This window comes from Trichosurus vulpecula, chromosome 5 (assembly GCF_011100635.1).
Source record: "Trichosurus vulpecula isolate mTriVul1 chromosome 5, mTriVul1.pri, whole genome shotgun sequence".
Lineage (NCBI taxonomy): Eukaryota > Metazoa > Chordata > Mammalia > Diprotodontia > Phalangeridae > Trichosurus > Trichosurus vulpecula.
The window spans coordinates 189491787-189773228 of NC_050577.1; the positions used below are offsets into that span (position 1 = coordinate 189491787).

The window sequence follows — 281442 nt, forward strand, 5'->3', positions numbered from 1 at the left end:
TCTAAATGGTTTGCCTTGTACTCTCAGTACCATCACCTCTTATACAAATGAGTATTGCAGCAACACAAAGAAACAGACTTTTCAATGCCATCAATGCCCATTTTGACAGCATTCTTGTCACAATACAATTACATAATGTCATTACACAATGCTCAAATCATAAAATGTTGCTAATTACACCAATAATAAATGAGATTGACAACCCAAGAGTAAATGATAACTCCTGCTGGGACCCATGCTGACTGCTTGTCAGCATCTCCAAAATATAGCCAGGTAAATCTCTCTCCTTTTCATAGCTTCATGAATTCCCAGCCCTTCAGATGGGTGAAAGAGTGTCTTTATGGCACACATTTTCCAAATGAGAGAGCCTCACCTCACCTGTATGCCATTTAACAAAAAAGGAATGATAGGTCTTCAAGCACCAAAAATTGCTTGGACAGCTAAACACTATAGCAACAGAGCCTAAAGATAATCAGACTGTAAACTTTTCTGAACCCAGACCAGATTCACTGAAAAGAAACCTAGACGGTGATATAAGTCCCAAAGAGTCAAGGATGAAACATCCTACTGTTAATTATAAAGAAAAACCCCCATCAACAACTAGAACAATTAAGACAATATTTTCTTTTCTATTCTACATCAGAGCTGTATTACAGCTTTTATATTTGGAACAGGAAAAAAAAAACCACTGGTACAGCATACCTGCTTCCTTGCCCCATCCTCTCCACCCTTAACCTGGTACAGTACCTTAATGCTAGGGTAAACAATAACATCAATATTCCTATTTCATTGTGCAGAATTGCAATTACTTTATGTATGTTCATGCCTCTCTCTTTAATAATGAAGAGTTATTAGATGCTAATAATAGACTAGTGACACATAGTGAAAGTAACTTTTCTTTCTGAGATAGTCACCAAAAAATATATATATATATATATGTATATATTGTACTTGCTTTAAACTAAGTCCAACCAGCAAAAGATAAACCAAACCCTTCAGGAGTGGCGTATTTTCTCTCCTCTGTAGAGCATCTTATCCTTTATTATGTTTGGTTGAATTTGGTCCAATATTTTAAATGTCCAGAAATAAGCTGTCCAAAAGACACTGTAGGCTCTTTAAGGCTAAGTCTTCCCAGTGTTTCTACAAGATAAAATATATCTTCTTTATTGGCCATATACTGCAAAGCAGGGACCTTCCTTGGCAAAATGGCTAGTAGGTTCTTCCCGCCCCCAATAATCCCGAAGTAAGGGAAGGTGGGTGTCCTTCATGTTCTCTCCTGTGAATGAAGGAAAAAACAGTAAGCATTCTGCATTTGGAAAAAGTCTTGTGCCCTCAGTGAATAGGTTTGGATGACAAAGCAGCACACTTAGAAGTTCCTAGTCTCTTCTTGACCCTGTCACTAATTTATTTTATTTTTTCAGCTAGAGGCAACATTCCCAAGCCTCCAGATTCTCTTTCTGAAAGACTCTCCCTCTCTTACTGTTTGTACTTCCCTCTTGCCTTTCTCTTCCTTTGTCCAAGTTCTCCACTTTTTCATCCCTCTCCTTCCTTCCCATATTGACCTGATTCATTAACCAGACATAATCTAGAACTGAAATGTATTTTTTAAAAGGTTGTTGTATTTATAGAATGGATTTTGTTATCTATGCTCCTGGTTTTTTTTTAATGGAAGAATTAGTTGTATGGTATTTGCTGCTCTTAAAGGATCAGTGAAATCAAAAACATTTACTGTCTGGGGGCAACTTCCAGTAACCCAAGTTTTCATAAGTAAGTGTTATACTTGACTTCTTGATCTCAGCCTACGTAGTCAAGAAGCTGCTAAATCTTGTCATTTCTAACTGCACATTATCTCTCATACACTTCTCCTTCTCTCCACATAGCCACAGAGGAAAGTTATAGAGACAGTAGGGAGGGGGGAGGATGGAAAAAGTCTACTGCAGAAGGTTGGATCTGAGCTGTCTTGAGGGAAGCCAGAGGAGCCAGGAGGCAGATGTGAAGAGGAAAATCTTTCAAGGCAGGGAGGACAGTTAGTGAAAAGGTGCAGAATAGGGAGATGGAGAGTCATTTGTGAGGTATAACAGGCAGGTCAGTGTAGCTGGAACATAAGAGTACACAGGGGGAAGTAAAGTATGTAAGAAGACTGAAAAGGCAGAAAGCAGCCAGGTTAGGAAGGACTTTAAGGGTCAAACAGAAGATTTTATATTTGATCCCAGAGGTAATAGGGAACCATTGCAATATGCTGAGTAGGTGTGTGTGTGTGTATATATGTGTGTGTGTGTGTGTGTGTGTGTGTGTGTGAGAGAGAGAGAGAGAGAGAGAGAGAGAGAGAGAGAGAGAGAGAGATGTGGTCAGCCCTGAATTTCAGGAAAATCATTTTATTAGCTGAATGGAGGATGGATTTGAATAGGGAAAAACTTGAGGCAGGAAGATCAATTAAAAGTCCATTGAATTGCTGGGTGAGAGGAGCCTGAATCATGGTGGTTGGTTGCTTTGTGAATAGAAAGAAGATATAGGAGATAGGCTATAAACGTAAAAATGACAAGACTTGACAAAAGGTTGAATATGTGGGGTGAGTTTGAGTGAGAAGTCAAGGATAAAATGAAGGGTGCAAGTCTGTGTGCCTAGGAGGATGGTGGTGCCCTTGAAAGTGTGTTGGCAACCAAAAATGGGCTCCTTAGCACTTAGTCAACAAGTGCCCTTGACTAGTTTGGCTTTTTCCCCTGAACTGAATACTGTTTGTATGTTGGACTGGAGTAAGCTTGTCGGCCCCTTCACCTTGCTTCCCTTGCTTAAGCTGATGGAAAGAACCTGTGCTTTCCCGGTCAACCCCTTCACCTTGCTTAAGCTGATGGAAAGAACCTGTGCTTTCCCGGTCAACCCCTTCACCTTGCTTAAGCTGATGGAAAGAACCTGTGCTTTCCCGGTCAACCCCTTCACCTTGCTTAAGCAGATTGAAAGAACCTGTGCTTTCCCCGGCGTACCTTACACCCCCGCAAAAGCCGGATGGTTAAAAGCAGCTCCTGTTGGAGCCAGAGGCTGCTATAGCTATAGCCACAGCCACAGCTGAAGCAGGAGCTGCCAGTAGCAGAGCTGACCTACGGGAGGAAGCTGAACAAAGACTTCAGGCCAGTGGGTAATCTTTTTACCATAGAGGGGGAAGCATGATTTTGCTTTACGCAATCATGCTTCTCTGTAGCCTCCTGGTTACTCTTTCAAGGCGTACTTATTGGGCCTGGAAGCTTTTGATCAATATATCAAAATGGGGTTGCTGGTTCATGGGTTGGTTACTGTGGAGCCTAAATATATGTTTTGATTCTTCTACCTTCTACTTTGAGAGTTTCTTATATCCGGCGGTTCCGAACCTTTCAGACATGTTTATGATCCTCTTTGAGATTATAAACTCTGCCCTCCTAATACATTTGGCGACCAGGATGGGATTGCTAGGTATAAGATCTCTATTTAGAAGCAGAACAATTTCAGAGGAAGAGATGAATATCCCAGGATGGGAGGATCCATTTTATTCCTCCCTAGCAAAAGAATTGGCTAAAAAAGCTGGACCCTGTGAAAACTGGGAACCAAGGCTACGGAGAGGAGATCCTAGGGATTTGGAAAAGTGTTTACAAGAAGTTGGGATTCAGTCAGGGGCATCACTATCTAGGCAAAGCTGGATAGTGTTATCAGCCTACCGGCTAGTATACGAAAGATTGAGATTAAGTGAAAGACATGGGGGCACTCCTACCCCACAGCAAGAAGGGGAATCTCAGATAGCAGGAGACCAAACTGACTCAAATGAGAACTTTTCTATTAATGTGGCTAAGAGCAACAGGAGACCAAAAAAGCCCAGAGTGCATTTCAACCCAACCCAGAAAGAGCCTGACTGCCTGCTTCGTCCTAGCCATGGTGGCAGAGGAAGTGAGTGGGGGGAAAATGAGACAATGTTAGGGGCTGAGGCACAAAACACTACTGGGGTTCAGGATGTCCCTCACACAGAGAATAGGAGATGGTTAAATGATCAGACAAGGGCTCGACCCATACAAAGGAGGAAGACAGAAACCCGAGGTGAAGATTCAGTCACAAGGGAAATTCAGGAAGATTTCTCACCGCAAGAGGTCACAGATATTTTGAGTAGATTCAGCCAAAGAATAGGAGAACCATTGATATCTTGGATGGTAAGACTCAGTGATCAAGGGGCCAGTGGAATATCAGTAGATAGGACAGACTGCATGAGATTCATAGGTATCAGCCATGATCCTCTAGTTCAACAAGCTTTTAGGGAACATCATCAGCAAGGAGATGGTGATAGCAGGACTACTCTGTTGGCATTAGCCGCTGTGGGATGCAATAAGAGATATGCTACTGATTCTATGTGGCCCACTGAGCACAGACCCTGGTATTCACTTAGAGATTGTATCATGAGACTAAAGGAGGAGGTAATGAAGACTGCCATTATGATAGGAACTGCAGACAAATATTACAATGATCCAATGGGACTGCCTCATAGGAATTTAATAATTAGGACAGCTCCCCCTGCTTATAAACAACTAATTTTGAATTTATTACTTGGAGAAGTAGGGAGCCGTCTTACAACAGTGATAAATAAGATTTTACAGTTACATGACTTAGGTGACTGGGGAAGGGATAGATCTCCTCGAGAGAGAAGGGTGAATAACCAGCAAACTTGGCGCCAAAGGAGAGTAACAAGGAAAGAAATGTTTACTGCTCTATTGAGAGCAGGGGTAGGTTTTGAAATGATAGATGGAATTCCAACCAATGAACTATATAGAATGTATAGAGATAAAGGACTTGATAACAGGAGAGATAGGGAAATAAGAACTGCTCCTGCAAATACTACAGATGTTGAACCTTCAAACCCAAGTGAATCACATGAAAGGGAATACTAGGGAACAGGCCGAGCCCCAGTCCAAATTAAGGAAATACACAGGCTGGATTGCAGACCTCACATTAACTTGACCATATATTGGAAAAATGGGTCAAGTACGGTAACTGAGGCATTAATAGATACTGGGGCCGAGGCCACCCTTATTTATGGAAATCCAGACAAGTTCAGCCATGGAACTCCTATTACCATTACAGGACTAGGAGGGACTGAAATATCAGCCAGGCAAGTTAAATTAATGATGAAAATTGGACAGTTGCCCAAGAAAGAATATAGTGTGGTTATTGTGCCTATTCCCGAATACATCATTGGAATAGACATATTGAAGGGTATGACCTTAAATTTACCCGAAGGGAAATACCAATTTGCTGTGAGGAAAATAGGCATTAATGCAGTCTTAGTGGGGAAAATCAAGATGGATCCAATCACTTTGCCCGAACCTTCTAAAATAATTACTTTGAGGCAATATCGTGTGCCAGGTGGGCAAGATGAAATTGCCAACACTATAAGAGAATGTGTTGAGGCAGGAGTGTTAGTCCCTACAACTACTCAATGGAACAACCCTGTCTGGCCAGTCCGAAAGTCAGATGGGACATGGAGGATGACAGTAGATTACAGACAGCTGAACAAAGTGACTCCTCCCTTGTATGCTGCTGTTCCAGACACGGTTACTTTAATAGAGAGAATACAAAAACATGAAGGGACTTGGTATGCAGTTATTGATTTGGCCAATGCCTTCTTTACAATCCCAATAGACCCCAAGCAATGGAATCAGTTTGCTTTTACTTGGCAAGGCCGACAGTATACATTTACACGCCTGCCGCAAGGATATATTCATAGCCCAACTATTTGCCACAGGATTGTAGCTGAACATTTGGATGAATTAAAGTTACCTGGTGTACAGCTTACACATTACATAGATGACATCATGATACAGGGAAAGAATATAAAGGAGGTGGAGGAGAGTTTAGCATTATTAATTGACCATATGAAAAGCAAAGGATGGGAAATCAACCCCGCAAAGGTTCAAGGGCCAGCTCAAACTGTAAAATTCTTGGGGATACAGTGGAATAGAGGACTGCGAGAAATTCTCCCACAAGCTCGACAAAAAATCCAGGATTTTCCCACCCCTACCAATAAGAAAGAGGCCCAAAAGTTCATAGGGCTGTTTGGTTATTGGAGACACCACATCCCACATTTGGGACAGATTTTAAAACCCTTGTATAAAGTCACCAGAAAGAAATATGAATTTGACTGGGGACTTGAACAAAGTAGAGCTTTTGAGGAAGCAAAGGCTGCTATCCAATTAGCTCTAGACTTATGGCCTATGCAAAATGGGCCAGTGGAGTTACAAGTGACTGTACAAGATGACTATGCAAATTGGAGTCTGTGGCAAAAACAACAAAGCCGAAGTGTACCTTTAGGCTTTTGGTCAAGGAAACTGCCCTCATCTGGAGTGCAATATACACCTTTTGAGAAGCAGCTGTTAGCTGCATATTGGGCTTTAGTAGAAACTGAGCAACTAACTCTGGGTCATGAAGTGGTATTAAGGCCTGGAATTCCAATTATGACTTGGGTAATGAGTACCCCAGCTTCTCACAGAATTGGACATGCACAAGAGGCAAGCATAATCAAATGGAAGTGGTATATTCAGAATAGGTCCAGAGCAGGCAAAAATGGAGTTTCTGCTCTACATGAATCTGTGGCGAACATTGATACTGAGAGCAATGAAAAGCCCCTTGAATCTAAGCAACAGATGGTACCATCCTTAGTGAAATGGAATAATGGATATGACGGACTAAATGAAGAACAGAAGAAACATGCTTGGTTTACTGATGGGACAGCAAAATATTTAGGACAGAAGAGACATTGGAAAGCAGTAGCCTATAACCCCTGTACAAGGAGAACTCTGGAAAGTTCTGGGATAGGTGGAAGTAGCCAATATGCTGAACTGATGGCAGTGCATCAGGCCATCAGAGCAGAGAAAGGAGGACAGTGTCATATATTTACTGACTCGTGGGCGGTAGCTAATGGATTAGCTACTTGGATGCCTATATGGAGGAATCAGAATTGGGAGATTCATGGCAAACAAGTTTGGGGTAAAGAGTTATGGGAAAATATATGGGACATGTCTTTGGTTACAGATCTGTCAGTTTTTCATGTTGATGCTCATGCAACCCTGACCACACCAGAACGTGAGTACAATGCACATGCGGATCGACTAGCAACGATTGCTACTGAATGTATTGTCCCTACTCCGACTCCAACTGATGACCCAGCCTTAGCAAGATGGGTCCACCAGACTGCTGGCCATTTAGGGGTTCAGGCCACCCATCGATGGGCACAGGATCGAGGTATCAGTATTTCTCATGCGTTGTTAAAACAAATAACAGAGGAGTGTTGTATATGCCAATTAGAAAAAGAACGAACTCTTCCTAGGATAGTTACTGGAGAAATAGCAAGGGGAAAAGTTCCAGCCCAAATTTGGCAGATAGATTATATTGGCCCACTACCCCAGGATAAAGGATGTAAATATGTATGTACGTGTGTTGACACCTATTCAGGTGTCCTAGTGGCTTGTCCTTATAAAGACGCAACTCAGAAAAACACCTGTAAAACTCTAGATATTGTAAGTTTATATTATGGAACCCCAATGCAGATTCAAAGTGACAATGGGTCACATTTCAAGGGCAAAGAAGTGAAAAGATATTGTGTGTTGAATAATATAGAATGGATATATCATATTCCATATTACCCACAAGCATCTGGGCTAATTGAAAGAATGAATGGATTGTTGAAAGAACAGCTGAGAAAATTAAGCTCAAATAATTCATATCGACATTGGAAGGATAATTTGTCTATTGCCTTACGTAATTTGAATAATAGGCCCTTAGGGGGGAGTACACCTCTAGCCAGAATGATGACCCCAAATCTGCAGATCAGAGAACAGCAAACATGTGAGATCCAAAACATTGAATTTTGGACTGTGAGGGAAGATGTCCCACTACCAAGTCCAGGAACACCTGGTTCAGCAGGATATGATTTACATTGTATAGAGAATTTTAGGTTGAATAGGAAAGAGATAAGAAAAACCCCTACTGGAGTATGTATGAGAATCCCCAAGAATCATTTTGGACGGATATTACCTAAACCAGGATTAGCGGCTCAAGGAATACATGTATTGGCTGGAGCGATAGATTCTAATTATCAAAAAGAAATTGTTGTGACACTCCAGAATATGGGTAAAAAACCTGTACAATTTTGTAGAAATGATAGGATGGTTCAAGTGATTATTATCCCCTGTGAAAAAATACCCTTTGTGAAAACTGACCCTCCTCCCAAAATAACTACTAGAGGGGCAAAAGGGTCTTGCTCCATTGATAGAATAAAGTCAGGAGCTAAGGTATGGGTAAAACGGAAGCCAGATGATATTCCAAAGGCTGCAGAAGTTATAGCCCATGGGAAGGACAACACTGTAACAGTTGTCTATTCAGGGGAAAATAATTACCAAATCGTACCCCTGAACCATATATTTTACCGTGAATAGATTATAATAATAGATTCACAGACTCCACAGGTATGGCTGATGCTGGTAAATGCCATAAGCCACTCAGAGGAAAGGTGACCTTGTGTGATTAACGGATGAAAACTTGTACATTTGGGGAAAGGCTGGGAGGACAATCCTAGTCTCTATCTAGGATGGGATCCTCTTAGTTTAATTTTCCCATTGTGTTTCCTTGTACATCTGGGGAAAGGCTGAGAGGACAATCTTAGTCTCTATCTAGGGTGGGATCCTCTTGGCTTCCTCATTATGTTCCTTTTGAAAAGAAACATTTCCCACCTGAGTTTGGCTCTGATGTTGGATCTTTGCATAACTGAAATCTCAACCAAACTTGAGATGATTTTATTTGAAGAATAATAGTCCATACTTGTCTACTCTTTTTGTCCTTTGTTTTGGCTAACGTTGTTGCTAGTTTTGTTTCCTTTAGGCTTAAGCACCCTGCACTTTCTGGTGACTGCCTAAGCACATAGCATTCTTGGAATTCCTGCCAGCTTGTTAAAGAACTGACCTCTGGAATGGGACTTTTTGGGGACAGGGCCATCTCTACATCCAATTTCAGCAAGAAGAAGCTATAGAAAATGAGACCTTCACCCCTCACCCCAAGATTTTGAGCCCCAATCGTTCAAGGGGGGTGGGAATGATGAGAGTGTTCTGTTTACTTATTTTGTGTTATCCTTGCTGTGTTGTTTTATTGTTATGATATTATGGGACCTAGGGGTGGATCACATTTGAATCATAAACCAATATTTAGGAATGTCACCAAATGATATGTTTTGCTTTATTATGAATGATATGTTTTAGTTTCCTTTGTAATTGGATCACAATGTATGTTCTAGGATACATGACTGATTAGATTATGTATCCTATAACAAGGGGTGGAGAAGTGTGTTGGCAACCAAAAATGGGCTCCTTAGCACTTAGTCAACAAGTGCCCTTGACTAGTTTGGCTTTTTCCCCTGAACTGAATACTGTTTGTATGTTGGACTGGAGTAAGCTTGTCGGCCCCTTCACCTTGCTTCCCTTGCTTAAGCTGATGGAAAGAACCTGTGCTTTCCCGGTCAACCCCTTCACCTTGCTTAAGCTGATGGAAAGAACCTGTGCTTTCCCGGTCAACCCCTTCACCTTGCTTAAGCTGATGGAAAGAACCTGTGCTTTCCCGGTCAACCCCTTCACCTTGCTTAAGCAGATTGAAAGAACCTGTGCTTTCCCCGGCGTACCTTACACCCCCGCAAAAGCCGGATGGTTAAAAGCAGCTCCTGTTGGAGCCAGAGGCTGCTATAGCTATAGCCACAGCCACAGCTGAAGCAGGAGCTGCCAGTAGCAGAGCTGACCTACGGGAGGAAGCTGAACAAAGACTTCAGGCCAGTGGGTAATCTTTTTACCATAGAGGGGGAAGCATGATTTTGCTTTACGCAATCATGCTTCTCTGTAGCCTCCTGGTTACTCTTTCAAGGCGTACTTATTGGGCCTGGAAGCTTTTGATCAATATATCAAAATGGGGTTGCTGGTTCATGGGTTGGTTACTGTGGAGCCTAAATATATGTTTTGATTCTTCTACCTTCTACTTTGAGAGTTTCTTATATCCGGCGGTTCCGAACCTTTCAGACATGTTTATGATCCTCTTTGAGATTATAAACTCTGCCCTCCTAATACAGAAAGGCATGTGAAATTTAGGAGGAGGGGAGAGTTTTTTGGTTGGTTGGTTGTTTGGGAAAAGATAATGAGTTCTGGTTTTGGACATGCTGGGTTTGAGATGAGATGCTTACGGTGATCATGTCACCCTTTGACTCAATTAACTCCAATGGCTATTTTTTTTTTTTTACTTCTAGGATCAAATAGGAGCTCCTCTGTTTGGAATTTAAAGCTTTTCACAACCTGGCCCTTTCCAGTCTTTTCAGTCTTCTTACACTTGCTCCTTTCTATATGCTGTAAGGTCAAGCCATACAATCCCCCTTGCTATTCCTCACACATGACTGTCCACCTGATGTATCCATCTCTTTACCCCTAGCTCTTCCCCATTTATACCTTGCTCTCTCTTCCTCACCTCTGCTTTTTGGAATTTCTGGCTTCCTTCAAGATTCCAGTCAAGTGCCACCTTTTGAAGAAGACCTTTCCCAGTTCCCCCAGCTACTAATGCTATTCCCTCTACAGTTACATTGTATGTTATAATAGAAATTATTCTTTAGGTTCTGCTCATGCAGTGTGTATCAGTTCATACAACCTTTTCATATCTCTTTGATATAATTTATTTCCTCATTTCTTATAGAGACTGCATTATAGAGAGTTGGCATGTGGCTAAATCTCCTTGGATAGGAGATTGTGTCACATTGAGTATCAAGTATCTGTCACACTATTGGATGTGTGATACATACAGAATAACAATATTGTATCTCAGTCACCATGCTAGGTGCAGGGGATACAAAGACAAATGAAAGAATCCCTGCTCTCATGGAACTTTACAATCTATACCCTAGATCAGGGCTGTCTAAAATGTGCATGTGTGCCTCAGGTGGGGCCAATAAAGGGAGGACTGATTAGAGGCAGGCCCACACCTTTTCACTAACTAGGTTTGAGGCCCCAGGCTTTTTTGCTAAGTAGGCTCTTGTAATGGTAATCAGGGAAGGATTTTTTGCTGTTCTTCTCTTTTGGGATGCTAAGGCAACCAAGTGACTTCAATGAGTCTCCCCTCTGTTTCTTTGTTTGAATGGGACAGGTAAAGTGGGATCTTTTCTCTTGGAATGCTTCTCAGAACTGGGGCAGTGGAGAGTCATTGATTTGTATAAGATGTGGTACTGGTGGTTGAGGAACTTTCCCACACCCTGGTATTAGTGATTTCCCACACCCTAAATGCTAAGTTGGCCCCAGCCCTCAGAGTCCTAAACAGGGTATAAGAGCTCTGAGGTTGGTGTTTTGCTTTTGCAGGGTACACACATTGAAAGGGTGACAAGACTTTAGGTAAGCCATTGAAATAGCCCCTCCACCCCCAGCTTTGATAACCCAGATGTTTGTGCTTCTCTGGTAACTAAGTATTGCTATGGATAGACTGATTTGTTATTTGCTCTGTTTATAATGTATTCTTGTAATTTCTGTTTGCATTTGTCCTGTAGTTCAGGGGGCTGATCTTTTCCCCCTGAACTAAGTGAATGATATATGTGTGTTTAATTAAACTCAGATTGTTAACCCCTTGAAGTTGCTTTCCTTAGAAAAGCAGATCAAAGAACCTTTATTAGCAGCCCTTTCTGTGTGCTGGTTTTTATTGGTCTTACACAGCCACAGTAGCTGCTAGCAACATTGTTGTTACAGCTCTGAGCCCTCAGTGCCCTGGATATGGTATAAGAGCCCTGAGATTGGCATTTTGCCTTTGGGGGCACACTCATTGGAAGAGTGTTGGTGATGAGACTCTGGGTAGCCGAAGGAGCCCTGCACCCAGCCTTGAAAACCCAGATATTGGACAGACAGCTAGAAGCCTGTCTACTGGTTTGCGTTATTTGCTCTGTTTATATAATTTCTGTTTGTATTTGCTCTGAAGTTCAGGGTGCTGACTTTTTCCCCCTGAACTAAGTTAATGATATATGTATGTTTAATTAAAGTGAGATTGTTAACTCCTTTAAGTTGCTTTCCTTAGAAAAGCAGATCAGGGGCAGTTAGGTGGTGCAGTGAGTAGAGCACTGGCCCTGGAGTCAGGAGGACCTGAGTTCAAATCTGGCCTCAGACGCTTGACACATGTACTAGCTGTATGACCTTGGGCAAGTCACTTAACTCCAATTGCCCTGCCAAAAAGGAAAAAAAGAAAAGAAAAGCAAAGAATCTGCACTGGCAGCCTTCCTTTGTGCTTTTGTTGTTGGTCTCACACCCCCATAGCAGCTGCTAGCAACCTTGTCACCATATCTTTGTATCTTTCAATCATAATGTTAACTCTTTGAGAGCAAAGACTATCTTTCTCTTATTTGTATTACCAGCACGCAGTTAGCATAGTTTTTGGCAGAAAGAAAGCATTTAATAAATGGTTTTCGTTCATTTATTCATTCACTTATTCATTCATTTGAACCCTGTCTAGCCACTTCTCATCCATGTGTTTTGCATGCTTCAGTTTCTTCCATCCCCTTTCTCACATATGTTATCTCTCTGTTCTTTCCATTTCCATCACTTACTTTTACCCTTATGCTTAAAAATTGGAAAAGAGAGTTGTGATGATGATAAAGAAACTAAAGGAGACTGAAAAACATTTAGTGTGTTTTCATGACATACCAAGGTATTCCAACACATTGGGACACTATTATAAAAGCAGTTTATATTGTAGCAAGTATATTATTTGTTTTCTTTGCTAGGATTGTCTATATCAGGTACCTTACCTGGTCTATCATTAACTCTGGGCCTGATGACAGGAAGACCTGAGTTCAAATGTGGCCTCAGACCCTGGCTAGATGTGTGATCCTGGACAAGTTACCAAACCTTGTTTGCCTTAATCCACTGGAGAAGGAAATGGCAAACCACTCCAATATCTTTGCCGAAAAGAAACCTTATAGGGTCATGAAGAGTCAGACGTGACTGAACAATATATAAATGCCATATCATTATTTATTATTATTGCTCCCAAATTTATTCTTACTGCCTTTCTCTTCCTTGCCTATACAATCTCCTCCCTCCCAGCCCCCCCTTCTCCCTTAGAGCCCCATTACTCTGGTCCAGATATTTCTACCCATGTTCACAGCTGAAGGTGGCATGATGACTGTCTGGAAAGCAGAATTACCATCCCCCCATTAATCAGAAATACTCATAAGCCTGCTCTATAGCACAACACCTATAACATACTCTTCAATACTTACTGCTCAGTCTCCTTAACTAGGACTTGCTAACATTCTCATATATCACATCACTGATGCAGAACTGTCTCTTTTTCTTCATCCACATCAATTGTACACACTGATGGATAAAAATGTATTGTTCCTGGAGCAAAAGAGAAGTATGAAATCTTCAGGACCAGGTATTCCCTTTGCCTACACCATCCAGTTACCATGATATCAAAATGCATTTCATCATCGATATGCCAGCAAGCTATGGTCACGGACCTTGTAACCTCTGGTAGATGGTTGGTCTGCTGCTTTGCACACAAGAGGAAGTCTAATATCTCAAATTTTACCAAGCTAATACCTCAGCTAAAATATATATTTTTCAGGCCACTCATTTAGTAATTCATCAAAAAACATGCATCATAGAATCTCACAATTGAAAGGGATCTTAAAGGTCTGTTACTTTAATGAGTCAGTGTGGTAAAACAGAAGGAGAGCTTCATTGTCAGTCAGATGACCCAGGTTCAAATCTCAGCTTCACTTACCACCTGGATAACACTGGGCAAGTCACTTAATAATGTCTCAGTTTCTCCATTTATAAAATGAGAGGATTGGCTTTCATTATAGGTTTAGAGCTGCAAAGGACCTAAGAGATCATCCTTATTTTACATATAAAGAAACTGGAATTTAGAGTGGGTGTGGTTTGGCTAAGGTCGCACAGGTACCTAGCCAATGATAGCTGAGGTCTCTCCTACTTCTAAACTCTATGGTCCTCTATAAAGCATGGATATTCTCTATAACACCAAAATTGATTTAATCTTGAATGTACATTTATGATAGCAACTTACAGTTACAAGTCTCTTTATATTATCTCATTTGATTCTCACAATAGCCCTGCTCTGACTTAGTCAAAACTACCAAGTAGTACACTGAAATTTATACGGTGTAGATGAATATTTACTTCTTCAACAGATAGGAAAACAAAACTATACTAACTCCAATACTCATCAAGGAAAAAAATTGTTAAAATGGGAAACTACCAAATGGCGAGCCCTTATCTCCTTCCCCTTTACCCACTGTCACAGCTGCACTCCAGGTGAGCAGTTCCAGCACCTATCTTGTTATTCCCTTTCTCAAGGTATCCCATGGGGCTTTATTTCCCTCAGTTCTAAGCCTCTTCCTGGAGGTCTCCCCTGCCGTCCCCTACTACTCCTGTCCTAGGCACCAGAATTGCTAGTCAAGGCTCTGCTCAAAGTCCATTTATCTTACAATACATCAGATCACCTGCTATAGCAGCTGTTAGACAACATGTAGCAAGTCCCTTATTTCTGAGTCAGGCACAAGACAATTCAAGGGGAATCTTCTAAGGCCATTAAAAGTATGTTCAGAAGTTCTTGAAACACATCAAGGACAGGACACCCGCTAGAGAATTAGCTACTTAGCAATCACAGAACAAAACATGTACTCTGGAATAATAAGGATGGTAACAAAGATTCAATTTTTCATTTGGTTCTTGCTTCTTTTCAAAATAGAAGGGGCAGGGTACAGTAGAATAGTGCCAAGTGAACACCGCGTTCTAGGCATAAACAAGACAGAAATGAGAGATTAAGTAACTGGAAAATAGATGTCAAGCACCCAAGAGTTTTGAAGTAAGTCAAGGATGAATATGTGGAATTGTTGGCTAAGATGAATATCCTTTGTCCAAGGTCACCTTGTGAATCATGATTTTTTTTTTGGGGGGGGGGAATGGTGGCGGGAGCAACAAGTGGGCTTTCTGCAGTGCAATGAAAAGAGCATGGGAAGTTGGAATTAGGAAATCTGGGTCTAGAGTTCTGCCTCTGCCACCAAGTATCTGTGACATTGGTCAAGTATGAACTTCTTGGTTCTCAGTTTCTTCACTTGTAAAATGAGCAAATTGGGCTGATTTTTCTTTAATGCCCTTTCTAAGTCTAAGTTTCTGACCCTTAACTTCAAATGCTTTTTCTGATATCTGCCAATTATAATAGGTTTAGACATGAATCTAGCTAAGGAAGGACAGGCAAGAAGTTATGAATTGAATAACAGTGTATTCAAATTCAAAGAGGAGAAATGATGATATCTACCTAATATCTGGAGTCAGAATACATTCAAATATGATCTCATTTTTCACACATTAAACAGATTGTTGTGTCCAGCATGTATGAGTGTTTGTGTTGGGAGTGGAGGGGAGAGGGGGAGAGAGAAAGGGAGACTGAGAGGCAGAAGACAGACAAAGACATAAAGACAGACACAGAGATGGGAGTGAAGGAGGAAGAGGAAGAAGAGGAGAAGGAAGGTTGGAGAAACAGAAAAAAAGAGCAATGGCTACTTTTCTAAATTATCCTGACATCTAGTGGTCTAGTCATGCAAAACATATGGAAGAAAACCTTTTTTTGTTCATTTGAAATCTTAAAAGGACCAAGAAACCATTCAACTCAAGAGTTCCTCCCACACACTCCTTAGAAAATGGGTCATTTGTCTACCTGCAGTTAAGATGTTCAGAGCTTAAACTGATTGACAAGGATTATGGGAAAGGTGCCTAGGGTGTTTGTGCCTACATTGATTCATGCCTACTCCCACTTTTTGCAAACCAGCTCCTAAGTACTTTCAGGCTGCTGGCTGGCACCTGTTTTTGATTGCTGTTATCACACCATACACAGGGAGTAATATATTCCAAAGACACAAAGGTGGGGGGTGGGGGGTGCAGTACAAGATGATGAGGAAGAACGTCATTGCATCTTTATCAGGGACTTTTCCATGTTGTGAAAAATGAGAGATCTACTTAAATGAAAGAAAGGAACTTAACAATGGAGGTAGAAAAGGAAAGGGGGGTGGGAGGATAGGTTTCCTCCTGAAATCATGTGCCAGATGTAGATTAGATGGCAATCCACCCACAACCAACCATTAGTTGTAACATTTGCATAGAGAAAAACTAATGACAAATTCACTGAGTCAGATACAATATTAACAATTTAAATGAAATTTGGTCATTACTTTTACATATTTTATTTTGTCACATTTTTTTTTTTACTTGTGGAAACAATTCTTGTTTGGATAGTTAGTTGTAAAAGTTTAATTTCTCTGGATCTAAGTTTCCTCTTTTATCAAATGAGGGGGTTGGGCTAAATAACCTTGAGATGCCCTTCATCTTTGAATCCTTCGATTCCATGATACTCTTCTATCAAAAGAAATCTGAGGCCAATACAAATGTGATCATTATAAAAACAAGTTTACTTCTAGAGACAGATAGCAGTGCTACATAGTGAACAAAGTGCTGGACTGGGAGGAAAAAAGGGGATTCAAATTCTACTTTTGACATTTACTAGGTCTATGACTGGGCAAATCACTCCATGTCTGTGAACTTTTTCCTCATGATAAAACGGGGATAATACCTACAGTACCTGCAGGGTTTTTGTGAGGTAGAAATAAGGTAATATAAAATAGAAATAACAATATTAAATGAAAGCATTTTTTTTTGCTAATTTTAAGGCACTATATGCATTTCAGTTATTAATTGCTTCTTTTATGGTAGGATGACATCAAAATATATGAAAACACAATTACAGATAAAATCAGGATACTTGTTATGTTGTATTCGTGTAAATGATGTGTTCCCTTCTGAGAACAAAATTTAAACAAGCACATTCATCAAGCTCTTACCTCTGTCTGCACCATGGACATTCTGTATGACCTCATGTCTGATACTAGACCCAATATGTCGACATATTCATGATCACAAACATGCTGTAGCAGTCGATCCAGGGCTATGAATGTCCCTGTCCGTCCCACACCGGCACTGCAATGTTATTCAGACAACTTGATTTGTTGTTGAAAATTATAAGTTATTGTTCTAAAAAACAATACTTAGGTAGCACCACGGGGGAAGATATTAATCATGTTCCCCCACAGTATTTTCCACTTACTCAATACTGAGAAAAAGCTATATTCTCCAGAGATGCACTTATTTCTGGCATTTTTTCCTATGGAAGATTTTTTTGTTGTAGTTGTTGATATTGCTTTTTCATGAACTTACTAAAGAGATGATGATCACATACTCACAGAGGCTGTTCTCTAAACAAATCAATAATTTATGCCCAACACTACTAAAATCTATTGGAAAATACAGACCTTGAGCTTATTTCCCTCCTCTTATATACTACCTCGGAATCAAGTTCCCACAGGAAGGTTCAGTCTTCCCCAACTGGTTGCTACTGACATATTTTTGTACCCATGGGACCTTTCCCCTCTGTCTTTGACTCCTTTGGAGTATATGGCTAGTGTGCCACAAAGGAAGATCTGATTCTAAATTAGCCTAGAACTATGCTCCTCGAATGTTCTCAGTATGAAGTTTATGTGACAGACTGGAGTAGTAAGTAGTACAGCAGCAGAGATGGGGAACCTGTGGCCTCAAGGCCACATGTGGCCCTCTAGGTCCTCAAGTGTGGCCCTTTGACTAAATTCAGACTTCACAGAACAAATCCCTTTAATAAAAGAATTTGTTCTGTAAAGCTTGGGACTCAGTCAAAAGGCCACACCCAAGGACCTAGAAGGCCACATGTGGCCTCTAGGCTGCAAATCCCCCATCCCTGGATAGCCCTGAAGATCAGCATCCACTTGATAGCAGGTAAAGGAATTCTATTGGAAGCAGGAGTCTTCATTTGGTCTTAAAATAGTTCCTTCTTCAAGGACTTCTTGGTCTCTAAATGGAGTTGGATATCTGGATGAAGTTTCACCCAGATTTCAAACTCCAAACCCCAGGACTCTTAGAATCACGGAGTTGGGATAGGGATGGAAGAGGAGTAGAGGAGACAGGCACTAGAGAATTTCCCAGGATGTTAACTGTGTGAATTAGCTCTTCTCTTCTCTGTTACCAGACAACTGCCTCACATTTTTACAGAAGAATCCAGGTTAGGATGGAACTAATGTGTTCAGTAGTTCTGCTGTTTGATCTGTGAGCATTATGGGCTGAGCTGAAGGATATCAGATTTCAAAGAAGGAAAATTCCTATATTGGGAAATCTGGACTCAAATTATTTGTGTACAGTGGTCTTAAAAGTTAAAAGGCTTTGCTGACATATAACCATATGAAAGACCAAGTGTATGACTAGGCAGGAAATACACAATGTCTTTGCCCACTGGGCTTTATTAACTCTTGTGTTTACTTAAATTCATCTGGAGAGCAGACTCAAAACATCGTGGGTCTCCCAAAATGCTACAACAGGTTGGACCCACAGAGCTCTGTGGAATTTTTGTGGGAGAATACCTTCAAAATGAATTTACTGTTACAGTGGAAAGAACAAAGAATTTGGCGTCATGTCTCTGTGTGACGTTGGGCAAAGCACATAGCTTGTCTGAGATACATTTTTGTTTTCACATCAGAAAAATGAGAGAGATTGACGAGATTACCTCTGAATCCCCTTCTGTTTCTAAATCTATCATCAGTATGAAGCTGACAAAACTCTGTAAACATGAATGTTTCCATATACAAAGAATAGAAAACAAGGGCTGTGTATGAGACCATGAATCTCTATTACATAGTTTTATAAAAGCTACATATAATAAACTTAACATGGTATTACTAACACTTTCTTTCCTGTGTTCCATTCTGAACTTTCTTTTATTTCTTTTTGTGCATTTTAAAATGTTTTTAACATTTTTCTTCATTTTTTGTATCACTCTCACACCATCCCCACTTCCCCCTATAGCTCCCTTCCAAAAAAGTCCTCCTTTATAACACAAAAATATAGTTAAGTAAAACTAAATAGCATATTGGTTTTGTGTAATGTATATCCCATTCTATATGTACGGTCTATCACTTCTCTGCCAAGAAGTGAGAAGCATGTTTCACAGTGGTTCTGGAGTGGTGGTTAATTGATCTTTCCACAGATAAGAGTTAAAAGTTTCAAAGTTGTTTTCCTTTACAAAATGTATAAATTGTTCTCTTGGTTTCTACATTTTACTCTGCATCGGTTAATATAAGATTCCCCAGGTTTCTTTAAATCTATTCCTTTCATCATTTCTTAGGTCTCAATAGCAACCCTTTACAATCATATATCATAATTTGCTTAGCCATTTCCCAGTAAATGATTACCCACTTTGTTTCCAGTTCTTTGCTACAACAAAAAGTATAGCTATAAATATTTGTATACTTGGGTCTTTTCCCTCTTTTTTTGAGCTCTTTGGGGTTACAGACCTAGTATTGATATTGTTGGGTATGTAAAACAGTGACTTGGCATAATTCCAAATTACTTTACAAAATGGAACAATTCCCATCTCCATCAATAGTCTTTGTCCTCCCATAATCTCTCAAAACATTGCAATTTTCCCTTTTTGCATCTTTGCCTTCAAGAACAAAGTAGTTAATTACATCAGTTTTCTGGCCGTAGAGAGGTTTTTGACATTGATGCAGTCCTTAGCAACCTAGGAAATATAGTTTAAAAAACAAAATAAAGTCAAAGGGCACTAGCTAGCTGGATAAGGCTCCAGCTCTGTGTTCCAAAGAGCTTAGGCTGTAGCAAATAATCTCCTTTGGGAAAGGAAAACTCATTCTAGGCAAAGCTCTGAAAATAATATACAGATCATTCTTTAAAAGGAAAAAAAAGCCAAGAAGGTATTTTCCCCAATTTGATGACTGTGTGTTTTATAAATTCTGTTTTCTAAAAGAGTTATGGGAAGGAAAGTTAAAGAATTTCCATCTAAACCAGCTTTGGGGAAGCCTACACTCCTATAAGGAAGAGATATCACCCCAGCTAAGTACTCCAACTGGAAACAAATAAGAGGCCCACAGATAGGTGCTCATTAGAGATGCACCCAACAATGACCAATAGTAGCCATGACACCAGTAGAACAGTGTTGACCAGCAGTCACACAAGACCAAGAGGGAAGCAATGACCAACAGAAACTATTTCCATCAAAGACCAGGGCAGAGACTGAATGCCATGTGCAACTTAGCAGAGATCAGTCCTGGAGGGAACAGCAAACTGACATCTCTAGTCGAAAATCTTGCAGTGTCAGGTTTGAGTTGCCTCTCACCATGTGTGCCATAGCTACACCACCCCCTACTTGTGTGCCTCTCTCTTCATTTCCACACGTTCCCTAGATTTGTGCCCTTCCTTTAATGTACTCCTGCCACACGTGTTCCTTCTTGGTATGCCTTTCCACCTGTAGCCCCTACATGTGTCCACTCTTCCCCTTGTGGGTGAGTGTACCCCCCAGGTTGATGGGAGTAATATTTTATTGCCACTTTTTTCATTATGTTATTTCATATGATGCCTTTCTTTTGAATTAATTGTGTCCCCTGGCTGAGGAGAAAAGGTAAGCACAGAGCTATGGTGTTGAGTGGATAAAGACCCACGGAGTACCTTGAATCTGGTGAGATATACTTTGTGAGTTGTGGGTTGCTTCTAGGTGCTATGCTTACTTTCTTTTCCTACTCTGTCTCTCCCTTTTCTTCCCTTAGACCATTTTTATCAGGTTAAATGATGCCTTTCCAGGAAAATAAAACCTGTCATATCACCTTTTCATATAACCAAAGGCATGATAAATTTGTCCCTGTATTTGAGCAGCTTTGTTTTTTCTGCTTCAACACATTGGTATGCCTTGGGAAGGAGCCATTTTGACATCTGTTGATAGCAGCATCTGATGCAGAAAAATGTTTCACTTATGAGCTACGGAAATGGAATCATCTCCAAATGGAAAATTCAGCACTTTGTGATACTTCTGGTATCCTTCACTTCAGAGAGACATCCATTTCCTGTAACTCTCAAGTGGCATTCATTCAGATTCGTGACATTTCAATGACTCCATGAACTCTCATCTACTCCTTCTACTGATATAGCCCGAGACCATCCATATTTTATCATCCTGTAGGATTCTTTCCAAGTTGTCCCATAAATCCTCCATTAAGCATGTACCTAACATACTGGTGGCCTCTTCTGGATCTTGTAATATCTCCTGTACAAGTATCCAGTATAACACATTGCTTGGCCATACTCTTGATACATGACTGACCTATCTCATTTTCTTGGCCTTCATATCCTTGATGATATCTTTAATGTCACTTGTTCACAAGAAATTGGTGGTAGTACACTCTAGCCTATTTATACAAACTATGGATATTCCATTTTCCTTTGAGTTGCCTATAATTTTTCTTCGTCTGAGATTATGGGGTTTCACAATTTGAAGTCCTTACTGTGAGTGTATTAGGGAAAGGAAGAGGGAAGAGAATAAACATTTACATATTTCCTACTATGTATGAGGAACTGTGCTAAGAACTTTACAAATATTTGATATTAGTGTTAAAAAAAAGATGGGCTTTGGTGGCAGAGAGCAGTTTGGAATCATTTAAAGCACTGTGCCGTTTCTCAAATATAATCTATCCTGATTCCCTACTCCAGGATTATTTTGAATCCTCAGGATTCTTCAGAATTATTACAAGGATTATTCAATTTTGTGTGTGATCTAGTGTGATCTAGCCTCTCTCTTACTCCTATGAAATGGTGGACCTTGCTTGCAGTACATCTGCAGTGCTCCCATCCAACTGAATGTCATATGGGAAATAAATATTCTTCACCCACTTTTTCCTGAGTGCATTACTTGCCCAATCTCTTTTGAATTCCCATGAATCAACACCAAACATTTTAATAAGGGCAATCTGGTATGTTTTCATTGAGAAAAAGAAACCCCCTATTGCTCAAAGGAAACTAGAAGCGAATAAATTACCTGCAGTGTATGATCATGGGGCCTCTGCTCTTTGTGGAGTGCTGTCGGACCATCTGTACAAACTGCATGATGCTTTCTGCAGCATTTGTAGTGGGCACACCATGGTCAGGCCAGGCAGTGTAGTTAAAATGCATGACATCTTGCATCTCGTCAGCCTTTTGTGGGAATATGACAAAAAAATAATTGTTTCAGTCAACTTTCTATATGATTCAAGCACTTAATAAGTGCCTACCATGTGGACATGCACTGCGCTAGCTGCTAAAGACATAATGAAAAGAATAAAATAGTCCCTGTCCTCCAGTAGCTTACACTCCATTAGAGACAACATGCATACATACAAGCATATACTGAATAAATACAGATTATTTGATGAGAGGCATCAACGGGGTTGAGAGGAAGGGATGAGGGTTGTAGGAAAGGCCTCCTTTGGTGGGGGGGCAGGGTCACACTGAAGTACCAGATACTGAGCTCATAAATTTAGGATTTCTAGTGGAAAGACAAAAATAATCAGTTTTGCTTTATACTGCTTGATTTTTTTAAAGAAAAATTATTTTAATTCCAAGTTCTTTCCTTCCTTTTCTCCTTCCCCCATCCATTGAGAAGGTAAGACATATGATACCCATTATATATATATGTATATGTATATGTATATATATATATATGTGAAGACATGCAAAACATATTTCCTTAATAGACATGTTCTAAAGCAGGGAGAGAAGCAAGAAAAATAAAGACAAAAATATGCTTAAATCTGCACTCTGAGTTCATCAGTGGTTTATTGAGAGATACATGTCATTAGGAGTCCTTTGGTATTGTGGTAGATCATTGTATTGATCAGAGTTACTAAGTCTTTCACAGTTGATATGTAGAGGTGTTCTCCTGGTTCTGCTCACTTCATTTTGGATCAGTTCATATAAGTCTTCCCAGATTTTTCTGAAACTATGCCCTTCATCATTTCTTATAGCACAATAGTATTCCATCACATTCATATGCCATAACTTGTTTAGCCATTTCCCAATTGATGGACATTCTCTTAGTTTCCAATTCTTTTCCACCATAAAAGTTCTATTATAAATATTTGTGTACATTCAGGTCCTTTTTCTTTGATTGAGTAGCAGTATTGTTAAGTCAAGGGGTATGCATAATTTTATAGCCCTTTGGGCAGAGTCACAAATTGTTGTCTAGAATGGTTAGACTTGTTCATAACTCTAATCAATGGTGCATTAGTGTATCTATTTTCTCATATCTCGTCCAGTATTTGTCATTTTCCTTTCCTGTAAGCCAATCTGATGGCTCTGAGGTGGTACCTTAGAGTTATTTAAATTTGTATTTCTCTAATTATTAGTGATTTAGAACATTTTTGTTATGAATATTGACAGCTTTCATTTCTTCTGAAGCTGATTATCATTTGGGGAATGGCTACTATTTTTATAAATTCATCTCAGTTCCCTATATACTTAAGCAATGAGACCTTTATCAGAGAAACCTGATGTAATTTTTTCCTAGTTTCCTGCTTTTCTTCTAATTTTGGCTGCATTGGTCCTGATTACATAAAAATCTTCCTAATTTTATGTAATCAAAATTATTCATCTTACTTCATCTGAACTTCCATCTTTTTAGGTCATGAATTCTTCCCCTATCCATAGATTTGACAGATAATTATCTACACACCCCTCTAATTCACTTATATCACCCTTATGTCTAAATAATGTATTCATTTTGAGCTTATCTTGATATATTGTGTGAGATGTTAGTCTATACGTAGTTTCTACCAGACCACTTTCCAGTTTTCCATGTAATTTTTGTCAAATAGTGAGTTCTCACCTCAACCTCTTGGATTTTTGCTTTTATAAAACACTAGGCTGCTGTGCTCATTTGCTTCTGATTCCTGTTTCCATTGTGTAACTAAACCATTCTATTGATCAACCACTCCATTTTTTAAATATTCTACCAAATTGTTTTGATGGTTACCGCTTTTTAATATAATTTGAGATTTGGTACTGCTAGGTTTGCTTCCTTCACAATATTTTTCATTGATTTCCTTGATAATTTAACCTTCTGTTCTCCAGATGAATTATTATTTTTTCTAGATCTAGTTCTCTGTTACTAGAGGTTCCAAGCAGAAAATTGATTCATGGTATTTAGGGATTTTATAAAGGAATTCACATATAAAGCTAGGGTTTGGGCTAGGTGATTTCTAAAGACCTTTATGATTTTGTACATAGTCTTTGCATACAGTTGGAGGTTTCATCATCCCAATCACCTAAGAAGCTAGAACCTCCTAGAAGATGAATGATTGTGATCACACAGTGGGAAAACATAGCTAGTATATAAACTGGTTGCTGAAGTTTAGGTGCCAATGGAGAGAGTTCAGTGGGGAAAGTTCAGTGTCCAAAATAAACCCTTAGCAGGAGGATAAAGGTCAAATATTATAATGTGACCTTGATCCTTATTTTTAAACAAAATGTTTTAATGGGAGTCATGAAAGGTAAAAAAAAATCTTTAGGAATAATGGTAGTAACCATTAAAGTATTGACACAGCCTCATCCTTAAACATATGATCTGTAAAGATTTTGAAAGTTGGTGAATATGAAAGATGTGAAGATAAGTCCATAAGTCCATAAGACTTGTCAACTGAATTGCTACAATGCACACAACTGGAGAAAAGCAGGAAACAGTATCATGACCTCTATAGGGTATTTATTAACCTTAGTTAGGCATTTGACTCCTTTAGAGAGTTCAGATGTCATGAACTGCTAAATAATTTTATTTTTTTTTTTAGAGAAGTTCATTATGCAGGCAGTGTTACAGAATGTATATAACACTGGACTTGGAGTAAGAAACTTTGTGTTCAAACTTTATTTCTGACACGTACTAACTGTGGAGTCACGCTATTTAAACTTTTTAAATCTTGATTTCTTCATCTGCAATACATGGATAGTAATATCAACCATACTCATCTCATAGGGATTTTGGGGAGGAGCAAATGCGTTCATACATAAAAAGTGCCTTGCAAATCTTGGAGAATTATACAGAGGCTTACTTATACTAATAATGACAATGAAATGTCAATCCCAGCATGTAGGAAGGTGACTTGAATATGGAAGTCACTTAATAAACATATTTCCATATTCAGCTGAGATGGGTGATATTATAAATCCAACAAAGCACAAGACTTCATCTGGTCAGACAAGACAGCAAAAAGGAATCAGCATACTTCAACAGGACAAAACCACTGAGATAAAAACCCTCCATGCATACTCTTTATCACCCAATTCTCACACTATGGTTTCTCATATATTCCAGCATTAGACATGTGAGGGTGATGGTCATTTCTCAGTGGACTTTGCCACGTCAGCACCCATCATACAGAGAGTTGAAAGACTTAATTTCTATTTGCTCTAGGGCTTCAGGGTACATTACTACACCAAATGAATTTGAAAAATTAGTGTGCAAAGATCACAGAAAAATAAAGTTATAGTTAAATATTTTATCCCCATTTTCAGGACTTCAACGTGTTTGTCATTAGAATTTTTGCCATCATTTGGTTCCAATCACCAAAACTGTATCTTTGAAAAAATTAGGAATCTGTGATTTTCTTGAACAAATCTAACCATGTCATTCCCCTTTTCAAAAAATTCCAGTGGCTTCCTATCCAATGTTAAAATCAGACAGAGGAATTCCTCTGTGATCTGGAGAACATATTGACTGAGTGACACGGGAAAAGTCTATTCCATGCTTCCCACAATATTCTTTCCCAGAGCCCAAGATGGATTTCAGAGGGGCAGGCTGTTGTTCTGTATCGGGTGGCCTTTCCCCTAGAGAGTAAGTGGACTGATGACTTCTAAAGCTAGGAACAAGAGCACCAATTATATCATTGATGGGATGTTTCTATATTAGCTAAGTGAATTACTTTTGGAAAGAAATATATCACCAAATGTAGTTCTTGTTATGCTGTTAGCTTGATATTTTACTAAATTAGCAATGCATTAAAAATAATCATTACTGTCAACCTTTTAGAAGAGTCCTATTGATTTTTCTACTGTGGCTAGCAATCTATATTAAATCAACAAATATTCACTAAGTCCTGGTATGAGTAATGTTTCTATGATATAATTAGCTGAAAAGGGCTGTTTTGAGAGAGAGAGAGAGAGAGAGAGGGAGAGAAGGCATTAGAGCAACCTAACGAATAATTTCTTTTTATTATATTTTCTACCTTATTGACTCAATTCGATTCATTTCAACAACTATGTATTGAGCATCTTTGTAATGATATTAAAGTCTTTTGAACAGGTGAATGGCATAATTAGAGCTATGCATTAGGAAAATGATTCTGGCATTCATGTGAAGGAGGAAGTGGAGATGGGAAGAACCTAAGCGCAAGAGGTGCAATTCATATGATGGTAGATTTAGAAGCTGAAAGCAACTTTAGAGACCAAGTCTAATGCTCTCATTTTACAGATGAGAAAAATGAAGCACAGAGAAGTTAAGTGATTTGTCTAGGGTCACACAGCTAGTAAGTATCAAAAGTGGAATTTGAACCCAAACTTCCTCGCAACAAGTCTACTGCTCTATATTCAAACACCTGCCTCCAGCACAGGAGATAGAATATTCCAGAAGAAAGTAAGCTAGTAATCTGGTAGGTTATAATGTATAAGGATAGTAGCAACAGGACTAGAAAGAAGGCAGAAGATGTCTCATGAGGACCCTCTTCTCTTTTGTTTTATACTATCTCATTTGATGATCTTATCAGCCCCCATGTTTATCCTTATGCAGATGATTTCCATATATGTATGAGTGAATGAATGAATGATTAAAACATTGTTAAGTGCTTACTATGTACAAGTCACTCTTCCAGGTGCTGGAGATACAAATAAAAAAGTATGAAAATCCCTGCTCACTTTCTATTTGTTCAGCTTTCAATTTTCTCCTAAGCTCTAGACACGCATCTCCTACTGTCTCGTGGACAACTCAAAGTGGATGCCAAAGGCATCTCATACTCAACATATACAAAATGATCTTATTATCTTCTCTCTGCCCCACCCCCAACTCAAAAAAAAAAAACAAAACCAAAAGCAAAACCCTACCTTCTTCTGTACTATATGGACTTCTCTTACTATTGAGGCATACCACCATCTTCCCAGTCACCCAGGTTTATAGGCATCATGGATGTCATTCTTGACTTCTCATTCTCCTACTCAATCTGTTGCCAAATCTTCTCATTTCTATCTCCACAACATCTCTCATAACAATGTCTTTTTCTCCATTCATACAGCCACAACCCTAGTTCAGGCCATTATCACTTTTCATCTGCAATATTTCAGCAGCCTTCTAACTGGTCTTCCTGATCCAGGTTTCTCCCTACTCCAATACACTCTCCCATTAGCCACCAAGGTGATGGGTGATTTTTCCAAAGCATAGATCTGACTATGTCACCCCTGCTCAGGTTGCTACATGACCTCTCCATTGTCTTCAGGATAACACAGAAAATCTTCTGTTTGGCATTGAATGCTCCTCCTTCCTAGGTTTTCAGTCTTCTTACAATCTACTACTACAACCATACCGGGCTGCCTTACAGTTCCTTGAAACACAACTCTTGTTTTTGTGCCTTTGCAATGGTTTTCTCCCATGCCTGTCATACTCCGTGCACTCAACTGCTGCTTTTTAGTTTGCCTCACTTTTTTTCCCCAAGACTCAGCTCAAAGCCTTTCTTCAGCAGGAAGCCTTTCCCAGTCCTCTAAATTGCTAATTCCTCCTCTATCAGGTTATCTTCCATCTACTCTGTGTATATTTTGTATGTACCTAGTTATTCACATGCTGTTAGGATATATGCTTTCTCATTGAGAAATTAAGTCAAAGTAGAATAGCAGTTGCTGTTAAGGCAGGTGATTAAAAGGTCGAAGGCTGATGTTTTAGAGACTGATTTGTAAAGGAATGAATGTTGTATTGACTATGCTCCCTACTAGCTGTATTAGCCTGGGCAAGTCATTTAATCTCTCTGTGGGCTTCAATTTACCTATCTGCAAAATGGGGTTAATAATATTTGTACTACTACCTACTACATAGGATTTATTTGAAAGGAAGTGCTTTATATGCTATAAATGCTATGTAAATGTGACCTGTTTTGTTATTTACTTTGTTTTGTTATTGTCATTATCCTATCACAGATTTAGCTGAGTATGACAGCATACACAATAATCTCTTGGTTGTTAGCAATTCTTGGGAAATAGAAGGTTCACATTAATAGTGTGTCCCCCTGTCCAACATATACGAATTACCAACTTTCAAGTAATTAGGAGAGAAGGAACCAGCATTTATTAAGAGTCTACTATGTTCCACGTACTGTGCTAATCACTTTACAAATATTATTTCATTTGATACATAATCAAAACTGTACACTAGGAAAATTAATCTGGCATCTATATGTAGGAGGAATTGAAGGGGGAGGGAGAAGATGTAAGGACAAAGAGTTCAATTCAAAGGATCATAGATTTTAAGTTAGAAGGGACTGGAAAATGGAAGATACACAGCATTAAAAAATAAAAGATGTTAAACATAATTACTTTTTGATGACTGAACATCAATTTTCACTGTCCTGTAGATATACAGAAATCTGTTTTTTTGAGATTTTGTTCTAACTCATAGCTTTCTGTTCCTTCCTCTCTACCATATAGTACCTCTTCCTCATTTTTGACCTCTAGATTCTTGACCTTACTCTAGAGTCTAGATTCCCCCTCTTCCTCTTTCCTTTCTATACTTTATTACTTGGTGATCTCATCTGATGAGTCCACATCTTTTTTTTTAGTAGCCCTAGTTTCTCAACTAAGCTATGGTCCCAAATCACCAAAAGCCAGTTGCATATTTTAAATCAAATGTCTTAGAGGCAATTCAAACAAGATGCCAAAATCTCTCACTCCACATGCTCAAATTAAAACTCTTTATCTTTCCCCCAAAAAAACCCTATCTTCTCCCAAATTTCCCTTTGACTATTGAGGGTACCACCAACCTTCCAGTTACAATAGGTTCAAAACCTCCCCAATTCTTGTCTCGTTCACCCCAGGTATCCAATCACTTACTAAATATTGTAGTTTTTTTCCATAACATGTCTCACATAGCCACCACCCTAGTTCTTGCCTTGATTATATCAATATCTTCTTGTAAATTATATCAATAATCTTCTAATTTGTCTTCTTGCCTCAATCCATTCTCTGCATAGCTGACAAACTGATTTTCTTAACACATAAGACTGATATGTCATTCCTTCTATATATCCCTTGCCTCACTAAATTCTAGTGACTCCCTTATACCTACAGGATCAAATAAAAAGTCTTCTGCTTGGCATTTAAACCTCTTTACCACCCAGCCCCTTCCTCTTTCCATTCTTCTAACATTCTAGGTATGGTATGGTGAAGCCATACTGTCTTGCCTACTGTTCTTCACATAGGATCCTCTATCTCCTGTCTCCTTACCCAGACCTGGAATATTCTCCCTCTCAACTTCCAACACTTAGAATCTCTATTTATCTTGTATGTTCCAATTTACATTTCATTGGAATGTAAGCTTCTCAAAGGTGGGGACTGTTTCAGATTCTTATTCATAGTTCCAGCGTCTAACACGGTTCTGGCACATAGGAAGCCCTTAACAAATGCTTGGTGATTGATTGATGAACGCCACCCCAATCCATATTGAATGGAGTGGAAGCTGTGAAGCCAAAGTTCACCTATGAGATTATATCCTGGAAGAATTTATATTCCAATATCTACAGGTATCAGTGTCTTTCTTGATTGCTAGTCTCTTTGCCTGATGATTGCGAAGAATTCCCAAAATTTGTGGTAAGCAAAGTAATGTGGTCCCTGCCACTTACATAGCTGATGCGGAAACTTCTATAGGCCCAATCACTATGTTCCTCTTCAGAGGTCATCTCCACTGTAATGTCTCCATAAGCAATGGGTTCTTCGGTAAAGGGCCAATAATGATCACATTTCACCTGGAACAAGAAAGGGATATTCACTTTCAAAACAACTATGAGGGAGGCATTAGCAACTAGAGAGAATCAGGAAATATGTCACGTAGGAGGTAATCCTGGGGTGAGGGTTTTTGGGGGGGGTTAAACTTTTGGCAGTGCTTCATTTCTTTTTTTTTCCTTTTTTTAGAATTTATTTATTTATTTTTAGTTTTCAACATTCACTTCCATAAGCTTTTAAGTTTAAAATTTTCTCACCCACCTTCCCCCTCCTCCTCTCCAAGATGTTATGCAATCTGATATAGGCGCCACATATACATTCATATTAAACATATTTTCACATTAGCGTGTTGTAAAGAAGTATTAGAACCAATGGGAGGAACCATGAGAAAGAAGAAACAAAACAAAACAACAAAAGAAAAAAAGAGAGCAAATTGTATGCTTTGATCTGCATTCATACTCCATAGTTTTTTCTCTGGGTGTGGACAGAATTTTCCATTATGAGTCTTTTGGAGTTGTCTTAGATCCTTGCTGGGGCTGAGTTTTGAAGGAGACTAGGGATTCTAAGAGGCAGGAGTGAAGGGTGAGTGCACTCCAGGCATGTGGGACAGCCTGTTCAAAAGCACAGAGACTACAGATAGAACGTCAAGTGTGAAGGACAGTGAGTATATTAATTTAGCTGCAACATGGAATATGTGGTGAGTAGTTCTGTGTAATAACTCCGGAATAGTGGGCTGGAGACAGATTGTGAAAGGTCTTAAAAACTAAACAGAAAGGCCTATATTTCATCATAGAGCAACAGAGAGCCCCTGGAGTTCCTGTGAATGAGGGAATTACTTGGTTCAACATGTGCTTTAGGAATATCATTGGCAGCTATAAAGACTAGTATGCTTTGGGGAGGTGGGGATATTGGAGGCAGGAAGATTCAATTAAGAGGTTAATGAAATCAGGTCAGACAGGAGTTGATGAGGGCCTGCATTTGAGTAGTAGCTATGTGAATTGAAAGAAAAGTATGGAGTGAAACATGTTGTGGAAGTAGGATTGATAAGATTTGACAACTGATTAGATGTGGGAGGTAAGGGGGTATGAAGAGTAAAGGATGACTCTAAAGTTGTGAAGCTGGGTAACTAGAAGGATGGAGGTTCCCTTGACAGAAACAGAAACTTATTTCTGATTCTTACTATCTGTGTTACTGTGGGAGAGTTCCCAACCTCTCTAAGTTACAGTTTCCTGATATGTAAAATGAGGATAATAAATCTGTAGTGCCTTCTTTATAGATCTGCAAGGATCAAGTGGGAAAATGTAGATAAAGTAGCTTTACAAACCTTAGAGAACTATGTAAATACCAATTTTCATTATTCTAGAAAGTTCAACCAGCAAATCTCAACTACAGCAGGTCCTACCAAACTGGAAAGATTTTGAGCAAGGACCAAGCAAAGGTCTGTATTTCTGGAATCTGAAGAATAGCTTAGCTAAATTGAAGCAGAATCTGGGGAATGTGGAGGTTGATCAGGTCAAGCAATTTGTTCTTAGGTCAGAAACAAGGTGGGACTAGAAAATAACAAAACTGAACTACTTCAACGGATGACTGATGGCATTTCTGAAAGTAGAGTTCTCTGCGCTGTGACCAATGGTAGCAGTATTTGAATAAGTGGGTATCACCTCCCAGGGTGATTGCTTTGCTAGCAGCAAGGCTCATTTGGATGAAGAGGTTCTGGTGTGTTTGGTTAAAAAACAAAACAAAACTAAACTAAAAAAACAAACACCCTAATTTATGTTAAAGTTTTATCAATGGCATTTTATTGAAATTTCTTTCCCCATACTTACCGTATTTTCTGTCTAAACACTAAATATATGTATATATAATATATAGCATATTAATATATAATAAATATATCAACAATGTGTAATATACTGTATACATATATTTATGTATACATATATCTACATATATACACATAATGTGCATATAAATACAGATAAGCCCTGTTTTCAATATAAACTGAAGGATTCCAATTGATTTCCCCACACTTAAACAGAACTTAGTTACTTACCCTCCTTTTCTCATTACACTGAGTGAGCATGACAATAATCTGTGACCTCTGCTGGAGAACCATCTTCCAAAAATCATTCCTGGTTTCTGGGAGAGGTCCCTGTGTGGCAATATACTCCTGTGGTGAGTTATACCCCTGTTTTAAAAAAAGTAGCAGAGGCATTACCCATAGGCTGCTGCCAACACTAATGCCCAAATGGGCAAATTATAAGCACCTGCCGAATTAATGTAGAAGGCCTGATTTAAAAAAAAAATCTGTCTCTGACCATATAGTTTTTAAGGTTAAATTTTGGAAATATTTTTGTTAGCCGCCTAGGATAATTTAAGTGACTGAGCAGACCTTTAGCATTCCTAACATCACTTCCAAGGTTCTGAGATATATAGCAGCCTGACAATTTCTTCTTTACAGCCATTTCGAGCAGTTGTTTGGGATAGCATCCCAGGGGCTTAGATGTTGCTATTTCATATCCCTGGCTTTGAAAAAAATTACAAAAAGTAGAAGTAACTATTGGCATCATCCCCTATTTCAACTCATGCTAAAACTCTGTTAGAATAATATTTGAAAATGGAATAAAAGAGACTAGGGTTTTGTTCATTTGTTTTTACTCTATATTCTGAAAAGGAAAAATGGATATTGTCCATTAAACAATAAGGAGAGTAGAAAATTATGAAATATTTCTTTCTTTTTCCCCTGAAACTGACATTTCTCTCATCTGATCTCCCACCGCTTTATAATATTTCAATTTATTTTGTATTGTCTGAACATGTGCCTTACATTTCCTAGTCTGTAAGTTTCATCATGGAAACCTATAGCTTGAGGTATATTTGTATACCACATTGCCTTCTATTAGTTTTTTAATATTTTTGATCAGCTATGCTTGCTGATTCTCTTTACTTACAGGAATATAGTTGGCATTGATGTAGTCTGCACCTTCCTCTTCATTCATGGAGACTAGTCTGACACGGCTAAAGTCATCTGTAAAGATGCCAAAAGGGGAGAAGTTATGTTCACAGTTCTTCACGGAAGATGGGTGCTATATGAGTCCTCAACTCAAGCATGGGCTAAGTCAGCAAAAGTCAAAGAGACCTTCAAGACCATGAAGGGACTTGAGCACCAGCTGGGGCAAGGCACATATGCTTCCAGGATAAAAAGACCTAAACTTCCGGGAAGTAGCTTGACTTTGGCCATAGCATCAATTCTGTGGTACTTGCTGTATTTTGCTTTCCCTAACTTTCCCATAGTCCCTCAGCCTAGGACTCTGCTTGACACTGGTCTTTCTACTCCTCTCACCCCTTATTATCATTACCTCCACCTCCAGTCACTCTAGTAATGGAACTACTGGAGGATTTCATTAATTGGTGGTGCTGGTCCTACCTCACAATTACACAGTTAAATATGGCAAGTAGTTGTCATCTTAAATCACTGGCCACAAATGACAACTGTTTTCATTAGTTTTTTAGATTGTAGCATAACTCATATAAAGCTCGTAGCTAATTAAGACCCCTGGGGGTTTTTCCCTATGTGAACTATCTCACTATAAGAGATAAATTCTCTATTTATACAGTTGATGTTCTGAATCCAAATATAGAGTTTAATATTTATCATTATTAATATATTAATACAATTAAATCTCAACTTATAAAACTCATCATTGTTTCAGCCTTTTTTGACTCCTGATTTCACCATCCAAATACATTAGGAATCCCTACCAGTTCCATGTCATCCAAATATTTCATAAACCCATCATCCCTTGGACCACTTCCTGAGGAGAAATGACCATATGAAATGCCATCTAACTTTTAGGGTATGATAGGGGTTACAAATATGCCTTTTTAAGAGGTGACTTGAGGGCAGACCTATCTGGTGACCTCAGAATCTTCTTTCTGATTCCACAGATCTTGGGGTGGTATTCATGGCACACTTCAGCACAGAAGAAAAGTGGAGTCTGGTTAGAAGGGAAGCTTTTAACTGTATGTTGTGGTGTCTTTTCCTAAAATACAATTCCTACTGCAAAAAATGCTCAGGTTGAGCAGACTTTGTCAATTGTAAGAAGGGATTTCGGACAAGCTGTCCTTCACTTGTTCCTTCCTGAGATGTTAAATAAATATTGACTATCATGGGGGCCCTTATTTTAATCTCAGCCTGAAGCTTAATATTTTCAACCAGGGTTAAATAGTCATAATTTCCTTTAGTAAAATACCACCTATTTGTAACCATTTCTTACCAAATCTACAGACATCCAGCAAAATTATAAACTGGGATATGAGTTTATGACATGGTTTTATCTTTGGCCCTTGAGATATACCAGCACAACTGGATCAATGTTCAATACACTTACATGGTAGAATATTTGTGTAACGATTTTTACATCTATTCAATGGAAGATCAGCAGCAAAATGTGGAATATCCAGTCCAATTAGCTTCAACTCCTATTAATGACAGAAAAGAGAATTCTGAGGTTATATTCTAGAATTTTTTTTTATTTTCTCCAAGAAGATAGAGAGGACCTTTACATTACAGGAGATAGGATTACAATTAAGAAAATTTCACTAAATAACTGGGAAGGATGGCTAGTGTTCTTTGAAAATTAGGGTATAGAAATGGACACTGTTCCACTGTTTTTCCAAAGGAAATGTAAGAAGATACACACACACACACACACACACACACACACACACACACACACACACATATATCTCCATGGTCTGCTGTCTGAGGACCAACCTAACTGAGAACAGAGAAAAATTAAAAAAAGCAAAAAACTTTTGAATGGCTCCTAGTACTATATAACTCCTTTCTATTTCCACTGGGGTCATGGTGGAATGATGAAAAGGAGCTCACAGAATGCTAATGATCTCACTGTTTTAAGAGTCTATGTAAATGAGAGTTCTTTGTCTAATGTTTAATGAATTTACACAATTAGAAGAACTGAACCACATCAATATGGATATTCTTATGATGAAGGAAGCTAGCAAATAAAAATAATTGCAGCTAAACAAAGAATGATTTAAAGGTTCTCCTTGGAGAGACAAAGAAGTTGTCAGAGTTGGTCTCAACATGTGACCAAAGGCAACAAAAAACATCATGTCATATGATCTTGATCCTGCTGCCTTATAGTGCTCATGATGAACATTAACAAGAAGATTGCCATGAATATAATTGTAAATTACACATCAGCATTTGTCTTTAAAGATAATTTTATTGATACATTTTAACATCATCAAAATTTCCCCCTGTATGTCTCTGCTGTCCTTCCCTGACAGCCATTTCATGTAACAAAGAATATTTAAAAAAAAAAGAGGAAGAAGAGAAAAACCAATTACCAAAATCATCCAATACATTGTGACACTCTAAAAATATTCAGTGTTCTATAACCATGGCCTTCCCACCTCTGAGAAGTAGTGAGAGGAGTTATCTTTTCATATCTCTTCCTTGTGGCCATTCGTGTTCTCTGTAATTTTGCAACATTCATTTTTTATTGTTTGTGGTTGTACTTTCTGTTTGTATTGTTTTTAGTCATTGTATGCATTGTTTTCTTTACCGCTTATTTCACTCTGCATCAATTCAAGTAAGTCTTTCCATGCTTCTCTGTACACATCATAGTTGTTATTTCTTATAGCACAGAAAGATACCATTGTATTCATATACCATAATTTGTCAAGCCATTCACCAGTTGGTGGGGATTTACTTTGTTCCCAGTTCTTTGCTAGCACAAAAAAATGCTAGCACAGAAACTAGGGATATTTTAGTCACTTTATTTGTAAAATTCCAGATTGCTTTTCAAAATGATTGAGTTAATTCATACTTCTACTGCACCAGTATCTCTTGCAGAGGAGAAAGAAATAGAGAAATTTTACAACCTGAAGAATGAGACAAGATCCTCTAAATCATATGAAAATATACTGGGTTATGATGATTGTCATCACATACAAATACACAAAAATGAAATTGTATCATAATAGATAGGAGACGACTGGTTACTGATGTGGAAGTCATATCATATTAGCTGTGAATGCACCAAGACCAATAAGGGCAAAGAGCAATAAGTATAAGAAGAGGACAATGTGAAGTTTTAATAGCTCTAAACTGACTTATCCAAAGAAGCTATTAATGTTTCCAAAAATGGAAAATGGAAAAAAAACCAGTGATACTGGCCCTGATTATCATCCTTTCTGGCTAAAGTTTATTTGGTATAAAATTGTCAACAGAATGAATAGGTAAAAAGAGTCCCTAAATACCCCTCACCAGCAAACACTTGATTTCCCTGCCAAGTGGGGAGAGATGACAGCCAAGGGAGATATTTCAATAAAAGTATGGAAGAGAATGGAAGAATTTTATGAGCAGTAACACCTTGTAAAACAGCAAAAAGGACTAGAAGCAAAGTCTACAAAAAGCTTGGCATGAGATGTAACTAAGCTTCAACTTTCCAAGAATAGTCGGAGGAATCTGGTAGAAGGAAAACAAATGCATGCAAAATGTAACAAAATTTCCCATTTTTCTATAACAATCTGTTTTCATCATCAGTTACAGAGAAATCATCAAATCTGTACTCTAAAATTGTAGTCACTAATGCATTAAACTGAAGAAGACAAAGCTGGGACAAATAGAAGGACTGGACAAACTACACACTGAAATAATCCATGCTGGCAACAAAATAATCTGCTTGGGGAAAGAGGAGTTTCAGAGGGGAGACTCTGAGTGTGGATCTGAATGGAAGTCAAAAAAGAGAGGAACTCTAAGAAAGCATTTTGCAACTCAAGTCCAGAAACTGGAAAGTTGAATGGTGAAGCTGAGTAGCTGCCCCTGCTTTCAGCAGCCAGAATGGTACAGTTGGCATTAGTTATGAGTTAGTGTTTCGCGTTCCATCTGAAAGAATAGGTATCTGGCTGTGAAGTGAGTCTCCTCTTCCTCCTCCCTCTCTGCCCAAAAGAGGCAGAAGCTGATTCCAAAGCTTATTCTATTCTATAAAATCATCTATTTTATGTTTAAATATGAATTTTTGCTGAGTAGATAAAATCTGAACAAACCCGTGAAATACCAAGGTGAAGACAAGAAAGAAGTTCAAACTTCATTCCAAAGTGTAAAGCTTTTTCCTGGTGGCTAATTTAAGTCAAATGAAAAAGAACCTTATGATTTTAATTTAGAATTTAAAAAAAAATCAAAGTCTCAAAACAGGGTAAACATGAGCCCTAAGATTTTTCTACCCTTAAGCTAAAACAAATCAGTGGCTAGTGGTGGAAGGGGATGGACCCTGTTGAATTATCCTCACCATTGTTTTCTCCCCAGGGATGCATAGGTGGTGATAGGCATTAGGTCTGGCTGTGTAGGAGGGGAAAAAAGAATGGCTGGGAAAGCCCAGCCTGCACATTTCAAGGGTTGGAGTCATCTGATAGTGAATAGGAAAGTTTTTCTTTCTCTTCATTATATACCAACATTGACAGATAAGATAAAGGCTACATGCACACACACACACACACACATACACACACGTATATTTGTTTTATTGAATTGAATAGTTGTATCACACTCACCTCAAATTGTAGAGAAAATTTGTAATCTGAATCTTTGGCCATCTCTTTGATGTAGGCATCAAAGTCATCTAGCTGAACAGGACTTTGTTAAGCACAAAGAAAATAATAGAAAGAATGTTGTTAAAATATAGTATTACGTATTTAACTGAGTATAAATAATTAACCAGGCATCTCATTCAGTGCTACAGTCCTGCTCTGGCCTCAATCTTTCATGTTTGACAAATATATCATAATGAATGTTCATACTAAAGGACAACTCATACGCTTAAAAGTTCAATTCTCAACATTTTTCTTAGTTGACATTATCTATCTTTCAATAACCTCTTTAAAGGTAGTGACTTATGTGTTGAACTAACTAAGAAATTAAAGGATATCTTTATATTTCCCCTATAGTGTCAACCTTACTACTCCTTGATGTGGTAAAATTAAATAATGTATGCTTCTACATCCCTCATTAATTGGTCAAACCATTCCATCAGAACCCCAGCAATGCCGTTAAATTCAGCATTAATAGGATAAAGAAATTAGATAGAAACTCAGGCAAAATTGAACTAAACCTTTGTCGAGGGCTTATGCTTGCCATATATGTAGCTATATAAATATATACATATATAATATTCATGTAATATTTGTGTATGCATGTACTCCTACTTCTTTATTGATTCTTCATTTGGGGACAGAGTTGACTTCATTTTCTTAAAGGCTTTTGCAACAGAGTACAAACTCTGATGAGTCCTTTACTGAATTAGGAAGGTTTTTAGTGAATATCACTTATTTATTGTCTGTCTATACATAGACATATAAAGAAGGTAGTAAATATTTGCATGTATATAAGTACATATGTAAATTTTATATATACAATAATAATAATAATAATAATAATAGCTCAAATTTATATAGCCCTTTAAGGTTTACAAAGCATTTTATAAATATTGTCTCATTTTATCCTCATAAAAACACTGCAAGGTCAGTGTTATTATTATCTCCATTTTGAGGCAGGCAGAGGTTTAGTGACTTGTCCAAGGTCACACGGCTAGCAGGCCATCTGGTCTCCCTGACTCCCTCAATCTCACCACCATGACTGACCCATTTTTCTTTTTGCTCACATACTTCTTCGATGGCTTTCTCTATATTCCTTCATTTGCATAATACTTTTTGTAATGTGTTATGATGCATTTATGTCCACCATGCTCTCTCCATTGCTCTTTGGGTGAATTTGAATTAAATTCTTTGGAGACTACAGGGTTTAATGACTCTTAGTCATATAACACCAACAAAATCATGCTGATTTTTAAAAAAATGGACCTTTCTTTCCTGGAGGAGCTTACGGCAATTAAAAGAACTTTGCAATTTCTAATAGTCACTGCAGCCCTCTCTCTTCCTTCTGTTCAAGCTTGGGTCCCCGTCATCATGTGTTTCCCGTGTTTGTCCCAGATCTACATAGAATGGAAGATGTCTAAACATTTTTAACACATGATTGTTTCTAAATGGAGAGTCATTCCAGGCCTTTTGAGTGATTTGAAGTCAGTTAGGATGCCCTCTGATGTTCTGGGTTGCTCTTGGATCCGCATGATGCCACTGATAAATAGGAGTATCTGCAGGACCTCACCATCTACGTGAGTCCTTCTTCGACTTGAACTTTGTATTGGACCACCCCCATAACAATGGCAATCATACTGTGCAAGCATAAATCTGCATATTGCATGCCTCAACTGATGTTAGCTGGGCGGTGCAATGGATAGAGCACTGTGCCCAGAGTCAGGAAGACATGAGTTCAAGTCAGACCCCAGACACTAACTGTGTGACCCTGGGCAAATAACTTCTATTTGCCTCTGTTTCCTCAACTGTAAAATGGGAATAGCAATGGCACCTACCTCGCAAGGTTGTTATGAGGATAAAATGAGATAATGGGATATACGCAAAATAAATATCAAAGGGTGATTGGGGGTGGGGAGAGGCTCTAACAGCTAAGGAAATCCGGAAAGACTTGTTGAAGGAGGTCACACTGGAGCTGAGCTTTGAAAGGAGTTAAAGGTTTGGTCCAGAGAAGGGAACAGTCCATGCAAAGGATAGATGAAGGAAATGAAATGTCATGTATGAGTAATCCAAGTAGGTCAGTTTTGCTGGAGCGGTTTATAAGGGGAACTAATGTGTAATTGGTTGAAAGATTGGTGGGGAAAGAAGAAATGCAGGCTATAAATAACCTTATGCAAATGCTCCAGATCACTCATAATAAGAGAAATGCAAATTAAAACAACTCTGAGATTCTATTTTAAAACCATCAGATTGGCAAGGATGCTTAATAAAAGGAAAATGACACTATGGTCAAACCAAGGATAGCAAAAAAATGTTTGAAAATTTGTCCCAGGAATAAAAACTGTAACAGATCAATGATTGTGAATTATATGAAAATTTCATGTCTATAATTCATGGATGCTTTCCAGAGAAATGCTAGCCATGATGAACAATGAATAACATTAAAAAATAAAATTGATTATATTTTAATGTATAGGAAAGACTCATTGATAAGGGAGTTAATTTTGAATCAACTATCTCTGTATAGTCAGACCAACAACTTGGCAAAGAGAAAATTCGTAGAAAGATAGAAAAAAGAATGAAAACAAGAAAAAAATGCCGTACAATAAAAGCCACTCCAACACAACCTATTTTTAAAAGATATTGATATCAAGAGTTGGTAAATGGATGGAGGAAAGGACATCATCTTTGACTATAATGATGTCGTAGAGAAATTTAATTAATTTTAATTGATTACTACAACAAGAAGATGAAAAGTTCCCCCAAACCATCTTTGTGAGCAAACATTTGACTCCCTGGCTGAGTTGAGTCATGTGTGCTGTTAATATATCCTACTTTTGATTTTCCTGGGTTTGGAGTAACTAATTATATAGTTATTAATCAGTTAAATGGGTTAATCTCATGGTCAGATATACAGTTGGAACATTCTACATTATATTTTACTTCTTTAGACAAATTTAAAAAGCTAAATAAAAAAGTATTATTGCTTACAGTCAGAAGTCAAAGAGGTGAAAGCCAATTTAAAAAACAAAACAAAATAAAACCTTGGTGGGAGATCCAATTAATCATGTAGAGCACTGGCCAAGGAGGCTTCTTAGGTTTCAGAGCATGTACAGTGTTCCCTGCCTGGTTTCCATAGAGCATATAAAGGCTTTGTGAGCTTCATTCTGAACCTGTGTCACTGAGGGATTGGTACAATGGTGATGAGTTTCTAATTGGCTTCAAAGCCAGAAGTACTGAAGACAGAACTATAGCTCAGCTCTACAAAAGGATCAATATGTCCTGCCCTGACCCTTCTTATACTTATTTTCTCTCCTCGTGACTTTCAGGTAATAAATAACTGCTACAGCTCTTTTTGTGGTGACAAAGAATTGGAAATTGAGGGGATGGCAAAGAATTGGAAATTGAGGGGATGCTCATCAACTGGGGAATGGCTGAACAAGATATGATATATGGAATGCTAATATGCTATAAGAAATGGTTAGCAGATGCTCTCAGAAAAACCTGGAAAGACTTGGATGAGCTGATGCAAAGTGAAATGTGCTGTGTGCAAAGTAACAGCAGTAATAGCAAGATGACCAGCTGTGAATGCCTTAGCTATTCTCACAAAACAATGATCCAAAACAACTCTGAAGGACTTATGATGAAAAATGCCATCTATCCCTAGAGAAAGAACTGTTGGTGTCTGAATAGAGGTTGAACAATATTTTTTGTTTCCTTTTTCTTTTTCTTCTTTATTTTTCTTGAGGTTTTTTCTTGTCTATGTTTTCTTTCACAACATGACTATTATGAATACATTTCATATGGCTATGCATGTATAACCTAAAAAAAAAAAGAAATGATAAGCAGGTGGGTTTCAGAAAAACCAAGAAAGACTCACACGGGCTGATGTTGAGTGAAGTGAGGAGAACCAGAAGAACAATTGTACATAGTAACAGCAACATTGTATGGTGATCAACTATGATAGACTTAGCTTTTCTTAGCAATACAGTCCAAGACAATCCAAAAAAAAAAAAATAAAGATGGAACATGCTATTCACATCCAAAGAAAGAAATGATAGAGTCTAAATGCAGATCAAATAATACTATTTCACTTTCTTTTTTGTTTTTCCCCTTTTGTTCTTTCTTCTTTTGTAACATGACTAATGTAGAAATGTTTTACATGATTGCACATGTATAACCTATTGCTTGCTATCTTGGGGAAGGTGGGGAGAGGAGAAAAATTTGGAACACAAAATCTTACAAAAAATGAATGTTGAAAATTGCCTTTACATGTAATTGGAAAAGATAAAATACTGTTAAGAAATAACTGCTATAAGCCTCTAATTGAGGGGAGGAACAGCACCAGAAGTGAAGTAGGCTTGAGTTCATGGTGCCTAGGTCGGTTGTGTTTTATTCTTTTCTTACTTTAGGTGAATGAGTATCCCCTGACAAAATGGATCATCTTGGTGGCACACACCTGTACCTGCTGCTGAGGGAGCTGAAGTCAATGGATCACTTGAGGTCAGAAATTCTGAGCTGCCTAAGATGCATGGTTGTCCATAACAAGTCTGGCACTGACATGGTGAACCACTGGGAGAAAGGGGCTACCAGGTTGCCTAAGAAGGAGTGAGCCTAAGCAGGACAGGAATGGATCGAGTCAAAGCTCCCTTGCCCATCGGTAATGGGATTTGGTCATGTGCACTTGCAATCTGGGTGAACTAGGGAGACTCAGTCTCAAAAAAAAGTCAGAAGAGCCATCGGGAAACTCCTCAACTACCAAAATTGGTAGAAGAGCCCACCAGAGCTTGTAAGAGCAGTAGCTGGTTCTCATGCTTGACCCAAGAGCAAGCCCAGCTGATGAAGGAAGTGATTATGTCATTACACCCAGAAGTGAACTTGGTGGGGACTTCACAAAAAGAAGAAAAGGACTCCCACAGCCAGGAGTTGTGAGGTACTTCATGCGTTCCTTACTTGTGTGTGTCACCTTCATGTTTTAAATTTTAGTCCACTCTCCTCAGAGACTGGGTAGGTGCAGAAGGGAGAGTGTGCCCTGGTTTGGGGATATTTCTGTGACTTCTGTTCTTGTTATACCTTCTTAGTAAATATTGTTTTGTAAAAGTTAACTGATATCACCTGGAGGGGGAATCACACTGAATGAAGATTTGTGATTCATGGGATTAGAAACCCTAACTGCTCAGGGTTACCCCCTGGAACCTTGAGGGAAAATAATCATCTACCTTCTGGAGATTCAGCATGGTAATGTGAATAGAAGTTGATGCATTAGTTCAGAAAGGTGCTATATTAACAAAGTCATATCAAAGGCATTTAAGGATGAAACTAGATGAAAAATCCCCCAAAAAGATGACAATGGAAAAAGTCTATAAATATTTTGACAATGAATTGTTTTCACACTCAAGGACCGTGAAGCCATCACATGGAAACTAATATTGCAGGCTTTTGTGGGTTTATTATAGAGGAAGTAGAGACAGGATTAAAGGGAACAAAGAACCAGGCCAAGTTTTCAGAGAAAAGGTCTATACTGGAGGTAACACAATTTTGAGGGTTTTGAGAGATCAGTTCTCAAGGTTTCTGAAGGAGAAAGGAAGATATCAAAGAAATGGCAGGGCATTGGGGGGGAATCTTGGTCCATAAAAGGTGACCATGGGAATAACAACTTTTACTGCCATATACGCCTATTTTCCCATCTAAGTAATTTTTTATTAAAAGAGTCTGTATAAACATTGAGGGAAATCTTGATGAAAATATTGGAGGAGAACTGTTAGATTTTTGTGAGTAAAATTCCACAGAAGACCAAATCTTTACCATTACAAATTGGCTGAAAGATGCAGAGAATACAAGATTTTCCTGTGCTTACTGCTTGTTGACTACAAAAGCATTTGATTTGGCATTCTAATATTAACTTGAAGAAAAATTTAATTAAGGAGAAAACTGTGATGTAAAAATAAAATTAATTATAATAATTCTAATAGTATTAATTTTCATCTATTCAGTGAATAGTTTTTATATTACCTACTGTTTTATATCATCTATTCCACAGCTATCTCCAATGGGAATAGATAATTCCTACATTTTGCTATTAGCAGAACCCTTCCCCCCTTTCTGACTACAATTAGTAATGATTCAATGTTCTACCAGATGCAAATAGCAAGAGTGAATTGTTTGCATAAATGTCCCATTTTTTATTTAAAACAATTTTTATTTTTAATGAAGGAAAACCCTGAAGGGAATAGATAATTAGGTTATGGAAGCCCAGCAACTGTTAATCTTTAACAATTGCAATTCTGATTTAACTGTTTCTTGATAACTGAAATACATTTCCAGAGAAATTTCCAGAGAAATCTTTTTTTTTTTGCTATTTATTTGTTGGGGTTGTCTAAGATAGTACTTTCAGAAGCATTTATTATATACCAAATGTGGTAAAAGATTTTCCATAATACAATCACTGAATCAAAAATGTAAGCTGACAAAACTGAATGTTTTTAGAAAACTTTTTGGTTTTCTAGTCTTATCTTGGATGGTCCATTGGATGAGAATTGTAGAAATGATTCTGCAAAATTTTTATTACCCAAAGCAAAAAATTCTCACAGAATTATTCTGATATTTCAGTTTGAATCTTCCCTTCTTGATTTTCCTATGTGCTATGGTCTATTCTGTGATATGCTTTCTTAGTATCTTCATCAAGAACCTATGATTCCTCAGGTGTATGAAGTTTCTCCACCAATAGAGAACATAACCCATCTGTCTTAGTTTCCTAACACTTTTGAGTCAGAGAGGTTCATTAGTTTACCTTAGTATTAGAGGCAGGATTTGAATCCAGATCTTACCAATAATAATGTGAGTCACATAGCTTCTTGGCTTAGTTTTATTATGTAAAAGTTTTATTATGTAAAAGCTAAACTGATATCACCTGGAGGGGGAATCACACTGAATGAAGACTTGTGATTCATGGGATTAGAAACCCAACTGTTCAGGGTTACCCTGCTAGAACCCTGAGGGCAGAAATAATCATCTATATACTGGAGATTCAGCATGGTAATGTGAATAGAAGTTGATGCCTTAGTTCAGAAAGGCGCTATATTAACAAAGTCATATCAAAGGCATTTAAGGATGAAACTGGATGAAACAATCCCCCAAAAACATGAAAATGGAAAAAGTCTGTAAATATTTTGACAATGAACTATTTTTTACCTGTTTCTGTGTACAGACTTGCTATATATTATAGGATATATTTGTCTCCCAAACATCATCCTGTTTCTATGCAGACTTTTACTTTTTTGTAATTTAACTAAGGGTTGTCAATACATTCACATAGATATATTTACATAAGTTGTCAAGAGAAAAAAAATCCAGAGAAACCTACTTGGTCAATTTCCTCTTCTTTAGTCCATTTTTACTCCTGTAAATAATAATAATGATAATAACAAAATGATTAAAACAAATTTATCTGGGCAAAATAATTTACTAACATAATGACTTGAATTGGAGGGGTTTTTCCTTAATTACACAAAATTATTTCAAGTTTGTCTACTTTCCTAAAAATTAAAAAAATGATGGTTGTAATCTGACACATCTAGTTAAAAAAAATCTTTCAAATTTTGATCACTGGGAACATGATTATATTTTATGTTTCCTTATATTTATAGGTTGCATTTAATAAGAAACTCCAAGTTTTGTAAACAGGTAACTATAATTTCTAAGCAGAGAAATATACCAGGTCTACCTGCTTCCAAAACCACCCTGACACATCCTAGCACAGTAAAGGAAAACAAAAGCTTGGAATCATGCACTCTGCTAGAAATATAGACAATGTCCTAAAAGTCTTAGTGCAGTTTAAAGCTATTTGATATCACGGAAAGATAAATACTGGTGTCTCAAAAGATTTGGTGCATATTAGAGCGATACTTTTGTTACATTCTGTATTTATCTTGCATTTAAGAAAAGTTAAGATGATCTTTTCTAAAATTTTGGTTAGGGCCTAGAACTTGAATTAATAATATCAGGGAGTGTATATATGTGTATATGATACAAAGAATACTGCCATGACGAAGCTAATATGTATATTTTATATATATATATATATATAAAAGTGTACCTATGTGTGTATAGATATATCTGCATGTGTATAGATACATGCACTTGCTGATATATGTAATATATCATGATGTATCATATATAATATATCATAACTATATATACATACACACAATTGATATATACATGTTATATGTATATTCATGTGTGTGTATTCACACAGACATATACATTATATATGTATACATACATACATTATATATGTGTATGTATATATATACATATATATATACACACACACACACATACATACATATATATGTTCACCTTGTTAGTCAGTACCCAACAGGGAAAATATAACTTTGAAATTTCAATTTATATGCTTACGAATGCTGTCTTTGATTTTTCTGGGTTAAGGATAAATAGTAACATTGCTATTAACAAGTAACTAAATTGGGTTAATTTAATTTTCAGAAATATAGCAGAATAATACCTTAAACAAAATTTTAAACATCTTGGTTCATAATCTGTTGGTACGAATTACTTGGAAAGCTGTGTGATTCAGTGGAAAGAAGAACTGTTGTAGGCACTCGGTAATACAAAGATAAGAACGAACCATTCCTTGTTCTCAAGGAACTTGTGTTCTATCACAGGAGACAACATATAATATGTATATAAAGAATATAGACACAATAAATACAAGGTAAATTTTGTGGAGGGGGTGCTCTAGGATCTGGATAAATGAGGAAATGCTTTATGTAGAATGTGGAGCTTCAGAAGAATTTTGAAAGAATCAAGGTATTTTAAGTGGCAGAGGTGAGTATGGGAGTGCATGTATTTGAGGCATGGGAGACAGTCTGCAAAAGTGCAGAGATGGGAGATGGAGTATAAGGAGAAGTGAGAAGTCTGTAAAGTAAGAGAAGGGGAACAAAGGAATATGAGTCAGGAGATCTGAGTTCAAACCCCAGCTCTACCTCTAACGAAATTGGTGACACTGGACAAATCACTCGACCTAAGTTCCTGCTTCTTCATTTATACAATGAGAGTGTTGGAATAATTGACCTTTAAGGCTGGGTCAAGATCTAACAACCCATTTTAAAGCAAAGTTTAAAATATATTAATGTCAAATTGGCCTTTTATCCTTTTAATGAAAGCATTCAGGATGAAAAGTGCCTTGGATGAGAAATGAAAACATTCAGTCTCTAGTCCCAACTCTGCCACTAACTAGCTATGTGAACATGGGCAAGTATTTACCTTCAGGCATCTTACTCTCCTCTTGAGTAAAATGAAAGGGTTGGATTAGATTATTTCTAAAGTCTTTTCTAGCCCAACAGTTTTATGATTTCATGAGAATATAGTAAAATAAACTATATCTAATGTTGCCATGTGTAAATAAAGTTTATTGCATCACCAGTTATGTTAATGTTGTCAGAAACACCAGTTTAAATTCCAGTTGAAGGTATCAGATTGATGTACTGCTGAATGTTCAAAACAAAATTAAAATATCCTTACAAAGTAAATATTTTCATTTTAGTTTTTTCATCAAATGAGGTATTTGACACAACATCAAGCCCAGGGTGAGGGAAATATTGGCAAGAAGAGAGGGAAATAAAGAAAATTGAAGAGAAGGATGGCACATGGAGGGACCAGTGCCCTCGTGTCCTTGGCAGATTTTGCTTCCTGCCCATTCCTTAGTGGGATGAAAATCATGCTGTAGTACTCTTTCTCCTCTTACTCCCTTTTCCTCATCCATGGTCACGGGCAGTAGGAAGGAGAACAATCCAGGTACTCTTCTCCTATGCTCCCACTTCCCCTATGCTTCCCCATCCTACACATATTAAAACATCTCCTGACCCTCTTGAGTCTAGCATAGTTTCTACCTTAAGCATTAATGGTCTGTTTTAAATACATTTAGGATTTGAATAACATATTTGCTTGCAGACAAGACTGGTTAGGGATGAGATTGGGTTGAACAAGGACTGACAAGAAGTGATTTATCCAATTTCTTGATTAGAGTATTTCCTTTCAATATTTCTTTTTCATTTTATTCTAGGGAAAGTTTTAAAAACCTGAAAGTAGACAGCAATTCTGGAAAATATATGAAGCTGCCAACATACTTTACGATTAGGTATAAGGATCTTTCCTTCCTAAATCAGAACTCCTATTGATTCTTGGCAAAGGAATAGAAGATGGAGAAGAAAATAAATCCATTTCTGAAACTGAGATGGCAACATGAATGCATTGAGCAGTGAATCTTAATATGCAGTTACTACTCAAGAGCTGGCCAAACATCTAGTTATGGAGGAGGTAGAATCAGGTTTTCTTTTTGCATTGTAGATACGGCCTGAGTCAACTATAATTTGAGCAGGACTAATTTGCAATGTTTTGTTTGGTTCATCCTAAATTAACAGAAGAGCCAATTTGTAGATGCTGGGTTATGACAGTCAAGATGGGGAAACTACATAGCATCATCATGAGAATTTCCATACTTGCTCATGGTTTTTCAAATTGCAGTGCTAATGCAAAACTGAAGTTGTAAATTGAATCCATTAGAAAGTTATTTCTAGTAATTTTAACTTGACTGTCTTGTAAGAAAGTATCCTCAGTGCTTAATACAGTGCTGGAACATGGTAGCACTTAATAAAAACTTGACTTGTTGACTTGAGGCTAAACTTGAACCCAGGTCTTCTGAGCTCCAAGACTATTTCCCTATCTAATATTCTACACTGCAATAATAAAAAAAAATGCCAATTTGGAATTCTTTTCTGGACACAGTGAATTATTTTTTAAACAACCTATCTTAAAAAGTGTTGTTATATAGCATAAATATGCAGAATGAAGAATTTCTTTTCAGTATTTCACTTTTCATTTGATACTATGGAAAACTTTCCCTAATACCAATATGAATGAATTCAAGTAGTCAAAATGCATTTATAAATTTCAATGAAAATGGCAAATCAGGGCAACCAACCAAACTGGAATTCATCTAAAAGAAAAATTATAAAGGTATGAGAGCATATTGAAGTTTCAGTGAAATATTTTAATGGATTCCCAAAATAAGTGTTATATAGAATGTGATGAGATAAATGGGGGAAAACACTTTAAATAATCTCAAAAGAAATCAATTGGTGATTCTCAAAACAGAAATGGAGCACAAACTCATTTGAAGGAAAGGTGAGCATTAGAAGCTATATTGTTTCATGCTGAAAATGGCAAGTGCTTTGGACTCAAGATAACCAAATGAATAATTCACCACACCGCGGGTAGTAGAAAGATCCTAGACCCTATTGAAATTGATGTTTGCTTTAAATAGTAAATAAAATCTGACATCACTGATGTAAGAATTCTGGTGGAACATATTCCTGTGATTAACATAACTGGGGAATGGTATTCCACAATGACATTGCTCCCCCGTACCCATCCTCTGGCCCCTAAATGAAAAGAGTCAGCTAACACCAAGAGAGAGATTTTCTTGAGTTCAATACAAAACAAGTAAGACACCATAGGGATTACTTGAAAACCTATAGAGTACAAAGTCCTTTGCAAGAAGTGAATAATTTATGCAGGAGGCTGGAGAGGATGTTAGAAAAATGAATCTATGATAAATCTAAAACAAAGTGATGGAGGTATTAAGCAATACATGGAGATGGGCAAACTGAAAGAATTAACAATGAGTATTCAACAAATGGAAATAGCTAGAATAAAAAATAGAATTCTTAGAATGATTTAAAAAAGAGGACCAAATGGAGAACATTTGAATAGTTTCTTAATCTTAAACAGGAATTTTAAGACAGGGACTATGCCTCACTCTTCTACATCCCCTACAATAGCTAGTACAAGTCTGGGTTTATAGTAAATGATCAAGATATATGTAATAGTTGACTGACTAAAATGTGTGAAGATCAGAATTTGTGTTTCTACTCTTAGAAGGTATCGTCTCAGTTGAAAAGTAAAATTTTGTGTTATCTGGGGTTTACCCTGATTGTGGTTGCCAAAAATTCAGTGGATCTTGTTTGAAAGAAAGGACTACACCAAAGGTATCTAGTAAAAATAAAAACTATGAAAATGCATGTTCACATGTCCAGGGTTTAAAAAAAAATTGAGGAGACTCCAATGAGAATTGAAAAGTGAGATGGAAAGAAATTTAGTATTAGTAATTTGTTTTATTGGGATTTGTGGGGAGAAATGTAAGCATATTATTTAATGATCAATAGTTTAAAATAGTTAGGTGATAGCATTAATAAATATCAGAGTAGGCAAAATATTCAGAGTAGCACTTTTTGTGGAACTGGAAACAAAGTATATGCCTGTCAACAAGGGAATGACTAAACAAATTGCAGTATATAAATATACTAGAATATTAATGCATCATAAAAACAATGAATATGAAAAATTCAGAGAAACATGGAAGACATACAGTGAAATAAGCAGAACTAGGAAGAATATATATGCACACACACATATATATATGTGTGTATACATAGAAATATCTTACAAAATGTTTATTGTATGTTTTATACTCATATATCATAAATGCATTACATAGGTATTACATGATGTGATACATATTATATAATGTAATATATTATATTATTATATGATATATAATGAGTATAAAATGTTAATGTAAAAAATCAAAACAAATAAACTGAAAATAGAGCAGTTATAATGACCAGAGAGTCCTGAAAAAGATAAGAAAAATCTATTCTTCAATGTGGTAATATACATAGAATTTTTAAAATAGTGTTTTAAGAGTGTAACAGTGAATAAGTAGATCATTTAATAAAAAAAATTGGCTTTGCGTTATTTGATTATAACTTTAAGCATAGCAAGAGGGTAATAAAGTGGATCCAGTAGGAGCAATTGTAGGTTAAATACATACATATAATTTAGTAGTTATAATTCCTACTCAAATTTGATGCTCCAGGGACATTCATGTTGTTCTCGATTAGTCATTGCTTTCATCCCCCTGCTTGCACTCCTGATGGATCATTGGCTACTATGTTTAAAAAAAAAATCCTGAAAGAAGATTCTCTAGCAATCTTCCTCCACTCATGATAATAATTAGCAAACCTTATTTCCAGGTAGTTCTTTATGTATTTCTTCTGTTGCAGCTCAATTTCTAAATTCTTCTTGCTGCACCCACCCTGTTCTCAGAGGAGCTAGAAATATCTAGTCATAATCCTTTGCATAATTAGTCCCTTGACCCTCCCTTCAACAAGTTAAGTAATCCCAATTCATTTCATCTCCCTCCCCTCCTTCAGTCTCTTTCTTAGTCTTTTAATTATTTCTATTCCTTTTCTCTGTACCACTCCAAATTTCTTATACCCTTGGATCTTGTGTCTACCACTGTAGTTCCCAAAGAACACAGATTAATGTTCAAGAGCAAAAGTATTATAAACATTCCTTCTGGAAGACTGCTATCTTTTCTTTTGGTTCTCAAAAAATAGCGCATTTCTCAATACTTCAGTGTCAGGCTAATTCCTTACTCAAAAGAAAAGAAAATGATGCTTGGAATCCAAGGAATTATCCTCAATGGCAAATAGAACTTATAAAAATTTGGAAACCTTAAATATTTGTGTTCTCTTTATGTTCAGTCCCTGACTCTGACATTCAAGTTTCTCTATAATTTGACTCCAATCCAAAAACTAGTTTTATTTCATACTAATCTCCTGGATTCTCTCTCTTCCATGGACTTTTGAGACTTCTCTGTTGTGATTTCCTCCAGTCTCAGTGAGAGCCTCTTTATAGATAATTCATTATTTATGGTCCTTCCACCATGTGTGAGTCTGCCTCTGGGTTCTGTCCTGGACCTTCATCGCTTCTTTACACCCTCTTTCTTGGTGTGCTCATCAGCTTCCTGCCTACTGCCTCTAAGATAAATTATAAACTTCACTATTTGTCATTGAAAGATCTTCCCAATATTGCTTTACAATATCTTTCCAGGCTTGACTATACCTTACTCCCCATCGTCGACCCAAATTGTTCTGATGACTGTTCCCTGTAAGTGACATTCCATATTTTTTCTACATGCTTTCATATAGGCTGTCCCCATTCCTGGAATACTCTTCCTCCTCACCTCTACCTCTTGGAAACCCTAGCTCCCTTCAAGTCTCAGCTACATCATTCTAGATGCCATTCCTAATCCCTTTGGTTGTTGGTACTCCACTGGAAATTGTTTTCTCTTTATTTTGCATGTCTTTTATCTACATAAGTATTCCTTCAGTAGAACATAAGATCTTTCAGAGCAGGCTGGTGTGTGTGTGTGTGTGTGTGTGTGTGTGTGTGTGTGTGTGTGTGTGTACGGGTGTGTTTTATATCCACAGTACTTGGCAAATACTAGGCATTTAATAAATGCTTGTTGAACTGAACATTTCAACCAAATCTGGTTATTCTTCATCCTCTGTTCTCATTCTTTCCTTATACATTTGCACAAGCCATACTTGGAATAGCCTCTCCCATCTCCATTTTTGATGTCCCTCTCTTCCATCAAGGACCCATTTAAATTCTATTTCCTTCTTTTCGCCTCCTCTTCCTCCTCTCAATATCCACCCCAAGTCAGCAAAAGTGACCTTACTTTTCTCAGGTTGTTGGTAGCACTTTGTTGACTGGTTCCTTGAATAATAATTAACCCTTTCACTCCATTAGATTATAAACCCCTATTGGTCCTGAGAGCAGGGCCCATATTGTGTCAAACTTTAAATTCCCCAGGCTTGACACAACAGTTTGAAAACAAAAAGTAATTAATAAATGTTTAGTGAATTAAACTGAATAAAGGAGAGAGTGTATATAGTATTCTGATTTTACTACAGTATATGAGTGCATACTTGTCTTTTCTGGGATATGAAGTCTCCTGGTGGACCAAAGAAATAGGGAAAAGGGGAAACATATTTACAAAGATGAAAGGTGTATGGCAAGACATCAAATAGGTGGGTCAAAGATGAGGTAACTAATAAAAGGAATCAAAAAAAATTTTGAAGAAACAGAAATATAAATGATAAAAATGACAGTATTTTAGCCCCATTGACTGCCTTAATTAATTTTTTAGTCCATGAAAAAGCATTTTAGATACTTTCAACAAATTGAATAAATTTTATAACCCCTTCTATTTATTAAGAAGCTAACATTATTCACACAATGCATAAGGAAAACAGGAAAAACATCACTTACCAGGGGTTAATATAAAATGCCAAAAGATAATCAGTCCAAAGACATGAGGGTAGCAGAGTTAGGAAAGCAAATATACTCCTACGCCTGTGAGCATTAACAGATAATAGATGTGGAGATGAAAAAGCAAGATGTTAGTAATGTAAACATAAAACAGAGATCAGTTACCTAATAGACATATTCAAATGACAGATAATTGTATTACTAAAATTAAATATCCTATAGAATTTCAGATATAAAAGTTTATATGTTAACTCTGGCAAATAATCTGTGAATGATCTTATGGTCACAAGGCAGACTTAGTTTGTTATAATTAGCTTGTTGCATGGTGGTTACATGTTATGTTTAGTGAAATAATACTCAAATTTTTCATTAGGCCTTGAAAATTGTCCTTCTACAAATACTGATCCTAGAGTGAACTGTGTTGGCAGAGACTATCTTAGCTAAATTTTATCCTTCTCTCGGAAACGTATGGTATACTTTGTATAATAAATGTTTATTAAATGAATGAATAATGGAATGCACAATCTTATTTTAAGATGTAGGCAGACCACCAAAGTTACCTCTCTGGCAGAGGTCAGAAATTTTGTTGCTAAGAGGGATGCACAGTAATAGCAGAGACCGAGAGCTCTGTTTCACCTAGCTTCTTTATTCTTACTTTGAGGTTTGTTTGCATGCCATCCAGAAGCACGAGGACTGAGGGGAATATATACCCACATTGCTCCTTTGGACTTTTGTGAGGTAGGGTCACTGAAATCTTGTTTGTTTTTTTTTTTAGGAACACAGATTAACAGGGATTTGACAGTAATTAAAGGGAATTTTCGAAGTTGGAAGGATAAGCAATGTTGGCCTAGGATTTATGTTGGCTTTTTCCAGCTGCTCAGATGGGTGCAGGCTGTCATGTCCTTAGGCCACATGAGCTAAAAAAGTCTTGCTTCTTTCTTGTAAGGGAAGAGGCTTCCTGGCAAAACTGCACCCCAGAAGATGGTGGCAGAGGAGCAGATGACATTGAAGAGACTGTGTAGCCGAAGACCAGCAGATGGTAGCAGAGAGCAGCACAGTGAACACTGCAGTTATGGAACAATAGAGATGTCCAGCAGAGACATGATGTGACATGCAGTAGAGAGCAGCAAAGACACTGTGACATCCAGCAGGGAACAGCAGAGAGGATGAGATACGTCAAGGGCATGCCAGCTTCAACTGGCTCAGATTGTTAAGCTTTCAGTGTGAGCATTTATCCCGTAGGAATCAGCAAACACTACAAATCAGGGCTTGAGCTATTGCCTTGTTAAGTCTTCTAGACTTAAGAAAGTGATGGAGAAAAAGTTAGTAATGCCAATTGAGCTTAAAAGTGTGTCATGCATACTTTTTTTAGATAGCCAGTCATTAAAACATTCATGATCTCCACAAACTTGTCATTCTACAAGATGAAATCAACTCAGTAACTCATATCCCCCTTGGATCATTTGTCAACCCAACTGCAGGACTTCATCCTGCCCCTTGCTGGGTGAACACTCCCTCTTTTCAACTTGTGTGTGTGTGTTGTGTGTGTGTTGTGTGTGTGTGTGTGTGTGTGTGTGTGTTGGTTCTTTCATAAGACTGTAAGCTTCTTGAAGGCAGGGATTGTCTTATGCCTACCTTTGTATCCCCAGAGTTTAACACAATGCTTTGCACACAGTAGCACTTAAATGTTTATTGATTCTGATTGACCAGCACCCCTCTGTGCCAATGGATTTACAATGAGCAGTTGAGAGTATCATAATGACATTCTCAGAGGTTATCAGTGGCTCTGAAAGGGCAGAAATATGAATTTCCCTAGAAATGCATGTGCCCTGGGTACATGTATTTCCATTGAATACTCCATTTTGTGCGTGAATATACATTCTCCTTCATGCCTGTATACAAGAGTTATCTATGTACACCCATCCCCCCACCCCCATGATAACCTATGAAGGAATGTACCCCTCCGAATATGAGAGAATCTTCTTATCAGTTATTTTGCCATGCTGTTTGATAGATATCCTTTCCACTGAATAATGTCTTTCCTAGTTAAGAAAATGCTTTACGTCACATTTCTATAAAACTACACTACTTCAAGTCCAACTAAGTGGAAGAAGTCCGGTTTCAAATTCTTCTTTCTGAAATTACAAGTAGTTTGAAACCAATGGGTATAATAATTTATGCAGAATTCTGGGTTTAAATGAATCTTTGATTTATTTCCCAAAGTGTGGTGTGGTATCACATGTGAGTGCTTCATGACAGGCAGCTAGCTCATGTTTAGTCTAAGGCAGCGAGGGGTTCTTAAACTATATTTTGTTTCATGGACTTCTTTGGCAGTCTGGTGAAGCCTATGGATTCCTTCTCAGAATAACGGTTTTAAATGAATTGAAGGAAATGCTAAGTTTCAGTTAGAAGTCATGAAAAATAATGATATAATTTTTTTTCCTACTCAAGTTCACAGACCCACTGAAATGTCTGTGTACATTCAGACGAAGATGTTCTCACCTAAGGTGTAATATCCAGGAGGGTACAAGTAAAATGGCTTCCTTTTTATTGTTTTAAGTTAAAAGTTGATTCTAAATGCTTGGTTGGAGTACAAATTCAAATGTCCAAAATTACTAATAAAAGAGCATTTTTAGCATCAACTTAAAAATGGTACTATGATTATTTCTATGCTAAGCAGTACATTGGGAAACAAATATTGACACCTGTAAGGCCTCAGTAAAAACAATTCACATTTATGTAGCACTTGAATGTTACAGAAAATGCTGGCTCTGTTACAATCTAGTGAGGAGCAAGTATTTTTGCTCCTAGTTTGCAAATGGGGAAACCAAAGCCCAAAGAGGTTAAAAAACTAGTACATGGTCACAGAGCTGTTAGGTTGAATCTGTATCCTGGTCCAAAGCTTTTAAAATCATATCATGCTGCCTTTCAAAATGCAAATTCAAAGTTCAATTTAATAAGCATATTAAGCACCTACCATGTATAAGGCACGGAGTTAGGTGCTAGGGATAGAAAGACCAAAGTGTATTTACTTGGCAGGATTTGTTATAACAATTCTTCACTGAAATGATTCTTCCTTCTTAGTAAAAAAAAAACTATCTAGTCACGTAATTATTATTATAATTATATAATAGACATGATTATTTTCTTTAATTCTCCTACACTTGAAGAACCATAGAACTGAATTGTATAGAAAGTCTTGGGAGCTGGGGGGTGAGGAAGGTAAATTCTATGTTCCTCTAGGTGTCCCCTGTACCTATTCTGTGACATACACAGACCATGTTTAGTCTATACACAGGTCTGGAGAACATAATTTATGAGGACCATTTAAGGAACCAAAAAAAAAACCCCTGCTATGTAGAAGACAGAACAATTTGGCTAGGACCTGATAGTTTGGCTAACCGACATTACATGACATGACTTGACATCCTTGTAAAAACTTATTAAATGGGGGAAGGTCCTTCCAGTAAAGTAAATTTAACATCATTTTACCTTGATGGTTTTGAAATTTTTATTGGGGGGAGGGAGGAATGCGAAAGCCTCTATACTGATACTGGTAGGTTTTCAAGCTGGGTGCCCCCTCAAAGAGTTATTTATTACGTTACTATAAGATTTGTGTGAATAGATAAAGTGTTTGGCTACAGCTGCACTTGTGACTACTTAGCACTGCCTAGTTAAATTACAATGAGGTGTGAATGAGGCCCAGATCATGGGCTTTGCCTTGGAATGGACCAGTTTAACTTTGCTCTTTTTAATAGCTGCAGACTATCTACCTTAATCAGTCCCTGGTCATAAGAGGGACAAAGAAAAAGAAGGTGGAAGAAATCACAAAATTCCAAAGTTTATGCCCTCTATGCCCATTATCACTGTTTTCTGGGTATATGAGTTAAAAATTGTTGTGAGATTCTACACTGTCTCACTTACAAGGATTTCCAGCCCTCCATTTCAGCACGGTAGAATAATCAAAGATGGCAGCAAAATTTAATAAGGACATATGGCAATTCAATGCAACTCATTGTCTTACTCAGAAGAGGAAGTTGTTTCTGTATTAATGTTTTTGTAAAAACAAAAAAATAGATCCTTTTTATTTTAAGAACTATTTAATACAAGAAATTTTTAATTCTTTAGCTATTTAGTATAGGATTCTGTTCTGGGCCAATTTTAAAATATATACTTTGCCTAACTGCTCAAATACTCAGAATAATATTAAGTAAGTGAAGTTTGTTTAATCTTTTGTAATAAATTAGCAGTTCTTCCAACTGAGTCAATTAGCTTGGCTCTAAATTCTCTGTGTACCTTTGTCATTAGAATAAAACTTGTTTTAATATACTTGTTCTAATGCACTTTGAATCCACTGAAACCCTTATGATAGTATCCTTAAGTAGGAAGTCCAGCTTCTTTTCCCACCTTACCATAATGAGGAAAGCTGGACAATGGGGGGGGGTGTGGGAGGGGGTGAGGAGGAAAAAGGAGGAAGGCGGCTGCTGTTGCCAAAAGCCCCAATGAGGGTGCACATTTTTCTAAAACTACTTATAAATGGAAAGACAATCAAAACTTCAAAACAAGATTTCCTAAATTCACCCCTATTCAGTGGCTTCAGAGATGGGGTCATGATATCCTGAGTTCAAATCTTCCCTCAAACACTTATTAGCTATTTGACCCTGGCTGGGCAAATCACTTGCATCTCTCAGCTTCCATTTCCTTATTTGTAAAGGGAATAAAAACAGCACCTACCTTGGAGAGTTGTTGGGATAATCAAATAAGATTATTAGAGAAGCAGTGAATTTAAGAAAAAAATAATGCGTTTTAATCAATCAGCATGCCAGGCATTGTACTAAAACACTAGAGATAAAAAGAAAGGCAAAGACAGTCCCTGCCTTTGGGGAACTTACATTCTATTGGGGAAAACAATATGTAGATAACTAGATGCAGACAACAAATAAATAAATACATGGAAATTAATCTCAGAGATGTAGACATTGACATCTGGCGGGGTAGTGTGGGAGTGGGAGAAAGGAGGGATAAGACCTGAGTCTTGAAGGAAGCTAGGGAGCTATCAAACAGATGGGTGAAGGAAGACTATTTGCAAGCATGGGAAACAGCCAGTGAATAGATACAGGTGGGAAATGTGGTGCTGTGCGCAAAGAACAGCAAATACGCCAGCATCACTGAATTATAAAGAAATACAAAGACATTCTTAAGGTCTCTTTTAAGAACTTCGGAATTGATTGTGTAACGTGGGAGACACTGGCACAGGACCACCTAGCATCAGGGAAGGTACTGTGCTCTACTAGCAAAACAGAATTGAAGTAGCTCAAAAGAAACCTGAGAGGAGGAAATTTTGAGAATTCACCCCAAATGTTCACATGGACTATTTGTGCCTGACTTGTGGTAGAACATTCTGAGCTCATAAGTGGTCTGATCAGCCACAATCCAGATACACTGTAACTTGACCCTAGCATAGTGATATCATTTTGGTCTTCTTCAAGAACGAAGGACAACAACCAACCAACCATGTGGAAGGAAGAAGACTTTAAATGTAAGAAGAACAAGTTTCTAAAGGGTTTTAAAAGTTTTAAAAGTCAAAGGATTTTATATTTTTCCCTCGAGATAATAGGGAAAAGATTTGAAGAGATATAGGTTAAGGCACTTCTACTTGTGATACCCAAGAAGAAATTTTGTCTGAAACCATGGAATAACAGATGAATTCAAGGAAATCGTATGGCCAGAAGCTTTGTGATTAGGTAGTGGAAGACAGGCCACTCTGGAAGAAGATCTAGCAAAATGTGATTGCATAGATGAGACAGGCGCTTGGGAGAAGACTTGGTGTGGTCTGATAGGTAGGAGAACTCGATTAATCTTGGCTGTTTTGGAAATATCAATTTTTCCTCCTCAGGGATAGTTTTCACCCTTCAATTTCTCTGATAGTAAAATCCCTGCCTGGACTGGCCCTCAATTATCTTGGGTTAGAGATGAGTCCTCCACCCCTTCCAAGACCCCAACACAGAAGCTGCAACTTTACTTGAGTCAAGGCAAGTTAGAGGAAGAAATTGAATATCATCTTCCTAGCCATGAATATGGCAGGCCAAGAGACTCTTCTGACATGGGTAAAGAGATGCTTCTGGGGAATATGACTTTCAGGTTCAAGATGCTATTGTGGAATGAGAAGCCTTCATAGAGAAGAAGGTTCAGGATACAGCAGCTCATGAGACAGAATCATGAAAGAATTGTATAAAGCTGGAACCCTGAAGGAGTTTGGAGTAAAGGCAAGAGTAGGGATGGTTGGAATGACTGACTAGCCCTTCATCTGAGGTACAGGAAAGAAGAATGACTAAAATCAAGGACAAAGAGTGCCATACATATCATGTTAAGGTGAACCATAAAGGATTTTTCTGATATACGAGGAATAACTAAGGAGAAGCCAGTGGACCAACTGTGGCCCAGTGTAGTAAGCAATGAAAGGCCTTTGCTAGCATTAACTGTCATCCTCCAAGGGAAAAGGGAATACGTAAAGTCATCTTTCCTCTTTCAGGGAGGTATGATCCAGTTAAAACAATCAGAGAGACAAGGCAGTTGATTTGTGGGGACAGCAAGGTAGCAGCTGCTGCCAAGAGATAAGTTCTCTCTCACTGGGAGGCATCTTGCAGGCAATGTAGAATAGCCAGGAAAATCAGAACCCCTGAGCTGTTTTTTTCCTAAACTGGCCCCTACACTGTGTACTGAGTATCCTCAATGAAGGGAGAGAGAAACAAAAGAAGGAAAGAGAAAGCCAGGGCTTTTCTCTGTGGAATAGCAGAGCAGCTCTGAGATTGTGGGGTACCTTAATGGTTTTCCCTCAGGGTTTATGCTGTGTAATGTTTCCCACTGAAACACTGTGTGTTGGACTGTTTAAGGAGTTACCTGACGTCCTGGATAGAGAGCATGGCAAAGGTATAGAGATTATGACTTCGTGTAACAAAGAACATGAAAGCCACATCCTTTAAAATATGTCTGAGCCTTTTCCTATTTTTTTGGATGTGCCTGCTTAGAGATTGGGGGACCCAGACAACAAAAAGAAATGTTAATGAGTTACCATGGGAATTTTCTGGTTTGAATATAATAATAATTAATAATAATAATAATAGCATCTATGTCATGTTTTAATGTTTGCAAACTGCTTTTACAAATGTTATCTCATTTTATCCTCATTTTTTTATCTTCACCCTGGGAGATAGATGTTATTATGATCCCTATTTTACAGATGAGGAAACTGAGGCAGACAGAGATTAAGTGATTTGCCTATGGTCACACCGCTAATAAGTGTCTTGGGTTAGATCTGAACACAGATCTTCCTGACTCCGGGTTCAGTGTGTTATCTACTGTGTTGCCAATTTGCCAAGGGCAGAGCTAGGAACCCCGGGAATTGACCCTATATTTACATATTGTAACAGGAGTAGCACCTCTTACTCAGGGGCAGTGAAAGCTGAGCTTTAAAATGAAGTATTGCTGTGCCAACCTGAAGTTTACATTCCTTACCTCCCAACCCTCTTTGAGAACGATGCACCTTAAGCCTCCACTCATTTGCTCACAATTTGTCTGGGGCCTTTGTTTAAGCCCATGTGGCAGCAAGGTGATTTGTTATTTGTGCATCTGTTTTATCCATTTGGTTGGTTTGGTGCTAAATATCTACGTACATATCATAGGAAAGCTGCTACTACTTAGTGTGTTTCTCAGAGACAGGGATCCTAACTAATGCTGGTTTGTATGTGTCATGAGGCATATCAGAGTGCCTGATGTAGTGAAAAAGAGTCAGAGGACCTTGGTTCCAATACTACCCCTGATAACCTTGGGCATGCCACTTATCCTTCATGGGCCTCAGTTTTCTTATCTGTAAAAGAAGGTTTTGGTTCCCTCTGGGCTTCCATCTTATATTCGTGAAAGTGAATTGAAACAACTTCAATTAGAAAGTCATAGAAATAATAAGAAGTCATTTTTATCTGCAATTTTATAATCAAAATCAGGTATGATGCTTCAAAGTGAAATAGGACTCTTGGAACAGTTTCCTAAAGTGTGGTTCCAAATTAATACTCACCAGTTGTAGGGAAGCTTTCCATCTCTTTCTAAGGAAGCGAAATTGACAAACGTTCCAGCCCCACATTCTCTGTTTGAAAAGAACCAAATAGTCAAGGTTACTGCTTGCCAGTGCTTGGCACAATACTTCTCTAAGACAGATTCTTTATTTGAACAACATTGGAGGTGGGAAGCTGGGAACAACAAAAATCCACTAATGTAAGCTGTAATGGAAAAGCAAAACATCAACCATTTCACAGAATAACAAAATCAAATTGGATAGAATCATAGCCATCTGTTTTGAGTTCCTTCTACGGAGCTTTCATATGATCCTGAAAAATAAAATCCCTAAAACTAACTGCAGTAACCATTCTTCAAAATTTCCTTTAGAAGTATTATGCAAAGTCCCCCAATAAACTCTGGAGTGTTTGATCTGCCAGAGAGATTCAAAGGAATATAAACAAACTTCCTTTGTTGTGCCTTCAGTCTTGCTTCTTGACTCATGGGTCACAGGACTTGTAGCTATAGTTGTATCTTGGAGTGCATCTAGCTACAAAAGCTCAGAGTGGAAAGGGAACATGGGGGACACTAAGTCCAAGACAAACTCCAATGAGAATTTCTTCTGGAGCATTCCTCCCAAGTGATCACCCAGCCTTTCTTTGCTTGAAGAAGAAACCCATTACAATGGAGTAGTTTCAGGGACTAACTGTGCCCTTTTTGAAAACAACTTCCTTTCATTTCTCTTGACTTTCTGGAGTCAAGAACAACAAGTCTAATCCTTCTTCCATTTGATAGATTGTCAAATACCTAAAACAATTATTATGGAGATATGTCTTCTCCAAACATCCCTAGTTCTCTTAGCCAATCTTTATATGGCCTGATTTCCAGTCCTTCATCCTAGTCATATTTCTCTGGATGCTCTCCAGCTTAACAATATCTGGGTGGAACAGTGGATACAGTGCTGGGCCCAGAGTCAGGAAGACCTGAGTTCAAATCCAGCCTCAGACACTTAGTATCTGTGACTCTGAGCAAGTCATTTAACCTCTGTTTGCCTCATTTTCTGCTTTTGTAAAATTGGGATAATACTTGTCACACCAACTTTACAGAACTGTTTTGAGTCTCAAAAGAGATAATGTATGTAAAGTGTTTTGCAAACTTTTAAAGAGCTATGCACATATTATTGTTTTTGTTGTCAGGGAAAAGAGAGCCAATCAAAGCTCTTACAGAATATTTGAAAAAGAAGAAAGTTACTTTCACGGGGAGTGTCAAGAAAGGCACAAAAGTGGAGATAATAGGGGTATACCTGGAAGAAAGATAAAGGTTCTGAAATCTAAGAATGAGGATGGAATGCATGCTAGGGAGATTCTCAACTTTAAGTTTTTGAAGACTACAGTATTCCATGAAGCACATTCACACATCACTACAAGAATATTGTTGCTAAAAACATAGGGCTTGGTTTCAGGAGAAAGCTTAGAATTTTAAAAGCACTGAATAATATCCTCAAGGGAGTCTAGCACATTCTCCTTTCAGCTCAATTCTGAGCCCATGTCAAATGTCTGACTAAGATAATGGATAAGTGATATGGGTTGTGTATTCAACTTCAGCCTGAACAATAACACATGGTCTTCAACCATTTGGTTTTTCCTGCGTGGATAGTTGGGTCTGTATGAAGGTGTGAAAATAGAAGTGTTCCCCCTTTTGAGTGATTATGGATCTAAATTAGGCATCTGTGCAGGGCTCCAGGATTACTGCAATAAGCACAAAGTTGTCTTGCATAGGAAAAAGTGAACAACCTCATCATCTTTAGACAGTTCCTTTTCAGAACATACTTTGCAATGGACAGCCAAATAGAAGATGGCGAGGTCCTCTCGATAGTCCTTTCTGCAGTTTGTATTTTGCTAATCTACAAGTATACAAAATTGTCATTTTGTGTTGCATTTGCAACCTGTTAAATTCCCCCCCAAATGATTTTCCCATTGTGCTATGATCTAGTCTAGGAGTGGGGAACCACGTGTGGCCTCGAGGCCGCAGGTTACCCACCCCTTCTAGCCTGTTCCCTGTTTTGTATTTGTAAGATTTATTATACCCACTAATAGCTGGTTGAATGAAATAAAACTAGTGCTGTCAAATACATGGAAAAATCTAAAATGAAAGAGGGAGGAGAGGATTGACTGCAGGGGCACTGAACTGTAACCAAACAGATGCATCTGAACTAACACATAGATTATATTTTACAGGAGTTTCTTAAGGAAAATGATGGATCACTTGAGTAATGTAGAGCTGGACCACAAAAAAGCACTTGAAAGTACACTTGGGTGAGCAGTACATCACTGATGGAAGGAAACAAGGAATCACAAGAACTGAAAATCAAAAGGATTTCCCATTTAAGTGAAAACTTAAATCATTTAAACTTTCAAATGATAGATACAAAGCCAACAGAAAGGAATGCCAATGACTTAAATCTTAAACTACACAAGCATTTTATGTTACCACAATTTTAGTTAAAAAAACCCAATAGATTTTTCCCTTATTCTTTTGCGGTGTCCATTTTCTTCATTTCCTTCAGAGAGAGAGACCATTCTTTAAAATCTTTTTCACCCCCTGGTGCTTCAAATGTACTCAATACCCAAGCTGAGGTTATCTAAAGTGACAAGTAGCAAACTACTCTCTGCTCTTCTATTATAATAGCAATCTATTCTGTAATGAAAAAGTCCTATTCATCAAGCTGTGGTATAAAAGATAAGCCACAAAATAGAAAAAGTGTTCTAAAAATAATTCTGAAAGTATACAATCTAGACCATCACTAGCCAGAGAATTATGATAAATGTGTAACACCCCATAGGAGGACTGGTGCCATAAATCTCAAAGGCAATTGTGAATTTCCCAAAAAATTTTGGGAAATGTAATATGCAGAATCTCTTTCCCACCTGCTCTGAGGTAGGGGAGAATTAGAGAAAGCATCACCTGGGATTGAGGATTGGGGAATGAGTTCATGAAGTACAAGAAGCCAGAGTAGGCACAGAGGTTTGGGGAGCGACAGGCTAAGGGTAATTGAACAGGGATACACTGAGAGCAGCGGTGGAGACGGTGTTTTCCTTCCCAGGCCCACAAGAAAAAAGGAAAAACAATAGGTATAGATTACTCTGATCAACCTTGGCAGCTCACCTATGTGGCTAAATATCCAGAAACTTAGAGATGACTTATAGGGAATATGGAGGAACTGGACCAATCAGCTTCTCTTTGGGTAGGTGCCAGCGGCCCCCATTTCTAAGCATGTTCCTTTTCTCTGCTTTAAGTTGTTTCTTGTTTTTTAATTGACCTAGTTTTACTTCTCACAAACAACTGAGGTCAAGTCAAATTTGTACTTCTTTGGGTTTATGTGTGATACAAGTGTGTGGTGGGAAATTTTGGTCATTCAGGAAATTTACTAGGAAGAAAGCTTCTGGTTAAGACATAGGGTCCTAATCCCTTTATAGTGTAAGAGAATCTCTCTGATTGGGGACATGCTTATGAACCTTTTATCTGATATTTTTATTGCAACATTGGAAGTTCTCAAAAGCAGGATTTTATAAAGGAAATTGAGACCATTCACTGGAGAGTCTAAACTTCCATTGTTTTCATAACTGTTGGTGGAACTCACTAAGAGAAGTAAGACCTCCCTTGATCCCCTGAAGTTAGACAAGGGTGGGGGAAGGGAAAAAGACTAGGGACTGGACAGAGAGTCCTACCACTGCACTAACCCAGTGGGCATTTTCTGTGAGGATTCTGTCTGGAGGGAGAGGTGAGGAGAGCACAGCCACCTCTACTGATTCACAGCCATATTTAGTATTACAAATAAAAAATGCATTTAAAAGATGTGTGTTCTTCTTTCTGCTCTTCTTATATACAGTTAGAGATAGATAATGTGCCTGCTACTTTTCATGTTCTGCCTCCAACCTTGAACAACAGTATTCTCAGAAGGCAAAATAAATTACTAGAGTTTTCTTCTTTTTTAGATCAACTACAGTGTCAAGAACACAGCTAGAATTTATACAAAGTAAATTCTTGCTTCTTGGTTGATTGAATAATAACTTTGATATAAGATCAAATTGTCAGGTTTTCTTGAGATGAAGGTAAAACACTTTGTAAATTTTAGTATCTCAAGATCTGTTGTTATTTATTCTATGGGTTATCTGCCCTGCAGTCTAACCCAGCTTCTCCCAAAGTCCCCAGGCTGGTGACTCCTAGAGAAAAGGAATTATACCACCACCCTGTGAGAGTATGGCAAGTTACCTAAACTATTGTCATAACTTCCAAAATGCCAGGTTTCTGATTTCAAAATTACAGGTTAAAAGAGCATTTCTATGAATTTCTTTCTTTGTTATGATTATATTTCTGACAGTTATGATGACTAGACCAAAGAAGTTCCTCCCCCAGTGGCCTCCAGGGCTGGAAGTGGGGGTAAGGGGGGCTGGAGAAGTATTCTTGCCTGGCTCAGGAGGATTAATTAACGAAAAGATGGCCACTGTGATATCAAATAATAAAACTCTGCCTTCCTATATACCATCTAGAATGTTGATTCTAAAATGTTGATCCTCAAATTGGAAAGGTTATATGATATCAGTTAGAAAACTGCACAAAAATAAATTTTAGAACAATTCTACTTATCCTATAAAGTTTGAATGTTCTTCACATATTTATCAGGACTACATCTTTCCTCAACTATCCATTGTTAGTCTTCCATTACTCCTCATCTCATTAGACTAAGAATACATAAAAAGCATCATTTATTTAATGGTCATTAACACAATAAAATATTACAATAATGGTAAGTTTTAGCAATAATATCAGTGGAATAACAGTTGAAGGAAAAGAAATTCTGCTTCTGGGGAGTGCAGAAGTGAAATGATTGAAGTTTTTGGAGATGTAAAGGGTAGTCTAGGAAGATTAAACTGAAAATGGAAACTATAAACCTAAACTAAACAAATAAATTATTTTGCTTAGTGGGAAAGGGGACTCACCTGGCCATTTGCAGATGCTTTTTCCTGAGAATGATGAGGGTAACAAGAAGCAGCCCAATCAGGAGTGTGCTCAGGATTGCCAGCACTGAGATCACTACCACATTAGGATTCATTTCAGTAACTACAAAGAAAACTTGAATATGTTAGTTGCTGGCTTCAGCACGTAGAAACTAACAGGTTTTTTTTGTGCTGTTTTTATCAGATTTTATTATTAACTCTCCTTAAGAATAAAGAGGCTTGCCCAAGCAAACAATGAATTTTTCCAGGCTATGGTATCATGGGGCAAATTTCATCAGTTCTGGCTGCTAAATATTATTCTGGAAGAATTAATTAATGTCTCCTTTTCCACAGCCCAAAGCTGTTTTTATTTTTGTTTTTTCTTTCACAACTAAGATCACTGTGAGATTTGGAAAGCACGGGGGTCATTATATCTGTGGACAACTAAGAAGTCACAAAACATTAGCATTGGAAAGAACCTCAGAGGCCAACCAGTCCAACCCATACCTGACTAAAACACCCCTCTATAACAAGTAGCTTTCCAGCCTTAATTGAGAGACCTAAAGGAGCAACCCTCTGCCCCTGAGATAACTACTTTTGAATGGTTCTGTCAGTTTTTTTTCTTAATTTTTGGGCCTTGCTACAACTTCTACTCCTGGTTCTTCCTCCTGGGACCAAGAAACCAAGTCGAATTGCCCTTCAGATAGTCAAAGACATCTTCTTTTCTCTAACACAAACATCTTTAGTTCCTTCAACCGATCTTCATATGACATGAACAAAGTCTTTCATCTTTTTGGTTGTTTTCCCTGGGACTCTTGGGACTTTTGAGGTTCTGCACCATCTTCTGAAAATATGATGCCCAGAGTTGAACATAATCCTCCAAATGTGTTTGACCATGGCAAAATACAAGGGAGTGATCATCTCCTTAAACAAGGACACTATGTCTTTCTTAATTTAGCCTAAGAGATCATTGACTTTTTTGGTTGCTATATTGTATTATTGACTCTTAGTGAATTTGCAGTCCATTATGGCACAGATCTTTTTCTCATATATCGTTATTTAAATACCTCCTCAAGCTTGTGCTTAAAAAATACTTTTTTAAAGCCTGTAATATTGGACTTTATATTTGATACTATTAAATTTTATTTGAACATATTAGTCCCAGTGTTCTATCTTGCCAGGATCATTTTTGATACTGCTTTTGTCAAATGCATTTTGTCAGTGCATTAGCTATCCCTCCCACCTTTGTGTCATGGGTAAAATTGGTACAAATTTCATCAATGCTTTTATCTATGTTACTGATTTTTTAAAAATATAAAACAGTAGAGGGTCAGGAAAGAAACTGGAGCACTTCATTAGAGATCTCCTTCTAAGTCAACATTAACCCATTAACAACTATTTTTTGTCTTGAACCAGTTCTGAGTCCACTACCCTTCTGTACCTTTCCATATGCTGCCTTATAGTCCTGTGAGGAAAAAAGAAAATGTTTCATTTACAATAACATGCAATAGATCCTTATTGTACAATTTTCTATCTATTATTGTAGATTATAAGTTTATGTATAGCTTACATAAATATAGCAAATAAGAGGTGGTATGAAAGGATTAACTATTCCCCCTCTCACAGGAAAAACAAAATTGTCTTCCAATTATATTATTAAATAGATTTTTTAAATCTATTAGAATGATAGAAGATATATTATAATTATTGAATAAAAGATCCAATTTATATTATTTGATAGATAAAATCTAGATTAAAAATAGATAAAATATATTCTTATATTTATACTTTGATTAATCTGTGATCTCCTTGACATGAATATTCCCTTCAATGATGTAGAACACTACTCATTCACATCTTGTTGTTCTCTTGTCCATGTGCTGAAATAACTATGGAGCATTCACTCAAGGGTCCTTTCCTCAGATCTCTTATCATTACATAGGTACCAATGGAATACAGAATTCCTTGCTCATCTCTTGCTATATCCCAATTATAATCTTTGGGTTGGACCTGTGATTTCATTGGTCTGGTGAACTCCCAGAGAGGTAATACCCTCTACCAGTACAGATCAGCACCAATTATGGAATTATAGTCTTAAAGAGTTGTCTAGGGCACCAAGAGATTAAATGAATCACCTAGGGTCACACAGCTAATATGTATCAGAGGTAAGACTTGAACCCAAGTCTTTTTGGCTCTGAGGCCAATTTTCTATCTTTTACTCTATGCTGCCTCATAAGTATTTCAAATATATGACATTATACAATAGATTACTTTATATAAATCTACTTTATGTTTTTATAGATCAGTGGTATCAAACTCAAATAGAAATAGGGGCCACTAAACCATACATAAGGATCCCTGTTGACAGCACATTGATTTAGTTTTAAAATGTAAATTTATCTGTTTCATTAGGTCTTTTTAAATTTGATTTTGTTAATTATATTTTAATCTGGTTCAGGGTTACTGGGGGCCACATGTGACCCACAGACTCCAAATTTGACACCTCTGAGAAAATAAATATATAAATGATATTACATAAAAGAAAATGGCAATAATGAAATCAACAAAAAAAATGATGATCGTGATCTTAAAAGTTTTAATGACAGGTGTCTTTCCATTGAGTTGTGGAAAATATGAATGGTAATTCGAAAGCTAGAAATGATTGTGCTGACTCAGACATTTCGAAATCTGAATACAAAATAAAACTATAATTAAGAAACAAGAAAAGAAAAATAAGCCAAGAAGATGAAAATGAAAAAAGTATTAGTTTAGGTATCCCTTTTCTATCTAATTCTACTTAGGATTTCAGAAAATTTCCTTGTTTTGCCTTAGCAATGTCATGTTACTGTAGTCTGATAAATGTTTGAGTAATTCCAAACCTGAAGCAGCTACCATCTTTAATTATATTTTACCTAAATACAATTTGGACTATAGGTATTTGAATATCAGGGAAGCACTTTGGAGCTAAATATATGAGAAAAAACCATAACACACAATTGAAAAGAAAGGGAAAAACAAAGCTGGAAACAATTTGCAAAGAAAATACTCATTATAAATGTATCTACCCATTGTGGAGATGCCTATGAATGTGGGAACACTGGGACTGTTGTGGCTGAAGCTGGTTACACTACAGTTGTAGGCAGTGGCAGGCAGGAGACTGGAGATCGTCACAACATGGGAAGAAACAGAAACTGGCTCCTAAAGTTGCAGGAGGAAAAAAAAGAGAGAGAATGTACTTCATTGTCTTCTTTAAGAAATTCTTCCCAATGCAGTGATGCTGGAAACATCAAGCACCACCTCATATCCATCTCACTTATCCTGAACCAATTCCTATCAATCCATGTCTCTGTGACTCTGGTTACTGGGTGAACTGAGTAACTGCATTCCTGTAAATAGCAGGTAATCAGAATATTCTTCACTACCAAGCAAAAATCTACAGTCACTCAAGCCAAGGGAAGTCAGAGCCATTAGGAATATTTTCAGGGTCATTCTCTCTTCTCCATCACCTTTTTCTGAAAGGATGGTGCTAAGGAAGATCAATGGAGTGAAGGACATGATCCATTCTATTTTCTCTGGCTGTTCCCAAGCCTGGAACTTCCTCATCTCTGCCTCTTTACTTCCTAGGTCTCCTTCAAGTCCCAGCTAAAAATTCACCTTTACAAGAAGCTTTTCCCATTAATGCTAATGCTTTCTCTTTGTTGATTATTTTCTATTATATATATATGTATATATATATGTGCATCTATATTTCTCTATCCATCCATGCATCCATCCATCCATCCATCCATCCATCCATCTATCTATCATCTATCTATCTATATCTTGTTTCCTCAGTTATTTTCATGTGGTCTATCCCTGACTGTGAACTCCTTGAAAACAGGGACTGTTTTTTGACATTCTTTGTGTCTCTGGTGCTTAAGCACAGTGCCAGGCACATAGTAGGTGCATAATAAATGCTTTTTGACTCACTGATTATTTGGTGAGCAGACTTGAATTAGAAATGTTAGGTAAGAAATAAGATTCAGCTAATCAGTATATAGCAAGAAGAGCATATTTGTAGTAAGGAAGGGGAAGAGGAACAAAATAAACTTCCTAAATGTCTACTAAATTATGTCTATATCCCAAGGATTCATCCTCTAAAATGCACTGAATATGTATATGCATAGGACTATACTGGGACTAAACAAAGTAAGTCTCTCACCATTCTGCTTTTTCTTCATCTGCTCCATGGAAAAACAGGTGGTAAAATGAAAGGCTAGGCTCCCTGCCTTTAAAATGTAAATGTTACTGGGGTTGGAGTATCCACAGTCCTGGTCACCACTAGAAATTCTACTAAATAATTTCTGACTCTGAACATCCCTTTAACCTCTTTTGTATGCCAGTCCACACCCCACTCCTTTTCCTTCATGTAAAACATATCAGTGGGATTTTGCAGAATAATTGACACTAAAGGTAATAACCATTCTATCCCTAGAACCCACCAATAAGACTAAACAATATCTTATGGTAACAGTGGTAGAACTAGGGTGAGGACTAAGGACAGAAGTGTTGAAGAGGTGGAAAAAAAGAATAAAAGGAAGACTAGGAAGAGGAAGAAAAAAGGAGAAAGTGAAAAGGAAGAATTTTATTTGATTGAGGGAGAGTTCTGATAGCATATCAAGGGAAATTGCCTAAATTTACTACTCATTGAAATTTTTCAGAGATTGCCTATGCTTGATTTACTCCCTTTACTTCTCTAGAGCAAATAGAAATAGGGGCCACTAATCTGCACAGTGGCTCCTTGTGGGCCATGTTGACTTAGTTTTAAGATGTAATGGTTTCTGTGTTTTATTTATTGTTAAATGTTTAACAATTACATTTTAATCTGGTTGAGTTGCACTTGGAGGTGTTGTGGGGCAAAGGGGGGAATGTGAGATGCCCCTACTAGAGGGCTCATTTGAAATTTTCTTTGTGTGGGAGATTCTCTTGACTGTGGAGTTGGTTTCTATTTTTAGGGGTCCCTGTCCTAGCTTTTGACGTGAAAGTGATGGCCTCAAAGACTAATGGAGGGGAAAATCAGGGGCCTTCCTTGTTCAACCTTATCATTAGGCTAGTAGACAAGGTCCCAAAAATAAATTTTTCATAAAAAAATGAGAATTAACATGCTGGGTCAGGTCAATCTATTTAGCCCTGGATTCTGTCTTTGACAATGGCATTAAGAAATCATTCTGTAATTGTACTTTTCTGACAGCAACTTCAAAGAAAGATATTTTAAAATATATTGGATCCCTGAGGTCCTTTTCAGCTGCAAAGTTCATTAACTCTGTGATAATTTTTCTGAATATTCCACTATGGAACGATTGCCTACAAATTTGTCTACTACTTTAAAAAAAGTTACTCACATTTTCGATCACTTTGTTGGTTTATTAATTGATGTGTAAGGTGGTACATCCTTTTATGTGACTCAAATTTGCCACCTTAATCCTCAAGAAGTAACCTCTATTTGTAGGCATACTATAAGATTAGATAAATAGCATTGATAAATAGCCTCTTATCCCTACCCTTCCTATTTTAAAGAATAATCCTATCTTCAGCCTCCTCTTTCCAGACTGAGGCATTTAAAGCACTTTAGTTTGTCTTTATTCCACAATATCTTTATTTGTATATGTTTCTTTACTCTTCCAATTCCCTCCCCTTTTCATAACATGAAGGAGAACTCATGGACTAAGCATAAAGAACAAAACAGTCTCCAGGCCTGGCTTTTGTTTCTCATATTTTAAAAACTTTTCCATATTTATTTATTTAAATATCACATATTTTCATATTTATCTACATTATATAGATCAATTATTGCATATGGTTTTGAATTCTGGTGGATTGAAAATACATAGAGAAGACTCTTCTTGTTCAAGTGACATGCCTGAGGTAATGAAAATAAACTCAGAGAAAAGACTGAAATGTACTGTACCTGGAGCTTTATTTCCTGGTTAGAGCCAACTTGTTGACAGAAGACTTTGTAGAAGTCAACAACTCCATCTTCCACCCATAGCAGAGTCACTGAAGTTTGAGTCTTATTCACTGCAAAAAGTGATTTTGGAGGAGCTGGTTCTGTAGGCAAAGAAAAGTAAAACCTTTGATTTCTCTATCCCTTCACCAAATGTATCATTTTGTCTTTGGACCATCAAGAGGAAGAAGTAAACAAATGGAGTCTAAGGAGTGGTCCTCCACAAAGCCTTTTCATTATCTTTAAAAACAGTTTGCATCTAAAAAGTCAGGAGCAATAAGTCTTGCCTTTCCTTCTCCATGGCACATATTTCTCTGTTTAGAAAACTTCCTGTTTCAAGTTGAGCTTAGTTATAGGCATCATCTAATAATAGATTGTGTGCTAACATGTGAAACAAGCAGAGGGAGTTGTCACTTCCTTGCGTTAGAAGAACTGGACTGTACTAGAAATTCAAAGTTGCTACTTGGGAATACTGGATAAAACAACACAGGGACAACCATTCCGAGCATATGCTGTCCAGTAACACTTGTCACCTTCAAGTTGAGTCAATTCAATTTTGTTCTCAAAAAATGACTTGTCCTCACCGACTTGGGGAGGTAGACTTTTTCACTACTTTTAGTTGGCAGGGTGAATGAACTAGCTTAATGAATCTAATGGGAAACGTGTATCTTTTCAGAGAAAGTTATGGGAGTGGTTTTGATCATTAAAACTATAGACCAAGGGTTCTTAACCTTATTTGTGTTGAGGACTTCTTGAGTAATCTTGGGAAGCATATGACTCTTCAGAGTAATGTTTTCACATGCATAAAAAATAGGAAATTCAAAGGAAACTAATCATATTGAATTATAGTTATTATATGTATGAATATATATGCATATGTATATATATATATGTAAGTGGGCATGTGTATATACATATGTCCACATATACCAAGTTCATGGTTCTCAGTAGAATGATGTAATTCACGTGTCAATGAAGCCTTTAGATCCTTCTCCTCTGACTGACAGATCTGGTCTAGTCTTGTGGGCTTCACTCTAACAATAGTTTCTATGACTCTTTTTTTCCCTTGAGAACATAAGATTCTGACCCTGCCTCTTGTAGACATCATACTTCCAAAACAATAAATATAGACTGGATTTATTAATGGCATAAAGAACACAGTCAGAGGCAACTTGATAGAATGAAAAGAATCAGGAATCAGGAAGACTTTTAAAAATATGTAATAAAAACAGAGAAGGCACTTACATCTGAGCTTCTTTAGCAAAACGCTAGTTAGAGTCTCCCATCTGGTGAGCTCAGTTTCCTTTCCCATGCAGAGGGTCAGTCACAGTGCCTACAAATTCCCAGCACTATACTTAGAAAGGTCCTAGCAACGTGAGAGGAACATGGCGTGGTTCCTGATTCAGCTTCTAGTTATCTATGAACTCTATGGTCTCCTTAGGATCTGGTCGTTATGTAAGGGATCTAGTGACTTGCCATGGGTCCCTTGCTCTTCCAATGTCCCTACCTCTCAGGATGCCACAGTCAGGTATACAGTGCCATTACTCTGGTCCATTCTCTTCTCTTACTTGTCTTCAGCTTGGCACTAAAATTTGGGCTATTTACTTAGTAGCTGCTGCCTCTGCTGCTGCCAGGTCTGTGTTCCTTGTTCTTTACCTCATGGTTTTCCAATTGACTAGTACCTCTAAGCATTCTGGAAATCCCTACCCTGCCACCTCTTTCTTACAGCTTCTCTTTTCTAGCACTTCTGGCTAGAACTTTTTATACACATGCAAATGTACTCTTAGATCTTCTAGCTAGTACAGAAAGGGTGTGGTGATAGCTTGGGTCCTTTCAGTGTGAAAGGGTATATATCTACTACAGCTACCCTACTGGACCTTCTTCTAGTAAATCTTGACCAATAAAAAAGAGTTCATTTATCTTGTGTGCCATGGAATGATGTGATTTGTTCCTTGCCCCTGCAATCCTTTGAACCTTCACAGCTTAAGGCCACTTACTCCAGCCTATAGTATAGTCCCCAATTTGACACTCTGCTACCAATCTACCCTTTATCTCAATATTGCAAAAGTCTGTGGTTAGGTCAGTGTGAGTTTTCAGATCCTTCATGCCTTTCAAGAATTACAGAGGCAAAAAAATCATGTCCTGATGACTAAGGCATCAACATTTCCAGATGCATATATGAGTGTATAAATGTGAGCACTGTAAGTCCCTCACACTGTATATAACCAAAGATGAAGGATTATCCTTACAGAAGAGTACTATCTTTTGTCAGCGATCAAAACATGGTTATACAAGTAGTCATGGGGCTTCTTAAATCCCACAGTAGAAAAAAGTAGCTTCTTTGTCAATTTTTTTTATTTATTGAACTTGAGAAGAAGCAATTGGTTTGTCAATGCCATCTGGAATATTGTGACCGAGAACAAGCCTAATGCTATGAGGTGATGTATCTGACTGATACAGTGGTTTGTGTTCATAATAATGTCCTAGCATAGACTCAGAAATTAACATCTGCATGACAATCTGAAGAGTATTTTCTTGCTGTTAATCTCCATGCCACGGAACACCATTTTTTACCAGTAGTGGTGGAAGAAAGTCTCCATAAAAATTGGGTAGCCCCAGAAATCTTGAAGCTCTTTTTTTGTAATAAACATGTACTATCTCACATGTAGGTCATCTTGGTTGGAGTGAATAGCAGCCATATTGGATCAATAATCTAAGAAGTCGTTTAGTCATGTGTAACTCTCCATAATCCCATTTGGGGTTCTCTTGGCAAAGATACTGGACTGCTTTGCCATTTCCCTCTCTAGGTCATTTTACAGATGAGGAAATTGAGGCAAACAGGGTTAAGTGACTTGCCCAGCTTCACACAGCTAGTAAGCATCTGAGGCTGGATTTGAACTCAGGTCTTCCTGATACAAGGGCCAGCACGCCGTCCCTGATCTAAGAAGATGACACTACAAATTTCATTTGACATATCTTTTTGGGGAGTCTGAAAAATTAATATGTTGAAACAAGGTCGGCACCTAACACATGCTTTTATACATGAATTCATCCTCTAATACGAATATTGGTCCATATGTAAATTATACTTTCCAACACAGAATTGGCTTATATGAAAATTGAGTATAGACTACAATGTAAGATACTTTTCAATTTATCCCCCTCTATATATTGATTCCATTTTTAGAGACATATTTTAAGTCTTTTCTGTTCACTTTTAATACTAGCGCCATCTTTCTGATGATTATTTCCAATTTATCCTGCATATACATTGTTCATATATAGCTGTTTACATGTTGTCTCCTTCTGTGAGGCCCTTGAGAGCAGGGACTGTCATTATCCTGGGGATGAAAAGGGTCTTTCTTTGCATCCCCAATGCCTAGCATGGTGCGTACTATATAGCAGACACTTCAGATGATGGTTATTGATTAACTGATGATCTCTATTAGTAGCTGGTCTTCATTTAGATGCATGTGGTAATAGCACTTTACATTTATTAGCATGTTATGGTTAGAAAACATCTTTATATACTTTAATATTTTGTACCCACAACATCCCTGTGCGGTATGTAGTACAAACATGACCATCGTAAAATGATGAAATAGCGTTGGTTAGTGATTTGTCCAATGTCACACAGCTGGTAAATAGTGAAACCAAATCTTGAACTATGTCTTCTTTACTCAAAGTGGAGTTCTCTTTCCACATAACACACACACACACACACACACACACACACACACACAGAGTAGGCTCACCTAGCTTTACAACGTGGGGCAGAGAGGTGTTGCTTCCTCTCTCGGTGCAAGCAGTTACTGAGAGATTGTAGATATCACCTGGAGGTAGGTTTAGCACTGCAGTCATTATATTGCGTGTTACCTGCAAAAATAATCAAAATTGAGTGTAAAACCTCAGATAAAGCACAAAATACATCTTTTCCCAAAGTCTCTTTTAAGTTTCATTAACTTTAGAAATTATAAATCCTATAAACTTAGAAAAATATTAGGAAGGTAATTTATTTTTAAAAATATCAGTATATTTCTTATTAAAATTCAATGCAACTACTGTCTTATGCTATATATTGTTCTACTCAATTTTCTAGTCAACTTTTATTAGCTGCTGCTCAAGGAATGAACAGATTGCATTTGTATTCTTACCCTGGGGTAGGAGTAGTAATAGGATAAGCCCGAGGATTCCATATCACCTGGTCTAGTTCCCATTCATCATCACTGCTACTCTTATTTTCCATATACATATACAAACATATATATATGTGTATATATATATATATATACACATACATATACATATGTATACACACATACGTATATATTACTTTGGGATTAACCAAAGGGATTATTAAATTTGAAGCAGAAAAAGTTCCCTCTTCTTATGGCCAACAAATCAGTAGTATCTGCTGCTGGGATGTGTAACGCTTTTTGATAATGATGTGACTTCCATGCACAGGGCAGGTTCAGGGCTGTACGATGAGGTGCATGTCATATCAAGGCATATGCTTAAACCAACCAAGAGAGGTAATTGTTAAATTTTCACCGTGAGCATTTATGCCCCAGAAATCATCTGACACTATAAGTCAAATCATGATTTATTATTTTGTTGATTGTCTAGACTGAAGAAAGTGACAGAGAAAATGTTAAGAATGTTATTTAATTTAAAAGTGGTGTCATGGGTATATTTTTCCCCCAGAGAACAAATTGTTAAACATTTACGAGCACACCCCTGCTTATACCAGAAAGGATTATCATAGAGCTTTCTACCACATATGTCCAGTTGCTACTGATGAGTATATCAGGCAAACCACGTAATCCCCCTGGATCTGTTTCCTCATTTTTAAAATGAAAGGGTTGGATTAGAGGGCTTCTGGGGCCCCTCAGAGCTTTAGCTCTTTGATCCAATGATCCCAAATATATTGTTTAGTCTCATTGTTATGCACTAGAGTTGGGCATTTGAATCCCAAGCACCTATTTCTCTGGTTCAGCCCCAACACTGAGTTCTTCCTTTGCCTTACCCCATCCCCTCCAAAGATATTAGGAAGTTAGAACCCAGCATTTCACTGATACACATGCCAGGTTGTGCATTAATGAGAACAGAGGATAAGACAGGACAGGCTGAGAATGTCTAACTTCACTGCACCTCTATGTTTCTGTACTAGTTGACACAGAGGAAAAGGAAAATGCACATTATGTCAACATGTAGAATTAGTGAAAGAGAATAGGAAAGAAAAGAAAGAAAAGAACATCAGCAAAATACTAAAAATACATAGAAGAGAGAAGAAGGAAGATCAAAAGGGGCCACAGACAAGCAAGATAATTTTAGCATTGTGTTACATTTAAGATATACTTAGAAATTTTTTTAAAATGTAAAAAGAGATTCACAATTTCATATAGCAATCCTCTTTTTCTGTCTTCTATTTCTAGAAATGTTCATAGTTATTACATATATAATAACATAGAAAATATGAAATGCAAACAAAAAATCAAACTAGAAGTTAACATTCAATGTAGATGACCATTCAGAATTTGAAATATATGGTGCGATGGTTTGTTTTTATGCATGTGCACAAATAAATCTTCTATCGCTTCTGTCTTAGGATTCTGTGGACACATACACTCTTTTTTATCTTTTTCTTTCCTTCAGCAACGACCATCCAATGCAGCATTCTGGAATGTGAGAGGTTAGTTGTGTCATCCCCATACATCCAACTTATATACAACAAGTTGTTGAAATATTCAACAGAAGTGATTTCTGGAGCCACTGGGGCTGGAAGAAAAAAAAAGATGCATTTCAATATGATAGAGTACTGGTTATTAACATCATAATCATTTCAACATATGTTTAATTTAGGTAATATAATATCCCAATGGTCCTTCCCCTTCCATGGTTCTAAGAACCTATGACCTCTACCTGAGAATTAGTTAAGTGGGGAAAATTACATAGGCACTTGGTTTCTTGGAGACTACTTCCCTCCTGAACTATCCAGTTGATGTATTTCCAGATCTAATACACTATGAGTGAAACAAGTGACACATTGACCACATCTGACAGCATATGCAACAGTTTGCACCTATACAGATTCCTCTCCCCACCTCCAAAAAAAAAAAAAAGAAAGGAGGTAGTTGTATCTCTTCATGTTTATATCAGGACATTGAGGCCCCCTATAGTGTGCCAAAATGCTATGGAGTCCCCAAGAAGCTTGTACATGCAGGTACAGCCATTGTAACAATTGATGCCAGTATGCATCAATGGAATTATAATGTAGGTAAACCCTGCTTAAATGTCCAGAAAGAAAATCAAAGAAATCTCATTACATTTCATAGTGAAGGTGTTTCTAGTATAGCTGAAGCCCATATGTGAAGTATTCCTTGGAATCTCAAACATTAACTTTAAATAATTAAATAATTAGAAGTAGGAATAGTAGACAAAGATTATTTCCATAAAATGAGGCAAAGTTTTAAAAATAACATTTTTCATCATATCGTTAGCATAAATTGGATCTAGCACTAACCACCAGAAAGAGATAATTCCATTTACTGACCATTGTTGTACATTTGAGGTTTAGCGTTTCTGTTGTTTTGTTTTAGGGGATGAGTGTAATCATAGGATCATAGAATTATCTATTTTGGGCTGGTAGGGGTGTCACAGACAAGGAAATGGTGACCAAATGACTAAAAGACTAAACGATTTCCCCAAGGTCACACAAGTAATATGGAGTAAAGATAGGATTTCAACCCTCATCCTGACTCCCAACATAGTGCTATTTCCATCTCAGTTTTTGAGGAAAAGTTACCAAATGTTAGCCACGCAAACATAGCTGAACTCTGAATGTACCCTAGAATTGGTTTTTAACTTAAGGTAAAAAAAATATATATATATATATATATATATATATATATATATATATATATATATATATACACATATACACACACATATAATTATCACATAAAGAGAGGGATGCCAAGGCCCCCAAATTTCAGGGAACATATGATTTTAGGGTACAGATGATTTATAAGTACAAATTAGATGCTGTTTTCTAAGGAATAGCGTAATTTTAATGAAGAGTGTCTGGAACTAGGATTTTTGCTGGAAGCCGGAAGCCAGAAAGACAAGGGTCTCTCTTCTCTCAAGCTCTCATTAACTCTGCCCCTCACTCAAGGGTAGAGTACTGAGTAGTCAATCACTACTAATGAAGAGAGTCTTATGCAAATGAGGAGGTTTAAGCCTGGTTACATAATCTAAACTTGATAGTATAGTATCTATGAATGATACAGAATTCATCTTCTAATATGCCTCCCACTTTCCTTGGCACAATAGAGAATCAAGAATTATTAATGAAGGAGATTTGTAATATTTTTTTTATATAAGTAACAGCAGTTTTCAATGCACTTAGCAAAAACATTTAAAATGAATATGAATATAACATATTTATGTATTTTTGACTATAATATTAAAATGAATAGTTACTGGGAAACAATGTGCCTTACATACAGTAGGAACTTAATAAACGCTTGTTGAATTTGAGAGTTGAAAATATGAAATCACAGAAAGAGCTAAATAAAGCAAAACAACCTTGGGCTAATCATATTCACAATAGAAGCATGCATGCACTCAAACAAATATGACCACATACATTTCCTGAAACAGTTTTCTCTCCATCATCTAATTCTCGTATAGAGAAAAAAGATTTTCCTTAGAGTAATAAAAGCAGAAATAGCATTAAATTTAGATATCTAATTCATTTTAGATGAAGGCTTCAGATTATTACACCATTTTATCCCTTTCAAAAAGTCTATGATGTTTCTGAAAAGCCACAAGATGTCACCATTGGTTTTTTAATTGTCATTTGGGGCCCATTGACCAGTCACTGTGAATAGCTGCTTTCAGATAAAATTATATAATTGTGGATGACTTCAGTGTGAAGGATTTGATAACCCTCTTCACTTCCTCCAAGAGGAAGAGATATTTCTCCCTATCATTGAAACACAGGGTACTTTTCTTATCCTCCTCTGCTATAGCCACACACAAAAAAAATTAGACCTGACATGCTGAGAGATTTTACATAATTTAAGATCTTTATTTTGGTATAATATCCATTCTACCATAGTTCCTTGGATGAAAACCAATATGTGTGTATCAAAATTGTTTACAATTGTGAAAACTCTATCTTTCCACATTTCTTACAAGTATTAAAAATTAGGGAGAAGGAAAACAAATCGCCAGAAGTATGACTGGTCTAAAAAAGCATTTCAAGAAAGCACATTTTCAGAAAATTCTTATGTAATATGCATACCTCTAAATATTACTGATATTTCAAATCATTCTAGGAACTAGGGAGGTAGGGTGGTGTTGTGGATGTGAGAGGCAGGAGAAATATATAGCCTCAGCTCTGCTCCCAATTAGCTGAGTGACTTTGGGCATGTCATTTCTATTCATCTGGAATTTAGTTTCTTCATCTATAAAATGAGGCAATTACAGAGATCTCCTTGGCCTTGGGTATATACTCTAAGTACATCAAAGACAAGAAGCAGCAATTATTGTGGTAACAACAACACCAGAAAGATCATTTATAGATTTAGAAATGGAAGGGACTTTAGTTTAGGGGGTTCTTGAACTGGAGGAGTATGTGGGTAGATTTCAATTAGTCTGTGTATTTGGATGACAAAAGTTATATATTTATTTTCACTAAATTTTAACTAATTTACCATTTCCTTTAATTATACAAGTAGGCAAAAAAATAAAACATTCTGAGAAGCATTTCACCAGTTTGCCAAATGTAGATTGAGTCTAACTCTCTCATTTTACAGATAAAGAAACTGAAGCCCAGAGAGGTAAAAAAAAAAAAATGACTTGCCCAAGGTCACATAGGAGTGACAGAGTTGGTATTTGAATTCAAATACCACCACCACACTGTCTTATAGATGCTGATTGATTGGGCAATGATTAAACAAATTGTGGGATAAGAAGGGAATAAAATATGATTGCATTATTAAAAATGATAAACATTCTCTATGTCATCTTTGCCAATCTGATGGGTGCAGGGTGAAACCTCAGAGTTGATTTATTTTTAATTTTATTTGGAACATTTCTTATCTAGCTATCAATAACTTGGATGTCTTCCTTTGAGAGCTTCCTCTTCATATCCTTTGGCCATCTGTCAATTGGGGAGTGGCTCTTATTCACATGAATTTGAATAGAAAAACCACTGACCTGGAGAATACATCCAGGAGAGATAATTTAAAAATTATTGGACTACCTGAAAGCCATGATCAAAAAAAGAGCCTAGACATATGAATTTGAATAAGTTCCATATATAAGAAATGAAAACAAACAAAAAGAATACAAAAAAGGAGTAACAAATATGAACAATGCAGATAAATGTGTGAATATTTGTATGAAATGGTACAGAATAAAGCAGAACTAGGAAAACACCATACACAATGACTACCCTAATGTGAACAGAATGAATGTGAAGCAAAAGTGAACATAGGAACTATAATGAACAACACTAGCCCTAGAGATAAGAAAATGTACCTTCCTTCTTTTGTTGGAGACATAGAAAACTAGGTTACACACTCTATCAGCTGTGTTCAGTTTTACCTTATTTTACTTCACTACTCGAGGATAAGTTATTGACTATAGGCTGAGGGAAGGATCACTTGATGTGTGGAGAGGTGTGTGGTATATCTAGAAATGATTTATTAAAAACTAAAGGACATAAATAAAATTTTATCTTTTAAGGAGAGGGTTAGACTATATGATTTCAGATTTTTCTGGCTTCAATGTTTTATTGTTTTCTAAGACTATGATGACCAAATATCTAGATTTGCTAATAACTCTCCAGAAAAATTAAAATGTGACTGAATTGAGGAATAATATCCTGTAAGCTGGTCATAGTAGAACTTTATATATGATAAATTACCTTCTCCAAACCCCTCAAAAATAATTAATTTCATCTTATTGAAATTATAAAAGAAATTTATTTTGTATACCTCTTTATATGTGCTCACTTAGGCATAACTTCCTTACTCTCTTCTCTCTACTCCCACTTCAAACCTTAATACAATGCCATTCACTTCTAAAAATAAGTTCACTTTGAAGGGATATTCAAACACTCTAGTAGCTTTTTGATATCATTTATGTGGACATTCCCTCCAAAGATACAGATTGCCGCCCATCCACGTTGCCCATCCTCTACTTGTTCCACCATAAGTTCATTACGGGGATTTCCCTCCACTTCTGGAGCAGGAGAGTGGGAAAGAAAGAAGAAAAGAGAGGCTTCCTTTATTTCTTCTGACATCAGATAAAAACTGTCTACTGATTACCTCTTGGTTTCACCATGTGTCCAGACCAAGTTATTTTTCAACTATATTTAACTTTAATGATAACCTTAATTCTAGTTCTTCTTTGTAGTGATTATTTATTGTATGTTTCACCCTGCTAACACCTGCCATGTGCCTTGTCATTGCCCTACAAGTGATATTCATTCTTAATGATTCTGAGAGAGTAGTAGAAGTTTGAGCTCATTAAAAGAGCCTTATAATTTCCCAGAGGGAATTGAACCCACTTTCTTCCTCCTCTCGTTGAATTGTAGGCCTAATTCATTATACATTTATACTGTCTGTCCAAGATAGAGAAACAAATGGTGGAGGTCTATAGGTTGTCTTTTCTAACTGCATGCATATTCTAATCTGGATAGCAGGCATTATTAATCCATTCAATTTTTCCTGTGTGGATGATTTACACACACACACACACACACACACACACACACACACACACCCTTTTGATCAGTTCTGGGTCCCTTCCAAAGGAGCTCTCTTTGAAAGGGCTGAAAAATAATCTGTATACACACATATATTTACATGTCTATCTATCTATCTATCTATCTATCTATCTATCTATCTATCTATCTATCTATCTAAAAGCACACTTACCACTGCAGTTGACACAACTATACAACATAAGTCCCTGTCCAGTGGACTAGAACTGAGGAATTTTAAGGACTGAGAATAATTAAGTCTAATGGATTTTGCATTAATAGCTGAATTATGACCTTAAAATTGTTTATAAGTTTATACAAAATGAAAAATTCACTCATTAAATAAATAAAGCCAATTGGACATGAAGTGTAAACTAAAAGGGAGGATCCTATTTTTAAAAAATCCATTACAGTGCCCTATTTCAAGGAATCAATCCTTAACATTGGGAGTAAGAGCCAAGTGCAGTGAATCAAAAAGACATTTCCATTTTGATTTTTAAAGGCAACCACCTAAATAATGAACAGTCAGGAAATAATGCACTGCCACTGAGACTTGGGGGAGAGGTTTTGCCAAGCATCTCAAATGAATGCTTGTGTAACCACTTCCCACACAAAACGCACCTGTTATGAAGCTTATAGTAGAACTGTCACAACAGCTCAATTCTGGCTCTCCCCATGTCACCATGGTAACCCGAAAGTTGTAGTACCATGCTGGTAATAGATTGGCTATTCTCTGAAACAGGAGACAAAAACAAGAAACTACTGAGAGAGAGGGGAAAAATAATGAATACTCTGAGAATGCAGGGGTTTGTGGAGGTTTTGGGTTTTTTATGATGATGATTAAAAATAAACTGTTTAGGGATTAATTTCACCTTCAGGATTTGCCTATTTATCTTCATATTAAGAAATGCCCTGAAGAGAACAAATAGAATAGTTAATAGTATAAATAATGAAAGAGTTACAATATGCTCATGTTCCATGCCTATTGAACATTCCCTGAAAAAAGTTATTTCTTTCCTTCCATTTCATTTCCTTATTCCTCCACCTTGCTCCTTATCTACGCTATTTGCTACTTCCAAATTTCTGGCTACCCCTATTCCAAGTTTCTTCTTTATTCCCTTTGCTTGTTCTCTTTCTTTCTAATAGATTATATTTTCTACTCTCATTTGTCCTTCTTTGCTCTCTGGACTTCCACTTGTGTTTTCTACATTTTAACCCTTCTTTCCCTCCCTCTAGTTATCTTCTACTATTGGTTCATCATATTCTTTATTTATACTATACTTTTCCTGGTATTTTTCTTTGGTTTCCTTCTTCTTGTTGTCCAGTTATTTCCAACTCTTTGTAAACCCCTGGATCATAGCACACCAATAGTCTTCAGAGGTTATCTTGGCAAAGATACTGGAGAGGTTTGCTGTTTCCTTCTCCAGCTCATTTTACAGATGAGGAAACTGAGGTAAACAGGGTTAAGTCACTTGCCCTGGATCACACAGCTAGTAAATGTCTGAGGTTGGATTTGAATTCAGGTCTTCCTGACTCCAGGCCCAGCACTCTATCCATTGAAGCATCTAGTTGCTTCCTATGGAGGTTCTGGATTCAGTTTCTTAGTTGAATCTATATTAATTTGCTTTAAATGTCCCCATGACCAAAGGCTGGGCAATCTATTGCTAATGAACCTTTCCATAGTAAGTAGCTAGGCTAGTATTAGGAGAACAAACATAATTCAGTAGGGCCTGCCAGAGCTTAGACTTCATTGACAAAGCCTTTGGGATCATCTTCATACCAGGATGAGGCAGCAGAGAAATACTTATATAAGTCTGTGTTTAGCAGCAGAGATATTCCAAAGTGGGTATTTGGGTGCCTTTTCATCATCTTCCCAGCCACATTCTTTCTAAGGCCAGTGATTTCCATTCAGCCTTTCCCAAGGAAAACTTTTATATTTGTGAAAGAGTCAGTGGCACAAGAATTGGTTCTGTGATGATGATGGTAACAATTCACATTATATTCTTATTGAAGGTTTGCCAAGGACTTTCCACTCCAGCCCTTTAATTGTCTTCAGACCATTTTCAAGTCAAATGGCATTACCATTTTGTTCACAAGTTCTGAGTACCACATTAATCATCTGTTTCTCGCCCAGGTTGTGTTTAGGTGTCAGGCACTTAGACCAGCTGGACAATGCCACAGTTACATTGTTAAACTGAGGACAGAAACCCAAAAGAAAAGCAGAAACCTCCTGCAATCATGCATTTTACTAACCATTTGAAGGGCAACCTGAATTTTTTTTTTTGCTCTTTCCCATATGAGGGAAGAAATGACAATGGTATGTGATCCTAGACCTGGTGCCTTGAGAATTTTGCCCAGCCTACCTTTTCAGAGTCCAATTCTAGCAGACACCAGTGAAAAAGAATGTCAACTATTCCCTGAATGACTCAAATAAATCTCTTATGTCTTCCTCCAGAAGAGAATAGTACTATACAGCTTTACCTTACTTTAAACAACCCAATGTATGAAAATGTGTGTTGATACTTAAGCTAATTTAGGGGTGCATGTTAGCATCACAAAAAGAACTTTGATTAGCAAAAAAAAATTGCAGCAACAAACTACTTCAGTGGACTTATAATTTAATTTACAGATTTTCAAAGAACACATTAACTATGTAAAATGAGACCCACACACACATACATACATATATATACATACATGCACATACATAAATATATATCTATACACACACACACATATATATATAAGCCTCAGACATACACATATCTAATAGCTAGAATTTATATAGCATTGTAAAGTCTACAAAGCACTTTATAATATTATCTCATTTGATTCTCATGACAACTCTGGGAGGAAGGTGCTATTATTATCATCCCCATTTTACTGGTGAGGAGACTGAGGCAGATAAAAGTTAAGTGACTTGCCCAAGGTCACACAACTAATAGGTGTCTAAGGCCAGATTTGAACTCTGGTTTTCCTGACTTTAAGTCCAGTGCTCTACCACTGTGCCAATTAAAAGCCTTATTAGCATGCATATGTGGGCACACACATGCAAGCAGAGTACATTGCAGGGTGGGTGTACACTAAATGTTTGTTGGATGAATGAATAAATCAATGAATCAAAATATGAGACAGTGATAGTTTGTAAAGGGGCTATTACCACAGAAGCAGTTAAGGAGACAGTTGCGGCTATTTCATAGTAGGTTGTCCACTCTGATATCATTGTTGCAGGATTGAAATAAAACATTTCTACCACATACTTCCTGAATGCCCCTAAGTAAGGCCTGGTCCAGCTCAGAACAATGGCGGTCGGACCCAAAGGGTAGAGCATTAAATCCTTGATTCCAGTGGGAACTAAGGGTTAAGAGAGAGAGAGAGGGAGGGGGAAAAAAGGAAAAGACAAAACCCCAGGTGTATTAATATCCTCAGAATTTTGCTTTGAAGTCCTATCTGCTTGATAACTGATATTTTCTAAAAACAAAACTAAATATTTTAATTTGTTTCTTTATAGTAATAATTGAGCTTAATAATTAATGTGAATAATGTCTTCTATGTACAGGCAAACATAAGTGAACTAGCATGTCTCTTCTATGGCAAAGTTATATTTGTGCAAATCAAAGTCCCTCCAACAAGGATTTTGATCTAACCGAGAAAAATCAGTAGGGATTTTAAAGGTATGCCCTTAACATTACCAATGGCAAAAGTAACAGGATCTGACGGTGGTCCAATCAAAGGGCCTTTTCTTAGGTAAATCACAACCTGGTATTGGGCACCAGGAACCAGATTTTCAATGATGCTTTTGCTTGAGTTAACCTAAAGAAATAAAAAGTCCATTAGGAAGAATTTTAAATTAGGCACACCATATATGAAATAGAAGTGTCAACATTTTGTAGAAAGCCTATGATGAATTACTGATACCTATAGAATTCAGTGCCTTGTAGCTGAGTTTTCAGAAATGAAATGATTTATAGTCCACAAGAGTAATCTGCAGGAAAGTCACAGCATTTAAATTATGTGACAGGATGTAAGCACTTGTGTTGCTGTTAAAACTTTCAATGTCAACTGTAGCAGTGTGTTAGAGACCAGTCAACTGTAACAGCCAAATCTGTTAAGACCACAAGAATAATTTAACATCTTTAACTGAAGTGTCATAAAGAGATCATGGTGGTAACCTAAAGATCAGCGTCTGGATTCTATAGTTTCTCTTCCTTTAGAAGCATGGAATTATAGAATTGTGAGAGATCTTGGAGTTTAGTTCAACCCAATCATTTTGTAGATGAGAAGACAGAGACCCACAGGGCAAAATCCATTTGGGCAAAAAGTCACACAGTTAATTAATGGCAGATCTGGGACTAGAACACAAACCTCTTGACTCCTAGTCTAGTCAACTTTCAATATAACATGTTACCTATTTAAAAAATAACTCATTATCTTTATATAGCAATCTCATGTTCAGAAGATCATGTTTCCCAAACCTTATCTTTGGTGTTCTTGTAAAAACAAATTTTAAAATGCTAAATAAAATGACTAAATATATATAAACACAAATATATAAAGTAAAGGTAAAAAAATAAATTTTAAAATGATAATAAATGGTCTGAACCTAAAAGTTCTGAGGGTTATTTAGAAGATAAAACTTGTAGTGAGAGTTGATTATTTTGCTTCTCCTCCCTTCTCATCTACCTCTACAGCATCTCTCACAGCTACCCCCTCCTCTCTAATCCTACTAGGACTACCAATACAAGCCAATTCAATCAATCTAACAAGTATTTATAATTGCTCACTATATACATGGAATTGGACTAAACAAAAAATAGTGCCTGTTGTCAAGGAATTTACATTTTATTGACAGGGGAGATATCATGTAAACTAATATTTGAGGCTTGATAATTTGAGGTATTATATAAGCTTTCATTACCAGTCATATGAATTATAATAACTTTCTACCATGTTTTCCTGTCTCCATTCTCTTCCCTTTCCAATCTGTCCTTCATATAGAATAATATAGTAACAGGATAATCATTCTATGCAGAGATTTGGTTGTATTACAATTCTGTTTAAAAGTCTTTAGTGGCTCTCTATTTCTTTCCAAATAAAATTCAAATTTCATTTTCTAGCATTTAAAGTCCTCTTCAATATGGTACCACCTTACATTTCTAGCTTTTCTCATATTCCTACCCTCTGCTTTGTACACCAGTTATAATAATAGCTAACATTTACATCGTGCTTTCTATGTGCCAGACACTTTTAGGTACTTTGCAAATATCTAATTTGATCCTCACAAAACCTTGGGAAGCAAGTGCTACTATTACTTCCATTTGACAGATGAGGAAACTGAGATAAACAGAGTTCAAATGGTTTGCCCAGAGTCACACAGCTAGGAAGTATCTGAGGCTAGATTTAAACTTAGGTCTTCTTGACTTCAGGCCCACCACTCTATCCACTGCACCACCTCGCTACTCACTACTTTGGAGACATGCCCTGTTGCTTTTTCCCCTGTTGTGTCATTCTTTGTCACATTGCCTGTGCCTGAATTGTCCTCCTTTCTTTTTTCTCCCTTGAATTCCTACCCACTCTAACACTGGTAATTTGATCACATAACTCCTTCCATTTAACTCTAATATGATTTGTCTGGAGATTCTATCATTTGATTCAGTGAGGCAGACTCTGTATGTAAGGGAAGTCAACTCAGTGGTCAAAACACATGTCCTTCCCATCTGCCTGCTCTGCTTGGATCTTTTGCAGAGATCCTCACATTCCTATATGCTTCTCTCATTATATCAGTGTATACTCTCAATTAAGAAATCAGCAATCATTATTAAATGCCTACTACGTATATGTATAGGTGGTGGGAATGCAAAGAGAAAAATTAGAAGCTCTCAGTTCTCAAGGGGATTATATTCTATTAGGTAAGATAAATATTTAAGTATAGAGAAATATATGCTAGCTGGAATGAGCAGGTGAGAGCATCAGCAAAGACCTCATGTAGAAGGTGGTTGCTGAACTGGGCTTTGAAGGAAACTAGGGATTCCAAGAGGCAGATGGGAGTATGTTTTTCAGGCATGAGGGAGAATGGATGCAAAGATATAGAAATGGGAGATAGATTATTATCTATCAATAGCATCTAGCAGGCCAAGTGGGCTGGATCATAGAGTACAGGAAAGGGAATAATGTGTAAGGCTGGAAAAGTGAGTTGTGTTGTAAAGGGCTTTAAATAGCAAATAGAATAGTTTGTATTTGATCTGAAAGATAAAAGGGAGCTACTAAAATTTATTACACAGGAGAGTGATGTGGTCAGATTTTTGCACTAGAAAAATCCCTCAGCAGCAGTGTGCAAGATGGATTAGGGAGGGGAGACACTTGAGGTAGGGGATACCTGTTAGGAGGCTATTGAAGTTGTCCAGAGCAGTGATGAAGGCCTGCACCAGCAGGGTGCCATGTTAATAGAAAGAAAGGGATGAATGTTGTATAGACAGAATCAGCAAGTGTTGGCAACTGAATAACATGCCACTGTGGAAATAACACTTGATCTGGCATCAGGAGAGTTGGGTTCAAATCCCGGCTCTGATGAGGACAATCTGTGTGACGCTGGGGCAGATCTTTACTATCCTCGGGCTTCAGTTTCCTTATTTGTAAAATGAAGGAATTAGACTTAGATGCCCTCTGATATCCCTTCCAGATCTAGAGCCATGACTCTCTTATTAGAAACACAGGGTGAGTGAGAATAAAGAGCCAAGGATGCCTTTGTGGTTTGCGAATATTGATGACTATGATTCTAGTTCTGTTAGAAGCCTTCATCAAACCAAAAAAGAGTCAATTAGCTGAACTTTTCTCATTATTAGGCCTTTATTTATTGGGCTTTGGTTCCCTCATCTCTAACATGAGTGGGTTTGATTCCTTGGAGAAAATGGAAAAGACATATTGTTCTATCAGTTGATTAATTAATTCAACAATAAATTTTTGAGCTCTGATTTTATTCTTTCTGAAAAGCTTTGCCCTAGACCACTAGAATAAGACTTCCTTATTCCCTCTGCCCTCTATAATGATCTTTCCTTGCCCCTAAGGCCCATTGTGTTTTGTAACTCAACGTATTTATCTTGTGACATTGTTGTTATTGTTGGTTAGTTGGTTTTCAGCTTTGTTCAACTCTTCATAACCCCTTTTGAGGTTTTCTTGGCAAAGATACTTCATGACAACTCTGGGAGGTAGGTGCTATTATTATCATCCCCATTTTACTGGTGAGGAGACTGAGGCAGATAAAAGTTAAGTGACTTGCCCAAGGTCACACAACTAATTGGTGTCTAAGGCCAGATTTGAACTCTGGTTTTCCTGACTTTAAGTCCAGTGCTCTACCACTGTACCAATTAAAAGCCTTATTAGCATGCGTATGTGGGCACACACATGCAATCAGATGTTAGCATTTTGTTTGGGGCTCACTCATTGGAAGAGTGTTGGTGTGGAGACTCTGGGTAGCCATTAAGGAGCCTCCCCCCACCAGCTTTGAAAAAAATCCAGATGTTGGTCCTTTTCTGGTAACTATGTATTGCTTGGACAGATAGCTAGAAGCCTGTCTGCTGATTAGTGTTTATTTGCTCTGTTTATATAATGTATGCTTGTAATTTGTTTGTATTTGCTCTGAAGTTCAGGGAGCTGGCTTTTCCTCCTGAACTAAGTGAATGATATATGTATGTTTGATTAAAGTAAGATTATTAATCCCTTAAAGTTGCTTTCCTTAGAAAAGCAGATCAAAGAATCAGTGCTGGCAGTCCTTCTGTGTGCTGGTGTCATTGGCCTTTCACAGCCACAGTAGTGGCAAGCCACATTGTTGTTATAGCTTCCCCAGATCATTTTACAGATGAGTAATGGAGGCAAACAGGGTTAAGTGAATTGCCCAGGATCACACAGCTAATAAGTGTCTAAGGCCAGATTTGAACTCAGGAAGATGATTCTTCCTGACTTCAGGCCCTGTATTCATCATATCACCTAGGTGCTCCTTAGTTCACTCTGCTAGGACTCTTAAGGCAAAAGTATATAGCAAAGCAAAGTCTTGAGTAAAGATGGCTCTTTGTCTCAGGGTCAGCAACAATTATATTCTTGATAACACCCTATTGTCTTGGTTGGATCTATGACACACTCTCCCCAACGCCCTGAGGAATCCTGGCATTAGGTTCCTTAACAATAACAACAATGATACTGATGTAGCGGTGGGACCTGGACCCCAAAAGGCCCTAAGACTATGTCTAAGTAACCCAGCCTCTTCACCCCCCCCATAAGAAAATTCTCTTCTTGTTAGAGGCACAGAGTTGACCCTGTAATTCCTCAGATAAAAGCTACCAGTACAGGGTGCTGGCCCAAGGTCCATGCCTCTGGCAACTAAACAAAAAATGGTCCTTTCTCCCTCAATGTCTGGCATCAACAAAGTTATCTCTGCAGATTCCCCGACTTTTCCCATCCATAGATCACTGATGCCTGCTCCCAAAGACACCTGGACCCCTTACATTAGCTAATTAGCATCCTTAACATTCCTTTCCCTGCCCCATTTCTATTATGTGGCTTATAAAGCTTATAGCTTTAGACTCACCCCTATTAAGTTGCAAGTTCCCCCAAGGAACTTCACCCACTACTATCGGTACCTCGACTGAAAGAAGGCTTGAGTGTGTGAATTCGTTCCAGGCAACCCTGCCTTGGCATTCTTGGGGTCCCAGCACCCCTAGAGAATGTCAGTACTTCTAAACTCTTCAATAATAATATCTATCACCTACAATGCTTTAAGGTTTGTAAAGGACTTTGTAAATATTCTCTCATTTTGTCCTTACTCACTTAGGATGTGTTTAAAGCAAGATTTGAACTCAGGTCTTCCTGACTCTAAGTCTAGCACAGGAGGGTGGATTCTGTCTTATATTTGTCCTTGCATACCCTAGCATCTAGCCCCCTACTTTTCACAGAGCACCCTTAATAAGAGCAGCCCTTGAATCGAATTCACATTCTAAACAAGTCTCCTCAGTGGAAACGACAATTTTTAAACATTAACAAAAATTTAAAAACTTCAATAGTGCCAGCCAAAACTATTTCTAGATTCTTCTTCTAGTTTCTACTAACACTACTCTATGTAAGGCTAACTCAGAGAGTTATTGTATCACCTTAGTTTTTTTCTTAAAAAACTGGTATTACTTTTTCTTTTTTGGAGGAGGGGAAGGCAGGGCAGTTGGGGTTAAGTGACTTGCCCAAGGTCACACAACTAGTAAGTGTCAAGTGTCTGAGGCCAGATTTGAACTCAGGTCCTCCTGACCCCAGGGCCACTGCTCTATTCACTATGCCACCTAGCTGCCCCTCATCTTAGATTTTTGAAACTTGTTTTAGTCCTTGCCTCCCAGAGTTACAGTCAGGTGGGTTTACATATTGGGATTTTTTTCTTACCTGAGTACAATAATGTTTTTCAAGTCTTTGACTTTCCTTTTGTTTCTGGCAGGTTAGAGACACAACAGACACAATTGTGTTATTGCTGTCGCTCTCTTGAGAAGATGTCCAGGACATTAAGGCAGTGGTTGAGCTTAAAACATTCACACGGACATGCTGAGGCTTCTCTGTTAGTTCTTCAATCCATTCTCCCATAGGACCTGCAAATACAAACGGCAGTAGGAAGCATGCTGAGTAATTCACAACAGGAGAGATGAAAGCACGTTAGTGGGTTTTTTTTCTATCTTGTTTTCCTTCTCCCTTTCAAAGGTTATTCCAGAGAGGTGAAATGAACTAGAGGGAGAGCCCTTTGGATTGACATTCTCCATAATCCTCAACATTACTCCTTCAACACCTGACCTCAAGCAATTTTCTTCTTCAATGGAAAATGTGAGCTTCATTTCCATTGTTTACTGGATCCTTGAACTTTCTAGCAAATCCCTAACTAAAGAGATAATGATTATTTGCTTCTGTATTAATTTCTCTATTAACCAGATAGCTGGCACTTCTACAAGTCATTTTATCAATGTTCAGAGCACCTTTGCCCTCAGGGTCTCCAGCACACAGGATCTGATTAACTTGAGATATATTCCAATTAGCTGCCATCTCAGTACTATGAGAGCAGTTAGGAATTTGGTGATAAATCAGTGAATTGTGAAATCAGAAAATTGTGAATCTGTTCCATTTGAGGTGACCCAAAGGGCCACAGTGGGGACAGCCTCCACGGTGGGGGCTGCCTGAATGGTGCGTGGTCATTTGAAGGGAACTGGAATTTCCCACAGCCCCAAACTTTCTTCATCTCTGCATTCTGGCTTCCCTAATTTTAAGACTCAGTTTAAATCTCAACTTCTGTTCTACAAAAAGCTTTTCCTGTTCCTAATTCTTAGCTCCTTCCCTCTGAAATTATCTCCAATTTACCCTGTTTATCCCTTGTTAGTTCTTATTAGTTTATTTTTTGTCTCTCCTGTTAGACTGGAGCTCCTTGACAGCAGGTTCTGTTTTTGGTTTTGTTTTGCCTTTCTTTATATCCCAGCACTTAGCACATTGCCTGGCACATAGACACTTAAAAATGCTTGTTGACTTTACTTAAGTTGCCCCTAAGCCTGAGACTTCACCATTAGCATCATTCCCTTGGATTAGACATTGTTTTGAGAAATCCCCTGAAAAAATAGAACTGTGCTTTGATTTTTGTTTTTTACAATCCCTAGGCATCTATTATGTAACCACTGTGTATTAACATTTGTGGGAAAGATAAAAAAGTAGGATATATGGCCTTTGCCTTTGATGGGTTCATAATTTGGTTGAGGACCAAGACTTAGATACAGAAAATAATTGTAGAAAAATATAAGCCAGTGATACACTTCATGCTATACAGTGCAAGGTGCAATAAGAATTCAGAGAAAGGGAGCATTAATCTGACTGGAGAAGTCAGAGAAGGGCTCAAGGAGGAGATGCCACTTGAGCTGAGTGTCTGGGCACACTGCAGTCTGCAGCTGCAAGGGGATCATTACTGTGCTTGGAAAGGGATGCGAACCATCCTAAAGGTCTGCACTTAAAATAAACCTCAGAAAATTATTCAAAAATGTTTATTAAGGGGCAGCTAGGTGGCACAGTGAGTAGAGCACCAGCCCTGGAGTCAGGAGTACCTGAGTTCAAATCCAGCCTCAGACACTTGACACATTTACTAGCTGTGTGACCTTGGGCAAGTCACTTAACCCCAATTGCCCTGCCTTCCCCGCTGCAAAAAAAAAAAGTTTATTAAATACACACACAAATAGCAATTATCAAGTCTGACAATGAAGACTTGGAGGACTTAGGCCTCCAAGCAAAAACTTCGTAGAGAAACATTCATTATTTGTTTGTTTGCAAAATAAAAAAAAGATCTATAGATTTCTTTCAGCAGTTATTTTGAGCAATATTTATACCTCTAGAAGTGACTGAATTGTTCTCCATCTCCTTTGGTTTTACATAGATCAAAATTCCATGAATGGCTTTCTAAACAAGCAGAGTAAACGACCTTGAACTTCTAAATGTTCCACAAATTTGGGAGGTTTGCCTAAAATATTGTTTTTAAATAGAATATTTTATGGTGACCTAGAGGGTTCACTTTACTCTCTTTCAACCTCCTTTGGGAAATAAACCTTCCTTGGACCGATAACATTGGATGATCAGATAACATTTTTGTTTTAGGCTCTCTGTATTTTTTCTTACATCAGAAACTCATTATAAATCCTGTTTAAAGGTATCTTCCAATTACACTGAACTTATTTTGTATGTTGTTTCCCTCATTAGAAGGTAAATTCCTTTAAAGCAGGGATTTTTGTTTATATCTCCAGGGCTTATCACAGTATCTTGAACGTAATAAAATAAGCACTTGATAATGTTGGTGGTTTTTATAAAAGTTTTGCATAAATTCAAGGAAAACCAAAGAGTCAGTTTAACAAACGACGCATAGGGATGGAGACTGGCCCTGGGATTTCATGGGTCCTGGAAACCCCCAGATAATAAAATTCCCTCTACCAATGAAGGTCAACAATTTATAGTCATTAAAAGCTGCTTAAGATAGCAATGTCAAAATGAAATAGAAAGTGGGGATGGGTGCCAATAACCCATACATAAGGATCCCTGCAGGCTGCATATTGACTTGGTTTTAGTAATGTTATCTATGTTTTATTGCATTTTAATTTATTTTGTTAAATATTTCCCAATTACATTTTAATTTGGTTCCACATATACTTGGGAGTGTCAAGGCTCAGTGTTTGACACCTCTGGCCTAGAGCACTGAAAAGCTAATTGACTTACCTAGTGTCATACAGTCACTATGGTTAAAAGTGGTTGAATCCAGGTCATTCTTGCTATGAGGCCAGCTCTCTATCTACTGAACAAATCAGCCTCTCAATCATAATTGCTAGCATGTATATAGTGCTTTAAGGTTTGCAAAACACTCTATATATGTTATCTCATTTGTTCCTCATTATAGGCAGTTAGGTGGTACAGTAGATGGAGCCTGGACCTGCAGTCAGGAAGATCTGAGTTCAAATCCAGCCTCAGACATATACTAGCTGTGTGACCCTGGACAACTCATTTAACCTTAGTTTCCTCAACAGTAAATTGGGAATAACCATAGCACCTCAAAAAAGTTGTTGTGAGGATCAGATGAGATCATATTTGTAAAAACCGCTTAGCACAATGCTTGGCCTTTCTTAGGTGCTACATAAATACTTATCTTTCTTTCCTCCTTTCCTCTTCCCCACCACCTCATGATGTAGGTGCTAATGTTATTGTCATTTTATGGATGAAGAAATGGAGGCTGATAGAGATTTGCCCCAGGGCCATAGAGCTAGTAATTGTCTGAGCCAGGATTTGAACTCCATTTTTCCTGACTCCAATGCCAGTGCCATGCATTCACCATGTCACCCAGCTGCCCCTGCTAGATGTGTTCTTTCTGCTAAATGAGTGATGGGATCCAGCCCCTCCTGACCTTGTAGGCTTCACAGGGTCCCCTAAGCTCGGGAAATAGTTTGAAATACCATCGATCTTTTCACTCGCACCGTTATCATCGTCTTTCATTGGTACTTACTGATGTAAAAACTAATTGATTTGGCTGATTGACTTCCCCTTGTTTCACAAGATCCAGAGGAACTAAAAGTCGTCACCGATAATTTATATTTCCCAGGCTCGTTCAGTTCAGTGACAAATTCATGGGCTTCCTCATCCACTGTCAAAAATTCAGTAGAGTTTTCTAAATCATCAAAGAAAAGGAAAATATGGATTTATGGGAGTTAGAGATTAATATAGACAAATTAACTGGACAAAGAATAAGTATCAGAAGCTACAGGAACTGCAGGGCTGTTAATTAAGTTTAACTGGTCAAAATTGATCTTCCTAAAGTACAGGGCTGATTACCACTCCTCCCCCCTTATTAAGAAAACCCAAGGGGCTCCCTATTCCTTCTAGGACAAATTAAAATCCTCATCATTTAATTCCACAACTAGATCTCTTCCTACCTTTCCAGACTTATACTTTTCTCCCTTTCACGTACTCTATGATTCAATGACACTGGCCTCCCACAGTTCCTTGCAAAAACATGCCATTTCCTTAGTGCTAGTGACTTCCATCTGTTAATGACCCGCTGTATACATCTTGTTTGTACTCAGTTGTTTTCATGTTGTTTCCCCCATAAACTATGGGCTTCTTGAGAGCATGGATTATTTTTGCTTTTCTTTGCATTTGCACAATTTAGCACAGTGCTTGGCACATAGAAAGTGCCTAATAAATGCTTGTTGACTTGATTCTAAGGAAAGGCTGACATGAAGGAATAATGAAGCATAGGATTCAAATTTCATTTTTACTTAGACAAGTAATATGGGCTGGTTGAGCCTATGAATCTGGAAACTGAGATTATATATACTCCTTTTATCTTTATGGAAAAATTACTTGTTCCAAATGGAAGGAGATGAATGTCAAGGAAGGTCATCTACATAATCCTCAATGAGTAACAAATGAAAACTAACCAGAACAGAAGATCTCATTGCTGCTTTGGGATTCATTAAATATCCTGGACCCTCTCTGAGAATTTCTTTAGACATTTCAAGTTAGAAATAAAATATTTTCTGTCATTTGTGACAAGAACGTTGGCAGCAAAACTGAGTCTCCATTACATCAAAGTTCATCTCCAGCTGCTTACTTTCTTATTTGAAGTCATGATCTGAAGTTCATGTCACAACTAGCCTTCAAAAAACCACATAGCAATAGGGTAAAGGGCTGATTGAGTCTTCAAGGGAATAGGCAGCAAGAAAGAAAATTCGGAGCTTTCTACAAAGATCCTATTTTCAGTCAAATGTAGCCAATGGCAGAAAAAAAGAAAAACAGAAGAGAGATGAGAGGAAATCTTGCCCCAGTGATAACTAGCAAAATGCTTTCATTTAGGAGTGGACCTCTGTCCTTTTAATTTGACAGATGAAACTGATAATAACCATTTTATATAGAACTTTACTGACACCAATCCTTTTCATATCCATTCTCTCCTTTGTTTTTTAAAACAATTTTGTGAAGTAGGTAGGAGTGCAAGTAATATTTTCTTCATTTTACAGATGAAGAAACTTAGGCTCAAAGCAGTTAATCCAAGGTCACAAAGTTAAGAAGTGTTCTAACACAAATCCAGTGCTTCTTCCATTTATAATAATAATTATTATTATAATTATGATAGTTAACATTTGTATAGCACTTGCTATGTGCCAAGCACTGTGCTAAACACTTTAGAATTATCTCATTTGATCCTCACAACAGCCCCTGTGAGGTAGGTGCTATTATTATCCCTATTTTGCAGACAAGGAAACTGAGGTAGACAGAGGTTAAGTGACTTGCCCAGGGTCACATGACTAGTAAGTGTCTGAGATTGGTTTTGAACTCAAATCTTCCTGGCTTTTGGCCAGGCACTCTATCCACTGGACCACCTCATTCTCCCCACTCTATCTCAAAGCTAGTGATTCTAGTTCATAGGATCATAGAGCTGGTAAGAATGTGTAGGTCACCTAGTCCAATCCCCTCATTTTATAGATGAGTAAACTGAGATCCAGAGAGGTTAAGAGGCTTGCCAAGATCAACAAAGGTAGTAAATGGCAAAACCAAAATTCAAATCCAGATCCTCCAATTATAAACACAGTGTTCTTTCCACTGTACCATGAGTCTGGGGAGGGATGGCTTAAAATCCAGAATGGGTGGAATATTCAGGAGATAAGGACAAAGGATGACACATCAGAAAGTGGACATCTAGTCTTAAGAACAGGGGTAGCTAAGTAGATACAGTATTGGGCCTGAGGTCAGGAAGATAAAGCTTCCTGAGTTTAGATCTGGCCTCAGACACTTACTAGTTGTGTGATCCTAGACAAGTCACCTCACCTTGTTTGCCTCAGTTTCCTCATCTGTAAAAGGAACTGGAGGAGGAAATAGCAAATCACTCTAGTATTTTTGGCAAGAAAACACTAAATGGGGTCATGAAGTGTCAGACATGAATAAAATATCTGACAAAACAGTCTTAAGAACACTTGACAGGAACAAAAGAACGGCAGTTTCAAGGGAGTATGGGCGTCAAATAAAGTTACAGAGGTAGTAAAATTTAAATTAAGAAGTTTACCTATCCAAAATGTCTACTATCTATTAAACTATGTTAGATGTATAATGATACCTTTTTTTTCTGGATTCAGTTGCCAAGCAACCTCACCTAAGAAGAGCACAACCAAGAACTAAGAAGTGGCCCCCCAAAAAAGTCTCTAGATAGCCAAATAGTCATCGAAATCCATGCACTAAAGCTTATATCTTTATCTATTAAATATTTTCTATATAAATAGCACTGTGAGAATACAAAAGATTGATATGACATGCTGTTGTTCCATCATGTCTGAATCTTTGTGACTCCATTTGGGGTTTCCTTGGCAAAGATACAGAAGTGGTTTGCCATTTCCTTCTCCATTTTACAGATGAGGAATTGAGGCAAACAAGATTAAGAGACTTGCCCAGGGTTACAAAGCCAGTAAGCATCTGAAGCCAGATTTGAATGGAGGAAGAGGAGTCTTCCTGACTTCAGACCCAGCACTCTATCCACTGCAACACCTAGCTGCTTATGATAAGACATGCTCCCTGACTTCAAATAACTTCAAGCTTTGGCTTAGAAGATAATATATAGTCTACTGTGGTAGTAGGGAAAAAATACACATTCAGCAAAAGAGGGTCATTAGATTTCCAAATCATAAGAAATTATTTGAGTGGCCTCCTGAGGCAACTAGATGATGTAGTGAATAGAGCATCGGGTCTGGAGTTAGGAAGACCTGAGTTCAAATCCAGCCCCAGATACCTACAACCCATGTGATCCTACGTAAGTCACTTAATTTGATAGCTGCCTCAGTTTCTTCAATTATAAAATGGAGATGATAATAGCATCTCGCTCCAAGGGTTTTTGTGAGGATCAAATGAGATAATATTTCTCAAGTACTTGGCACAGTGCCTGGCACACAGTAGGTGCTTAATAAATGCTTTTTTTCTTTCTTCCTTCCTTCCATTTGAAATCTTCAAAGGATGAATTGGAATTAAACAGACAGAGCTGGAGGGAAGGAGTGTAGGGAAGAGCAGGAACAAAGACTTAGGAAAATGCTGAGTAAGCCACTTTGACAGAACAGGACCTTATGTGGAAGGGAATAAAAGGCTGGAAAAGTAGGTTGAGTATTTTGAAGGGAACTTTGAATGCCAGGCTCATTGTAATAGTTCTCATTTATATAATTCTGTATAGCACTTTTCCCACAAGTCTGTAAGATAGGTGGTATTAACATTCTCATTTTACAGAAGAGGGAATTGACACTCAGAGAAATTAATAGACTTCTCCACAGTCACATGATAAGCAATGGGAGCAGGCTTAAACCCCAGTCTTCTGACTCCAAGCCATTATAGACTCTATTATACCAAGCTGCCTGCTTCCCATGAGAGGCCCTCACCCAGAATCTATATTTTGCCTTTTAAAAAATGCAATTTTCAGTTGTTTTTGAACTGGCTCTGTCATTTTGTTGGTATAGGGAACTCTTAGGGAGGAAATTCCCTCTACCAATGTAGGTCAGCATGTGATCTGCACTATTAAGTGACTCGACTAACACAATAAGCTAAAAGAATCGAGTATTCAAGAGACAGGCAAGAAGAGACATTTCTGAGCTCCAAAGAACCCATTCTCAGTCAAATATATCCAATAATAGAAAAAGAAGAGACATATAATTTTTTTTGCTAGTCTCATGTGAATGTAATGCTTCTGCCCACAGGTGTTGGATCATTTTTCTGAGGGACAGCCCTGTGAAGCTACAGGCTATGTAGATAAGAAGGAGATATAACTCCTGATTGACTGGGGCAATGCTAAGCCAAGGCACCAAGTACCTGCATGAAGGCAGCAGGAATTTTATTAGATTGTTGGACGACTTTGAAACAGGTGGTCATGAGAGGCAAGCTTTTGAATCGGGAGACCTTGGGGCTGCATGCGTGTAGAGAACTGGCCTCCAACAAGTCCCTTGAACTTCAGTGCTTGTAATCCTAGAGATCATCTAAGAAGGCATCTCTTAAATAAGCCTGAGCTAAGACCTTGTCACGCTCAGCTGAAAAGTCCTTTTACTCTTGTGTAACCTTTGTTCTATTCTAATTTATAGAACTTCCTCAATTTCTCCTTACTGCTTACTTTGATAAAGAGGTATACTAGGTATTTGTGATTTCTTTTGTGTAACCAGTGTCTGGGAGTTGGAGAGAGCTAAGCTGGTGAGAGTAAGCTAAGTCCTGAGTGTGATTAGGGAAAGTGGTGTTTGTCCTAGGCACCAAAGAATTGTTCCTCTAATCTACCAATATATGAAGTGTGGTGGATGGATATAATTTAAGACCATTATTCCTCTGGGATACAGGTGAGAGAAGTAATAAGTGCCCAACCTTGGCTCTCTTCCTATTCCTCACAAAGCAGAAATTGAGTTTCTCTTAGAGAGGGGTCAGCCAAATTCCAGATCAGATATCTATCCAAGCTACATGTGAGCCAAACTGTCTTTATATATTTAGACAGCAACCAAATATATACCTTACATAATAGTTGGGCATTGTTGAAAAACCCACAAATGTTGTTTTCTCCTCTATCAAACAAAAGAGGGCCAATTGCTTATTCTTTTACTAAATAGAACAAGGGCAATTGCTTATTCTATGTGATATATGATATGATATGATATGATATGATATGATATGATGATATGATATGATATGATATGATACGATATGATATGATATGATATGATGATATGATATAATGTAATCTAACATAAAGTATATGCAATGTAATATAATATAATGTAATAATGTACATTATATTGCATTTTATTGTATCATATATTGTATTGTCCTATCCTATCCTTTCTTATCATATTATATTATGCTATATTATATCATATATATGTATATATATATATATATATTTTTATCTATATAAACAAAACAGGGTCAAATCCTCTATGATCCAGTGACACTGCCTCTTTGTTGCTTTTTGCATACATGACTACCTAACTCTAAGGACCTGCTCTGATGACAGAGGTATCATTCAGTCTCAACATATAAGTATATCTATGTATTAACAATTCCAAGAAGACTTCTAAGAACAAATGGTAGTATCAGTCAGCAAGATGTTTAAAAATGTATGCAATTCATTCTTTAGTGAAATGTAACAGCATTGCTGTAATATATGTGTGCTAAAATGGAAAAACTAGGTACCAGATGCTGAGTGAATGGACACAAGATAGAATTTTAGTAGCTACAGTGAAAGTGCCATCTGCTCTGTCTTTCCTGCTTTACTTCACAGCTGCTCTGTGGAAAAGTGCCAGTGATGGGTGGCAAAGAGGGTAAGACACTTTCAGAAAGAAAAGGGTAAGGACCTGTGTATTCTGCAGACACAGCACGGAACTGATAATTATCATGAAACTAGCCGCCTTGCAAATTGATCATATGCTGGAAGAGGACATAGTAAGGATCTTAAATGTGGGTACAAGAAAATAGATCTTTGGTCAAAGTTCTTCTGTTCCTTTCTCTAAATTATAAAGGTCAGGCCTGTAATTCTAGGTCTTCCTCAGTTGCCTGATGGGGTAGAATTGTTGAGAAGTGAAGCATATGTGCGGTTTCCAGTATTTATGCCAGTATGACTCAGTGGAAACAATAACTGACTTGGAGTGAGAACACCCAGACTGTAGAACCGACTTTAAATAGCCATGTAAAATTGTACTATCATCATTATAATCATCATTGTTGTTGCTGCTGCTGTTATTATTATTAGGCAAACAGATAGCTAGCCTCCAAGATGAGACAACCTGGGTTCAGATTCTCCCTCTGATGCATACTGAGTATGTGTGACTCTGGACAAGTCACTTAATCTCTCATTTAACCCAGTAAGACGTGCTGATCTGTGTGGGTGGGAGGAAATTCCTCATTGATTCCTCATATCAATGAAATTACAGGCTGTCTGTACCAAAATATGCATGTATGTATGTTATTGTCTTCCTTTCATATCACCAAGGCCATATTTGTATTCTTTTTCAGGTTGATAAGACTATAAGTTTGCATTCTGCTGGCAAAGCCTTTGAAATTCTTTGATTACCTCCATGCTCCAATGAGGAGTCAGAGTACAACCTGAGTGGAGTAATCCAAACCTTTACAATTTTTCTTCTTAGCCTATGTTCCTTTTAATCTGCAGTGATTTCCTGAATTTAATTCTCCTCTCCCCAAACTATTTCCTACTGAAATATCTCTGAAGACTAACAAAGGGCTATTGCTTTACCTTCTCTCTCTATGCGAATATGGAACCCATCAAAGGCGGTAGGTGGTTTTGGGGGCAACCAGTTCAATATCATTTGTACAGGGAAAAAAGATAAAGGTGCTGATGTTGATTTCTCAATCGGACTAACTGTATTATTAATTTTATCTTCCCTGGGAAGTACACTGACAAATTCATCTTCACTTTCTGGTGTTACAGTTTCACTATCCCACCAATATGGCTGAAGTGTTGTTTCCTCATCACTACTATTAAAATCTGGCCACCCAGAAGAAGTATTGGCTGAGGAAATTTCAGGAGGATCATCTGTAAAATGAAGCAGTTTCTCTTTCTCAATGACATCTTGTGGCTTCAGGAATGATTCCTCTGGGAAACTTCCACTCTCTTCTTCCCAGTTATTCTTGTTCAGGTTTACAAATCGGACAGAGATGTTTTGAGGTGGGAAAGGAGCTGGAAAGAGAGAAATGGTATTTAGTATATCTTGTATCTTATTTCAATGGAAGAAATTCCAACCAATTAATGAATTAAAGGTACAAGAATTAGTCAGAAATACAACATGGAGTGGTATTTTCATACGTGAGTAGATCTGTTGTAAAGTCCACTTGCATTTGAACTTACTTGAACTTTAATTTTTTAAAGATCCTGAAGTTTATAATCTGGTAACCACAATAACTACAATCTATCATCATACTTATTCCTTTTCAAGGACATTAATTTGTGATAATATTTTTGTTCATGTGGTAGTTTGACCTTTTCCTCGGCAAAGTAATGTTAAAATGGACAAGTTAAAAAGAATTTGCCATCATCTTAATTTTAATTTAGATGCATTTCCTAGCTCCATGCCTTTCTTATAGAAAGTCTAAACTATATATTTTTGGGGGCAAGAAACTGCAGAACTTTTTTATCAAAAGATAAAAAGTAGGCAGATGCCTGGAGTGGAGCACCTATGAGGGCTCAAGGAGGAACTTCTTAATATTACCTGTTATAAATGCATACTTCTTTATGCCAGATCATTATTTTTTTCTATAGGTCATGAGTATTTGTGTAGTAAATCAAATTCCATGTTCACATTCAAAACTTCTGGTGGACTAGTAACACAGCAACAGAAATGAAAATTTCCTAGTATGGACAAATGCCTTATCTCAGTTCTGTGACAACAACTATTGGTAGACACTTGACTTGGTGCTATACACCTAATTAAAAAGGATTTTAAAAGATTTTACAACTTGTCAAAATATAAAACTGATTTAGAAATTGTGAGAAAAGCATACTTTTCTGGAGGCATACTGCACAAGGGGATACAAGTAGAAATCCAGATGATTATAGAATCATAAGATGAAAGATTTGAAAGGGATCTTAGAAACCACCTAGTCCAACTCTTTCATTTTATTGATTCACCCAGAGAGGTGAAATTCCTAGCCTAAAGTCAAGCAATTAGTTAGTCACAGAGCCAGGACTATAAGCCAGGTATGCTCGCTAGATGCACTGGAGATCCTAATACAAGGAGGCAAATTTCATTTCACAGGTGTAACAAATACATGAGGAGACTCATGAGACCCATGACTAGAATATGAAGCTAGAAGGGTATACCTTGTTCAAAAGAAAAAAGACAGATAAAAGTGGGAGAGGATGGGGCAAATAATGTTGTTTAAGAATTTATACTCATTTGAGGAAAGTAAGGAATTGGAGTAGGGAAATATTATGGAAAGCATTTGGATAAAGACTGATAGAAGAGGAATCATTAATGATACTGTCATGAGAGTACAATGTATACGGCCTGAAAAAGAAAGAATTGGAGAAAAGGTTTGGGAATCAAATCACAATTCTAGCACAGAGGTATGATATAGTAGTTATCATACACTGAAATTATACAGACATCTGCTAAAGCTCTCTCTCTGCCAAAATCTGAGTAGATAATGATTTCTTGACTTCTCTTTATGATAATTTTATTTCTTCAAAAAGCTCTGAAAACACAGAAAATGACAATTCTGATGAGGAAGAAAAGGGGGAGTTGCCTAAAGATACTGATACGGATGCATAGGAAACTCACTAACTTACTTAGATTTTTAAAAAGATTCCTATATCAGCTTGAAGTAAGGGCACATAAGACAGGACAAATACAGAAAGACTGTTAAAACTCAGAAGGAGCTGAGGGTAAATCTATGGACAACAAAATGATTTTTTTAGAGCTACATTGCCTGAAAGAGGGGTATGGATCATGAGTTAGCTAAGCCAAGGACAGCGGACAAAGTAAAGACAGGTAAACTATTCTAATTTTGCCTCTGCCTTTTCTCCCAATCAGAATGCTATTTGCATTGCAAAAAATAGAAAGAGGGTGTATGGGCAGTTGGTTCCCAAGACCAATTGGGAGATAAAAAGAGACCATTTTGCTGTCTGTCATAGGTCCAAACTACCTGGCCCAGATGAACTACATCTTCAGGTAGTGAAAGAACTGGCAGATGTGACCCTTGAAAGACCCAGAAGAACAAGAGAGATGCTCCAGGATGAAGCAGAAGAGCCCAAAAACTATATGAGAGTGAATGTGACTGGGAATCCTGAAAATTCTAGAATGTATCATTAAAATACTGGTCAAGGAACATCTAGAAAAGAAAGCAGTGATCATGAAGTCAGACTGACCTTATTTCCTTTTTTTTAAATAGGGGTGGCAGGTCAGGGGAATAGTATAAGGAGAGATTGCCTATATTTTAGCAAAGCACATAGCTAGACACAAGTAGTTTTGAAACTATGTCAATGGCTGGACTCAAAAGGTAGTCATTAATGTCATTTTGGAAAGACAGCTACAATAGTTTCTCCCATCATCTCTCCTTGGCCCCATGCTATTGAAAATTTTTAGAAATGACTTAGATAAAGAATGAAGAGCTTATGAAATCTTCAGATGTTAGAAAGCTAGAAAGGATGGGTAACATATAAATGATATCAAGAATTAAACATATCTCAATATATAGAACATTGAGCCAAATATGAGATAATTAAATTGAATAGGAAGAAACATGAAATCTCTTATATTTAGGTTCCAAAAAATCAATATCATAGTATTCAATGGGGCCTGGGCATAGTTAGAGAGCAGTTTGTCTGAAAATGTGGGTTTTTTTGTGCATTGCAAGCTCAGCATAAGTCAATAGTTTTATATGGTGGTCAAGAAAATTGCTACTTTTGATTACATTAAGGGAGACATGATCTAGAAATAGGAAGATGTTAATCTTGTTGTACTTTGGCTTGGTTATACCACACCTAGAATATTGGGTTTAGTTTTGTGTCCATCTGTTAGGAATGACTTTGATAAGTTGGAGAGAGAAAAAGGAGAAGGATGGTGAAGGACCTCATGTTTATGCTGTGTAAGGGTAAGTTGAAAAAAATTAAGAATGTTTAATTTGGAGAAGAGAAGGCTGGCATTGGGAAGGGAGTAGCACACCTACAAAAGTTATCTTGTAGTATTTGAAAGCCTATCACCTGAAAGATTTGTTCTACTTGGCAACAGTGGAAAGAATCAGAAGCAATGGAGGGCGGAAATTGCAATGAGGTAAATTTAATTGTTATAGTAGGGGAAATGTCCTAATAATTAGAGCTAAACAAAAGAGCACCTTGAAAGGTAGTGAGTTTTCCCTCCTTGGAGGATTTTAAACAAAAACAGAACAACCACTTTTCAGGTATGAGATAGAGAGGATTCCTTTTCAGGTACAGATTGGAATAAATGGCTACTGAGGTCCCCTCCAAGTTGGAAATTCTATGATTTTGTGATCCTGTTTCTCCCAGTCCAGAGCTTATTCTCCTACAGCAGACTGCTTCCCTTTTTGATGCAAAGTTGCTTAGTTGCAATTGTTTTGTATTGTCTAGCCTATTGTCTAGCCTATAATTGACAAGGGAAAAGGCTGATGTATAAAATAGTGGGCTAATGCACAAATGCGTGACTTCACCCATTTACTCATTACATATATACATGCATAGATGCATTTATGAAGTATAATTAGGACTAACTTATGTTAATAATGCTTTAAATGCATTTTTATTCAAACTCCAATTTTCTATCTTGACAAAAACCTATACTAAAGTGCTTTCTATTCAGGCTAGGAACATTTTTTTGTGAAACAGTGTAAGGAACAGCTTGTTTTTATGCCACTTTTTAAATAAAAAGTAGATTCTAGTTGTTCTGTTTCACAAAATTTATTTATTTTTAAATTTCCTGATAAAATCTTATTGTATGTTCCATTATGTTCTTTATCCTTAGATACTAGTATAGTGGACATATGGTCATTTAAAGCCTCGCAACTGTCATATATTACCTTGCCCTTGTTTAAAATTTATTTAGAATATACTATGCTCCTTTTAAACTAATAGAAAATATTTATTAGATTATTATATAAATATTAGCACAATAGTTCCCCTGGTATTGGAATAGAATTTATATAAAACAGAAGTAGAAACACTGTGAAGAAAATGTCACATTTTACATTCTTTTTAATTTACTCATTTTGCTCACATAATTTTGTTTTTCAGAAAACTCACCTGTTCTGTGCTGTTTGGGTTCATGACTTATACCACTGTATTCCACCAGGGTGCTTTTGTTGAACGTCGCCTCAGATACTAGCTGAAAGGTAATATTACTATAACATATCCCAGGTAGCCAATGATTAAAAACTGTTTTACCTTTAAAAAAATCTGTAGAGACAAAAATACATCAATTTCTAAATTTGGCACTCAAAGCATACTTTATAAATTTCAGCATAAGTGAACGCCATTTAGGAAAGCACATGTAAGGGGTTATCTAGTAAAGGAGTGGGCCCAGAAACAGATAGCCAGAAGGCTGTGTAGGGATGGTAGCATATTTCAAATCTCTCTCAAAACTTCCCACCTGGAATTCCTATAAAGGCAGGAAAAAAGAAATGTAAATCTTTAGACTACAAGAATTTGAATGAACTAATTAGCAGGATGAGCTAAATTAAAGCAGCTATACAAATTTTCCTTCAAAAACTCAAGGTTTTTTTAAAAGAATTACTTCATATCTTAGTGACTAGCAATTATGTAGGAGTTATACATATTGAAGCCCATGTTTTAAAATTAGCCTGCTGGCAGGCAGTTTACCCAAGAAGAGGGGGAAAATAGATTTTGAATTTTTAAAACTAAGCTATTATTTATTACCATTGTTATTGTGCCAATATGAATAATTACCATAAAATCCATTTCAAGTGACTAGAACACAAATATGAAAGGGTATACTCTCAGCACTTAGTACAATGCCTAGCATACAGCAGGTGCTTAATAAATGCTTATTGATTTGACTTGAATTATACTTTGTTCAAAGAAAGATAAAGGGAGTGAAAGAAAAGCATCATGGATTTCCTTATCAGTATATCCTTTTAATGTGCAAAGCTTCTCTATCATTGTCATTATCTATTCTGTTCCCTTTGAATAAAGCATAATACTCTTTCAAATACATTCTCCAGTAAGAATACTAACTTACCTCAGTGATATCTGTAAGTTCAAATTTAGTTCTTTGCATTAAGATTGACTTTGTCTATCACCTATGTGTTGTGGCTTTGTAGATAAATATCTGAAGCCATCTTTTCTTCTTGGAGATTGTCTTCTGTGAATTGCTGCTTGTGTCTACTGACATACTTCTTAGGCTGTATTTACTATTTTCAGAGTTATCTAACTAGCAAACGTGTAAAGGCAGTTTCCGCCTTCCCCACAGATGTTCAATTTAAAGCTCTCATGATCAAATTTTAAACCATGGTTAAAAAACCCAAATCACATTATAAGACAACCTGTTCTTAGCCTAAATCTTCCTCAGCTTTTATTTTCTATTCACTTCTTCAATCTGTCATTTTTTCCATTGGCAGTCTCAAATGATAAGAAATTCATTTATTTTCCCCTAAAGACTTAATCCTTGCCCAGGCATTCATAATCCCTAGGAACACTCTTTAGGTTCTTTGAAGGGGGTGCCTTTTGTCCCCAAATGAATCACCAAAAGTGAGTAGGGGTCTGTCACATTTGAGAAGTTTCAGGAAGTTCTCCTTTATGCCTCTAGGGAAGACAGAAGAACCCTCTAGTCTTCACATCAGGTTGACAGATGGCTGTCTTTCTATCTCTCATCAGGACAATAACAACCTGGTATTTTCTGGTCTTTTCTTTTCATGAGCATTATTGCGTGACCTCTTTCCTGGTCGCACTTACATTCACACTTTCACACACACACACACACACACACACACACACACACACACACACACACACGATCTCTTGACACATTTAATTCATTTGATTCTTTTTTGATCATCTTGACCAAACAACTCAAAGTCAGATCAAAAAAGTCAAGTCAAATAAGAGTCAAAGTGAGTTGTTTATAGTAGACATAGCTATACGATTAGTCACATACAGAGACACATGTGAATAGAACACTGTGGTCTTAAACATTTAAAGGATAATGCTGAAATTCAGTTATATAAATTGTATTTCTTAGTCTCTGAGCAAACTATTGAAAGGGAGCATTCTTGCAGTCAACAATCAGAAACTATCTTTTCTGACATCTTCTTGAGGACAATCTACTTAGAAAAGACTTTTGTGTATGCTAGACATCTCCACTAAGGAAAAAAAAACATTATTTTTTCATGATAGCAATAAATTGGACATTTCATCTATTGTATATGTGATGTGTACATACAGATATTAGAGAGACTCCCTAAGTCCCATAGAAAGTTCACTCTAATTACTTCATTATCATACTCCATTCAGAATATCTCTATTTAACTGGGTTTTTCCCCAACAGTACAGCCCCTTACTTCTGAAATAGTATTCTAATTGCATTTGAAAATATGAGGCAAAAACATACCTTTTTCATTTTTTTAATCAAGCCTAAAGTAACTCTTCACTGTAGAATTCTTATTTCATCAATGATGCCATAGTTAATACCAAATCATACTACTTGCAACCTTCATTTTTCTTCTTACCTTTGTATAACATTGTCCGGAAGTCTTTGCCTTCCCAATAACTTATATTTACTCTTGTAAAAACATTGTACTTTTCTGGATAATGAATTTCAAATAAGACTCCTGTTTCAGGAGAAGGCTTATAATCATAAATAGAAACGCTGGTGACAGGAAGAGGCTCTACAAAAAGAAAATGGGAAAAAAGGAGAAGAAAAAGTTGGGGTAGGAATAAAAATGGAGAGACCATGATAAAAATACTGTAAAAGGAGATGGACTACACTTATCAGAACCATCTCCAATATCATTATCTTCAGTGATCATGAGCCAAATTCTATTCTCAAATTAGTATCACTTTCTTTCCTTTATCTTTTGTATTTTATTATTTTTATCTTTTGTATTTTATTCTTTTCAAAACACTATTACATCTATTTTTTAAAGACTGGGTTTCCTTATTTTATCATCTCAAAGCTGGTTTGTACTCTTCTATGTTAATTAAAAATGAGAGAACCCTGCAAAGTGAGAAACGAATAAATTTATTTATATCAAATTTACTCTGTAATATTTACACAAAAAATTTCAAATAATTTTAGGAAAGATTAAATGTTAGGGAGTTATCTCATCATCTTTACAAACTGTCAGAGGCTAGGCATACGAATGTGCTAACGGTACAGTTGTAAATTTGTCCCACTCTTATGTGAAACAATTTATAATTATACTTTAAAAATCACTAAAAGACATACCTTTTGACCATATTACTCATACATCCCAAGGATGTCAAAATCAGAGGGAAAGTCTCACCATATACAAAACTATCCATAGCAGCACTTTTCATAGCAGCAAAGAACTTGAATGTATATATCCATAAAAAACAGAATGGCTGAACAAATTCTGGTATGTGGATATAATTAAATATTAGTGTGCTGTGGAAATAACAAGTGTAAAGAATTCAGAGAAATTTGAGATGATTTCTATGCAATGAACTGATATAGGGCAGAGTAAACAGGTCAGCTAGGTGGTACAGTGGATTAAAACACTGGGCTTAGAATCAAGAATCATGAGTTCAAATCCAGCCTCAGACACTTACTAGCTGTGTGACCCTGGGCAAGTCACTTAACCCCATTTGCCTGAGTTCCTCATCTGTAAAATCAGCCGGAGAACGAAATGGCAAACCACTCCAGTATCTTTGCCAAGATACTTTGCCCTTTCACAAAGGGAAAACTAGCTGAATTGCAAAATAGACATAGTAACACAACAGGTACTAAATAAATGTTTGTTGATTGAGTTAGATTAAATATAAGATCAAACCATTAATTAGTAAAGGGCAAAGAGGACTTTGATCTAGGATACTCACATGGAGTTGAAAAGTATGAGAAGGTGGGAAGGTGCTTTTTTCCTTCAACAGCCATCCCCATGTTTCATCTCAAGTTTCTCTTCGGGTCTATTCCACTGTGACAGCTATTACCCCTGGGGTCCTGTGCCCCACTTCTGTACCCGCCTTCCCCCAAGGGTCAAAGGTTGGATCACCCCATCTCCTACTGTGACTACATCTATGTTCTGACTGTTTTCTCTATTACTATACTCCTATCTTGGCCCCCATTTTTGCCTCAGGTAAAATAACAACTCCATATAAGATCCAAATTAAATTTTGGTTTGGGCGATTCAAATTAAATTTTGGTTTGGGTGATTCACTTTAATTCTGAAAGTTTTGACTGAGGGCTGACTGTATGACAAGCTGCAATGTCTCATTTAGAGGTTCAGTCTAAATTTTAAATCAGTTGTTTCCACTAGGAAACAACTTGCACTTTCACTGCAACACTAAAGTCATTCATACATCTGATTTGAATATTGCCTATGTGGATCATGAGGAATATTTTCAAATTAAAATTTATTATGATAAGCTTGATTTCAGCTCTGAAACGGAAGCCAGCAGGTGCCACATATGACTTGAACTCATGTAACTTCTAGCCCCAAACTCTGACCACCTTTTCGATTATTCCACAAGAACCCTTGAGCCATTTGAAGTCCCTTCATAGAGCCAAATATGATTTCTAACCAAATCTGACAGCTGATTCTTGATCTAAAAGTACCAAAATGAATGCCAACAGCAAAGGGATGTCACAAAAGAATATGCTTTCTTTTTCCACCTCCTCTGTCACCACGGTTCTCTCTCTAGAAGAGAAAGGCCGCCACCTCTCTTTTTATAGCTTTAGGGCATAATGGTTTTAGATCAAAGTTACTGTCAAACATCTGAAATTTAATAAGCATTGTAACAAGAGATCATATATTTAATTTTCTTCTATTTTTTATGCTACTCCAATCTATTTAAATTTTTAAACTGAAAAAGTTTTGAAATCTCCACTTGCTTGTTGGTTTTTTCTGTTTCAGTCAACTTGGAATGAAATAACTCAGTTTCAAATCTTCAGACCCGTGCTGAGTCCAAATGCAAATACTATAGTACAATGCTTAAAAGTATAAAGAAGCCTCATTAAATTTGCAGATTACATAAACCCAGGAGGCATACCTATCACAATGGCTGACAGTGTCAGGATCCAAAAAGATATGAACACGCTAAAGCATTAGACTCAATCTAATAAGATGACATTCAATAAGGATATATGTGAAGTCTTACATTCAGTATCAGAGAATGAACTTCACAAGTACAAGATGGAGGAAGCAGTTTGAAAAAGACATGGGGGATTTTAATGGGCTATAAGTTCTTTCTTTTTTGTATTTTTATTAATTCATTTATTTTTAATTTTCAACATTTACTTACGTAAGTTTTCAATTTTCTCCCCTCTCCTGCCCCCTGTAAGTTGACATGCAATCTGCTATGGGCTCTACACATACATTTCTATTAAACACACCCTCACATTAGTCATATTGCATAGGAAAATTATAACAAATAGGAGAGACCATGAGAAAGAAAAACAAAACAAAACAAAAAAGAAAACAGTCTGCTTCACTGCATTCTGACTCCACAGTTCTTTCTCTGGATGTGGATGGCATTTTCCATCAGGAGTCCTTTGGAACTATTTTAGGTCCTTGCACTGCTGAGAAAGGCTAAGTCCAGTGGTGGGATTCAAATGAATTAATAACTGGTTCTCCATGGAACCAAGCTGAGGCTCTGCCCCTGCCACTGACGTGGTGGGCACAGGCCCCACCCCTGCCAGTTCTCCAAACTCAACCTAAAATTAGGTACTGGTTCTACCCAAAGGGTGTGAACTGGCTAAATCCCAGCACTGGCTAAGTCTATCAAAATCAGTCATTGCACACAGTGGTTGCTACTGTGTACAATGTTCTCCTGGTTCTGCTCACTTCACTCAGCATCAGTTCATATAAATTTTTCAGGTTTTTCTGAAGTCTGCCTGTTCATCATTTCTTATTGCACAATAGTATTCCATTACATTCATATACCACAACTTGTTTAGCCATTCTCCAATTGATGGGCATCCCCTCAATTTCCAATTCTTGGCCACCACAAAAAGAGCTGCTATAAATATTTTTGTATATGTGGGTCCGGCTGTAAGTTCTTTCGAGGCAGTAGGGTAATATTGCAGACAATAAATTTAATTTGACCTTACACTTTATTAAGAATAACATTGTTTACTGGAAATGGAAACATATAGATCAGTTCAGCAACATGTTGATAGATGTTTAACAATTGGCTCTCCCCCACAAAAACGTATGCATGATGCACTTTTAAGTGTAACTTGCATTAGTAACATTTTCTCCATCATTGCTGAATCACCATTATGTATCCATGACAAGGTGGGAAACAAAACACGTATGACTGAAACTAAATCAATTCAGTAACAATAACAAAATTTTTGTACAACATATACTTTGCAAAGTATCTTCCCTCAGTTATCTCCTCACAATGCCACAGGATATGTAAGACAGGCATTAGTTGACAGCTTCTTTTACCAAGAGAACCACTGAGGCTTATTGGAAGAAAAAATGATTTGCCTTGGGGGCACACATCTAAATGGTGTTATGTTGAGGACTGAGGTCAAATCTGTCTCTGTTTGCTTGTTGTATTCATTATATTGCAGGTGTTGAACACAGGATTAAGATTCAAAAGATCAAGGTTATGGGCTTTGCCCTGCCCTTAACTACTTCGGGGATCATGGGAAATTCACTTAACCTCTTGGACTTCAGTTCACCCATCTGTAAAATTAGGTGGTAGAACTACTTAATTTCTAACTTTTCTCTAAGATCTAATGTTCTATATTTGACAGGGACAGGTCTATGAAGGTTCAGCCCTAGGAGTATACACATTTGGTGAACCTGCTTCTGGAAATGCCTAATGACAGGGAATGTGGGTGACATTTTATTTAAGCTCAGGCTTATTGACTCCATGAAGTTTTATATCAGCAAATTACATGTCACAACCATTCTTGTGGATTTGCCATTTGACCCAAAACTATCCCTTCTCTCTAAAATCTGCTTTCTTGATCTAAAACAGGCTTTTGTTCAACACATTGCTCAAACTAAAAAGTAATCAGGCTTTCAAGCAATTAGTATATTTTTATTATAAAATTAAAGGTAATTCAATTGAACAAGCATTTAAATGCCTACTAGGTGCTGTGTACTAAGGATAGAAAGGACAAATATGAGACCTTCCTTGCCCTTGGGAGCTCACATTCCTCTGGGAGAATACTCGGATGAGTAAATGCAAGGTATAAAAAAATACAAAGGGGCAGGGGACACGAATGACCAGGAGAATGAGAAGGAGATCATGAAGGATGTAGCTCTTGAACTGAGCCTTGAAGGGGGGTGGGTGTTCTAACAAAGTGAGGGGGGAGAAAAAATTCCAGGCATTGGGAAATAACTTGTATGAGCCACATGCCATATGTAGAGAACTGCAGATGGATAGGTCAGGCTGGGAATAATGTGTAATCCCCATTGGAATCAGGCTATGAAAGGCTTTAAGGGTCAATTTTTTTTCATGGAGGCATTGAAGAATCACTGAAGCTTCTTAAGCAGGAGAGGGGCATGGCAAGATTTGTGCTTTAGCGATTAAGTTTTGGAAGATGGATTGGAGAGGGGAAAGGCTGGAGGCAATAAAACCAATTAAGGAATTACTGCAATAGTTTAGGCAAAGGGGGATGAAGGACTGAATTAGGCTCGAGTCAAGGGAGAGAAGGGACATGTTGAAGATGTAAAATCAATAACATTTAGCAACTGATTGCACATATGGAGTAAGTCATAGTGCGGAGTCAAGGGGCATACAGCCTTTCAGGTTAATGAGCTATTATGTTCAAATAAAATAACTTTATTATAAAATGTCCATTAGACTTACATAGGTATCTATATCTATTCCTTTCTGCAAAAATCTATCATTAAAATGCCAATATACTCCTAGGCATGCCAAATGGCTGTGAATCATGGAACACGAGGATCTCAGAAGACTCAAAGTTGCAGATGACCCAGAAAACAATAGCGAGACATAGTAAGTTTCAATGGGTGAAAATACCTACCAATTATGGTTTGTACACAAGAAGTATTCCTTATACAAAAAACATCCTCAAGGAAAAGGGGAATGGACTAATAATGTCATGAGAGTAAGGGCTAACACATGGATAGTGTCACACTGATAGAAATGAAATATCAAAAGAATCATAGGAAAACCTCCAGCATATTGTGTAGACACTTCATGGAGAATTTATGGAATGCTATGGATGAATATTGCACAAGTTGAGAATGGACAATAATTATACAGGATGTGGACTACTGGTTCCTAGCTGAACAACTACAAAGAGTGTCCATATTAATGGAATATTTGGGGTGCTGGCCTTTGGTAACACCCAACTAATCTAACCCACTGACAAGAGGTTAGTTTATCAAGAATGATTTTCAGCAGCAAAAAATATCCCCTAGCAATTTGATTAGTCTAGAGTAGATTCCTTGTTTCTAAAATCATTACTGTAAATCATTACAAATTATTGTGGCCCCTACCTGAAGATGCCTAATTTCTCATGAACATGAAAGGATGTATGCATGACATAAAATTGGATAGGTAGATTGGAGCCAAAAGGTAGAGTGTCTTAAGCACTGTCTGGTGCTTATGCTATATTGCATAGACAATAGGGACTCATTATATTTTATATAAAATAATTGCACAATCAGATGGAAATATATGTAATATGTTATAACCAAAGAGCGGTAAATTCTAGGAAATTTTATGTTGTCATCCTGCTGTTCCTCACCACATGTTCCTCTCTTTTTGCTTTCTCTATTGTCCTTCCTTCTTATTCTCTTAATCTTTTTGTTTTTCCTCTTCATGTTTTAACCATAGATCATACTGGAGCTTGAAATAAACTTAGAGATCATTTGACCTAACTTCATCTTAAAAGTGCAAAAACTGATAGTTTCTGTCACCTAAGAGCTTAGTTGCAGAATTAGGACTAAAATCTAGGTATCCTGACTAGGTCTACTGCCTTTCCAATTCATGCAAATTATTTTTGTTATGCACCTATATGAATATTCATCCAAAGAAGGTACTTGGAGGATCATACTGGAGAGTACTTACTTGTTAACACAGTGATTGATCTGGCTGGCTTGATCATAACATTTGCGTTCACCACCACCAAAGTGATTATGTAATAAAGACCATGATAACTGGCATTGAAGACCACAGGGGCAGGCAGTGTGCTGTTAAATTCCTCAAACTGGAAGAAATAATTCTTAGATTCACCAGTTATCTTCACAACATATACAGATGAGGAACTCACGACATCTGAAGCTTCCAGGGAGACAACAATGCTGTTATCATCTTGGACGGTAACATGGAAAGGTGTAGCATTCTGTTGAGATATAAAGAAACAAAAGAAACAGAGATAAAATTCACTAACATCCAGATTCATATAAAGGATATGCACCTAATAACTGAAAGTTGCAGAAACTAATTTTTACAACTGGATTACGATTTAAAAAAAAACCTAATTGAATCATTATAATTAGGAAGAAATGCATGAACACTGAAGTAGCTGAACTTAATACCAATGACCCAGGATCTTTTCGTGGTTTTAAATTTCTTTTTTTCTCATGACCTCAAATTTTCTCTCCACTTACACACCACAGTGATATTTGTTTTTATTACATGAGAAAATTTCTACTGTCATGGAAGGTTTTTTTTAAAAGTTCACTTTGAGAGTAGGTGGATATTAGGGTAGTCCAAAGTTTTAAATGGAATTAGCATATTGACAATATTAGGTGGATATTAGGGTAGTCCAAAGTTCCAAATGGAATCAGCACATTGATGCAAATGCCCAAGAAAATGTTTTCTCTCATCCCTATTCTTCATTAGGAGGAACATATTCTCTTTGAGAAACTGCCTTATTTAAGAATCAGCTCTCTCTGTATAAGAGAAGTTGAGAGGCTGAAAAAATGATAGGAATTGGGGAAAAGGTCAAAGATTTTGACCCAACTCCAGAGATAAAAGTTGAAGGTAAGTTAAATCACATGGATAATTGACTTTTAATGATATAGTGAAGGGCAGAATCATGACTGATTGCATTGCACCTACATATTACTTATGAGCTACTTCCTAGAATAGTCAGGAAACCTAGATGAAAAAAATTATTAAGCAGTCAGGGAACCTCGACTGAAGAATAACTAAGCTATTAAGCAGAAATTACTTCAGATTAGTTTCTTTGCTCACAGATACTTAACAGTAATAATACCTTATATGTGTAAAGCTCTTTGTAAATTACAAAGCACTTTCCAATATAGTATCTTATTTGATCACCAAAATAGCTCTGTGGGATAGGCAGGATAGATACTGCAATTTCTATTTTACAAATGAGGAAACTGAGGACCAGAGTGTAAGCTTGACATCACAGAAAATGGCAGGAGCAGATCTAAAATGTGGTTCTTCTGCCTACTCATTTTCTGCTTAATATCATCAGTTCTCTCTACCCCAAGACCTCTTTTAATGGAGGGTAAAGAACCTCCTTTAAGGAGGTCCCCCAGGCCAACTATCTCTTAATTTCCCACCTGAATGTACTACTTTGGACTTCATCTTGCCCCAGAGTACATTCCCTTCTTTTCCTCGCCCCCTTTCGGCTTCCTTTTGTGTATTGTCTACCCACTTTAGACTGTAAGCTCTTTGAGGGCAGGGACTGTCTTTTTATTTTATTTTTTCATATTTGTATCCTCAAAATATTGGGACAGAAGAACAAATAACAGTTAAAAAAAAGTACACCTGGAAGAAATCTTCAGATTTTGACAAATCAAGCCAATAGAGCTAGAGGATAGAGCTTGGTGAATCAACCCCTTAATTATTGGTTTCCTAGAAAAATATGAAGAAACAAAAACATCTCATCACGGTGCTTGGTACATAGTAGTTTTAAATGTTTATTGATTGAATAATATGTTTATCAGTGACTTTGTTTGAAAGCATAGATGACATGCTTATCAAGTTTGTATATACCACAAAGCTGAGATAAAGAAATATCTTTTCACTAAATGAAAGTTAAGATTCAAAAACATCTTGAAAGTTTAGAATATTGGGTTGAATGTCGTAAGAGAAAGTTTAACAAAAATAAATGTGTTAATCATGATATCTCCCTGCCAGGTAGTACTGCTGGCAAAATTCTAGAATGTATTGCTGAAAAAGACAGAAAGCATAACATAGAGGTTAGAAAGTTGATATTGGAGTTAAGAAGACCTAGTATCAAGTATCACTTCTGACATATATTGACCATGCAACCCTGGGTAAGTAATTTCACTTCTCTGTGGCCTGGAAAACTCTCTAAGAAAATAAATTGCAGAATGGTTCCCAATCTGTATTGGTAGAAGCAGTTTGTTTCCTAGGAATTCCCTATACTGGATAAAATCCCAAGAAACATGGGAAAAGAAAGAGGAAGGGAATGAAAAGGAAGGGGAAAGAGAAGGGGAAAGAGAAGGAAAGAAAAGGGGAAAGTGGGAAGAAAGGAAAAAGGGAAGGAAAGAAAAAAACTTAGAAAAGATGGCAGAAAATCTTAATAAAGCATTTTACTTCATTCTAATTAGGGCCAAGAAGAACCCAGAAATAAAAATATTGGGATGGCAGAACAAATAATAGTAAAAATGACAACAAAAAGATCTTAACAAACCAAGTCAATAGAGCTACAAGATGCTTGGCAAACCAATCTGAGAATTGTCTCCTCAAAAAATATGAAGAAACAAAAAGCCTGAATATCATATTATAGGAAATAATGCAGTTTCAAAGTAAGAGAATGAAATAAAATTTGTGCTTTAGTTGAATGCAAAAAAGCCTTAATTGCAATCATGATTTCAGATAAAGGAATCACAAATACAGATAATCACCAAGATAGAATAACAAAAAAGCTTGATTATTTATTTATGATTAAGGTTATCTTAGGATATTAAATAATGTCATTATTAAATATGTATTCCCTGAATAGCATAGCAGCCAAGTGTTTAAAGGAAAAGTTAAGTGAAATGCAAAAAAAGATATTGTGATATATCATACACATTTGTAGGTGACTTTAGCATTCCTCCATCAGAGCTTGAGAAAACTGACAGAAAGATGAACAATGAGAACATTATAGACTTGAATAGAATGTTAGGAAAATTGGAGTTGAGCCCTATGGAGAACAATGAGTGGGAATCTTAGTATGTTTCTTAGATTTCCATAGGATTTTTATATGCATTGCTTTTAGTAGGACATAAAAACTTCTGAAAATATGGAAATTTTAAAGACATAGTTTTTCATCTAATAATATAACCAAAGTTTTATTTAAGAAAATATTAAAAAGGATAAAATCTTAAAAGATTTTAAATATGTTTGTATATAAACACATTCCTGTACACATATATGCACATACATGTGTTTGGGTCAAAGATAAAACCATAGAAACCTTATTAAATTATTAAATACAATAATCCTGGTGATAGAGCATACCATCGCTTATGGTGTGCAGCTAAAACAGTCCTAGGAAGAAAATTACAATTCAAGATGTATATTAGCAGAAGAGAAGCAAAGATTACTCAATTGTGAATTATAACATATTACAAATTACAAAACCAGCAAATAAATAATAGCCAAAAAAACAAAGGAGACATAAAAGGACCAGGAATTTAGAGCAGGAAGAATGTAAACTAGTTTAACTGCATAATTTTAAAAATAAGGAAACTGAAGTTGAAGACTTTAAATATCTTGCCTAAGGCCACACTGCTAGAAAGCAACAGAGTTGGGATTAACACCCAGGTACTCTGATTCCAAATTCAATATTCTTTCCACTTTAGTATAGGAAATAAAGAATTAAAAATATTTTAGAAATGGACTAATGGATAAAACAAAGAGTTGTTTTCTGAGAGCTAATAAAATTTATATGCATGCATAATGATTATTACTTCATTTGATCTTTTTAAATAAACAGGTCAACAATTAATCTCCTGTTATATGTCAGGCTGCCAGACACTGAGCTTAGTGCTGGAGATACAAAGAAAGGCAAAAACAAAAAACAAAAGAACCCCTAAAAAACAAAAACAGTCCCTGCTCTCAAGAAGCCCACAGATTAAGAGGTGGAACAATATCCAAACAATAATATGCAAGCAGGATATATACAAGATAAATTGGAGACAATCTCAGAGGAAGGCACTAACAAGAAAAAAACACATCACAAAAGTAAACCATGAGAAGGAAATTTTTTGAATAATCAGAACCAAGCACATCAAATTGAATACTGGCAATATTAAAAACTTTAAATGGATGTAGTTCTGTGAAAATATAAAATTCTAAAATTAGCAAAATGGAAAATAGTTTAAGTCAACCTCAGAAAGAGGATTTGAGCAGTCCATTAATTAATTCACAAGAAGAAAAAAAGCTGTAGAAGTAGACAGTTATTGCTGAATTCTATCAAACATTTACAAAACAGAGAGTTCTTATGCCACATAAATCATTTTTTTAAACAATAGAAATATTTTATGTATTTTATAGCTATTCTGAATAGGATTTCCCTTTCTATGTTCTCCCTGGATTTAGTTATTGCTATGTAGAAATGCGGACAATTTTGGAAGATTTATTTTTTTAATTTACTGATTTAATTTTTTTAATTTATTGATACTGCTTGTAAAATAGAAGAAATCCACAAAAATCATCAGCACTTCTATACAATGATAATAAAATCCAGGATGGAAATTCCATTCAGAATAATGACAAAATGCATAAAGTCTCTAGTAGTCATTCTAATAAGATGCACAAATACAATTACAAAAAACTCTTTAAGGAGATAAAGATTGAGTTAAATAATTGGAAGAATATTCATTACTCATAGTTAGCCTTCCTCCAATGTAATCCAAATGAGGATTCCATTTAAATTAATTTACAAATTTAATCCCATACCAATTAAACTTCCATGTGGTGTTTATAGAACTAGATCAAAATTGATTTGATCATCAAAACAGCCCTATGCAATAGGTAGGGCAGATATTACAATTTCTCTTTTACAAATGAGGATACTGAGGCCCAGAGATAGTAAGCTTGAGATTACACAGAAAATGACAGAAGCAGGTCTAAAACGCAGTTCTTCTGCCTACCCATTTTCTCCTTAAAATCATCAACACCCTCTACCCTGAGACCACTTTGAATAGAGGGTGGAGAACATCCTTTAAAGAGGTCGCCCAGACTATCTCTTAATTGCCCACCTGAATGTCCCACTTTGGACTGCATCTTGTCCTTGAGTACATTCCCCTCTTTTCCTTACCAGCTGTCCCTCTTGAAGATAATAAGCTTTCCCTTTGGACCTATGCTCCCTGTTTTCCTATCCTTTGATTTGGATTCCAGTAGACCTAAATACTCCTTCCCCTAGAATTGGAAAACATGACCCCTGTTCAGAGAAATTCTCCTGGTGTCCACTCTTTTCAAATAGAACAGGTCATAACACCCCAACTTCCAGGAACACACGTCACAATGATCCTAACTTAGAGTGTCCTCCTTTTGTGAGTAAAACTTAATTCTTATTTCCCTTTATGGGTTCAGCTCACCAATACATTCTCCCTACTTTTAAAAGCCTACTCGATACAGTAAAAGGTTAAAAACATCACACGGATTTTTCCTTTCAATGCCTGGTCAGCTGGCAATGTAACTTCAGGTCCCTCCTCTTTTCCTCTGCTCTCCCTGCCTAAAGTTTTTCCCTCTTTACTATTCTCCCACCCCCACAAAAATGCATTTTTAATAAGAAAATGTATTTTTCAATATTTGAAAGATTAACAGAGACAAAAGTAGAAATCTGGTCAATCTGAGTCCAACTCCTGAGTCCTTTCTGTGACACAGACACAACACTGTCTTCTCAGTACACTAAATGGAATGTTCTAACCTCTATAAAAGAAGGCAAAGCAGTAATGTTTGAAATACATATAATTAAGAAATAATTTCCCATGTTAATTTATGATTTCCATCATCTCACCATACAAGAAAGATCACTGTCCTTATCCTATTTTGGTATACAAGATGGCAAGAATAACAATCTGATATTTATGTTTTATAAATGAAACTCAAAAACAGTGTTGTCTTCTAGAACAGCTGTAAAAAGACATTATGTATTTTGCTTCATCAAGTGAAAAGATTCCATTCTTTCGGAGGGATGGGAATTTGTTTAAGTCCTGAATTGGTGTGTGACATTAAGGAAATATCATTAGTTTTCTTTGACAAAATATACAAATCTGTATTAACTAACAGGCACTTCCCCAACAGACTTTCCTCTTGTAACATTTCTAATTATTATTAAAATAATAGAGAAATAGAAATGTATTTGTAACTTTTAGAGGGAGATTATCAATTAGATTTTAGCCAAGTGGCAAAACAAATTCCAACTGTAACTGAAAATGTTAAAAATAAAATTCGTCATAGAAATGACTAAATCTCTTCTTTATACTTCTGGCCATTAGTTTAAAACCTCTGTAAGGTTAAGCTTACAGGCAAGCTGTTCTTCTGAGAAGTGACATACATAGTTTTGAGATCATCTATGCTTTATGTTTTAATTCAAATGCCTCTGTTTAATAAGCTTTAATTCAACTCAAACAGCAGGAATAAAAGTCAACAAAATAATTTAACTCATTCACTAGTAGCTTGAGTGAACCAAGAAGAGAGAAGGAAAAAGGAATAGGAGAAAATTAATGAAATATACTTTTTTTAATGTGAGATCACATCTACAAAAATTCTTTAAAAACTTTAAAGCATTCTACAAAAGTAAGGTTACATGGAATGAGTTCAAACTTTGGAGTGGCTCTAAAATTCCTATTTCTTTAGCCCACATGGAATTGCCTCTGAGAAACTTCTAGACATAGGTCATGCATAGGTCTCCATGGGTATGTGAGTAAGAAGGGGTATAGGACAACATTGTGTTTCACAGAAAATTTGGGAAACACATAAAAGACTTATGGAAGCCCATAAACAGATGATATGATATGACATGATATGATATGATATGATATATGATATGATATGATATGATATTCTTCCTTTTAAGGATAATAGTCCCATATTCCTCCCCCAGGGCCTAGGTACTAATCCTGCTTCATAGAGACACCCTTAGATTTGGATTGGGTGTCTCTGTGAAGCTGGATTAGTGCCTACGAAACAGAGCAGTAGAATGAAGGAAGGTGTTAGGGACTCATGGAGAATATAGGGATTTAGTTAATTGTGACCAGAGGTCCTTAATCTAGGATCAATAAACTTGCTTTTAAAATATTTTAGTAACTGGATTTCATTACATTTGATTTCCTTTGTAATTCTATTTTACTTTATATATTTAAAAAACAGTATTCTAAGAAGGGTTCCACAGGCTTTATCAGAATGACAAAGGTTCTGTGACATTAAAAAAAGCTGAGAATTTCTAATCTAGAACAGATGCTTCATTTTATAGGTAAGACTATTAAATGCTAGGAAGAAGAAGTCACACAGGTATTCGAGAAAAGGTATACTACAACCCCTAGGGAGGAGAATTGTATTGTTTGCTTTTTGTCAATATATTGTTTATCCTTTCACTACAGGTAGTGAGGTAGCATAGTGGATACAACATGAGGCCTGAAATACCCCCGTTCACATCCAGCATCAGACACAGATTAGCTGTGTGACCTTAGGCAAGTCCCTTATCCTCTATTTGCCTCAGTTTCCTTGACTATAAAATGGGGATAATAACAGTACCTCCCTCCAAGGGTTGTTGTAAGGATCCAATGAAATGATAATTGTAAAGCACTTAGCACAGTGCCTGGTAAATATTTTTTCCCTTCTCCTCTTCCTTTTGCTGTTTTCTACATTTCTTCATGGGCTCCTAGGATTCCTTTTTAGCTTCAACATTTTCTTTGTTATAAAATGAAGCCTGTTCCAACTCAATAAATGCATTCATTATATCCAGTGCTTGTAGATTACCTGGGGATCCCTTTGCCCACATTTGTAGAAACCTAGACAGGAACACAACTGATATTTGGAAACATCTCAGAAGGATGTCTAGGTGAGTAAAATAATGAGTCAAAAGAGTAACCTTTTGGGTCACACCTGAACCTGTTTGATTGAGGTCAGAGCTGGAAGAGGTTGTGCCAAGTGTTGATAAAGTACTGATAAGATAATAACAAAAATAATAACATTTAGGTAGCATTTTAGGGATTCAAAATGTTTTCACACATTATTTTATCTGGTCTTCAGCATCGTGTGGTGGAACAAAGAGGGCATTATCCTATCAGGAAACTAGATCTCAGAGTGGTTAAGTGAGGATCAGACAGCTAGTGAGTGTCTAAGTTAGCAACTGAACCTAGCTCTCCTGACTCCTGGTAATCTTTCTACTTTAGCATACTGCCTTTCACAGAAAGATTCTCCATGTGGCAAGGCTGTCCTCACACCTCTGCCAAGTTTGTGAAACTGATAGTGCTTCAAAGTGTGCTGATTTAAGAAGCCAAGGGGTTTTGGAAAGTGTGTGGGAAGTGAGGCAACAATTAGCAATCCATTTGGCTCTTTTCCACTTAGCCTGGCCCCTGTGAGTTTCATGGACTCGAGAGGAATATTTAAGAGTTCCTTTACCACAGCTTCACCTTCCCTTTGTGCTAGGTGAAGATCCAGGGAATGACTTATCCAGGTGAGGAGAATGATAGGAATTAAAATGAATTTTCTGAACAAAACTCACATAAGAGTTAGCCTGAGAGGCTAACAGACACGTCAGTCAGTCAACAAGCATTTATTAAACACTATTTGCCAAATACTATGCTAAGTGCTGGAGACCCAAAGAAAAGCAAAAACATAGTCCCTGTCTTGAGTCTTGAAGAAGCTTATATTTAATGTAGGAGATGTGGTAAATAATTACATATATACAAGATATATACAGTGCAAATGAGAGATAATCTCAGGAAAGGCACCAGAAGTTGGGGTTGGGAAAGGAAAGAACGGGAGTAGAAGAGACCTTTTGCAAAAGGTGGGATTTAGATCTATCTTTTTTTTTAACTGGGGCAGCTAGGTTAGGCAGTGGATGGACCTGAAGTCAGGAAGATTCATCTTCCTGAGTTCAAATCTAGCTTCAAACACTTAATTGCTATATGACCCTGGGCAAGTCATTTGTTTGTCTCTGTTTCCTCATTTGTAAAATGAGCCAGAGAAGGAAATGGCAAACCGTTCCAGTACCCCTGCCAAGAAAACCCCAAACGCACAAATATAGTTACTTGGAATAAGTTGGACATGGTTTGAGGCCTGGAAGTGCTATTCCCTCTTCATCCCTAGATGTTTTTTGTTTGCTTGTCTGTTTGTTTTGCTTTGATCATTTCCCTTGAAATTCTAGATATTTTGCTTTTCCAAATGAATTGTATTATTTTATCAAGTTCTATAAAGCATCTCCTTGGTAATTTGATTGATAAAGCATTAAAAGTATGAATTAATTTTGGTAGTATTATCATTTTTATTATATTGGCACATGCTAGACTTAGGCACTGAATATTCTTCTGGCTGTTTACACTGTTCCTTATTTCTTTAGGGGATACTTTGGTATGTCAATTCTCAGATAATTTATACATTTTGTAGCTACTTGGAATAAGAATTCTGGTTTTATTATTGTTTCCTAGGTTTTGTATTATACAGATGTGTTGATTTTGAGGGTTTATTTTGTAGCCTGTAACTTTACTGAAGCTGTCACCTCAATTAGTATCTGCTGATTCTCTAATATTTTTCAAGTATACCATCAATCATCAGCAAATAAGGATAGTTTTATGGCATTACCTATATTGATTGTTATTTAAAAGCTTGATAGAATACTCCTTTGAATTAATCATGACCAAGGAATTCCCCTCCCTGACATACACTTCAGCAGTTTCTTCCTAAGTAGTTCAGTTTTCCTCCTACTTCCTTCCTTCCTTCCTTCCTTCCTTCCTTCCTTCCTTCCTTCCTTCCTTCCTTCCTTCCTTCCTTCCTTCCTTTTCTCTCTTCCTTCCTCCTTCCTTCCTTTTTCCTATTTCCTTGTCTGAGATTGGATTATTTGAGCTTTGCATTTTATCTTCTGTTGGTTTGGATATTTTGGATTTTTTCTACATAGTAAGTTCTTATAATTTTTATTTCTATTGGCTTGCTATTTTGTTGAGCTGAATTTTTTAATTTCCCTGATGTAATCTTTTTCAAGCCTCTCATTTTAATTCTATGTATGTATTTTTTGTGTGTTTCTTAAGCAACAGATTGTAGGGTTTTTATCAAATAAATTACCTTTTAAAATTTAATTGCATTATTTGATCCATTCACATTTAAAATTATTAGAGTTAAGTTTGCATTTTCCTCTATTTGTGGGTAATGGGCTTTTTTCCCTCCTGGATTTTTCTCCATCTGAAGAGACAGTACTTTGCCTCTTCTATTATTTTAGCTTATTATACTTAAAGGGAACCACACTCCCAGTAACTTTCTTCCCTTCACCCCCAAGCACCACTACCATCCCATTTGTTATCCATTTCCCTCATTTCAGAGTTTTCCTTAACTTAAAAGGTCCATTTTTTTTCTTCCTTTTATCTAGTTATTTAATTCTTTACCTCTTTTTCCTTTCCTTTAAGTAGTCAAGTAAAATCCTTCTTTCTCTACTCCCCTTCAATTTGTTTTGATCATTAATTGTTTTTTTTTTAATTTAAAATTTTGCAGCTTTTTCTAAAAAGAATTTCTTTCCTTCATTCTTTTCATTTTCTTCCTTTTGTGTTTATTCTAGACTTTTATTTTTGATTCATGACCCTTATACTTCTTTAATCCCTGTGTTCCTCATTTTAATTAATCCTATCATTCTAAATGATCTTTTTTAGTTTCCCTTTTCTAATCAGTTTCTTTGCGATTGCTTTATTGATGTTGCTCCCATCCCCATTTTTATATTCTACCTTACTCTCAGAAATACCAAGTCCAGCCCTCTGGTAGGAATTTTCCTATGTCCCTGATTGTGCAATCTATTATTAACCATTGATCCCTCTATGGGTCCTCCCTGGGTCCATTTCTTTTCACCCTTCTGAGTGTCTGTTGTCCCAGGAGCTCTTATTCTCCTTCTCCAGAGGCAAGATGATGGTCTAATCCCCAAGCCCCTGTAGCTTAAACAGATTGGTACAGGGGTTTGGGGAAGGACCACAGTGGTACTTCCTCCCACCATAGAAACAAGCCCATAGAAACAAGAGTTCTCCCTTTCTCTCTATTTCAATCCCACCCTTTGTCCTTCTTCTTCCCAAGGCACCAAAGGAGTTATTTTCATTTCATTGTCAATGTTTGACTTGATTAGGGAACACAACATCCCTCTATATCTTCTTACCCTCTCCCCATTTATACATCTTGCCTTTTTGTAATTTAGTCCTATTAAAAACATTGATTCACCTATAAGGCAAGGTGTTATAAGGTTTTGTACATTAAATTTCAGGCCAGTTTCTCCATTATCATCATTTCTATTTTACTTCCGCTTTCACTCTTGTTTCTTTGTGTACTTTTAGAAAAGAAAGACTTTTAATAATCTCTGTTATTGTGTTGTTCACAGTACCTGTGTTTGTTTATACATTTCATATATTTTTATATATAACTAGTATTTCTTATATTTCAGTTTACAGGGTTTTTGAAAAGCAAATAATTTGTCCAGTCTGATATTTTTTCTGGGATTGCTTTGAATGTCTCCTTTTTAATCGAACATCCATATTTTTTTCATGAATGATAAGGCTGAGGTTTGCAGAGTAGGTCACCTTGGGTTGAATTTTGAGCTCCTTCAATTTTGAAAACATTAGTCCATCTCCTCCTGCATTTCCTCGTGAATGCATAATTGCCTTGAGTTATTCAAATTTCTTTTTCATTGAAGATCTTTCTCCTGGTCATTTGAGCAATTTATTATTTGTTAGTGGAATTATTGCATTTAACTACTTCCCTTAAATACTTTATACTAATTCCTGCAGTTGATAGAGTAGTGACCTCTGGCAGGAAATTTGGGGTTTTGGAGTCTACAGCAAAGTTATGTTGTTATGTTTTGGGGGGAGTGAATGGTTTGTTTTTTTCCTGGAAGCAATGAATTTTTTTGATTGGCAGTTAGTTTTCTATGTTTCAGAAATTCTGGTAGGTTTCATTATATTATTGCTTGCATTACGGCTTTCCACTTTTTTTGTGTTTTTCCGCAAGATCTATAATTTTAAAGTTATCTATCTGTATCTTGTTTTGCAGATTGTCATGTTCTGATTGTACAGAAATCATGTCTTGGGCTTTTTTAAACATTATTACTTTTTGCTTTTCTTCTTCCAGATTGTCCTTTACTTTTGTGTATTTGCATTCCCATAAGTTATTCTCTCTATTTTTTTCCTTTGATGAGGCTTGCCATTGTGGATTCACATTTTTCTATTCTGCCAAATATTTCTGCTATGTGGGCCACAAATTCTGCTGTCACAATTATCATTTCTCTTTTAAATCATTCAGGAAGATCTTTTTATGGTTTCATGCTCTCTTACGAATTCAAAGGGTCCTCCATATCATCAGATGTTGATTCATTTTTTTGTCTTTCAATAGTTGTTCATAAAAAAATCTGAAATTATGCCCAAAGAGTTATTAAACTGCCTATACCCTTTGACTCAGCAATATCACTACTAGGTCTGTTTCCAAAGATGATTAGGGAAAAAGGAAAAAATATCATGTTCTAAAATAGTTATAGCAGCTCTCTTTGTGGTGACAAAGAATTGGAAATTGTGGGGAAGCCTGTCAATTGGGGAATGGCTGAACAAGTTGTGGTATATGATCATGATGGAGTACTACTGTGCTATAAGAAATGAGTTCAAGGATTTTAAAAAAACATTGATAGACTTGCACAAAATAATGAAGAGCAAAATGAGTAGAACCAAGAAAATATTGTATACAGTAACAGCAATATTGTTTTAAGAACAGCTTTGGTCTACTAAATCATTTTGACTATTATAAATACCCAAATTAGTTACAAAGGACCTATGAAGGAAGATACTATCTACATCTAGAGAAAGAACAACAGATAAATAGAAATATGTATAGAATGATTTTACATATATTGGTATTGTATATACATATGTGCATATATGCATATATGTGTGTGTGTGTGTGTATTTGTGTTTAATGGTAGCCATTTCTAGGTCAGAGAGGGGGGAGGGAAGAAAAAAGAAAGAAAAAAGTTACATGATAACTTTATTATATATTTTAAAGGAATAGCAAATTATATGCATCAGATTTTCACTTTTGTGTGTGATCATCTTTTTTTCTATTCTACCATGTTGTGGAAATGCTTTTATTTCTTAAGTTCAGAATAAAAAAAAATTTAAAAATATTTGTTCATGGATATCTAGGCTCTTTTAGAAGCCATATTCCCTTCCATTTTTGGTTTATCTGCTTATGCTCAAGATATTTAAATGGATTATCTTCTTTCAATCTTCGGCAATTTCAATTTCTTTCTCTTATATTCCCTTATTGCTCACTTTCTGACTCCTAATTCTTTGGTGATAGTTTCCCTGGGGGCTAGACCTCAAAGCTGTCTCAGCCTTCTCCCAACTGATCAATTCACATTTCATTAGACTCAGTCTGTGCCCCCAAGTGGCTTCAAGGATGACAGAACTGGTCCCAGCTAGATGCTGGGCTCTTTTTCTTAGACTTAGTGCATCGTCACACAACCACACATACTGGCATCCTGCCCCAGTCCCGTCTATACCTTAGCCCTCTGGCTGAACTTTGTTGTAGCAGAGAATACTGTCATGCTGAAGTCCCAGTTAAAATAAACACCTGATGTTTTTATTTTCCTTGGTATAGGGAGGAGGCATGGGGGCTAGTGTTGAATTATCTTGCAAGTCCATGGGTCAGCTTGTGCAGCACTGTAAGAATGTGGTGGGAAATGGGGAAGGAGATGCTGAGTAAGTGAATTAAGGTTAGGGATTAGCCTTCTCAGTTGTTAGTTTACCAGATTATTACCTTATTATAGTTATTAGTATCTGGCCACTGGAGACAGCTGAAAATACTTTCTCTCTTATGTATAATTCCTATTTGTGAGAGAGTTTATAGATTGTGAGGGTCAGAAAAAATATCCAGTTCTCCAACCTGTTTGTCACCATGTTTCATGTTTTAAGTCTTTGTCAAGGCCTACTTTTGTGTTTTGAACATTTTTTTGTGGGATAAATAGCTGTCCTATATCTGATCTACATTGTGCATTGAGAACCTTTATATTCCATTTCTGGGAACACTCTGGACATGACCCAAACTTATCCTTTAAGTGACTCTACCTGGCGTTCTGGGGTAGGGACATAATGAGCCAGGGGGAAAAAAGCCTAACTCCTTTCTTTAGAGTGCAAAGTCCCCAGTATTTAACCCAGATTGTACCAGGATCCCAGACCTGGGAGCCCTTAGTATGAGTGGGTGCCCTATCTTTCTGGGTGAATGGGATATGTTGTTACATATATATGGATATTTGTAAATATATTGTTCAGATACTACAAATGAAAAATTACTCAAATCAAGAACTTAACAGGAGAACAATGGACTGGATTGCCATTGGGAAACTACAAAGGTCTTTCAATGATCCCAAGCTTCTTCCTAAAACAAATGCCCATCTATCTAATATCAATAATCTATCAGTGCTTTGTATGGCTGTTATTCATGGAACATTATGGTCTCCAAAGAATGAAAAATGAGCTTCATTCAGAAAGCAACGGGGAGATGCATGATGAGTGTGAGCAGACTGTGGCACATCACAAACAAGGAACTACGAAGGAGAAATGGAGTAAAGTTTTTCAATATAGAACTGTATGGTTGGAAAAGAAGGTAGGCCGATCATAGGGTGAGGAGAGATAACAAAATGAACAGTTCCTGTACACCACTGGAATCCTCATAATATTAAGAGAAAGCAAGGAATGCTCCCAAGATTCTAAGTGGACTCCCTGTAGTGAACATATGCAAGGACATGGCCTTATAAGCACAGGATAGTGAGGTATGAATTCGTTGAAGTCAGCATCACTGAAGGTCCCGGGACATTCAAATCAATGAGATCAGAAATCCACGTGAGCATTTTTGAAAGTATTTGAGAATCCTTGTATCTATTGTTAGAATTGCTTATTACAGTTTCTTATTATAACAATGCCTGCCAGCCCATTTGAATTAATTATTCTTGCCAACAAGCTGCTAAAATGAGTTAGCTGTTTCTTTGCTATCAAAGGATTATATGCCTTACATTTCTGTACCTTCTAAATTTTAGTATCCTGTAGCCAAAGCCCTAATTTGCAGTGTACATCAGAATAACCACTTATTGAGAATAAATGGTTTATTATTATCTACGATGATAATAATAATAATAATAATAATGGTTTGGTTATCAGGAAGATGAGAATCAGAAAGGTTCATTAACTTGCCATTAGTCACAAAGATAATAAGTGGCAGAGCTGGGATTCGAACCCATGTGTTCTGACGTAAAGCCCAGCCCTCTTTTCTTTACACTACAGTGTGCATGGCATAGTAGGATATACACACACTAGCTTTAGAAACAGAAGAACTTGATTCACATCCCAGATCTGATGTTTTCCAGCTATGTGACTTGGAGTCCAGTCACTGAAACTTTCTGAACTTGTATTCTAGGCGGCAAAATGGGTACTTTCACTGCCTATATCATAGGGTGTCTTTGCAAACTTAAAAGCCAATAGAATATGACCTCATTTGCGTCTCAGTGCATTTTAGTTAAAGTATTAATTACTCTCCCTACGTTACATTTTTAGGAAATCTAGGCACAAAGTCATTCAGTGAATTTCCCATAGTCTGAAGGCTGAATGACAGAGCTGACTCTCAGTCACAGATTAACTGACTCTAAGCCCACAGCGCTTTCCATTGCACTACAGTGACATAGCCAAATATCCCATGGCAGCTTCAAAATGACACAAAATGAAAAAGGTGCTGGAGATTCAGAGCACCTGGTTCAAATTCTCCGTCTTCCTACCTGTGCAATGTTGGATAAATCACTTAATGGCAAAAATGTTTATTTGTTTGTTATTCAGTTGTTTCAATCATGTCTGACTCTTTGTAACCCCATTTGGGTTTTTTGTTTGCTTTTTGGCAAAGATATTGGAGTGCTTTGCCATTTCCTTCTCCTGCATATTTCACAGGTGAAGAAACTGAGGCAAACAGGGTTAAGTGACTTGCCCGGGATCTCACAGCTAATAAGTTTCTGAGGCCATATTTGAACTCAGGTCTTCCTGACTCCAGGCCTAGTGCTCTATGCACTGCATCACCTAATAGCAATAATCTCTAGTATTTATATTTAAGGTTTGCAATGTGACATAACCATTATCTTATTCTATCCTCACAACAGCCCTCAGTGGGGAGGGGTAGCTGCTATTATTATTTCCAGTTTACAGTTGAGGAAAGTGAGGCAGAAAGAGTTTAAATGATTCACTTGGGACTATACCGCTATTAAGTGTCTAAGGTTGGATCACAACTCAGATTTTCCTGACCCCGCGTCCAGTGCTCTATCCATGGTATCACTTAACTGCCTCAACTCATCCATGCCAGGACCATGGATCATCTGCTACCTCTGCAAATGAGGAGGTGAGATTAGATGGCCTCTGACGTTCCTTCCACCTCTAAATCTGTGATCCTATGATTGCAGAGCAGTGGTAACTGCTAGATGCAGCAATGTTCAAAAAGGAGGTCGATAACTCCTACTCAGCTGAATGTTGTACCACCTTAGAGGGTAGAAGTGACTCTAGGGTTCACAGCTGAAATGTCATTTCTTTAGGATTACAGTCTAAATGCTGCTGGAGGCCTCAATTCTGGACCCTCCTCTCTCCTGTGAAGAGTGGGGGAGTCATAGAAATATACTTCATAGTAGAGTTAATCTAAGATGATGCTTTCTGCCACTCATTCCCCAGCCTCATTTCTTTCCTTATTTAATTTTTAATTTATGAAATAAAACAAGCATTTCCACAATATAGTAGACTAAAAAAATATGATGGCTCATGAAACTGCAAATCTGTTGTGTACATATAATACATATACATATAATAATAAAGTTATTGTGTGAATTTCTTTTTTTCCTTTTTTCCCTCCTTCCTCCCACCCTAAAGATGGGTACCATTAGGCACAAATATATGTATATACATAAAATCATTCTATACATACTTCTATTTATCAGTTCTTTCTCTGGATGCAGATAGCATCTTCCTTCATATATCCTTTGTCCAGCTTTTTTCCCCTCTCTCACCTCCATGCTTAGATTCTCAAGTATGGGCAATTAATACTAATACCTCAAAGGTACATAGTATTTTATAAGCCTTCAAGTGTTTTTCTCACAATAACCTAGTGCAAGTATTGTTATACCTACTTTACAAATGTGTAAACTGAGGCTCAAAGCTTTTAAGTGCCTTGCCCCAGTTCTCACAGATACTAAACGTATCAGACAAAGCTCAGTCTCCTGAATCCAAGCCCAGCACTTTTTCCTTGTTGCTGTTTCTCCCTCATTTAAGGTGTGTCTAACAAAATACTATGAAACTGCAGTAATATGAAGTGCAAGGGACCAAAGCTCTCCCTTCTTCCTACCAAGCTTGTAATTAATTAATTTGAGGTGTTCTAAAAAAATAGATAATCCAGTCAACTGAAAAATGCAGTTGGGCACTGTTCTGAATCAATTGAGGTAATTTTAATAAGGCTTTATTGCTTTATTGCATTGAGGGATACAATGTATGAGAATTCCTCTGTATATTTGATTATATTTACTTCAATATTTCCCCCCTAATTCGGTAAGTGCTATGAAACCCTGAAGGGCCAAGTTCATATAACATGGATTTGACTGCTATGTTTCACTTGGGTTATTTCTCTCACTCCTATTTTGGCATTTGGCATTTTATTCTAGATATGCCAGGAGCCTGGCCTGGGGAGATAAGGCTTAAGTTATTGAAGATAAATTACAGCATATAATCCAAGTGTAAATTTGCAATGGCAGGTCTGTGTCACTTACAAGCTCATTATATTTTGCTAAAATGAATTTTCTCTGAATTTAACTACCAAAAAGTGTTTCTTTAAAATATAGGAGGATCTTTTTTTAAAAAAATCAGAAAAGTACATGTGTGGTTAATTTCTTAGAAAAAAGGAGGTTGGAACCTTCTAGGGAAAAAAGGAGGTATTTCTCTGCTTAATACAGTTCTTTGAATTTAGGGGCTTTGAAATAGGATTTATTCTTACTTGACATAGGAAGCAAAAGCAACTTAAGTGGTTTATTCACAGCCACCCAGAAGCATAGCAATACAATCCATAAATCAATAGATTAAAAATAAAATCCATGTCAATGATACTCCATTCATTAATCACTTAATCTAACAGCAAGCATTTATTAGGCATTGTACTAAGCTCAACGGATACAGAAAAGTGAAAATAGTGCCTGCCCTCAGGAACCTTACATGTTAAAGGGGGAGACAGCATATCTAAGTGAACACAGTACAAGACAGTAGTTAGAAGGTAGCCATAGGGGAGAAGGCACTACTGGCAGCAGTGGATAGGGACCAGGTAAAGCCTCCTAAAGGGTGTCCTTGAGTTAAATCTTAATGGAAGTGAGGGATTCTAAGAGTGGGAGATAAGGCAGGAGAATCTTCCAGGCCTAGAGAATAGAGAATGCAAAGGCTTAGAGACAGCAGAGGGAGCATCATGTGTAAGGAATAGCAAATAGGCAAATATGCTTCGATCATACAGTGTGAAAAGTTTAGGAAGTGGCCATGTGGTAAAGAGCTTTAAATGGCAACAGAGGAAATTATATTTGATCCTAGTAGTAATAGGGACACTCTGGCATTTATTAGGTATCAGGGTGACATGGTCAGACCTGTGCTTTAAAAAATCACTTTTGATTTTGTGGTGGACAGATTGGAGTGGGGAGAGACTTGAGGCAAGAAGACCAACTAGAAGGTTTTACAGTAAGCAGTCTAGGCGAGAAATGATGAGGGTATTAACTAGAGTGGTGGCTAATGTGACTGGAAAGATGCAGACATATGTGAAAAGTTTTGCAGAGAAAGAGATTATAAGATTTGGGAACTGATGGGATATGTGAAGTGAGCAAGAGGAGGAGGTGAGGCTGCTACTAAGATTTTGAACCAAAGCGGCTAGAAGAATGGTGGTGCTCCTAATTGTTATATGGAAGTTGTAGAAGAAGGGTGGATTTTGGGAAAAGATAAGGAGTTCAATTTTGGACAAGTTGCATTTAGGAAGCTTCCTGGGCATGCAGTATGAAATGTCAGAAAGGCAGTTAGTTCTATGGGACTGGAACTCAGGAGAGAGACTAGAGCTGGATAAATATATCTGGGAATCATCTGTAGAATGATAATAATTGAACCTATGAGAGTTGATAGGATTGCCAAATGAGAGAGTATAAAGAGAAAAGAGAAGAGGACCCAGGACAGATCCTTAGGGGACACCCACAGTTAGTGGGCATGGCATGAATGAAAAGCCAGCAAAAAAGACTGAGAAGAAGTCTGGCAGGTACTATTGGAGGAGAACCAAGAGAGAGCAGAGTCACAAAATCCCACAGAAGAGAAGGTATACTGGTAGAGAAAGTGGCCATTAGTGTCAAGTGCTGTAGAGATGTCAAGAAGAAGGATGATTTTTTTCGAGAAGGCACCATTAGATTTGGCAATTGAATGATCAATGGTAACTTTGGCGAGAGCAATTTCAGTTGAATGATGCCTTCAGCTATACTACAGAGTCTTTATAAGGGAATGAAAGTGAGGGAGTGGAGGTATCAAGTATAAATGACTTTTTTAAGGAGTTTGTTGAGACAGAGAGAAGAGCTATAGGATAAAAGCTGGAGGGCATGGTAGGATCTATTAACCGTATTTTAAGGAAGTCAGACACCAAGGTGTATTTCCAGGCAATGGAGAAGGAACCAAAAAAGAGACACTGAAAACTTGAAAGTATGGATGATGGTGGTGACAAGTTGCTTGAGAAGAAAGGAAAAGGTGAGATCAAGGGTATGTGTAGAAGGCTGGCCTTAGTAAACACAAGTGCTACCTTATTATCAGAGACATCCTCTTGGTTTTCAATTGTTTGCTACTACAAAAATATATACGAAAATATTTTTATACTCATGGGTCCTTTCCCTCTTTCTTTAATCTCATTGTGGTATAGGCCTAGTAGTAGTATTTCTGGGTCAAAGAGTATGCACAGTTTCATGACTTTTGGGGCCTAGTTCCAAGTTGCTTATCAGAATGGCTATAGCAATTTGCAGTTAAACCAGCCACACATGAATGTTCCTGGTTCTCTACAGCCTATCTCACATGTCAACTTGGCTATTCTGATTGGTACGATGCAGAACCTCATAGCTGCCCTAATTTGCATTCACCTAACAGTGATTTGGAGCATTTTGTTTTGCACGTGGCAATCGATAACTTGGATACTTTTTTCCTCTGAAAATTCTGTCTGTTCATATACTTTGACCAAAAGTATTATGTCAGCATGAAAACAGGGCTAGGGAATGGACCTGTGATTTCAATAGCATAAGAAACTCTTTCTACAAATGCAATTCAGCATCTTCCCTGCAACTTAGGTCTTAGGGAGTTGCTTAGAGCACTGAAAAGTTAAGTGACTTTGCCTAGGGTCACACAGCAGGTACGTGTCCAATTTCTAGAAAGATTTGAATCCAGGTCTTCCTGGCTTCAAGCCTAGCTCTCTATCCATTATGCCATACTGTCTCTGTCTTATGTCGATATGTAAGAACATATTTTATTGCAAAGATAATCATTTCAGTTTTCTACATCATGCATTTGACTGTATTAAGCAGTAATCCTAAGCACTGGAAAAATGCTGATAATTGAAAATACAGCTTGGCAGTACAACCACTTTTCTTTCTAATACTGTATATTGGTCTGTTATGTGTTTTTAAAAGTTAATGAATTCCCTTTGTTGACTTCTGTGACTTGAAATTCTTAGCTAGAAAAATGATAAAAGGAGAAATATAATAGCACTACAGTAAGTATTGTGCTTTCCATCATCTTGTATATTTTCAGCATTCACAGTATTGAATCTGAGTCATCCTAAATGGCTTAGAATAGTAATTAGGGTCTTGATAGGCAAGAGTTATGCAGAGTGGTGAATGTGTGATTATTCCACTGCTAGCATTACTCAGTATGATGCTGAAGCAAAGTTTTTTCAATATCCTAAACCCCCAAATCTAATAAATCTGAAAAATTATTTTATCAACTTTAGTGAATCCATTTTAGAAATGATGAAGGGAAGAATTAGAGAGAAACCTACAAAGACTTGTATGAAGTGATAGAGAGTGAAGTGAATAGAACCAGGAGAACAATTTTTTTATAATAACATCTAAAAATAAATGACTTTGAAATATGTAAGAATTCTAACACAATGACTAACCACAATTCCAGGGGACCCATGATCAAATATAGTACTGACCTCCTGACAGAGAGTTGATGGACTCAGAGTGAAAATTTATATGTGTATATGTGTGTGTGTGTGTGTGTGTGTGTGTATATTTGGGCAAGACCAATGTAGGAATACACTCTGCTTGACTATGTTTTTTTAATTCCTTTCCTTTTTCAATGGGGGAAATAGGTAGGAAGGAGAGAAATTTTTGTCAATCAAAAAAAATGATTTTAAATACTACAAATAATTTTATATAATTTAAATATTTGCCCTCAATACAAGGGTGGTCTTGTTAGAAGATTTGCGTATACATACAAAATACTGAATCTTCTACTAGAGTTTCATTGTGGACTATAGGTGACCCTGGGTTCCTGAAGGTTATGCCACCAGAGGGTAAACTCTGGCAGGTCCTATCAACCTAGAAAAGCTTTGAGTACAGGACTGGAGATCACTTTTTGCCTTGGAATACAGAGGCATTTTTTCCTAACTGCATACAATAATTCTTCTTTGATGTAGTTCTGAAAGGTTACTACAGTGTTTCTATTGCTTGGGATTTCTTTCTGTTGGTGTTCTATGGATTCTTTTGAGTGCTGTTTCCTAGTGTACAATATTCAGTAGCTGTAGCCAGTACAGCTTTCCTGATCACCTATTCCATTTATAATATTTTCCTCTAGGTTCCATACTATACCCACCACTTTCTGTCCTTGGTGATTCAAAGTTGGTCTGATTTTTGCATCTGAACCTGGTCATAGGTTCTCCTTTGATACTTCAAGGATTAAGCCCAAAAGTCATTGATTAAAACTGTTGATTCCATGAAAGGAATGGACTGTAAGGCAATGAACTGTAGGGAAAAAAAGGAAGATGGGCTGATGAAGTGATCTTTAGTTAGTTTTTCATTCATAGTTACATTTGATGGTTCCAATTTTTCTCATCATTCTATTTCCTCCATTTTCTTCTCTTTTATATGGAGTAGTAGTAATAATATTAATAGCAAGCATTGATATAGTACTTTAAGATCGAAAATAACTTCACATATCTTAAATAATTTGAACCACACAACAACCCTGGGAGTTAGGTGCTATTATTTTCCTTATTTTATGAATGAGGAAACTGAGACTGAAAGAGGTTGAGTATTTTGCCTAGCATCACACAGCCAGTAAGTATCTGAGGCAGGATTTGAACTTAGGTCTTTCTGACTCCGATTGTAACGCTCTATTACACTTTCCTACTCTTGGTTATTTCTAACTCCATCTTCTTAGAATTGAGTCTAATTTGTTTAGAGAAATTGATCACCGGGAAGTAGGTAACAAAGTGATTAAATTTTTGTCCATAGCTCATGAAGACTATCTATCAAGGCACATATGTATTGCAACCTATCTCATGGAGGGATTACCTACATCTAGAAAACCAATAATCTTTCTAAATACTATAAGAAAAGTAATAGAATGGATATATAATCCAATGATGGTATCCATTCCTGTCTACCTGTTACGGATGTTGTGGAGGGGCCTTAAGGTCAGGTAGTTTTGGCTAAATGAACTCTTAGGTCCCTCGTAACTCTTAAAATTTTTTAAATCTATCTATCTATCTATCTATCTATCTATCTATCTATCTATCTATATATATATATATATATCTCAACTTTAGCCCTTCCTTTCCATTCCCCCATTTAATCTCACCTACACTATTTCAACAACCTTTTCACCGATATCCTAACTCCTATCTTTTTCTATCTCCAATCTTCCCTATATACTGTTGACAGAATAATTTTTCTAATGAACTGCTTTGATCATTTCAGTCTGCTGCTACTGAAAAAAATGACTAATCTTTGATTGTTTCCCATTGCACTAGATGAAGATCAAACTCTGAGAACTAGCCAGAGACAAAAAAGATCGGGCTTTTCAAAGTGTCCAACATGACTGTTTTGACATTTTAGAGTATCACTCCTACATTAGCTCAATATTCTCCCATTTGGTTTTGCACTGCTGTAGGGAATTGAGTATAAATGAGATTATTTTGCAAAAAAAAACTTCCCATTTTGGAATTAAACAGAGTGGTAAAAAAAAATTCTGGACTTAAGTTACAGAAAGTTCTTTGGCATAGATACAAGCTTCAGGGATTAGGAAATACAGTTCAAAAATAGAATTAATCCCAAAGGTACTACTATATTGTGAATGGCTTTATTCTGTGTTCCAAAGCATCTACCTCTAGAGAAGAAAGCCCTTTCTAGCCAAACTTTGAAGGAAGTAGCCTCCTCAGGTTTTTATAGGGAAAAAACAAAGAAATAGAAAGGATTTTTTTTCTATATGGAGCATTTTCCCATCTCTCCACCCCCACCCCAGTCCAATGGCCAGGTGTACTAAAGGCTTCAGTCATCTGAAAGAGCTCAATCAAGGAAAGCCTCAGGGCTTTAAATTAAAAGTACATGGTAGAGCCCACTCATTCTTCTAGGAAGAAAAAATATCCAGCTAGGGACCCCAACTGAAGTGAGAAGCTAGAAACAGAAAGAAACTCTACAAGCTGGTTCCCAGTGGCATCATGCCTGGCCACAACCAACAGAAACAACAGGACCAGAAGAGCCGCATTAAGCATCAGTCCCTCAAAACCAGTAGGAACTCCCTGAAGAGATTATGTGTCCAGAAGAGATGATGCACATCTCAGGAAAGGACTACTCACCTGGCAGAAATTAGACTCTGGCAGAGAAGACATGACACATAAAGTCAGTAGGCAGTAAGTGGGACTATGGCCCTAAGACCTTAGAAACATGTTATCTCTCTACATAAACACCCAAACTATACATTTTGTCTATATGTATACTCCTTCATGAGAGTATCTTGAGCACACTTGTTTCCTTTAGTGAGACTTGTCTTGTTCATTCATGTCTCGTTCATATGTTTTCCTGACGTGTGGGGCCCTCTAAGCATGTGTTCTGGCCACATATGTTCCTATAAAGGGGCATCCCCATACATGTTTATTTGTTTATTCTTCCAACTAATGGTATATGTATTTGAGGGACAGTGTATCCTAGGTTTTGAGGATTTATTTTATTTCTACTTTTATTACTTTGCTTTTTTTATCAGATGCCTTTGCTTTGAAATAACTGTGTCCTCTGACTGGTTAGGAGACATAATTGGGATGGATGGTTTTAAGTGAATGCAGCCCCACAGAGTGCCTGAGATAGACTTATCTAAGGACCAGTGTGTGAATCATGGGATGCCCACAGGTGCTATATGAGTTGTCTGATGACTGGCATACTATAAAAGTCACCCTTTTAAGGGATATTAGTTGCTAAGTGATGGGAAAGAGCAATTAACTCCCTGACCTCTATTTTCCATGGGAACACAATTTGGATGTTAATTGTGGCAAATTATAGTGCCACATATCCTACTCCCATCTCACACCCACTTCCCTTACCCCAAGTTAAAAGATAAGCCTCAGTTCAGTAATGAAAATTCTGTCCTGTGATCTTGCTTGGAATTTTTAATCTTGCGTTTCCCAGAAAAGCTTAAAATTATCTGCTTGTTTAGGTATAAGCAGGAATAGACTTGTGGGAGATGATTCTCAGCAACCATCAGATATTAGTGAAGACTACTGTTTCACCCTTATATTGATTATATGAGTAAATTAAATCCCAGGAGATTATCTGTTAAATCACCTTCATAGTAGGGGAAAATCCATGAATTCTGTAATTTAATCATAAATTGGAAGACCCTTTAGGTTGGAACTAACTCCTCTCACTAAGAATCCCCATGCCCTTATAGACTAGGTCCTGTTGGATTTCATAGACCAGAGGACCACTCAGAAATGGGCTTTCCACATGGTTGGGGACCCTATGATCACTTTAGTAGATTTTCAAGAAGTCCTAAGGAGTGCAGCAGTAAGCCACTGCCAACCAAGGAACCAATGAAAATTGCCTGCTAGTCTTGAACCCAGCATGGGAAACTGCAGAATCTCAGTGCCAGGAATCCCCCAACCACTCTACTAAAAATTTTAAAACAGAACAGGGAAGAGAGCTCAGAAAGATGCAGCAGTGTTAAACAGTGTAAATAATGCTAGATTTGGCACAGAGGGCCTGGGTTTGAATCCAGGTTCTGCCACTTACTACTTGTGTGACTGTAGGTAACTTATTTATCCTTCATGGGCCTCAGTTTTTTGTTCTTTTAATCTGAAATGAGGAAATAGGTAGCAGTAGATGATCTCTAAGGTCCCTTCCAGCTCTAAATTTATGATCCTGTTATTCTAAGGTGTATATAGGGAATTGAGCCAAATTTATAAGAATGTGAGTCATCTCCCAGTTGGTAAATGGTCAAAGGATATGAACAGAAATTTTTAAGAAGAAGAAACCAAAACTATCAAGTCACGTGAAAAAATTCTCTAAATCACTACTGATTAGAGAAATACACATTAAAGTAATTCTGAGATACTACCTCATACCTATCAGATTGGTTAATATGACAGAAAAAGAAAATGACAAATACTAGAGGGGATATGGAAAATTTGGGGCACTAATACACTGTTGGTGGAATTGTGAACTGATCCAACCATTGTGATAAACAATTGGGAACTATGCTCAAAGGGCTTTAAAACTGTGCAAACCTTTTTTTATTATACCCTTTCACCCAGCAATACCACTTCCAGGGCTGTATCCCAAAGAGATCCCACAAGTGAGAAAGGGACCTGTATGTACAAAAATATTTATAGCGGCTCTTTTTGTGGTAGCAAAGAATTGTAAATCAAGGGGATGCCCATCAATTGAGGAATGGTTGAATAAGTTGTGGTATATGAATATAATGGAATTCTATTGTGCTATAAGAAATGGGGAAGATATGGACTTCATAATAACCTGGGAAGACCTACATGATCTGATGCTGAGTGAGGGGAGCAGAACCAGGAGAACATTGTACACAACCACAGTCATATTGCTTCTGTGATGACTAAGTTTGATAGACTTGGCTCTTTTCAGCAATACAAGGCTCAAAGATGATTCCAAAGGGCTCATGATGGAGAGAGCTATCTACATTCAGAGAAAGAACTATGGAGCCTGAATGTAGATTGAGACAAACTATTTGCTCTCCTTTTTTTTCTCTTTTGTTTTTGTTTTTTTTGTTTTTGTTTCTTCTTTCTCATGATTCATTCCATTGATCATAATTCTTCTTTACAACTTGACTATTGTATAAATAAGTTTAATACGAAGTTATATGTAGAAGATATATTGGATTCCATGCCATGTTGGGGAGGAGGGGGGGAAAGGGGAGGAAGAAAATCTGGAACTCAAAATCATGGGGAACTGAGTGTTGTAAACTAAAAATAAAAAATCTTAATTTAAAAAACTGCAAACCCTTTATCCCAGTAATACTAAATACTAGGTATGTATCCCAAAGAGTGTGAGGAAAAGGAGAAAGTACCCATATGTACAAAAATACTTATATTTTTGTGGTGGCAAAGAATTGGAGGATGCCCATCAATTGTGGAAAGACTAAATAAATTGTAGAATATGATTGGATATATTGTGCTATAAGAAATGATGAGCAGCATAGTTTCAGAAAAACTTGGAAAGAATTCTATGAATTCTTGGAAAGTGCAGTGAGCAGAACCAGAAGAGCATTGTACGTAATAATAGCAATATTATAAGGATAATCAACTGTGAAAGAATTAGCTACTCTGATAAAGATAAACATCAAAGACTTTCCAAAGAATCCATGATGAAAAATCCTATCCACCTCTAGAGAACTGATGAACTCTGAATGCAGATTGAAATATACTTTTTAAAAACTTTTTTTTTACTTTTTAATGTTTTATTTTTGTCTTTTCTTTTGCAACATGGCTATTACAGAAATATGTTTTTCATGACCTCATATGTATAACCAAAATCAAATTGCTTACCTTCTCAAGAAGGGGGGAGGGATGGGAGGAAGAGAGAGAATTTAGAACTCATTTAAAAATTATTGTTAAATTCTTTTTACATTTCATTGAGAGATATTTAACAAAATAATAAAATATTTTTTTAAAAAAAGAAAGCAAAGTTTAGTTCCTTAAGTGGCAAAATAAAATCAAATGATCTTCAATTTAGTTCTGAGAGCCTGAAAGGGAAATTTAAAATATGAGAGGAAACTCCCCTGTTTCTAATCTCTTAGGGGAAAAAAATAGAAAACTTAAAAGGTGTAGAGTGCAGAGACTAATATTTATCAGTATTTCTCTCACATGGCTTCTTTCCCCCTCACTTCCTTCCCCATCCACAACATGGGGAGGACTATGCCCTTTCTCCCACTCTCTTTCAACAAGGATTGTTGTTGTTCAGTCAAGTACAACTCTTTGTGACCCTGTGGGGTTTTCTCAGCAGAAATATTGGAATGGTTTGCCATTTCTTTCTCCAGCTCATTTTACAGATGAGGAAACTGAGGCAAACAGGGTTAAGCTGCTTGCCTGGGGTCACACAGATTGTAAGTGTCAGGCTGAATTTCAGTTCAGGTTTTCCTGACTCCAAGACCAGCATTTTACCCACCTAGCTGCCCCTTCAACAGTGATTGCCCTTGGACTCAATTGGCCCTGGCTTCCCTAACACAACTTTGTGAGCCTAAAGGCATAATTAGCCTCTGCTGTGGGCAGTCAAGGCCTCTCACACTTGGTAGATTTTTGGAGACCATGCGAGTCATTATGTCCTTCATCATATGATGACCAGAAGTGTGTCCACATGGAGATGAAGTGAGCTGTGCCCCTTGTCACATATCATTGCTGTGTGAGAGCAAAGTAAATTTCCTTTTGTAAACTGTTCAATGATTTGTGAGTCCCTCAGTTCATCTGAACATTGAACCCAAATGAAGAATGTGCTGACATCAAAGTTGCTTCCAACACCAACCACAAAACCTGAACATGTTAGCTAACTATCCTGTGACATTTATATGTATACAAGTGTTGGCACAAGTACTGGTTTTGGCCTAAGTATTTTCCTAGTTGCAAATGTGTCTAGCCCAACACTGAGAAGGGGAAATAGCCTGTATTTCTGTAGTTAATGTGGAGTCAGAAAAGAATTAGGATGTTTTCAGTAAGAAGCTGAAAAATAAATCTTTTATTTTGGCCTGATTTAAACAGCATTTTTGTTTTTGTTTTGCCTGCTCTGATCCTTTTTCCTTCTGATCAGACTAATCAGGAGAAAATAAAGTAAATACATAAAAAGATGAGGAGGAGGAAAAAACCAGAGAGGCTAACACTTACTCCCAAGCTTTGATGCAAAAATGGAATTAGTGGGTCAGGATTAAAAATTCTTTATACATAGGGAGTAAAGGAATTAGTCATCATCTATTGTAATATGAATTTGGCAAAATCGGTACAAAATATGATAAAAACTAGATTTTGCTGTAAGTACTCTGCATATTCAATTTCATGCTGAGATTTCTTGTAATATAGTAAAATATAAATTGTTTACTCAGATTTTTACTGAATTTGGACACAGATAACATGTCTGTATGTTTCCATCTGTCTCTCTGTCTCTATCTCTCTGTCTCTGCTTCTGTCTCCCTCCCCACCCCCACCCTTCTCTTTCTCTGTTAGGATGAATCATCCTCCTCCTTACTGAATCCATGGAACAGCAGTTCTATAACAAGAGGTAATTCCCTGCCCTTTACCTTATTATGAGGCTAAAACTATAGAACTGCAGAAAAAATTCTAATTATATCAAGTTTAATTTCACAAACGCTGAAATCCTACCGTGCATCTGGAAATCTTAGAGGATTAGAAACCACATCATGAAATGTTTTAATATGAGAAAGAAACCTTCATAAAAGAGCTCTAGAAAAGGAATGCTCACTTATTAACAGTTAATTTCATCCTAAATGGATTATATCCTATAACAAATTGTTTGAAAAAATGACCATGCATTGTAACCTTTGAGGACACAAAGACAATAGTGTAAAAAACAAAGAATTCCACTTAAAAAGAGCAAATAGCAGAAGACTGCTTATGTTTATATGCTAATAAACCTGTGAAACAGGGGTTGTTATACAATGTTTAAAAGGAATTACTGGCCCCACCACCAACATTGAATTATGATAACTTGTCACCATAGGCTCTCTACAGGGTTCTATTTTCTATATGTGGTAGTAATAAAAAGAACAACAGCTAGCATTTATATAGCAGCTTAGGGTTTGCAAAGCGCTTTACAAACATTACTTTCTTTGATCAAGGGAGGTAGGTTCTATTATTATCCTCCTTTTACAGATAAGGAAACAAAGGCAGAGAGAAAAGTTAAGGGACTTGCCCAGGATCCCACAGTCAGTAAGTGTCTGAGGACAGATTTGTACTCATGAAGATACTCTATCCACTGCACCACCTAGGGACACCATATAAGCATACAGATACATGCAAAATAAATACAATAATAAGACAAGGATGAGATACTGGCAGCTGGGGGATCAGGAAAAGTCTCATACAGGAGATAGCATTTGAACTGAACTTTGAAGGAAATTATCACACCAGTAGATTTTGTTCACACCATGGACTGAAAGATGAACTGTGACAAACTTATTCATTTGTTTGCAGGGATCCAAAGGCTGACTTGACAATAGTTGGACTCCTTTGAAATTTGTACTATATGAAGTAACGTGCATAAATAAGTGAGAACCCTACTTATTGATTTAATAGCTATTTGTTTAAAATTTAAGCATTCCTATCTACACAACATCAATCCATCATCTATTTCTCTTAATTTTGTTGTTAATTTGTCACATGAATGTTTGGCTTGGGGTATATTACAATGATTACATGGAATATTATATATAAGTGACATATGAAACTGAAAGATGGGAAAGGAGGAAAAGTGCTGGAAACTTTTGGAAAGTCTTAGCAGGAATTTCATCAATACAAAGTATAATTAATAGCCCACTTTCCTACAGTTGTAAACTGTACACATTAAAGTAAATGTTAAATTGGAGATACCTATTTTCTGTCTAAACAGAAAGAAATATCTTATAAAGATTATAAAAATTTGAATATTTGTGAGTGGACATCACCAAGACTATAAATTATCTTTATTTTTTTGTGACCTTATTTGAATACTGGATTAACCATTTCTGTTGCAAAAGTGTCCATACTGACAAAATTGGCAACCCATCATGCAAAGGAAATGTTGTTAGTGGGCTGTTTGCCAAGGTAATCAAAGTAGTACATCTGAGTGTCAAATCAGCCCAAGGGGATGAATTAGATCAGTGAAAAAAGTTGGAAACTCAGTCCTGTGAAGGTGACCAAAATTTTCACAAGTTATTTCTACACTGCTAGATCTACTTATGTATAAGACCTACTTATAATACCTCTTGGACGTTGTGAAATTATGATCAATTAATTGGATACTTCCAAACCTTACCATTTGCCAAGGATCAAACAAGGTTGGATAGAAGAAACTAGACCCAGTATATATATCTATATAGAAATATAGATATATATATAGATAGATATAGATATATATACATATATAGATAGATAGATATAGATATAGATATATGACAACTCAATCTATCATTTTAGGATTGTGATAGACAAGGGTCAATATTAATACAAGTGGGTCTCTCCTTCTAACAGTAAGTTCTTTTTTTCCATTGGAGGAGATATCCAACTGTCTATAATGAACTTTATTACAACTATACATCCCTAAATATATAGTGATGTGAATATAGGAGTGTAATAAGTAGGAGAAATTAAAGCCTTGTAATGATTCTAGAACATATTTTTTAAAATTTAGTCCATTTGGGTCTCAGAGTGGCTTTGACTAGCTCTATTTTAACTTGCCTTTTGATATAGATGAAGCAGTCCAAGATAGGTAGAGACTTACCCTTGTGAATTGAGGTTCAATAGGCTTATTGATCTGCCCAACCATTTAGCAGCAAACACTCTCTAAATGGGTGACTTTTGTGGCAAGTCAACAGCCACCTACATTCAAAATATATGTATCTAAAGCCAAATTATAAGGATGAAATTTGGGAGGTGCTGCTGCCATGTCCTTGGCCTCAGATGGGCAGGAATGTAGATTTCAAGGGGCTCTGGAGTCCTTACAGTTTAGGGCCTGTCCAGCCAGAGCTTCAGAGTTCTCCAGCTTTGGTCCCATTGGTGATCACCATCAATTTAAGTGATAACAGTATAAAAGACACAAGTTCTCAAAGACTTCAGGGACTTTGGTCTGTCTTCATATACAGAAAAGTTTCACTTCCATATGTGGGCTATGAAATTTCTATCATGCTCCCAAGAAAATAATAATAATAATAACAGCTATTGTATATATTGTCCTTTTGAGGCTTGTATGCCCTTTACAAATATTTGATTAACACAATAACCTTGAGAGATAGTTGCTATTATATATATATGCATATATATATATATATATATATATTTATATATATATATATACATACATACACACATACAAATTAGAGGCCCTAGTCAGAGTCTGAAGCTGGATTTAAACTCACATCTTCCTAATGCCTGATCTTCTTAATTCCAGCTCCAGTTCTCTATCCAATTGTACCAGTATGCAACACTTCCTCATTATTCCCTCTAGAGTTAGGTGGAACTAGGGTTAATGGCACTTCCCAGAGGCTGATTATTTTTCATTTGTTTCTTTCTTTTAGTTTATTTTATCAAGTCAGTGGTTAGTAGTGCTGTCTATTGGTTGGATAAAGGAAGCCTTTCAAAATCATTCTTAATTCTAGTGCCTTCCCTTCATTAATTATCTCTTATTTATCCCTTACATAGCTTGTTTGTACATATTCATTTGCTCATTGTCTCCTCCATTAGACAGTGAGGTCTTTGAGGACAAGGACTGTCTTTTGCTTCTCTTTGTGTTCTCAGCACAGGGCATAGCACACAGAAGGCACTTAATAAATCTATTGACTGACCAGAATGATGATGATAATGATAATCCCATTAAAACCCTTCAAAGAATGAACTCATCATTCATGTTGGGATGGCAAAAGATCACATACAATGAGCCAAGCCAAAATGATGTACACTAGGCTCTGAGATCACTACCACAGCCATAAAGGCCAGGTAAGAATCCCAATCCACCAGCCAATTAGACTCCAATAATAGCACTGGTTGGATCAGCATAACAAGTGCTATCTATGTTCCTGCTCCAAGAACATAAAATGTCAACGAAGCAGCACAGGGATTCTGGCTGTTTCCATTTGGAATTGTCATGGTAACCAGCTTAACATGGAGGACAGAAAAATGAATAAAGATCCTTTGATTTCTGGATCCAGAAGAACACATCAGAAATACCAATACCTTGGCTGATGGAAATGCGTCAGTGCAAATTGTGCTGGCATTCCACGAGTGGGCATGAAATGAACTGAAGATTCATGAACTGAAAATATAAATGCTTTTATCCGGTTACAGTACCACATCATAACAAAATTGAAAATAGATATTATAATCAAGATAGAGCAAGCAGATCTCACTTCACAAATCAGTAATAAAAACTGACCAAAGGTGTATTATGCCACTGGATTTGTCAAATGTAACTGAAAGAGGTTTATTTCCAAATGGAGTGGATGAAGTGACTCACACCCAAGAGTGGAATCAAAAAGCGGTAGATGAGTAATATCCATACTAACTCATCCTACAATATGTTAACAAGGAGCCTTCAAAAATGGCCAACTATTTGATTAAAAAAATGGAGAGATTTATGTTAGTGATTCAGGATCAGGTCATAGACACGAGAAACTACAGAAAGGTTGCATAGGAGTCCAGGCCTATTGACTGATGCAGATTATGTAAAGGATGGAAACAGCAATATATCACTATAAATTGCAAAATTAAAATATCTACAAGATGCCTAGAATTTTATACTAAAAGTTCACTATCATTTACAAACTAACATGACAAATCTCTATTTTACATATACAAATCCCAAGATGTCCTTGACCATTTAGCAAACAAATTCTAATGAAAATTCAACATCATCACAGATGTTTCTAGATACAACCTTGATATAATATTGATTCATAAAATTGAAGAATATTGTATTTATGTCATCATACCAAATATTTGTAACCTCTAGATTACATTAGAATAGTTTTTTTTAATATAGAGACCTATAAGGCAGGTGAGAACTGCCATGTGAGAACATGTTGAGGCACCCATCATTCCTGTTTTCCTGTCTAGTACTGGAGTTGTACTGAAGTTACTTTTAGTGGGTCTATAGAGGATGAGCTTACATCCCTATATTCATATGAAATTTCAAAAATCACTTTTTTTATCTACTTGTTTAATACTTCACTTTAATAATAACAGCAACTTTTGTGTGAGCTAAACCAACAATTTTAACTATGGTCCTAGAAAGAATAAGAATGGAGATGGATATATGAGAAGGATAGAGGTAATAGATGAAGAGAGATAGACAAGAGACAGAGAAAGAGATCGAGAATGCAGAGACAGAGACAAGACAGAGACAGAGAGACAGGGAGAGGAGGGTGGAGGAAGGGAAAGAGAGGAAACGTATCCCAATGTTAGAGGTTAACTCTCAGGTTTTTAATATGTGATTATGCTGTAGGGGGCACAATTTGATTGAATCTATTGAAAAATACCAAAGTTCTAAAGCAGGGTGACTTTCTGGGGGATTGAAGTGGAAGGAAACTGTTGAAATAAATCTTGCTTATAGGAACCATAAAATAATATTCCCTTTCTAGGTTTATATCAGCTCTCTATTCATTACTTAGAAAGAGTGATACAAAATGAAGTTGGTGGTGTCTCAGAATGGCAGAACAGAAGAATGTACAACTAATTACAATTCCATTCAAGACTCTTTGCAATATGAGGAAATGAGACCATGAAAATATTTCATCTAGCTGTGGCAACAGTTTCTGAGCAATAATTTGTTTTAAGGAATTTTGCTGTTCAGATTTTGTGGGTGTCTGCTGACAGAGGTTTTTCACTATGTGAACAAGTCCAAGTATTCCTTAATGAGGAAAACAGAGCATTTTGGTTTAGCTCACACAAAAGTTGCTGCTAAATTTACCTTAAAATTAGAAACACAGTGTTCTCTGTGTTTCCAAAAATACATGGCATACCTATCACAGATTTGGAGCTAGAAAGGTCTTTATAGGTTATCTGTTCCAACCCCATCATTTTACAGACAAGTAAACTGAGAGTTTGTTACTTGGCCAAGATCACTTAAGCACTAAGTGACAAAGCCAATATTCAAATTCCAACTTCTGACTCAACTCCTGTATGTGGCTCTCACAGAATGGGAAACTACTCCGGGGATAGTGGCAATAATCTAGGTGATTAGATATGAGTACATGCAGAAAAGGGAATTGATGTGAGAGATATGGAGGTTGAAATGGCAAGATATGATGACTCGCTGGATATCTGGGGTGAAGGAGAATGAGGGATTGAAGACAAGGCTGAGATCACAGACCTGGGGGACTAGAAGGATGGTGTGATCTTCAACAGAAAGAGGAAAGTTTGGAAGAGACAAAGGTTTAGAGGAAAAAATAATGATATTACTTCTGGATAGGTTGAATTTGAAATGCTTTTAGCACATCTAGTTTGAAATGTCTAATAGGTGATTGACATAGGACCAAATGTAAGGGAAATTTTTGTGTCACTTAAACTCCCCCCCACCTCTTCTTTCAAAATTGGGCAGGAGAAATTGTAGGAGAAAATTTAAATGTCAATAATTAGTCACACTATCTCTTTATCAGGTCTGAAAGCATGAATCTTGCTTCTTGAAATTAAAAGAAATATCTTGCTCTTATAAGGAGGGAAGAACCTTACCCTCTTATTGTTCTTCTGGGCTGCTTCAAACCAGTGTGTCTTGAATTTGTCCTATAATGAGAATTGGTTAAAACTAATTATGTCTCCTCTTGCCTTTCTTTATACAGCCCTAGTGTTCACATAGATCAAGCTGTGATATCAGAGGAATAATTAATTTTATAGATTGAGAGCTGTGGTCGATGTGGGAAGTAGACCAATCCCATTCAATTCTGGTGTGTCCGGACGGCATGGAATTGTGATTGCTATAAATTCGTAAGATTTGAGGTTCTTATTTTTATTTATTTATTTTTAAAGTATTCACAAGTGTTTAATTCTTATGACCACATTATTTACCAGATGTACTAACATTACATCTTTTACAACTGAACCCTCAAAGTGAGTATTAACACTACTGTAATATAGGACACAACTGCAAACTTTAAATCCAACAGTCTTAAAAGGTGAATCCTAAGGTACAACTGAGCTTGAAGCAGGTACTTAACTCAGCAGAAGGTCCTATCTCTAGCTCAACTCCTGTGTGCCTCTTCACAGTTCCAATTCAAAGATCACTCATGCACTGTGATGGGATGGTCTTTACTCAGGATTGTTAGACAAAATACACTGAATGTCTTTGACCATTTAAAAGGAGTATTTAATCAAATCACCGTAATTAAGCCGTTAATGCATGGAAAGTTAGGGGCACAACTTTTTCCAAAAGATAACCCCCCACACCTAAACATACCACAGGTAAAAAGTTCTTATGAAAGTTTCTTTCAAGCAGGCTTTCCCTATTGTTTAGTAAAAGCAGCCTGATTCAATCAAAACTTTCCAAGACAGAGGTGGAGCACATTGCCTGATAAAAAGTCCCTAATGTTTTAAAAGAAACAGAAAAGTGATAGCTTGGTTGTGGCTGTAATCATGACCATTCCTTTATTAGGACTGCTGAACAAGATTTTTAAACAGCCATTCATGATCAAAATTCTCTGTTTGAAAACAATTTAAATAGGGTTGTTATGATACATGTAAAAAAGACAAGAAATCTCCTCCGGAGACCTCTCCTTTTCATAATAAATAAGGCGGCAGGCAGCCATCACTCATTGGTGGCCTGTTTCAGGTAGGCTATCAAGTCTGCCCTCTCTCCCTTCTTCTTGATACCGGCGAAGATCATCTTGGTTCCTGGGATGTACTTCTTGGGGTTCTCCAGGTACTCCATCAGCGTGTCCTCTCCCCAGACGATACCTTTGTTTTTGTTGGCATCTGTGTAGGAGAAGCCCAGGGCCTGGCCGGTCTTGCGGCCTATGAGCCCGTGGAGGTTGGGGCCGGTCTTGTGCTTGCCCCCTTTCTCGACCGTGTGGCACTGGGCGCACTTCTGCACGAAGATCTTCTTGCCCTTCTCCACGTCACCCATGCTGAATCCTGGAAACGTGCACCGACTCGGCCCGCAGCCCCGCGCTCGGTCAATCACTCGCTCTCCGCCGTCGGCTGGACTCGCGCTGCCTCTGGTTCTTATTTTTATTTAAAACATTTTAAAGACTTACGAAAAAACTTTTTTCTTTATTTTAAAACTGGTAGCATTGAGAAGATGCTTCGTTGAACATAAATATGACTGTTTGGATTTTCCTGCTTTGGCAAGTGATGAAATATGCATATCCTAACATTGATTTGAGGCCCCATCCTTAAACAAGTCAGTGATAACAAAAACAAGAGCTACCACTTTAAAAGTCACAGAAGCAAGATCCTCAAATTATGTCCAAAACTGAACTTTTAACTGCATTTTCCATCTTTTTTTAAAAAATAGAAACAAAAATCTTTTAAGTTTAATATTTCATATTTTTATATCACTTTATGGATATAGATCACTTTTTTCAAAAAACTCTGTGAGGTAAACGCTGAGGGTGTTATTTCCATTTTACAGATGAAGAAACTGAGACTTAAAGAGGTCAAGTGACTCGTCCAGCCAATAAATGTTAAGCCACTCTCTGAGACTAGGTTTTCCAACTCCATAGCTAGCACCCTTTTCTCTGTGTATCCTGTGATCTTATACTGGGAATTAGAAAGGGCCTTAGAAGTCATCTAATACAATCCTCTCATTTTACAGATGAGAAAACTAAAGTTAAGAGAGGTTAGATGGTTTGTCCAAAGTCACATGGCTAATAAAGTTACCAAGCCAAGACTTAAAAATAGATCACTGAGTCCAATACTCTGTCATCTTTCCACTGGCCTTATAGCCAATAATAATCCTCATGGCCTCAGCTTCTGTTTATGAATATAAAAGTCATGTTATTGTACCATTTTTTCTTCCAGCCCAATATGGGTCCACTGCTGAAAGTTCCTTGTTGCTACTACCAACTCATCACCACTTCTCTGAAGAGAAAAACATGCCAGGAGTGCAAATAGGCAAGGATTAGATCTGCCATAGGCTGGGCCTGACTGGTTTCCTTGGCCCCGATTGTGATTACATGAGCAGGAAAGACAGAAAAAGTGACAACTGGAAAGTTCTCTTGAAAAGTAGATACTGTAGAACCAACCATAAGTCAGTTATTCTAAATATAGGTTACTAAGCTGAGGATTGAGAACCTGGTTCAGAAGTTTTAGGTCAGCATCATCATCAACGAAGTTCGAGGAATGTATTTTTTTATGTAAAAATGTGGTCTAAGAGTCAGGCAGAAGAGTCTAGTACTGGGAAGGAGAACAAAGAGGGTTTCCATAGCAATTCCATGAGAGCTCAATACAATTTGCAGCACTCAGCTTCCTGTGGGCATATGTGTATCTCTCTCTCTGTCTCTCTGTCTCTATCTCTCTCTCTCTCTCTCCCTCCCTCCTCCCCTCTCTTTCCCCCAACCCTCCCCCTCCACCTTTCACTTTTCCCCCAATTAATTAGGTAAATCTGGGAAGCTTTTGGCTACTGCTGACAGCCTTCTACTCAGAAGAAATAGCCATCACTGGCTCCCTCCAGAGTTCTTCCCTAAGCCTGGAGAATCATGGAATACCACAGTCTCTGAAGAATTAAAGTTATAAAAAGAAGGAAATAAACATTTATTAAATACTGACTATGTGCCAGGAACTGCACTAAGCACTTAATAAATACTTTCTCATTTGATCATCATGACAACCACGGGAAGTGGATGCTATTACTATCTCCATCTTACAGCTGAAGAAATTGAGGCAGACAGAAGTTAAGTAGCAGGGTCACACAACTAGTAAGTATCTCAGGTCACATTTGAACTCAGAACTTTCTTGACTCCAGGTCCAGTGCTGTGTTAGTAAGCAAAATGGGCTCTTAGCACTTAGTTCAACCAAGTACCCTTGAAGAGTTTGGCTTTTGTTTCCTTTGAGTAATTCAGTGTATTTCATTGAGCCTTACTAGGTGCTAAGCCCCAGGCCCAAACCCCTATTAGGTGTAAAACCTATGTGGGTGTGGATTGGTAACTAAGGTGGGGCCCAAAGTGGGGCTAACTCAGGGGAGGGCCTAGTTTACACATGAGTTTGAGTGACATTCTGGGACAGCAGAGGCTTTTAGACCACATGGGTTTAAGTTGCCTCTTTGTGATGATTCTAGGTCACGTGGGTGAGTCGCATGTGTGACTCATCCCTGACCCCGACAAAAATATAAAACCAGGGTTGTTCTGAGCTCTATGGCTGAACCTAGATGTTGGTAACTATGAATTTTATTTGGTCTGTCTGTCGATGTTGGTAATTTGTTTGTATTTTGCTCTGAAGTTCAGGATGCTGGTTTTTTCCCCTGAACTAAGTGAATAATATTTGTATGATGAATTAAAGTAAGCTTATCAACCCCTTAACGTTCCTTACTAAAGCAGATCAAAAGAACCTGTGCTTTTGCAGCATGTTGGCAGCTCTCTGGGTGGTGGTTGTGGGTGGATCTTACACCCCCACAGAAGCTGCTAGCTGGATTGTTGAAACAAGTGCTCCATCCACTAGTTGCATTATTCAGAGGGCAACGGGAGGCCCATGATGGACATGGGAAGGCTAAAACCTACTTCCAATGAAGAACTCAGTAGGAGAAACAATGTAAAAGATCTCATTGGGAATATGCATGCCCCAGAAAAGCAGGTGAGTAAGTGATGTAGAGGGAAATAAGAGATGGATAGCCTGCCTGCTATGTTGGTATGCACATGAGATAAAGAGTGCATGAGGACAGTTTCTAGCATAAGATAATATGGGGAAGAAGCTTCACAATCATAAAAGAGCTAGACAACGGCCCTAGTTAACACCACAGTACCATCCTCAACTCGTATTTTATAGCATGTTTTCTATTCAAGAAGTCTTAAAGGGACAGCTAGGTGGCCCAGTGAGCATAGCACCGGCCCTGGAGTTAGGGGGACCTCAGTTCAAATCCAGCCTCAGACACTTGACACAGTTACTTGCTGTGTGACCTTGGGCAAGTCACTTAACCCCAATTACCTTGCCTTCCCCCCTCAAAAAAAAAGTTTTAGAGCAGAAGAAAGTGAGTAGGAAGAGAAGCATCTTCACAGGCAGAAGCATCTTTAGCTGAAGAACATAAAAAGGCCCTCATAGACATTTGTATGGGCGCCGGAGAAAATATAAAATTGAACCTGGGAAACATTGGAAATCTCTGTTTTCACTCTACCTTCTACCAGCCTCTCTGAAAATTCTTAAACCTTAAACCATATGTTAAGGCTTTGCTCTTAAAGGCTTTAATTAAGACACCAAAGTTGTGCTTTCCCAAATGCTTTGTATCTTACTCCTACTCTTTTCTTTTTGCATAACAATCTTTCAGTACTATGTTAAGAGTTGACCATGGACTATATAGCAAAGCACAGATTCAGTACAGAGTTCCTAGCAAGCAGTATTTATCCAGTCTACTTGGACTCTTAGCTAGTAATTTGAATATTGCAAGCAAATATCACTTTTACATTAATTTTCCCCATGTATTTTAAACTATGTTTTATACTAGACAGTTGGAGTTTTTAATTACTGGCTGTCCTCTAAACTTAAGCTCCCATTTATCCTTGTGATGGATGTGTTATTAACTGACTCACTACAACTTCTAATTAATTAGCTGACAAGAATAGAGATAGTCCACCTACTTGTACCAGCCTCACTTTGCACCAACCACAAGGGAATGTATAATATAGCATTCCTGGGAAAAATCTGTCGGACAAGCAGATGGAGATTCTCTTTTATTCCTCTGGCTAAATCATAAAAGGAAACCAAATGTTTTCTTTTAGTGAAAAAACAACAGCAAGTATTTCTTCAATCTGTGGATTCAATGCATGCGTCACTGAAGTGTCCTGAGTAGTCTTACCGTGACCAATACAATACAATATGCTATTAACACAAGCAAGCTCTTCAGGGATCTAAGTGTCAAAGGTTTAACTTTAGTGTCTTGGGTGCATTCCAGTTTGTTTAATTACATCTCCCCCTTTCTGAACCCTGCTCCCCCTCCCACTATGGCAGTTTTAATTAAAGAAGGTATTCGCTAATTCCTGCCTCAAGACAAACAAAAATCCATCTAACTATATTGTTACACGGTTGCTTCATTCACTCCAGTGGGGACTAATTTTCGAAATAGGTATGGATTCTTAATCAGTTTTATTATGTATGTTAAGACCACGAGAGACGTTAGAGAACTCTAAGATAGTATATCACTATTTCGATAGTCCTGCAGAATGGCAAATAAGTGGGAAGAGCATATTCCTAGTTTGTTCTCCCTAGGCCCAACATCAATTTATAAGATATTTCCAGTTTTAATTTACATCTCAGTAAATAGAAAGAGCAACAAATTCCCTCTCCACAGCTGAGCAATTTCCTCATCAAAGATGTATATCCAAAGTATTAATGTGGCAAATATCACGAACACCAAGACAAATTATCTTAATTATAGGTGCAACCTCACTTAAGAGAAATAATTTACAAAAACTGAACTTGGAAAAAAGCTCACCTTGTTCACAAAGATGACTGACCTTCCAAAAAGGATTTACTGTGGTATTCTTTTAAAAGTGAATGTCCTTAGTATATGATTCAATTTATCAGTTATGACTCATCTGGTAAAAAATCAATTGGCATTAGTTTTAGAGGTAGGTGTATCTATTGCATTTAGCAAGGGATGTGTCCCTTGCTTTGTAATTGCTTAAGACTTTTCTTGTCCATGGAATCCCTTACCTGCAATGACCACCTTAAGTCTAAAGGTTTTTGATAATTTAAAATAACCTTTTGTTAAAGAGCAAACAGTAAAAAACAAATTTTTTTATTAATTTTTTTGATAAAACTAGATTTCACTAGACCATCAGTTCTCTGAGATTATATCTTTCAAATTGTGGTCATTCACAAGGACTGGACTTTGAATGAGGAAATAGAAATGGAAAAAAACCTCTAGATCCCCTGATATTAATTGGTTATTAATATGAGAAAAATAATAATTTCTCTCAGTTACAGTAATGCTTTGAAAAACTAAAGCTAAATTATCTTAAATTTAAAAAAAATCTTAATACTTGTCTCCTTGTGCTGAACAACTGTCTACATTTGAGAATACCTTTTCTAATCAGATTTGCACTAATTCAGGGAACCTTTTTTTCATCTTCTAGAAGATGATCTAACCACTTAAGGTCTGCCATTCTTGGATTTCTCAATTTAATTTTAGTTGAAGAAAGCTGCATTAATTTAAAATCCAATTAAAATTACTTTCAAATAGTACAGCAATCTCAGTACAATGGTTAGGGAGTTCATGAACCAGCACATTTGCAAACTAAGATCTATCAAACTGGATTCATTTGTGGGCTTACCAATTTACAATGTCAGTGGCTTTTCAGCCTGAAGATTTCACAGATCTCAAGGGAATGACTATAAAAAAAGAATGTTAGCATGTTATCTGAATCTTTCTTTTTCTGAAGCAGATATGCTTAGTTTTCAGCTACTAAGCTAACTGTCTTTATCATTTTAGGATTGAAACAGCCTACTCTCCATCTTTTAAGACCTATTAAAGGGATACTGTACTTGCAAATGCCAAAAAAGCAAAATTTTCAACATTACTCTCAACAGATGTCTCAGGGGTCAACCTGGGAATGGCAGAAGATTTTAAATGGAGAAGCAGCTAGAGTGGAACAAATTAAATAAGTAAATTGTACAGTTATTTTTAAAAATAAAATTTTATTTCCCTCCATTACATGTAAAAACAATTTTTAACATTAGGTGTTTCAAAATTTTAGTTCCAAAGTTTCTCCCTCCCTTCCCGTCTCCTCCCTGAGAGAGTAAGTAATCTGATATAGGTAATACATGTGCAATCATGTGAAACATATTTCCCTATTAGTCATTTTGTGGCAGAAAACTCAAGGAAGGAGGGAAAGAAGGAGGGAAGGAGGGAAGGAAGGAAGGAAGAAAGAAGAGAGGAGGGAAAGAAGGAAGGAGGGAGGGAGGGAAGGAAAGTGGTGTATTTCAGTCTGTATTCAGACTCCCATCAGTTCTCTCTAGAGGTGGATAGCATTTTTTCATCATAAGGGTAAATTGTATAGTTATTGCATACTTTTCATGAGATGGATCCAAGCTTTTATCAACCATCTTCATCTTTAGTTGTGAAATAGCTCAACAATCATTAAGTGAGATGAGGTCCATATATGATCCTCATTTAATGAGTTAGGAATTTAAATATTAATATTAGAACGAATCACTGAATGGCTGACCTCATCTGTTCTTAGCTCAGTGTACAGAACAACCGTATTACCATATAAGCTTCACAGGTGGATGTGGTATTAGGATAAATTCAATATGTGATTTTATGATGAATTAATTAGTATTTTGGTTCTCTACAGTCTGGTCACAGCCTGGCTTTCTGGATTTATCTCATAATATTCTAGGCATTGTTTTTGTATCTGTAAAACAGGAGGCTAAAACTTTTACCCTACTTTCCCAAAGTTGTTGTCATGATAATCAAATTCCCAGGACTGTGGGAACTGTGTGATGAGCAAAAACCATGAAGAAAAGGAAGTGAACAGGTAGAAGTCAGTCAAGAGATTGTTTTCATCTCTGTGTAATGAGAAAGAGAAGAAAGACCCTGGAGCATTTGGAACTAAATAAGGCATTTCCTGGAAAGAGAGGCAGATGTTCATACTTAAAGGAATGATAATTTAGATTCACAGTTGTAATTAGATGAGAGATTAACCGATAAGTATCAGAGAAAGAAGAGACTACCAGTGATGATCGTTGATTCTCTGCTGAGGAGTAAGAAGTCAGGTTATTCCTTGTCCTGATAACAATAGAGAGATATATTATTCACTTTTGCTGACTTATTTCAATATAAAGCACTGTGCTAAGAAATATAAATAGCAAAGCAAAACAATCCATGATTTCAAGGACACAAACATGAACACAAATGATTCTACAAGAAGGAAACTAAAAGGTATTGTCACAGGTTGTGAAATTTGGGGCAAGAAATTGAAGACCTTTGTAGCACAATTGGTATTTTCATTACTGCTGCCCAGCAAAAGCACCAGATTCAGGTAGGAAAAGCATATTTGGGAAGAGAAAAGCTGATTAAAATTATGTCTGGGAAGAGGATGCGTATTGCCAAGCATTGGCTTAAAATAGAGCAAAGGAAAGATTTCTGACTGGGGATAAAGTGTGCCTAATGAAGGCAGGTAAGAATGTAAGAATGTATTGGCTTCTTGTCTTGCAAATCTAATCAAAGGGCCTTTAAACTGAACAAGAAGAGGGAAAGAGAAAACTGCCTAGGTATACCTACCAAGAGCAGCAAGGTGACATGGTAGATAGAGTGCCAGGTCTGGAGTCAGGAAGGCTCATCTTCCTGAATTCAAATCTGGCCTCAGACACTTACTAGGCAAGTCACTTAATGTGTTGCCTCCACTTCCTCATCTGTAAAATGAGCCGATCCAGTATCTTTGCTAAGAAAACCCCAAATAGGGTCACAAAGAGTTGGATAAGACTGAAAACAACTGAACAACAATGTCTAACAAACTATCATAGAGAGTGGCTACATTATAGAAACTTTAGCAGTTGAGGTATCCAGAATTTCCTAGCAGATAATATCGAAGAAAGGAGCCAGTAATAAATCCTGTCACCTCAGGTATCTAGACACAAAAGCACAAAGTACAATTACTAAGGAATATGAAGTAGGGTTCTTATTGCAAGGAAGCAAATTTGGCATGAAAGATATTACTTCCATTTGATGGGATGAAACTCTTGACTGGAATATAGCCAGAAGAGTGTTGGTAAATGTTTAACAACTGGCTCTCAGAAAAGGAATGATATGTAGCATTTCCTCCATCACCTTCTTAAGTATAGATAATCAATAAAACAATAAATAAAGCCCTGACTTGTAGTATTTAACAATTTCAATGCTATAAATACACTAAAAATTTAACAAGTAGTACATACAAGCTAGTAGGAGCTACCTCTTGCACACCCCTGACTAGTTCTAGAAGGATATATTTTATTTAAAAAAAGCAGTTTATCATTGTACATCATACAGATGTACTCAAGAGAAAATCTAAGAACTAGAGGGAAAAATATGGTAAGGATCCAGGAAATAGAAATAGAAGCAATACTGTCAACAGAATTTACTATAGACCATCTGGACGGAAAGAGGAAATGGATGAGGAGTCTAGGAAACAGAGCATAAACATGAGTCAGAAGAATAATACAGTACTAATGGGTGATTTCAACCTTCTGGATATCTTTTGAAGCTCTCTGCCAAAAGTAAAGCAGATGACAATTATGTTACTTGCCTTAATGATAATTTCATCCTTTAAAAAGTAGAGAAAGCAATGAAAGAAACTCTTATTGTGAAACTGATTATCAACAATAAAGAGTTTGTTGTTGAATTAGAAATGATAGGAATTTAGGGTTAGTGCTCTTTGAAAGATAATGGAAAACTCAAGAGGTATCACAGGACTAAAGCAAAGAAAATACTGACCTGAATTTCAAAAAAAAGGAGAGAATAAACCAAACCTGTAGATTTGACTTTAAATTCTGGCACAATTTTAGAACACATACTAAAGAGTTATAAACCAAAAATCCAGATGAACGAGAGCCAGCATGACTTCACTAATAACATGCCATTACAGACAATCACACTGGTAAATGTGGTGAATTCTGTAGGGATATTTAATCCAACAAGCATTTATTAAGCACCTATTGTGTGCAAAATGTTGTGTTAGTTGCTGGAGATACAAAGACAGAAATGAAACAGGCATAGTTTCCCTAGATCTTAGCACAACATTTGATACAGCGTAATTGGGTCCTCAGAGTGACTTTCCCTTCAGGCAGAAACGTCAGTCCTGAACAGCAGGGCAATGGTAATAGAAACCTGTGCAAGTGTTTTATGATTTAGACTAGACAAAGGTCAAATTGGTTCAGGCTTGGATCTTGCAGCTAAGGCCTCTGCTTATTTAGGGAAAATAAAAATCATACTCTGATGGGTGTGGATGGAACATACTTAAGTTGTTGACTGTTTTTTTTTCCTCTCTTTGAGATCAGTGAAAGAATTGTAAAGGTTTAACTTCCCTTCTCTTATCCCTAAGCCTACATTTGGCAAGCATACTTTATGTGTTTCCTCTACTTCTCAAGCTGTTCTTAATTCTTAATGTTTTCAGATAAAAGTATGATCACTCAGAAACTGCTCTGTAATTCATGGGAGCCAGGAAATTACTTGAAGTGTGCTGAACAAAACAAGAATGGATTTGAACCTTTGTGGCATTTGGACTTCAGTCAAAGTTCTCTTCTTTCACTTTTGTTTTATTATTATTTTTCTTAAACTCCTCTGTTTCTGGTCTTTGGTGATGTGCAGACAGGAGCTATTGACTAAGGGTCTTACCATATCCTCCGTCCCCATCCCATTCTTCTACCTAGCTAGGTAAGAAGAAAGAAAATGTTCTGCCTCTAAAATTCCAAATATGAGGTTGAGGAAGTTTTTCTTCCTTTCATTGTCATTTTCCCACCTTTATGACACCACCCTTACCAGACACTACCACCTGCTGGTTTGTATCATAAGATAAAAAATAATATTATAAAACCTTGTGAATAACAAAAACAACAACAATGATATTTATATAGCTCTTTAAGGCCTGCAAAATGCTTTATAGATATCATCTCAATGTATCCACACAACAGCCCTGGGCAATGGGTACTCTTAATTATCTACATTTTAAAGATGAAGAAACTGAGACATGGACAGGTTAAGTGACTTGTATGAGGTCATACAGCTAGAAAGTACACGAGGCTGGATTTGAATTCAAGTCTCTCCAGACTCCAAGTCCAGTGATCTATGTCCTGGGCCACTGGGCTACCTTAAGATAGGGAGACGATAGTATAATTAGATGAATTCAGAGCTGCTTGAATGGCTGTAATGGTAATGTAAATTTGAAGATCTTCCCATCCATTAATAGGCCCATGTGACCTGCTTACATCACAGGAAGCCTAAGGCAGATGCGGGGGGAGGAGCTTGCTGAATGAGTGGAACAGGAAAGGGCAGAACCAGAAGGAAGTACAGTGCGAACAGTTAGAGCTGAGGGAGAGAGCAGATGCAGGCAAGGAGTCAGCTAGGATTTGTTTTTGTGGAAAGGCCCCAGCAGGAGGGAGGCTATGGAATGGGGTGGCTCCCTGCTATGATAACATGTATTAACTTCTTTGCTGCTTGTATGGATTGGACTTACTGGCTTTGGGATTTGGTTCTCTGGTGTCTGAATAAATGTTTTGCTTCTGTCTTCTATATGGAGAGTCTGTTATATTTTGCAATGCAGAACCACATCGGCATAGTCATAACAATAGCAACCATTGTGAATATTCCCTTGGCAATACAATGGCCAATAAAGGTTTAATGTTAAATTAAAAGGAAGTCTGCAATAGAGTGTTTCAGGGATGTGTTCTTAGCCTGTTACTCTTTAACCTTTTTATCAATGCTTGGATAAAGGCAAAGATGGCATGCTTTTCAAACGGCAGAGCTTGGAGAAATGGCTAGCATATTGAATGATAAGTCAGAATTCTAGCAGTTTTACTAATGTTCTAGCAGTCTAGAACATTGGGTTGAATGGAATAAGGTAAAATTATATAGGAATCGATATAAAGCCCTAAATAGACTTAAAAATCAACTTCATAACGTTAAGTTACTTGCATCCAGTATTTGAAAAACTATTGCCTGGGAGGGGGGGAAGGTTGTAATGATTCTTTTTACGCTCAGTGGGTTTGACATTAAAAAAAATAACATTTCCTACCAATTAGAGTTATCCAAAAGTAGAATGGGTCCACTCTCATTAGAACAAAGGCTTGATGACCACTGCTAGGGTATGTTGTATATAAGGGATTCTTTTTCAAGAATGGGTTGGATTAGAAGGTCTTATCCGACTCTGATATTCTATGATTCTGTGAAATTCTTGGTATATAAAAACCCAATAGAAAAAGTACAAAGTATAGGTAACAAGTAAGATGAGCTTAAGATTATAATGCAAGGAAGTAAATGGTACCTTACAGGTGACACTGAGGCTTGATGGAATAGGAACCAAGATGGGAATATGCACAAAACACAAGGCTTTAGACCAAAGCCCCTCCTAGACTTTGAATGTTACATTTTGCACTTTGTAAAACCAATACTTTTGCATAGTTTGTTTGCATGTGAAAAAGTCAGGAAAATGGCAAAGACAGTAAGTTTGTCCTTGACTTTTCTCTGCCCACTAACTGATCTGGGTGAAAGGAGAAGACTGAGGATTTAAAAATAGAACTAAGCCTGCTAAACCAGCCCAAGTCTACTGAGTAGTCTGAGAGAAGATGAGAATTCAGTGCCTGGGGCTGAGACACTGGTCCGGAGGTAGCAAACCCCAGAGAAGGGATTCCTCAATAGCTCTAGGATGGGGAAATTGCATAGCAGAACCCTAGGCCTTCTCAACTGAGCTAAGGAAGAAGGAATGTTGCACTCAATCAGGAGCAAGTCCAAAATGCCCATCAGATTGACTCCTCCAGGATGAGTGATGCCCTAATGGGAAGCAGTAGAGGATATCACAAGAAAAGAAGTCCCTTTAGCAGCAGAGGTGAAAGCTCCCTTGGTTACAGATGTTCCCCATCTATGTGTCTTTCCCCTACACTGCCACTAGTACATTCTCACTGGTACTGTATGAATTTTCAGCAGACTGCAAGCTAGATTTATGGGGGCAAGGGGCTGTAGCCAGGAGATGTTTTGTTCCTACTGTTCATGCTATGGCATCTTAGTAAATATCTTTGTTTTGCCAAATTAGAAGACTACCACAAAGGCCCAGGAGAACTGTGATAAGGGCCCAGATTAGTGTAGTTGTGTTGTGAGTAGAGAGAAGCAAACAGATCCATATGACATGGTAGTACAACGGATAGGACCTCACAACTAACTGAATATGAGGGCTATGGGGGAGTGAAGAACTGAACACGACTGAGATTGGGAACTTGAGCCAATTATCTCCAATCATATCTTCCTTTATTTCTGTAAAGAGTATTTTGTAGTTGCATTTGCTTTCGTTAAGAAATTATGCTGGTATCAGAGAAACTCCTCTACTTCCCCCAAAGTATAATTTTTATAGACATCCTACTGCCTAAAACCAATGAAGTCTGAGTCACTTGGCAAACCCCAAGGCACCTAGGTATGCTTATTTTTATTTGAACAATTTGGATAATTGTCTCAATTCTCCACTAGCACTTGACTAAGAAAATAGTCATAGGAAAAAAGAAGTCATTTGTAGTCTTTTAAATAGAGCTGGTGTTTTGCCTCCTGGTGAGTGGGACTCATGCTTAGAGTTTGATAAATCTGATTGGAATGGAGGAAAAACACCAACTAGTGACTTTGGGAATCTGCCAAGTCGCTGAAGTTATTTTGTTGGTAATTCGTCATGTTTCGGTTAACGTATCTCCAAGCCTCCTTTACTTTGTAATGTAAATGTCTCCTGAGAAAACGTAATTGATAAATTTCCTCAGCCTACATTCAACTAATATGTCAAAATGGAAGACTGGCCAGAACCATGTGGACCTACTATTTCATTGTATCTTATAGGGTCCCAGGGTCATTACTGTAAATAACAGCTCTCCTGGCTTAAGGCAAATATGCAAGATATGGAAGATGGCCTTAATGTGGACTGATCCAAGGAAAAAGACAAAAAGACTTGGATTTGTTCTTCTGATGAAATCCCTATGCCTTCACTGAAGGAGACCTACCCTCATTAGGGAATCCAAGCAGATCTATCACAGATCCCCAGCCTCAGGCCACCAAGATGGTCTTAAGTCTTGGTGTTTGTTCCCTGTGTAAAGATCCTGCCTCATCCCTGTGATAGGTCTGTGGAGCTGTCAAAGATAAGTGTGAGTTAAATAGTTTCCTCTAATTACTCATTATTTACTGAACTAGGCAGCCTCAAGTCCTCATGCTTACAATGACAAGCCATGAAAGCTAATGCCTCTCTCTGTTCCTGCACTGAAACAATTGTTAGTCACCACAGAATTAAAAAGGTTGGTACCATTATCAACTCATACCATGCTATGGTTCCTGTTCTTTTTAATCCTTTTATTCAGAATCTCTGTCTTCTGAAAACAACACCCTTACTCCCTAATACCGCTCCTCACATTTTCATGCATAATATTATAGGATCATAAATTTAGAGCTGAAAGAGAATTTAGAGGTCATATAGTCCAACCACTAATTTCAGAGATGAGGAAACTAAGGACCAAAAGGATGAAGTGACTTGTCTAAGGTCACTCAGCTAAGGTGGCAAGGCTGGAATTGAAACTAAGGTCCTCTAATGAAAAAAAAATCTTAATTTTATATAATCCAAGTAAACTATTTTATCCTTTGTGATATACTCTTTGTTTGATTAAGGATTCTTCTGCTAGCTCTAATTATGAGAAGTACCTTCTATTCTCTGCTAGTTTTTTTGATGCAATTAATTTAGGTTGTATATCCACTGTGTGCATATGTACATGATGGAAAGATACTGGTCTAAACCTACTTTTTTGCCAAATTGTTTTCAGTTTTTCCAGCAGTTCTTGTGAAATGGGGATTTCTTCATGTCTGCACCCTTGGTTTTTTTGAACACTGGACTACTGCATTCACTTACTTTTAGGTCTAGCTTGTCTATTTCATTCCAGGGATCTTATTTTCCATTTTAAATTTTTACCAAGTTGTTTGGATGAATGTTGCTTTGTGGTATAATTTGTATTCTAGTAATGGTAGGAAACCTTTGTAACTGCATTTTTTCCATTACTTCCTTTGAAATCCTTGACATTTTATTCCTCCAAATGAATTTTATTATTATTTTGACTGGGTCTATAATGTGGTCCTTCAGAATTTTGATTAATATAGCACAAAATTAATTTGTGTAGCTTTGCAATTTTAATTTATTATTACTATCATCATTATTTGTCATTTTTATTATATTGGCATGGTTTATACACGATGTGATAGGATCAATATCTACTAGGATCTATTCCCCACACCACAACCCCATGTAAGTTAGGCAAGCTCTTTCCCTAAAAGGCAAAGAAGCTATCCCCAAGACTTTATTGATCCAGGAGGCTAAGGCAAGATAGATCTCTAATAAAGCTCCTTTCTCTTGTGTGCTGGCCATAATGATCTGGCTTCCTGGTCACCTGAGGAGCTAAAAAGACCCACCAACGTGGCCTTGAGAGTCACCATACCTTTCCCTGCTTACCATACTTGGAGGAAGAGCATAATCATTTCTATAGTGCCTACTATGTGCCAGGTACTGTGCTAAGTGCTTTACAAATATTATCTCATTTGATCTTCACAACTGTGAAGTTGGTGTTATTCTTATCCCCATTTTACAGTTGAGGAAACTGACCCAGATAGAGGTTAAGGGACTAGTCCAGGGTCACATAGCTACTGTCTGAGGGTGGATCACAACTCAGATGTTCCTGACTCCCAGGACCAACAGTACTCTACCCATTGCATGACCTAGTTGCTTCAACATGTGAAGGAGAAGTGGGGCATATCTAATTAAGGTAAGGACCTCAGTATCCTTGTTGAATATCCTTTCTATGCTATGGCTAAGTAAACTTTCTATTGTTAACTAATGAATGAGTTACAAGTATCTCAATTTGTTCCAATATTAAAACTACATCAACAATGTACTGGTTCAAGTCAGGTATTGCCACTTCATATGAACAATGACTGTCTTCACTTATTTAAGTCTTCCTTTATTTCTGTGCAGAGATATTTTGTGCATTTTATAGTTATTTTTGAATGGAATTTCTTGTTAGATCTCTGCCATTTGGGTTTTGCCAGTAATAAACAGAATGTCTTAGTCTTTTGTGGGTTTATTTTCTTTGCTGATTTTTAAAAAATGAACCATTGAAGTTCACTAAATAATATTATTGTGTACAAATAGAGATAATTTTGTCTTCTCTTTGCCTATGTTTATTTTTTCAATTTTTTTCTCTCTCATTATAGCTAGAATTTCTAGAACTATATGAAGTAATAATATAGGCAACAGACAAACATGTTTTATCCTTATTCTTGTTGGGAAGGTTCTTGTGTTTCTTCATTGCAAATAATGCGTTGGCTATGATTCAGTGATATTGGCCTCTTTGATTGTTCCTCTAAATATGTATTCCATCCCTCATCTCTCTGCCTTGCATTGGTTGGCCTCCATGCCTGGAAAGTTGTCCTTCCTCATCTCTGACTCGTCACTTCACTGGTTTCCTTCAAGATTCAGCTCAATTCCCAACATCTGAAAGAGGGCTCCTTTCCTGATCCTCTCACCTGCTCTTGCCTTTTCCTCTGACATTACCTTTCATGTAATATATGTTATAACATATACAATACATGCATACAATATATATACACATATATCTATATCACACATGTACTTAATTATTTACATGTTACCTCCCATTAGAATTCGAACTCCTTGATAGAAGGGACTAGATCAGGAAATACAGAATCTAAATATCCCAGTCTTATAAAGGAAAATTGAGCTAGTTAGTTTTTCTTCTTTTTTTCTTTGTATCCTGAGTGCTTAACACAATACCTGGCACATCATAAGTACTTAATAAATATTTGTTGACTGACAATGACTGAAAGAATTTTTGTTCCTATGCATTTTTGTGTTTTTTAAGCTTAGGTAGATGATATATCCTGTTTAAGGCTTTTTCTGAATATATTACTATATTGAGGTTTTTATTATTTTTGACATGAATATATTTTAATATATTTATATTTTCACTAAAGTTAATCCATTCTTGAATTCCTGGAATAAGTTCAATCTGAATAATTTTTTGAATATGTCTCTTTGCTAACATTTAATTTTTTGTATCTACATGCACTAGGGATGTTAGTCTATAATTTTCTTTTTCTTCTTTATTTTTCATGATTTGAGTTTAGAGACCATATGTGCCTCATAGAAGGAATTTTATAAAGACATTTCTTCCTTTATTTTTGTAAACAGTGTAGCATACAGGTTAATTATTCTTTAAATGTGGTAGAATATGCTTTTATATCCATTTCTACCCAGGGATTCTCCCTAACCCCTTAGTGATTCATTTTATGGCATGCTTAATTTCCCTTTATAAGATTGAGATGCTTAAATTCTGTATTTCCTGATCTACTAGTCTCCTTATTTCATATTTCTGTAAACATTCATCCATTTCATTTGAGTTTTCAGTTTTGTTTGCCCATTACTGTATACAGCAGTTTCAAATAATTTTCTTTATTTCCATTTCATTTATTATTTCTCTCTTCTCATTTTTTTGGTGTGGTAATTTGACTTTTCTCCCTCTTAAATGGCTAGTGGTTTAGCTAATAGCTCTTTTTGTCCATAACTTAAGCTATACATCACCACATTTGATAAGGAAGGGAACAAAAGACAAGCAGAGTATTCCCTTCCCCCACCTAGAATAAGCCTTCCTCCTTCTAGAAGGAGCCACATTCTTATCCCAAGCCTGTATCTGACACAGGGTGAGAAAGTAACTGTAACTCTCGTTTAAACCCTTATGAAAATCTTACAAAACCCTACCAAATTCATTTTAGTGGGCTTTGCCAAATAAACCCTACTGGAATTGCATTTGGTCTAAGGCGCTAGCTTTCTCTCAGCTCCCAAGATGCTCTGGACCTCACATTTAAATGAATGAGTAGATTAAAAACAAGAATTAAAAAAAACTGGATAAAGCTGCTGAGTGATTATCTCCCTGCACCTCAGATGCCAATGCAATGCTGAGGGAAACACAGTGGTTTCTAATTCACTGATGAAATGAAGCCATGATGCAATAATTATGAATGACATTTCACTAATTAGTGAGAGAAGCATGAAACAAAATTTGCTGAACTTGAGGTGAAAATAAGAGGGAAATTAGAATCTGCCAAGAAAAAAAACTATCAAATGTTTTTTGAAATGAAATCAGGAAATGTGAAAGAAATGATCAGATTGTATAACACACACACACGCATACACGCACACACACACACACACACACACCTACCTCAAAAGAACTTAGCAGGAAAATGGACCTGAAAATAAAGTGGATTTTGTGAAATAGAGTGAATGCTAACATATTTTTAAAGGAACTCTAGCACTAGTTGTCTACCTCAAGCTTCTTAACAAAGGTTCTAAGTATCTGTACCCCTTAAACAAATTTTGAACATAAACTCTGCATATGTAATTATAGGCTGCACTATCCGCATTTAGTTACTAATCCTCATAGGGCATTTCTATAATTTCAAGCCCAACTTTTGGGTCTTTAAAACTGTATCATGTTTAAAGTTTGGTAACATGACAAAATGCCACTGTGAAGTGTATCTTTTGCACAAATTTTATATTTTTCCAGAGTGTGGAAAATGTTTTTTTTAAAACAACATGCTCATTTAATTGCTTCTAATTTTCTCCTGGTTCAAACTCAAGCCTATTTTGTACATTCCATAGAGAGGCCACCCAGAGAAAGGAGACCTGAAATCTTCACCACTCCAACCCAAAACACACAGAAGTGCTGAGCCACATTGGCTGCTGATGGATAAATAATGAACAAGAAAAGGCCTTCATATGTATGTAAATTGCATGACTCCTAGGATAGCTAGCGAAAATGTCAATTCCCAATGAACAATGTTGAATGTGTACTCTTTCTCACCTTTTAGCTTTTTTAGGGAGCCTCTGTATTCTCTCTAATGTGTTAAAATTAGCAAATCCAGAATGATAAGAGATTCTTTAGGGACTATTACTGTGTCTCATTTAAGGGATAAGGATTGTATCTGTGATATCATTGGGATAGGGAACACCTAGGTTAGGAAACTTCAACCAATTCAGGCAGGTGTAGCCTCTGCAATTTATAGTCTTAAAGAATTGCCTAAGACATAGAGAAGTTAAATGATTGGCCCAGGATCACCCAATGAGACACCCAGATCTTCCTGTCTCCAAGTCTAGCTTGCTATTCATTATGCCATCAACATAATAGCATTTCATAAAATCCACTTTATTTTCAATCATTTTCCATATTAAGTGCTTTTGAAGTTTTAAAAATCTCTTTAGTCTGATCATCTTCAAATTTCCAGATTTCAGTTTTTAAACAATTGATGGATTTCCATTTACTTAAGCTTAATTTTTAGGAGGCTGAATCTACATATTTCCCTGTTGGAGTATAGTTTAAAAAAACATTTGAAGATTAAATCAATCTTGATGCATTATTTTTTTCTATAGGTTTAGATGCCAAAGGGACACCAAAGGCCATCTAATCCAACCTCCTCATTTTATAGATGAGAAAATAAAGGACCAGGAAGGTATTGTAATTTTGCCAAAAGTATAGATGCAGTAAATGGCAGAGCTGGAATTTGAAGCCAGATCTTCTAACTGTTCAACAGCAGAACTATCAACTGTGATAAAATTAATATTATTTTACAAATGAGGTAACTATTGGCAGAAAGAAGTCAAATCATTTTACGGAAGTCATATAAGAGTTAGTGACACAGATGGGATTTATCATATGTACTTTTTATATTACCAACACAAAAATTGCCTCTAAAATTATGTTTCATAACAGCATTTCAGCATAGTTAAGTGTAGCATTGCACCAAAACAGTTTCCAGATCTCGTAATCATCTTGACCTGGAGTTGAGCTGGTATAAGGTAGTTGAATTAGAGAGCTAATTAACTGAAAGTTATCTAGTCCAACCCCCTGCCTGACATAGGAATTCTCACTACAATATCCCAGATCCAGTGTAAGCTTAAATAGCTACAGTAATGGGTAACCCATTTCCTACCAAGGTGGCCCATTCCATTTTTAACCTGTTTACATTGTTCAAGAAATGTCACTATGCTACAGAGCCAATCAACATTTAATTTGGCTGAACTAAACAAACAAAATCGTCCAGGGTGTTCTTATTCAGTCCTAGTTATGTTGACAGTTCTTAAAATCAGAGAAAGCTTTGATGTGGACATAGATTACTGAATGAGATCTTATCTGCCATTAACTAGCTACATGACCTTGTCATGTTACCTTACTACTCTGGGTCTCAGTTTTCTCAGCTACAAAATAAGGGTGTTAAAAGAAGTCCCAAAGGTCCTTTCCAGCTCTCACATTCTTTGATTCTACAACTCTATTAAAGGGAAGCCTGAAAATCATCTCATCCACTTCTCTTCCCACAAGGAAAACTCCCATTCATTTTAATTAAAGTGAAGAATCTAGATTGCTGAACACAGAATTCTGCACTCTCCTCCCACAGTATCTCTGCATCACAGCACTGCCCTGGCCTATCCATTATATCAATATACAATGGAATTTTTAATTACACTAAAGAGACTGACAACTGATGAATGAGGATTTGAAGTAAAGCTTTACCAAACCACAAAAGCCAATTATGGTAAATATTTTCAGAAAATCCACCTACACTTTTCTCTGAGGATTTCAATAATAACAATATATTTGTGGAGAGATAGAGAAAAGATTCTTTCAACCTGTGTTAATTCTGATTGTCTGAATTTGAATATAAACTAGCTTCTTAGCCAGCAGGTACAACTTGACCTCTTGTTAATATATTATTTTAACATCTTATTTTATTGCCTTCTAAATATATTGTGGTATATTCTTTATATTTAAGACTGAAGTTATAAGACTTTCTTATGGGTTACATTCCCAAAACCATTGCTTATTTATTCCACTACAGATTTTTCAAGAACTATATTTCTTTTTTATATTGTCAATGATCAATAATACATTTAATGAGTGGGGATCCATCCACCTTATACTGACTTTAAATTTTGCATTTTAATGATATAGTTTGCCATCAGTTTTTTATTTTGTTGGTATTATGATTCATAGAATCTTCATGTAACAATGTTATCCAGAAGCTCAACCTTAGAAATTATGTCCTAATAGTAGTTCTTAGAATTTCAATAGCAGGAGTAGCGTGTGACTAGGGTATATAATTTAACACTCAGCTCTCTGTTTCTATACTCCAGGGGTTGGCAGATTATAGTACAGCCCTCAAGCTAAGAATGGTTTTTATATTTTAAAATATGACAGAGAGAGCCATAAAAATAAAGGTGAAAGTACAAAGTGTCTTATTCTACCCCACACCTATAGGCCAAATTGTATGTGTCTTTTCTTGCTGAGAGATCAAAATCAATCAATCATTTATTAAGTATTTTTTATGTTTCAGGAACTGTACTAAGTGCTGGGGACATGAAGAAAAGTCAAAAATAATTTCTTGCCTAAAGAAGCTTACAGTTTAGTAAAGAAGTCAATATACACACACACACAGACACACACACATATATATATGTGCATATATGAATGAATAGATAGAGAGAAGATAGGTAGGTAGATAGATAGATAGATAGATAGATAGATAGATAGATAGATAAATGGATGGATGGATGGATATTCAAGATACATACAAAATCAATACAAGATAACTTAAGAGGGGAAGGTACTCTCATCTAAGGAGACCAACAAAGGTCTCCTGCAGAAAGTGTGCTTGAGTTGCATCTTGAAGGAAGTCAGGAATTCTAAAAAGCAGATGTCAAGAGGAAGATCATTCCAGGCATAGGGGTAGTTAGTCTCCTGTGTGAGGAGCAGCAAGTAGGACAGTGTGGCTGGCCTATAAACTGCATGGAGGGGAATAATAAATGAGAAAACTGAAAAGACAGGGAGGGGCCAAGTTGTAAAGAGTTGTAAATGCCAAACACAAACATTTACATTTGATCCTAGAAATAACTAAGAGCCATTTAAGTGTATTGAGCAGGGGAAGGGGTGTGGCACGATGAGGCCTTTACTTGGCAGCTATTTGCAGTAGGGAGTGATGGGGTTGGAAGAGATGACATAGGGAAACCAAATCAGAGGCTGTTGCAATTATCCAGGTGCGGGATGGTAAAGACTCGAATGAGGGTGGTGGCTATGGAGGGGAGAGGAGGTGATATATTAAAGAAGTGTCATGCAGATAGAAAGGACAAAATTTGGCCACTAATTGTCTATGTAGGATGAGCCAGTGAGAAGATAAAGACAACACTGAAGTTGACACTCTGAGTAATGGGAAAAATGGTGATTCTCATGATGGTAATAGGGAAGTTTAGGAGATGGATGGGTTTAGGAAATAAGATAAGGAGTTCTATTTTGCATATATTGAGTTTTAGATGCTTACAGGACAACTAGTTTGAAAAGTCTAATAGGTAGTTCATGATGTGGGACCAGAGCTCAGAAGAGTGAGTAGGGAGAGAGTCATCTGCATAGAGATAGTAATTAAACTCAAGGGAACTGAGAATATAATACGATTTGTCCATGATGTAATGTTGTCTTACAAGAGTTATACAAAAGAGTACAAAGAGCTTTGGAGACACCCACAGTTAGTGGGCATGATGGATGAAGATCCAGCAAGAGACTGAAAAGAAAAAAGTCTCTTCTGTTGGAGAAGAACCGAGGGAGAGCAGTCACAAAAAACATAAAGAGAATATCTAGAAGGAGGTGATCAGTGTCAGATGTGGCTGAAGGTTCAAGGAAGGTGATTAAGAAAAGGCATTATTGGAAATTAAGACAAAATTGGTCATTTTAGAGAGAGCGGTTTGAGTTGAATGATGAAGCTGGAAACCAGATTGCAGAGGGTTAAGGAATGAGTGAAATAAGAGGAAGTAAAGTGGAAACACCAAATGCAGATGGCCTTTTCAAGGAAAGGGAGGAGTGACATAGGCCCTACCTAGTGGGGATGGAAGAATCTAGTGAAGGTCCTTTAAAGATGGGGGACACTTGCGAATTTTTGTAAGCAGCCAAGAAGGAACCAGTAGACAGGGAGAGATTGAAGATTGGAGAACTAGAGGGTATGGTAGTAAGGACCATCTGCTAAAAAAAATAGAAAGGGATGAAATCAAGGGAACATTTAGGAGAGTTGACCTTAATTTATCAAATCAGTTTTTCCCTTTAGGCTCAATAATGTGACCTTTTGTCTTCCCAATCCCTGAATCCTCTTTGCAACCATAATTACACTTGTTTGGGCCTAGAGTTCAGGGTTCAGCTGCCACCTGTAACCATTTTCCTCTGACTGACTTCAGGTACCATACAATAGCCCATTTAACTCTTTAAACCTTTCAATTTTAAAAATTTCTTAGATAATTTTCTTTCTCTTCATTTTTTCTGCCTCTCAATTAATACCATTATAAAAGTATGTTCCATTTTGTTCAAAAATTAGAATTCTTGTTATGTCAGTTAGCAGGATGTAAATAGCCACAAATAAAAAATTCACTCAATCTGGGTCCCACAAAACATAAGAACTTCATCCAGTAAAAATAAGCGATTACAATGTAGTTAGTCCATGATGTAAGTGCTAGCCCTATATTTTAGTAAAGGTATGATAGTGAGTTCCTCTGAAAAGTAACACCTCATATAACATTGCCTCTACCCATTTTTAATGTCATTAACAAATATATCAAAACCAATTTCCATTGTAATAATGTTAAAGCCTAGATTTTCTCTGGCCAATATTCACATTCTTGTTCAAGATCAGAATTAAACAATTGAAACCTAATTAAACCAGTGCTTGAGTATAAGTGGCATTAACTCCCCTGAAGATTAATCAACTAAATTTATAACATTGTCTCTATGGAACTAATAATCTACTGTAATAATGCCTTCTTAATAAATAAAACTAATTAATGACACTAGGATCAGAGATTCAGAGATGAAGAGGAACTTGAAGGCAATCTAGTCCAACACCCTCCTTTTACAAATGAAGAAATCAAGGCACAGGAAGTGAAGTGGCTTCCTCAGGGTCTTAACTAGCAGTCCTATTTCAGAGGTGGGACGTTAATGCAGATTTTCTTGACTCCAAATCCAGTGACCTACCCACGGTGCTAATGGTAATGGTAAGAGCACTTATGTAGCAATTTAGGATTTGCAAAGTGCCTTAAATATATTATATCATTTAATCTTTACAACAACTCTGGGAGACAGGTACTATAATTATCTCCATTTTACAGATGAAGAAACTGGGGCTGAGAGGGGTTATGTGACTTGACTAGAGTTGCACACCTAGTAAGTTATCTGAGGCAAGATTCAAATTCAGATCTTCCTTATTACTGAGGCCAGTGTTCAATCCACTGCACTAACTGTATACATTATTAGAAAACATACAAAATGACTTCATATGATACCATCCAGTTCTGCTGATTGAATTCTCTTCTTACTCTCAAATTGTTCACATCCACTCAAGACAATGGTGGATTTTTGAGACAAAACTAGGAGACATGTTCAATTTGTAAAGCAACCAGTTGTAGTACAGCTGTTCCATGAAAAATGGAAGGTAATTAAACAGCACATAGAGAAAAAGGTAATTACTTATTTTCTTTTGTTCCTGGAGGAGATGGCTTCAAAATCTTAGAAAAATAAGATACTGAGGGAGTTAAATGAGTTAATCTTTCAAATATTTATTTTACTGAACCTTCATTCCAAGGACATACCAGCCCTATTGTATGTTGATAAATGAATTCTAGTTTTCCTCCTAGGGCATAATCAAGATCTGCCCAGAAACTGGATTTTTATCATCTCTCTTTTACAATTTTTTCCTTACAACACACTTCATAGACACATTTTGAAGATTGTTTAAAAAACCATTTGTGAGCCATGTTCAACAATTTCAAGCAGAAAATATATATAGAGAAATGTTATTTCTAAAAGCTTGTGTAGTAATATCATCTATTACATTGCACTAACTTTTCAAATCTTTAACTGGAAAATATTATAGATAAAAGGCTTGTAATAAAGACTGTTCTCAGATATACATTCTGTAGAAAAGCTTCATAAAATTCTACTTTCATAAGCTATGAATTCTATTCATACACCCCAAATGGATTTTCTTCAATCAAGTCAGATTTTGACTTAACATCACTCCAGGGATAAGGAGAATATTCTCTTCTGCTATAAGAGGTGTGGTGTATTTGGTTTTGTTATCCTATTTATGTTTTGTTCAATAGTAAATACAAAGAAACCTTGTACTACAGAATTGATTTGTCATCTCAAGGGAAAAAAAATCATTTGACTAGGACTTTGATAAGGGAATTTTTGGAAGCCTGGTTAGGAATATTACAACTTGCAACTGGAATTAAATTGTCTAAGTAAATATCAAGGCATATGACACTCTGGCCCTGGTTCTTTCTCCAGGCTCTGACACATAAAAGCAGCAGTTTTTCTTCACTTCTTTCTAGACATGTTTTCTAACAAGGATTATGCTACAATTGAGCTGAGAATCATTCACAGATCATAGAATTTAAGAACTGGAAGAAATCTTAGAGATCATCTAATCCAACTAGATTTGTTATACATGAGGAAACTATAGACCAAGTGGCACTAATGAACTCCCTGATTCCTCACTGGTACAAGGTCCTAAATGACTTTTACTGCTATTAAACAGATTGCTGGGATAAGGTGTTCTACTTACATCCCCTAAGGATTTTTCCTCCATATAAGTTTACCCTTTGACCTATAGGTTGGAAAATTGTGCTCAACAGATACATGTAGAGAACTGACCATGGAGGCGAAATGAGCTGAGTTCAAGTCCTATCTCTGAAAAACATTGAGACTGTCACCCTAGGCAAATCAATTAACCTTTATTTCCCCTAGAACTTCTCCAAGACTATATATTACAGAAGGGTTGGTAATACATTTCAGTGAAATTATAGGTCTGAACAAAGAAAGGAGGTGTCTGTCAGAGGATCTGTTTTAGGGAAATGCAATCATGAAATCAAAGCTTTCACATCTCAAATAAAGGAATATAGTATTTTAAGTTTTTTGAAGAAGCATAGCTCTAGAACTGGAAGGAATCACAGGGGCCATCTAGTTCTTCATTATACACATAAGGAAATTTAGTCATAAGGAAGGCATGTAATTTGCCCAAAGTTCAAGGAAAGAAACATCAGAGGCAAGATTGGAACCCAAGTCCTTCGACTCCAAAGCAGTATTCATTCTACTGTACCAAGAACAAACTTTGGATTATTTATTTTTGTTTCTGATTGAATTAGCTTAGTGTTTCATATACAGTAAGTACTTAATATTTTCTGTTCATATACTGGTTCACATTGAACCTTGTCATTAGGCAATTAATATTTTAGACCTGGGTTCGAGTTCTAATATAATGTTAATAATAATAACAATAGTTAGCATTTATAGGGTACCTACTAGATGCCAGGCACTGTGTTTATTGCTTTATGAATATTATTTGACTTTAACCTCACAAAATCCTAAGAAGTAGATGCCATTATTATCCCCATTTTGCAGTTGAGGAAAGTGAGGCAAAGAGAGGTTGAGGGACTTGCCCAGGGTCGCACAGCTAGTAAGAATTTGAGGTTGAAGTTGAACTCAGGTCTTCTTGACTCCAGTGCTCTATCTACTGAGCCACTTAGCTGAAAGGCAATCTGATACGTACTGATTAAGTGACCTTGGGTAAATCACTTAACTTTTCAGAACCCCAGGCAACTCTCTAAGATTACAAACTGCAGAGCAGGTGCTGATCTGTAATCTGCACAGGCAGAGGGAGTTTTCTCACTAGAAGCTCCCTCTACCAATGAAATATCACAGATTTGGTCTCCAAAATAAAATAATATAAAATTAAATAAAATATGCGTAACATCAAACATGTCATTTGTGTGGTGCCAAACATTCATCTCTTTGGATGATCAAACAGATTTTTTGGTCCAAGGACAGAACAACATGAAACTCAGAATTTGTTTCTCATACCTCTGTTATACCTCCAGAGTACCTAGAACAGTGTGTAGCAAGGCACATAGTAGGTACCCATCAAACACTGATTGACTCAGAGGCAGCAGGGCAGTATGGAAACAAGCACAGCTTTCCTGGATATCATTTTTAGCACTAGCTATACTTTCTCTTTTTTCTGGACTCACAGGTCATCATAATGGACTCATTGCTTTTTGATCTTCTTTGCCAGTTCCAGGCTTTTCCCTCTACCACCATCACATCATCCACATTTATCACCCAATCCATATCATGGTGACCATTACCTAACAATCCCTCAGATCATTCTCCCTCCTTACTCAATGGGTTCACCTCAATGGGTGATTGGTTTGCTATTTGTTTATTCATCCCTCCACTCATCCCTCAACTCCTCCACTCACACTGATGAATTTCAGTAATACATAGTGATGTTCCCTCAAATACTCTAACTTGCCAGATGCTCAAACTACTCACTTCCCATGACTGACTCCTCCATTCCATCTCAGCTATATACAATTTTCATCTTCATCAACTCTGAAATTCCTTTATCTGATTATAATCTTTTATCATTCCATATTTCCCTAAGACTTTTTACAGCTACCCTGTCCTTGTTCTTCATCTCGACCTCCAAAAACAAAAACACAGGGACAGTGTTTTTGTCTTTCTTTGTGCCAGGCACATAGGAGGCTCTTATTAATTAAGGTTTGTTGATTGACTGATAGTCTCTACAACAGCATGAAAGAAAATGATTGAAGGGTTAGCCCAACAGTCACTATAACACTGCCTGAGAGCCTAAAGCCCATCTAAATGATGGATAATCCCAAGTAATTGCCCGAAGTTCAATGATATAGAGTGTTCGTCATTCTGTATATATTCCTTGGCCAAAGCCATGTGCAACGCAAAGTTAAGAACATTTCCTCTTAAAGCTAACGTCCTCTGAGATGAGTCCCTAGAGTTGTCACAAGGCCTAAAATAATGCTAAGCTTAGCAATACTGTGAGCCAACTTCTGTTCTCAGCTACACACATGCTATTCCCATTGATATCAATGGGAGATGTGTGCGCAGAACTGAGGACAGAAGTTGGCTGGGTATAAATAGCTCTGTGAGTGAGATCCTCTTTTTGTGCATCTGGTCCAACAGAGGTAGCCATTTACAGCTCATGGATGCTTTTCCCAATGCCACTGAGGAAGGTAATCTGACAGAGTCAAGTAAACCTAAATAGTTATATTTTATAGGAGTCTAAAAGATTACTGTTGGGAAGGAGAAAACAGCTGTGATTGCTAAAAACCTGTAGTTTGTCTCATCAATAAATCTCAAATCAGCATTTAAAATTTTGCTGTAATACTCAGATTGTCTCCCTTTGTTTGGTAATGTTGCTAATTGGGTGATGGACAACTAATTATTAATATGAGGAACCACTATGCAAAAGAAAAGCTAATAAAAAAGTGATTTAAAGCTGACTTTTACCATCTCCCAATGCTTTCTCCTGAAGCTTGTTGTGGTTTCTTTAAGAATACAATAAACTGGCCAATCAAGTTATAGTACTCTACTAACAGCCAGTGACTACCCTACTGAAGTATTTCCTTCCCTGTCCCTCCCTGAGGCAAGAAATTTGCCGCTGACAGCATTATTAAGGGTAATATTCTCTGCCAATGTCAGAGAATCACTCTTGACATGAATGACTCCATCTTGAATTTGTAATGAGTATGTGCATTCTGACTAGAGCCAAGCATGTCTGATTATGTTGACTAAATACTCCGTGCTGACCAGACTGACCAGATCTGTTTTATAGTGAGTTATTTGCCAAATATTTGATATTCACTTTGAAGTGTGATGTAAACGTATTAATGTATCAGTACAAACAACTCCAGCCATCAACTATGTCACTTACAAATTGATTGGTCAGGTTCCCCCTTAAAAGTAGACCGTACTGATCCTACATTGCCACTTCTGGTTATGACAGGCTGGCTCAATACCACAGTGGAGATCACATCTAATTTCAAGCAAATATGAACCGGGAAAGCTAGCAGTAGTAATGACCAAAGATTTGACAAAAATCTCTCCTGTGAGCCTACTGCTTCCTGGAGCCCAGATGAGATAGATTGCAGCCTCATCAGAGATCAGACCAGGCAGAGTCAGAACCACTAGTCATGAATACCCAATTTCCAGATATAGCTGTGTAGATTCAGTTCCTTCATCCTTTGCACTCAGACCTCCATTCCACCATAGTAATTTTTAGCATCCTGGGGCAATGTGCGTGCAGTGAAATTGTTTAAATGTGATACTAGGCAAGGCATTTCCTATTGAACATCTCAGGAAACTCGGGTGATTTCCACTATGGGATGTGAATCTATGCACAAAGTTTAGTTTAATTTCCAGTTGAGTAGTGGAGTAAATTGAGTGCAATAACTACAATTGCATAGAAATTTTGATTGACTAATCACTGAGTAGCTTGCTTTGCCTTGGAGGGTGAATTCTTGGATTCAGCCATTCTTTTTCAAATAATGCCTTGTGTATTTGTACTCAAGAGGTCCATAAAAGAACCCTAGGAAATCTCACTTGAGACACTGAGAGTTTTCTTTAGAAGTTTTTTAAAAGTTTCACTTATTCCCTAAGGATTAATGTGTGAATGTCTCCTGTCTCAGAAGGATAAATTAAATCCATGTGTTTAAGGCTATGGCAGAATGATGTGGAATAGATTTAGTCTAAGCCCAATAAGTAGTAGGAATAACACTTTGTTTCTTCCTTTGTAAGGTAAAATCATAAAGTGGTGGAATTTTTAAACTCTCTTCGAAATAACTAGCCCATCTACCATCCTGGGAAGTGGAGTAAGGAAGAGGCAGACCTTATAAACATTATTTTGTAATCATCAATAATGCTGAGCTTGATCTTATTGAAGACACTATACTAGGTAGTGAAGGTCAGTACCTTAGTGAAGATCCAACAAGCCTTAGCTTCCATTTTATTTCTTAAAAGCCAATTTCCTCTAATTAGTTTGCTGTCTCTGTCAAGGTATTTGTCATATCTTTTAACTATGTGCAGCAGGAGAGATTGGGTTTTCTCCTTAACTATAGAGATATCTATACAGAATGTTTATTTGAATGTTTGAAGGGTGTATTATTTCATTCAGATGGGTATTCCATTCACTACTGCAAATCATTTGCTGAACAAGTCTTATCCATCTTCCATATGGCAGATTTTAAGATACGTAAAGATAGTTATCAAGTCCCCTCTATGTCTTCTCTTCTCTGGACTAAATATTTCCAGTTCCTCCAACTGATTGATTCTCTTATGGAATGATCTTCTGTCTGCCTCACCATCCTGTTTGATCTCTGTATGCATTTGTTGATGTCTTTCCTAAATTTGATATCAAGAACTAAATTAATAACACCCTCATTCTGAATAGTATAGTTTATTTTAATTAAATCTAACATTGAATTTGGCTGCCATATGTAACAACAATGTTGCTAGCAGCTACTGTGGCTGTGTAAGACCAACAACAACAGCACACAGGAAGGGCTGCCAACACAGGTTCTTTGATCTGCTTTTCTGAGGAAAGCAATTTTAAGGGGTTCACAATCTCAGTTTAATTAAGCATACATATATCATTCACTTAGTTCAGGGAGAAAAGATCAGCCTCCTGAACCTCAGGGCAAATGCAAACAGAAATTACAAACATCAACAGACAGATTTTGTCTGATTCAAATCACAATTCATAGTTACCAGAGAAGCACCAACATCTGGATTACAAAGTCAGGGGAGGGGCTATTTCAATGGCTTGCCCAGAGTCTTGTCACCCTTTCCATGAGTGTACCCCCAAAACAAAATGCCAACCTCAGATCCCAGTCTCAGGACCCTGGGACACTTGATTACCTCGGTGCTGAGAAGCACTCAAACAAAGAACAGTGAAAAGTCCCATTTTGCTTGCCATTACATTTGAAAGGCAAGACTCATCAAAGGTACTTGATTACCTCAGCATTCCAAGAGAGAAGACAACAAAAAAGTTCTCCCCTGATTACCATTACACTGTATGACAGTGTTGACTTGTTAAGTTTAAAGTCCATTAATATCCTCATATGTTTTCTTCATGACCTGTTGTCTAACAATACATTCCTAAAATGATTGATGCCTTGAAACCAGCTATGGGACTTCATGTTTATCCCCATTAAATTTTATCACATTAAACTCAGGGCATCACTCTAACCTGTTAAGAAGCTTTTGGGGGGTTTTTTGGGGCAGGGAGATTCTGTCATCCAAAATGTCAGCAATACTTGCCAGCTTTTTGTAATCTGAAATATGATAAGGATGACATATAAGTCTTCATTAGACATAAGTGATTTAAAATAAGCTTAAAAGTACAGCACCAGTGACTGATCCCTAGTACTTTCTACTAAGAATCTCCCTCCAGAAGCAGAAAATTAGGAGAAAATCTTTACAACCAGTGTCTCTGATAAAGGCCTCATCTCTAAAATATACAGGGAACTGAGCCAAATTTACAGGAATACAAGTCATTCCCCAATTGAGAAATGGTCAAAGGATATGAACAGGCAGTTTTCAGAGGAAGAAATTAAAGATATCTATAGGCATATGAAAAAATGTTCAAAATCACTACTGATTAGAGAAATGTAAATCAAAACAACTCTTAGTAACCATATCTCTCCTGTCAGATTAGCTAAAATGGCAAAACAGGAAAATGATAAATGCTGGAGAGGATGTGGGAAAATTGGAACATTGTTACATTGCTGGTGGAGTTGTGAACTGATCCAGCCATTCTGGAGAACAATTTGGAACCATGCCCAAAGGGCTATAAAAATGTTTATACCCTTTGATCCAGCAATACCACTTCTAGGGTTGTATCCCAAAGAGATCACACAAGTGGGAAAAGGACCCATATGTACAAAAATATTTATAGCAGCTCTTTTTGTAGTAGCTAAGAATTGGAAATCAAGGGGACACCCATCAATTGGGGAATGGCTGAACAAGTTGTGGTATATGAAGGTAATGGAATACTATTGTGCTATAAGAAATGGGGAAGATACGGACTTCAAAATAACCTGGAAAAACATACATGATATAATACTGAGTGAGCAGAGCAGAACCAGGAGAACACTACACACAACCACAGATATATGGATTCTGTGAGGACTAACCCTGATAGACTTTGCTCTTCTCAGCAATACAAGGTGCAAAGACAACTCCAAAGGACTCATGAAGGAGAGAGGTATCTACATCCAGAGAAAGAACTATGGAGTCTGAATGTGGATTGAGGCACACTGTTTGCTCTCCTTTTTTTCCCTATGTATTTTTTTCTCTTGTTTTTGTTTGCTTTTTTTTTCTTTTGTTTCTTCTTTCTCATAATTCATTCCATTGGTCATAATTCTTCTTCACAACTTGACTATTGTGTAAATAAGTTGAATGCAAAGTTATATGTAGAAGATATATCGTATTCCATGCCATTTTGGCAAGGGAGGGGAGGGAGGGGAAGAAAATCTGGAACTCAAAATTATGTGGAACTGAGTGTTGTAAACTAAAAGTAAAAAAAAAATCAATTATAAAAAAAAGAATCTCCCTCCAAGACGACCTAGATATGTAGTAACTACTGCTTGTTTATTCATTCATAAAATCACAGAATTGAAGAATTGGAAGTCATTCCAATGGCCATATACTCCAACCCATTTGTTGTTCAGTCATTCAGTCATGTCCTACTCTTGTTGACAACCATGGACTTGTCCATGGTATTTTCTTGGCAAAGATACTGGAATGATTTGCCATGTCCTTCTCCAGTATAATCCCATTTTACAGATGAGGAACTGAAGCAATAGGGGTTAAGTGACTTGTTCAGTGAGGTCACATTTGAATTCAGATCTTCCTGACTCCAAGCCCAGTGCACCATCTACTATATCACCCAGCTGCCCTCTCTAACCCATACATCCCCCCCCTCCAAAAAAATGTCCACTACATCATACTTGACAAGTGGTCCTACATTCCCTACTTGAAGACCTTCAGTGAAGCCAAACCCATTAGATCTTGAGGCAGCCAATTATACTTATATAGCTCTAACTGAGCCAGTTGTAAATCCACTTAACTATACTATCATCCAGTCTAAATATCTCCAGTTTCCTGAAAGAATAGCATGAGAAATTTCATCAAATGCCTTGTTGAAACCCGCCATGTCTCTGGCAATTTTCTGATCTGGTAACTTTTGTTAAAAAGAGAAATGTCCTATTCTAATCTGAAAACATCTGCTCTTGATGAACAAAGGTGGTCACCAATTTATTTTCCAAATAGTTACAAACCATAGTTTTAACAACACATTCCAAAGTTTTGCCAGGAATCATAGGGGTGATTGTTATGCCAGTAACATAAGGGATCCATGAATTCATCCATGTGACAACTCCCTCAGCTATCATAGATCAAAATACGTTAATAACTCAACAAATAAATCTTGCCTGAAGCTTAGAGAGATAAAATGATTTGCCCTTGGTCACACAGCTAGTAAGTGTCAGATGTGGGGTTGGAACCCAGGTTCTCTGAACTCCAAATCCAATGTACTTTCCACATCACAGCATGGCTTTTTGAAGTTGAACTTTGAGCTCTGCAGGGGGAAGACAACATCCTCTTCCCTTCCTTTGAAAATCAGGACATTTCCTCTTTTCTAGTTTTATAGCTCCTTTGCTGTTTTCCATTTTTTTTGAAATATCAGTGACAGTGGTTTAGCAATCATATCTACCATTTCTTTCAGAAATCTAGGATATAGTTTATATGAGCCTGGTAATTTGAACTGACTGACAACTGCTATGTACTATCTTATGTTTAAGTCCACATTAAATTCTTTCAATCTCACCTAGAACTGGATGCATGTAGACATTTTAAGCTCAACATGTCCAAAACTAAACTTATTATCATCCCCCCCCCCAAACTTCCCCTCTTCCTAACTTTCCTATTACAGTAGAGGTCACCAGTATCTTCCCAGGACTGTAATCTAGGGGTCATCCTCAATTTCTCACTCTCTCATTCTCCTGTAACAATAATGCTGATTGCCACTACTGTCCCTGTATAAGACCAATAACACCAACACACAGGAGGGCTGCTAGCACAGGTTCTTTGATCTGCTTTTCTAAAGAAAGTAACTTTAAGGGGTTAACAATCTTGCTTTAATCAAACATACATATAATATTCACTTAATTCTGGGGGAAAAGCCAGCACCCTGAACTTCAGAGAAAATACAAACAGAAATTACAAGCATACATTATATAAATAGAGCAAATAACACACAGAGATCAACAGACAGACCTCTTATCTGTCTGACCAAATCACAATAGTTACCAGAGGGAGAGGCATCTGGGTTTTCAAAGCCAGGGGGCTCCAGCGGCTACCCAGAGTCTTGTCTGGTCAAATCACACCACACTCTTCCAGTGAGTGAGAGCCCCAAAGCAAAACGCTAACCCTCCAAGTATATATACCCTTCTTAGGGCTTGAAGGCTTCACACTAATCAGCAAAAGGGTGTGGGTGTGGGACTTTGCACCTAGCAAGACTTAATCAAAGGTGCTTGATTATTTTAGCATTCTAAAAGAGAAAACAGTAAAAAGTCCTGCCCTGATTACCATTACATCTCCATATCCAAATAGTTGTAAAGCCCTATCAATTTTAACTTCAGAACATCTGTCACATATGCCCCCTCCTCTCCTCTGACACTGGTGCCCCTCTTTGCAGGCCCTCATCACTTCACACAAGGACTATTTCAATAGTCTGCTGGTTAGTCTCCCTGCCTCACATTTCTCCTGACTCCAATCTATCCTTTACTCAGCTGTCAAATTGATCTTCCTAAAGGGCAGGTCTGACCAAGACCTGCCCCTCCCCCCATTCAATAAACTCCAGTGGCCTCCACTGTACCTTCATAGAAGATCAAGTAGAAAATCCTGTGTTTAGCATTCAAAGCCCTTCATAACTGAGCCCCTCCCTACCTTTCCAGTCTTCTTACATTTTATTTCCCTCCTTTCAGATACTGGCTTCCTTGTTGTTCCTTTCAAAAGACACTCTATCTCTCAATACTAGATATTTTCATTGGCTATTCCCACAAGACACTCTATGTCTCAGTACTAGACGTTTTCATTGGCTATTCCCAATGCCTAGATTTTATCTGTGTTCAGTTCCACCTCCTGGCTTCTCTAGCTTCCTTCAGGTCCCAACTAAATCTCACCTTTGCAAGGAGTATGTCTGATTCCTTTTAATGCTAATTCCTTTCCCCTAAGACTACATCCAGTTTGTCATGTATGTATGTATACATATACGTACATGCATGGGTGTATGTATATATGCATATATATATGTATATATGTAGTTTGTATACAGTTATTTGCAGATTGTCTCCCTCATTGGACTGTGAGATCCTTGAGAGCCTTTCTTTTGTATCTCCAGCAGTTATACAGTGCCTAGTACAGGAGTACGTGCTTAATAAATGCTTTCTGATTTTCTTTGATCTGTCCTTCCCAGTACAAAAAACATCCTCCTTGAGAGAAGAAACAGAAAAAAAAAATTGAACAGTTCTCCCTTATCTTTGTTACTCATTTCCTGAGACTCCCTAACTGATAATGCCTTCCCCATCCCCAAATTGTCCTATATTTATTTTGTATACATTTGCATATACTTATGCATTTATCTATTATCCTTTCCCTTTTCCTCCTCTCCCCCAGCCCCAGAATGTAAGCTCTTGGAAGGTAGGGCTGTTATTTCTTGTCTTTGGATCTACAACACAGTTGCTGGGACATAGTTAAGTGCTTAATGCTTGTTCATTGATGGGTTAGTTAATTCATGATCGTCATCCTACTCACTGAGAGCAGCAATCATCCTATTTTTGACCTTCTATTTGCTCCCAATGGAGTTTTAAAAAGCTGTTTTTGTTGTCCTTTGTCGTCTTCAAGTCATTCTAAGCTTTAGAACTACTGACATTATTCTTATTAACCTCTGCCATTCTTTTGAATTTCAATTATCCAACCTTTACTTCTATCTTCTATATATGTATATTTTTAAATGTAACTTGGCCCTGTGAGCTCGCTGTGCACTGGCAAAGCTCTCTTTAGAAAGCTGACCCTTTAACTTTGAACTGAGATAATGTGTGTGTGTGTGTGTGTCTGTGTCTGTGTCTGTGTCTGTGTCTGTGTGTATTAGAATTCCATTCCTGAGAGCATCCTCACATTCTAGGCCTAACTTTTCCTATTGAGAGTTAAACCATGATATCCTACCTATCTTTTCTTTAGAGCTAGATATCAATCTGTGCCCAGTATCCCTCTTCTCTATCATGATTTCTAAGCTGGAGTGATCACTTATCCTCAAGGTTCACATAATTTCTACTTCAGCAAAAGTTCCTGCTGGTTGGTCATAATCAAGATCAGAAGAACAATGCCCTCTTACTGTTTGAAAAAATGTAATTATCTTTAAGGGAAGTTAAATATTTATCAGCTCCTCTGATTTTGGCAGACAGAGAGCTCTAGCAAATATCCAAATAATTGCCATTTCCTCCACTACCACCATCTCCTGCCCTGCCTTCAGCCAAATTACTATGTTTTACCTCTGTGCCAAGTTTGTGATGTTTCCAAAGCCACTCATCTATTTCCTCCTTCTACTTGGGTACCTCATAGTTTACTTCCACGACATCATCAATAATGTTTCCTCCTAATGCTACTTCATTAGTCCTTTTCTCAATTCCATTCCTTTTGAATAAATTATATCATTAAATACCCATATGATAGTCATTTGTCCCAACCCTCCAGGTCTCAGTGATATTTAGGAGGTTAAATTTTCCTTAGTGCAGTAGTGTTCACCTTATTACCCATATATTCGTGCATTTGTGTTTATGCCTGTGGGAGCTTTGATACTTTATTGCTTCCTCTCTTGTTGCATATTATCCCCTATAAATTATTCATAGTCCATGGGTGTTTTTATTCCTCTATTGTACCTGTTGTTCTGTGTTATCTGGCTTGGTAGATATATGTGGGCTGTTTTCCCTCTTCCCTCCACTTTCAGTAAAAGCCTTCTTAATCAGATTCGCAGGAGGCCAGGAAAATATTTTTTACTGCTTCTTATTAGGGGTCCTCGATACCTAGCCAAGACCCAATCCTTCTAATATTTAATGCTGTGGTCCAGATAGCCAAGTCCCATCCTTAGACAATTGTTTTGTTCTTAAATCTGCCTTTCTTAGCTAAAACCCCTCCTTTCAATGGGCGTATCCGCTTGATATGTTAGAAGCTCTTTTCTGGTTTGTCTCAAGGCTACCAATGTAGCACTTGGGTTCTCCATTCTTTGGGTACTCTCATTCTGTCTACAAAGACTGGCCTATCTCCTTTTCTAATTATTTATGTTCTTGATGATGTCTTTTACTCACATACTTACTCACATTGCTTATAATAGGCTATAGTCTATTTTCACCTACCCTGGTATTTCCTTCATTAGGATTATATGCTCCTTGAGAGCAGGGGCTGTTTTTGTCTTTCTTTGAATCCCCAGTGGGTAGCATAATAGATTCATAGCATAATGTGGTCATTCAATTATATAACAGGTACTTACTGAATGCTTGTTACCTTGATTTGTTCATTGTAATTTGAATTTTCCTGAGAGTGCACATTCTGAATCTGGGGTGTATAAACTTTTCAATATTATGAAAAGTATATTTCAATATAATCAGTTTCCTTTGTAATCCTATGCATTTCTTTTTATTTTATGCATTAAAAATAATTTTCTGAGAAGAGGTCAATGGGTTTTACCAGACTCCCAGGGAGGATCATGACACAAAAAGGTTAAGAACCCCCACTCTAGAACATGCTGTATAATAATTCACAGTCAGGACACCATTGGACCCATGTTCAAAAACAGAAAATAATAACAATATATTTATTCAGGCTAATAATTTACTCAGATTAGTTTTACAAACGAGGAAACTGACTTGGAGAAATTATATTTCTTTTTCACCAACATAGAACCAATAAGAGTTAGAACCGGGACTTATACACAAATAAAATTTCAAGGAGGTTAGCAGCCATGTCATGTTCATGTTCTATATAGTACTTAACATATTCACATGTTGTATGGATGGCCATGGGTACTTGAAAGTTATGCCAACAAGCTCAAACAGGTTTTGTCAGGTTGGAAAAAACTTTAAGTACAGTCATGGTGCAGTCTGCAAATGTTGTCCAAGAGCCAGCCTAACTAGATATGGAGTGTCCCATCATCATCCAGGCTGGCCACTGGATAAAGTCCTTGGATATGACAGTGAAAATAAGCCTAGGTCTCAGGCCCATGTATGCTCTATGAGATTCATCGGTGACAGTAGTGGCATGATTAAAAAAAGAAAAAGAAAAAGATGGGCAACTCAGTGGTGCAGTGAGTAGAACACTGGGCCCTGGAGTCAGGAGGACCTGAGTTCAAACCCGATCTCAGACACTTGACACATGTACTAGTTGTGTGACCTTGGGCAAGTCACTTAACCTCAATTGCCCTGCCTTCCCCGCCTCAACCAAAAAAAAATAAGAAATTTAAAAAATAAAAGAAGAACAAAAATTAAAAGAGGTTAGCAAGAATCAAAATAATTTAAGCCTACAAATATTACTTTAACTGTAGATATTCTAAGTATGAAATCTTTGTCTAATGACCAGTGAGGCTCCATAATCATATATTCAGTATTGACATTCTTGCTGACAAATGAAACAGGAAGACATTAGGAAATTATGACTAAATGGAAGGATGGCTCCCAAGTTCTCTTTGGACAGGCAAATAAAGGAGTTGGTAAAGCTGGTTTTATTGTCTGTTGAAAGGCAGAAAGAAATATAATTTCATGAGGCATTTGCTCATCTTGCCTTACAGTGTGCATAAGATAAAAGACCACCATAAACATGATTATAGCTTATGTGCCAAAATCTATATTAAGAGGATGAGGAAGTAAAGAAGTTCCTTGAACAACTCAGTATGACCCTCACGAATAAAATCAATATGTGCTTTAATATACGGACAAAGAGGAAGATCATGAAAAATATATTGGGAAATGTGGCTCAGGATCAAGAAATAAAAGAGGATGAAGGCTTGTAGACTAAAAAGAATCCTCAAGAATATATCCAAAAATATTTTCTTCTGGAAGAAATACAGAAGGCGCTGGACATGAGCACAAATATCACCAAAAATGAAATTGTCTATAGGAACTGGAAATAATTGCTTGATGAGCGTATTGTAAGGGCTTAAATAATTGTTGCCAGACTGATTGGATTTTTTAGATCACTAATGTGGGTATACCCTCCAATAATGCAGATTACAATTCATTTTTGCTTGATCTGTATGATTCTTGTCTGAATCTTCTTCTGCACAAATTCACCATAAGGAGTCCATCCGTCACGGTGGAGGCCACCCTCACTTTCACGTTACATTGCAGAGATATCAAAGAAGTATGTGGACAATACCGGTTGTTCCTCATTCTCACTGTGTGACCAGCTAGTTAGTTTGTGGCCCCAGACAAGTTACTAAACTTTTCAGCGCCCCAGAAAATTCTGGACTCTAAAGAACAATGGTTGATCTGCCTTGGTAGAGGGAGCTTTTCCACTGGGAGTTCCCTAAATCAACAAAATCACAGGTAAAGACTGCACTAAAAATGGTAAAAGATACTGTTTCAAATCTATATTTCTGAAGATCAATTTCAAGTTTTCTGAGCAGTTTTTTATACCAAATGAGACGTGTAAAATGCTTTGAAAACTTGGAACACTCTCTATCAATCTGCTGTTGTTTGGTTTGTTGTTGTTGTTGAGTTGAGTCTCTTCCCCAGTAGTTTATATTTATGGGTTCGTGGGAAATTAAACTGTGATAGATGTTTGTTTCTAGGACTTGATTGTTTGGTCTTATTTCACTGATCTAGTTTCTATTTTTAATGAGTACCAGTGAATGAGTTTTTCTCATTACTGCTTAGTGGTATGTTTTAAGAACTAGTAACATTAAACACTCTATTTTCCTATTGTTGTTTCATTATAGGCTTTGATATTCTTGAATTTTTAATCATCCAAATGAATTTAGTTATTATTTTGCTTAATCCTATTATATTATCCCAGAGACATCTAGGTGGCACAATGGATAGAGCGCTGGGCCTGGGAGTCAGGAAAACTCATCTTCCCGAGTCCCAATTTGGACTCAGACACTTACTAGCTATGTGACACTGGGCAAGTCACTTAAAAATGTATGCCTCATTTTCCTCATCTGTAAAACAAAATGGAAAAAGAAATTGTAAACCGCTCCAGTATCTTTGCCAAGAAAACCCCAAATGGGGTCATGAAGAGTTAGACATAACTGAAACAACTGAACAACAACATAATATTTCACATTATTGGTATTTTATTATATATGGTGAGTAGCTTTAAAAGCAGAATCATTTTATTTTATCAGTACAGTTCAGCCATAAACTTTACAATTGTCTTTCACTTTAAATTATTATTTTTATTTTTTCAAATTATTTGTTTTTAATGATTTAGGTTCTTTTATTCCTGGGAATTTTTTTGAAGTTCTATTTATACCAGTCCTATATATGTTGACATGTTGCATTTTGTTGCTATTGTAAATGAAATTTTCCATTTCTGGATATCCCCACTGTATTTTGTTATACAGAAAGCTGATGATGTTTAGGGATTTATTTTATATCTGATGCATTGCCAAAGCTCCTAAGTAATTGAATTAATTTTTGTTGTTGACACTTTAGTATCCTCTAAGAAATGATCACATATTATATATAGATGGATAGTTTTGCCTACTTTTAGCCTGTGATCATTCATCTAATTTCTGTTTCTACATAAGTCTTATTCTTACCCTCTTTAGCATTCTAAGTGCTATATCTTTGTCTGAAGCTTTTCCACATTTATTATATAATCATATAATTTTTGTTATTAACAAAATTAAATATGTTTTTAGTTTTCCTGATTTTTAATCTAGCATATTCATGGTAAAATTCCAATTTGACAATAGTTGGTAATTTGTTGAGGTATTGCTGAGCCCACTTTGCTTATATATTATTCAATATGTTCTCATCAAAAGCAATTATATAATTCTATGTCTTTGATTTATCACTCTGGATTGCTATTAGTATAATATTTGTATTATGGAAGAATTATGGTAAGGTGCTATCTTTATTTCTGAAAGTGGTTTAGCTAATTTTTCTTCAAATCAATCACCAGACATTTATTAAATACTTATTATCTACTATTAACTAGGACCTCAAAACACAAAAGAAAAAATAAATAGTTTCTTTACATTTTGTTGGTGTTTAGTAGAATCTAGTTACAGACCATCTACAACAGGCTTGGTTTTTGTCGTTGTTCCTTTGGAAGTTCACATATAACTTGATCGATTTGCTTTCCAAGGTTATATTGAACTCTGTCTCCTGTTTTCTCAATATAGAGATATATTCATTTTTTAAAACAAAAGTTTTCAGGTTTCTTGCCTATAATTGGTATAATAGTTAATGATAATTTTCTTCACTTCCTCTCTATTAATTGTAAATTCTCTTTTATCATTTGTATTTTGGATCATCTAGTTTTCCTTTCTCTCTTGGTGCAAATTAGCTAATGTGTTGTCTATTTTATGCGATTATCCAAAATATCAGCTATTTTATTTAGCATCTCAGTAGTTTTTGTTTTCAATTTTATAGTCCATTGAGGCATAATAAATTATATGCCAACCTTTCATTTTATTTAACTCTTGATGAATCTTTATAAACAATTATTTTTTGTAATTGTATTTGTATTTTACTTTCTAATCCATTATGCCAACTTAACACAATTTTCTGGGTGAGTTCACCCCATTCACTTTCATAGTTCTCATTGTTGAATTTGTTTTGCTCATTTGACTTGACGTTCAAGGAATGGCATATTTTTTTCTCTCTCCACCCCTCACCTTTCTATAGAAGAAAAAAGAAAAAAAAAGGCAGAAACAAGGACTAGGTAACTGTAAAATGCATACTTCAAAACATTTCATTAGGATACGTAACTTTGTGTTCTTGTTGTTTGGTCACATCTGACTTTTTGTGATACCATTTGGGATTTTCTTGGCAAAGATAATGGAGTGGTTTGCTCTTTCCTTCTCCAGCTCATTTTATAGATGAGGAACTGAGGCAGACACGGTTAAACAACTTGCCCAGGGTCACACAGCTAGTAAACGTCTGAGGTTGGATTTAAACTCAGATTTTCCTGACTCCTGGCATGATACTTTATCCCCTGTGACATTTAGTTGCCCCATAACCTTGCCTATCACCTGTATTTTCACTTTTCTGGCATGATGGCTGACATGCCACATAACCAACCATTTAGAGACAACCAAACAGGAGGGACTGATCATCTCTGCAACCTCAGAAAATTAGTTTCTCAAACCCAGAACGGCATTTTTACCACCCCAGGAGTTCTTCTGGCCATCCCATTTTCTTTCCTGACAATTTATTCATAGTCATTAAAGACTTATTCTCTTCTTCTAAAGTTTTACCCTGAGAGGCTCCTTCCTAATACTATTTCTTCCTCGTTTAATAGCCTTCTTTGCTTGCTCATTTTCTTAGACTCTTGGCTGGGGTTTTTCTCCCAATGTGGTAGTATAACTCCATTACAGAGGAGCAAAAACTTCGTTGATTTACCACCCAAGGAAAGCATGATTGCTGAAGGCCCTTCATGATTGTCTGATTTTAATTCTAAACCCCCAAGTTCTTTCCAATTCTAGCTCTGTAAGATTCCACAAATAAATGATTCAGTAATTTATTTAAAGTCAATGTGCTCAATGATCACTATCTCTAATGATACTTTCATTTAAAGATAATATTTCTAAAAAGAAAGAAATTGGCCTTTTATGAAGCCAACAATAGTTATCTAATTACCCATTTTATACATGTAGCAAGCTATGTATGTGAGACGGTGTCTTTACCTCCTTTTAAACATTTTATGATTTTTAAAAAATTTTTACCTTTTAGTAAAATTTTAGGATCTATTATTTTAACAAATCTGATGCTAACATTTTAATATCCTTCACTGCTTTTCAGAATAAATTTTCAGGAAAACGAACCTGCTTTTGAGCATTATTAATACTGTTCTACTTCATAGCATGACCATTTTTGCACACTTGGTGAAATTTTTTTCTGTTTAAAATGTGTCTTAATTATGAAAAAGTACTAGTCTGATTCTTGGGCTCAAAGAATAGAAAAATGGCTACACCGTACCTAAATCTAACTCTACAGGATTTATGCGGAAGGGCAAGTATGTACTGTGAATTCGGGAAAATGTCTTCTCCCCAGAAAATTTACCTTTGGAGGCTAGAGAAAGAGATACAGGAGGGGTTGTGTAAGAAGAAGCCCTCAGAATGGCAAGGACAGGATGAGCCTACTACTGTCTTGAAGGATAGCTTCCAATAGTTTAGAGATATGCTGCCCCAAAATAACATTCTAATAAGACTAACTACAAAGAAAACTTTATCTTACTCTAACAGATCTGGTCTTGGGTAACTCCTGATAGGCTGATTGAACTTTCCTTTTTGCCACAAATAACTCCCTGATATTGTGTAAAACCGTGTGTGTGTGTGTGTGTGTGTGTGTGTGTGTGTGTGTGTGTGTCCCTTTGCTATCCATCAGGCAACTATCCATCTAATTAAACTTTTTTATCTTCTAGTCTTGCCTCCTGATTTATTGACATCCAGTCAAATGGACCAAGGTGGTCGGAATTATTCTCCTAGAGCGTCTTAGAACCCCTGGGTTGAGGAACTCCCCAACAATAAAGACCACTTATAACACGTGCATGAAAGATGCAAGGAGCCAAATAACTCTGTCTATTCTGGTCTCTAAGAGGCAAAGCAACACAGAGGATAGTTACAGGAAAACCTGGCAGTGTCTAGAAATACAGGCTAGCTCTGATAATGGTCAATGATAGCACTATTTAGGGCCAGGAGGCAAAGGCAGCTGTAACCTTTTTCAAATGCACCAAGAGACCAGTTCACTTTTTGAACACACCTGTCTTCATGACTAAGCTAGATAAACATACATACATGCAGGGGTTAGTGGTTAACCGATTCAACTTTACATTGTCTTATACCCTTGAGCTTAGTTCCGCCTGCCTTATGGCTACTTATATCCCCCTTTCCAAACCACAATCTTGGATTATTCCTGACATTTATCTTCCTCCTATCTGTTCTCATGCTGATAAAGGCCTCCTGAGCTAGGCTAGCTAGAGAAAATATATAACTATGTTAATGCATTTCACCAAACATGTTATCTTGCCTAATTAGCAGAAAAGGAGTTTTTAAAAAAAGAACCATGTGTAGATTGTGCATTTATGACTGAAGAGAGTATTCTATCTGTACCTGCCCTACAATTTGGACCCCTGCCATCCACCCTATTACTGAACCCTAAGGACCACTGCTTTTCCATCAGCCTGGCAGCTGAACCCTCCTATATGTCTTGTCTCCTTCAATTAGAATATGAGCTGCTTAGGACTGTCATAAATTTCAACTTGTATCTGTAGCACTTAGCAGAGTGCTTGGTACATAGTGGATGTTTAATTTTTTTTCACTTATTTGTTAGCCATCTTCTCTATTACTATTTTCTCCTTGATTGACCTGGAGCCATATTCTATCTGTACATTTGGCCATTTTCCTTCCTTATCCTCTTCACATGAAATGTAAATTCTTTGAGGATGGGGGTATGCTTTTTTGTTATATACAGCCGATACTTAATACAGTTCCTTGGATTTTTTTGTTGGTGGAGGTCAGGGGGGAAAAGACCCATTCATCTGTATGTATACTGATAGAATGCAAATTCTTCCAATAAAATGTAAGCTTTTTGAAGACAGAGACTACTTCATTTTTTGTCACCTCAACACCTAGCACAGTGGCTGGCATGTAGTACATTTGTCTATATGTACCTACTTTCTCTGCTTGTGTCATTGATTTTTCATAGATTGTAAATAGATTGTACCTCCAATGAGGGCTGGGATTATCTGTTAAGTTGATTAGTATGACCTGTTGAAAGACATGTACTAATCATCTAGAACCTGGGATTTCAACGATGCAGGGAACTCCCAGTGTAGGAAGTCTGTATACCAACAGAGCTCACAGCTTATCTAGTGTTAGAGAATTGTCCAAAGCTGAGAGCTTTTGACTTGCTTGTGATCAGACAGCTAGTGAGTCTCACAGGTGAGATTTGAACTCAGGTCTTCCTGATTGGGCTCTTGGTGGTCCCAATAAATCATGTTCCTGCTATGCGACGTTGCTTCTTAGTATAATATCTTCAAGAATATTGTAGCTAGGAGGGACGTAGTCCCCTCACTTTTATAAATGAGGGAACAGAGTCAGAGAAGTTAGAATGATTAGCCCAAGTTTTCATAGCTGGTGAGGGAGTTGAGATTTAAACAAATGTCTCATGAATCCAAGTGCAATGCAGTTTCTAGTTATACCACAAGGCATAGTGTTCGGAACAAGTAAACAGATGTTTATAAAGTGCTTAGCATATTGCCTAGCATGTAGTAAGAACTTAATAAATCCTTCCATCCTTTCATCTTTCTTTCTTTCCTTCCTTTTCTCCTTCCTTCTTTTTCCTTCTTCTTTCCTTTCCTCTTTCCTTCCTTTCCTCTTTTCTTCCTTTGCCTCTTCTTCACTCTTTCTTTCTTACCTTTCCCTTTCTTCCTTCTTTCTTTCTTCCTTCCTCCTTCCTTTCCTTTCTCTTTTCTTCCTCAGAAGACTACTATTTAAACCCATACCTAAAGAATCTCTTCTACATGCCAAACAAATGCTCATCTAACCTTTGTTTAAAGAGCTCTAGTGAAAGGCAACTCACTACCTCCCAATGTAGGTCATTCCATTTGGAGATGGTTTTTATTATTGGTGAATTTTTCTCTTATTAAGCCTAAATTTGCTTCTTTGTGTCTGCCATTCATTGTTCTCTGTTCTGCCTTCTGGAGCAAAGAAGAAAAAAAAACTAACCCCTCTTACATACGACAAATACTTTTCAAATACATTAAAATGGCTCTTATATCCCCTAAGCAACTGATTCTCACATGGCATAATCTTCCTCATTCTTCCTGGTTGTTCTAATCTGGATAGGCTTTAACTTATCAATATCCTTCCCAAAAGATGACACCTAGAATTGTACTCAGTATTCCATGTGTGATCTGGCCGTGTCCTAATCCCGGGCATCATGGCCCTCATAATGAAATCTAAAAGCCTGCTAGCCTATTTGGTTTCTTTGTTACAATGTTGACTATTATTTAGTTTATAGTCTCAATTTTTTTCAGAAAAAAACCTGTTAGCCATAATTCTTTCATATATACTCTGAGTGGAGATTCCTTCATTCGTTGTATTTGTACCCCGCTCCCCATACTAATTACAGGATCGGGCATATAGAAAGCAATTGATAAATACTTTATGACTAATTGCTCTCATACTTGTGAAGTTGATTTTTAACCCAGTTCCTCTCAAGACATTTGGTCATCATTTGAGTTTGGTGAGATCTTTTGATAATCTGATTTTTAATCCATTCTGTTGGCCATTCTTCCAATCTTCCTATCATTCCTACATTTATTTGAATACATCTTTTATTTTGCCCTGCTCCAAGTAGAATGTAAGCCACTTGAGGTCAGAGATTGTTTCCTTTCTAATTTGTACCCCCCAAATCCAGTACCCAACAAATAGTTTTTGAATTGAACTGAATCGACAATACTAATGGAAGGGAGAAGTGAAGCAGATATTTTCCTTATTTAATAAAATAACAATACCTGACATTTGCACAGTACTTTAAGGTTTACAAAGAATATAACATATAATAATTCATTTGAGTCTCGAAATAATTTTTTGAAATAAATACTAAAATCTTACCCATGGTAGGAGGGTAGAACCAAAATGGGAGAGTACAGGCAGAGTCCCAGCTGAACTTTCCCAACATTTCCCTCCAGTTAACTTTTAGGTAACTCTTCAAATCAAATTTTAGAGTCACAGAGCCAACAAAAGACATTTTTCCGGCATAAGATGGCATAGGAGGTCTGCAAAAGAAGTCTAAGACACCAGGGTGGGGGCTCCATAATGCATGCTATGGCAGAACTAGCAGCAGGCCTTGGAGGCAGCTGTAACAGTGGAAGTAGTAATAGCAGTTTCAAGAGCTGTCAGCCCAGAGATGGTAAAAGCATCAGACAACTGGTAAGAGAGAGGTAACAGGGGACATTTTGCTGGAACTGGGTGTAGCTGGCATTGCTTGGCAATTCTATTGCCCATATGCAGTTCTGGGTCATAATTCCAGGGAACAAAGGACTATATGTAGTTGGTCACAAGGGTACAGGGACCCTGTTTGCAGTTACAAGGCAGAGGGGAACACTAGCACTTGTGGGCTACAGGAGAGAAGTGGGCCTGGTCAATGTTGCAAAGCCAAGAGGAGTGCTTATACTTGTAGCTACAGGGGAACAGGGGCCCGCATTAGGTAAAGACCACAGTGTAGACCAGGAGAGCAGTGACCCATACCTTGGAAGCACCACAAACTTGCAGACCCTCTGAACTAGCTTTGAAAACAGCAGCATGAAAAACCCTGAAGCTTGGGACAATTCATCCCCACCCCCAGGTGAGCATAGCCCAACTTTTAGCACAAAATTCAAAGTGAAGAAATAGCCTGGAAAAAAGAGCAGACAACAACAATCAAAAAAGAATTTGACCATAAAAAGCTACTATGGTGTGGCACAGAAGACCAAGACATAAACTCAGAGGAAGACAACAATGTGAAAATAGCTATAAGCACAGCCTCAAAGAACAATGCAAATTAGACCCAACCCCAATAAGAATTCTTAGAAGAGTAAAAGAAAGAGATAAGAGCGGTAGAGGAAAAATTAGGAATAGAAATGAGAATGATGCAAGAAGACTACGAAAAGAGAATTAACCACTTGATAAAAGAAACACAAAACATACTGAAGAAAATAACACTTTAAAACAGATATGGTCTAATGGTAAAAGAGGCACAAAAATTCACTGACAAAAGAACTCCTTAAAAGCAGAATAAACCAAATGGAAAAAGAGATATAAAAGCTCACTGAAGAAAATAATTCTTAAAAAATTAGAATTGGACAACTGGAAGCTAATGACTCCATGAGACATCAAGAAACAATAAAACAAAGTCAAAAGAATGAAAAAAAATGAAAGACAATGTGAAATATCTCACTGGAAAACAACTGACATGGAAAATAGATTGAAAAGAGATAATTTAAGAATTATTGGACTACCTGAAAGCCATGATCAAAGAGCCTAGACGTCATCATATTTCAAGAAGTCATAAAGGAAAACTGCCCCTATATCTTAGATAGAGAGGGTAAAATAGAAATAGAATCCACTGTTCACCTCCTGAAAGAGATCCCAAAATGAAAACTCCTAGGAATATTGTAGCCAAATTCCAACACTCCAGGTCAAGGAGAAAATATTGCAAGCAACCAGAAAGAAATAATTCAAATAACATGGAAACACAGTCAGAATCACGCAAGATTTAGTAGCTTTCAGGTTGAAGAAGCAGAGAGCTTGGGGTATGATACTCCAGAATGCAAAGGAGCAAGGATTACAACCAAGAATAACCTACCCAGCAAAATTGAGAGTAATCTTTCAGGGGAAGAAAGGGATATTTAATGGAAAAGAGGACTTTCATGTATTTCTGATGGACAAAACCAGAGCTGAATCAAAAATTTGACATTCAAATACAAGACTCAAGGGAAGCATAAAAGGGTAAACATCAAAGAGTAAATACAAGAAACTCAACAAGGTTAAACTACTTAAATTCCTATATGGGAAGATGATACATTAAGAACTTTATCATTATTAGGGCAATTAAGAGTCTACATTGAGGGCATGAGTATGAGTCAATTATGTTAGGATAATCTCAAAAAATGAAGGAGAAAGAGGGATGCATTAGGGGAAGGGAGAAAGGATAGGTAGGATGGGGAAAATTTTCTCACATAAAAGAGGCTCATAAGGAAGAGTTTTTATAGTGCAGGGGAAATGGAGAGGGGTGGCAGACAATGCTTGAACCTCATTCTCCTCAAAATTGGCTCAAAGAGGGAAGAATATGTATGTGTGCACACACACACATACACACACACTCAGAACTCAGAGAGAGAGAGAGAGAGAGAGAGAGAGAGAGAGAAACACACACAAAGTTGGGTATAGAAATGTAACTTACCCAACAGGGGAATTGGAGGTGAAAGGTATAAGACAAAGGACCCATATGTACAAAAATATTTATAACAGCTTTCTTTGTGGTGGCAAAGAATTGAAAATTAAGGAGATGCCCATAAATTGGAGAATGGCTGAACAAGTTGTGTCATATGATGGTGATAGAATATTGTGAACTGATGCAAAGAGAAGTGAAGAGAACCAGGAGGTCCCTAGGCATAGCAACAGCAATGTTATAATGAGAAAAAGTTTACTACTATGATCAATACAATGATCTAAGACAATTCCAAAGGTCTCATGATGAAAAAATGCTATCCCCCTCCAGAGAGAGAATTGATGAACTCTGAATGGAAATCAAAGTATAGTTTTCTTCTTTCCTTCCTTCCTTCCTTCCCGTCTTTCCATCTGTCTGTCTTTCTGCTATTTGGCTAATATGGAAATATGTTTTGCATGATTTCACATGTGTAATTGATATAATTTTACTTGTCTTCTCAGTGGATAGGGGAGGGGTCTGAGAGAGGGAGAGAATTTGGAACTCAAATTTTAAAAAGAAAAGAATTTTTAAAATAAATAAATAGTTTTTTAAAAATCATACCCATGTAACAGATAAAGAAACTGAGTTTCAGAGGATTAAGTGACTTGTTCACACTGGTCTGAAGTGGAATTTGAACCCAGATCTTCCTGGTTCCCATGTCCTGTGCTCTATTCAATATGCCACAATGCATTTTCCTACCTTCTCTCCACTCCAGACTGGCAATTTAAGATATATTTATATGTTCTTAAAAGAGGCTAATATGGACAATTTGGAACCATTAGGTTTTATTTTCATGTAGGACTATAGGAACAAGCAATTTGGACTAAATCAATCTTCTCTTTGTACACAGTTCTATCACAGTCAAGCAAACAGTGCCTCAGATTAGGGTAAGAAAAAATAATCTAAAATATTTATGTACAATAATGAGGTCCTTATATAAACTTGTTTAAAATTTCAATTAAGAGCTCCCCACTAGAGAAATTAAAGGAATTGGTTTTAAAGCTAAATGTAAGCTAAAGTTAGATATAAAATTCATAGTGTAATATTGGGAATCTAAATTGATGATCTCTAATTAGGATCTAAGCTAATTTTCTGATGGACAGAAATAAAGTAAATTTTACATCACTCAGTAAAAACCAGGCAGCACAAAAGACAGTGAATTCTATATTAAAAGATATACTCTTCTATTTTAGAGGCACAAATGTGACTAACCTGTCTCCAAGCAGGCAACCGGAATCACTAGTAAACTATGTTTTACATTTAAAGTCTGTTGATTCGTAAGGCACACATGGGGGAAAAATCTGTCGGTGTAAATTTAAGAAAATGAGGTCCAGGGCTGCTTAATTCTCACTCTTTATAATCACTTTAGCACAGCGTTGGAAGAAGAGTATTTCTATACGGTTAATCCTAAGTACCTAACCATTCTTACCGAAGTCTGCAGTCATTCCTGATTAAGAGGAGCTAATTAAGAAATGTAATTCAGGTAGTAAAAATGCAAAGGAAATTTCCCATAAAACGTGAGATGAATGTGGTCATATCTTATCACCATATTTATATGTAAATGCCAACATACTTTATATCAGCTTCTATTGTAATCCCTTCACGAGAGGTCCTCTGGAATCAAAATGTTATTAATATATTCCAAAAATACATAATCCTCTTGGTCTTTTATTACCCACATATTTAATCATTTCTGCGTAAGACAGCTTTTGAAGACAATTACTCCACCTAACAAAAATCTAAAAACCTTAGCAACATCTACAGTAATATCAGATTTCTTAGGGTGCTGGTGGTATTACTCACTATTAAACATGACATGTTAAATTATGCTGTGTTTTACAAAAGCATATCTATTACCATGATTATTAGTTTAATTATAATTATAGACCTTGATGTACATTGTTATAATCAGAATGATAGTACCGGGAAATTTTTTTTATGGATTGTCAATTTGTCTTGGGATAGAAAAAGACCAATTTACCCAAAGGAAAAGGTATCTTATGATTAATAAAATAGATGGGTACACTTTGACCAATAAAAAAGCCAGGGTTATTGTAAATACATTATCTGATTATATACTTCAGTTCCTTTGATGTGTGATGTCATGAGTCTAGATGCTCCCTCTGCTTGCATGTACCACACAATCCATTTATGCCTTTGAATTCCTTGAAATATTATTCATGCCTGTTTATAAACTCGCCATAAAACATGTAGAACTGAGTGTTGTAAACTAAAAATAAAAAAAACTAATTAAAAAATAAACTCACCATAAAAAGTATGCCCAACATGCTAGAGACCCTTCTTTATTTCGTTCAATACTTTGTGGGCACCAAAGTAACACCTGGGTTGCCCATTTTTATGCCATACTCTTGTTGCATTATGTGACAGGGCTACCTTCTTTTCTAATCATACGTACGCAGGGTAGGGTGACTGAGTCTCAAACAGATGGCACCAGGAGGAAGGTGAGGTTGGACCTCCAGCTTGGCAATCATGCCCAGATTTGATCTCATGCATGATGAAGTGGAATGGCTCAGGTGACTATGAACACAAATAAAACTCACTATCACTAAGCTGGGCTGAAATGTTATGCAGTGTAGATGTGAAATAGAAAAAGGCTTGTCATCATAACAGCAGTTTATTCTCATTGTCAATGACAATGGAACCATTACTTTGTACTCCAATACCTCATGATCCAGTATACTGTGTGAGAGAGTGCAAATGGTATCTAAGATGAAATTTGAAAGAGTGGTGAATTGAACCCAAAAGAAATACGTGCCAGAGGAGATACAATTTTAAAGGCAATTAGATAATGATTTTAATAGATCTGAACAGGGAGGATTTAAAAATATGGTAAAAATGACATTGTATTACCATCCAAAGAAAGTAATTACCAATATGCCTACCTCCTCCTCTCTATCAAATTTCTTTGAGAATGGTCTCTGCATATATCAAGGATGTCAATGATCAAAAATATGAAAAAGGAATAGAAAGGCTTTTATAGATGTTCTTCACAGTCACAGAACTTACTAAGTGATATAAAGAATATGAGAATCTACTGTATCTACTGTTTGTTGACTACAAAAAAATTATTTAGTAGAGTCTCTAACTAGTTGTGTGGCCTTGGCAAGTAATTTGACATCTCTAGGTTTTCTGTTATCTCATCTCTAATATGGGGACAGTGAATCAGATGATCTCCAAAGTCCTTTAATGAGTCTATGACCATAAGCACTATAGGAGTTTAGGAAAAGGAGGGATCACTGAGATCTGGAGTACATAGGGAAGGCTTTATGGAAGAGATGGGGCTTGAGTTAGATCTTAAAGGATTGTTGATTAGAATAAACAGAGAAGAGGGCTACAGGGAGGAGGTTAGAGCAATAAATGAGTTAGGGGGAAAAATCTGACCAGAACAGAGATTATAAAAGGGGTGAGGGGAAGGGGATGATATCACAGAGTGAGAAATAAAGTTGTAGGATGGGGTCAGATTTTGAAGGATCTCAAAAGGTAGGGAGAGGGATTTTGATGGTACTTGACAACAGAGGGAAGTAAGGTGCAGGTTGGGAAGAATAATACTATAATAACAAAGTTAAATAGTACTTTTGAGTTAGAAGAGCAGCCAGATGGTACAGTAGTTAGAGTGCATGGCCTGGAGTCAGAAAGATGCATCTTCCTGAGTTCAAATCTGGCCTCAGACACTTACTAGCTGTGTGATCCTTGGCAAGTCACTTAACCCCATTTGCCTCAGTTTGCTCATCTGTAAAATGAGATGGAAAAGGAAATGGCAAACCACTCCAGTATCTTTGCCAAGAAAAACCCAAATGGGGTCACGAAGAGTTGGACTCAACTGAAAAACGACTGGACAACATAAAAAGCTTAGAAAGCACTTTTCTAATAATTCTGTTAGGTATGTGGTTCAAGTATTATTAATCCCACTGTCTACATGAAGAAACCAAAGTTCAGAGAGGTTAAATGCTGGGTCTAAGGTCACACATCCAATAAATGTTGGAGCCAAGATCTAAACCAAGGTTTTTCTTCACTCCAAGTCCAGCACTATCCTCGTCGTCACCTAATGAAATCAATATTTAAGAAAAACTGGTAGTGGTATTCATGAAGGAATGGGGTCTGTTGACATAAAAACAAAAAGGCCTTAACAGAAACATTTTTATCTGGCAAATACACTCTTCATATGTTTGTGGAGAAACATAGAGCATGATTTAGTTCATTCAATTCTGTTTAGTTCATTCTGTTTCATGTACTATACTCCAAAACCGGGCTTCTTCACTTCTTTTGTGTCTCACACCCCCTTTGGCAGAATAATTTTTAAGTATATAAAATAAAATACATGGAATTACAAAGAAAACAAATTATATTGAAATACAAGTAACAAAATATTTTTAAAAAACAAGTCCATGGGCCACAGGTTAAGAACCCCAGATCTAGAATCTTCTTATTAGCATCGAAGAGCTAAACTTTATTCTTTGCATTTGCAGTTACATGTTCCACTAACTTCGCAGTCCTATGCTACACCTTATTGTAGTGCAAACATGCTCCTGGGATCCTGAAGGCTATGCCAATAAAAACCAAATTCCAGCAGACACCTCCAAGATGATAAAGCTTCAAGTTGTATGCCCAGTGATAGGTCAACTGTCTGTAATTTCAGCACCAAACTAGTCAAATGCAGAGAAGCCCACCTATAGAAATCTACACACCAGGTTCTTAGATTGTTCTACCCAGCTATTTATGAAACTGCCTACCAGAGTCTAGAGGGATTGCCATTGACATTCAGGTAGAGAGCACCACACCAAGAAAATCACATAGCTTGTAAAGCATTTAAATATATAAGTGCACAAACTATAACCTATACTGAATATCCTTCAGAATACTCTGAGGACTAGAGTTGGAAGGCATATATAAGGTTTACTAAGAAGCTAGATATTTGTGAGTTGAAATCAAATCTTTCCTTTATGTAACCATAACCTTATATTCCTTCAGAAGCCAGAAGGAATGATAAATTTTCAAATTAAGGACAAAAGGGGCATACTCTTTTATTTTATTTTCTTATGAAAATATCTGAGCTGAAGTACACCTAAGACTGCTCTAGGTTGATATTTTTTTTCATGTTCCTATCTGTCTTCACTTGTCATGATGTGAGCACAGATATGTTCCATATGTTCTCACATTGCTAAAGAAAAACATGGGCAGATGTGCACAGCAGAGATCGTTTTTAACCACAGTCACATATTAAAGTCAATCATCATCAACTACTCAACAGTGATGCTATATGTGAAAGAGGCTGGCTAGCTGGCTGGACATTCATCAAAGAAGTCAGATGGCACAGAAGTCAATGACAATGTAGTTTATTGCAATGTCAGTGCCCTTACCTGTTTGGGATGAAATTCAAAGACTATAAATTCCACTCTGCAATATATAATATTGCCGGAGACTGGAAAATCGCCTTACCCCTCCCCTCTGCCTGACCCGCGCCCCCTCCCTTCGCTGGCCTTCATTTCTCGCTTATCTTTCGTTTCCTGGCCAACTCTCATCTCTGGGAAATGACGCAGGCCTGCGTCCTATGCATAGCCACCCCTCTGGGACGTGGCATTCTGATAACATGCTCATAAAAACCCTTACCAGGAACAATAAAGAGAGACATTTTTCCACCAGTAATGCGTCTAGTCTCCTTCCTCTCCGTGATCCCGTTCCCGAGCCTCTTGGCCCTTAGAGCCATTAGGTTCCCCTCGAGCCTAGCTCCCCCGGACCTCTCCAGCTTCGCTAACCCACGATTGTGTGACCTGCGGGCCAGGTCAATTGGCGCCCAACGTGGGGCTCGAACGCTGGACAGGGACCCGATAGACGCCCCCGCCCCCTCGTCCGGACTCCGAAAACCCCATTAAGGTAAGTGTTCGCGTCTATCGACATCATGGGATCACAACTATCCAAAGAACAGGTTTTTCTTAAAGATTTAAAACAAAGCTTCAAAGAGAGACATTTTTCACCAGCAGCGCGTCTAGTCTCCTTCCTCTCCGTGATCCCGTTCCCGAGCCTCTTGGCCCTTAGAGCCATTAGGTTCCCCTCGAGCCTAGCTCCCCCGGACCTCTCCAGCTTCGCTAACCCACGATTGTGTGACCTGCGGGCCAGGTCATAATATGTATGCCATTTCAAAAAGGAAAGCTACTGTGTAGGAGTTTGTGGGGAGAATGGGCATAGGAGAGAAAAAGCTTTCTTCTGGTACATTTTATACATTCAAGGATAAACAGATTATTTTTTTGGCTTGTAAATAGCATGAATAGTCTCAAAACTCATGCCTTGTGGGCATAAATATAAAATACCTTCCAGAATTATAAGGGAGTAGAAATAAATAATGCTTTTCTTTTCAAAATAGTAATAGATAAGAAAAATAGAAGAGGGGCCAAATATAAAAAGTATACCAATTCAGTGGATTCAAGGAAAATAAATTCCAGCCTACTACTATCTTTAAGAGAAGGAAGTTAATTGGTCAATATGCATTAATTAGTACCTGGGATGATGCCAGGGATAGAAAGAAGGGCAAAAACATAGTCCCTACCCTTAAAGAGTTCACTCTAATGCATGAGACAACATGAAAACAACTATGTGCATAAATGCAATGTACCTTCAGAGGGAAGGCACTAGCCATAGGGGACCAGGAAATAGCTCCAGCAGAAGGTGAGATTAGAGCTGAATCTAGAAGGAAGATAGAGGAACCAGGAGGCAGGAGTGAGGAAGCAAAGTATTCCAGCTTGTAGAAGGAGCTATTGAAAAGGCATGGAGTTGGAAGATAGAGTGCCATGTGTGAGGAAAAGCAAGGAGGCCAGAGTCTCTGGATCATAGAGTAGATGGAAGGTATAAGACAACTGAAAAGGTAAGAAGGGTTAAAGGTGGGAAGCAATTTAAATGACAGAGTATTTTACATTTTATCTTTGAGATAATAGAGAGTTATTAGAGTTTATTGGTTGGGAGAGATGACAAGTCAATTTCAATATAGGCATCCCTCATTTTATTGCACTTCATTTTATTAAGCATTGCAGATTTTTGTTTGGGGGGTTTTTTGTTTTTACAAATGAAACATTTGTGGCAACCTTGCATAGAACAAGTCTATAGGTGCCATTTTTTCCCAACAGGCTATCATCACAACATGTCTCTGTGTCACATTTTGGCAATTCTCACAATATTTCAAACTTTCTCATTGTTATTATATCTATTATGGTGATCTGTGACAGGTGATGTCTCATGTTACTATTGTAATTGTTTTGGGGTGCCACAAACCACACCTATATAAGACAGTGATCTTAATAAATACTGTGTGTGTTCTAACTGCTCCACCAGCCAGATGTTCCCCCTATCTCTCCGCCTCTACTTGGGCCTCCTTATTCCCTGAGACACAAACAATATTAAAGAATATCATATGAATTTAGTTGATAAAGCAGCAGCAGGATTTGAGAGGATTGACTCCAATTTTGAAAGAAGTTCTGCTGTGGGTAAAATGCTATCAAACAGAATCACATGCTACAAAGAAATCTTTTGTGAAAGGAAGAGTCAATCAATGCAGCAAACTTCATTGTTGTCTTATTTTTAAAAATTGCCACAGCTCCCCCCAGCCTCCAGCAACCACTATTCTGATTAGTCAACAGCCATCAACATTAAGGCAAAATCCTCCATCAGCAAAAAGATTACAACTCACTGAAGGTTCTGATAATGATCAGCATTTTAAGCAATAAAATATTTTTAATTTAGGTATGTGTGTTTTTAGTCATAATACCATTACACACTTAATTGACCATGACATAGTGTAAATATAACTTTTATATGCACTGTGAAACCAAAAAATTCATGACTCACTTTATTATAATATTCACTTTATTGCAGTGGTCTGGAACTTTAACCCACAATATCTCTGAGGTATGCCTATATGGGAAAATCACTTTGACAGCTGATTCATTCATAGATTGGAGTAGGCAAAGACACAAGGCAAAGGAGCCAATTAGAAGAACTGCTGCAAAAGACCCAGGCATGAGGTGACAAGGGCCACCATCAAGGTAGTGGTTCAGTGAGAAGAGAGAAGGCTACATATACAAGAGAAACTGTGAATGTAGAGTAGACAAAACTTGGCAATAGATTGGATAAGTGGGGTGAGGATGGCTACTTCCAGGTTGTAAGCTGAGTGACTGGGAGGATGGTGGTACCCTCAATAGTATTAGGAAAGATAGAAAAGTTTTGGGTGAAAGATAATGAGTTCTATCATGGACATAGTGAGTTGAGATGCCTATGGGCATCCAGTTTAAGATATCCAAGAGCAGTTGGTAATGCAAGACTGGAGCTCAAGAGACTGGTTAGGATTGGCTATGTAGACCTGAGAATTACCTGTATAGAGATGTTAACTGAACTCATTGGAGTAGATGAAATCAAGAAGTGAGAAATCATGAAATGAGATAATATAGAGAAGAGAAGAGGGTCCAAGAGTTGTTGAAGAACATCCATACTCAGTAGGCATGAACCAGAAGAAGATACAATGAAGACATATGTTGGCATCTTCCATATTCTATCTCAATTGATAAAAGAGTAAATGATGGTGAACTAGAGGTAAGGTTTTTGCAGTTAGACAATGATCCTGATATTCTTGGGTCCAAATTCTTATATTGTAGTTGAGATAATTATAGAAAGTTTCAGAAGAATGAGACAGCAGATACAAGTTTAGGTTGCATTCATAAGATCATAAGTTTAGATATGGAAAGGACTCTAGAATAACCTAGTCCAATTCCCATTTGGCTGATAAAGGAGCAGAGGACCAGAGAGATTAAATGACTGACCTGAAGTAATACAAGTAGTCTGGAATGGATCCCAGGACTTCCCTTGCTCTTAATTCAGAGCCCTTTCCCTTACTCTATATTGTCTTTTATTTGATTAGCTCCCTAATTAAGGATCACAAAGTCATTAGCTTACAGTCATCTATTCTTGAAGCTTTTCTACAAATGCCAAAATGTTGTTGGGAAAAACAAAACTCACTTAATAATCTAATATCTTAATAATTTATTCATATATTAATTAATCTCATGGTATCTAATGAAAGCAAACAAAACAATGGATTTATCATAAACATAAGGTGCCTGAACTTGTGTTTCACTAATATATGGCTATAAGAAGCATTCTGATTTCTTATTTAGTAAGGTGTAAGTTTAGGGAACATCAGTTAGCCTGCATTGGTAGGAGAAATAAAGTTATAAACCTAATCTAATGTTAAAGTACTCCTTAGAGGCTTTAACTTACGTATCATGGGTAATAAAAGGACTCTGAAGATTTGTTGGCCATCCTAAAAACTATGGGAGGCTATATTTTTGGGGGGTCATTTCTTTTTTGGTGAATGGTTTATGACTCATCACACATGAGTAATCACTCTACATTCCAATATAATATGCTTTTGATGATTCAGCCATATCCAAAGTCACTCACTTCACTGATAGTGAATAACAGAACTACAATTTGCATCTAGCTTCTCTGATTCCATATTCAGTGCTCTTTCAACTATTACATCATTCAGTAAAGACTTTGTGTTTTATGCCAAAAGGTCTTATCTGTATGGATGAAAAGTTTCTTCTAAAAAGGAATCATCCAGGTGTTTTCAGGTATTTAGACGCCATGTGTCATATTCAAACACATAAGTGGTATCTATTTACCTTTTGTTCAGATTTTGAATTCTGAAGGTTGAAAAGGTAGTAAAATTTGCAATGCTTCAAAAGATTTGTAATTGCATTGATATGTCCTTTAACACAGATCACAGTGCCTTAGTACATGGTCTTACTGAGCTTCCCTGTCCCTATTTCGAATCACCTGGTGGTCAACCTTTTAGTGATGAGAGTCTTCAAATAGCAGAGAAAAATTCAGAGACATTTCACAAGAAACTGCAAGCATTAGTAGGGACAAAGTCCAAAATGGAAAGTGCTAAGCCTAATCAAATTTTCCCTACAGAAAAAGCTTTTAGAAATAGTTGCTAACTTAATAGACTTTATGTTAAATCATTTAATTTAAATCTATTGCTTTGCTGCTGCTTCCTGTAGGTCCAAAGTGTATTGCAAAAGTTGCTCATAAATCTTTTTTTTAATGTCTCCTTGTATGTCTTACCATGCTTACACTCAAGGTAAACCAGAATATACTTAATATTTAAGGATTCATAATTTAATAAGTATGAGCATTCATTTCACTCACACAGATGGCACTCCCTCTATACATTAGTAGATCATCTTTGAGATCAGTTTTTTTATGCAGCCAACTCGGTGATGAGCCTTTCTGAACTTGGCTTGTACTCAGACAAGAGACATCACTTGGCCTATACTCAAAGCCTTTGCAGCTTTGCAGTACCTGTCAGAACTTTGTGGTCTGGCTCAGCCTTTGACCCAGGGTCATTACTGTAGTAAGATCAGCAGGACTCTAGTGGAGAATATGAGAGATTTAAAATAAAATATCACTCTTATTTGCATAGCACCAGTCTCACAGACAAATATTCATTAATTCATGGAGTATATAGACAAGAATTGAACATCTCTGGTACGAGAACCATTTCCATCCATTAATGTCTCCTTGGTGTCCAAGATTAGATATTACTGTAGTGCTAAAAGAACAGCTCCCATTCTCTTTTCTAGTCTTCAACTTGCTGAAGAATGTAGTGACTAAGGAAAGAATTAAAACAGAACTCCTGAAGACAGAGTGGGAGATAATTAATTTACAACTTCACACCACTTCTCAGGAAAATCTTCAACAAGTTTATACTGTAGAGTACAGGCACTTAGCAACTTGCAAAAAAAAGTCTTAAAAATAATCAGTGCTATGTGATCTTGGGCAAGTTACATCACCTCTTCAGGCCTCAGTTACCTCATCTGTAAAATGAGGGGCTTCAACTAAATTGCCTCCGAGGTACCTTTCAGCTCTGTCTATAATCCTATGATTATTTTTGCTTACTGCAAATGTGTTCAATAATCACCCTCTCCCCCCAAGAAAAATACTCGAAGTGCAGTTGTTCAAAGTAGATATTGAAAAGTTAATTGTAACAGGATTCCAGACATTTACTATTCATGATGGCACCTTCCCAAATGCATCAATATGCCAAGGACTTGTGATTCCCAACCTTTTTGAAAAAAAAGAAAAGAAAAATCCTAGAGAGTTACTATTTAGCGGTGCCTTTAAGCAAAGATAATGATTTGCAATCTCAGTTCAAGAAAAAATGCATAATTATAGCTAACATCTGCAGTCTACAGCCAGGAAAGAAATTAAAGACAGAGCAATATACTCTTCCAGGTTGGGGGAGCAAAGCAACGAACGGCCTAGGTGCGTGGAAAGTGACCTCATTTTTCTTTAGACGGCTTTAGCCAACGAGCCCACCTCCGACTCTGACTCCCATTTCTGAATGTTGGGGGTGGGGAAGCACAATGGGAGAGCGGCAGGGGATGAGGCAAACTTCTCTTACTGCTCCCCCCTTTCCCTATAAGGCCCCAAACCAAATACAAAGAATATGAAGCGAATAAACATACACTCTCAAGTCCAAGAGCGCAACTGGCTCTCCCACTTGCAGCCACAGCACATCTGTCCTATCCCAGCATGCTGGCTCGCATTGTAGAGGACAGAGCCTGGCAAGGCTAAGCCAGCTTGCGCTGTGGCCAAAAAGGCAGCTCATGAGGGTGTCGGCGTTTCCCTTACCTTGAGGAGCACAAAGAACCAGAGCAGGGGCAGGATCATGAGGCTCCCGCTCGCCCTCGTGGGCCGGCTTCCCATAGCAGCTCTGACGGGTCCGAGGGAGGGAGCGAGCCGCTGTCTGGGCAGAGGCGGCCGGCGGCCCCCGCTCGGCTTCTCCGGCTGGTTCCCTCAGCTCACAATGGCGTATTGGTGCCGAGGGATCAGATGGCCGGCACCGTCGCCACTCCCGGGGGGCGCATCCTCCCTTTTCTCTCTTTCCGACAACTCCTCTTCTTCCTTTCCTTCGCCTGGGTTTCTCCAAGGATGTGTCAAGCGGTCCTGCTCTTTGATGACTAGCTAAGGATGAAGGGATGAGGCTTGGGAATGGGCGAGGCTTTGCTGCCAACCCGGGTGTTCTCCGAGCCGCAGGGTCCGCGTGGTGATAAGCTGCGAGTCCCAGCACACCCTACCGCTCTCTAAGCATCCTCAGCTAACAAGGAGCCTCTTACTCTGAAGGCTTAACATGATAAGAAGCCTACCATCTCTCTCTCCCTGCCAGCGCCCGCCCACAATCTCTTTCAGATTCCATTCTTGGCTCCGCCTCTCATCCCAGCCTCACCTCCCTATCTCCTTACCTTCCCTCAATATGAACGACTGCTGTTAAGTGGATTTTCATGTATCCTACTCTCAGTTATTTGTTCAACAGCCCAACCAGGGAAAGGAAGGAAGGAAGGAAGGAAGGAAGGAAGGAAGGAAGGAAGGAAGGAAGGAAGGAAGGAAGGAAGGAAGGAAGGAAGGAAGGAAGGAAGGAAGGAGAAGGAAAGGGAAAGAAAGAGAAAGAAAGAGAGAGAGAGAGAGAGAGAGAGAGAGAGAGAGAGAGAGAGAGAGAGAGAGAAAGAAAGAAAGAAAGAAAGAAAGAAAGAAAGAAAGAAAGAAAAAGAGAGAGATACCGTTCAAGAATTTTCACCAAACCTCTCTGTCAAACAGGGGCACATGCCCCAAACAAGAGTATGGACACAACGATTTTTATGTCATGAGTTGTTGTGCTTTAAAACTGTAAAGCACTACAAATATGTAAACAAATAGTACATAATTGTTACTATTACTAGGCGGAAAAGAGGAAGAAGAGGAGAGAGAAAATTATAAATAGAGAGCTGGCCTCAGAGCCAGGATAGAAGTGGGTTCAAGTCCTGTTTCTGACACATACTGATTATGTGACTCAGGGTAAGTCCTCTTAAGTTATAGGTATATGTGAACTCTCTTAAGTTATAGAAAAATTATCAGTCTGCATTGGTATAGAGAGGTTCTCCATGTGGGAGTTGCCTATATGAAAGAAACCAAAGGTTTAGTCCCTATTTTTCTTTCTATCTGTATCATCATCATCATTGTCGAAAAATATTTCTCATCTTGCTCAATGGAGTTCAGGTGAGAAGAACCTAAGGAGAAATCCATTTCATTTAACCAATTAACATCAATTAACTTTTACAAAATAATGTTTACCATGAAAATATAGCAAGAATAGAAGTAACAAAGCATTTGGCCCCTGATATCTTGGAGCACATTCTTCTCTTAACCACCTTTGTCCTTGAGGAGAGTGGACTCATACTTTTACTGCAGTTTCTACACAGAGTTTACCCAAACAAGTTTATTTCTGAATTAAGCTCCACCAGTGGATGAATCACCATAGCTCTCTCTTAGTTGCCTGTAATCTCTGCATCAAACAGGGGGCAGGGGGCTTTATTCTACACTCTCTGGCTTCTGGCAAATCCCAGCATGGACTCTGGCTCTCAGATTTCTGTTGGTCTGCTCTTTGGGCCTCTCAAAATTCACAAAGTCTCAGCCATTTCCAGTACTCTTTAATGTAATAACAGGAAAGAATAGACATGACAGAGATGGAAGTAATAGCAGGGCCATGAATTCATGGATCACTTAATGATAGTGTTATGTGGGGAAACAAAGTCCTGAGGCCTTTGTCCCCAAAAAGGGCTTGAAGTAATTTTTGCCCCCTCACTTTAACATTGCCAGACAGGAAAGAGAAAAGCTCATAGATTCTGTCTCAGTGGCTCCTTATTATCTCCAGGATCAAATACAAAATGCTGTTTGGCCTTCAGAGCCCTTCATAACCTAGCCCCCTCCTACCTTTCCTACCTCCCACCATGTACCACGTACTCTTAGGTCCAGTGACACTGGCCCATTGACTGTTCCACAAACAAAACATTCAATCTCTTGGCTCTAGGCAATTTCTCTGGCTGTTCTTCATGCCTAGAATGCTCTTCCTCCTTAACTCCACCTACTGATTGCCCTGGCTTGCTTTAAATCCCAGCTAAAATTCCATTGTTTACAGGAAACCTTTCCCAACCCCTCTTAATTCTAGTGCCTTCCTTCTATTAATTATTTCCTATTTGTCCTGTATATTGCTCAGTCTGTATATATGGTTCCATGTTATCTTTTCCATTAGATTGTAAGCTCCTTGAGGGCAGGGACTGTCTTTGGTTGCTTCATATTCCCAGTGTTCAGCACAGTGACTGGTCCATATATTAGGGACCTAGTAAACCTTGATTTATCAATTGATTAACTTTGGTTGGTTAGTGCCTTTTGAATGCATCCCAGTTCTGGCTCAAGAACCAGTTACCAGACAATAAATAGTCTGTCTCTTCACAACCTGGTGAGCAGATCAGCATCATACATAATGTTTGTACATGCTCCCAATTGAGGAGCAGGATCTTTCCCTTATGTGTCATTATGTTTTTCCGGCAGCCCCTTAGATATGGGCTGCAGTTGACAGAGCAAGCTGCACATGGGGATGGAGCTCCATGGTTCCCATTAGGTATACAAAAATAATTACTACTCTCAGTGAGCTAATATTCTATTGGATGAAACAGACTTTTTTCTTTTTAAAAAGTTTTTTATGTTTGTTTTATTTTTTTTTAAGTTGAAAAATCTGGCATTCTTTTGAGTCTCTACCACCCTAGCTCCAACCCCATGATTATCTTGGGACTAAAAGAGTTTGATGGGGTTGAAAAAATCTGGCAAATTCCAGCATGGACTCTGGTTCTCAGATTTCTGGTGGTCTGCTCTTTGGGCCTCTCAAAATTCATGAGGTTTCAGCCATCTCCAATACTCCTTGATGTAATAGCAGGAAAGAATAGACATGACATAATTTACCCCAAAGCCTTTTCTAATAACAGTGTTGCTAGCAGCTACTGTGGCTGTGTAAGACCAACAACAACAGCACACAGGAAGGGCTGCCAACATAGGTTCTTTGATCTGCTTTTCTAAGGAAAGCAACTTTAAAGGGTTAACAATCTCAGTTTAATTAAACATACATATATCATTCACTTAGTTCAGGGGTAAAAGATCAGCCCCGTGAACTTTAGGGCAAATACAAACAGAAATTACAAACATCAACAGACAGACCTTGTCTGACTCAAATCACAATTCATAGTTACCAGAGAAGCACCAACATCTGGGTTACAAAACTGGGGGGGGGGTGGTGATTCAGAGGCTTTACCAGAGTTTCATCCCTCTTTCAATGAGTGTACCCCCAAAACAAAACAGCCAACCTCAGATCTTACATACCTGTCTCAGGGCCCTGGGGCACTTGATTACCTCACAGTGAAAAGTCCCATTTTGCTTGCCATTACATTTGAAAGGCAAGACTCATCAAAGGTACTTGATTACCTCAGTATTCCAAAAGAGAAGACAACAAAAAAGTCCTTCCCTGGTTACCATTACACCTTTGTAACTTGCAAAGTAAAGCCATGGGAAATTACATATAAGGAAATAGGGTATGTTAGGAATTAAAAGGAATTTAAATTTAATAACCCAGGTCAAAGTCAAATGGAATGAGATGGGAATGTGAAGTCAGCCAATTAGTCAGTCAACAAGTGGTTCAAAAGACAAAATGATGAAGGGTTTTGCCCTAGTTTGCTGAAGAATTGTAGTCGTCTACAGGGTAAAATTGTAAAGAGTAGCCTAGGGCTTTTTCAGCCTTCAGCAGAGCTAAGACTCTACTTCCTACAATCCAAAGAAGATCTGGTTTCTCAGTAAAGATAAGTAGATGATAGCAGAGAACTGTTGAACCACCCAAAAGAGGTACCCAGCACAAAGTGATGGACATTCACAGACCACTAAGCAGAGGGAAGCAATGGCAATCCAGGAGCCATGCAGCAGAGAGAGAGGAGCAACAATGGGCCCCAGATTATTAGAGAAAGCAACTCAGAGCATATAGGCTGCTCAGCAGTATCAGAGGTATGAGTTGCCTTGGCTATGTTTGTGGCCTGGATGCACCTGTGTCTACCTTCCAAGTATGTACTCTGACCCCACACATTCTCATCATATGCATCCCTTCACATGCACACTCTGCCTACATAATTTCTCTAAAAATATGTGCCTCAAATTTTACTTGTTCTGCACAGGCCCTGAGTACCAAAGGTTCTGATTAGTTTCCATGGCTTAGTGACTTAAAGTGCATGTGTAGTCCTTAGTCATTAAGATCTGAAACAAAGATAGGCTAAATACACTAAGGCCTGTTTTTTGGTGAATATTGAAACCAGTATCAAGAAGAGGCCTACTTTGCACGTTTTGGACAGTGGTTTTTAATTTACTTCCCCTGAGCAACTACCTGGAGAGCTACTCCTGTCAAAGAATATCTCTAAAGAATATTTATTTGTATATACTTATTTTATTTTAATTTATTATTATTACTTTTTATATTATTTTATATTTTATGTAATTATCATTCTATCATATTTATATGTAAACATAATTTATATATTATATTCATATAGATAAATATCACATTTATTTATACACTATATTTTATTTTACATGTATTTAGTACTCTGACTCATTGATTTAGTCTGTCCAGATCCTAAACTCACATTTGGGGCTAGTGTTCACGCCGTCTTATACATCTGGCTTTGATAGCAAAATTACATCAATTGGTCAACCAGCATTTATTAAGTTTGTCCTAGGCACAGGGTTAAATGCTGAGGATGCAAAGAAAAGCTAAAGACAGTCCTTGCCCACAAGGAGCTTGTAGCCTAGCAGAGAACTTTGCACAAACAAAATACATACAGGATAAAAGAAGATAATCAACAGATGGAAGGCACTAGCATAGGGGTGGGGAGGACGTCAAGAAAGGCTTCTTGTGGTAGTCTGACAGAAATTGAGCATAACCAGTATTTCACATCATAAACCAAGACAAACTCAAAATGAGTACATGATTTAGACAAAGGGTGATATAGGCAAATTAGTGAAGCAGGAAAGAAATAGCCTGTCAGATCTATGGAGAACAGGAGAGTTCAAAACCAAATTAGAAATAGAGATGTTCACAGGAAGTAAAATAGACAATAAAATTTAAGTCTTTGCCCTAACAAAACTAACATAGCTAAAATTAGAATAAAAGCAGAAACCTGGGGAAAAAGTTTTACAACAAATTTCTCTGATGAAGACCCCATTTCTAAAATATATAGGGAAGTGAGTGAAATTTGAGAGAATAAAATCTATTCCTTAATTGATAAATAACCAATGGATATGAACAGGTAGTTATCAGAGGAAGAAATCTGAGCTATCGATAGCCTTATGAAAAAATGATCTGTCATTAATAATTACAGAAATGCAAATTAAAACAACTCTACATACCACCTCACACCCATCAGATTGGCTAAAAAGACAAAAAAAGAAAATGACAAATGGAACGTGGGAAAACAGAAACACTGTATATAGAACTGTGATTCAACCATTCTGGAAAGCAAAATTGCTGGGATTATGCCCAAAGGGCTATTAAAATGTGCTACCCTTTGACCCAGCAATACCATTACTATGGTGCCTATATATGGGTATGTGTGTAGGATATACATATATATGTAATTAAATATAATATATATACACATGTATATATAGATATAATATACACATATATCACTATTCTACCCCAAGAAGATCAAAGAAAGAGGCAAAGGGCCCATATGTACAAATATATTTATAGTAGCTCTTTTTGTGGTGGCAAAGAATTGGAAATTGAAGGGATGCCCATCAACTGGGGAATGGCTGAACAAGTTATGTTATATGAATACAGTAGAATATTATTGTTCTGTAAGAAATGATGAAGGGAATGGTTTCAGGAAAAAAAAAACCTAAGAAGACTTGTATGAAGTGATGGAAAGCAAAGCAAGCAGAACCAAGAGAACAATCTACACAGTAACAGCAATAATGTAAAGATAATCCACTTTGAAAACTTAATTCTGATCAACCTAATGACCCACCAGAATGCCAAAGGACTCATGATAAAACCCACCTCTAGATAGATAACTGATGGATTCAGAGTGCTGATTGAAGCATTTTTTTCTCTTTCTTTTTCTTACTTTTATTATTGTGAAGAGGAAGATGCGGCTGATGAGGAAATTTGTTTTGCAGGACTATACATGTTTCTGTTCGGGCAGCTAGGTGGCACAGCGGATAGAGCCTAGAGTCAGGAAGACTCATCTTTCTGAGTTCAAATCTGCCCTCAGACACTAACTACCTGTGTGACCCTGGGCAAGTCACTTAACCCTGTTTGCCTCATTTTCCTCATCTATAAAATGAGATGTAGAAGGAAGTAGTAAACCACTCCAGTGTCTTTGCCAAGAAAACCCCATATGGGGTCACAAAGAATTGGACACAGCTGAAAAATGACCGAACAACAATATATTTGTAAACAGTTTTCTTTCGCATGCTTTCTCGTTAAGGAGGGAAGAAGGGAGGGGAAGGGAAAAAATTTGGAACTAAAAAAGAAAGACTAAAAAAAGGCTCTGATTTAAAAATAAATTAATTAAAATGATTTTTTTTAAAAAAGGAAGTCTTGTGGAAAGTGAGATTTTAGTTGTGACTTGAAAAGACTCAGGGAAGTGGGATGTGGAGATGAGAGGGAGAGCATTGAGCATTCCAGGCATACAGGCAGTCAGTGAAATGTAGAGAATCAGGAAGTGGATTGTTTTGTGCAAGGAATAGAAAGAAGGTCAGTGTCACTGGACCACAGAGCATGTGGGGGGAAGGTAAAAGAACACTAGAAAAGTAGGAGGGGGTCATGTTATGAAGGGCTTTGAATGACAGAAGATTTTAAATTTCATCCTGGAGGTGATAGGGAGCCACTAGAGTTTATTTACTAGGAAGATGGACATGGTTAGGTCTGTCCTTTAGTAAGAAGATCAATTTTGACATCTAGATGGAGGATGTACTGGAGTGGAAAGACAGTTGAGGCAAGAAGACTAACCAGAAGGCCATTGTAATAGTCTATGAATAAGGGGATAACAGCCTGCACCCAGAGTGGTAGCAGTGTTAGAGGAGAAAAGACAGAGAACAGAGAAATGTTATAAAGGTAAAATCAATGGGACTTGTAACAGATTCTTATTATGTAAGTATGCTCGAAGGATATGGTCAGGAATTTCAGTAAGTCCAATATTTTTAAAATTATCTCTCCTGGATTTATTGTTAAGGTCAGTTGTTTTTTGAAATAACACCTATTTTCTTCTATTTTTTCAATCTTCTGACTTTGTTCCAATGATTATTGTTAGGTAATCAAGTAATTAACTTCTGTTTGGTCCATTTTAATTTTCAAGGAGTCTGTCTGTTACTAAGAGGACATTTGTACCTCTTTGCTAAGCTGTTGGTTGTTTCAAATCTTTTGCTCCAAAACTCTTCACTTAAAAAAATTGAATAATATTTTATTTTTTCCAATTACATGAAAAACAATTTTAACGTTCATGTTTAAAAATTTTTGAGTTCCAAATTCTCTCCTTTTCTCTCTCTCTTCCCTTCTCCCTGAGATGGCAAGCAATTTTATGTAGGTCATATATGTGCAACCATGCAAAACATATTTCCATATTAGTCATATTGTGAAAGAAAACAGAGACCAGGAAAAATACGTATGCTTTATTCTGCACTCACACTCCATCAGTTCTTTCTCTGGAGGTATATAGCATTTTTCATCATGAATCCTTTGGAATTATCTTGGATCACTTTATTACTGAGGATAGCTAAGTCATTTACAGTTGACCAGTGTAATAATATTGCCATTACTGTGTACAATATTCTCCTGGTTCTTCTCACTTCGCTCTGCATCAGTTCATGTAAATCTTTCCAGGTTTTTCTGAAAGCATTCTCTTTGTCATTTCTTATAATTTAGTAATACTGCGTCACAATCATATGCCACAACTCGTTCAGCCATTCCCCAGTTGATGGACATCCCCTCATCTAATTCTTTGCCACCACAAAAAGAGCTGCTATAAAAAAAATGTTTGTATAAATAGACCCTCTTCTTTTTTCATAAACACCTCTTTGAGATACAGATGTAGTAGTGGTATTGCTGAGTTGAAGGTTATGCACGAATTTATAGCTCTTTGGGCATAGTTCCAAAGTATTCTCCAGAATGGTTGGATCAGACAATTCCACCAACAATACATTAGTGTCCCAATTTTCCCACGTGCCCTCCAACATTTGTCATTTTCTTTTTCTGTCATATTAGCCAATCTGATCGGTGTGAGGTGGTACCTCAAAGTTGTTTTAATTTCCATTTCTCTAATCAATAGTGATGAGCAGCTAGGTGGTAGAGTGGATAGAACATCAGGGCCTGGAGTCAGGAAGACATGATACTTACTGTCTCTATAACCCTGAGCAAGTCTCTTTACCCTGTTTGCCACAGTTTTCTTATTTGTAAAATGAGCTGGAAAAGGAAATGGCAAACCACTCCAGTATTTTGTATTGTACTTTGCCAAGAAAATCCCAAATGGGGTCATGAAGAGTCAGATACAATTAAAACAACTGAAAGGTCTATAGTGATTTAGAGCATTTTTTTCATATGTCTATAGATAGCTTTGATTTCTTCATTTAAAAACTACCTGTTCATATTCTTTTGAACATTTATCAATTGGGGAATGACTTAGTATTCTTATAAATTTGACTCAGTTCTCTGTGTATTTGAGAAATGAAGCCTCTTTCAGAGAAACTTTCTGTAAAATTTTTTTTCCCAGCTTTCTGCTTTGTTTGTAATCTTGGTTGCATTGATTTTGCTTGTTCAAAGCTTTTTCAATTCAGTATAATGCAAATTATCCATTTTATATATTATAATGCTCTCTATTTCTCATTTTATTATAAATTCTTCTTTTTTATGCATAAATCAGACAGGTGAACTATTCAACACTTCCCTAATTTGCTTGGTATCACTCTTAATGTCTAAATCATGTATCCATTTAGACCTTTATTTTGGTAATACAAGGTGAGCTATTGGTCTATACCTATTTTCTGCCAAACTGCTTTCCAGTTTTCCCAGCAGTTTTTGTCAGATAATGAGTTCTTGTCCAAAGAGTCTGGATTGTTGCATTTATCAAACACAAGATTACTATGGTGATTTCCTACTTTGTATTAGAGTGCAGAGCCTGGAGTGAGGAAGACCCATCTTTGTAAGTTCAAATTTGGTCTAACACACTTATTAGCTATGTGATCTTGGGCAAGTCACTTAACCTGTTTGTTCAGTTTTCTCATCTGTAAAATGAGCAGAGGGGTGGAGCCAAGATGGTGGCTGGAAAGCAGGGACTTGCTTAAGCTCTCCCCTAGGTCCCTCCAAACACCTATAAAAAATGGCTCTGAACATATTCTAGAGCTGCAGAACCCATGAAATAGCAGAGGGAAGCAGGGCTCCAGCCCAGGATGGCCTGGATGGTCACTGGGAAGGGTCTATTGCTCAGGGCTGGGAGCAGAGTGGAACAGAGCCCAGCATGGGCTGTGCCAGGACCAACCAGACCAGGGCATAGGGCCCTGAATCATTGAGCTGTGGCAGTTGCCAGACTTCTCAACTCACAAACACCAATGACAACAGAGAAGGTTAGTGGGAAAAGCTTCTGGGACAGAGTGAAAGGAGTTCGCAATTGGCATCACCAAGGGGCCAGCAGATGTAGTGCAGCTCTGAGGCTGCTTACAGAGCTACAGCTGCAGTTGCTTCTGGCCCCAGGTCCACCTGGTGGGAGGAATTAAGCAGCAGATTAGAGCAGGAGTGCAAAACTTGCTTTGCCCTGCCTGGATCTGAGCTGCAATTCTGGTTGGCAGTTCTTAGGGGAGAAGGAGCACTGGTGTGGCAGAGTTTGCTGCGTAGAAGTAGCTCTGAAAACAGCAGTGCAGCCCACTCAAGCTTGGGATAAAGTACTCTCTACTCTACAACCAGCTGTACCCCAACAAAAAAGCTCAAGGGTCAAGTAGTTGGCTGGGAATATGAACAGGCAGTGAAAAGGGACTCATATTCAGACTCAGACTTTGGAATCTGTCTTTGGTGACAAAGAAGACCAAAACATACAGCCAGAAGAAGTCAACAAAGTCAGAGCCTACATCAAAAGCCTGCAAGAAAAATATGAATTGGTCTGAGGCCATGGAAGAGCTCAAAAAGGATTTGGAAAAGCAAGTTAGAGAAGTAGAGGAAAAAGTGGGAAGAGAAATGAGAGTGATGTGAGAAAACTATGAAAAACAAGTCAATGACTTGGTAAAGGAGACCCAAAAAAATACTGAAGAAAATAACACCTTAAAAAATAGACCAACTCAAATGGCAAAAGAGCTCCAAAAAGCCAATGAGGAGAAGAATGCCTTGAAAGGTAGAATTCGCCAGATGGGCCAAAAGACCACTGAAGAAAATACTACCTTAAAAATTAGATTGGAGCAAATGGAAGCTAGTGACTTTAGGAGAAATCAAGATATTATAAAACAGAACCAAAGGAATGGAAAAATGGAAGACAATGTGAACTATCTCATTGGAAAAGCCACTGACCTGGAAAATAGATCCAGGAGAGATAATTTAAAAATTATTGGACTACCTCAAAGTCATGATCAAAAAAAGAGCCTAGATCTCATCTTTCAAGAAATTATCAAGGAGAACTGTCCTGATATTCTAGAACCAGAGGGTAAAATAGAAATTGAAAGAACCCACAGATCGCCTCCTGAAAAAGATCTCAAAAAGAAAACTCCTAGGAATATTGTCTCCAAATTCCAGAGCTCCCATATCAAGGAAAAAATATTGCAAGCAGCCAGAAAGAAATAATTTGAATATTGTGGAAACACAAATAGGATAACACAAGATCTAGCAGCTTCTACACTAAGGGATCAAAGGGTTTGGAATATGATATTCCAGAGGTCAATGGAGCTAGGATTAAAACCAAGAATCACCTACCCAGCAAAACTGAGTATCATGCTCCAAGGCAAAATATGGATTTTCAATAAAATAGAGGACTTTCAAGCTTTCTCAGTGAAAAGACTAGAACTGAATAGAAAATTTGACTTTCAAACACAAGAATCAAGAGAAGCATGAAAAGGTAAACAAGAAAGAGAAATCATAAGGGACTTACTAAAGTTGAATGGTTTTGCTTACATTCCTACATGGAAATATGATGTGTGTAATTCATGAGACCTCAGTATTAGGGCTGCTGAAGGGAATATATATATACATATATATATATATATATATATATATATATATAGACAGAGTGCACATGGTGAGTTGAATATGAAGGGATGATATCTAAAGAAATAAAACCCAATTAAGGGATGAGAGAGGAATATATTGAGAGAGGGAGAAAGGGAGAGATAGAATGGGGTAAATTATCTCACATAAAAGTGACAAGGAAAATCAGTTTGTTGGAATGGAAGAGGGGGCAGGTTAGGGGGAATGAGTGAATCTTGCTGTCATCAGATTTGACTTGAGGAGGGAATAACATACACACTCAATTGGGTATCTTACCCCACAGGAAAGAAGGAGGAAGGGGATAAAAAAGGGGGGACGATAGAAGGGAGGGCAGATAGGGGGAGGAGGTAATCAAAAGCAAACACTTTCAAAAAGGGACCCAGGGTCAAGGGAGAAAATTGAATAAAGGGGGACTGGATAGAGGGAGCAAAATATAGTTAGTCTTTCACAACATGAGTATTGTGGAAGGGTTTTGCATAATGATACCCTGTGATGAATTGCTTGCCTTTTTAGGGAGGGTGGATGGGGAGGGACAAGGGGAGAGAATTTGGAACTCAAAGTTTTAAAAGCAGATGTTCAAAAAAAAAGTTGATTTTGCATGCAACTGGGAAATAAGATATACAGGCAATGGGGCATAGAAATCTATCTTGCCCTACAAGAAAGTAAGGGAAAAGGGGATGGAGGGGAGTGGGGTGACAGAAGGGTGGGCAGACTAGGGAACAGAGCAATCAGAATATATGCCTTCTTGGAGTGGGGGAGGGTAGAAATGGGGAAAAAATTTGTAATTCAAAATCTTGTGGAAATCAATGACGAAAACTAAAAAATTAAATGAATAATAAAATATATAAAAAAGAAATAAAAAATTGCAAAGGAAACCAAAAAATAAAAAAAAATGAGCTGAAAAAGGAAATGACAAACCACCCCAATAATTTGGCCAAGAAAACCCCAAATGGGCTCACAAAGAGTCAGACAGGACTGAAATGACTGAACAGCAACAACAGCAGCAGCAATGGTATGTACCTAATCTATTCTACTGATGTACCACTCCATTTCTTAACCAATACCAGACTGCTTTGATGATTACCACTTTATAGTACAGTTTGAAATCTGATATGGCTAGGCCACCTTCCTTCACATTTTCCACCCATTTATCCCCTTGATATTCTCAACCTCTCGTTCTTACTGATAATTTTTTATTACTTTTTCTAGCTCTATAAAATCATTTTTTGGTTTTTTATTGGTATAGCACTGAATAAGTATGTTAATTTAGGTAGAATTATCATTTTTATTACATTGGTATGGCCTACCCATGAGCAATTAATATTTTTCCAATTGTTTAGATCTGACTTTATTTGTGCAAAAAGTGTTTTGTAATTGTGTTCATATAGTTCCTGGGTTTGTCTTGGCAGATAGACTCCCAAATGTTTTCTATTGTCTACAGTTACTTTAAATGGAATTTCTCTTTCTATCTCTTGCTGCTGGACTTTGTAATATATAGAGAAATTCTGATGATTTATGTGAATTTATTTTATGTCTTATTTATTTTCCAATTCTTTTCTCTAGCATTCATTCTCTTTATAATTATCATATTAAACTCTTTAAAAAATCTTCTTGCTACATTTCTTTTTCACAGAATTTTAATTGATCTTCTGACTGTTATGGTTTTTTTTGAGGCTTTATTTGTAGATATTTTGGAATTAATCTCCTCAGTTTGTTCCTCAAGCATTAGATACATCAGAATAGCTCTTTTATTTTTTTTTGTTCATTTGTTTACTCAATTATTCCAGTCTTACTTCCTAGATTAGGAATTTGTGTTATAGCCAGAGTCAAGGCACTTCTGATGGAACTATTGTGGCCTTGTATTTTCTTGGCCTGTTTTATCTTGGGCCCTGCTGCTATGTTCCCTGAATATTGAATACTATGTTTATCAAGGATTATAAGAGTGGCTCAAGTCCAGAACTACAAGCTTCAACAGACCTTATGTGGTCTCATCAAAGCCATTGTTTGATTACTGCCCTCCTATGTTTTTTAGGCTCTAGTTTAGATCTAGGCAACACAGCTGTAGACTTACCCCTGGGTGAAGCTCCAATATGGTTGCTGGCCACAGCCTCTGTTAGCTAGATGGAAGACTCAGAAGGTTCAGAGCAATAGAGCTTGGGAGCCAAGTCTGTGATCTCTTTTGGGGTCAGAGCAAGACTACTGCTGTCCTAGTCCTGTTCTGGTCTCAGTGGCTGAGTCTGGTTCCATCCCAACCTTATTCCACAGTACCTGACCTGGTCATTTTCCTGTGGGTCAAATTTGTGATTTGTGGCTGCAAAGATGACCAACAATGTTTTTTTCCCCTTAGATTTCTCAATCAATGCTCAATCTAGTACTCTTCTTAGATCTTTGTCAGAGTAGTTGTGGGGGGACTTGGATGCCTTTTAATATGCTATTTTGGTTTGTCTCCCCTCCTTAATATTAAGCAGACTCCTTGGTGGCCCCAGTCCTAAAAAGACAAGGTGTCAGCATGCTTTGTTTACAGAGGAGTTATGGATCTGGTTATTAAAACATGGTTTAATAACGAAGGTCATGACCAGAACTTTAGCACCCTGACTAGGAAATATCTAGAAAATCTGGTGAGGCTTTTGGACCAGAAACCTCCCCTGCCTTCTCTATTTTCTTTGCATGCTGATTTTGTGAAGTATACCAGTGATGGAGAACCTGTGGCGTCGAGGCCACATGTGGTCCTCTAGGTCCTCAGGTGCAGCCCTTTGACTGAATCCAAACTTCACAGAACAAATCCCTTTAAGAAAAGGTGTGATTAATTAAAATTAATTAAATTAAATTAATTAATTAAAAATTAATTGGAAACTAAATAATCTAATTCTAAAGAATGAGTGGGCCAAAGAACAAATTAGAGAAACAATTAATAACTTCATTCAAGAGAATGACAATAATGAGACAACATACCAAAACTTATGGGATGCAGCACAAGCAGTTCTTAGGGGAAGTTTTATATCTCTAAATGCTTACATGAATAAAATAGAGAAAAAGGAGATCAATGAATTGGGCATGCAACTGAAAAAGCTAGAAAAAGAGCAAATTGAAAATCCCCAATTAAATACCAAATTAGAAATACTGAAAATCAAACAAGAGATTAATAAAATTGAAACCCAGAAAACTATCGAATTAATAAATAAAACAAAGAGCTGGTTTTATGAAAAAACCAATAAAATTGATAAACTTTAGGTCAATTTGATTTAAAAAAAGAAAGAAGAAAATCAAATCACCAGCATCAAAAATGAAAAGGGTGAATTCACTTCTAATGAAGAGGAAATCAAAACAATAATTAGGAATTATTTTGCCCAATTGTATGCCCATAAATTTGACAACCTTAGGGTTATGGATGAATATCTACAAAAACATAAACTGCCCAGGTTAACAGAAGAGGAAGTAAAATTTCTGAATAGCCCCATCTCAGAAAAAGAAATTGAGCAAGCCATCAATGAACTCCTTAGGAAGAAATATCCAGGGCCAGATGGTTTTACATGTGAATTTTATCAAACATTTAAAGGACAATTAATTCCTATACTTTGTAGACTATTTGGGAAAATAGGTGAAGAAGGAGTCCTATAAAATTCTTTTTATGACACAAATATGGTACTAATACCCAAGCCAGGTAGAGTCAAAACAGAGAAAGAAAATTATAGACCAATTTCCCTAATGAATATTGATGCAAAAAATTTAAATAAAATATTAGCAAAAAGATTGCAGCAACTTATCACCAGAATAATACATTATGACCAGGTAGGATTTATTCCAGGAATGCAAGACTGGTTCAATATTAGGAAAACTATTAGCATAATTGACCATATCAACAACAAAACTAGCAGAAACCATATGATCATCTCAATAGATGCAGAAAAAGCCTTTGACCAAATACAACACCCATTCCTATTAAAAACACTAGAAAGCATAGGAATAAATGGAGCCTTCCTTAAAATTATAAATAGCATCTACCTAAAACCATCAACAAACATTATTTGTAATGGGGATAAGCTAGATGCATTCCCAATAAGATCAGGGGTGAAACAAGGATGTCCATTATCATCCCTACTATTCAATTTGGTACTAGAAACATTAGCTGTAGCAATAAGAGGAGAAAAAGAAATTGAAGGAATTAGACTAGGCAAAGAAGAAACTAAATTATCACTTTTTGCAGATGATATGATGATTTACTTAGAGAATCCTAGAGGATCAAGTAAAAAACTACTTGAAATAATAAAAAACTTCAGCAAAGTTGCAGGATGTAAAATAAACCCACATAAATTCTCAGCATTCCTATACATTACTAACAAAGCCCAACAGCAAGAGATAGAAAGGGGAATTCCATTCAAAGTTACTATAGCCACTATAAAATATTTGGGAGTCTCTCTGCCAAGATGGACCCAGGGACAATATGAACATAATTATGAAACAGTTTTCGTGTGAATAAAGTCAGATCTAAATAAATGGAAAAATATCAGTTGTTCATGGTTAGGCCAAGCTAATATAATAAAAATGAGAATTTTACCTAAATTAATCTATCTATTCAGTGCCATACCAATTGAACTACCAAAAAACTATTTTACAGAGCTAGATAAAATAATAACAAAATTCATCTGGAAGAATAAGAGGTCTAGAATATCTACGGTATTAATGAAAAGAAATGCTAGGGAAGGTGGCCTAGCCATACCAGATGTTAGACTGTACTATAAAGCAGCAGTCATCAAAACTACCTGGTACTGGCTAAGAAACAGAGTCGTGGATCAGTGGAATAGGATAGGTATACAAGATGGAGAAGTCAACAACTATAGCAATCTGCTCTTTGATAAACCCAAAGAATCCAGCTTCTGGGCTAAGAATTCACTATTTCACAAAAACTGCTGGGAAAATTGAAAAATGGTAGGGCAGAAACTGGGCATAGACCAATATCTTACACCATATACCAAAATAAAGTCAAAATGCATTCATGATTTAGGAATAAAGGCTGATTCTATAAGCAATTTGGGAGAGCAAGGAATAGTTTACCTATCAGATTTATGGAAAAGAAAAGAATTCATGACACGACAAGAGATAGAGAGCATTACAAAATTCAAAATGGATAATTTTGATTATGTTAAATTGAAATGTTTTTGTACAAAAAAAAGCCAATGCAACAAAGATTAGGAGGGAAGCAGAAAATTGGGAGAAAATCTTTACAACCAGTGTCTCTGATAAAGGCCTCATCTCAAATGTACAGGGAACAGAGCCAAATATATAGGAATACAAGTCATTCCCCAATTGAGAAATGGTCAAAGGATATGAACAGACACTTTTCAGAGGAAGAAATTGAAGATATCTATAGGCATATGAAAAAATGCTCGAAATCACTACTGATTAGAGAAATACAAATCAAAACAACTCTTAGGTACCACATCTCCCCCGTCAGATTGGCTAAAATGACAAAACAGGAAAATGATAAATGCTGGAGAGGATGTGGGAAAATTAGAATATTGTTACATTGCTGGTGGAGTTGTGAACTGATCCAGCCATTCTGGAGAACAATTTGGAGCTATGCCCAAAGGGCTATAAAAATGTCCATACCCTTTGACCCAGCAGTACCACTTTTAGGGTTGTATCCCAAAGAGATCACACAAGTGGGAAAAGGACCCATATGTACAAAAATATTTATAGCAGCTCTTTTTGTAGTAGCTAAGAATTGGAAATCAAGGGGATGCCCATCAATTGGGGAAAGGCTGAACAAGTTGTGGTCTATGAAGGTAATGGAATACTATTGTGCTGTGAGAAATGGGGATGATACGGACTTCATAACAACCTGGAAAAACCTACACAATATAATGCTGAGTGAGTGGAGCAGAACCAGGAGAATATTATACACAACCACAGATATATGGATACTGTGAGGACTAACCCTGATAGACTTTGCTCTTCTCAGCAACGCAAGGTACAAAGACAGCTCCAAAGGACTCACGATGGAGAATGCTATCTACATCCAGAGAAAGAACTATGAAGTATGAATGCAGATTGAGGCACACTTTATGCTTTCCTTTTTTTTCACCTTTTTTCTCTTTTGTTTTTGTTTTTGGGGGTTTTTTGGTTCTGTTTCCTCTTGCTCATGATTCATTCTATTGGTCATAATTCTTCTTCACAACTTGACTAGTGTGTTATACATAGAAGATATATCAGATTCCATGCCATCTTGGGGAGGGAAGGGGGAGAGGGGAAAGAAAATCTGGAACTCAAAATTATGTAGAACTGAGTGTTGTAAACTAAAAATAAAAAAATTAATAAAAAATAAAAAGAGCGAGATTAAAAAAAAGAATTGTTTATTCTTATCCATTGAACACATTTATTGATGATTAGTATGTATATATGAGTGATATACCCAAGATATTTTAGATACTAATTTATCTGGGAATTCTGATACAAAGTTATTTTCCCTTTAGACCACTTCTATTCTTAATCTAGATGTATTTATTTTGTTTGTGCAGAAACTTTTATAATATAATGTAATCAAAATTATCTATTTTTATCTTTTATATAATTGCCTCTCTCTTGCTTGGTAAATAATACATCTTCTACCCATAGAGCTGAAAAATGTAGCATCTGCTCTCTTCTAATTTTTTATATACCTTAAGTCTTCTAAATTCCATGTCTACTGAAAATAAAGATAATTTTGCCTGATATTCACTTCAATTTTATCTCTTCTGTTATTATAACTATAATTTCTAGAATTTTGTCAATATTTGCAGGGAAAAGATGGATCCTTGCTTTATCTTTATAATTATTGAGAAAAGTTTCAGTATTTCTCCATAGCTAATAATGCTATGTTTTTGGATTTGAATATATTTTTTATTTTGTTCAAATTAAATAAAGGCCTTTTCATAACTGGATTTTTCATTTCTAAATGTAAATAAAGTGTTTTCCTGTGGTTTTTTAATATAATTGTGTGGATTTTACTGCTTTTATTACTTAAATGATGGATTATATCTATTGCTTGCCTAATGTGTGTGTGTATATATACATATACACATACATATATGTACATCTGTGCATGCATATATACACACATATGTATATATACATGTACTTGTGTATGTATATATATATGAATACACACATATATGTCTTAGCTATAATGAATAATTTTAGCATATGTTGAAGTCTCTTTACCAAGTCCTGTCAGTTCCATCTTCATCATATTTCTCTATTCATTCCCTTATCTTCACACCAGGATTAGTGCAATACACTGCTGATTGGCTGCCACAAATCTATGCTCACTCCAATACACACTCTGCTCACTTTTCTAACTGATCTTCCTTAAGGGCTGTTCATCACCCTTCCATATTCAATAAACTCCAGCAGCTCCCCAACACCTCCACAATCAAATGTATGATCCTCTGTTTGACATTCAAAGCCCTTCATAACCTACCTTGGTGACCACTCCCACTCCCATCTTTCAAGTCTTCTTCCACCTTAAGTTCACATGTTCTGCAATCCCAGTGACAGTGGCTTCCTTGCTATTCTGCCTATAAGCCTCCATCTGTTCACTATGGCTATTTTCCTTCACTGTCTCCCTCACATAAAATATTCTCCCTTCTTATCTATGTCTCCTGACTTCCTTCAAGCCTTAGCTAAAATTCCACCTTCTATAAGAAACTGTTCCTAACCTCCGTTTAATGCTAGAGCTTTCAGTCTGCTGATTATATTCAATTTATCTTGTATATATTGTTTGTATGTAAATCTTTGTGTGTTTCCTCTTCCATTAGACTCTGAGCTCTTAACACAATGCCTAGCACCTAGTAGGAGTTTCTTAGACACCTAAGATTTTATTTAAAATGTTTGAATCAACATTAATTGATGAAATTAAGCAATAATTTTTATATTTCATTCTTTCCTGATTTGCATTCTCTACCTTAAATGATGTATAAAAGCAATTTTAGAATTTCTTCACTTTCAATTAACAGTAAAAATTTTGTATCATAGCTAATGAATTCTCTTAAAATGTTTGATAGAATTCAGTGGTGAAGCCATTTAGATTAAGTTTTCCCCCTCTTTGGTAATTCGTTTTGGCTTATTTCATATCTCTTTCTGGGATTAAATTATTTAAGATATCATTTTTTTGTATTGTTAGTTTGTATAGTCTAGATTTTGTGGATAGTTATCTATTTCCTTTACATTCTCATTTTTTTGCTGTCATATAATACTGTATTATACTTCAGATAATTTAAATAAAATCCTTCTATTTTAAATTACTTTGCTCATTAAAATTTTTTCTTACCATTAGGTTTTGCAGGAGCTTTTTATTTTTTGCTAATTATTTTGTTAGTCTTTTTAAAAAGCAATTTAGCTTTCTATAAAAAAAATTCATTTTATAGTCTTTTTCTCCCTAATATTTCCTTTCTTATTTTCAAGATTTCTTCTTTTTGTTGAGGTTGTTAATTTATTTATAGCTTTTTAAAAAAATATGGACTCAATTCATTAATCTTTCTCTTTTGCCATTTTTAAACTAATGTGTTAGGAGATATAAATTTCTACCAGAGAACTACAACCCATAAATTTTGCTATGTCATTTCACTGTCATTCTCTTTAACACTGTTATTTATTTTTTATGATTTGTTCTCTAAACCACTCATTATTCATGATGTCAATACTTAGCCTCCATTTAGTAGTACCATCTTTTCTTTATGTTTTTTGCATTAATTTTTTCTTATCCAATCAGTTTTTCTACTGTCATGCTCTATAAGGATATGATTAATTTCCAACTTTTAAAAAATATTTTATCATTGTCTAGTTATGCCCTAAACATAATTAATTTTTGTAAAATTATCACTGAGACCTAGGAGAAGAAATCAAATCATTTCGGTATGGGGTAAAGTACCTATCCTCATCACCCTGTCTGCTGGCAGAACCATACTGAGAATGCTTTAAGTTGTCTCACAGAAGGTGAGCTTATATTCTAATATTTGTACATAACTACAAAAAGTGGTTACTTTTTCACCTATGCAATAGTTGATAGAACACTGAATATAAAGAATAATAGTGCTATTCACTGTCTGTATTTTAATTCCATTAAAGAAGAATTTTTCAAATGATAATAGAAATGACAATTTGCATTTATATTTCCCTTCAAGTTTTCCAAAGCATTTCATATATTTGGTCCCTGTGACAACTCTGGTGGATTTAGTGATATTATTCTCATTTCATAGTTCAGGAAATTGGAGCTCAGAGAAGTGACTTAGAGTCACACAGCTATTAAGTGTCTGATACTGGATTTAAACCCAAGTCTTCCTGAATTCAGTTCAGTGTTAAATCAACTATGCTATACTACCTTTTATATCAAACACTTCATTAGGGCTTTTTATTATTTATGTTCACCATGTTTTTTTCTTATAAGGACAGTGAAGAAACCTCAAAACCATAGGTAAGTTAATGCAAAAAAAACATAAAGAAATTCTACCCCCAGCGTGTGAAGTCTTCCCTCAGTGAAATGGGCAGATGAGAACGATTTGTTCCAACAGTCACGAAAGCAGCTAAAGCAGGCACTGTGGAGTGCTTAGAGCTTGGTCATCCACTGCATCCTGGGCCATTGCCTGTTATCTTGACTTCTGTCTTGCCACTGAATTTCTATGATTCTGGAAGAGAGAGTGAGGCAACTCTGCCTCACTTAAATCCAATTTATGCATGAGTCAAGACATCACTCCATATCATTGGTCCTCTTAGAAAATGAAGGATGATAAGATATACAGGTAATGGGGAATAGAAATCTATCTTACCCTACAGGAAAATGGAAGGGGAAGGGGATCAGAGAAGGGGGGTGCAGATTGGGGGAAGGGATAAACATTTTTGAGGAAGGACAGGGTGAAAGGAAAAAGAGTATAGAATAAACGGGGGTAGAGAGAAGAGGAGGGAGGGAAATACTTTAGCAATAGTAACTGTGAAAAAAAACTTTTGAAGCAAATATCCTTGATAAAGGACTCATTTCTCTAACATATAGAGAATTATATCAAATTTATAAAAATAAGAGCCATTCCCCAAATGATAAATGATCAAAAGATATAATCAATTTTCAGATGAAGTAATTAGAGCTATATATAGCCATATGAAAAAAATATTTTAACTCACTATTGATTGGAGAAATGCAAATTCAAACAATTCTGAGGTACTACCTTATGCCTATTAGATTGGATAACAGGACAGAAAAGGTAAACGACAAGTGCTGGAGGGGATGTGGGAAAAATGAGACATTAATGTACTATTGTCGGAGTTGTGAAGTGATTAGGCCGTTCTATAAAGCAATTTGGAACTGTGCCCAAAGGGCTATAAAACCATGCATACCTTTTGACATAGCAATACCACTACTAGGTCTATATCCCAAAAGAGATAAAAACAAAAAGAAAAAGGATCTATAAGTGAAAAAATACTTATAGCAGCTCTTTTCTGGGGGTAAAGAATTAGAAATTGAGGGGATGCACATTAATTGGGGAATAGTGAATAAGTTGTGCTTTGCAATTATGATGAAATGCTATTGTACTATAAGAAATGATGAGCAGGATGCTCTCAGAAAAACTTAGAAAGACTTTTGATTCAAAGTGAAATGTACTGGGTACAAAGTAACAGCAATATTGTAAGATGATCAGCTGTGAATGACTTACCTATTCTCAGTAATACAATGATCCCTGACAGTTCTGAAGGACTGAGGATGAAAAATGCTATCCATGCCCAGAGAAAGAACTGATGCTATCTGACTACAGACTGAAGCAACTTTAGTTGTTTTTTTTTCCACTTTCTTTATCTGTCTTGAGTTTTTATTTTTGTTTGGTCTACATTTTCTTTCACAACATGACTATTATGGACATGTTTTGCATGACTACACACACATATATAACCTATATGGAATAGATTGCCTTCTCAATGAAGGCGGATAGGGAGGAAGGAAGAGAGAGAATTTGGAATTCAAAGTTTTAAAAACAAATGTTAAAAATTGTTTTTACATGTAACTGTGGAAAAATTAAATACTAAATAAATGCAAAAAATTTTGAAATTTGGCTGAAAAAAAAAGAAAATGAAGGATGAACAATACCTTCCTTGATGCATACCACTGACTGAAATTGAGGTCTCAGTCTATTAAAATCCTTGCTTCTTTCTTTTTCTGAGGAACTGTTGTCTAGTAGCACATTCTCTCTTTTACTTGGAAAGTGGAATCTGTAGAACTGTTTCATTTATCTCGATTAAATTTCCTTTTATTTTGTTTATTCCAATGTTTTAGCCTATAGAAAAATTTTTGAATTCCGATTCTCCTTCCCGCCTGCAAATTTGTGTCATCTGCAAATCTGATTTACATGTTATCGTATCCAAGTTATTAATAAAAATATTCAACAGCAGAGGGCCCAATATTGATCTCTTGGACACTCCAATGGTGACCTCCTTCCAAACTGATAAGGAATCATTGATGACTATTCTTTGAATCTGGTCAGTCAATTAGTTCTAAATTCACCTGTGTTATTGTCTAATATCTCTCCATCTCTACCACCAAAATCATCTTAGAAACTATAGAAAATGTTTGGCTAATTAATTTAATCTACAGAATTTCCATGATCTGCCAGTCTAGTAATCACATCCAAAAAGGATATAAGTTAAGAGTCATATGATCTGTTCTTTGGGAAATCATTAATGCTCTTCAAGACCAGTACTTCTTTTTTCTCAACGTTCACTAATGATCCTTTTACTAATAAGAAACCTGCCAAGAATCAATGTCAAATTCACTATTTCTGCAGTAGCTATTTAAATATATCCATAAGGACTAATAATGTGATTTATATAGACTATAGAACAAAATAGAGCCTCAATCTCAAGACAGTTTTTGACCAGAAAAAAACTACTTTATTATGTTTTCAAATTTTCATTTAGACTTCATTCACTACAATGATTTTCATAAGTTAAATGGTGGAATAATAGTTCACACTTGTGTAGCACTTTGGGATTTATATAGCACTTTCCTCACAACCACCCTATGAGGCAGGTGATATTAACCCATTTTACTGATCCAGAAAGGGATGTACAGAGAGAATAAATTACTTGCTCGAAGTCCCATAGGTATTTTCTCACAAATCATGAATGATATGATAGATCCATAACTTAAATCCAAATCTACTGACTTGAAATCAAGAGTTCTTCCTAGTGTTCCACCATGCTTTCATTATTTAATACTACACTAAAATAGTGAATGAGCTGCATTTTTATTTCCATTTTTCTTAAAAATATCGATGCAGTGGGAAGTGTTTGGAGGCATTGCTTGATAAACAGTTGTTTCTCTCATAAAAGACATGTTGACAGTACATAAATTCTATGTCTTTAAAAATGAGAATGAGTGACAGCTCTTAGGTGAATAGCACTGTTCACAATGCAGAGGTGTATTATTCTTGCCACACTTAAGAAGCATACATAAACTGCAGGAGGCCATTTCTGATTTTAGATACATTATTTTGGTCTTTTGCATTGTTTCTTTTGTCTTTCTTACACATTTGTTTTTTATTTGTGTATTGTTTTTACAGAGAATCAAAACAGTGAAATTCATGATATGAAATAAAATACAAATAAGTACATATGGAGAAAAATAAGAAGATGTGTACCAACTATATACATTTTTTCCAAGGAATATGATAAAAATTCCTTAATTGTTAAATTAGATATTTGGTGTAGTAGCAAAAACGTTGACTTGAAAGCTGCAGAAACTAAGTTTCAATCTTGATTCTCCTACTTGGTATTTATGTGACCCTGAGCAATCACTTTATCTTTTAGAGCCTGTTTTCTGATCTGTAAAATGAGGCAGTCATGTTCTACCTCAAAGGTCCCTTTCAGTTCTAAATGTATGATCCTGTGACTAGTCAAAGTTTTGTTTATTTTATATATACCCAGTTTGTTACATTTATCCTCATCCTCTTAAATCTTAAGTAAAAGAGAAGAATCAGAAAGTAGTTTGAATGTTGTATTTTTTCCTACATTTCATTTATATGCAATTCCTGATTTTCCCCCATCCTAAAACCTAATAAATGCACACAATTACAGACACATTGTGTGATGACTAACTTTGATAGACTTGGCTCCTCTCAGCAACGCAAGGTTCTAAGACAGCTCCAAAAGACTCATGATGAAAAATGCTATCCACATCCAGAGAAAGAATTGATGAAGTCTAAATGCAGATTGAAGCAAACTATTTGCTTTCTCTTTTGTTTTGTTTTGTTTTATTTCTTCTTTCTCATGGTTCATTCCATTGGTTAGAATTCTTCTTTACAACATGACTAATATGAAAATATATTTAATGTGAAGGTATATGTAGAACCTATATCAGATTGCATGCTGTCTTGGGCGGGGAGTAGAAAGGGGAGGGAGAGAAAATTTCGAACTCAAAAGCTTGTGGAACTGAATGCTGTAAACTAAAAGTAAATTAATTTAAAAGGAAAAAAGATACTAAGTGCCCCATTCCTCAGTATTATATACCATCATTCATTTTTGTCCAGATTTTATAACCATTTTTACCCTATTTTCATTACCCCAATTTAGACTTTGGAGTCACTGTATTTACTCACTCTGCTCAGTCAAAATTACATAGATAAAACTGCCCCTCCTCCTTACTTTCTTATTTCTTTCTGTTTAAGCTGCCACTACTAGTCACCTGTACTTGAAATCCTTGTTTCCTTATGCATCAGATCTAATCAGCTGCCAAATCCTGTCAATTTTACCTCTGATGCCTTTCATATCAATCTTCTCACTACCACGCCCACTGCCACGACTCTAAAATTCTTGTCCTCAACTACTCTTTATCTGAATTATTTCAACAGACTCTTAATCATATTAGCCAATAATCCAGCAGAGGCTGTCTGAGTCAGGAGGAAGCTAGGCAAACCTGCCAATGGTCATGCAGAGATATCAAAACTGGATGTAGGCAATGACAATAAAGTATAGAAGCTGTGGGGATTTAGGTTGAATAAGAAAATCATCAACCCTGCCATATTTCTTTATATTTTGACTTCCTACTTTGATATGAGAATAGTACATAGATTGTAAATTCCTCAAAGGCAGAGACCCTGTATAATTTATGCTGTATCTTAGCATACATACAGAGCCTAGCATAATGATTTCTAATACATAATAGTTATTCAATTAACTTGTATTGGATAAATGAATTAATATGAACATGGATTTGGGGCTGCAGAAGTACTAACTCCATTTATGATTTTATGAGAAAATGCTCATGGGGAAAAAAATTAATCCCATTTTAAAGTCTTTCAGGTAGCAGGTTTGAATAGGGTCTAGACCACACTTGCTTGTAGCCTACATGAATTAACTGGACTCATTAATATACTCATTCTCATCAGCCTAAATTATAGGATGGTCCAGGGCATATTTGAAAATTTTCTAATTTATTACAAAATTATACCAGCTCTTACCTAAATTGATCAATTTATCTCTTCATACTATCCCCATTTATTAAATGCCATTTATGTAATAAACTGGAACAATTATTTTGTCATAAGTATTTACTCATATCTCTCTATATGTCAAAACCTATGATCTCTTATGCTTAAATAAATACTAAAATTCTTGGAGATATAACTGATTGCCAAGGTACCCAATAATAATGAAAATATATAAATTGTTATAGCATTGAATATGTGAGAAAGATCATAGCCAGAGTCACCTTTGACAATCATTACAATTTTTGACTTCTGCTTTTATAATACCTTCCTCTTGTTCAGTTACCTCAAGAATGAATGACTCAATGAATGAAAAAGCATTAAAGAACTTGCTATGTACCGAGCTCTATGAGAAAGACAATTCAAGTAAGTATTACAGATAAATTATGTCTAATTTGTGACTAAAGGAAAACGTGATTTTAGTAACACTGACAGGTTTGGTTATATACCACTTCAAGAACCAGTCATGATCACCAAAAATAATGACAAGACCATAACAAGGGAAGTCATTTAAATTTTGGATACCATGCACAGCTGAGACTAAAAGTTGTGGAACATGTGGTGATAAATGTTTGTCAGCTTGGACTGATTTCATTTCATGTGCACTGATAGAGGGAGTCCCTCACTAGAAATTCCCTATAAGTCAAGTTAAATCAGCAAGCATTCTTAAAGTGCCTACTATATATGTACCAGGCTCTGTGCTAAGTGCTAGGGACACAAAGAAAGGTAAAAAACAGTCCCTGCTCTCCAAAAGTTCACAGTCTAATGGGGGAGACCACATGAAACAACTGTGTACAAATATACATATATATATATATATGATAATCAACTAACAATTAATGTAATATAATAATTATATACAATAATAATTAACATAATACATTAAACTGAAGATACTCAACAGAAGGAAGACATGAGCAAAAGAGGGATTAGAACAGGCTTCCTTTAGAAGGTTGGATTTAAGCTGAGACTTGAAGGAAGTCATAGAGAGGCAAGAAGTAGAGATGAGGAGGGAGAGAGTTCCAGGAATGGGAGAAAGCAGGTAAAAATGCAAAGTCAGGAAATGGAGTGTCTTGTATGAGGAATAGAAAGGGAGACAGTGTCACTATATCACAGAGAAAAGGGGTGAACAGAGGGGAAGTAAGGTATAAGAAGATTGGAAATATAGAAAGGGACCAGGTTATAAAAGATACTAAAAGCCAAACTAAGGATTTTGTATTCGTCAATGGAGTTTATTGAATGGTGGTTGCAAGGAGGTGACAAAAGGTATATGCTTTTGTGAGATCAGTGTTACAGCCTAGTGGAAGATGGACTGGAGCTGAGGAAAGACTTGAGGCATGAGGATAAAACAGCAGGAGATGGCAATAGTCCAAGTGTGAGATGATGAAAGCCTCCACCAAGGTAGTGGCAGTATCAGAAGAGACAGGGGTGTGGGCAGCTAGGTGGTGCAGCGAGTAGAGCACTGGCCCTGGAGTCAGGAGGACCTGAGTTCAAATCCGGCCTCAGACATTTGACACATGTACTAGTTGTGTGACCTTGGGCAAATCACTTAAACCCAATTGCCCTGACAAAAAAAATAAAAAAGGAAAACAAGAAGAGAGAAGGGTAAATATAGAAAGATGTTGCAAAGGTAGAATTGGCAGGACTTGGCAACAGATTAGGTAAGAAAGGTAAGAGAAATTGATGATGAAAGCTAGGTCTTGAGCCTGTGTGCCTGGGAGGATATTGGTACCCTTGATAGCATAGGGAAGTCAGGAAGAAGAGAAGGTTTTGGGGAAAAGATAATGAGTTAACTTTTATACTTGTTGAGTTTAAGATGTCAATGAGATATCTGGATTGCAATATGCAATAAGCAGATACTTATTGTAGATTCAAGCCTGGAGGTAGGGAGAAAAATCTGGGCTGATAAATAGATCCAAGAATCATCTACATAGAATGATAATTGAATCTATGGGAGCTGAAGAGAAAGAGCATCAAGTGAAATAACATAGAGGGAAAAGAGAAGATCAGGGCAAGGCTGAAGGACATCTGTGATTAGTAGATATGATCTAGATGAAGATCTAGTAAAGGAGACTGAGAAGGAGGAGCAGTCAAACAGAGAAGCGAACTAGGAGAGAAGAGTGTCACAAAAACCTAGAGAGAAGGGAGTATCTAGGAGAAGCTGGTGATTAACCGTGTCCAAAGCTGTAGAGTGGTCAAGAAGGATGAGGACTGAGAAAAGTCCACTCACTAGATTTGGCAATTAAGAGACCACTGGTAATTTCAGACAGATTTGTTGAATCACGAGGTTGGAAGCCAGACTGCAAAGAGCTAAGAAGAAAGTGAGAGAACTATTGAGATCACTTTAAAAAACCACACATACACATAGGTTGAAACTTCATTAAAGGGACAAAAGTATGATAAACTTTACAAGATATTAGTTTGGAGTACAAGCTGATTTTATTTCCTTATATTTCAAGTATTTTCTTTCACTTTTATTGTTGATTGATTCTCATCTGGTGTTGCTTAATATGTAAAATAATCTCCTCCTTGCTGCTTGCAAAATTCTTTCATTAAAATTGAATCTCTGGAACTTGGCAACCCCATTTCTGGGAGAATTACCAGCAAGAATAACAAGGGACTAAGGATTTTACTTATAGCAAATCTGAAAAGCAGAGAGAATTTTTCAGCAAGCTTCAAGTGTGTGATATTTCTATTTCTGCCACAGATAAGTGACTGTTACCTATATTCAAAGAAGAGAAGAAAAAGGGACTTGAGACTTCAGTAAGGATAAAATAATATCTTTCTTTAAAAATGTAAAACTAGGAGAAAAAGGAATTGAAAAGTAGAGATTTCTGTCCTACTTCAGAAAGTTGGAAGAGCAGATGAATGTGAAATACGGAAGATATGCAATCCTTCCTTCCTTTCTCCCTCTTTCCTGTCTTCCTTTCTCTTTTTGTCCTTCAGTTTTAGGGAGAGGAGTGGGAGGGAAATAAAATAAATGATTGCTAATTGAAAAAATAATTTCAAAAATTAATTGTTAATTGTCTGAGTGCCAGGTGCTCTGGATACAAAGAAAAAACAAAACAGCCTCAGTGCTCAAGGATTTTACATTATATTGCAGGGGAAGCGGGGTGGGGATAAAACATGTACAGAGATAAATAAAGACAAGACAATTTAAAGAGAGAGAGAATGCTAACAACTTATGGGAATAACAGAGATTTTGCTGAAAAGGTGGCACCAGTGCCAACCCCTGAAGGAAGTTCAGGATTCTAAGAGGTTGGTATTAGAAAGGAGTTCATTCCCACCCAGGGGTATAGCATGTGCAAAGACAGGCAAATGGGAAATGAAATGCTGAGTTCAGGAAACTGTGAGGAGGCTATTCTGGCTGGAATGTAGAATGCATGAAGGGGAGTAACATGAATGTCTGGAAAGGTAGGTGGGAGTCAGATTGCAGAAGGTTTTATGTCAAGCTAAGGAGTTTGTAATTTTATCCTACAATCAACAGGGAATCAAAAATTCACAGTCCCAGTAGGGAATGACTTAGTCCTGTGTTTTAAGGATAATACTTTGGCATCTGTGTGTAAGACGGGTTAGAAATGGGAGACATTGGAAGCAGAGAGGCCAATTAGGATATTATTTCAACAGTCCAAGTGAGAGGTGATAAAGGCCTGAATTTGGGCATTTTGTTCATATGAGTAGGTAGGCCAGATATATGAGAGATATTGTGTAGGTAAAGTCAACAAAGTTTGGCAAGGATATGAGAGGTAAGAAAGAGGGAAAAGTACAGGATGATCCTGAGGTTAGGAATTTGGGAGGGTAGTGTCCTCAAAAGATATTGAGGTATTTGAAGAAAGGGCAGATTGGGGGGGGGGGTGCAGTTTAGTTCTGTTTGGAACATATTAGATTTGAAATGCCTATCAGTCATCTAGATCAGCAGGCAAGTGGCAACTTCAGATGATTAGGAATACCTACAGGCTTAGAAGTCACCTATGTAGTGGTAATTGAAGCAGCAGGAAACAATGAGATTACCTTGAGGATGTAGAAAGAGAAGAGAACCCAGGACAGAGCCTTGAAGGAGAAGAATGCCCAGGACTCATATTTAGTGGGTGAGAGATACATGATAATCCAACTGAGGAATAGGGTAAGACGAAAACCAGGAGAGAGGAAAATCACAGAAACCAGTGATGGAGCAAGTATCCAAGAAGTGGACAACAGTGCCAAAAATGTAGGAGATTTCAAGCAGGATCAGTAAAGTCCCATCATTTCAAGTAAAGGCTCCTGAACAGTTATTTCTAGACAATTTCCAGTCTCCCAAGACACCAGAAATTAACGGGTCATGTTGATGATGATCCAACGAAAAGGGTTGCTTTTACTTTGGCAACTTCTGCCCCTGCTAAGCTTTCCTCATGGCCTTTGAATCTTATAATGACAAATGAATTAAGCTGATGCAAATTTATAGTCTGATATCAGGAACAGCAGCAGCTGAACATTCTTCATGGCTATTCCTTTAAAAAAAACCTAATCAAAATCATTCAAAATGATTCACAAAGCATGAAATTGCCTCCTGTTTTTTACTCATGGAATGGAATTGGAGCATAAGCTCAAGGAAAAAGTCCATATCACTTTGAAGAAGAACATTTGTCTGCCTGCAGATGTGCACAGAACTACTCAAGCATATATCAAGTGATAGCAAACCCTGAAAGCCGCTAAAACATATTTAGAGGTTTCATGCTTCTGTGCAAAAGAGTTCCAAAACTATTCATTTAGGAAATTAGTGCAACAGAAAATGTAAATCAACATAGAAGAGAAAACTGAAAGGTCATTACTTGCATTGAATGAGAAACAAATATATTTAAGAAGGCTAGATAGATATTTCATGCTACGATAATTAAATGTCAAGCTTTCAGCGAATTGCACATGAAAGCTGTTGACCTGTGGACAACATTTAGTTGTCTGGAATTTTACAAGTCTGAATTAGGGTATGTCCCAAAGCTAGGGTAAACAAATTATTGTAGAAGAGCTACATTATAATATCAGCATAGGTTCTTGATTTTAATTTTCTCTGAGATTTAGACATTCATGTCCAATGGGGCTTTTTATTGATTCCATACCTGTTCCCCATTTGCACTGATCAGATCCTAATTCCTCTATTGAAATTTCTGGCAGGTTCAAAGCCCTGAAAGTTTTGCTAGAGATGTATGAAAGCCTTGGAATATAGTTAGACAAAGAGAAGACAATGACCTTGTACCTTGACCTCAGCTTTGTTCCTCTTCCCTTTCCCATTTATTTTCATAGGAGATCAAAAAAGCTTTGGAATTAAAAAAAAAGATACAAAAATCAAAATTCTAGAGTCTTTGGCAGTTTGGTGGAAGAGTAATCTCCAAATGTAATGCAAACTAAGTTTAGTACAGATATTGGAAATTAAGTAGCAAGTTATATAGATTTTTTGACCTGAAGTAAAAGACTTCTGAGAAAGATATAACCCTTGGTAACCAGAGGATAAAAGCGCAGAACGATGATTTAAGTATGTGAGGTTGGGCAAACTCTATATTTCAAAGATTTTGATACTTGACATGAGAACTTTTTTCTTGGAGAGGAAATACCCATTTTAGCCAAGGCTGAGAGAGACAAACAGTCCTTTCCTGATGGGAAAAAAGGGAAATGAATGAGGCATGAGGGAGTAGAAAGAAAGAGTATGATGGCTTTTTCCAAGAAATTTGCTATAGAGGAGAGTTAGAGGACAAAATTTGGGCCAATAGTAGGGTCAAGTGAAGATGTTTTCAGTAAGGGATAGACATGGGCATGCTTACAGACATCTAGGAAAGAGCCAATCAGTAAATAAAGTTTGAAAATTAAGGGGAAAGAGGGAACAATCAAAGAGGCAAGTTCCTGGAGGAGATAGGAGGGGATGGGATCAAGAACACAAGCAAAAATATTGTCACTGGCAAGGCAAAAGGTTGTCTTATCATCCAAGGCTGGAGCAAAGGATAAGACAGTGGGGAAACATGTTTAAGTGATTTCAAGTGTGGAATTGCAGAAAATACAGAGCTTATAATGAAAGGCCTCAGTTTATTCAGGGAAGCACAAGATCAGGTCCTCTGATGAGACAGGGAAGTGTGGTGTAAAGGACTTGAGGGAAAAAGAAGGCTTAGAACTGCTGCTGTGGAAAGGGCAATGGAGAGTCATCCAGGAAAGGGTAACAGGATTGGCAGGCAGTAATGGGGGCCCAGTTGAAATTATATAACCTAAGTTTGTAGTGAGTCCAACTAGCACCATTTTATGATTTCCTCCAACTGCATTCAGCAGCCGGACCACAGGAACAGAGAAAATAGGTGATGGGAGTATCCAGGGCTGGGATTTGGTAAGATATGACCAGAGATAGGACAATGGGACAAGGGATACAAAGGTATATGTCAGTATGCAGTTAAAATACTTTATTCTGGGCTCACAATCTTGAACGGTAGAAAGTCAGACAAGAACTGGGGATGAAGAACTGCTATAGCAAAGAGGGGGTGGAGTGATTGGACTTTTGGATGAATTTAGGAGGGATGAAGCATGGGAAAAGATGAAAAGATTATGGTAATATGAACAACAATCTGTGATGGCGCTGACAGATTTTTAGTATGTGTATTATGAAATGCATTAGAAAAACATTAGTTTATCAAGTTCTAGGTATCTCATATGTGCCCAGATGAGAAAAAAAAGCAAATTATAATCCACATTTTCATTCCTTTTCCATCTTAAATATGTATTATATCCCTAGTTTATCATACCTGCTTCCTAAAAGACATGCTTACTCTAGCTTTACATACAAAACCTTAGAGACAAAAATACCAACTCCAATCTCACTTATTCACTAGCAATGAAAGTAATTTATAAATGACAACAAGCAAAGTATCAAAACAAGAACTTCTGGTGGTTGAGAAGTAGAAGTAAAATATACAAATTACAAGGAAAGCTGTGGCTATTATATCAGGAAACAGTCAACAAGCATTTATTAAGCACCCACTGCATGCCAGGCACTGTGCTAAATGGTGGGGATGCAAAAGACTGTGCTCTCTAGGAACTCACAGTCAATATGAGGGAGACAACATGCAAATAACTACATACAAACAGGCTATATAGTAAGGATAAGTCAGAGATGGTCCATAGGGGAAAGGTACTAACATTGAGAGTTGTGGTGGTGGGAAAGGCTTCTTATGGAAGGAGGGGCTTTTGCTAGTACTTGAAGGAAGCCTAAAAGGAAGAGATGAGGAGGAAGAGAATTCCAGACACGGGGAAAGCCAGTGAAAATGCCTGGAGTCAGGTGATGGAGTGTCACTATTTAAGTAGTTTTTGTCATTTCAGGCACCTTTTCCAGAAATGAATTAACACTGGATCAAATTCATGAGTAGACCTTTCCCACTCTAACCTAGGCTCAGCTGTGCTTTTTAGTACTTAGAAGGTTATGTATTCAAATACTCTAGCCCAATTACTACTGTGTGCCTGGCACTTCTGAGCCTGGGAATCAAGGCATTCCCTCCCTGTGGCTTACTCTATGGATTTCTTTCCTATTCACTCATTTGTGTGAACTCTGCTGCAGACTAAGAAGGGTAAAGTCACAACCCTGATGCCTTAGGAAAGCTCACAAAGATTAAGCAAACACCCAGCTTTTCAAGATGCTGTGTCGCATACCCAAAAACCTGTCGTGAGGGAAGGAGAGATGGTAGAGGCAAGATGGTTCCAAGTCAGTGTTCAATAACAGATACCCAGCCACTGTGAGTCAGGAACCGAAACGAAGGAGCCATTGGGTATCTAGGTTAGGGTGTCTGATAAGAGGGATTCAGAAAGCAAGAAAAATAAAGCCAGAGTTGAGAAAGCAAACAGAATCATTCATATTGGGTTTCAGGATTCAGGCTCTGGTAATACCTGGTAACGTAAAGTTATTTTAAATACCCTGTGTTGCCCTCCTGTGGGCAATTCTTTTGCAAAAGTGGTACCATTCTTGGGCACCAAATAGCCCTGGTCCCCAGATAAATTTAGTGTTGCAGAAGCAGTGTCAGTTTGTGAAAGAGCATTGGACTTTGAGTCAGGAAAATCTGGACTAAAATCCTGCTTCTAACATTTACTAACTGTGTGATAATTTTCTCATTTCTAATAATACCAGTAGCATTTGCCACATAGGGCTACTGTGAACTCAAATGAGATAACGAAAACTTTAAAGTGCTACATGGATATCAGTTAGGCAGCTAGGTGGTGCAGTGGATAGAATGCTGGGCTTCAAGTCAAGGAAGATCTCAGTTCAAATAGAGCCTCAGACACTAGCTGTGTGACCTTGGACAAGTCACTTAACCCTGTTTGACTGGAGAAGGAAATGGCAAACCACTTTAGTATCTTTTCCCAGATAAGCCCAAATGGGGTCATGAAGAGTCAGACACAATTGAAATGACTGAACAACAATTGCTACTTGGCTGATTCTGATGCAGTGTAGATGTGTGACAGTGTGATGTAGTATTAAATGTCTTGGGTGTGAAGTCAGAAGAATTGTATTCAAATCCCAGCTCTATAACTGTCAGATCTAGGGCATATGACTTATCTTTGTGGTCTCTGTTTCTTCATTTGTAAAATGAAGGGGATGGATGAGATGATCGCAAAGATTTCTTTCAGCTTTGTAATTCTGTGGCATATGTGTGTGTGAGTGTGCCAGTGAGTGTGTGTTTACATGTACTCATGGAGAACATGTATTTTCATAGAAGTCTAGCCAATCTGTGAGGAAGCTGGGAATCAGCCATGGATTTCTTCTATTGCTGCCTAGGTGTAACCATGCAACTTGGCTACAGACTCCAAAATTTAAGTTGTTGTCTACTATCTGTGCTATGGTGACTCCAGACCTCGAGGAGGAAGCAGCTGCCTCTTAGAAACTCCTCTCAATAGACACTTGGAAAATAGTAAATTGATGTCCAAAGCCTGGAGTAGTATATAGACATCTGTCCTCAGAATTAGGAAGAACTCGATTCAAGGCCTGCCTCTGAAGCACACTGGCTGTGTGAATCTGAGCAATCATTTAACCTCTTAATTTCCCAGGAAACTCTTTAAATCTAAGATTCACAGTTGGCCTAGCATAAGGGCTAGTTAGGCACCATTCGACTGAAGTCAAAACGGCTAGGGACCTATGTCTTTCACTGTCCTCTACCTCACCTCATAGTTTTCCTAGATTCAGCTTGGGGAGCCTGACCTCTCTACAGGGGAAGCAGACTCACCATATCTCAATTATTGGCTCTTGGCTCAACTTTCACCACTCAGGGAACAATCCTTTTTTGGGTAGTGCAGGTTTCTGGTGTAAGGGATCTCTCTATGAGGGTTTGGAGGAGAAGTTTTGAGGGTACCCACAGTATAAACCTGAATCAAGTACAGAACAGGGAGTTATTCCCACATAGTAAAGGGAATGCTAAAGCAGTGAAAAATCTATCTAAAGAATCGATTCTGAGCACAGTCCAGTTATTTATCACAATCAGTTGGAAGGTCAATTTTCAAGCCCAGATGGAGCATTTGCAAACAATTTCTTTGCAAGGATTACTAAATAGCCATTTTAAGTTTTCATCTCCATTGCATACATAATCCAATTAATATCAGAGGGGCTTTTAACATTTTGCTTTTGTTCATGTTTCTACCTCAATTGCTCTCATAGCCATCACCCTGTTGATCAGGGGCCCAGGAAGAGGAACCTTCCCTAATCCAAACCTTAAATCAGCTTCCTTTCAAGATCTCGTAAAGCTCTGTGCCAAAGAAAAAAAGACAGGGATACCAGGTGGTGCCTGTCATAGGACCAGGGTTTCTTCATTACTCCACAGGAGGAATTCTGTCTTGACACAGCTTCCTGGACATCTTGATGCTCTAAGTTTTAGAGTACAAAAAAAAATCACACCTGCATGGAGTCAGGTCCCCTCAGAATTGGTGGGTTTCTGAAGACCACTTGAGTCACCAGGAACATTTCTACATAAAGACAAAGGGAGTTGTATCCATAGATGCTGAGAGTCACTGCATCCTTGTTGTTTTAAGGCAAAGTAAAATTCTTTTTGTCAACTGTTTGATGATTTGTGGGTGCCTTGTTTCATCCCAATATTGAACCTCTGACAATAGGGTGCTGGCATTCAGCCTGCCCCTACCACAGCCTAACAGACACAGCTGGCAGCTGATGGTTTTAAGTTCGTCTGGGAGAAGTGCACCACCCTCCCACCTGACCCTAGAGGTATTGAATTCTGGCTCAGCAACCAATGAAAACACATTATCATCATACAGTATGAACCCTTGAATATCATGGCCAACTGGGAGAAGTCAGAGGATATCTGCAACTGTCCTGAAGTGGAGGGGTGGGGGGTAGGGAGTGAGGAGGGGAGGGTTCCTCTTTCACACATGGCCATAAACAGGCCCACCCCAAGCACCTACCCACCCGTCTGGAATTCTGCCTGAACGTATCCTGAGGGGACACTACTTATGTATGGATATATATTGGTAGAGAGAATTTCTTGTTGAGAGTTCATTATGCCAATGGAATCACAGGTGTTGGGCCAAAACAAACATATATGCATGTCCACAGATAAAAACCAGAGGGGCCCCAGTGAATTGAGTGCTGGGTCTGGAGTCAGGAAGACCTGAGTTCAATTGTGGCCTCAAACACTAGCTGCATGACTGGGTGAGTCACTGATGCCTCTTTGCCTCAGTGTCCACACCTGTAAAATGGGGATACTAATAGCACAGCTATTGTGAGAACCAAATGAGATAATGACCGTAAAGCCCTCAGCATAGTGCCTGGTAAATACTAAATGCTATATAAATGTTAACTATTATTATAAATATAGTTGGCATCGTCAGCTACCTAATATAAAGAGACTGAAAAAAGCTAACATGTAAGTGTAGAGAGTAGCAGCTTAAGCAGTGGAGCTGAGGGGTGTTCCTGGGCTCGTTCTGAATCTTTGCCCAATGGTTGAAGGCAGTTTGCCTAGTTGATAGGGATCAGTGTGCAACCTTGTCTTGTGTTTATGAGGCAGATTTATAAAACATGACTTATGTTTGTAGTAATTCTATACTTAGAAGGGACGTTATGAAATGGCTCATGCTTAGATCTCCACTGAGAGAGCAAAACACTCTAACAACTGAGTGGAGGTTAATCTCCCATCCCTGACTAGGAAAGGTCCCTCTGGTCTGCGGCTCCCATTTCACCCTCAAATTTTAAACAAAGGAATACTTGGCAACCTAAGGATAGGTTCATCCACAGATGTTTATAAGAAATAATATTAAATCTGATAAATGTATTCTTTAACAAAATAAATTTTTAAAAAACACAATTAAGTGGAAATAAGTTGAGGGAAGAGTAGAATCTGCCTATTTGTTCCTCTGGGCTAGTTTTTTTTTTCCTCTTAGCACTCCTGCTACCAGAAATAGTACCTCCGAGAAAAACACATAATCACAGATCTCCCAGCTTTTCCATTTAGAAATCATCTCCTCATCTAAAGAACAGAGTGCAAGTGTGGCATCAGCAGTTGCTATGGTCAAGGGACTACCATGGAATGACTGCCTCCTCTCCCTTCTGCCATTCTCCTTAAGTCTCCTGACTCCCAAGGTTAACTTGCATGCAAAACCTCCTCTTGTTCTATCTCTCCCCACCTCCAGCCTAGTACTGGACTGATCTCCTATTAGTCTCCTCTTTTTCCCAAAGTGGGAAGAACTACAAATCCCAGGAGTTTTATTGCCAGCCAGTCCTTTGACTTAAATTCTCATAGCAAAACACCTATATACATGGTATATGGTAAACATGAAGGGTAATCAGTGCCAACCCAAAGGATTTTCTACTTAGAAATTCTTCTCCTTCCTCACTTGTGTGCAAGTTTGTGTGCCTTCTTCAGAATTCATCTCCCTAGAATTGGTCCAGGGAGACTTGTCTTGTCTGTGTATTTCTAGGCAAGTTCCCATCTTGGTTTAACTGTGTAGTTAGTGGAAAGGAAAATGATCACAGCTGGTCATATTGCTTGAGGGAAGGCCGAGAGTTTACCACTATGGAGAGCTGGAGCCAGACTAGGTGAGCTTGGCTATTGTCTGAAAGTGTAGTTATGCAACATTCCCCTTCTCTACTTCTCCACTATCAAGAAATGACATACAAGTCTACAATCTCACAGTTCTGGACTTCATCCTTTATCACATCTTTGTCTCATTCTTGCCACTAACATATTCTTCCCTGCAAAAATACCTTAGCTCGCTCCTAAATTGAGAATACTACTTCTCTCATAGTTAGACAAATTCACTTGTGTACATTGAACCAAATACAAATATGTCAATGTCTATGAATTTCAGAGAACTATTCATTTACTTTTCTAAGGACATGGCCTAGGTGGGGGGGGGGTCGAAATTAATTTTAATTAAGCACATTAAATTAAGTTAGCCATGGATTATATAGTATATATTATTTTGTATAATATGTATAAAATCTAGTACATTTAATTCTTTGTCACTCTTTTGGAATAAATTAATGCCTATACAGTACAATTAATTATGTCAGTATCAAAGATATTTGTGTTCCTATTGTGAACCAGGAAAATCCTTCAATAAATTTACTTGCCCCGAGAGATGTGCATGTCACTAGAACCTAACAGCAATTAAAGTATGTCTGAGAATTTCTTTTCATTTGCAGTGAAAAAATGGAGCTTATGCGATATCTCCATTAGTCTACCTTGGCTGCGGGGTAGGCAGAAATATTAATAATAATAATAACATTAATAAAAATAATGCTAATGGCATTTATATAGCACCTTAAGGTTTACAAAGCACTTTACAAATATTTTCTCACAACCCTGGGAGGCAGATGCTAATATTACCCCCATTTTACTCAGTAGGAAACTGAGGCGAAGGTTAAGTGACTTAATCAGGATCACACAGATAATAAGTATCTGAAGTCACATTTGATCTCAGGTCTTCCTGACCTCAGGTCTAACATTCTATCCACTTTCCCATCTGTGATCACAAAAAATGAAAAAATAGGTATCTCTTAAAAAACATTTTAAATTGCTGTTTCCAATGAAGATGAAATTCTAGACAGTACTGAAATGTGTTTTTAAATTGGTTTTTTCCCATCCCATCTTTTTTAGTCTGTGCCTACAATTTCATTTGTGTGGGAAAATCCTAGTTTGGATGAAGCCTTAGAGAGTTGCTTGGAAGCACCAAGAGTCTAAGAGACTTGCTCTGGATCATAGAACCAGTATGTGTCCAAAGCAGAACTTGAAACTAGGTTTTCCTGATTCCAAGACTTATGTACCATATTATTCTATCTCTCTAAGATATTTTAGAGTCTAAAAAAAAGTTATAACAATATAAGAATAGCCCAAACACAAGAATAACCCACTAGTGTTACTTCACAGCACATTAAGATGAATAGAAATTGTAAGGCAAAATCTGTAAAAATTCTTATGTGAACAAAAATGAATGAAAAATAAGATGTCAACCTTTTATTTATGCAGGGTCATTCTCCTCAATAATTTTAACTTCAAGAAATTTTCATTAATAGCCTGACATATGGATTTTTGTTAAATATGGTTATGTGAAAGGTTTTGGGTCATTTCCTCAAGAAAAGATCCAATAAAGATATAAAAGTGTGCCAGATAAAGCAATAATCAGAGACACCAGGGGAAAACACCAACAAACTGCTAAATCTAGTCAAGGATTGCACAAGCAGATAGCCAGAAGCCCATGAGAGTTCTGAGCAGGGATGCTAGGGAGTCCTGAAACCAGCAGTAGTTCTGCTAAATAGACTTGAAGTTAACCAGAATCTAGATCTTGTCTTATCAGAACCACAGCAAGAGATAAAGACAGCTAGCTCCCACTAAGTCAATGCATAGGCAAATAGGGGGGATAATGTGTGCATACCATAATGAATGTTTGCTACAAGTGGCCTTAAGTCACTCTCAGAGCCATAGTAGGAGACGAAGCCAGTCCCTGATAAGTGACTGCCTAGGGAAAGAAATGGTCTGGAGCTTGTGCAGCCTGTGACAAGGGGACCTTTGGGAGGCCTGAAATTAGTATAATCTCTTTTTGGTGTCTTTTTCATGGGATCAAGGATTTAGAGATAAGCAGAAGTATTCTTGAGGCCTTTAAAGGCACTCAAAATCAGTGAGATGCAGTGGCAGCAACATCCAGACTGAAAATGGGACAACACCAGTCAGGGCCTGCTCACCCCGTCTAAGAGTACAGGATGGGAAAGACCTCGGCTCTGGTACAAAGCCCCAGTCCAGGAACTAAGGCTGTGGATATGAATAAGTAAAAGAAAACTCTGATTATAATGAAGATATACTCTGGGTAAACAGAAAGTTAAAAGCTAAAAACCTAAAAGAAGATTTAACTCCATAGTAAAGGCAAGTGGAGCTTTAGAAGAAAAAAGAATGGCTTGAATGAATGAATGAAAAAAATGAAGTAAAAGATAAAAATCAAAATTAGAGTCTTTGAAGGAAAAAATTAGGATAGCTAAGAATAGGAGATAGAAAACATGAATCAAATATTACTGACTCACTAAAAATCACAGAATAAAGCAAACATAGTTAAATGAACCCATGATGCAACAAGAAATATTGGAACAAAGCCAAAAGATAAAAAACCCTATAATATATGGGGTATGTGCTATCAAAAATGACTGACCTGGAAAATAGGTTAAAACGAAAGAGACAGAGACAGAGGTAGTGGCAAATGCCTAGTATCATCCACTTAACTCAAATCTTGCCTTAGGCCTTCCCCAAGTCTTTTCAGCTGTTAACACAGATTGCTAACATATACTCTGTATAGATCTTGTAAATACCTAAATATTTACATGTTGTTCCCCACTCCCTTTAGGATGTGTGTTCTGTGAGAACAAGGACTTCTCCCAGCTCCCTCCACCTTTTCTTAACCTTTCTTTATACACCAAGTGCTTAGTACACTGCCTGTTACACAATAAGTACTTAACAAATATTTCATCTGAGTAAAAGAAGATGTAAGGCATAACTTTCATTACTTAACTTTAAGAAAGTCTTGCACAGAAAAAACCAATGCAATAAAAATCAAAAAAGTTAACTGAGGAAGAAATTTGCCGCAAGTTTCTTTGGTAAAGGTCTCATATTCAATACATGTGACAAAATGATTTAAATGTATAAGAATAAGAATCATTCCCCAAAAGACAAAGAATTTAAACAGACTCTTTTCAAAGGAAAAGAAACCAAAGCTCTCAACAACTATATATAAATGTTTCAGACTACTATTAATCAGAGAAAGGAAAATTAAAGCAAGTTTCTTCATCAGATTGCCATAGGTGATAAAAAAAGAAAATGAGAGATGGTAGAAAGGCTGCAGGAAAATAGGGATTTTAATACACTACTAGTAGAGTTGCGAATTGGTCCAGCCATTCTGGAAAGCAATTTGAAACTATGCCTCCAAATTAACTCACTGCCTCATCGATAGAATTACTAGGTCTAGATCTCCAAAGAAATAAAAGAAAAAGGAAAAGGAGCCATGAGCACAAAAACTATAGCAACCCTCTTTGTAGTGGCAAAGAACTGAAAAGTAAAGGGATATTCATATATTAAGAAATGACTGAACAAATTATGATATACCAATGTAAAAAAATATTATTGTGTTATAAAAAATGACAGATATAACTTCAGACAAATCTGGAAAGACTTGTATGTACTTCTGCAAAATGAGTGAGCAGTACCAGAGGAACAATGTCTATAATAACATTTTAATAAAAAACAACTCTAAAACTCTTAAGAACTCTGATCAGTGCATCGACAACCATGATTCCAGAGAACCAGTGACAATGCATCCTATCTACTTCGTAACAGAGAAGTGATAGACTTAAAATGCAGAGTGAGACATATTTTTGGATGCGGTCTATGTGGGAATTTATTTTGCCTGATTAAGCACATTTGTTATAATTTTTTTCTCATGGGAGGAGGAAGCCAGTGGGAAGTGGGGGCCTAAGGACAGAGATGTCAAAAAAGAGAAAGAAGGAAGGAAAAGAAGGAAGGGAAAAAAAGAGAAGAGAAAGGGAAAAAAGGAAAGGGAAAGGAAGAAAGAAAAAATGGTTATTGAAGTATTTTTAATTCACAAAAGGGAAAAGAAGGAATTCCAGTAGGATCACTGAAAAGCTGGATAGCTTTGAAAATTGCGTATTATTTAAAACTCACTTAAAGAGAAAATCAAACTACATAATATAGAGTTGCAGCTTTTATATTCTACTCTGAATAGCAAATGTTCACTTTGTTACTTGTTACATTCAAAATTTTTAAATTCACTATATATCTCTATTAGTCTATGTACATGTACATACACATGCACATATACATATAATAGGTAGTTATGAAAACATTTCAAATTTTTCCTTTTTCTTAGGAGATAGGGGAGGTTTGTTACCCTATACCCAGTTTCATCTTTAAATGCACTAAGAATGTCTTGGTTTATTGCCTCCCATGCCAGACTTGTTTAAAACTCATTTTCTCCTATTGCTTCTCATTGTTTGATGAAATAGTAGTACTCATAATCTTTCACTGCCCCCATCTATAAGACATGGTCTCAGCAGTGGTTTCTCTGCATCAAATAGTAAGAACAATAAAAAAAATTATTGGATAATTCCAAACTGTCTATTTCATAGCTCCACAAATGGTAAATTAGTTTGGCTGTCTTTTGAGAATTCCTCCAACAATGAACTTTCCCATTTTTCATCATCTTTGATTGCTTGATGGATATGAGGTGATAACTTAGGATTGCTTTGTCATTTTTCCATTAGCGATTTTTTTACTTGGTTTTTAATAATTTTAAAACCCATTCTCTTAAAAACAGTTCATGTGAGAGGTGACGAGCATTTTAAGTAAGATGGTAGAAATGTGGTTTAAAAGAAGGGATAGGATTGTGAACTATCGTGAAGATATAAATATTGGACACATGGAGGGAGAGAGAAGGAGAGTGGGGGAGAAGACTAGAACTAAGAGGGTTTCAGATCCACCACAAACACTGCATCAGGACTTGGAGATGCACTACTCTGGTTAGAGAAGGAATCGCATTTAGTCTCTACCACCCAACCCAGGAATCCAGAGAGGGGCCCCAGGAGTCCTGCAGAAAGTAGGTGTAGTGGTAATCAGGGAAGGATTTTTTACTCTTCTTCTCTTTATGGGGCCGGTAAAGTGGGATCTTTTTTTGCCTTGGAGTGTTTCTCAGCACCAAGACAATCAGGAGTCATTGATTAGAAACAACGTATATGGTGGTACTAGTGATTAACTAACTTTCCCATACCCTGGTGTCAGTTATTTCTCACACCCTAAATGGTAAGCCTTGAGCCCTCAGGGTCCTGAACAAGGTATATGTGCTGGACTTTTGGGGGTACACTCGTTGAAAGAGTGATGAAACTCTGGGCAAGCCTTTCAAACAGCATCCCCCTCCCACTTTGATATAAAACCCAGATGTTGGTGCTTCTCTGGTAACTATGTATTGCTATGGACAGACTGGTTTGTATTATTTACTCTGTTTATAATGTATGCTTGTAATTTCTGTTTGTATTTGCCCTGGAGTTCAGAGGGCTGATCTTTTCTCCCTGAACTAAGTGAATGATATATGTAATTAAACTGAGATCACTTGTAATTAAACTGAGATCACTAACCCTTTAAAGTTGCTTTCCTTAGAAAAGCAGATCAAAGAACCTTTCTTAGCTTCTGCATGCTGGTGTTATTGGTCTTCACAGCCACAGTAGATCAAGAATGAGCATGGGAGACCCTAGGTCCAGCCTGATCCTTTCCTCCAAGCCCATGACTCTAGAAGCCCAGCCAAGTAAAGAAAGCTTTAGAGCATTCAAGATGGGTCTGGTAAGAGAACATTGGCCCAAGCCAGAGAAAGTGCCTAGGCAAAATTCAGTCTGAGCAGTGACTAAATTCTGTGTCAGTAACACCACCAGAGAGTGGTGTTCTGAGCCCAGCTGCATAAGAATCCCTGTCCTATAGCAGAGGAAAGTCCTGGAGCCCTGTGACAAGAAAGAATACCCAGGCACTGGAGGAGCCCCTGCAAGTAGTCTCTTGAAGGAGGAGCATAGTCTGGACCACTATACTCAAGACCAGGCAGGCCCTGCCAATGCCATTGACTTGTGGAGTCTAACTCAAGCACAAGCTCTCCAACCTAGAGATGAATAACATGAATAAACCAAGGAAATTTTCAAATAACATATATGGAAATGCTTTGGTTTGAGAGGTACCCAGGGAGTAACCTCTGAAGAGGATAACAACTTCACGACAATATAAAACTTCAGGAAAAAAAGTCTTGTCCACAGTAACAGCAGAAGTACTTGGAAGAAATGAAAAGAGACACAGAAATGAAAAGCTTTGGAGGAAAGAATAGCTAAGAAAGCCGACACCTTGCAACAGATGTTGTTAGTAAAACCTCACTCAAGAACCAATTGCCCTGAAAATTAGAATGGGAGAGACAGAAAACACTGTCTCACTAAGAACAAGAAATATTAAAAGTAAAAATTTTTTAAAGAAAGAAGGAAATCTAAAAAATATTGTATCAAAAACAAGCAATCTAGAAAATAAGCAATGAGAGGTAATCTAAGAATTATCAGTCTACCTAAAAAATATTATCAGATAAAAATTATGGATATGATATTTCAAGAAATTACAAATGAAGACTGATGTGGTTCCCTAAAGATTAAAAATAACATTAAGGGTTGCTTTTTTAGTACCTTGTGAGGCCCCTCCTGAGCCTGAGGGCATCTTAAAGTCTCCTCCCCTTATCTTGAAATACCACCAAATTTCCCCTTATCCTGGACCATGGAATTCCTTGTCTCCTGCCCAACAGTGGGTCATAAAATTTCCAGACTCCCTTATCTTGTGTCATTCCTTGCCCTCTACCTATCTTGTAAGACTTATCCTATCCCTAAATCTCCAACCCTCATAAGAAACCCTGAAATCATCCTACAGGCTATATAGTTTTTTGTCTGTGTAAGTCCGGTCCCTTCCCTGCATCAGTGCCTTTGTTTAGCTCCTTGCTAAATCTCAGGCCCCCTGCTTTTGCATCCATAAAGCTCCCAATGGCTACAGAGAAGGTCTAAGTGAATTCTTTCACATTTGATGAACCAGCTCTCCCAACTCTGACTTCATCAAAGACTATCCAGAAATCTTAGAATATGAAGGGAAAGTGTAATTAGAAAGAATCCACTGGTCACCCTCAGAAAGAAATCCCAAAATAAAAACTCCCAAGAACAACATAAACAATTCCAGAGCTTCCAAGTCAAAGAAAAAAATACTTCAAGCAACTAAATAGAAGGAATTAAAGTACCAAGGAGGCACAATAAGGATTACACAAGACACGGCAACTGAATCTATGTGTAGGAAAGGAGCTTGAAATATAATATTCCAAAAGTCAAGAGACAAAAGGTTTACAATCAGGAATAACTTACTGAGCAAAATTAGGCCTAATTCTCTAAGAGTAAAATTAACTTTTAAAGGAATAGAAAATTTTCAAGCACCCCTGAGAAAAAGACTCAAACTGAATAGACATCTGAAAATGAAACAGAAACATAAAAACGCACACAGTTGTTTGGTTAAAAATGGGGATAAATTGTTTGTAAATTAATGGGGAACAAATAACAAATGTCTTTAAGGATCATAACAAAAGACTAAACTGGCAGGTTTATGAGTTGTTTTATTCTGCTGCAATTTTCTTAGGAGACAAAATGGGAGTGACAAGGAATTAATTGTTCTTGGGGAACAAAAGAAGGAAGAAGGAGAGGGAAATAACTATTGCATAATAGAGGCACTTGAGAAGAAGATTATATAGTCATAGAGGAGGGGCTATGGGAATACGCATTCCATGAAATCCTCCTTTACTTTCATTCTGAATCAGGTAAAGGAAAATTTAATGTAATTACACTCCCCATCACCTCCACCCCAACACATCTTTTGATAGCAATATTCTTCTGATGTTAAAATGATAATAAAATTAACAGTCTTGGGATACTACAGTACCCGATACTATAATGGTTGGAGAGATGCATAGTAGACATAAATGGGCTATATCACTTATTTCCAGCAACAAGAAATGGCATAATAGACAATTACTGAATAGCCTCAGTGTTGCACTGATGCCCTCAGAGAAGGGATACCTAAAGAAAGTCCCTGACATATCAGATGAAGTCTCTGAGGAGAATTTATAGGAAGACATGAAAAAGAGTTAAACTGTTGATGGGAGTATCATTCTTTTTTTATTAAGCAGAAAAATTTATAAAATGCTTTTGAAATTAAATTTAAAATGAACAAGTTTCAAGGAAAGGTTCATTATACTATTAAAAGACTGCGAGGTGAATACTTAATGAGTAAGTTCATCTTTATTCCAAAGGCGTAATGCTTGTCGATTAAATGGTTTGATACAACATAATTTCCCCAAATGCTTTTGCCACTAAATGATGCAAATTTGAGTCAGTATTCTTTATTTCTTGAAAAACTTAAAATTCAAGAAATCATCAGTTTCCAATGCTTCTCAACACAACCCTTCCTGGAACAGGTCCAGAATATCCCAACTTTAGAACCCATTTAAATTTTGAATGCAACAAAACAAAACGTCAAATTTTGGTATATCTGCGCTCTAGATGTAATATAAAAATATGTGCAAACTTAAAAGTAACAGTAGAGAGAGAGATCAAATTCCTAAGAATAACTAGTGTTTTGGATTTGACTTGCTGTTCTTCAGTGTAAAAATAAAATGATTTGTTTCTTCATCCAGGTTTAGAAGTGAGAAGGATGCCCATATGGAATCACTTCTTTTTATGGCTGGTTACTAGAAAACTGTTTCTGGAGCTCTGGGACATAAGCCACTATTTGTTGCTGTTGCTATGTATGCTGTAAGCCATGCTTGGGGATCAAAAATTGCCTTGCTTAGAGCCCAAGTGTCTGATGCTGCTGATGCCGCCACTGTTGCTGTTGCTTCTGACGCTGCTCCGTTTCTTCCTACCGCCACTACAACTACAGAAGTCCATACAAGCTTATCTGTTGCTGTCTCTACGTGGAGGTAGTGGTCTTGTCCTACTCCAACCAAACTACTTCATTGCCAGGGTTGAAGGGTGAGTCCCTGAGGACCAAATAAAAGGTGAAAATCAATCAGCAGCCCAATGATGAATGTATCTGTGTGGGTGCTGCTTCATCTGTCCAAAGGTATCCATTAGCGCTGGAATGGAATATGCTGCCGGGGTCATAGCTAGGAGAGAGACCCACACCACTGGCCTGCTGCTGCTACTGCTCCAAAGGCATCATTGACCTGTGGAGTATGGTCACGGCTATTGACCGTGGTTGTCAGAATGCCGAAGTTGGAAAGAGTCGTACTTGTGGAGCAAAACTATCTGCCTGGTTAATTGGCTGGCTCTGTTATAAAGGTTTTGTTCGGCCATTGTCACTGCTACTGGCACTATAGGAACATCCTCTATAACAACAAAACTAATACTATTACTACTAATGATAATTATTATAGATAACTTTCACACAGTATTTTAAGGTTTGCTAAGCCCTACTCCCACAGCAACCACTTGAAGTGGGCTTTATTATTATCTTCATTTTACAGATTAGGAAACTAAGACTCCAAGAGGTTGTGACTTGCCCTTGGTCATACAGTGAGTTAATAATGTCTGAGTTGGGACTTCAACTCAGGTCTTCCTGTTTCTTTGGCCAGCACTCTAACTACTGTATGACCTAGTTGTCCACCACTATGTTGTAATTGCAGAGATGTAAGGAGATTGTGTCATGGCTCCAAAATGCCTCTGTGACACATTGCAAAGGGATTCCTTTATATGGGTGGGAATAATAAATCTGCCTATTTGTCATTTCCACTCATTGCTCTTAGTTCTGCCCTCTGGGCAAAGCAGAAAATGTTTGATCCTTGTTCCATGTGATTTATAGTCTTTTGAATCCTTGGATACATCTAACTATTCTTCTCAAGGCTTCACTGCTCTGGGATAAATATCCCCAATTCCTTCAACCAGCACTTACATAGGATGATCTGGAGACTTAGTTTATTTTCCAACTTAATAACATCCCTCTCGATATATGGCATATCAAAGAATTGAGTGTAATACTCCAAAATTTGTTTGATCAGAGCAGAATACAAGGAAACTTTCACCTCCTTTGTGTTTGTTACCCAACCTTTCTTAGGTAGGGCTGCATTCACATTTTGGGTTGCCATACTACATTATGAGCTCATTTCTGGCTTGCATTCCATTAAAAACTCCAAATCTCTTTCAAATTAAATTCTATCTAGCTATTTTCCCCTCAATCTTGTACTTGTGATGTTGCTCTTTTTTTACCCAATTATAATATATTACATTTGTCCCTGCTGAATTTCATTTTCTTAGATTTGGACTACTTAGACTACCGAGATCTTTTTGAAATCAGATCATAGCAACCTTTGTATTACCTATCTGTCCTGGCTTTGAAATTAGATAAGTACATCATCTGTGTATTTACTCAAGGTATTGATAAAAACATTAAGCATCAATCCCTGGGCCACTCCACTAGATACCTCCTTTCAAGTTGACATTTATCATATATATTATTGATCTGTCTAGGTTGTAGGCCCTAAGTGACTGATGAGGTTGCATGGTGTTAGTGATTTAAAGCATATGTATAGCCATTAGTTATGGAGACCTAGAATGGCCAAATGTCCTAAGGTCTGCTTTTGGATAACTCATTTAAACCAATATCAAGAAGGAAGCATATACCTTCAGATATGATGGACTATGTTTTACCATGTGGCTCGTTATTATTTTTGACCTAGGTTGATCCCATGGGTATAGATCTAGAGAGTTATACCTATAAGTTTATCCTTGCTAAATGTTAGTTGCATAGACCTGGGTTTCTGGGATTGTAACCCAGATGAGAGTACTATGGAAAGGAAGGGAAAGGAAAAGAATAAGTACTGATATAGGACCTACTATGTACCAGGAACTGTGCTAAGCACTTTTTACAAATAGTATCTGATTTGATTTCATTTGGTAGAGATGAGAAATTCAAGAAGATGCTATCCCAAAATTCACTAGTTAGTGATATCTTTTGAATTTGGTCTTCTAAGAGTTTTGGTGAATTCTGTGAGAGAAATGCTGGAAGAGTTTTCATTCTCCATTTTGGAACACCCAGGCAGGCAAATCTGAGTTGTGTGTTCAATCTCCATATGTTTGCTTCCTTCCCCTTCTTTCTGAGACTTTGATGCCCACTTTTGTAGAATGAAACAATCAGATCTAGGAGGAGCCAGAGAAATTGCCAAGAGCTGACAGTAAAATAAGATAATCACTCTGCCAGGATATCTCCCTATCCATGGGTTTCCATTCCAGGAGAGATGGCAGCTCCTAATTAATGGCCAATCTCATCCAAGTTCATTTCTCTTCCCTTCCAGTGAGAGGGAAGAGTAAAAGGGAAGAAAATCTTATTCTGCCTCTACAACCAGCAGCACAAAGTACAGCTTCTTCCAATACACCAAAACACCCATTTTCTAACTTCTTACAGTCCTTTCATTACTATTATTTTATTCCCCTTTAGATAAGAAAAATCTACTGGCCACTAAATCCTTGTCTGGTGTGTTTAAGTACCAGCTCTAGTAGAGAGTCAGAGGAGAGGTTTGGGTATCTGAAGAGGGACCAGGAAGCACATATTCAACAGAGAGGAAGGACAAGGGGAGGAAGCACAGGCACTGACTCTATTGTGAAATTTAAAATATAATAAAGGTTTACTGAAATCATACCCATAGAGAAGTTTCCATGGATGGAAGAACCCATAATCAAAAAGATAGCAATTGTATTCACACATCCCTAGACCTAGTAGAAATAAGTTCTTGAAGTAAAAGAAAGCAAACCTATGAAAGGGGTGATTACCTAGCTGTAGATACACCCATCACTTGCTACACTTGGGAACCCGAACCAATATGCGTGGAAATGCAGAACATATCCAATCTATTGTCATATCTTGTCATTTCTACTTTAACAACATCTCTCCTATAAGGCCTCTTTCAGGGTGTGCTGGACCTAGCTTTTATTGGCTTTCGAGAGCCAACTGTTAAATTTTCAGTGTGAGCCACTTATGCCTCAGAAATCAGCAAACACTACAAGTTAGGGCTTGATTTATTGTTTTGTTGATTGTCTCTAGACTTAAGAAAGTGATGAAGAAAAAGTATGTCCAATGTACTTTTTTTTCCTCTGGAAAGCCAGTTATTAAACATTTACTGGTATACCACTGCCTCCTTTTCTTTACTTACACAGTGTATTTTAGTATAGGCCCTCATCACCTTGCACCTGGTCTACTACAACAACCTTTTAAAGAATCACCCTGCTCCACTCCATTGTACAGGTCTAGCCATATTATTCTCTTCCCCTCTTAATCAACAACTCCAATAGCTCCATATTACCTCAAGGACCAAATATAAAATCTTCTGTTTGGCATTTATAGCCTTTCATAGCCTGGCCCCTTTCTACCTCACACTTTACTTCCATCCATGCACTCTATAATTCATTGACACTGGTCTTCTTGCTATTCCTCATGTGTGGCACTTTTTCTCCTGATTCATACCTTTTTTCAGACTGTCCCCTGTTTCAGAAATCCTATACTTTCTCTCTTCTGTGTCCTAGCTTCCCTTATGCCTAAGATCAAATCTCACATTCTGTAGGAAGACTATATGAGCTCCTTGATGGCAGGGATTGTTTTTAGCTTTTCTTCGTTTCTCACGTTGTCTGAAATATAGATATGTGTAAATATGCATACATATGTGAATGTATATGTATATATACATATATTTATTTGTGTATGCAGAAATTTATATTTATACATATATGTTTATAAACATGTTCCTACACACTTACATGGTCATACACTATATACATACGTGTTTATATGTACATATATGTTTTACAGTGTATACATGTATTGTACATGTATTATACATGTATATGCATATATTTATGTGCATGTATTATGTTTATATATGTTTGTGTATATATACATATGTGATCAATATGTTTGCACATGCATATATACATATGTGATTGTATAGAATCTATATAGTTTATCTAGAACTATGTGTGTATACGCATGTGTTTATATGCATATAAATGTGTTTTTGTATATATGTATGTTTATGTGTGCTTGTATATGTATATATGCATACATATATAGAGTTTCTATGTATGTATTTGTGTGTGTATGTATAAAGCACTTAATAAATGCCTGTTGACCAACTCTCAGACAAAATCAAAATGATTCTTATTTTCTCTAATCCTTCCCCTATTTTCCAACCGCAGTGCCTCAATGTCACGTCTCCTTCCTATATACAGATACTTTTGCTTTGGGCTGGATCTATTATTTCACACTAATTCTGTCTCGTTCCCAAATTCCAAAAAGCCAAACCTTTCAAGAGGTAAAGGCGTGTGACCAAAATGTAAATTGGTAACATAATGTAAAAAGGTAGCCGTCCAAAGGTATGAGCCACTATGTGGCGGCCTACCTCTCTACGCTTACTTAAGCTTCATGCATGCCTGATCTGCTCTCCCAGTATCCGATTTTCAGCATGTTCTGTTCCTCCTTTGGCTCTTGTCTGTGACCTTAGCCACTTTAATTTTCCCTTTCACCCAGCTTGTTCTCAGCATCCATTTCTTGTTGCTCTTTCAGCTTTGGCATTCCTTAGTATCTGCTTACAACTACATTCTTTGTTTTCAGTGTCCTAACTCCCTCCTCACATATGTGGATCACCTGACCACTCAGTGCCCAGAGTTCCAGAGGCCCAGAAGCTGCAATTAGCAGTTAATCTTTGACTTTCTGCTCCACAGCAATGAGATGTGACAAACTCTGTAGACAAAGCTCCAGATAGGATATGCCTAAGCAAAAGGTAGGATCATACTCAAGCAACTTTTTCTGCCGAGACAGAATCACTTCAATGACCACCACCCTTACTTCTCCCATGTTCGTGCCATCTTTTTTGCTGATGTTACCAATACCCTCTCAGCTTGAACCATTTGTCTGACTCCCATTCTAGACACCTAGAGAGGCCATGTACCAGAGCTCCCTTCTGAAATGTACAGTGCTACAACTAGACTCTCCATTACCACATCCTCTGAGCAGCCCTACTCTTCAGCCAAATCTAAGTGGAAATAGGACTGTCAAATAGAAAAAAAAAAAATAACAAGGAAAATTCCACAGGATCTCAGACTCAAAGGGATAGTAGAAGCCTAATTTTAAAGCCTTTTCTATATGTGGATCACAACTTAGTAACAATAGTTTAAAGTAACTGTTTTTTTTAACTTAAAAAACACTACGAACTATGTATGAGTCTTGAAACATACATGTGTTTACCTAATATATGGTGAGGTCTCTGAGACACTGTCAGAGGTTAACTTAATAATAGGGAGATAATGAATAGTGAAGTAGGAGTAATGCTTTGAAATCCTGCCATCTTGTGATGAAGTAAAAGGATAACATTTTGTTAATTTTTTAAATCTGTAAAACAATAAAATAAAATAAAATAAAAAAGGCTGTCCATTAGCCTCATTCATTTAAATTAACACAATAGTATTTAGAATTAGGGAGGTGCTAGTCGTCCCCCCCCCCCATACCCAGTTAGAACACATCTGGAGTACTTTGTTCACTTTTAGGTATCATGTTTTAGGAAAGACATTGATAAGCTGAAGAGTGGCCACAGAAGGGCAAACAAGATGAAAGGCTTTGAAAATCATTTGAAACAACTGGGGATATTTGGCCTGAAGAAAAACTAGGGGATGAGGTAGAGGAAGAGATGCCTGATAGCTGTCTTCAAATATTGAAGAGCTATCTTTGCAGAAGAGTAACTAGAGTTGATTTGGTTGGCCCTATTGGGCAGACTGGTCTGCTGCAAGATGTCACTGACTGTGGATGAAGTCCAAGAGGCAAATGATATTTACTTCTCATGGAATGGGTTCTTCTTCTATATCATGCTTTCTTCTTGACTCTTAGGGATGAATCTCTTAAATGATGTATCTCCTCTTGTCTTACAGATGGACTTTATTCCATTGGACCCCACCACTGGGTGGAAGAGAAGAAAGACATCTTCTCCTCTCCCTTGCAAAACAACTAGAAGCAGACATAAAAATTAGCTGTCTCAAACGACAACTTGGAGATTGTTGTGTCTGTAGATACGACTGGCTTTTTAAAGGCCAGGAAAGATGGAGCAACCCTTCAGGCAGTCAATGGCTAGACACCATCTAATTTGATCAAATTGATGGAGGGATTTCTTCATACCTCATAAAGAAGCAATAAATATAAAAACTTCTTTACATTTCCTTTACAACTTTGAGGGGGCCATCTACAATGTTCCTGATCTATAACTTGCCACTGGATCTAGATGAGTCTGGAAGAAAAAGTGGGGCTGGTTACTTTGCACAACCCTCACTTAAATCCAATTCATTTGCAAGTCATGGCATCACCTTCCTGATATCATGGTCCTCTTAGAGAACAAAAGACAAATAACAAGAAGAAGAAGCTACGAACAGGCCAGTGTCAATTTTGAATCCTTTATAATTTTCAAATAGATCACTTAAGCCACCTTTTACAAGGTAAGAGTTCATTATCTCTGTTATCTGCGCATTATATTTTGCAGTCTCATCAAGTGAATTGGGGGGACTCAGTCAATTATGGGTTTCCCCATGCCCACCACAAAAGAGTTTTGGGAAGCAAGGCACTAACAACTTGGGGTTGGGGAAAGGATCAGTAAAGGCTTCACTAAAGGTCATTCTTTAGCTGAATTTTAAGAGGAAGTAAAGGATTCTAAGAGGTAGAAATTAGGATGAATTATATTCTTGACTGTGAGATGACCAATGAAAATGCAGAGAGAGGAGAGGTGGAGTGTCACATGTAAAGAATAGCACAGTTTGGCTGTGGAGGGTGCAAAGCTGTGTAGAGTTCAGGGACACATGTCCCTGTCACTGAAAGCTATGTCCCAACAAAGAAGTGCCTTAAAAAAAGTCTTTGGGGAAGGGGTGGGGGAGACTGGCAACAAAGCAAAAACAAAAGAAGGACAAGAACTTCAATAAACACCTTTTAAATAAACAGAAGAGAGCAGAAGGGGTCACAGACAAGTAGGACAACATCTGTACTACCATGTTAAATTATAGAAAAATATAGAGAAAGATGGAGATTGACAGACAGATACAGTGGAGCTTTTAAAAGAAATATTACTTTAGAATAGTTAACTCAGAATAATGCTTTGAATCACATAATAGCATAATCACAAATATCCAAACACATTCCTGCTCTAACACGTGGCAGGTATAATCCCCTTTCCCCTCTTCACCATTTCAGTCTCTGGGGAGGGAAAGGGAATTAGGTACCTAGCTTAGCCAAGTTCCCACAGAGCACAAGTCCCAAGTCCAAGTCCAAACTCCCCTGGGGCTCAAGTCCCAGGCACCCTAGCTTGTCAGTGTGGCCATGCTGACCTGTCTGGCTGCCATAGCCTGCCTGCAATCCTGGCTCCAAGGTCACCATGGCTCAAACTCTGGTCGGGTTGGGGATCATCTGCACCTGAAAACGTGGACAAACAATGCAGAACAGAAACCAACACCCCCAAGAACATTTCTGAGAACTGAGGTTAAAAAAAAGGAGGGTGAGGGAAGGAGAATCCCCTCCCCCTCTCACCAGTTCAGTTCATGAAGTCCACACTGGGAGCAGCATCTAGAAGTACAGCTGAAAAGATGACAAAAAGAAAAAACAGGTTGGTCTCACCAGTTTTAAAGACAAAGGCAGCCATTCTAAGGAGGCTATCCCACCTCTATGGGCTCCATGTCAAACAAACTAGGCAAGCTCCAAAAGCTGTGTTACACATTACACACACACACACACACACACACACACACACACACATATGTATATGTCTATATATATATATGCATATATATATATATATAGACATATATACACATTTAAAGATACATGTGCGTATTGACCTATATATAAAGTTTAAAGTTGGATATAAATTCACAATTTCATACTCAATCTCCATTTTCTGGCCATCTTTCTATATGGACATTTTTGTGTTTGTTAATGATATCCTAGTTCATAATAAAAAATTTTTGAAGGGAAAAAAAAGCCAGATGATGTCTCACATTGTCTTTTAAAGCACGGAGTGGGCAGTTCTTCCTGATTCAGTCAGATATTATTCCAAGAGTCCCCCTGCTACAAGAGGGGCTCAAGTTACGGCCTCAAGCAAACTCAGATTCCTTCTTGGGAAGGGAGCTGACTCCAAAGGAAGAGGACCAGACTTTCTTCTTTTCTTTCCTTCCTTTCCTTCCTTTCCTCCCTTCCTTCTTTCCTTCCTTCCTTCCTTCCTTTCTTTCTTTCTTTCTTTCTTTCTTTCTTTCTTTCTTTCTTTCTGTCTTTCTTTCTTTCTTTCTTTTTCTTTCCCTTCCTTCCTTCCTTTCTTTCCTTCTTTCTTTCTTTCTTTCTTTCTTTCTTTCTTTCTTTCTGTCTTTCTTTTTCTTTCTCTTCCTTCCTTCCTTCCTTCCTTCCTTCCTTCCTTCCTTCCTTTCTTTCTTTCCTTCTTTCTTTCTTTCTTTCTTTCTTTCTTTCTTTCTTTCCTTCTTTCTTTCTGTCTTTCTTTCCCTCACAATGGAATTCTGGGGGAAATCTCTTAAATAAAACTCATATCTATCAACCCCAACTAGAAGAGCAACCCTGTATTGGCTATATCCCCCAAAAAAGAGGCAACCTTGGAAGATGCTAGAAGCTATCTCTTCTTACTCCTCATAGCCCAGAGTGGGTTGCTTTTTTTGGCTCTGACAACAATCCTTTTGGACACAACCCCCAACCCTGAGCAAACACAGGAACCAATCTAGATGCTGCTCAACATGGATGTCTTTAGCAAAGGGCCAGAATGTGTGGCAAATTCAGTACTGATGTTGAGTATTGTGGGAGAAACTGTTTTCAGTGTGTGGAAAGAAGTTTGGCATGTAGAGAGTTCAGCCTGGGATTCAATGCAGAATCAGTGTGAGTTTGAACAAAACACACTGTGTTTGTGAGAAAAAGCATGTGTGAGACTTGAATTGAAAGCTTGTGTTGGAAGCTTGGATTCCTGATGGTTTGTGCAAAGGAACCAATATGTTAAAACTGAAGCTTGCAGGCTTGGTGCACATCCCAGGATTCAACCTGAATGCAAATGTATGAATTGGGCTTGCTCTGTATTTTGTGTCCTAGCATTGTCTCCCCAGCCAACCACCCAATTTCCAATCCACAAAATAATACCCATATTGGGGAGCTATGATTAGGAATCTGGTCAGATTCTGGATTAACTACATTTCTGAATGGCAAGTTTCTGAACGTCCTGTAGTTTCTGTTAGGTGCCCAGAGCAGTGGTGGTGGTGGTGGTGGTGATGGTGGTGGGGTGTGTGTGTGTTTGTGTGTGTGCATGTGCACATGCATTTTGGGGGTAAGAAGTGGGGAAAGAGTTATAGTGTTGTGCAAGGAGATAGTCTTCAAAAAATTAAAGTTGAAGATGACCCAAAGACCAAATGAAAATGTGCAGCGTTGGCACCAATAGGCTGTGACACATTAACTAACCAGGAGATGTGCAACAGATGTAGTATAAAGGATATAGTCAGAGAGATGCATTACTGTTGCCTACAAACTCACCCGAATCTGCCCCAATTTCACTAGACCCTGCTAGCTCCTCTGGCTATCATCCTAAAACACTTCATTCACAGTCAAATTCCTAGATTAGCTGTCTACACCCATTGTCTCCACTTCTTTCCTTTTACTTCTCAACTCTCTTGCATCTGACTTCTGACCTCACTACTCAACTGAAACTGCTCTTTCCAAAGTTACTGAAGATCACTCAAGGGCTAAATCTGTTGGTCTTTTCTTCATTTTCAGCCTTCTCAACTTCTCTGCAACATTTGAAACTCTGACTTTCTGGGTGCTCTCCCCTCTCTTATTTCATGACACAGCCTCTCTTGGTTCTTCTCCTACCTGGCTAATCACACACTCTTCTGCTTGTTTATCTTCCATATCAGAGCCCCTAATGGTGGGTCTAACCTCTTCTCTCTATATCCTCACAGTTGGCAAGTTTATATGCTTTCATGAGCTTAAGTATCATCTCTATGCTGATGATTCCCAAATTGTATATATACGCACATATGTATACACACACATATATGTACATACACACATGTATGTATATGTGTATCTATCAATCTATTGGGGCATCTAGGTGGCTCAATAGATAGAACACTGGGCCTAGAGTTCAGAAGACCTGAGTTTAAATCTAGCTTTAGATACTTACAAGCTGGGTGGCCCAGGACCAGTCATTTAAACTCTGTTTGCCTTAATCCACTGGAGAAGGAAATGACAAAGCACTCCAGTATCTCTGCCAAGAAAACTCCATAGACAGTATCAGTGTCCATGGGTCACAAAGAGAGCACAACTGAACAACCCCTATCTATCTATCTATCTATCTATCTATCTATCTATCTATCTTTTTATCTACGTATATATATATATGTGTGTGTGTGTGTGTGTGTGTGTGTATGCGTGTATGTACGTATATGTATGTATATGTGTATATACCTAGACATGCATATATTTGTGCATCTCTCTTCTAAACTCCCTATGTCTCTCATTATTTTTTTAATTTTGAATTTAACAAACATCAAATAAAATGAACATTGCCATATACAAAGCAGAACAGAAAGATGATTGCATGTGAAACCACAAATCTGTACCACATGCAACTTGCTTCTCCCTCCAAGTCTATAACAAACTCAATATGCTATTTTCAAGGCTCTCTGTGTTTCCTGCTGGCCTTTCTGTTCTCTTCCATGCATTTTTAAAATGCTTCAATGACCCTCTGTATTTACTTTTTCTTTCATTTTTAATTGTAATAGCACTATCAGTATTACCCTTCTACCTCCCCAACTCTACCCTCTAAACTGAGAGAAAAATTAAATCCTTGTGTCAAATAGTCAAGCAAGACACATACCCACATTTGCCATGTCCAAAAATAGGTCTCATTCTGCACCTTGAGCTCGTCACTTCACTTTAAGAGCTAGGTAGCGGGTCTCATCATTTGTCTTTTGGAGTTATGATTGGCTGTTGCATTGATCAGAGTGCTTACGTCGTTAAGGTTGTTTTTCTTTACAATGTTGATGATATTACATATACTGTTTCCTGAGTTCTGCTCACTTCACTTTGCATCAGTTCACACAAGTCTTCCCAGGTTTGTCTGAAACTGTTCTTTTTTGTTATTTCATATGGGACAATAAGATTCCATTATAGCCATATACCATAAATGGTTTAGCTGTTCCTCAACTGATAGGCATCACCTTAGTTTTACTTCCATATAGCTTTCAAGGGCAACCACATTTTTCTAGTTACCCCAATTAGCAAACTTGGCATTATCCTTATCTCTTCACTCTAAATTACCCCACCAGATTGCTAAGTCTGGTCATTTCTAACTCCATAGTATCTCTTATTTGCATCTCCTTTTTTCTACTCCCATGGTCACTCTCCTAATTCAGGCCCTCATCACCTTTGTACTATTAAAAGGGTCTACTAACGGGTCTCCCTACTTCAAGTCTCACTTCACTCTAATGTATCCTCTACACAGCTGCCAAAGATTTTCTTGAAGTTCAAGTTTAACAAGTCACTTTCCTAGTCAATAAACTCCAATGGTTCCCTATTGCCTTTAGAATCAAATACAAACCATAGACTTAATTGCAGCTAGGTGGTGCAGTGGCTAGAGTGCCAGGCATGGAGTCAAAGAAGACCTGAGTTCAAATTGAGCCTCAGACACTTAATAGCTGTGTGACCCTAGGGAAGTCTCTTAACCTTGTTTGCCTCAGTTCTTCATCTGTAAAATGAGCTGAAGAAGGAAATTACAAACCACTCCAGTATCTTTGCCAACAAAACCCCAAATGGGGTCACAAAGAGTCAATGACACAAAAACAACACTTCCTCTTTGGCAGAGATGTCACTCAACTTGGGTTAAATATTCCTCTGGCTTCCCATCTTATCAGCATCCATTCTAGAGGCTGCCCACTCAGCAAATAGCCAGGCTTCTTTCAGTCTGAGGTTTCAGGGAGCGAGGTCCTTATCCATCCTACCTAAGCTTCCCCTATCCTGCTTTTATTATGTATATGTGGCCAGCAAACGTTTTTTGAGGCTCTGAGTTCTCATACATAGAGGAAATTATTGAATTTCATTATAAAAATTTCAATATCCACAACCATACAATCTCTGATTGAAAAGAGACCCTAGAGACCACCTAGTCTATCCAGCCAGTCAGTTAGCATTTATTAAGTGCCTACTACCTCCCAGGCAACAGCAATTCCCTCTACAACATCTCCAAAAGGTGGCCCTTTGCTTTAGTGAGAGGACACCCACTACCCCTTCACAAAACTCTAAATATCAGGCTGCTTTTCAAGCCAAGATTGCATTGTCCACCCACTCCTAGTTCTAATATCACAGCCCTTCAAATACTCGAATACAATGAAGTATATTTTTCTCAGTTGCACTTCCACTGTTAATGTCAAGTCTTTATTTCTTTATATTTTCTAAAGAATTATAACTCATACTTTATGAATTGAAATTATCCCTTATTTTCAACTATGGAATTTCTTTCTTTAAAGAAAAAAGTCTGTTTAGCCCAAGTTATCAATTTTATTATAAAATACATAGTTTTGTTTATCTAGGACTTAGGAAAGAAGGTGAGTAAGAAAAGAAATAGATTTTTTTCTAGCATATAATAACATTTCACCTTAAGGCCAGAGCACCAGTGTCAGGCTGAGCTAGCCTGCTACCAGAACAAAGCATTGAGATGCATTTATTTTCCAAACAGGAAATTTTTTTCACCACTTTCTACATTGTCCTAAAATTGGAAATCAATTTTTTAAAAAATGAAAAACTGAATATATTTTTTCTACACATGCAGAAAACCATTACCCTTAAAAGCTAGTATGATTTGAAGCTGATCATTGAGGTAGAGCAAGTAATATCTTACAGACCAGGATACTGAGGCTCAGAGAGGTTAGGGGACTTCCCAAAATAATAACGCCAATGAAAGGAAAATCTAGGACTCCAACCCAGGTTTTCTGATGCATTGTTCTTTTCATTCAGTTACACAGCCATTACTATTGTCTTTATGATTCAAAGGGCTGCCATATGGACGAGGTAGTTAATGTTCTCTTTTGCTCCACAAAGGGAAGAGAGAACTAGAACCTCCAATATAAGGAAGAGTGGTTCAAAATGGAATGGGAGGTGGTGAATTCCATCACAGAAAGTACCAGGCAGAAGTTAGTTCAGGGAAGATTAAAGGATATTCTGGTTTCGAATGAGACAGGTTGGTCTAGATGGCATCAATAATCTTTTCCAACTATGAGATTCTAAGGTTCCACAATTCTACAATTTTTAACAACCTGAAAATAAAACCATGTTATGTGCTTTAAAAAATGATGCAATACTATAAGAGTACACTAGGGGGAAGGAGAGTTCTTACCAAAATTCTATTCTGATGCTAGAGACACAAAAATCATAGGATCATAGGTATAGAACTATAAGGGACTTCAGAAACTATCTAGTCTCTTCTTCCTGCCTCCCCCTGCCCCAATTTGCAGATGAAAAGACTGGGGTACAAGACAAGTGACTTGCTCAAGGTCACACGGTAGTAAATGTCAGAGGTTCTATGACTCCAGAGTACAATGCTCTTTTCCAATGTGTCATTTGTAGTATTTGTGTGGTGGTTAAGTATAAAAATATAACTGGCTCACATGAAGCATAGATATTTAGTCTAAAATCTGTCCTGCTCCTCTCCAAGGGGGACTGATTTGTGCGCTAGTCAGCAGTAGAAGAATGGCTGTGGCTAGGCACTTGCACCTTCCATTGTCTATTTCCAAGGAGGGGACTGGGCTAGAATACCATTCTCCCTGATGACTCTCAAGGTGAGGGTATTACTTAATTTGCTATCATCAGTTTAACTCCTACCAAACACTGGTTTCAAAAAAGACCATTATGAATAGATAGTACAACTCTTTATCAAAGTAAACACAAATTGGGAAAGTTTTATGTATCTATGTGTATATACATAGAAAGTGATATTAGAAATAGGAAAGTTTTATAAATGTGTATATATGTACACATGTATGTTTGTGTGTGTGTATATATATAGTTAGTTATATTAGAATAGCTCAAAGAATATATAAGAATAAAGAAACTCTTTGGTTGAAGTGAAGTAAGATCTCAGTTCAACCAAGGAGATAAAATGATCTCACCAAAGGCAGTCTGTTTTTATTAGTTTCTAAGATTTCAATCACTGCAAGTGAAGGGACATGTTGAAGGACTAGATTCCTGCATGTCTGAGGTTCCATAGAGGTCTTCTATACACCATGGAAAAGTCTGAGCTAGCTTTAGACCACCTCTCTTAAAGTTTTCCAACATCTGAAGAAATCCCTTCTCACAACAGTGTGGAGCGTCTTAGCCCAGCATCCTCTCAGCCAATCAGGAGTCACTTCCTTCCAAATACACAGGTCAGAGAGCCATCCCTCAGGAAAATTGCCCAATTTGAATGGGAAGAGATATTATACATTTATAAAATGTGAAATGTTTGAAAAAATTAAATTGGAAAAAATTTCAAATTCAATTTGAAAATTAAAAGTACTTTGTGTCAGAAATCAAGAATACAAAAAAAAAAAACCCGAGATGTCATGGATACAGATTCTCTTGAAAGGAACAAAAAATATATATTTTCTATTGCTTCACTGTGGTATAACAGACAAAGAAAAAAAAGTTGGAGTCAGGAAATCGGCATTTAAAATGGATTACTTATTTAGACATTTACTAGTTGAGTGACCCCGAACTAGTCACTTAACTTTTCAAGGTTTTATTATTCCCTCTGTAAAACAAGGATCTGACTCCTTGTTCTTGGATTATTTTTTCTAAGCTTCTACTCCACATTTGGCCTATATAGAGACCTTCACCTCAAGATGGATGACTTTTTTCTGTACAAATATTTACTTTGGATGTACCCTGATTCAAACCTTATTGGACATTACCCAATTCCTCTATCAAGGACCAAACTTTAAAGCTTACCAGTGATTGGTCATATCACCTCATATGTGCATGTAAACTAATTGATGTAAGACTTGTGATCCATGAAGACTTATGTTGCTGAAAATTTTGAGTGAACTCAGCATTTACAGGGATTCCTGAATTGTGCTCAGTTACCTCCTGGTCAATTAATGACCTGATGTCACCCATGCCATTGCATATACCAGAATTCAGGAACCTTGTTCAAATACACTCTGGAATAAGTGATTTCTGAGAGAGAATAATATACATACTCAGTTGGGTATAGAAGTTTATCTTACCCTATAGGGAAATAGGAGGGGAAAGAGAAAAAACGGAAAGGGGGGGCTGAAGGGAGGGCAGAAGTAGAAAAGGAAAGAAGGGGGGACTGATAGAAGGGAGGGCAGATTGAAGGAGGTGGTAGTCAGAAGCAAAACACTGGTGAGGAGGGACAGGGTGAAAGGAGGGAGAAAAGTATGAACAGGAGGGGAAATAGGATGGAGGGAAATACAGTTAGTAATCATAACTGTGAATGGAAATGGGATGAACTCTGCAATAAAATGGAAGTGGATATCAGACGTGATTAAAAACCAAAATCCTACAATATATTGTTTACAAGAAACACATTTGAAACAGAGGGATACATGCTGAGTAAAGGTAAAAGGCTGGAGCAGAATATATTATGCTTCAGCTGAGGTAAAAAAAAAAAAAGCAGGGGTAGCACTCCTGATCTTAGACAAAGCAAAAGCAAAAATAGGTCTAATTAAAAGAGACAAGGAAAGAAATTACATTTTGCTAAAAGATACCATAGAAAATGCAGTAATATCAATACTAAACATATATGCATCAAGTGGCATAGCATCCAGATTCTTAGAAAATAAATTGAGTTACAGAAAGAAATAGACAGCAAAACTATACTAGTGAGAGACCTCAACCTCCCCTCTCAAAACTACATAAATCTAACCACAAAATAAACAAGAAAGACATTAAGGAAGTGAATAGAATTTTAGAAAAGTTAGATATGATACCTTTAGAGAAAATTGAGTGGGGATAGAAAGGAATATGCCTTTTCTCTGTGGTACATGGCACCTATACAAAAATTGACCATGTATTAGGGCATTAAAAACCTCACAATCCAATGCAGAAAGGCAGAAATACTAAATGCATCCTTTTTAGATAATGATGCACTAAAAATTGTATGTAATAAAGGGCCATGGAAAGATAGGCTAAAATCCAATTGGAAACTAAATAATCTAATCCTAAAGAATGAGTGAGTCAAACAACAAATCATAGAAACAATCAATAATTTTCATCAAAGAGAAAGACAATAATAAGACAACATAGCAAAACTTATGGGATGCAGCCAAAGCAGTTCTTAGAAAAAAATGTATATCTTTAAATGCTTATATGAATAAAATAGAGAAAGAAGAGGTCAATGAATTGGGCATGCAAATTTTTCCAGCTAAAAAAAGCTAGAAAAAGAACAAATTAAAAATCCCCAATTAAATATCAAATTAGAAATTCTAAAAATCAAAGGAAAGAGTAATAAAATTGAAAGTAAGAAAACTATTGAACTAATAAGTAAAACTAAGAGCTGGTTTTATTGAAAAAAAACAATAAAATAAATAAATCTTTGGTTAATTTGATTTAAAAGAAGAAAACCAAATTACCAGTATCAAAAATGAAAAGGGTAAATTCACTACCAATGAAGAGGAAATTAAAGCAATAATTAGGAGCTATTTTGCCCAACCATATGTCAATAAATTTAACAACCTAGTGAAATGGATGAACAGTTACAAAAATATAAATTGCCCAGGTTAACAGAAAAGGAAAAAACCATTTTAGAAAAAGAAATTGAACAAGCCATCAATGAACTCCCTTAGGAAAAAACCCTCAGAGTCAGATGGATTTACAAGTAAATTCTACCAAACATTTAAAGAACAACTAATTCCAATACTATATACACTATTTGTAAAAATAGGCAAAGAAGGAGTCCTATCAAAGTCTTTTTATAACACAAATATGGTGCTAATACCTAAACTAGGAGCAGCCAAAACAGAAAAAGAAAATTATAGATCAATTTCCCTAATGAATATTGACACAAAAATTTTCAATAAAATATTAACAAAGAGATTACAGCTATTTATCACAAGGATAATACCTTTTGATCAGGTGGGATTTATATTAGGAATACAGGACTGGTTCAATATTAGGAAAAGTATCAGCATAATTGACCATATCAATAATAAAACTAATAGAAATCACATGATTATCTCAATAGATGCAGAAAAAAGATTTTGTCAAAATACAGCACCCATTCCTATTAAAAAAACACTAGAGAACAGAGGAATAAATGAAGTTTTCCTTAAAATTATATGCAGTATCTATCTAAAACCATCAGCAAATATTATGCGTAATGGTGATAAGCTAGAAGGCTTCCCAATAAGATCAGGGGTAAAACAAAGATGCCCATTATCACCACTATAATTCAATATTGTGCTAGAAATGTTAGATTTAGCAAGAAGAGAAGATAAAGAAATTGAAGGAATCCGAATAGGCAATGAAGAAACAAAACTAACACTCTTTGTACATGATATGATGGTATACTTAGAGAATCAACTCAAAAATGACTTGAAACAATTAACAACTTTAGCAAAGTTGTAGGATATGAAATAAACCTACATAAATCATTAGCATTTCCATATAGTACCAGCAAAGCCCAGGAGCAAGACATAGAAAGAAAAATTCCATTTAAAGTAACTGTAGACAATATAAAATATTTGGGAGTCTACCTACCAAGACAAACTCAGTTACTATATGAAGACAATTACAAAACACTTTTCACACAAATAAAGTCAGATCTAAACAACTAGAAAAATATCAATTGCTCATGGGTAGGATCAGCTAATATAATAAAAATGACAATTCTATCCAAATTAATTTACTTACTGTGGTGCTAATCATGATTAAAGATCTTCCCTGCCCGTTTAATAGATCTCAGGTGGAGCTAGTTAAAGGAAGCTTGATTAGGGGAGGCTTGTTTGTAGACAGGACTACATTCTTTTGCTAAGTAGGTGCTGAACCCCAGGGCCCTAAACAGGGTATCTATACCCTGAAGGTAGCCATTAAGCTCAGACTAGAGAGCTGCTGGAGACTAGAGAGCTTTGAAGAGGACAGAACTGCAAGAGGAGAGAGAGATGGAGACATGCAGAGCTACAGAGATGGAGAGACACTGAGATGGAGAGAGAGAACTTCAAGGGCTCTAAGAACTGTAAGGGCTTTCCGGACTCCAAGCTTTCAGAACTTCAGGAGGAAAAGACACAGGTAAGCAGAGAGTTAGGATTCATGAGTGAGTGTTTATTTGAAGGCCCTAGCAAAGGGGAAGGTTACAGGTTGGCTTGGCTCCTTGTTCTGATACTGTGTTTTAATCTCCTTGCTGTTACATTGAGATGGACTTACTGGCTTTGGGATACAATTACTGCTGTGCCAAACTGGAATTATTGGTTTGGGGATTTGATCCTCTGGTGTCTGAATAAATGTTTTACTTCTGCCTTCTATACGGAGAGTCTCTTATACTTTGCAATTCCAAATTATATAGGCATATTCATGGTCACTATCAATATTGTGAATATTGCCTTACTGATACACTTACTCAGAATCATACCAAACAACCAAAAAATTATTTTATAAAGCTAAAGAAATAATAATAAAATTCATCTGGAAGAACAAAAGGTCAAGGATATCAAAGTAACTAATGAAAAAATGTAAAGGAAGGTGGCCTAGCTATACCAGATATTAAACTATATTATAAAGCAGCAATCATCAAAATTATTTGGCATTGGCTAAGAAATAGAGTGGTGGATCAGTGGAATAGATTAGGTACACAAGACATAGTAGTAAAAGGCTATAGTAATCTACTAGTTGATAAACCCAAAGATTAGATTCTAGGATAAGAACTCACTATTTAACAAAAACTGGAAAGTAGTACAGCAGAAACTAGGCATAGACCAATATCTCACATTCTATATGACGATAAGATACATATGAAATAGGTACATGATTTGGACATAAAGGGTGATACCATAAGCAAATTAGGAGAGCAAAGAATAGTTGACCTGTCAGATCTATGGAGAAGGGAAGAATTTATGACCAAACAAGAGATAGAGAACATTATGAAATGCAAAATGGATAATTTGATCACATTAAATTAAAAAGGTTTTGCACAAACAAAGCCAATGTAACCAAGATTAGAAAGAAAGTGGAAGGCTGGGAAACATTTTTTACAGCCAGTGTTTCTGATAAAGGCCTCATTTCTAAAATATATAGAGAACTGAATCAAATTTGTAAGAATACAAGTATTCCTGAACTGATAAATTGTTAAAGGATATGAACAGGCAATTTTCAGATGAAGAAATTAAAGATATCTATAGTCATATGAAAAAATGCTCCAAATCACTATTGATTAGAGAAATGCAAATTAAAACAACTCTTATACTAATTCACACCTCTCAAATTGGCTAATATGACAGAAAAGGAAAACAATAGATGTTGGAGAAGATGTGGGAAAATTGGAACACTAATACATTGTTGGTGGAGTTGTAAGCTGATCCAACAATTCTGGAGAGCAATTTGGAACTATGCCAAAAGGGCAATCAAATTGTGCATACCCTTTGATCCAGCAATGGATCTACAAAGTGGTCTACTAGGTCTATATCCCAACAAGATCATAAGAAAGGGAAAAGAACTCACATGTACAAAAATAGTTATACTAGCTCATTTTGTGGTGGCAAAGAATTGGAAATTGAGGGGATACCCATCAATTGGTGAATGGCTGAACAAGTTGTGGTATATGTATATGAATCTAATGGAATGCTATTGTTCTATAAGAAATGATGGGCAGGCAGATTTCAGAAAGACTTACCTGACTTACATGAACTGATGCTGAGTGAAGCGAGCAGAATCAGGAGAACATTGTACATAATAACAGCAACACTGTGCAATGATCAACTATGATAGACTTAGCTCTTCTCAGCAGAACAATGATCCAAGACAATTCCAAAAGACTCCTGATGGAAAATGTTAACCACATCCAGAGAAAGAGCTATGGAATCTGAATGCAGATTGAAGCATACTATTTTCACTTTTTTTGTTTTTTATTTCTCATAGTTTTTCCTTTTTGTCCTGATTCTTCTTCCACAACATGACTAATGTGGAAATATGGTTAACATGATTGTACATGTACATGCTTGCTGTCTTGGGAGGGGGTAGAGAAGTGGAGGGGAGAAAAATTTGGAACTCAAAATTTTGCAAAAATGAATGGTGAAAACTATCTTTACATGTATTTGGGGAAAAAATACTATTTTGTAAAAAAATAAAATAAAATGCAAATTTTTAAAAGAGAGAGAGACCAAAGAAAATGGAAAATGACCCAGATATGCCAAAAAGAATATTCATAGCAGCTGTACTTGTGCTGGCAAAGAATTGGAAATTGAGGGGATTCCCATCAATTGGGGATCGTTGAACAAATTATGGTTTATGAATGTGATGGAATGTGTTATAAGAAATGATTAAAAGAATGGTTTCAGAAAAACCTGCGAAGACTTGTATGAACTGATGCAAGGTGAAGTGACTAGAACCAAGAGGATAATTTATAGAGTAACAACATTATAAAAATAATCAGCTTTGAAATACTTGGGAACTCTGGTCAACTTAATGACCATGCACAATTCCAAAGGATCTGTGATGAAACATGCTGTCCTCCTCCAGATAGAAAGCTGATGTACTCAAAGTACAGGTTGATGCTGTTCTTTTCTTTTCTTTCTTTTCTTTTCTCTTCTTTCCTGCTTTCTCTCTTTTTCATTCTCTGTCTCTCTCTTGACATAACTAATGTGGGAATTTGTTTTGAATAGTGTACGTATATAAATATATGTAATGGATTTTGTTTTTATTGACTTCTCAATGGATGGGAGAGGAGGAGAGAGGGAGAGAATTCAGAACTAAAAATAAAATAAATTTTAATGAAAAAAGAATAAGTGATTTCTGAAGTCCTTTCCAATTTTAAATACATGAATCCATGTACTATGCTATATTATCTTTGAGATTTTAATTAAACTCACCATTTGTTTATTGAATACCTACAATATGCTTAGGCATCATGGACTAAACCAGGGGTAGGGAACCTGTGGCCTCAAGGCCGCATATGGCTCTTTAGGTCTTCAAATATGTCCCTTTGACTAAATCCAAACTTCACACAACAAATCTCCTTAATTAAAGGATTTGTGCTATAAAACTTGGACTGAGTCAAAAGGCCTCACCCAAGGCCCTAGAAGGCCACATGTGGCCTTGAGGACGACAGTTCCCCAACCCTGGACTAAACCGTAGAAATAACTGACATAATCCTTGTCCTCAGAGTGTTTACTAACTCACTGTGGGAGAGGGGGGAGGGGAAACGAAGTGAAATTAGTTAATTAATTATAGTGGTGGATTGCATATATTCAAACATCCAAAAAAAGACAATTTAGGTATTACTTCCATGACTAGTTAGAAAAGGGAGGAATGAATGCTTCCTGAAATTATGGGGAAGACTTCAAAGAAGAAATGAAATATGGATCTGGATAGGTGTGAGATGATACTCTAAGTGTCTTCAGGCATCAAGCTGAAGAATTTGGGCTTTATAATGAATGTGATTATATCAGGGGAAAATCAACGATGTTTGAACAGTATTAGGGATAAGCCTAATGCTAATAGCATATTAGTTCAAGTTCCACTTGGGGATGAAATTAGCCACTCATAAGCCATTGAACAGTTAACAAAAGAAGGCCTAGTTTTCCTTAATACAGCAACGATATTTGGCAAGGACATAGTGGCACTTAGCTTTAGCTATGGTAGACTTGGCCTCCCCTGACTCCTTATGAAAACTCATTTGGTCAACAAGGCAGTGCATAGTGACTCCTGGAGTCCCAGGCACTTACCAAATCCTGAGATGCCCAAACTCCATGTGGGGAGGATTATGTATGCCCTTAGGTGACAAGAAAGTTGCATCTAGGGAAGCAGGGGCCAAACAGATCCCAGGGACAGCTTTGTTACCTTTTCGGGAAAACTATACCTTGTGACAGGGAGGCAGATGTGAGCCTTAAATATATTATGGGGAAATGCTGGTAGAGATTAGTTCTATCACTTATACCACCCCATAGTGGCCAGGTCCTGAAGATCTTCTAAAGGACTTCCACCATTTAAATGCTTTTAAGGCTTTTACTGAACTATCATCTGATGTAGGCAGTATAAAATGGGGAAAAAAGGAAAAAGAAGAAAGCAACAACAGCAAATCTACTACCCTTTCCCCAAAGCCTTCACCATGAGGAGAAAAAGAAAAAAAGAGAAAAAAATGTGGAGGAAAACTGAGGCCAGAAATCTAGGCTCTCCAAAAACCTCCTTTTAGAAGGACCAAGTCTCAGATCTCAACACTCGTATCTATGTAGTGTGT

General features: G+C 37.1%; 2 protein-coding genes across 2 annotated transcripts; both read right to left on the bottom strand.

The window, feature by feature from the left end:
• Positions 1 to 923: 923 nt before the first annotated feature.
• PTPRO (protein tyrosine phosphatase receptor type O) lies at positions 924 to 212013 on the bottom strand. The gene is made up of 27 exons (XM_036759490.1): positions 211939 to 212013; positions 115838 to 116111; positions 109327 to 109485; positions 106886 to 107038; positions 102368 to 102811; positions 95618 to 95779; positions 91999 to 92198; positions 86274 to 86394; positions 85742 to 85935; positions 83203 to 83314; positions 77431 to 77582; positions 75560 to 75680; positions 71769 to 71908; positions 68887 to 69019; positions 65825 to 65945; positions 60847 to 60915; positions 52776 to 52859; positions 44935 to 44970; positions 37536 to 37617; positions 34343 to 34433; positions 32903 to 32979; positions 32005 to 32139; positions 29852 to 29974; positions 21988 to 22142; positions 16928 to 17063; positions 13286 to 13406; positions 924 to 1276 (listed from the first exon to the last, which is right to left on the bottom strand). The coding sequence occupies exons 1-26, from the start codon at positions 212011 to 212013 to the stop codon at positions 13302 to 13304; spliced, it is 3654 nt and encodes a 1217-aa protein (XP_036615385.1). The 3' UTR covers positions 924 to 1276; positions 13286 to 13301.
• Positions 151502 to 152367, bottom strand: LOC118850237 (cytochrome c, somatic). Its single transcript, XM_036759489.1, has one exon. It carries the CDS (start codon positions 152277 to 152279, stop codon positions 151962 to 151964), a length of 318 nt encoding a protein of 105 aa, XP_036615384.1. The 5' UTR covers positions 152280 to 152367; the 3' UTR covers positions 151502 to 151961.
• Positions 212014 to 281442: the final 69429 nt, after the last annotated feature.

What these genes read in the sequence shown, in the direction of transcription:
- LOC118850237 (XM_036759489.1), bottom strand. Translation starts at nt 152,279, where the DNA reads ATGGGTGACGTGGAGAAGGGCAAGAAGATCTTCGTGCAGAAGTGCGCC.
- PTPRO (XM_036759490.1), bottom strand. Translation starts at nt 212,013, where the DNA reads ATGGGAAGCCGGCCCACGAGGGCGAGCGGGAGCCTCATGATCCTGCCC. An exon ending in ATCAATTAGTTTTTACATCA is followed by an intron (nt 92,199 to 95,617) that starts GTAAGTACCAAT and finishes TTGTATTTGCAG; the next exon opens with GTCCTATGGGAGAATGGATT. An exon ending in AAGCATCTGCAAATGGCCAG is followed by an intron (nt 60,916 to 65,824) that starts GTGAGTCCCCTT and finishes CTTTTCAAACAG; the next exon opens with AGAATGTGGGGCTGGAACGT.